Below are 288,358 nucleotides of genomic sequence, written 5' to 3'. Positions count from 1 at the left end.
TCTAAACACCTGCAAAAGATTCCTGAGGCCTTTAAAACTCCCAGCCTGGTTCATCACTCAAAACCCCAATCATGGGTAAGACTGCCGACCTGACTGCTGTCCAGAAGGCCACTATTGACACCCTCAAGCAAGAGGGTAAGACACAGAAAGACATTTCTGAACGAATAGGCTGTTCCCAGACTGCTGTATCAAGGCACCTCAGTGGGAAGTCTGTGGGAGGGAAAAAGTGTGGCAGAAAACACTGCACAACGAGAAGAAGTGACCGGACCCTGAGGAAGATTGCGGAGACGGGCCGATTCCAGACCTTGGGGGACCTGTGGAAGCAGTGGACTGAGTCTGGAGTAGAAACATCCAGAGCCACCGTGCACAGGCGTGTGCAGGAAATGGACTACAGGTGCCGCATTCCCCAGGTCAAGCCACTTTTGAACCAGAAACAGTGGCAGAAGCGCCTTACCTGGGCTACAGAGAAGCAGCACTGGACTGTTGCTCAGTGGTCCAAAGTACTTTTTTCAGATGAAAGCAAATTCTGCATGTCATTCAGAAATCAAGGTGCCAGAGTCTGGAGGAAGACTGGGGAGAAGGAAATGCCAAAATGCCAGAAGTCCAGTGTCAAGTACCCACAGTCAGTGATGGTCTGGGGTGCCGTGTCAGCTGCTGGTGTTGGTCCACTGTGTTTTATCAAGGGCAGGGTCAATGCAGCTAGCTATCAGGAGATTTTGGAGCACTTCATGCTTCCATCTGCTGAAAAGCTTTATGGAGATGAAGATTTCATTTTTCAGCACGACCTGGCACCTGCTCACAGTGCCAAAACCACTGGTAAATGGTTTACTGACCATGGTATCACTGTGCTCAATTGGCCTGCCAACTCTCCTGACCTGAACCCCATAGAGAATCTGTGGGATATTGTGAAGAGAACGTTGAGAGACTCAAGACCCAACACTCTGGATGAGCTAAAGGCTGCTATCGAAGCATCCTGGGCCTCCATAAGACCTCAGCAGTGCCACAGGCTGATTGCCTCCATGCCACGCCGCATTGAAGCAGTCATTTCTGCAAAAGGATTCCCGACCAAGTATTGAGTGCATAACTGTACATGATTATTTGAAGGTTGATGTTTTTTGTATTAAAAACACTTTTCTTTTATTGGTCGGATGAAATATGCTAATTTTGTGAGATAGGAATTTTGGGTTTTCATGAGCTGTATGCCAAAATCATCCGTATTAAGACAATGAAATACCTGAAATATTTCAGTTAGTGTGCAATGAATCTAAAATATATGAATGTTAAATTTTCATCATGACATTATGGAAAATAATGAACTTTATCACAATATGCTAATATTTTGAGAAGGACCTGTATATGTTCAGAATGCATGTGGCACTGTACTGGCAAAGGGGGGCCTTATTTTAAGGCATACAAACAGAATACCATGCATGCCATATGTACTTATTTTACACTGTTTACATTTGTGCACAGCAACTATTATGACAAATTTAAGTAGGTATCCATCCATCCATCCACCCATAATGAAATCAGTGAAAAGTCTCTCATTCTAGCTGATCAGCTGGATTCCTGTGCTTCTTGTGGTGTCTTAAAAACAAACCAAAAACCAATTTTCTTTTCATTATTAAAAACAGTTTATTTTATGAAATCCTCCTGAGGAAATCTATGTTATAAAACCCAGTGTATTCTCAGTATATAATTCTTAGTGAAACATCTAAACTGGATATTGTATTTTAAAGAACCTTGTTAAACTTCATTTTTGGGACTACACTTTTTCCATCGTCAGTTTTCACAGGATGACAGGTACTTTCTTGCCTCCTTCCCTCAGCAGGCCCAGTGCCCTGAACTTCCTCTAGGAGACAAGTGATGAACGACAGGAAATGGAACACCATCCACTTGTCCACAGCGAGGCTCCATCTTCCTAGACACTGTCTGTTATTTCCCATCATTATCTTGTCTCTGTGTTTGGGATAGGTCTGGGATCGCGACGGTTTATGGAATATTGTCGTTAAGAAGCAGAAAACATGAGCGTGGAGACGTATGGGCCGAGCTCGCAGACCCTGACGTTTCTGGACACCGAGGAATCGGTGCTGCTGGGAGCGGACACCCAGGGCTCCGAGTACGACTTCATCGATTTTACCTTACCGAGCCAGACGCAGACGCAGGGCCAAACCCAGAGCCAGTTGGATAACCAGGTTCGTTGGACTGTTTTGACATTTTGTTTTGAATATACGCCTCCTACTGTGTTGACACAATGCTAGTTAGCTAATGCTAGCCAACAGCCTTGAACATACCTGTGTTGTCATGCTTTGTAGCTGCTCAGTTTTTACAGCTAGCCGCCTGAACAGTTAGCATGTTGAGTTAGAGCTTTATTTACCTGGGATCTAGGCTGCTAAATATTGCTCTGTGTAATTAACCACTGCTAATTCCTAACTGTATAATAACAAGTACGTTTTTGAGCGCAATCCGTGGATTTTTATTGAATACCGACACAAGCTGTGGCTCTAGGCAGCTATTCAGTAGATTACAGAGAATGGTGCTGATATTTGATAATTGATGAGACAGTAAGCAAGATCACGACCAATTATCGCATCAGGTTGCTGTGTTCAGGCTATTTAAAATGAAACTTTTCAGTGAGTGATTTTTGGTTTATTTCTTATGACCAATCTACCTGTCTCCTCAGGTTAACGGTCCAGCTGTTGAGCTGCAGAATGGAGACGACCCTGTGATAAAAACCAGCCAGCTGCTTGCAGAATTAAACTTTGAGGAAGATGAGGAGGATGCTTACTATACCAAGGACCTTCCATTGCATGCTTGCTGGTATAAGACCTGAACATTCATTTACTTTATCAGGGTGGATCCAGTGGTCGTTTCACCCTCAGAGCTGACCTGAGTTTGTAGGGGGCCTTAAGCAGAATTTGATTTAATCTCCCAGTTATTAATGCATCCTTCATTCTGCCAGAAAACCTCTTCAGGCCATACTTTTAATTCACCACCTAAACATACTGTTTCTGCATCTGGATCAGCTGAAGGTCCTGACACAGGATGGGGGGTTGAAGTTGGCCTACCCCCCCCCCTGTTACAGCTGTGATCCACCTGGAAAGGTAGTCACAGATCTGTAACAACCATGACCTACTAGGGTAAAATGGGATTGTGGAACGAGTGAAGGGATGTAATCAGAGCAAAGACAAGGGAAGCAGTAACACTACCAGAAGTTCTCATAGTTTCTGTGTTTAATCTGCCAAATATGATATTAGGCAGAAACTGATGCAATTAATAACAACCACAAGATATTTGCATGTGTTTAAAGCACTGAATGCATGTATACAGCTAGCATGAGGAGCTCAGGTTGGGCTGGCTTTGTTTTCTCTACAGTTTACAGAATGACTATAGAGGTTAGCATGCCTGACCCATACTTACACATTTTAATGTATCTTCATGAGTTCATGTAAAGATGCTGAAGATGACTGTAAAAACTTCAGTTTTTTAAATATAATTCAAATCTGTAATATTCAGTTCTAAAGTGAGGTGAGAATCCTTGACAACTTGTCTTTTGTTTTCTGAAGTTTCATGTGTCACCTAAAGTGATTTTAGTCGTTCGGTTTCTCTTTCTGGTATTTCTGTAGTTATTGTGGGATTCATGATCCAGCCTGTGTGGTCTACTGCAACACCAGCAAGAAATGGTTTTGTAATGGCCGTGGAAATACGTCTGGCAGGTATCGTTTGAGTAAAATCAACACTGGTACACATCCATTCTCCTCCACTTAGCTTGTTTCAGCCACAGTCTTCAATGTATTTATGTGACAGACCCAAGACAAAGTAACTCATAATAAAAAAAGTGCATTTCATTTTTTGCAAAGAAGAATTTGGAAAGTGTGTAGTGCAAATGCATTCAACCTTTTACTTTGATAACTCTGCATGAAATGGCCTGTCTTCAAAAGAAAACAGAACTCTGTGTAATTTAATTTCAGTATAGGCTGTTCTATGAAGGCCTCAGAGGTTTGTTAGAGAACTTTAGTGAACAAACATCATCATGGAGACCAAGGAACACAGCAGAGAGTGATCTGATGCACACGCTTATAAGCTGGCTAGAGTCATAGGAAGAGAATAGAGCTACATCCAGGACAAGAAGAAGAAAACCTGTTAGTGGCTGCAAAAGACTTAAGGCTGGGGCGGCAGTTCACCTTCCAACAGAACAACAGCCAGAAACACAATGGAGTGGTTTTCAGTCCTGGTCCTCAGCACCAACTGTTCTGCATGTTTCCCTGCCTTCACACACCTGACCTAAATAAATGGGTGATTAACTGGTCTTTGCAGCACTTAACTGCTGCTGAGGAGGTAATGCAGTCTTTTGATTCAGGTGTGCTGGAACTGGGACACATCTAAAACATGAAGGACAGTGGGTCCTGAGGACCAGGATTGAAAACCACTGGTTCAGATCAAAGTGTATTTATGTGTTTGAATGGCCTAGTTAAAGTGACCTAAGTTCAAGAAGATTTTAGGTCTTGAGAATTTTGGAAATCAATGTTCTCCGTGCAATTTAACTGAGCTTGAGCTATTTTGCAAAGAAGAATGGGCAAAAAAAAAAATCCTGGTTTCCCAGCATGCAAAGCAGGTAGAGACCTATCCCACAGGTCTAGCATCCATGATGACAGTGAAAGGTAGTATTTACTCATGGGGGCTGAATACAAATGCAGAAAATTCTTAAGACTTTTATTTGTAAATACATTTGAAAACTTTGTATTATTTTCTTTCCATTTTACAGGTATTCACTACTTTTGTATTGGTCTACACGATAAAATGGCAATAAAATAGATCACTTTGTGGTGGTGATGTGGGAAAACCAAAGGCAAGGCGCTTATTAGAATCAGCCTTCTCAGAAACTCCAAAGCGTGGCCTCATTTGTATTCTTCTCACTTGCAGCCACATCGTAAACCACCTGGTAAGGGCAAAGTCCAAGGAGGTGACCCTGCACAAAGATGGCCCTCTGGGAGAAACTGTGCTGGAGTGCTACAACTGTGGCTGTCGCAACGTCTTCTTGTTGGGCTTCATTCCTGCCAAGGCCGACTCAGTGGTGGTGTTACTCTGCAGGTATCCTGCTCACACTACTCTCACAAATTCATCAAGATAGGCTCACTTAGAGAAAATAAGAAATTTTGTCTGAATTAAACACAGACAACCATGTGCCAGCCAGAGTAGTCTCAAGGATATAAACTGGGACAGCTCACAGTGGCAGCCACTCATCCAGGACCGGTGCTTCCTCTCCTGGCTGGTTAAAATCCCCTCGGAGCAGGAGCAGCTCCGGGCCCGACAGATCACTGCACAGCAGATAAATAAGCTAGAGGAACTATGGAAGGTAAGTTAGCCCTGCTGTCCCATGATCATTTGTCTAAAATAATTGTCCTTTGCATGTAATCTGACATGTCTAGACAGCTCAATGGGATGCAAATATCTGTTTTTTATTGCATTTGAGGTCTAAGTGTTGCCAGGTTGTTTTAGATGCATTTCATTTCTGCTGATGCCTTTTTTTCTGCTTTTCTCATTTCCTTTTTTCTATCTATTTGTCTTTGTTTTTTCTTTTTTCCTTTTGTTTCTTCCCTCTTTTCCCTTTCTGCTGACGCTTTGACTTCTCGTTTGTCGGAGGCTTCAGATGCTGTGCTGTGGCGTTCAGATGTCTCATGGCCATCATAGTGGGACACAAACATAAACTGCTTTGAAAGCTTATTTTGTTTTAATGTGCACAACCCAGCTGAAACAGGAAGCTGTGTTGAGTTAGGAGGGTCGTGCAGATGCTTTATGTACCTTTTTATTTGGCCTTTGTCATGCAGGACTTCCCCTTTGTTTTCTCGACAGGAAAATCCTGCTGCTGCTCTGGAGGACCTGGAGAAGCCCGGAGTAGATGAGGAGCCACAGCATGTTCTCCTGCGTTATGAGGATGCCTATCAGTATCAGAACATCTTTGGTCCTCTTGTGAAGCTGGAGGCTGACTATGATAAAAAACTGAAAGAGTCACAGGTTAACTGGTCTTTATTCCTGTAATTTTTGATGTATGTTTTCTCTGCAGTTTTTTTTTTTAGATCGGTGTCTTATGCAGCTGCACTGAAGTGTTTCTCCTTATTTTCCCTCATCAGACTCAAGAAAATATAACCGTCAGATGGGATCTGGGCCTGAATAAGAAAAGGATTGCTTATTTCACCCTTCCTAAGACTGACTCCGGTTATTATCTCGTTATATTTTACTTTTTACCATCTTCACTAATTGTATTATGAATTATACAGTGAACTTCTTGTTTGGCTAATTAATAAAATCCGTTATAAATGGCTTGTTATTTTTTAGATATGCGACTGATGCAGGGTGATGAAATTTGCCTCAGATATAAAGGAGACCTGGCCCCTCCATGGAAAGGCATTGGACACGTCATCAAAGTCCCAGACAGTATCCTTCTGACTGTTAACAGACACCCGGTTTGTAACAAGTCCTGTTCTGGTCAGATAATTAACACCTTATGTATTTCCTCTAGGCAGGGTGAAACATAGATGTTTACTACCATCTAGTGGCAGCTGTGGCAAACTACTACAAGAACCACAACACAACAACAGGGCTTTAAAAAGTATTCAAAACCACAAACTTCAAAAAATTTTATTGGGATTTAATGTGATAGATCAAACAAAGTATAACATAATGGGGAAGTTGAAGGAAAATATATGATTCATTTTTTGTTTTACAAATTACAATCTGAAAAGTGTGGCATGCATTTCTGTTCACGCCCTGTGGGTCAGAGGTTTGTAGAACCAGTTCTGGCTGCAGTAACCTGTGAAGGTGGGTATGTCTCTACCAGCTTTGGACATCTAAAGACTAAAATTTCTGCCCATTCTTCTTTGCAAAAGAGTTCAAGCTCAGTCAGCCTTCATAGAGGGCGTCTATAATCAGCAATTTTTCATGTCCAAAAGGTTAAATGGGCCTTGAGAAGGTCGCAATAAAATGCTTCAGTATAAACCGAACCTTTTATAGTTCTGGCTGTATGTTTTATGGTTGTTGTCCTGCTGGAAGGTCACGCTCTGTCCCAGTCCTAAGTCTGTTGCTGCCTTTAACAGTCTTTTGTTAAAGGATTTCCCTGTACAGCATGATGATACCACCACCATGTTTCATGGTGAGGAGGCTTTTGTTCTGGTTGATGTGGGGTTTTCTGCCACACACGGTGTTTTGTATGTGTCAGGTTTAAACAACCTAAAAATACTTATAACATTACAAAAAGAAGAGAAAGACAAATAATTTGTTATTTCACTCGCAGCGAGGAGAACGGACAGAGATGTGAACAGACAGAGATCAGTGTGACTTCTGTTCAGCGCAATCAGTCTTTGCCTGCAGACAAACTCATCACATCCTTTACTCACACAAACATCATAAAAGGTTATAAAATCAAATAGTCAAGTTAAAGAATAGGAGAATATATAAGATAAATCTATATTCAATTATTCCAACATTTCCCCACTGCTTATCTTATATTTGCTCATATTCTCATATCACTTAAACAGCCACTTCTTTTAGATTTTTAACTGCAAGATCATTTTTCATGAGCACAAATATAATTACACTCAGAGGCACTTATTGACATTCAAATCACAGAATCATATAGAGATGGATCTGGGTACAGGTCACAAAAGTGGTCAGTCACATCCTCATCATCTTCATCATCCTGATGTTTAAGTAACAGATAGATTTGGGTAACTCTGTCTTCCATAGGAGAAATAGCTGTGGTGATGAAGACGGTTAAGCAGAGAACGAAGGCAGGGAATACAACAACATCCACACAATGTCAAAATTGCAGCAAACACTGCAAAGGAAATTATTACTGATGATACTAAAATTTCATACTTCCCAAACACATCCAGCCAGGAGTCCCACATCGAGGGGTCTACTCCAGAATGCTCCTTCATTTTGCCATTTAGAGATCTCAAACCTTCTATGGCTTTAGTGAGGCTGCCGTCAATCAGCACCAGTGTTAGGTATGAATGTGCAGCATTTTTCTCCAAAAATTGCACAAACTCCTCCTTTTTCAGCTAACAACATGTCCAAAGCAATTCTATTCTGGAATGCCATCAGGGACGTTGAAGCCAATTAGTCACGGACAGCTTCAAACCCGCTTTGTGTCCAATTTCTTAGTTTTTGCACATTGTAGTGAATATAGTTGATCCTGTCAATGTTTTTGTTCATCGTACACCAACAGATACTTAGTAATAAAGTAATTAGAGCACAGAGTCCTGTTACATTTGAAGGCAATCGATCAAACAACCTGTCGTCATCACACCACCACCAAATGTCTCCTCTATTTTAAACTCGACTGGTTTAAAATACTTATTTACTTTTACAGTTGTAGTACACCATACTGCAGTGAGATTCCCCAATTTATTGCCTCTCTCTGTTATATTCATACATGTGTAATTTCCAGTGGTGACCCGTTTATGGAATACTGGTGTGTTCTTATCTGCTGTGGTTACAGGAAAAACAGAATCCCAGTGCTGACACATTTCATTAAATTAGTTTGATTCATTACTTCCATCACACAGGGTTGTGGTATCACAGCTGGAATTATTTATAACAAAGCCTTGAACCCAAACACACAACACAATCTCTTTTAGTCATGTTAGCCGCTTGCTCTACCATCAATAACCAGTTATTATTTGTTCCTGATACTCCAGTAATAACCTGGAACTAGTCATCTGTGGTTAAGTTTCCTAACATAATTTTTACTCTCTTTGCTTTGTTACCTGGATTGCATTATCAGCTTTATGGAGCTTAAACAACTTCTTTTGATGACTAGCATAAGCAGTGGTGCCCCACTCTGGTGTCCAATTGTTTCCTTCATCAGCTACCATCATGGACCATGAGGTGTCTCTTCTATCATTAGTTAAGTACCATTTATAACTTCTATAATCCTGTCCTTTCCTTCCTCGTTTGGTCAAGTTAATGAGTGGGATCAGCACCACAGCTATGGTTTTAGATTTCACGCACACTTGAATACCATAAGTATAACAAGTTTGTTTAGTACACATAGTTAGGTTATCTTGCCTTCCTTGATTTAGCGCTACTTGTTTCATATGACTCATAACAGGTTCCCAGAAGTACCAGAAAAATAAAAAAATCAATATGAGAAAAAATATAAATGCCCAGCAACGGAAAGCATTGTTCATCCATCTAAAAGTCATTTTGGCTGAAATTTTGACTCCTCTAAGTGGTTCCAGTGTCTTAATTTTCTTCACTGACTTTCGGGTCTCTCCAGCCTCTAAATGTCTGGGTCCACCCTATTATAAGACTGTAAAGCACTTCCCCTGGCGGAGCTTTCAACCAAAATGACCTTTTTACAATGTGTAAGGTGAATCCAGGTTGACCTCTCAGCTATTTTTACTGCTGTAGGAGTGGTTAGTAATACCTAATATGGATCCTCCCACTTAGATGAATACCAATGTTTCTTTTCTACACTCCTTATTAACACCCAGTCTCCTGGTTCCACTAGTTGGTTTTCCTGCTGGGAAATAGAACATTCCTCATTAGTTTGATTTTGTTTCTGTTGCTTTTCTAACATACTCCTCACATAATCAGCTAGGTTGACTTCTTCATCTAACTCCCACTGATTTTTGAACTGTGGTAATCTGTATGGTCTTCCAAATAACATTTCATAGGGTGTTAGCCCTGAGGTGCTTGTAATGTTTAGTTGGAAATAGTTCTATCCATTTAGAAAATGCATCTATAATGACTAAACAGAACTTTTTCCCTTCATTGTGATTTAACTCAATAAAATCCATATGAATTGTTTGAAAGGGGTATTTTGGTTTTGAAAATCGTTCCCTTCGTGGTCTTAAATTCCCTTGTGGATTATGTTTTACACATGTTAAACATGTTCTACAAAATTATTTTTTTTTTTATAAGAATTAAATCCATATGTCATATAATATTTATGTATCTGTTTATTATCTGGTCAAATATAGTTTTCATCTTTTAATGCAGCTCCATGTTTTTCCCACATTTCTATCTCCTGTGGTGGGCTTTGTTGTTGCATTTCTTTTAACACTGTATCTTTTTTTTTTTTTTAAAGATATGTTTTCAGCAATAGTGGCCTTTATTTTGTATTTGTCTTTGACAGTAGGCAGACAGGAAAGAGGGGTAGTAGAGAGAGGGGGAGACATTCAGCAAATGTCGCCAGGTCCAGGACTTGAACCCGGGACAGCCGCTTCGAGGACTATAGCCTCTGCACATGGTCGTGCGCTTTCGCCCCTACACCATCAGCGCCACGCCCGAACACTGTACCTTTTGTCCAATGCATATCCTGTTTGTATCTTCCCTCTCTCATCTTTTTTTGAGAAATCATTCACATAAACTTTTTCGTGATCCTGCAAATCACTTCTAGTTTTTGCTTCTTTTTCTGCTAATTCTTGACAATCATGTTAATTTCCATCTTCAGGCGTGGGTAACAATGTTGCTGAGTTTAAAGTGGTGCACCTTTCTATAGTTAAGTGTGGTTGTCACAGTAAGGTTGACATGCAGGACAAATGTCTGGCAGGTGATAGAAAGGTCATATTCGTCTGCAGTAATATTGCTGAAACTGCATGGGGAACTCTTAAGGTTAAAGGGTGAAATAACACTATTGTAGCACTAACGTCAACTGCCATGGAGGCAGCAATTACAGCTCTCACACAATATGGTTGCGCACACGCAACACTGTCTAGTTTTGAAGAGAAATAGGCTATTGGTTTCATTTTATCTCCATGTTGTTGAACCAGAACTGAAGTCATAAAATGTCCCTTGCAATCTACCATCTGAACAAACGGTTTACTATAATCTGGTAATGTTAAAGCAGTACTGAAAACTAGAACTTGTTTTATGTTGGTAGATGTTTCTTCAGCTTCTACACTCCATTTTAGTTCAGACGTCATTTTCAGCTCTTCCTCATACATTAGTTTGTTTAATGGAGCTACTATTTCTGCATAATTTGGCACCCAGTTTCTACAATAATTAGTTAGTCCAAGGAAGGACATCATTTGTTTTTTTATTGCTGGTTTTGGAGCTTGTAATATTGCAGTCTTTCTTTCTTCTAAAATTGTGCGTCCCCCTGCGCTAAGATTGTGGCTTAGGTATTTAACCTCATTTTTACACAACTGAAGTTTCTTTTTATTGACTTTGTGTCCCTCTTCTGCTAAATGTTTTAATAATGCTATTGTGTCATTTTTACAGGTCTCCTCATCAGGAGAAGCTAATAGCACCTCATCAACATATAGTAAAACCTGACTACCTCCTGGAGGGTCAAACTTGGCCATACTTGCACTCATTTCCTGAAAGTATATAGTTGGACTTTCACAGTAGCCTTGAAGTAGTCTGGTATAAGTATATCTTTGTCCCTCAAAGGTAAATGCAAACCAGAACTGACTATCTTTATCTATAGATACAGAGAAAAATGCATTGCTTATATCAACTACAGTAAATATTCTAGCATCTGGTCTTAGGGAATTTAATAATGTATAAGGATCAGGAACACACGGTGCTCTCTGAATAACTGCATTATTAACTGTCTGTAAGTCTTGTACCATGCGCCATCCTGTTGATGGAGCTTGTTTTTTAACTGGAAAAATGGGGGTGTTACATGGTGAGTCCTCGCATTTTATTATCACCCTTGCAGTTATTAAATCCTTTATTACTGGTTTTATTCCTTCACGTGCATCATGTTTCAAAGGGTATTGTTTTACACTGGGCCTGTATTCTGTTTTTGCTCTAATTTGAACAGGTAATGCTCCTTTTACTAAACCCACATCAGTAGGGTCTTTTAACCATAACTTATCAGGGACTTCACTCAAGAACTGTTCCTCCTGTTCAGTAAGGTATATTTCTCATTTATGCTTTGTATGCAAATGTATCCCTTCCTGCACTGTCACTGTCCAGAATAACAACTTCCTAGTTAATCCTGTGGATGAGGATGTGGACTGATTTCTGTATTCATTGTTATTGCAAACCAGTATGTGGCATCTTTTCCCCTCTGCACTATTCTTCCCATGTCCTGCCTCTTGAGTTCTTTATCCTTGAATAAAGATATGTGTGGAGGTGTCCACATTTTGCAGAGCTTCCTAGTGTCTTCTGCTAACACTACTTCAGCAACTGATGTACTGTTCCCATCTGTATAAACATAAGTTACCATGACTTTGGTAGGGGTTACTTTAGTTAATGCTTCTTCATACGTTTTATCTGGTCCAGGAGTATTTTTTATGCCACATGTTAATATGTAGATCATCTGGTGTCATCTGATCTTGTAGTCGAGTAATGACATTTCTTCCTTCTGTTAATAAAGCTGTCCCTATGTCTAGGGGTGGCTTATTTGGAACATCTAGTGGTAATAAGATGGTCCCACTCCTTTTAACACGAAATAATCTCCTTGGCTGAGTTCTGCTTTTCTCTTTACTACAATATGTCCTTCTGAGGTCGGAATTAATGCTAACCCCAGATGTAGTAATCCATCTCGTCCCAATAGATTCACTGGACACTCAGGGAACATTAGAATAGATAGCTGACATGACTGTTCATTGGGAGCTCTTATCCAAACTGGTTCAGACTCACAGACTTGTGTCAATTTCCCACTAGCTGACCTTACTGTTATTTGCTGATCACTAAGTCTGGAATTTGAGATTGTTTCTCTACAGGTGGTCCTGCATGCTCCGGTATCACAAAGAAAAGTAATTGATTTTCCATTCAACAGTAAGGTAACTTCAGGTTTAATGCTATCTAGGGAGAGAAGGTCCTAGAAATTTAGGAGGACATCCTGCCCCTGTGTTTTTGGTTTTTTGTTTTCATCGGTGTCTGAGGTACTAGGAACAATTTCACTTGTTTTCTGTCCTAGTCATGCTGAATTATTATTTCTCCTCTCAGGACAGTCTCTGGCCAGATGTCCTTCTTTCCCACAACACCAGCATCCTGAGGTGTATTGTCTGTAGTTTCCTCTGCCTACTCCTCCTCTCTGACCCCTGCGATTTTGTCCTCTGCCCCTAAATCCTCCTCTTCCTCTGTTGTTCTGATAATAAATCTGTTCTTCTTCTTGCTGAAAAAAGGTGCTGGCTATCTTTTTCTGTTTTTTATCCTTCATAACCTTTTCTGCATGGAGGGCATGATTTACATAGTCTTCTAGATTTGCTGTGGGGAACCCTATAAAATGTCTCCTTACCCAGGTATTAATTGCATCCCTGGAACCAGCATGTAGTGCATTTTTTAACTGCTGTCGATAAGCTCCTTATTCGTTTTCATCTTCTTGTAGACCACTATGTATTTTAAACACTTTTGTCAGTCTAATCCTATATTCTTCAAAATGCTCTTTCTCTTTTTGTTTCACTCTGGCTATTTCTGCGTAGTCAGCTCTGCGTCTGTATCTAACTGTAAGCCTATCGATTAATCCCCTCACTCTGTTTGTTCTGCTGTTAAAAAGAGTAAAATATTTTCTAAGGTTACACAGAAAAAACGTGTCATGCCATGAACCTCCGTGACACGCTGTATCAACAGCCTCCAGCGTCTCAAACAATAAAAAATAAACACAAATAAAACATACATGAGGTACAGCCATGGTGGGGATGGATTTATTCACCAAAGGGACTCATTTTAGCCCATCCAATCCTGTCAAACCTCATCAGATCTTTGGAACAAAACAAAAACTTTCCACCTACTCTTTTTACTCACTTTCTTTTGTCCTGCTGTTCTACTTTGCAAATCCATCAAAAATTACTTCTTAGCCCTCTGACCTTTTCTAGTTTCCACAAAAACGTCCATTCTTATCTCCTGCATCACATCTCTCTCTTTTTAGTTACTTTTAATGAATAATCTACATCCTCATAACCTTCTTTGTAAATTTTTTTTTAAATCACGGGTACTTTTAATGTAATTTTAATTATTGCATCCTGTAGATTAACTAATTTCTTAGAGTTTAAACAACCATCATAATGATATGTGGTTATCCATTTATGTAAATATTTTAATTTTAATATTTTAATTTGATCCTGCGCTTCTATAAATTTCCAATCCTTGCATTGTTATTCATTTTTAGTTTATTTTTACTCGCCCCTTTTCCCATTTTTTTATTTAAATTTGGTCCAGCATATAAATACCTAGGGTATTCTAAATGCTGGATTATTCTGCTCAGTGGGGTGACAGAAAAATCTTCTTTTGTGGTAATTCTCACTTCAACTCTTTCGAGTGGAGAATTCTTGCCTTCGCATCCACAAATGTTAGTCACTTACAATCCTACTGCTTTGGTATGAGACAAACCTAGTAGTTTAAATCCTCCATTCATTTCTCACATGCACACATTTTAAACGTGGAATTTTCTTAGTATTTTTGTATAAAATACTTAAACGCGGACTCCGCCGACCTGAAAACACGGAATTTCAGTATTACTTCTTAATACTTAAGAGGACCCCGCCATCCTTTACACACGGAATGTTTAGTATTACTTCTTAATACTTTTCCAGGACTCCGCTGTCCTACTTTTACCTGTTAGGGTCTAGGATTCACAGGGTTTTATTTCACGCAATGACCCCCAGTCATTCGTCACACTTTTTTAATCCAAATTCAACTCACCACTTTGTCTTCTCCTCCCTCAGAGTTCCGTCAGACCCCAGCGGGCGGGCCGAGATCTATATACATAGTTCAATTGACTGTCCACAATTTCTCTATAATTTTATATGCTTTCTGTAATTAGTAACGCTGTTGCAGGGGTCAGTAAGAGCTTAAATTCAGCAACACATAATTTCAATAATAGAAATGAATGAATCATCTTAACCTGTCTTTGCCTGATGCTGAAACTAATGAGGTTGGAGAGGCTTTGAAGACGGAGGCTCATCCATGCACCCAATGGGGATGTTTCCTCGGGAAACAACGAGACAACTTAATCTTCAGTTTTCTTCCTCTAAGATGACAGGCACTGATGCTCCAGGTTTCGTTGGTCAAACAGGAACTTTGTCGTCATATGTCTCAGAAGACAGTAGCTTCCAGAGGCTGAAGAGTTGAAGGAAACCCTAGAGGTATAATTGAGGTTGATTCAGGACTTCCAGAAGCCTGAAACTTAGAGCAATCGGTTGTTCACCGATCAAGTTCACTTCAGTTGTTTGGGTAAAAGGGCAATAGATGAAATCAGATTCTCAATTTCGAGGCACAGTCCTTCGAGGGCACACGGGTTGATCCTCTTTATAATGCAGTCGATCAGCTGGGCTGGGTCTCTGGTCCTCTGCTTCATCCATAGCGTTTTTCTTCATCCAATCTTGTTTGCTGGTCTTCTTTGAGGAAACAACTGCAGTTCCCTTTTTTGGCATTGCTTTTTTAGTGCATATGGTCTCACTGGTCAGCCCTTTGTTTGTCTTCTCCGTTATTGCTCAATACTTAGTCATGGTCACCGTGACTTTCTGATGCTGTTTTTCGGCCTTTAAGATACCAGTAGTCAGCACGCAGCCGTTTCTCGTCACTCTCAGCCAGAATACAGTTCTCTCCCTTATCTGCTCAACCTTAAACTTAACACAATATTACACATTCTACTCTCAGCTTTCTGCTTTTACTTTAGTCACATCACTTCATACATCACAACGGATTAACATTCCATCTCATATATAGCTGATTAAGAATCTCTAAACCTTAATGTTTTAATTTAATCATCAGTTCTCAATCATATTTCAATCATATGTTTGTGTACTTGATAAACAAAGATCACTCATTTCATTTAATACTTGTAGAAAATAAAAAATTACCATACTTAATTTCTTTGGTTACACTTGTTTATACTCCTGCAAAAAAATAAGACAGTTAATATATGACTCCATACAGGCCTCTCCGGTGTTTTAATCCCAGAATGTGAGAATATACTTATTTCACTTTTTATTGATTCAACTGTGAGTATTTAATAAATGTTGCATGGATTACATGGAAAGATCTCACTCTATTTTGACAATGGCTTGTATCAAACTGCAAACAGGACATCAAAAGGCTTTCTGCCTGTCACTCTTCTAAAAAGGCCAGGTTTGTAGAGGGCAAAGCTAATAGTTGTCATGTGAACAGATTGTCTAATTTAGGTTGACAACCGTGTCTTGGTAGATTTGCAGTTGAGCCATCCTCTCTTTGTGTTCAGCTGGATTGAACAGAACTCTGTGATGTTCAAAGCTTGAGATATTGCTTTTGAAGCTAACCCTACTTTAAACTTTTCCACAACTTCCTCTCTGACCTGTCTACTATTCCTTAGTCTCCATGATGCTGTTTGTTCATGATTTTCTTTTCTCCAACAAACCTATGAGGCCTTCACTGAACAGCTGATCTATACTGAGAGAAAATTACTAATTAGGTAAGTTAGCTGATTTGAATTTGACCTAAGGGCCTTCAGAATAAAAGGGTGAATCCAAATGCACATCAAACATGCCAGATTTTTATTTGTAAAAGCAAAATGTGAAAACCATTTCACAATTTTGCACTATTTTCTGCTGGTCTGTCACATAAAATTCCAGTAATACACATTTATAGAAATTAGTGGTTGTAATGAAACAAAATAGAAAAAAGTGAATGTGTTTTAAATAGTAAGGCACTGTGTTATGAACTATACTGAACTCAGTTAGCTTACATTTAGAAACACAAACGTTTACCTGTGCTACTCTTCGGATGAGAATAATTCTAGATTAAACATGTTATTTTTTTAGTTGTCATACATTTGTTTAATTATAGGGAATTTTAAGGAGTTGTGGTGTTTCCTTGACCTTATCTGCCAGACTATGGGGATGAGATTGCCATTGAGCTCAGGAGCAGTGCTGGAGCTCCGGTGGAGATCCCTCAAAACTTTCAGGTGGACTTTGTGTGGAAGTCCACCTCCTTTGACAGGTATTCAGTCAACCTCACACCTCGTCTACCTCTGTTATGATAAAGGAAAAGCTGTCTAATAGTTGCCTTTTTGTACTTTTACTCTGAAGAATGCAGAGTGCCCTGAAAACATTTGCTGTGGATGAGACTTCAGTGTCGGGTTACATCTATCACAAGTTGCTGGGACATGAGGTGGAAGATGTGGTCATTAAGTGCCAGTTGCCTAAACGCTTCACTGCTCAAGGCTTACCTGACCTCAACCACTCTCAGGTGACCTTTAGAGAAACCGATACTAACAACATATTAAAGATTGTTGGTTGCTGCATGGTGCTTTTACTTGCAGGGTTTAAATGAATATGGTTTGTTTTAATGCAGGTGTATGCTGTGAAGACAGTGTTACAGCGCCCTCTCAGTCTGATCCAGGGTCCCCCTGGCACAGGGAAGACGGTTACCTCAGCCACCATAGTGTACCACCTGGCTAGACAGGGAACAGGGTAAGAAACTACGGCAGGTTAATGAGTGGACTGGATTTATAGTAAAAGAAAACAGTTTTCTTGCTCTATGTTTAAAATTAGGTATTTTTCAAGACTAAATAGACTAAATGCATTAACAGGATATTTCTGAAGAATAAATGGAGCAGGTTTCATATTTTCCATCGTTTCTTCTAGGCCAGTGCTGGTGTGTGCTCCCAGTAACATTGCCGTTGACCAGTTGACTGAGAAAATTCATCAGACGGGGCTCAAGGTAGTGAGACTTTGTGCCAAAAGCAGGGAAGCCATAGATTCACCTGTGTCCTTCCTGGCTCTTCACAACCAGACCCGTAACATGGACAGGTACCACACAAGTGTCAATAGTGTATTCAGTGTTTTCATGTTAAATGATTAGAGATGCAGCAATCAGGCTTCTCTTGGCTGAGAACAATTTTCTGATTTTTCTCTTCGGTCTGACCTGCCCATTTAGATTTATTTCTAATGAATTCAACATATAAACAAATAAAAATGTGCTTCAGGTTCATTGAGGCAATAGTTTTAAAGTAGAAATTTATAATTTATGCTTTCAAAGCATTGGTCCCTAAGTTGATCAGATTTCTTTCTGATTAACCTAAAAAAAAAAATCAAAGTGAATGCTGTTGGTAGTAAACATTTATATATATATATATATATATATATATATATATATATATATATATGATCGCTGATTCGCTCATTTTGCTGTCAATCAAAAAGGGATTCATCCTCAGACAGATCTTCCAATCATGCAGAAGCTGAGCGGCCGATGGGCGGGACAAAGCCCAGCATTTTTGCTTCACTATTGAACTCACTGTTTAATATGGATGCAAATCGTTACCATATTTCAAATGAAAAAGCATTTTCAGAAATGCTTTTTTATTTTAAGAATGTGGCTACATTGTTTGACTCATAAATGAAATTAGTAATCAATAATCCTATTTGCATTTTAATTTTCTTCTTCAAGACTGCTCATTCTTTCACTTATTAAAATGAAAAAGAAAAAGACATTTGAGATTTATTTTTCAAAATGTACCCCAGCAAATAGATACCAAAATTCAATTTGAAATGTAAAATTTGAAAATGAAAAAGCATTTCCAGAAATCCTTTTTCATTTTAAGAATGTGGCTGCATTGTTTGACCCATAAATAAAATTAGTAATCAATCATCCTATTTGCATTTTCTTCTTCACGACTGCACATTTTATGCCATAATCAAAAAGAAAACAAAGCAGACATTGCTTTTTCATTGTCGTGGTCTGCCCGCAAAGTACTGCCCAGAACTCGAAAACGAAAAAGCATTCCGAGCAGCGGGCGCAGCAGAGTGACGTCACCAGCCGCTCTTCCTCAGCTCCCTGCTGACCGAGCTACCCATCTTGTTCGGTAGGGGGCGCTGTGCACGTCTGCATTGCATTACATTGCAAACGTGCCGAGAAATTGATTGAATTGCAGCAGGACCGAGCTCAATTTGTGGCAGTGGCAGGCAGAACTGGTAGTTCCGGTGGCAGCTGTGGCGGAAAGGAAAGCTGCGTCGTTACCAGTGATAAGAAGCTGATTCTGAACAAAAGTTGAGCGCGTTGTAGCGCATATTTAGTCAATGACAGGTACACACAACGGTATATATTTGATCACTTATTGTTTGATATTTTAGGGGAAGCTGAGCTTCCCTTGCAGTCTTAGAGCAATTGCCACTGGTGTGTATGTTTCACTCTGGTTTCTATCGGCAGCATGCCAGAGCTCCAGAAGCTCCAGCAGCTGAAGGATGAGACTGGAGAGCTGTCGTCCTCTGACGAGAAACGCTACAGAGCCCTGAGACGTACTGCTGAGAGAGAGCTGCTTATGGTAAGCCTGTCTGTGACGTGTAAGACGCTGGAAGTAATGTGATTTACCAAATGGAAGCCTGTGTTTCTTTTTTTTTTCTCCTTCAACCAGAATGCTGATGTGATCTGCTGCACATGTGTTGGAGCGGGAGATCCCCGTCTGGCTAAAATGCAGTTCCGGTCCATCTTGATTGATGAGAGTACCCAGGCCACAGAACCAGAGTGCATGGTGCCTGTTGTTCTTGGGGCCAAACAGGTAGGAGCTTCAAAACGAAGGCAAAATACAGCAGGATATTTCATGAGTATCCGCTATCTAACCAAGCTTGTCTTAATCTTTTTTAAATTGACCATTTTCTCTTTTTGTAGCTCATTCTGGTGGGCGATCACTGCCAACTAGGACCTGTTGTGATGTGTAAGAAGGCAGCTAAAGCAGGCCTTTCTCAGTCTCTGTTTGAGCGTCTTGTAGTTTTGGGCATCAGGCCGATCCGTCTGCAGGTTCAGTACCGCATGCACCCGGCTCTCAGCGCCTTCCCCTCCAACATCTTCTACGAGGGCTCCTTACAGAATGGCGTCACTGCTGGTAAATTCATGTTAGTTTGTTGTAAACACCCCTCATATTTACTAGACAGTTAACTCTGAATACATCCAGGTTTCTGTGTACATACCTAAAAGCAACTGCAGTTAGGGTTAAAACAAATGTTCACTTTTTGTTCCTTCCTTGGGTGAACAAAAACAAAGCATGGGTGGCAGGGTTTAAATGCTGCGATTGCATATAAAATACAGAACTCTTGTTGTGTCATTTAAACGTTAACATAAAATATGAAGTGCAGAGGGCCTGAAGCTCAGAGATGACTAAAACAAAAGGCTGGGAATATTCGACCATTGACAAATATTTAGCACCTTTCTACTACAGCTCTCCACCGTTAGTTCTGGGTCCATCTAAGATGTTCTTCCTCCCTACCAGCGCTGCTTCAGGGTGGATTTCTACCCCCTTTTGTCTGAATTGCCCATGGTTCCTGCAGTGGAAATAATCCACATTTTAGATTATTTTGCAAGCAGTTGGAATAATTACTTTTCTGTTTCAAACAAAACATTTAGATCAGGTTCTATATTATTGTTCATCATTTTGAAGTAAATACAATTAAACCATTATTTTTCTTTCTCATGAAACAGTAAGAATTGTGTACTGACCCATACTTAATATGTAAAAGGTTGAATATGAATTTGAATATGAATACCATTAAACAACTAAAGTGACCTGAATAAGGAACTGTAAACTCTTGATACAGAAAAACTAAATGCATTGTTGAAAATCACAAATGTTCCCATAATCATCTTTATCAAACAAAAAACAAAAACATTCTAATTATTTAGGAGTTGCTTTTTACTTGGCAAGCAGCCCCATCATTCAAACTAAATGTAACTTTTGTAAGGAATGAGATGAATGACTCACTGACACTGTCTCAACGTGGGTCCTGGTTCTGTTCTGTTTTGCTCTGTCTACAGCTGATCGGGTGAAAAAAGGCTTTGATTTCCAGTGGCCACAGCCTGACAAGCCCATGTTCTTTTATGTCACCCAAGGCCAGGAGGAGATTGCCAGCTCTGGAACATCATATCTGAACAGGTTTTAACTTTGGACAAAAACTTCACTAATTTATCTTATGGTGCCTTTTGGAAGACACCAGTATGAAGGTGAAATACAGGTCCTTCTCAAAATATTAGCATATTGTGATAAAGTTCATTATTTTCCATAATGTAATGATGAAAATTTAACATTCATATATTTTAGATTCATTGCACATTAACTGAAATATTTCAGGTCTTTTATTGTCTTAATACGGATGATTTTGGCATACAGCTCATGAAAACCCAAAATTCCTATCTCACAAAATTAGCATATCACTAAAAGGGTCTCTAAACGAGCTATGAACCTAATTATCTGAATCAACGAGTTAACTCTAAACACCTGCAAAAGATTCCTGAGGCCTTTAAAACTCCCAGCCTGGTTCATCACTCAAAACCCCAATCATGGGTAAGACTGCCGACCTGACTGCTGTCCAGAAGGCCACTATTGACACCCTAAAAGCAAGAGGGTAAGACACAGAAAGAAATTTCTGAACGAATAGGCTGTTCCCAGAGTGCTGTATCAAGGCACCTCAGTGGGAAGTCTGTGGGAAGGAAAAAGTGTGGCAGAAAACGCTGCACAACAAGAAGAAGTGACCGGACCCTGAGGAAGATTGTGGAGAAGGTCCGATTCCAGACCTTGGGGGACCTGCGGAAGCAGTGGACTGAGTCTGGAGTAGAAACATCCAGAGCCACCGTGCACAGGCGTGTGCAGGAAATGGGCTACAGGTGCCGCATTCCCCAGGTCAAGCCACTTTTGAACCAGAAACAGCGGCAGAAGCGCCTGACCTGGGCTACAGAGAAGCAGCACTGGACTGTTGCTCAGTGGTCCAAAGTACTTTTTTCAGATGAAAGCAAATTCTGCATGTCATTCGGAAATCAAGGTGCCAGAGTCTGGAAGAAGACTGGGGAGAAGGAGATGCCAAAATGCCAGAAGTCCAGTGTCAAGTACCCACAGTCAGTGATGGTCTGGGGTGCCGTGTCAGCTGCTGGTGTTGGTCCACTGTGTTTTATCAAGGGCAGAGTCAATGCAGCTAGCTATCAGGAGATTTTGGAGCACTTCATGCTTCCATCTGCTGAAAAGCTTTATGGAGATGAAGATTTCATTTTTCAGCACGACCTGGCACCTGCTCACAGTGCCAAAACCACTGGTAAATGGTTTACTGACCATGGTATCACTGTGCTCAATTGGCCTGCCAACTCACCTGACCTGAACCCCATAGAGAATCTGTGGGATATTGTGAAGAGAACGTTGAGAGACTCAAGACCCAACACTCTGGATGAGCTAAAGGCCGCTATCGAAGCATCCTGGGCCTCCATAAGACCTCAGCAGTGCCACAGGCTGATTGCCTCCATGCCACGCCGCATTGAAGCAGTCATTTCTGCAAAAGGATTCCCGACCAAGTATTGAGTGCATAACTGTACGTGATTATTTGAAGGTTGACGTTTTTTGTATTAAAAACACTTTTCTTTTATTGGTCGGATGAAATATGCTAATTTTGTGAGATAGGAATTTTGGGTTTTCATGAGCTGTATGCCACAATCATCCACATTAAGACAATAAAAGACTTGAAATACTTCAGTTAGTGTGCAATGAATCTAAAATATATGAATGTTAAATTTTCATCATTACATTATGGAAAATAATGACCTTTATCACAATATGCTAATATTTTGAGAAGGACCTGTATACATTCAAAAGTTAAAAAGTTTTTTTTTTTTTATGTAGCCTATTAAGTTGTGCTTAGTTATCCTTCAACAAGATGACATTTACTAGTTTGGTTAGGTGTTATATACTATGTAATGCCAATGTATGGTGCTATTAATGTTAATTACTGATAATTTCACGATTCTATGTATTTCAATGCTATTAATTGCAGTTTATTCACACATAAATTTTGAAGCTTTTAAAAACATCAGCATCACAATTATATTTAAAAATGTAAAAAATACTGACTGGCCTATTCCCTACCGCTCTGAAAGCCGAGCCTTCCACCTGACCGACGTGCTTTGTGTGAGTAGATAAAGGTGTCGGTCAAACAGAGGTGCCTCAGCCACTAATGTCCAGAATAGGCCCGGATTTACAGTATACACCGTTAGACGTAATAAGAGCTGGATCAGAAATAACTTTATTATTGCAGACAATGTTTTGAACTGCTACAAAGTATGTTTTTCTTCATAAGCTAAATAATACATTTTTAATAATGCATCTCAGCTTATGGTGCCTTTGTCTTGCCGCATCCGGCACATTTTTGCAGAACTGAGGCTGCCAATGTGGAGAAAATAACCACAAGGTTACTGAAGGCTGGTGCTAAGCCCAATCAGATTGGCATCATCACTCCCTATGAAGGACAGAGATCCTACCTGGTCCAGTACATGCAGTTCAGTGGTTCCCTTCATACCAAGCTCTACCAGGTGAGCTCAGCTTAGGTTTTACTCCAGGGTTCCTTCACGGTCATGGCAAGTATAAAAATAGCTTTTATCATTTTTCATGTCTGGAAGAGCATGGATAAAAGAAAATTATGAATGAGAAAAAACATTTGCATTACATAACGTTATTCATTGTATTTTTTTAAACAAATAAAAATTGTTAAATTTCTTCTCAGCTTAGTCATTAATATTTCAGTTTCTTAGTTTCTTGTTGAGAATCCACACATACTAAAAACCTGAAAAAGGACCTTTTTAATTTTTTTGGAGTATTTGTCATGTATTTAAACTGGTCAAGTGGTTTTCTAACTGAGCTTAATCAAAAATGGTTCAGATGCCAAAATATGAAACCAGAATGTTAGAAGGTTACAAAAATTGCTGAAAAGAATTAAGAGTTTTGAAATGGAAACTGTTAAGGAATGCTGTTACTCACGGAGCACAGGCCTTCCTCAAATATCATGTCAGCTGTAGAAAACCTGTTGATTTCTGTTATTGCGTTAAAATGTGTTGAAAAGTAACTTTTTCATTACTTGATAACTGAATCCAAATTACCTTCAGATACAGAAGATTTAAATGGAAGACTATGGCCTTGTAGCGACCAATAATGTAATAACAGCCAATAAATACATTTTTGAGCCAAAAACATAACATTTTGCAAATAATATAACTTTAGTTAAACCCCTTTTGAAAACTAAATTACTGCAACTGATAATAATAATATTACAGAAATATAACTGTATTTCAAGGAAATATATTTTTTATTCTGTAAGGATACATACTCTCTCTCACTCTCCTTACAAATCAGGTCCACTTTAAGAATTTGTTTTTGTATAGATTGTGTTTAGAAAATTGTTTACTTGCTTTTTGCTATTTAGATATGTAATTTAATGTATGGAAGACTGCACAGAGATGGTTATTTTATGAACAACCAGAGGGGGTCTGGTTGACAGGGTCTTATCTTTTTTAGCCATACTGTGAAATATACACATACTATATACCAGAGGGAAAAAAGCCCCAACAAAGCCCAAATTGTCATTGCTCTTGTGTAAAGGAGGTGGAAATAGCCAGTGTGGATGCTTTCCAAGGCAGAGAGAAAGACTTCATCATCTTATCCTGTGTGAGGGCCAATGAGCACCAGGGAATTGGCTTCCTTAATGACCCCAGGCGTCTCAACGTGGCACTCACCAGGGCCAGGTACAGCAACACCACTTCACACTGAAAACTCTAACTCTGACATTGTTCAGAACATTATTAGAGTTTTACTTCATCATCTTGTTCTGTGTGTGGACCAGTACCATCACTGATCATTTTAGTAGTTTGGCTCTTTGCTTTCCTCAGTTTTAATGAATATGCCATTTACTATTCCCTCTGCTGCCATGCAGGTACGGTGTGATCATTGTGGGGAATCCTAAGGCTCTATCCAAGCAGCCTTTGTGGAACCACCTGCTGAATTACTACAAAGAGCAGAAGGTCTTAGTTGAAGGCCCTTTAAACAACCTGAGAGAGAGCCTCATGCAGTTCAACAAGCCACGAAAACTAGTCAATGCCATTAACCCTGTAAGTTAAATGTGGGTCTGGTGCTCTCACCCATGGGCTTTGTAATCGGGTAGTGCGTAATTGTTTTCCTCCTCCTCTCTGCGGGAAATGAAGTATTTCAGATGCAGCCCAGAACAGGAATTACAAAAGGGAAAGAGAAATGACTAAATGCAGATGTCAGAAGTTAAAGCAAGTGAATAAGTTGTTTGCTTGACAGGGTGGGCGTTTCATGAGCACAGCCATGTATAACGCCAGGGAGGCGCTGATTCCTGGATCTGCCTATGATCGCAGCAGCAATGGTGAGAACGTCTTCACTCAGAACACACACCTTCAGCGTAAATGGAACGTTACAGAGTTGTTCATACTTTAATATTAAATGTCTTGGCTCTTAGGGCTGCAGCTATAGAATATGATGTAGAGGCCGAAGAGGTCTGTAAGAATTTAAATAATTTGTCCTTTTCAGAACATTTTCTTTATATTAAAAAACAAACAAAAAACTTAATGTTGAAAGATGAGATGTTAAAGTCCCTCAGGTCACCTGCTGTAAGCTTTTATTTTTTTTAAACTGAACAAAAATTAACTCAAAACCTATTTTTTCACCTGAGGGCCAAACTTTGTACGTTTCTTCCTTAGTAGATATTTCTTTGACTCCAGATCAGTTTGAAGTCAGACGAGCTCCTCATAGCCAAGAAATTTTACATAATCCATGCTGCAAACACAGATATCCACCAGCTTGTGATTCCTTTTATTAGAACATGTTTGTATTTGTGAAACAAGATTTTATTTCCTCTTGAACCATGATTCAAGTCTGTGTGTAATGAAGTATGCAGACAGCCATTTCTATCTGCTTTATGTAATTCCCTGTGTGACATTTTCACGGCAGCTCGCTCCAGTTTGTTCTGGATGTTTGATTCAGCACACCTGTTAGTTGGTATCATTGGGTGTGTGACAGTAGTAAATGTCAGGGTGAAACACATGAATACTGAGCAGAACGAAAGAAAGGATAAACGTACTCTTTTCCCACTACAGGCCGTCCGTCCAACATGTACTTCCAAACTCATGACCAGATTGGTATGATCGGTTCAGGACCCAGTCCAGTGTCGTCCATGAACATTCCTATTCCCTTCAACCTTGGGATTCCTCCTATACCTCCACCCGGTTATTTAGGACAAATGAACGGTCCCTCTGCAGGTGAGGGTAGCGTACTTGTCAGAGATCAACTGATTCCATGGTTTAATTAAATCTCTTTACCTGTTTCTTATATGTGGAGGTCGTGGTGGAAGGATAGAGAACAAATCAGTCGGGAGTGGAGGAACGCGAGGTGGGCGTCAAAAAAACCCTGGCACCATGGGGAATGGAGGAATAGACCACGAGCTACATGGAGGACACATGACTGGCAGCCAGGCTAGCCAAGACCAGGGCTCCCAGCAATACTCCCAGGGCCCCCTCACTCAGGGCTATCACAACATGAGCCAGCCATCTCAGATGAGCCAGCCAGGGCTCTCCCAGCCTGAACTCTCACAGGTTTGTTCATTTCTTCAGAAACGTAGCCTCACTGTCTTACTGTGAACATTTTGTGCATTCTCTGTTCCTAATTGTTTAATTGCTCTTACTTTAAACATGCAATATCACTTTTAGTGGGATTAAAATGGCAAATTGTGTTTTGGTCCTTCAGATGCAGATGTACAGGTCCTTCTCAAAATATTAGCATATTGTGATAAAGTTCATTATTTTCCATAATGTCATGATGAAAATTTAACATTCATATATTTTAGATTCATTGCACACTAACTGAAATATTTCAGGTCTTTTATTGTCTTAATACGGATGATTTTGGCATACAGCTCATGAAAACCCAAAATTCCTATCTCACAAAATTAGCATATTTCATCCGACCAATAAAAGAAAAGTGTTTTTAATACAAAAAACGTCAACCTTCAAATAATCATGTACAGTTATGCACTCAATACTTGGTCGGGAATCCTTTGGCAGAAATGACTGCTTCAATGCGGCGTGGCATGGAGGCAATCAGCCTGTGGCACTGCTGAGGTCTTGGTATGTTGGAGGAACTGTGATGCAAGGGGTTTTCTTGTCATCCAAATGCCCTGAAAACCTTTTTAAAGTGCATGGCATTATGATGGACTCACAACTATACGGTACCAATGCACTTTTCCTATCATACTGGAAACCCGGGCAGAAGAATTTTCATATGAATAATTATTAATTCCATGCCTGAAGACAGTGATGCAAGTGCCATCACCGCCTTTAGGCTAGATGTTGAGTTATGGACCCAGCGCAAAACTCTCTAGGACAGGGAACACCCCATGATGTCCCTGAAGTCATAATGAAAGCTGTTTTCCTTTAAAAATTCTAACTAATCCCACACGTCAGCTGGTAGATCTCCCAAGAATGCTGTAATCATCGCCTTTAAGAATTATTTTGTCATCTGTGCGTGTGCTATTATATATGAATTGTATGTGGTTGATGACTTTATTATGCTGAGATTGTGATTGCCCAGTGCTGTGGATGTTTTGGCTAACTTTAATTTTCATTATTTGGGGAAAATCTTTTTCCCAGAAGATACAAACTGCCTGTCTGAATGGATTAAGTCAATATTTTAAATTTCCACTTTACATAAAATGTGTGAACTTTACTGATGTTTGTTCATCTTTCCTTTTCCAGGAGGGGTTTTCATATATCGAGGGTTAATTCCTTCCCTCCTTGGAAAAAAAATAACCCACTGGTTTATTTGTCCCATTATAGGACAGCTACCTAGGAGATGAATTCAAGTCCCAGATTGATGTGGCTCTCTCCCAGGACTCCACCTACCAGGGGGAACGGGCCTACCAACATGGTGTGACTGGACTGTCCCAGTATTAGAAAGTAGGAACCCTCTAACTAGTGCTTGAGTCTTATTATTAATCACATAAGATTGCTATAAAATTATTTTCATGTTTCCTCACTTGTATTTCTGCATATTATTTGATTTTGTGTTTCAGATTGCTGGAATAGAGCTAGACCTGCCTGAAGCTTGGTTTGTTGGTATTTTAATATGGGTAATAAAAAAAGGACAAACACCCGTTTTCCACTGCCACAACCGAAGCACCGCTGTGTGACAAAGGAGGAGACTGTGAGAAATTAACCAATCACAAGAGTGAGAGCAGAAATCGGAGTAGAGCTGGACGGGATAGACAACAAGACAGAAGGCGAAGGGGGCTGGCACGACATGAGGAAGCACTGCTGCACACCAGTGAAGATGTAGAGAAGGGAAGCTGGTGTCCTCAGAGCAGTGCAGTGGAGGAGATGAGACCATCAACTGGTTATGGAGTGGGATAGGTCTACATGATTCTGGACAGGTGAGAAGGGGACAGTAATGCCATTGTATCCCTTAACCTCTGAAGACCTCCAGGTGATATGATTTGGAATCTTGCTCCAAAAGGTGAGAACCGTGGAAAAGAGCTGTCTCACACAAAGCTCCTCCAAGAAACTCAACATGGTATCCTCTTTGACTTGGAGTGAGACAAATGAAATGGAGACAAATCTCCAAAAGCAGTTGTTTTGGCAACTCTTTTAAACCCTGAGCTTGAAACTAAGCATCTAGAAGAAATGTTTGGCATTTCAAGTGGACTCGGTTTGTCTTGCTGTGCCACAGAGTTGGGACATTTCAGGACTGCACACACATGGGTCATCTACTTGTCTTCCTAAGCTTTGAGAAATCTTTCAGCCTTCTGAAGAAGTGTGTTCAGAGATGTATGCTAGTGCAACTTCCCATCTTTTAAAGCAGGTCTTTGTCTAGGTGGTCTACTAAGAACAGGTTATGTTAGAATATCAAAAGTTAAAACATGTTCTTTCCAGATGCTAGTAGAACAAAAATAATTACCATAAATATATTGCAAGTGTATGAATGTGTTATTTTTCAATTGGCTTAAGTTAGTAAAGCTTGCACACTAGAACAGGATGAGGATAACCTGTAAGGAAGAACTGAAACAGAATTTCTTTTATGCTTTTAGAGGTAGACCTGATGATGCAGCCACTTAAAGCTCCATCTTAAAACATATTTAATCCTGCTGTAATATTAAATATATTGAGTGCTTGAACAGTGTTAAAAAAGTGATCAGATGAGATCTGGTAAAGTAAAATAAATCACTTCATATTGATAAATGAGCTTGTTTTATTTATTCATCCTTTTTCTGTTTTCCTGAGCTATGGAGAGTAGACTGGAATATAAAGAAGTGGCTAGAGTTTGTTGTCATTTCTCTCAGCATTGGTGAAACATTTCAACATGTCAGTCCTCTTTTTGTAAATCACTATTCTCCTTAAACTTGTGATACAACAACGCATATTTTCATCTGCCCGAGGAAAACAAGCACAAGGCTAATTTAATTACATTTTCATTACAATTAGGTATTTTTTTTATAACACAGTAATGAACCAGTTACTAACATCTATTGTGCACATTACATTAAATGTATACATTGAGTCTAGCTCATAATGGTTTAATCTCTTTCATAGACAGGGAATGTGACGTTAAACCGTTTCATGTTTTCTCCTACATACCACCAATAAATGAACACAGTTACTTGCCTGCATAAGTAACTTCAGTATGTTTTAGCATGAGGAATACTTCACATAGAGCAGGACATGTCCCATCATTGCTTTTGCTAGAATATTTGGTTTATTGCTGTTTAAAACAAAACAGAAAGTTTTGTTTTTGCTGGTTTAGAATCTGTTAATCGTAACAACTAAAATTTCTTTTGTTTGCTAAAATCACGATGTCACCGGTTTAATGAACAAATCAGCCAATATTTTACCGAAAAAGCAGAGTGTGACTTCCTGGAGGACTCGAATCCGCTGCTCTCCTAAACGGCGCATTTGTGAGGGCGTGACTTCCCGTGCGCGCCGCGGCGGTGATTCGTTAAAACCTTCAAACTAAGCCTGGCGACTCCACGGGGGCGCGCAGCGCCGGTCGCAGGCAGGTTGACACACTTTCCTGTTCCACTGCCTGTCACATGCAGCTGGAGCGGCTGTGGTCCGGACGCCGCACGGCCATCAGGTGCTCCACAGGAGGCTGGATGCAGAGCTGAAAACTGCTGCAGGAAACCTGAGAGCTCTGGTTACCAGGACGGAATTAGAAAGAGGAAAAACAGTGAGCGGATGCGTGTTGTTTGACCTGAGCAGAGCTGATCCGGTGTGCGGTCCTTGTAGTCACTGAGGTCAGCTGCAGTCTCCTGTGGGCTGGAGCCCGAGCGCGGACAGCGGGTACTGCGGCTGTAGACTGAGAGCAGCGTGCGCTGAAGCTTCCCCTCCGAGAATAAAGCGGGATTAAAGTATCTGGTGGTTTGGACTGAGGCAGCAGCGGCTGTAGTTGTTGATAACATTCAACAAGCTTTCAAAAACGAAATGGGGTAAGTGATGGTTCCTGCATGAGGAGAACAAACTACATGTCTGTAGGGGTTTAACTCCATTCCTCACTCATAAATCTGACCTGTTTTGTTATTCCAGCAAAGGAGTCCCGGTCACCTTATAAGATGTTTCTTCACCACAGAGAAAGGTAAAAGTTTTTCAATCTCCGTGACCTGGTTCTTTGGTAGTTATTCTCTCCTGAGGTTTGTTTCCTCTGTAGTTGTGAGCTTGGAGTGCAAAGCCCCTAGGAATTAACTAATGTTCGCAAGATAAAAGTTACTGTGATCTGTCTGAGTATTTCTGTGGTTTACATTAATCAGCACAGAGTTCTATTTTTTCCCCTTCAAAGGTCGATTCAGACTTAATCGGTCCTCACATACCATTTTCTTTTGCCTAATCCCATAATTTTGAGATTATTCCTGGTAATGGCTATTTACAGGGTACTTTTTATTGGCGGACAGACGTCTCGGAGTTCCTCCGGTCCTTGGTCCCCAGAAGCGATCCCACACTCTAACACTGACTCTTAAATGAACGACTCTCAAACAGTTTCTAACTTTCAGCTCCTTTAATCTAAATTAGGCAGAGGAATTATTACAGAAATCAGTGCTGAAGCTCCCGTCTCGGACCGTCACAGTCTGTAAAAGGATGACAAAGTGCCCCGAAAGAAGGTCATATGTAGTTTTATATCTGGCACTCCAATGCAATGGATGTGCACTCCCTCAGTGATTATCAGTAGACTATGTGTCACCATTGTGGTGTCTATCTGTTAGGTTATGAGGTAACGGGTGTCCATCTTTAAGTGTGCCGTGGCTTTCTAATCAAACCAGATACCGGCTGCTCCACCATCAAACCCAGTGCCCCAGCCACAGATCATTCATGACAAACCTTGGGCCATTTATCCTTGTAATGTGTGTCAATGAGCATTCTTATCCTATTGTAACAAAAGGGAAACATTAGAATTTATGCTTTATATCACTATGGTATAAATGTGAAAAACGGCTATCAGTAATATTAATAAAGGTTATTCCCAACAACCCCCCTGATGAGGTGTCATTTAAAGGCACCTCGCTAATTTAGATCCGTTAACCCCCTAGGCACTGGGTAGATCTTGGACCACCCGCAATTGGGTCCCACCCCCAGAAACAATCATTCAACCCTGTATGTGTGTGTTAAACCTATCTGTGACCAGGGAATCTCCTTCCAACTGTCACGTGGTCCCCCACCCCCCGAGGAGGAACGCCATCTCTCTGGTAGAACCCCAGTTGTGTCCAAGCAACAGTTGATACACCTAGTGGAGACAACTCTAGCCCCATGAAACCTGTATGAGTATGATTTTAGTGAAAAGAGAGAAAGGACAATGGCCTGAAGCACAGTGGAAAATTCTGTCTAACATCATGTGAATCAGTTAATGTAGACCCTAAGTGTTGATTGTCTACGTCCATCTTCGCTCCCCCTCTGAGCAACATCCATCCCTAAACGTCTTTTGGCAGGTTCAGCTACCTAAAAAGGGTTATTCTTAAAATGGAATATAGAAGCATATGTTCATACTGGGCAGCTTACGCCGAATCGTAGGTAATTAGCAACTGCTATTATTATCATTAAAGAAGGCCACATAGTGGCTTAATCAAATGGATCTTAGTCAAAAATATTTTATCATGACGAAGAACAATGTACCGGTTTAGCACAATTAGAAAAATTTTTTTTTTTTTTTTAAAGGAGCCTCGATTTATATTACCTAACATGTCCTAAAAATCAACCTATGGAGAGAACACCTAACCAAAAATAACCTGCAAGCTTCTATTAATACTTTCATTCAGGACATGTGCTTAACTAACTAATTTCACTTAATCAATCTGCCATTAACGTATCTGATACATCATTCATACCATTAAATAAAATATTTAGATTCCTTTAATATCATCATTATTCATTAAGTCACAGAAATCACTGTAAAGGATATTGGCTGAGACGGGGGCCCCCCTTTTCACTTATGGGTTATCCTCTGTCAATCCTGTGAGCCTGATCACGGCCCCCTCTTTCTCACAACCCCCCGAGTCCATGGAGCCCATGGTTGTAGTCATGCACCTAAAGATGAAAGCTTGAATACACGGTGCACAACAGCATGCACAAACTGCGATCACCACAACAACAGTCAATGACATGAATATACTCACCAGGAAGTTTCACCATTTTCCAAACCATGTTTTCCAAACATTTGTTTGTTGATTATTCACACTTTAGAAATCCTTCTCCCCTCTGTGATTTTTGATTCTGTGACCTCCTTTCAGATTTACCAGGACATACTCCTTTAAGCTTTAACCCAACAAATAGAATTTTTATTGTTAATTTCTTTATCCCGTTCCCTCTGTTGAAGTAACCCAGCCCACTCAAAAATTCATGAAACAGGTTCCACGTTATTGTATTTTGTTACTCGTACGCGTCGTCTTCCGCTTATTAGGGACTGGGCCGCGGGGCAACAGACTCAGCAGAGACACCCAGACGTCCCTCTCCCCAGACACTTCCTCCAGCTCTTCCGGGGCCCAAGGCGTTCCCAGGCCAGCCGAGAGACATACATGTCCTTCTCAAAATATTAGCATATTGTGATAAAGTTCATTATTTTCCATAATGTAATGATGAAAATTTAACATTAATATATTTTAGATTCATTGCACACTAACTGAAATATTTCAGGTCTTTTATTGTCTTAATACGGATGATTTTGGCATACAGCTCATGAAAACCCAAAATTCCTATCTCACAAAATTAGCATATTTCATCCGACCAATAAAAGAAAAGTGTTTTTTATACAAAAAACATCAACCTTCAAATAATCACGTACAGTTATGCACTCAATACTTGGTCGGGAATCCTTTGGCAGAAATGACTGCTTCAATGCGGCGTGGCATGGAGGCAATCAGCCTGTGGCACTGCTGAGGTCTTATGGAGGCCCAGGATGCTTCAAAAGCGGCCTTTAGCTCATCCAGAGTGTTGGGTCTTGAGTCTCTCAACGTTCTCTTCACAATATCCCACAGATTCTCTATGGGGTTCAGGTCAGGAGAGTTGGCAGGCCAATTGAGCACAGTGATACCATGGTCAGTAAACCATTTACCAGTGGTTTTGGCACTGTGAGCAGGTGCCAGGTCGTGCTGAAAAATGAAATCTTCATCTCCATAAAGCTTTTCAGCAGATGGAAGCATGAAGTGCTCCACAATCTCCTGATAGCTAGCTGCATTGACCCTGCCCTTGATAAAACACAGTGGACCAACACCAGCAGCTGACACGGCACCCCAGACCATCACTGACTGTGGGTACTTGACACTGGACTTCTGGCATTTTGGCATTTCCTTCTCCCCAGTCTTCCTCCAGACTCTAGCACCTTGATTTCCGAATGACATGCAGAATTTGCTTTCATCCGAAAAAAGTACTTTGGACCACTGAGCAACAGTCCAGTGCTGCTTCTCTGTAGCCCAGGTCAGGCGCTTCTGCCGCTGTTTCTGGTTCAAAAGTGGCTTGACCTGGGGAATGCGGCACCTGTAGTCCATTTCCTGCACACGCCTGTGCACGGTGGCTCTGGATGTTTCTACTCCAGACTCAGTCCACTGCTTCCGCAGGTCCCCCAAGGTCTGGAATTGGCCCTTCTCCACAATCTTCCTCAGGGTCCGGTCACCTCTTCTCGTTGTGCAGCGTTTTCTGCCACACTTTTTCCTTCCCACAGACTTCCCACTGAGGTGCCTTGATACAGCACTCTGGGAACAGCCTATTCGTTCAGAAATTTCTTTCTGTGTCTTACCCTCTTGCTTTTAGGGTGTCAATAGTGGCCTTCTGGACAGCAGTCAGGTCGGCAGTCTTACCCATGATTGGGGTTTTGAGTGATGAACCAGGCTGGGAGTTTTAAAGGCCTCAGGAATCTTTTGCAGGTGTTTAGAGTTAACTCGTTGATTCAGATGATTAGGTTCATAGCTCGTTTAGAGACCCTTTTAATGATATGCTAATTTTGTGAGATAGGAATTTTGGGTTTTCATGAGCTGTATGCCAAAATCATCCATATTAAGACAATAAAAGACCTGAAATATTTCAGTTAGTGTGCAATGAATCTAAAATATATGAATGTTAAATTTTCATCATGACATTATGGAAAATAATGAACTTTATCACAATATGCTAATATTTTGAGAAGGACCTGTAGTCCCTCCAACGTGTCCTGAGCCGTCCCCTGGGCCTCCTCCCGGTGAGACGTGCCTGGAACACCTCCTGAGGAAGGCGTCCAGGAGGCATCCGGTATAGATGCCCAAGCCACCTCAACTGGCTCCTCTCGATGTGGAGGAGCAGCGGCTCTACTCCGAGCCCCTCCCGGAAGGCCAAGCTCCTCACCCTATCTCTAAGGGAGTGCCCGGCCACCCTACGGAGGAAACTCATTTCAACCGCCGCTTGTATCCGGAATCTCGTTCTTTCGGTCATGACCCAACAGCTGGAAATTAAATGTTAAGTCAAAAGTTATCCAATTGAACCTATTCGTATGTTCTTCCTCAGATGCTTTCTGATTTCTCTGAGGTTTCCTTTGGAGGATGGCTCTCCCTTCCTGCAATATAATCTGCTTACCTTAGTTTTGCCCTCATCCAGAGCTCCATTTGTTTCTCCTGTTGGTTCTTTGGTTAGAGCCTCCTGTGTGTTATGAGACAAAAACTTTACAGCAGATTGAAATCGTTGAGCATAGTGTGTCAGTTGTTCTCTCAGTGAATCCAGACTGGGTGCACACCCCGACTGAAGAGAGGAGGTGAAAGGTCAGGGCATGGTTCTTCCTGTCAGCAGCTCATAGGAAGTTAAACCCACGAGGTCAGTGGGTGATGATCTTATGTAAGACATTACCAAGGGCAGCACATCCAGCCACTTCATTTTTGTATCAGCACAAACGTTAGCCAATCGTTTTTTGATTGTGTGATTATCTCTCTCAGCCGACATGGTGAAAGTGTCAAGCATCTCTACATCCTTTCACTCTCTTGTCAGAACCCATAAAATCAATAACAATTTCCTTTAGGGCTTGTTGGGAACAGGAAATGCTCCATTACCTGTTTTCATGAGAATCTTATATGTAGATAATATAATAGTCATCTTTTCACCTTTAACCCAAAATCATACTTATATTGTAACCCAGTTAGTTGCTACTTTATTATCCTTTAACTTGTAGCCAAAGTTAGATATGTTCAAACCATTATTTTCCATAATAATTTCTGAAATCATCCCCAGAACAAAGTATTTGCATCATTTACCATGAAGGTGTCCAGTGTTTTGGACAACCTACTTTTCAAGCACGTTGATAATTTGATTATATCTACCTAAATTAGACCTTTAGGATCCTTCCCCGTAACCTCTATCCCCAATACTAGATACAAGTAATTTACATATTCTGTACACCCTTAATCATACCATTATCTGGTTATTCATTCCTGTTAAATATGTGATCACTATAAACAGTCATTTTTTCCCTGATATATCCATTTCAAATTTTTCCCACCTATGATTATTATTATTATTTCTTCTTGTTTTCTCTGAAGTCTAAAGGTTAGTCAGACAAACATTGAAACAGAGATTTAGACAAACACTTAAGACACACAACACATGGTGGGTTCAGCCTCCCCTCTTAAGGAAGTTTAGGCGGCCAAATCTTTTACCATCAAATTATTCAACCAGAACCCTATGGCAGAATGACAGGTTCTATTTGGTACTGTTCCCATCCCAAAGATAATTTCACCTCAAGAAAATACATAAGAAATTTAAGTTTTCATCCTGTGAAACTAAAACCCAAACAAAATGTTTCAACTTGCGAGCGCCTGAACACATATAAGGAATACCAACATTAGAGAAAAAAAAAAACTTGGTGCGCTCTAAAATGTTCATTTGTTGTCCGAACAACTATGAATCAAAACCCAAAACAAATAATGAGCTCAGAAACTAAAACATATCATTTGATTCATGAACCTTTCATTCACGTGGCCCACATCATTCATCATTCATACCCTGGGCCTTCATTCATTCCTGTCACACTCTTCTCAACCACACGTTTTCAACCCTCAAACACAATCTTTGGATTCCTATTGTTCCTGAACCCCAGAGATCTCATGTTCTAAGTAATAATGTGTCAATGGACCCATTTGTCAGGGTGCTCCCAGCCACCTTTTCAGGCCTTCTTCACCGAGGAGAAAAATATATGCTAAGGGTTATTGCTCACATCATCAGGCAATATAATGGGACGACTCTTCATCAACCTCTCCAGAGAAATCATGAGTATCGTGACCGGCAATGCCTGAAAATAATTTGATCATACAGCCATCCCAGTACAACAAATTAACACGAACAAGAAATCACAAACTTTGGTAGTGAAATTGGCATTTTTCTTTCTTTCGCCATCTTCATTTCACAACACATAATCATATTTGTACATTATTATGTAAAAATAAGACAAAAATAAACAACATTAGTCTTGCTGTGTACGAGCTTATTAAAGAGTAAAAGAAGATAAAAAGAAAATAGATTAGTTATAAACAGAATCATTCCATTCAGAAAAAGGAAAGGATAGCCTACCTTTGTAGCACCTGGTGGTCTGACACAAAAACTATGGATACTTGGCCTTTTATCAACCTTTTGCTGCATCCAGTAGTGAAAGTTGAAAATTAATTTGTACTTCTGCCTACCACAATAAACCTATTTATGCATAAATAATGACCGTGCCATCTAAACATTATTAGTTAAGTTTTCAGTCCAACTTTTCATTTCCTTATCCATCTCCCCTGGCTCCCCTGCACGGCCTTGATGGCTGGCTATCTTCAACTTCTCCTGGAAGTTACGTAAACATGACGCTCTGCTCCCTCTGCCCCCTCCCTTCCCTGAGGACACCTGTGGACCTGCTCAGAACTTGGCCGGTTGATGTACATTCCAACGAACCATCAAGGACAATGGCCTCTGTGACAGTGCTTCATGGACTTACTTGCACACACTCACTTGCACACACACACATGCTCAAGATAAACATTTGCACTCCTCACACCACCTTCACCTTTCCCGGCATGATGTTGTTTTGTAAATTTGTTGCTTCTTTGTGCTGAGGTTTTTTGCAATCTCAAACTGTATCCTGCTAAGGATAAAGTGTGAAATATGATTATTTTTTTTCCTCTACTTACCTAATGTGGCCTCTTTTCTCATCTAGCAAGGGCAGCGCCTGTGAGTGGGCAGCAAAGCCTCGGTGACCCGTCCCCCCATTGTCTTGTGTCATGATGTATGTTTGGATGGGTTGTACTGGAATTCTAATTTCCCCTCGGGGATCAATAAAGTATCTTTGAATTGAATTGAATTGAATTCTATTCTTTTTTTTTTTATTACTTCTGTTGTTTGATTTTCTGCATCACTGCAATGCCCCTCCTTATGCACAGCGCCCTGAGTGTCTTGTTGCTCAAAAGAGCCATACAAACAAACCTGACTTCACTTGACATATATCGGTATGTATAATCCGCCAGGGATTTTGTTTTTAATTCCATCAATTAAATCAACTCTATCATTTAATGCAACTACTGCTTTTGGGGAAAACCAAGTTTTAAATATAGGACATTAATTTTAATCTTGTCACATGGCAATGGTAGGTTTATTCTTTTGAAATAATATAAAGTTAACAGCATTTTTCCTATTGCTGTAAGTCTTAAATGAGTGAAAGCTTTTCCAAGTTTAATCACTGCAATTATTTGTTGTAAAGTTCTCAAAAAAATCATCTTTTGGAGTCGGATAAAATCTGAGTCTAACTGGTCGAGCTAAAATCCTAAATTTAATATTGTTTGGAAGCCTGTTGCCTTAAAATTGTCACATTATCGTTCTGTTGAACTTTTTTCCCTTCCGGCTCGTAAAAGAATTTTCCACAACTGGTGCTGCCAATCCTAGAACACGCTGATGTTATTATGGCCATGCCACAGAAACTAATCTTCATCCCCTCAAACTTTGAAATACTCCGTATTTAGAAACACTTCATCCAATTTAATTCACTATATGGCCTGAGAAATACTGATCAGTTATCTTTTTGTGTTTTACACCAAGAATTAGGAAAAATTAGACGTTTTGCATTTCAGTTTAAAGCTCCATCAGCTTTGAATACTTTGCCTCACTTACTTAGCTGTATCACTGCTATTCATATTTCTAAGTGGCCTTTACCTACTTTATTGTAGGTAAGCTTTCAGTAAGAACAAAGGTTAATTTATTCTGGACTTAATCCTCACAGAGGTATGAACATGAACTCTGCATCTGTATGTGTTTTATTTTGTGCCTTGATGTTGAAGTGTATTTGCCATGCAGTTGATAAGCTGGTGGTTGTAAGAGTGTGTGTTTGTGTGTCGTTGAGAAAGTTGTGGGTATTTCTGTATGATTTTTTCATATTTGTTTGATTCGTATTACTGCTGTTTATCTTCATCTTTTGCAAGGACCCTCTCAAAAATGAGATGGTACTTGAAATAATCAGTTGTCAGTCCTGCCAATTATACCTTTTATTTCTTTCCATACATAATGTGTCATGATGGATAGGGTTAAATATAGTCAAAATCAGGTCAAAGGAGATTAGATCGTACCTACAAATGTTTCTGTTTGGTCATGATAAAACTGGTCTCTTTTAATCATCTGTTTCAATAATAATTTTTGTGGTATTCATCAGCAAGATTATAACGGCTCTGAATGTTCTATTGTAATCTAGCTATATTTAGATGTATCTATATTTTTCTAATGGACTAAGTCCTTATTATATTTAAGAATGGGATCACTAGTTTTTATTAGTTGCTATTATTTTAACAATGCTTGGTTTAGTTTAGGTTTCATTAGCTCTAGTGCTTGTTTTAATGTCTTTTGTTGGAGTTGTCCTTCTAAACTCCTGCGCGTTCGTTTATTTGGTCAAAGCATCTTAATTCTGTGCGAGAAGAACTAAACTTAAATGTCTAAGAAAACAAAACACGGACTAGAGGTTGAAGTTGATTCACCCGGCCGGGGAGAGAGGTGCTGTCTCTGTGTAGTCAGGAACACTTCTGCTTTTTTTCTCCCCTGCACCGTTCTTTTATTGAACACACACATACTACAGGAAATATACATTTTACATTTGTTGTGCAGCGCCTTCTCAGTTTCTCACACATTCTTTTGCTGAAGTTAATTTCTCACACACAGGAAATATACATTTTACATTTGTTGTGCAGCGCCTTCTCAGTTTCTCACACATTCTTTTGCTGAAGTCAGTTTTCTCACACATCTTCAGGAATCTTCAGGGAGAGGAGTTACCATGCCTCCCTAATTCACTGCCAGCTTCTCACGATACAGACAGAAAACACCTGCAAGCTTTAACCTTGAATAATAAAGACTCATTGTGTGACCACACTAGAAGCTACTGTTTAAGGATTTTTCTAACCCTAAAAAGCATAACTAAAAACTCCTAATAATAATCAATCTATAAGCAGCAAATCGCAAATATATCTTAGCTTTAGCTACTAATGATAAGGCATTTATATTTCCACACTTTCCATACCTCGATTGGTCTCTTTTTATATGTAGGATTCAAAAAGGGTCAGAGTATTGTGTTCATTAAATAGTGAATGTACAGGGGTTGGACAATGAAACTGAAACACCTGGTTTTAGACCACAATAATTTATTAGTATGGTGTAGGGCCTCCTTTTGCGGCCAATACAGCGTCAATTTGTCTTGGGAATGACATATACAAGTCCTACACAGTGGTCAGAGGGATTTTAAGCCATTCTTCTTGCAGGATAGTGGCCAGGTCACTATGTGATACTGGTGGAGGAAAACGTTTCCTGACTCGCTCCTCCAAAACACCCCAAAGTGGCTCAATAATATTTAGATCTGGTGACTGAGCAGGCCATGGGAGATGTTCAACTTTACTTTCATGTTCATCAAACCAATCTTTCACCAGTCTTGCTGTGTGTATTGGTGCATTGTCATCCTGATACACGGCACCGCCTTCAGGATACAATGTTTTATTTAATTTCCCTTTGGGATTAATAAAGTATTTTTGAATTGAATTGAATTGAATATTTGAACCATTGGATGCACATGGCCCTCAAGAATGGTTCAGTAGTCCTTGGCAGTGACGCGCCCATCTAGCACAAGTATTGGGCCAAGGTAATGCCATGATATGGCAGCCCAAACCATCACTGATCCACCCCCATGCTTCACTCTGGGCATGCAACAGTCTGGGTGGTACGCTTCTTTGGGTCTTCTCCACACTGTAACTCTCCCGGATGTGGGGAAAACAGTAAAGGTGGACTCATCATAGAACAATACATGTTTCACATTGTCCACAGCCCAAGATTTGCGCTCCTTGCACCATTGAAACCGACGTTTGGCATTGGCATGAGTGACCAAAGGTTTGGCTATAGCAGCCCGGCCATGTATATTGACCCTGTGGAGCTCCCGATGGACAGTTCTGGTGGAAACAGGAGAGTTGAGGTGCACATTTAATTCTGCCGTGATTTGGGCAGCCGTGGTTTTATGTTTTTTGGATACAATCTGGGTTAGCACCCGAACATCCCTTTCAAACAGATTCCTCTTGCGTTCACAGTTAATCCTGTTGGATGTGGTTCGTCCTTCTTGGTGGTATGCTGACATTACCCTGGATACCGTGGCTCTTGATACATCACAAATACTTGCTGTCTGGGTCACAGATGCGCCAGCAAGACGTGCACCAACAATTTGTCCTCTTTTGAACTCTGGTATGTCACCCATAATGTTGTGTGCATTTAAATATTTTGAGCAAAACTGTGCTCTTACCCTGTTAATTGAACCTTCACACTCTGCTCTTACTGGTGCAATGTGCAATCAATGAAGACTGGCTACCAGGCTGGTCCAATTTAGCCATGAAACCTCCCACATTAAAATGACAGGTGTTTCAGTTTCATTGTCCAACCCCTGTAAATATTAAATCTCAACCATAGATACCATTTTCAAATTCTGGTTCAATTCCATTTAACTGTAACTGAGTCTTGTGGAAAAACTCACTTCTCATCAGTTTAGAAGGCTTAAATGAAGGGCTTGTTATGTCTTATAATCTTAGTTTCTTACCCAATTTTATAAACACAGCATACAGTTTCAGTCAGCTATAGTTCTTCCCTTTTAATTACACTTTGTATTAATTTCAAGTAACTAAAGTTTGTTTCAGTTAACTCAAGTTTTCTCCATTTAGTCCAGTCCAGTAATTCTGTTAAGGTGCATTTCATCTTTTGTTAAATTTGAGTCTAATTTGATCATTCTGAACCTGACTGGAAAAAGTCCAAACATCTGTTAAAATCATGTTTTGAGGGGAGAGATTGTTCCTTTCTGGCACTTCCTTTTGTTTTATCGTGAAGAACTGACCTAATATTATTATGCTACTGTTGAGAATCAGACCTGCTCTTGTAATCTCTAATTATTATTGTGGCAACTCTTAGGTGGCATATAGATAATACCTTATTTAATAAATAACACTGGGCATCAGACAGTTTAAAATGTTTTTACCCTTGAAGCAGGCAGTCCATGGCCTGGTCTGGAGTGGCTCCCAGTTTACCTCTTGTTTGAACAGTTTCCCCAGACCTAAAAACTCAAAATTCCAATTAGTTTCATATCAGAAAACAATTTAAATTAAATGTATCCTGCCACATATATCCTCATTTTTACATAACAGACATTCATTTCACAAAAACAAAGAGACAAAATGGATAGACATTGGCCACATAAAAGTTCGATTACCCTGTAAATACCAAATTTTAGAGTGGAACCACTTTGTGTCACTTAATGGTTAAAAATAATTTCTTACCATTTTCTGGTGACTCAGCAATTATTTCCAGGACACAAACAAGCTCCATCAAACTATTGTTTTAATTTGTTAAAGCATCTTTTTGGGTGAAACTTGCTAATATGTTTCTCCTCCCTGTCTCCAAGCATTGCTCCTAGAGAACAAACAGGGAGCTCATTTTCTAGTGACGTCTCAGTCATTCTCTCACTTCACACACACTTTCACACACTCTGGCCAACCAGGCGGTACAGCACCGTTTCCTGGTCCACGTGAGAGCTTATTTTGTTATCTCTGACACCTAAGCTTATTCACAGTAGAGTTCATTCAGTGAGCTAGGGTCTGTTAGCTTAGCATGTAGCAGTCAAAGTCCGTCGGTGTAATGTGTCCCCCGTCACTTCCGTCAGCTCACTGTTATCGACTCACACACATTCACACTCTCAAACGACTCTCAAACAGTTTATAACTTTCAGCTCCTTGAGTCTAAATTAGGCAGAGGAATGATTACAGAGATCAGCACTGAGGCTCCGGTCTCGGACTGTCACAGTCTGTAAAAGGATGATGAAGAGCCCCAAAAGAAGGCTACATGTAGTTTTATATCTGGCACTCCAAGGCAATGGACGTGATTATCAGTAGACTATGTGTCACCATAAATTATTCCTGTCTAATTAACCTGGAATAGAATGGCATTGTAGAATAGTTTTTCTGATGTCTATTAATTCAAATCAGATGTTTTAATGAAAATGTCCCTGTATTCATTTGACTATATAGTTGCAAAGAGCTATGTTCTTAGCACAAACAGCACATGCTTTTGGGACAAGAATGCTGTTACAGTGCCTTGCATCCCCTTGAACTTTTTCCCTTCCTGATTTTCCACTTGTCCTGTTGAACCATTCAGGCATACCATATTCAATTCAATTCAAAAATACTTTATTAATCCCAAAGGGAAAGTAAATGTTGTTATAGCTCATATTATGAAGGTTTCCTCAAAGAGCCAATATGGAGACGCTGGTTTCCTACATATGCCAGGGCAGCATTGCTCTACAAAAAGGATACCTGGAGATGGTATCCTAATTGCTTGATTGACTTTGTTACATCAGGGTTGCATCTGATGTCAAAGAAGACAGGTTGCATTAATAAAATATGAACCTTTGTCTTATTGACCTTCAACCCCCTGGATAATTTGTATGGATGTGTGAGTGTGAATGCATGTGTATGAAGAAGGTGTGTGTGTGCTAGTTAGATATTACAAAAGTAGAAAGGGTAGTAACCTTGCAGCACTCTGCACCCAAGAGCATAAAGAAACTGGTAGCTTTGGCTTCCGGAAGCCCGAGGAGCCCCATGCAGAGAAACACCGGGCACCCCACAGAGTAGCCATATGCCCAACACTGAGGCAGGTCAGCAGCAAAGCACAGAAGCAGCAGTCCCCAGGCCAGAGAGCCATAGGGAGAGATGCAGAGTACCGAACTCTCCTATACAACCCCTCCTCCATGTCCCTCAGTACAGGTCAATCCTGCAACCCGGCAATCCCGGTTGCCAGGTGACCACACAAACCCACGGCAGCAAAACAACCTAGTCCAGTCACTCCTGCTGCAACTAGCTCCTGAGGCGCTGCATAGATCAATTGTGTTGCATCATGGCATACATGTTCAACAATAGCCTGAAGCTGGGAAAATTACCACCGCTGTGGAAGACCTGGTGGCACTGACCTTGCATCTGATGAAGACCCTCGAGAGGTTGGTCCTCAGCCATCTTCGCCCTCTGGTGAGGTCTTCATTGGATCTGCTGAAGTTCGCCTACCAGCCTGGCATCAGGGTGGATGATGCCATTATCTACCTCCTGCACTGAGTTCTGACCCTCCTGGAGAAGCCTGGTAGCACTGTGAGGATCATGTTATTTGATTTTTCCAGTGGTTTTAACACCATCTAGCCTGGACTTCTGAGGGAAAAGCTGGAGCTGTCAGAAGTGGACCATCATCTGTCTCATTGGATACTGGACTACATCACTGACCAACCGCAGCGTATGAGGACATAGTGAAGTGTCTCAAACAGGCTGGTCTGAAGTACAGGGCCCCACATGGAACTGTAGTGGCACCATTCCTGTTCACCCTCTACACTGCAGACTTCTCCATCAACTTCCTAGGTTGCCATCCAAAAACGTTCTCAGATGACTCTGACATAGTCGTCTCATTGCAGGTGAGGACAACTCAGAGCACAGTGGACGCAGGACTTTGTGGACTGGTGCCAGCAGAACCACCTCCTGATTAACGCAGGGAAAACCAAGGTGCTGGTGATGGATTTCTGCAGACGCAGACCCACCACTAGTGAACATCCAGGGAACTGACATGGGGGTAGTGGATTCTTAGAAATACCTGGGTGTTCACTTGAACAATAAACTGGACTGGAGTCACAACACTGATGCTCTTTTACAGGAAGGGTCAAAGCAGGCTGGGTATTTTGGAGAGCAGGGGGTGCTCTTTTTTGACGGTGGGGTCTTCAGCCATTTTCTATGGTGCTGTCCGTTGGAGCAGCAGCTTCTCTACAGCTGAGAGGAAGCGGTTATAAGGTTATCAGGAAGGCCATCTCTGTCCTCGGATGCCCCCTGGACGCAGTGCAAATGGTGTAAGACAGAGGGACTCTGGCAAAAATAACATCACTGTTGGACAATGTCGCATAACAGAAGAGCTCCTTTGGTGAAACATTGCTACATCCTAGGTCCAAGAAGAAAAGTTGTCACAGATCCTTCCTCCCAGCAACTGTTAGATTTTATAACTATCACTGCTCCCAACAAACACAATACATTTTTACATCTCTGCTAGTATTTGAGGTTTTTCCATGTTTTGTTCCTTTTGCCATTTTCTTTCCATTATTATATTATCTGCTTCATCTATTTGATTTTTATAGTTTTTTGCGTTTGTGAGTACTTCTACAAAACTTTCTCCCTGACCTGTCTGTGTTCCTTGCGCTTCATGATGCTGTTTGTTCTCTGTGAGGCCTTCACAAAACAGCTGCATTTATACTGAGATTTATTACAGACTCAGACTCAGTTTAATTATGTGACTTCTGGTGTCGCAAAGTTGGTTGCAATGAATTGTATTTAAGGGTATCAGAGTAAAGGGAGGGTGAATATAAATCCATGTAACACTTAGAAATTTTAATTTGTAAAGATTTTAAACAATTATTGTCTTATCTCTACAACTATGCACCACTATGGTCTGTCACATAAAATCTTAAGAAAACACATAGAAGTTTATGGTTGGAATGTGACAAAATGTGAAAAACTTCAAAGATTATGAATACTTCTACACAGGCCCTTTTTAGATGTTAGGGAAAATATGGTTGCGTATTGTTACTGTAAACCAAAACAGATTTTGACCCAGATTTCTGTCCTTAGAGAAGATGTCGTCCTCCCAATTTGCTCTCCCAGTCATATTAAGGCATTACTGGTTGGAGAGGCTTTATATTGGATCTGCTGACTCCAAGACTACTGGGGTGAAAAGAAGCATCATAGAATAGGTTATTCTCTAACTCAATGTTGAAATTAAAGCGCCAACAGGAAAATACTTAGTCATTGAAGATGGCATGTGATAGTTTATTTACTGCGGTTTTTATGAAACTCAATGAGACAAATGGTAGATGGAGTGAACTTATATTGCACTTTTCTAGTCATACTGTGCTTTACACCAGAGCCCCATTCACACACAAACTTCAGATTGTCAGATGACTACCCACTGAGTCGCGGTCACCCCCCAAGTAGATTCCCTGATATGATTGTCAGTAATGGGATCGGCTATAAATTCTCATTGAAAGGCGAAAGTAATCCAGTTCTGTTCGGAGAAGTCCAATCATTTAAAGATCCTGGGCTGAAGAAGTGTCCTGGTTTTAGTACTTTCACATTTAAATCTAGCACATAGGCTTGATATCTGACAAAAATGATGAACGGCAGCATCTGTGTTATGCTTTTCTTTATTATCACCTACCTTTGTTGCTAATATGCATTAGAAATTATCATTTGTTTTAACACACAAATAGTCCCTGACTTATGTAAACCAGAGTACAAGTGCTCTGATTAAACAAGCCAGAAATGATAAATCATCAACCATGGTAAAAGGTACATACACCACGTTTCTCTTTGTAAGGTGCAGATAGAAGTACAAAATGGACATATTTGATAAACTTATCAAAAACAGAGAAGTATATGAGAATGTAAGTTCATCCAACCCATCACTCAGTAGTTCTTTACAACTACAGTAGGACTCAAAAATCTACCCACCTGTGTTAAAATACCAGGTGGGTACCAAATATCTCATCCTATATAATGGAACAGTAATCCTGTGTAATTCAATTTAAAAATAAATACACCTGTTGAAAGAAAAAAATTAAAAAAGGTGCAATATCCTGGTTGCATTACATTAACCTACTACTTAGTTGAAGTTTTATTCAATTTCAGCTTTCAGTCTTCTTTGGTAGGAGTCTATCCTGCACCTGGACTAGGCAATATTTGATTGGAGCAATAAAGGTTCTCCAAATTCTGAGGACATCACTGATCATAGGCATCTTGACTACAAGATGCCTATGATCAGTGACTGACAGCCCTTCTTTGGTAAACCACAGATTTGCTGTCACGTTATTCCAAAACTGTAATTTTCTTCTGGTGAAAGCATTCTTTTATTGATTTGGATACATGATTTTAGCTTACTGATATGCTGAAAAATAAAATCTCCTCCTGTTGTTTGCTTTCTAGGAGACACATTAATGTTTTGTGTCACAACTGATAAAGATTAAGAACATTTTTGTCCAGTTGTTGACCGGCTTTTATCCAAGCTTCAAATATCAGAGACACGATCTCACACTGGACTCTAGAATACTCCTACAAGTTTCCAAGAAGACTAATGACTACAAGATGCCTATGATCAGTGGCTGACAAATTATTTTGCCTCCACCACGCTGCATGGTAGTTGGCATGAAGTATTTGATCTTCTTACTTCATGGTGTTGATATTAGGGTAGACGTTTGGTGACATTTTGCCGAAGGACATAGGCCCAGAAGTCTTATAGGTTGTTCAGATGAAACCTTGTTTTCAGCTATTTGAACTGATGGCCACTATTGGGAAAAACTGACACCAGTCTAAAATGTTTTCCATTTGTGCTAAATCTTTCTCAGTGCAGAATAGATTGGAAAGTATCTTCTAAGAGTGTTGACAATCAGAAATTGGTCATTGGATCATTTCTGATGTCTTTCCTCTCTGGAAATCTACTAACACAAATCCAAGAATTTCAAAATTTCTGGACTGATCTTAGTACCAACAATGTATGTCTTTTCATGTGACTTAGAATTAAAAACATTTGGAGTTAACACTGTAGTATAACACACAGCTGAAGAAGAATGGTTAAAAAACATTCTCATGGTGATAAGAAAACTATTCCCCAACACTAGAAACTTTGTTGCTTTGTTCATAATTTAATATATTAGGTGTTTCTCAAAATCATTTTAGGTGCAGCTCAAACTGCACAGAATGAGAAGCCAACAAAGCATTAGTGTGTTCCTGTCAAAGTTACAGTATTTGCTACCTCACTTTGTACAGTTTGTGAGTGGTGGAAAAAGAAGTATAGGAGGAAGACATGACCATCCTTGAAGGACAGTGTGGGGAAAGGAACTGACCCATTGTACACAAATACAAGTTTTTCTCTGAGTCAAAAAACAGAGGATGACTGCACAGCAGTGGTAACCATGTTTTTCCAGTTATTTTAGTTCTCTTACCAACATTGCATTCTGTGCATTATTATTATACTTTTTTCTGAGCTGTTCCAGAAGGTTTTGGTTTGCAAAAGTAACTATTCTTTTTTCTACAGAATTTCACAATCCTTCTTGTCTTTCTTTCTCCAGGGAGCAGCCGATATTCAGCACCCGTGCCCATGTTTTCCAGATTGACCCCACCACCAAGAGGAACTGGATACCTGCTAGCAAGCATGCTGTCACAGTGTCCTTCTTCTACGATGCCAACCGCAATGCCTACCGTATTATTAGTTTGGGTGGAACCAAAGTGAGTACTCAAGGCACCATCTTTAAAAAACGAATTGTCAAGAAACCGTAATACCATTATCATTCTGTGATTTGGGCTGGATTCTACAAGTTTTTGTGGTGACATGGGTGGCCTCTCAGAAAATCAGTTTCTAGAGCTCCTTTTCTTCAGGGATTTGGATTATGAGGAAGAGGCCACATCAAGGACTGGGGGGAGGGTCTTCTTAGCACCTACTATGACCCATATTTCTGCCTTGCAGAGGGCAGTGCAGGATGTTGCACAGTGGTCAACACTCATGTCTGGCTTCATAATAATCTTCAGTGCTGCTCTGACCGTCCAGCATGTTATGCCAAACAAGTCACAGCAGAAATGCAGAGTTTAGACTTTACATAATCATTTATTAGAGTGGTAAGAAAGGGAGAAAAGCTCTTGTATTTTTAATCTGTTTTAGGATTGTGACCTTAAAGATGACGTAGAAACATTCAGGAGTACTTTTTTTGTGTGTTAAGAGATAACTTTGGCTACTTCTATGAGAATAAGAAGATATGTAGATTTTCTGGTGGCAGGAGCATGTACAGTTTGTTTTATGGACAGACATCTGGTTTTAGTTGTATTTGCTCTGATTGTAATATTTCATGGTTATGGACACTTAAAGAAGGAACAACCCAGGAAGAGTGGAACTTTCTAGTACTGTATCCCCTAGGTTCATGCATTTCTCAGAAATGAGTGATGCAGCTAACAAGCACATTGTTAGGACTATGTTTATGGTGCCAGTAAAGAGACAGTTATCAAGGCAGCTAATCATTTGGAGAGACAGTACACTCTTGTTGCATCTAATCTGATTTTATGTTTGGATCTTGCTTTGTACCTCAAGAGTTTCCAAAATACTGCAAGTTTTTACATTATAAACTGATTTAGATGCTGTGTTACCCTAAGGGGTTGATGTGGATAATAATGGGACTTTTCAGAATTTGTTAAATAGGAATCATATTTATATGTTAAAACTGATGTTATAGTCAGTCAGTCATTTTCTACCGCTTATTCCATAGTGGGTCGCGGGGGAGCTGGTGCCTATCTCCAGCAGTCTATGGGCGAGAGGCGGGGTACACCCTGGACAGGTTGCCAGTCCATCGCAGGGCAACACACAAACAACCATGCACACACTCATTCACACACCTAAGGGCAATTTAGAGTGACCAATTAACCTAACTGGCATGTCTTTGGACTGTGGGAGGAAGCCGGAGTACCCGGTGAGAACCCACGCATGCACGGGGAGAACATGCAAACTCCATGCAGAAAGACCCCCAGCCAGGAATCGAACCCAGGACCTTCTTGCTGCAAGGCAACAGTGCTACCAACTGCACCACCGTGCAGCCCACGATGCCCATGATGTTATAGTGATAATGTCAAAGAATTTAGTCATTTTCTGTAATGATACTGCTGAATTTACACTGAAATGACATTTCAATGCATTTCTCTTGTCAGAGTAGGTGTTTCTGGGGATTCAGAACTCTTAGGCCCTGATCTTTAAAAGGTTTTTGTGTACAAATACACATGTAAACTGGTTTGCATGAGCAAAGCTGATCTACGTACCGGGTGCAAATCGAATTGCGTGTGCAAAATGAGTTGAATATGCAAAACATTTGATTGAATAACAAAATGTGTAAATGTATTCAAATTCAATTTAAATTCAAAAATATTTTATTAATCCCAAAGGGAAATTAAATGTAGTTGTAGCTCATTATGAAGGTTTCTTCAAAGAGCCGTTGTAGATGCTGATGGCTGTGGGCAGGAAGGATCTCCTGTAGCGTCGGTCTTACAGCACATCTGAAGAAGCCTCCGACTGAAGACACTCTGTTGTTGTAGGACAGTCTCATGAAGAGGATGCTCAGGGTTCTCCATAATGTTCTTCATTTTATGAAGAATCATTCTTTGGACAATGATCTCCAGAGGTTCCAGAGGAGTCCCCAGAACAGAGCCTGCATTCTTTATTATCTTGTTGAGCTTTAAGTCCCTGGCTCTGATGCTGCTACCCCAGCAGATGATGGCAGAAGAGATCACAAGATCACACTCTCCACAACAGACTAATAGAAGATCTGCAGCATCTTGCTGCAAACACTGAAAAACCTAAGCTTCCTCAAGAAGTACAGTCTGCTCTGTAGCTTCTTGTAGACGGCTTCACAGTTGCATCTCTACTCCAATCAGTTGTCCAGGTGTAGACAGAGGTATTTATACTCCTCCACCACCTCCACTCTTTCTCCCATGATAGAAATTGTGTCTGACCTATTCCTGTTTCTCTTAAAATCTTTGTTTTAGTCACGTTCAAGATGAGATGATTGTTTCTATACCATGCCACAAAGCGGTCCACCACCTTCCTGTACTCAGCTTCTTGTTCGTCTCTGATCCACCCCATGACTGCAGAATCATCTGAGTATTTCTACAGGTGACAGGAGTCTGTCTTATACTTGAAGTCTGAGGTGTACAGAGTGAAAAGGAATAGTGAGAGTACAGTCCCCTATGTCTTCTCTTTGTTCCTGCTCTGCATCCACGGCACCTCCTTTTCGACTCATCAGGGATTGGGGGATGTGGTTGACATATTATTTGAGTTTTTGAGATATTAATCAGCTGCTCCCGGCTGTAAAAAAAACAAAACAAAAAAACAACCCCGTTGCCATGGTGACGCATCATAATAAATGTCCAAAAGTAAAAAGGTAAAAGCAAAAATTCTTCCAGCTGCACAGCATCCCTAAAAGATGACTAAAACTGGGAGCTGGTTCCACAGGAGAGGAGCCTGATAACTAAAGGATCTGCCTCCCATTCTACTTTTAGAGACTCTAGGAACCACCAGTAAACCTGCAGTCTGAGAACCAAGTGCTCTGTTAGGACTACCTCTTGAAGCTCATCAGCAGAATGCCAAGAGTGTGCGTAGCAGTAATCAAAGCAAAAGGTGGCTACTTTGAAGAACCTAGAATATAAGACATATTTTCAGTTGTTTCACACTTTTTTGTTCAGTATATAATTCCACATGTGTTAATTCATAGTTTTGATGCCTTCAGTGTGAAGCTACAATATTAATAGTCATGAAAATAAAGACAACTCTTTGAATGAGGTGTGTCTAAACTTTTGGTCTGTACTGTATATGCAACAATATCTGACGTATGATGGAGCTAGATCATTAAGGGCTTTATATGTGAGAAGAATTTTAAATTCTATTCTGGATTTGTTAGGGACCCAATGAAGGGAAGCTAAAATAGGAGAAATATGCACTCTTTTTAATTTTTACTGGAACTATTGCTGCACCATTTTGGATCAGCTGAAGACTTAATTGCATTTTGTGGACATCCTGATAGTAAAGAATTACAACAGTCTAGCCTTGAAGTGACAAATGCATGGATAGTTCTAATTTAGGTAATATTCCGGAGGTGAAAAGAAGGAAATCCTAGAAACTTGTTTAATATGGGATTTAAATTACATGTCATGGTAAAAAATAACAGCAAAGTTCCATAATTTATTACTGGAGGCCAATGTAATGGCGTCCAGATTAACTAACAAATGCTGTTTCTTTTTCCAAAAACATTGGTTCAAAGAAAAGTTCTGACTTTTTATTTTAATTTAATTTAAAGTCATCCATGTTTTTATGTCTTCAAGACATGCCTGTAGTCTGAGTGGATTTATGGATTAATAAAGCTGAGTGTCATCAGTATACCATTTCAAATTTATCCCATGCTGCCTGATCATTTTACCAAGCAACTGAAAAGAGAATTGACCCAAGCATTGAACACTGTGGTAATCCACAAATAACCACAAAACGTGAAGATTTATCATTTACATAAACTGGAATCTGTCGGACAAACGAGATTTAAACCAGCCTAGTGTGGTTCCTCTGATCCCTACAGCATGTTTCAGTCTTTCTAAGAGATTAATGTGATGGACTGTTTTAAATACAGCACTAAGATCTAACAGGAAACGTACAGACACACGTCTCAAGGCCAGGAGAATATCATTAGTGACTTTCACTAGTGCTGTTTCAGTGCTATGATGAGCTCTGAAACCTGACTAAAACTCTTCAAACATATGTTTGTCGTGTAAATGCTCACACACTTGATTAGCAACTATTTTCTCAAGAATTTTATTTAAGAAAGGAAGATTGGATAAAGGTCTGTATTTTATTAAGTTATCTTGACCAAGAGAAGGTTTAATTACAGCGACCTTAACAGCCTGTGGTTCTGATCTGTTTACTACGGATCATAGATTAGTCATATGTAAAATGGGGCGGAATTCAAAAGGAACACTTCTTTAAATACTTTGGTTGAGATTGGGTCTAACATACAAGTTGAAGGTTTAGATGAAGCTAAAATGTTTGATATGTAGCTGCCAGGTAACAGAGTCGGCTTCTTAGTTGCTAGTTCCGATTGTTTCACTGCCATGTGCTACTGTTGGCTCTGCTAGCAGCTTCAACATTTAAGGAACTGCGCCCAAAACTTGTGCTCTGCCATCTGATGACAGCTGACTTTCTTCTTCTTCCGACTCTTCTTTGTCTGTCTCCGATAGTGACTGAAATATTGTATCTAAAAAAAACTCCAGAGTTGTGAGGAAATGCCCTCCTCAATTCTGAGGCGGTTTTCTTAAAACTTTCAACCCAAACAATCTGTAGAATATCTCAGGTAGCTGTTTTAATGGGTTAAAACCTTAGCTGACAGCAGTGTCTTATTTTAACTACTCTGCTGCTTAAGGGAAGTCAAGTCAGATCAGAGAGTGGTCCTTTAGTGTTTCTTAGTACCTAGAACCGATTGCATAAAATTTTCTAAAGTAATGCAGATGAAGGTTTTCAAGGCCACCCCTGAAGTTGGTCTTAGGGAAACATCCTTTTGAATGTGTTTACGCCTGTATTTCCAAACATGACTGGCTGCTGAGGATGCATACCAGTGCCAGGTGTAAATTGCATCTGAGACAGATATATTGCAGTGGAGTCAATTTTCAATACAAAAAAAGGTTTTAATTTCATCTGTGTGTATAATCACAGCATTAAAAAATCCATATGACTTTCCAAAGGACTGGCATTGACATAAAACACAGTAATAAATACCAAAGTTTTCTGGAAGTCAGATTTTACATGTTCAAGTTAACTATTCAATGCAATCCACTGTTGCTACATGTTTGTTCTGGAAGCGTTATTGCTGCAAGTCAGTGACTTGATGCAGAGTTTACCTACATAGTAAATATTTTTTACCAATTTGAAGAAACTGAACTTGACTGCATTGTTTATAACTAGAATCAAATTGAATTGACTATGAATTTCTGTATATAAATTACATTTTCATTTGATTTAGATTTTTGTGAAGTGCCTTGAGATTATTTCTGTTTTTAATTGGTATTATATAAATAAACTGAATTAAAATTGAATATAGTCACCTATTGACTGCACAATTTTTGTTTTATTCATCTGCATCTCAAGTTGGTTTTTTACATCTGCATCCACAGGCAATTATTAACTGCACTGTTACACCAAGCATGACATTTACTAAGACATCTCAGAAGTTTGGCCAATGGGCCGACAGCAGAGCCAACACCGTCTATGGACTGGGTTTTGCCACTGAACAGCAGTTGCATCAGGTGAATTAAACAAAAGTCACCAAGACCAAAGTACAACTGTCCTGTCCTCTTCCTTGAGATTTTCCATCAGTTATAGTTTTGGACTCATTAAGTAAATTGTCTGACTTTTAAAGTTTTCAGAGAAATTCAAGGAAGTTAAAGATGCTGCTCGTTTGGCCCGAGAGAAATCTCAGGACAAAGAACTAGCCAACACTGCACTCACGATTGCTGCCCCTCAGGTGAGTGCTACTCTTTCAAAAAGTGCACTAAGATTATAAAATCTCCTCTGAAATAAATATTTCTGTTAGGATAGTGCACAAGCTTGCTGTAACTGTATCAAATGAAAGATGAAGAGAGCATAAAGAAAAAAAAAAGAAATCGGAGTTGGGTCACTTGCCTCAAAGGACAGTGAGAGTCAGGAAATCTAGGACAATGATAAAATTATCCTCTGCTGCTCAGGAGGAAACCATATTTGCATTTTGTACCCTCCGCTGCCCAGAAGCCTCTTACCAATAGAAATGTTGGTTAAATTTGGCTTTTGATCAATCAAAAATATTAATCAAAATGGACTTCTGCTTGGTTATAGAAAATAATTTCAAATTTCACATCTATGACTACATTTATTATTTAGTATTTGACTGAAAAGGTCACATATGAAAAAACACTAACCGCCACCTTCTTCCTTAAATTTTACATGATCTATAGTTCTGCATACTCATACAACTGAGTTTACTAAAGGCTGTAATACTTTCACTAAAAAAACATCTAAGCATAGTCCAATTTGGGTGAGATTTGGTAAAAGTGATGTTGTTGCAAGCAGTTAAGATTATCTGATAATAATGTCACCACACAGAGAATTCAATGTAGACTCATTAAACAGCAATCCCAGCACTTTATTGGATTATTAAAGCATTGTTGGTTTACATGAGACCAGATAGACGTACTGTGCAATTGCGGAGTATGTGGAATGTACAGATGTCACAGTGGTATATAAATAGGTAAATGAGGGCACCTACACATAATGTCAATGTTCTAGTTGTCCAAAACAGGATTGTTTTATTTTGGGTCAAGGATCACAGAACACCCATGACACTTGCAGCTGACATCTAAACAAAGCTACTGGACTCTAAAACATGGTGTGGCATGACACAAAGTCTGTGGGTGTCCTTACGCATACCAGCACTGGGCAACTTTGATGACTCCATGTTTGTAATTGTGCCCATACATCCCACATGTAGAGCAACTGCATGATACCAGCTAGTCTGACGCAAACCCACTATCAAACTGTGTCAAGTGCTGGTGGTGTTGTCGAATGGGTTTTTACTCACCATTTACTTACACTTTTGGCACCTGCTTGCTATATCATCATTATGCATGTGATAGCACCATGTATGCGCTGTAGTACCAGTTCTAGCTGTGCTGCTGGCAAACTGAATCATCTCTAGTCTGCATGTGTACCAATTACATCTAGAAAATTCCTTTTTACTGCTAAAACTGGTTCTTAACTTATTTTCAGTGACTGTATTTTAAAAAGGGCAGTGTGCGTCATCTGGTTATTATTGACACATTTCTTTGTTTTTCCACTTCTTGGACTTCATCTAGTTCTCACAGGTAAGTCTTTTATTGGCTTTTGTAAATAAACTGCACGAAATACTTTAGTTTACAGTTATTTGCACATTTTTTAAAAGATTGATCCAAAAATGTAACATTCATGTTGGTCAATTACTGAAAGCACATCCCTTAGAAGCTGAGCTCATTGAAGATTCCTAACAGGTTGCTTATCTATATTTTAAAATACATTATAAAGACAGTTTCTTAAACCTTTAAAGACATTTTTACCTCTATAAGCAGTCAGTTTGTTTATTAAAAATATCAGGAGAGTCCATTTACTAACGTGTTTCTCAGGACCTCTCGGATGAACTCCAGTCTCCTCCATTGATGTGTGTGAATGGGCCAGAGGACAAGTTGTTTCGCAGCCAGAGTGCAGATATCACCCTGGCCTCTGAGAAGGAGAGGATTAAGAAGATGCTCTCTGAAGGGTAACAGAGTCCATAAACATCTTCTTTAAATATTTCAGTGTAGTTACTGGAGCATTGTAAATATTTGTGTCTTTTAGGTTTTAATTTGGTGATTTTCGTTGTTGTGAATGATAACTAGTTGCACAAACTTAGGGGGCATTGAATTTTCATTGTTGAGCCAGAATGTAGATGGATCCCACCGTTACTGGAGTTAAAATTTCTTCCAAGATTTAGTTGTTTTTTTAAAAACTTTTTTCTAACTTTTACAGTTAGTTGGAAAGACAGAGAAGCATACCACAGGACGTCCGCCAATACAGGTTATAATAGCAGATAAAAAACTACAAATTCACCTAAATAATGCTAATAACCTTTGGATAAGACTAACCTTTACGATTTGGAATAAAGTCTGAAGAAACAGTAATCTAACTAAAGCAGAAATGATGTTACGATGGTGCGCCTATGACAGTGAATTCTTACCTAAACACCTAAGATGAGATTTAAAGACAAATGGCTCACCTCTTACTTTACATATGAACATAAGGGACAGTTGGCAGACTTCCAAATTCTCAAGCAGATATATAGTCTAAATAACTATGATTTCTTTAGGTATCAACCAATAAGAAATAGGATAAATTTTAGGGATTATCAAATTTTCAAAATGGAAGAAGTTCAAGATGACTGTCAATCTCTCTCGGTCTGGGGCTCCATGCAAGATCTCACCACGTGGGGCATCAATGATCATGTAGGTGGTGAGGAATCGGACCAGAACTACACGGCAGGACCTAGTCAATGACTTGAAGTGAAATGTTGACTCAACCTTTTTAATTATGTTAGCATAATTAAAAATGTTATATCAAGTTATACCAAGGACTTCAGGAAAATATACCTACTCACACTGCATATGTTAAAACGAGATGAGGAAAGATGAGGGTTAGGCATAAGTATCAAAGAAACTGATTGAAAAATTTTGTGTAGAACAGAATGGAAAACAACTTAGCAGATTGGAGAGAATGTGGATGGATGTGGTAACACAGAGGCTAACCATATTTGGACTTTTCCAAAAGTCATAACTTTTTGGAAAGAAATGAATAGATCTTTACAAAATATTTTTCAGAGAATCATACGTTTTGATTTTACACATAATTATCTAGGCCTAGAAGTTACAGATTGTCCTACAGTATCTGACAGATATCTAATTAGAATCCTTCTGTTGTGAGCAATAAAAACTGAGAAGGAAATGGCTCCAAGCAGAGACACCAGGGATTGCAGATTGGCACAATACTATAAACCAAATATATGTAATGGAGAGACTTAAAATGTCTTTAAGACTACAAAATGACTAAAAATGTGTTAATGGTACAAGTGGACACAATATATTAAGGGATTGAGACCGGATTTTGTTTAAGTTCTGGCTGCATACAGCTTGTGAGGCTGGGGAGAAAGGCCAACTAGGAAGGGGAGTAAGGGAAGGAATTATTCCCTCATGTCCTTCTGTTCTCTTGATCTTTATATACAAGTTTTTATATACATATAAAAGGTTTAAGTTAGTTATTCTATTGTGTAAGCTGAAAGGTGACGCAAGAATTTGGGAATCAACCGAGTTTTAATATTCTTTAGGATAAACCTATATGCAAATATATACTTTTCGTTTGTATAAACTGGACATAAACGTTCTGTGATTATTGTACTAGTGCCAATATACGTACCTTGTTAAAAAATGAATATAAATAAAATTTTAAAAATGTTTTATTTTTCTAGGTCATTGTAACTACAATGACCGTTTATACTTTGAGGAATATGTATCCATACTATTTTTATTTATTGGCAGTCTCTTTTAACAACACTTTTTCCTAAGTGTGCTTCTTTTTCCTACTACTCTAAACTTCCTACTTTTTCCTACTACTCTGCCATAAACTTTATGTTCACTACTTTTTTCTCTCTCTTCAAAGAAATTACATCTGGCCAGGTGTTTCTGTTTAAGCTATGACACCTTTTATGGGGGGAGCCATTGGCTAAGCTATTGCCCCCAATAACCCTGTCTCTCTCTCCTTGACGAAGCAAGTGAATTTCAATTCTATTCATTTAATTTATGTAACGCCAAATTCACAAAAAATTGCGTCTCAAGGCATTTTACAAAGTCAATTCAATTGAATCATATAGATTTCAAGTCAGATACATACTTTCCAATTGATCCTAACTATCAAACAGTGCAGTCAATTGATATTCAAATTGGTTAAGGAAACCCATCAAACTGGGGGTTTGGAAGAACAGAGCAGAGACACAAAAAGAACACAGAATCATTGATCCAGGAGTACTTTCTATGGGAAAGAAAAGTAAAGCATTAATGGTTGTAGCTCATTTAGTGGCTTCATCTAGCAGAGAAAGACAACTAACCAGATGAACTCTGAGCCAGTTTTCAAGTCTGGAGTATGAAAGAGAGCACATACAGTTAGTCACAGTAGAAGTTCAGCCAGTAGATACGTTGGGGAGTAGACATATTTCATACACTGCTGATTTTGCTGGTTTTCCCACTTGCAAAGCATGTAGAGAAGTCTTTTTTTTCATAGGTTTTTATCATAGGTACTCTTCTACTGTGACACAATCTTAAACAAAAATTCAGAAAATCACATTGTGTGATTAAGTAATTACCAGTATTTACATCACCTGTTTGAACTCATCTGTATAAAGACAACTGTCCTCACACTCACTCAAACAAACGCCAACCTCTCCACAATGGCCAAGACCAGAGAGCTTTGTAAGGAGATCAGGGACAAAATGGTAGACCTGCACAAGGCTGGGATGGCCAACAGGAAAATAGCCAAGCAGCTTGGTGAGAAGGCAACAACTGTTGGTGTAATTATAAGAAAATGGAAGAAGTTCAAGATGACGGTCAATTTCCCTCGGTCTGGGGCTCCATGCAAGATCTCACCTCGTGGGGCATCAATTATCATGTAGGTGGTGAGGAATCAAGCCAGAACTACACGCCAGGACCTAGTCAATGACTTGAAGTGAAGCATCTCATGGTCTTGGAGTGGCCTAGCCAGTCTCCAGACCTGAACCCAGTCAGAAATATTTGGAAGGAGCTGAAAGTCCGTATTGCCCAACGACAGCCCCAAAATCTGAAGGATCTGGAGAAGATCTGTATGGAGGAGTGGTCCAAAATCCCTGCCTCAGTGTGTGCAAGCCTCATCAAGAACTACAGGAAACGTCTGATATCTGTAAATGCAAACAAAGGTTTCTGTACCAAATATTTACAAGTTTAGTTTTTCTGATTTATAAAACACTTATGGAATAAAATGCAAATTAATTACTAAAAATCACACAATGGGATTTTCTGGATTTTTGTTTTATATTCACAGTTGAAGAGTACCTATGATAAAAACCTATATAAAAAAAAAAGACTTCTACATGCTTTGCAATTGGGAAAACCTGCAAAATCAGCAGTGCATCAAATACTTGTTCTCCCCACTGTACAACATTTCTTGTGAGTTGGAGCTATATAAATTGAATTGCTAGTATTTGTGTTAGCAATGCAAATTGTAAGATATTACTTTCTCTACTTAATTTTTAAATAATTAAATATATTTATATTTTGTTGTTAAACTATAACTATGCTGTCACAGAAATTATTTTATTGCTAATCTGTGATTGCTTTTTCTTGACCCAATAAAACAGCTAAATGTTTGTTATCAGAGTGTTTCAATATGAGCTCAAACATTGGAATAATAGGTTTCTCACAATTAGTTTAAAGATCAGGAGTGGAAAATATTAAGGTTGTGAGCCATACAGCAAGCAACAGTTAAATAAAAAGATTTTCAGACACCCACAAAGCTCTTAAAGTGCCATGAATGGTGACCATGATAAATAGTTGCCAGGGAAACAACTTCAAGCTTTCAAACTGTGTAGGAACATAGCTTAGACAATATCAGTATCAGAGATCAGAATGCATAGAATGAAAATTTAAATCCCTTTTTCCTGTACAATTCACTTTTACTCTAATAAGAAGGCTAGGAGGACATTTGAGTGCCTATAATGAATGTTTGATATTTAACAATATTTGCATGTTACCCAATAAGATTTCTCTTTATGTTCACATCAGAATTTTCAACTGTATCTAGCACAATTAGTTTTGAAGAAATGGACAATAATTCTTACCAGAATAAATATTTAAACAATATCTATTGGCTTTTACAGCTCTGTCAGCAGAGTATAATCCAACAGGAGAACATTTTACAATCCACAGTACCTAGTGTCTGTTGCTAACATCCCAGCTCTAGATCAATCAGTCCACTCCTTCACATTTTTAGTCTTTGACTACTTAGTGTTGAGGTCTTTCTACTGTACTACAGGATCAGATGTTCATATCTGTAACACAACAAAATGGTCAGTCAGTCAGTCATTTTCTACCGCTTATTCCATAGCGGGTGACGGGGGAGCTGGTGCCTATCTCCAACAGTCTATGAGCGAGAGGCGGGGTACACCCTGGACAGGTCGCCAGTCCGTCGCAGGGCAACACACAAACAACCATACACACACTCATTCATACACCTAAGGGCAATTTAGAGTTACCAATTAACCTAACTGGCATGTCTTTGGACTGTGGGAGGAAGCCGGAGTACCCGGTGAGAACCCACGCATGCACAGGGAGAACATGCAAACTCCATGCAGAAAGACCCCAGGTCGGGAATTGAACCCAGGACCTTCTTGCTGCAAGGCAACAGTGCTACCAACTGCGCCACCGTGCAAAATGGTTACAGGATTAAATAATATTATTCTGCAACTTCATATGCCAGGCTTTTAAAGTTTTATGAATGTTGAAATTGTATTTATTTATTTCATAATGCATGCATAATATGAAACTTGTTTTGTGTTTTGCAGATCTATTTGTGAGATTAACCTCGAAGCTGAGCTTTTCACTCTACAGGACAGCAACTCCAAGTTGGTGGCGGCTTTGCATGAGGCTAATGCTAATGTGGAGCAATGGAAGAAACAGCTGGCTGCATATCAGGGGGAGACTGAAAGGCTTAGAGAACAGGTAACCGTAGTCCACAAAATGGCAGTGACAGATTTGAAATCCCATTATTGCAGGTTCTTACTATTAAACAATGGTTATAAGGGGAACAACCATCACAACACTGTGCTGTTTTTATTACTTAACAACTAGGGAATTGCACGCCATTGGCTATCACATTTAATTTAGATTTCTGGCTACCATCTCCTGACCCCCAGTTGAGGTTTGACACCCCTTAAGAAGTCAGTAGTCTACAGGTACATCTAAAAAATGTTAAATATTGTGAAAAAGATTATTATATTTTCTCACTCATTTCAGAAAGTGAAACACATATAGTATATAGATTTACTACTTTTGTTGTCCGATGAGCTACCCCCTCCCTCCTACTTCCCTATTTCTAAGGGGATTGCTCAATCCAGCTCTCCATCCAACGGGTCCGGACTTCCCTAAACCTGGAAGGTCTTACTAAGCAGGTTTACTGGAAAATCTGTTTAAGCTGGTGTCGGGAAATGACACGCCTAACCTCTAACAGCCTGCATCCAAAAGTCTCGCCTTTCTTTAGCTGGTGGTCTGGACGACCGAGTAGCCCATAGCAGTCATCCACTCCTCGACAGTCACTTCTGTTAACGGCTGCTCATTCCCTATTTTACAACTTGCAATTGGTATATGGGTTAGGTTGATTTTAGTGGCTCGGCACGAGCACCAAGGGCGCTGTTTTAACAAGTTTGGCTTAAGGCAACCTATAAAAACCTCCTAAAATCTCTTAGAACCAGGCAACAAGACTTGACCAACAATGAAAAACCAAAAATGAAGGAGACTCAAATAATTGACTGTCCACAATTTCTCTATAATTTTATATGCTTTCTGTAATTAGTAACACTGTTGCAGGGGTCAGTAACAGCTTAAGAATCAGCAAAACTTAATAATTTGAATAATAGGTTAGGTTGATTGATTTATTTCTATCTTTCCCTAATGCTGAAACTGGTAAGGCTGAAGAGGCTTTGGAGACGGAGGCTCACCATGGATACGAATGGAATGATTTCTTCAGTAGGCAACGAGCAATTTTCTTGGGTGAAGCGCAAATCTTCAGTTTTCTTCCTCTAAGTGGACAGGCGCTGAAGCTCGGGGTTTCTATGGTCAACTTAGAAAAAAAAAAAATTAAGAAAACAGAAACTTTGTTGGCATATGTTTCAAAAGTTGGTAGCTTCCAGAGGCTGAATAGTTGAAGGAAACCGTTGAGGTGTAATTGAGGATGGTTCAGGACTTCCAGAAGCCTGAAACTTAGGGCACTCAGTTGTTCACTGACCAAGATCACTTCAGATGTCTTGGTAAAAATGCAACAGATGAAATTCGGATTCTCAATTTAGAGTTGCAGCTCTTCTCAGGGCACACGGATTGATCCTCTTTATAATGCAGAATTTGTCAGCCTGGCTGCATCTCCGGTCTTCTGATTCATCTGTTTCTTTCTCCGTCCGATCTTGTTCACTGGTCTTCTGCGAGGAAACAACCCCGTTTGTTTCTTTGGTACAGTTTTTACATTGCAGATGGCCTCACTGCGCATCCCCTGTTGCCGGGCAAGCTTTCCCATCATTGAGTTACGCGGTCGCCGTGACTTTTCGGTGCTGTCTCCCAGCCTCCGTAGACAGAGTCGTAAACAGCCCGCAGCTGGCTCCCTGTGTTATGACTTTTGCCTGTTTTTCGACCTTCAGACTGATGAAAAAAAGCGTGCACCTGGATTCTCGTTTCTCGCTCCCATGCTTGTTATGACTTGAGCTTGCTCGTTGACCTTCCATCCATGCCCAGTTCCCGTGAAGCTGGCTCTCCTCTGCCCCTCCCGTCCTGATGTTATGACTCTACCTCGGGCTCCTTATCTGCTCAGCCTCAAGCTTTCTAACACAGTATTTCTCTGCTTCTTGCTCTCACAAAGTTACAGCTAAAAAAAAAAATCACTTCATTCTTTTTATTCATACATCACAATTGATTAACATTATCCTTCTTCATTACATTAATAATTGTAGAAAAATAGAAAATCATCATACATATTTATTTGATTATACTTGTAGTTTTCTACTTCTGAAAAAGATAAGACAGTTAAGACTTCTGAAAAAGATAAGACAGTCACATTCAATGTGTGACTCCATACAGGCCTCTTCAGTCCTCAGTTCCAGAGTGCGAAGATATACTCATTTTACTGTTTCATGACATCTTATCCATGTAATATGATCATTATTTATTTGATACTCTAAAAATTAGGCTCTCATTTCATCATATGTGATTGTTTCTAAATCATAGGGATACACTTCAGCAAAAGAAAGAATTAAAACATACTCCAAATCATATTTCATTGATTTAATTATGAGTGTTTAATTAATCTCTGCATGAATACATGGAAGGATCTCACCGCATTTTGACACTACACAGATTATTGCACAGTAAAGTTCTTTTTTCCTTACCCCAGGTAAGACACTTCTCACGCTGTCTGGTTCATTAGTGTAACGCAACATTTGATGCCCATGTGTAGGATTCATGTGTGTCGTGGCTCTTGATGCACTGATTCCAGCCTCAGTCTGAATGGATAATGCTTGACAATCCTCTCAAGGCCGTGATTATCCCTTGTGCTGGTGCCCCTGCCACACCTTTTCCTTCCACTTAACTTCCTATTAATATGCTTGGGTGAAGCACTCTGTGGACAACGCACTTCTTTAGCAATGACCTTTTGTGGCTTATCCTCCTTCTGGATGGTGTCAATGACTGTCTTCTGGACATCTGTCCAGTCAGCAGTCTTTGTCATGACTGTGTAGTCTACTGACCCAGACTGAGAGACCATTTATAGGCTCAGGAAACCTTTACAGATGTTAATGAGTTAATTATCTGATTAGGGTGCAACACCATGAGTTTCCAATTTTAAACTTTTTCACAATTTTCTAATTTTCTGAAACACTGAGATTTGGGTTTTCATTATATCTCTAAGCCAGACTCATCAAAATTACAAGAAATAAAGGCTTGAAATATTTTTACTGTATAGTGAATGTGTAATGAATCTAAATAACATACGAGTTTCACCTTCTGAAATGAGTGACAAAAAACAATTAACGTTTTCACAATATTCTTATTTACTAAAATGTACTCCCTATGTAGATTAATAACATAAAGCAAATGTTATCAAGCCTTTACTTGTGGTAATTATGATGATTTACTGCTTGCAGCTAATGAACACATGACATTTAAGCTTAGATTACAGCAGACCAATAAAAATAAAATGTGTAATACAGAAGTGTGGGCTTAATGAAAAATAGGTTTAAAATCTGCTTAAAGGTTACTTACAAAATGTACTTTTAATCTTTTAATAATAAACCTCATCAGAACGTATTGAATTTGACTGTGTTTGTATGGATGGATGGATGGATTTATCGATCTGGATGGATGGATGGATGGATCTATCGATCTGGATGGATGGTTGGATCTATCGATCTGGATGGATGGATCTAGATCTATATCTATATATTTGATATATAAGAGAGAGAAAGAAAGCATTCTACCTTGACAAATTAATTCATACCAGTTAGCGTACATCTCCATACAGCGTACATCTCCATACAGCCTACATCGGTTGGACGGAGCTGGTTCCCCGATGTCTGAGGAAGGGGGCCAGGCGGCTGAAAATAGTTCAAGTCTCCAGGGTGGATAGTGTGGTGGGGGTGCTTTGTAGGACAGCAATATCCTACTTTCGATGGCCCAGTTAGGTGAAAATGAAAAATCACCAGTGGGAGCTGTTATATACACTCCTGTCACTTTTTTTCTTTGTTCCTTCTGCTCTTATCTCTACAATATATTTTTAAAACATTACACTTTGTTGCAAGGTGCTGAGCCATTTCCTGCATTTTGTTCTGTTTAAATGTGCCAAAATGACACTGTGGTTAGAGCCGATACTTTATAAACCTTAAATTATCCTTGAATTATTTATCTTTGTCTTAATCAACGCAGTTTGTTGCAGGTGGTACTCTATATAATAAAAGCAAATGGATTGATTTTATATAGTGCTTTTGTAGTCATATTGACCGTTCAAATCAGTTTACATTAGGGGAGTTTTTTTTTATTTTCCTCAGTTTCAAATTGACATCCGTAACAGAGAACCCTCCTTGAACTACTTGGAATAGTTTAATTCCTGATGTCTGCACAGTCACAGTTGGGGAATTTTCCTGGTCTTTAATTTTACATTCTTAGGGCTACTCTTTTTTGAGCCTAATGTTAAAGTTCATCTGTCTTCATCTCTCACCTCTCACAAAAATGAACAATTAAAAAAGCATGCATTTGTATTGTTGATAATGTTTTTTTGTATTTATTTAATTACTCCAGAACAATACTTCTGAATGTCATAGTTCAGCTTTGCAGTCATGTATAAATGTTTTTCAGTAGATCATGTATAGCCTTTTGTTTTCCTAAGTGTGCAAAGTGGATTGGACAAACTTACACTATTAAAGTCCTAGCTAGTGAAAGATAAAAAAAACCCATGGACATATATCTTACTTAACTCAAGCAATCATGTTAAGTGAGCTTGTTTTCTTTATATATATTCCATTTTTATGCCACTTGATACATGAATGATGAATGAAAAGAACCTGCAAAGCTGGGAGGAGTTGTTTGATATTTTAAGGGCTGGTTTATTTATTTATGTTTTTCAAATTTGACAGTTATAAGCACCACTTGTCCTATTTTGCATTTGATAACATGAATTTGTAGTCTTTTCCCTTATGAAACACATTCGTGAATTCTACATGTTTTGCAAGGTGGCTGAACTGGAAACCCATGGAGGTCAGGGACCCAGTGACTTGCTGAAGGATGAACTTACCCAGTCACTGGAGGAGCTGGAGGCCTTACTGAAGGCCAAAGATGAGGTTGGAAAATGCCTATTTCTTTTCCTTAGCTGCACTAAATAGTGAGTCAGTAAAGCACATCATAAGCAGTGATGTAATTGGTTCCTTCCGTTTCATTTTCAGGAGATTCACATATTACAATGTAAGAAGGCAGAGTATCATGAGATGGAAAATGAGCGGGATGAAGCCATTCTCAGATTAAGGGTAGGGATGACAGACAACATTTGAAAATAGGCTAAATGCATAAGTTCTATGTAGGATTAGATTATGCTCAATGTTAAATAAGTCACTAGTGATTAGTTTTTTGTAAAGCATAAAGCATTTTGAAATTAGAAATTCCCTTAGCCTTGCATTTATTAACATTTACCAGTTATTAGAGCATCCTTAATCAGTCATCACAGACTATTTACCTACCCTAAAACTAAGCTATAGTAATGTAATGAAATAATGTAATACTGACTTAAATATTTTCAATGAGTTAATTCATTCTCCATTTTTGTTACTGTAAGTTTCTACATTCTACAAGTACCTTTAAATGTATGAGGGAAGAAAATATTACATTGTGTAAAGCTCTGTTTGCAGTTATTTTAACAACTAGCTTGAAAACAGTCCAAAATTCCAGTTTTTGTACTTTTCAATGTCTTTTGTGTACTGTAGGAAATGGAGATGCGAAGCTCAGAGTTGGAGCGGCGCATCCAGAACACAGAGCAGAACCTAAGTAATTCCCTGGAGGATCGGGATCGTATGGATGCTGAGATCCAGAGGGCCATAGAAATACTGGACATTAAGATCTTTGATCTCAATGATCTTCGGCAGAGCCTTGTTAAACTTCTTGACAAATAAGAAGGGCTTAGGAAAGACATCAACATGGAAACAACTGAGAGAATAGGAACATCTAACAGGGTTGCATTTCCTACAGTCATGGCAACAAGCAAAGTGAAAAGGGTTGAGCTGATCCCTGTGCTTCAGAGCACATGGATCACTGTGGGAAAGTGAGAGTCACTCCACATCTGTGTTAACCCAGTGGCTGTCATTTATTCAACAACAACATCAACAACAAGTAGAGGCCTAAGAAAAAACATATGCTTCTAAGATCTAATGTATGGTTTCATCAATGCAATAATCCAACTTTAAATAAGTGCTTTACAATGATAGAATTTTACTGGTGCTTGTGTTTTTCTGTACGACTTTTGTAAAAAATAAATAAATAAAAAAGATGGCAAAGCAGTGACAGAATAAATATTAGGCTCTTTTGTTCTTTAGAACATTTTCAGACTATAGGAACAGGAAAAGGAGCAAAATGCTCAGATTTTTTTTTTGCTCTTTATTTCTTAAAATAAAGAGCAAAAGAAAATCTTAGACTTGCCTATTTACGATTTATTAAATAACTCAAGTTACATAGATAATCTTGTAGTTAAACATGTCCAATATACTGGGAATTCATTGAACTGTAGCTTCAGTTTTCTATGTAAATGATGGATGTTTTTCAACACTAAAGAAAGAAAATAGATTGTAGTATTATTTGATGGATGGAAATGCAAGATTTTGCCACCAAAAATAATTAAGACCCTTCAGCAGCTTGTTTATAATTGCATCCTTATTAAGGTTAATGACAGCTTTAATTAATAAGTCAGAGTAACTAAAGACTGTGTTAATATAGAGAATTTAAGCAAAAAATAAAACAGGATAAATAAGAATGTGACTTAAAAGCTCAACACAATCATATTTATTATTTTACTGGCTTTAGGAATGGCCCATTTTGAGCATTATTTTCTGTGCGTTATCCTAAAACTTAACTATACTAACCTTTAGGTTAAGGCTTGTCATTTCAATGAACATATGAAATTTTAAAGTTTGAGTTTTTGGCCTTTAATATTTCATTTATGTTCCTCATTTCTCTTATTTATTTCACTTTGACTTGTGAGCCAGGAGCATTTCAGAGTTTGTCTGTGCTGTAAGAATAAGTCAGTTATATGTTATGTTTAATTTGTAGAATTGTTACTCAGACTTTATCATTTAAAATGGTCTTGTTTGCATGATTTTTCTTCAAGCCTTACTGATCACCTTTTAGAATGGTAGTGAGGAGATTCAACAGCATTGTCCTAAACTCTGAGTTATCAGGGTGGAAATAAAAGCTAAAATACTTTTTTTAGTTTATTGTGTTTTGTTATTGTATGAGGGGTTACTATGAAGCAAAAAAGATGCAAAAGTAATCAAGTTTCATACTAGATCCCTTTATTTGAAACAGTTTGGATCACAAAGGTAAGAAATGCCAATCCTCTAACATGCTTCATAGCATTTTCAGATTTTAAAGGTAAACTGTTCACAAGATGCAGCACCTGTGTCCTGATATCAAAAATAAAATAAACTTATACACAAGACAGAATAAACAATCAACAACATGAATGACTTTAAGCAGAAATCATATCTTAAATACACTTAGAAATCTGAAAGGACAAAGCAAACCAGGACACAGTTCATGAATATATTCCCTATGTTGCGTAGCTCAGAAGACATGCTGTTAGGGTCATGGGTTGTGTGTTATGTTACAAACAGCAAACTTGATGCGGTTTGCAACACTGGAGATCAGGCAGTGTGTTTCTATAAAATAATGTAATGATATTCTTGTTAAACAGCTGATAGTTATCAAGAAAAAAGCATGTGTGTTCATTGTAATTTATAGTTTGTGGTTATCCTTCAGCTTGGCTCTTCGAGATTAATGAACTGCTAGAATTCAGATGTACCCCTGGTACCTGTGCTATACAGGTGCTGTCAAAGGACAAAAAGGACAAGACTAGACCAAATGTTCTTTCCACTGGTATTATTACAACACTGCTTTGAATCACTTGCTTCTATATATTCTCAATTAAAATGTTACTCTTGGCATAAGAACTAACTGTTCCTCTGTGGTATCTTATAAGATACCACAGAATTGTTGGCAGAATTGTTATAATTAGCCACACCGAAGACTTTTTCCGCATTAACGCCCTGATTCAATTGCTGTCTTGCCCTGAGTTTAAAGGCCTTATCTTACTACTATAAATACTTTAGATATTTTGTGTATTTCTGGCCACGGAATAAGACTTTGACTCTAACTAAACAGTTGGTTGCACTGGTTTTCAGGAAAAATTTACAAATCTATGACGGGAACTAAAATCTCACCTCAGATCACCACTGGGAGAAAGTGTAAAAGGAGGAAGAGAGCTCAGCTGTTCCCATGGAAGGATAATGACTTTGTGCTAAAAAAATAAGCAATGAAACAAACTACAGCTAGCATGTTTTAGTTCTCTGCTCCACTTGGTCTCTCTGCTCGGCAGGGAACTTGTTGCATTTCCATGGACTCACTGATGGCTGGCTTAGGCTTAAAGCCCTGTCTCCAGTGGTCAGTGTAGTGCATTCTGCTGCTATTAATGTTACTGTCACATTAACACATTAAAGTAATCTTTGTGAAACAGTAAAAAATAAATAAAAATATAACTAAACAAAACAGTGGGGAGAACAGGTATTTGATACACTGCCAACAGGTGTGTAAGGACATCAGGGATAAAATAGTAGACCTGCACAAGGCTGGGATTGGCTACAGGAAAATGGCAAAGCAGCTATACTAATTCTTGGAAGTGTGATGCTTCATTAGGACCCAGGTGCAAAATACACCAAGCTTCAAACAACCAATAGAGCAAAAAAGACACAATAAAACAACTACAGGTGGGAAAGACTGAAGCAGAAGTGTCATTGCTGTTCACCTGAATGACACTCTGCTACCAGGAGAGGGAGAGACAAGTAACAGTTGTTTCCACTCTGCCTCCAGATTTAACAAAGCATATCAAAGCTCAGGTGTCTCATTAAAGATCAGTAAAATGATATAAACAAAGTTAAACTAGTGAACCTGACTATTATTTTTGCCAAATGTTCTATTCCTGATTTTCTTTTAGTTTAAACGTCTATTTATTGAAGAGCGCTCTAGTTTTTCTTATATCAAAGGCAGGTTTATTATTTATAATGATTTTATATGTATTTAGATTATTTACTTTCACTGCTGCAGTGTTCTCGTACTCGTCGTCTTCCGCTTTATCCGGGACCGGGTCACCGTGCAGCAGACTCAGCAGAGACGCCCAGACGTCCCTCTCCCCAGACACCTCCTCCAGCTCCTCCGGGGGGAGCCCAAGGTGTTCCCAGGCCAGCCGAGAGACATAGTCCCTCCAGTGTGTCCTGGGCCGTCCCCTGGGCCTCCTCCCGGTGGGACGTGCCTGGAACAACTCCTGAGGAAGGCGTCCAGGAGGCATCCGGTATAGATGCCCAAGCCATCTCAACTGGCTCCTCTCGATGTGGAGGAGCAGCGGCTCTACTCCGAGCCCCTCCCAGATGGCCGAGCTCCTCACCCTATCTCTAAGGGAGAGCCCGGCCACCCTATGGAGGAAGCTCATTTCAGCCGCTTGTATCCGGGATCTCGTTCTTTCGGTCATAACCCAAAGTTCATGGCCATAGGTGAGGGTAGGAACGTAGACCGACCAGTAAATTGAGAGCTTCGCTTTTCGGCTCAGCTCTCTCTTCACCACAACACTGCAGTGTTCTTTATATTTAATTTGAGCTGAAAAGATAAACACTGACTAAAAACTAAATGTTCAAGTTAAGGAGATTAAATAAAAAGGTTTTCATTTAATAATCAGTTGTACATTTTATTTTTTGCTAACATTTTTGACTGAAGGGGTACCCATGGTATAACAAAATGGTTCAAAAAGTTAGAAAAGGTTGGGAACAACTGCTGCTGTAGTCTAACTGGTTAGATTAATCAGGATTAATGGATAAATAAAGCTGAGTCTCATCAGCATAACAGTGGAAATATATCCCATGTTGTCTGATAATTGTATCTATTAATTGTATTACAATAATTTTACTATGGAACTTATAGTAAGTAGAATTGGCCCAAGCACTGAACCTTGCACTACTCAACAAGTAACCCTGGACCTATCATTTACATGAACACACAGGAATCTGTCAGACAAATATGTTTAAAACCAGCCTAGAGGTGTTCCCCTGATCTCCGCAGCATGTCACAGCCTTTCTTTCTTTTCCTTTTTAAACGTTCCAGTCTCTCTAAGAAAATATTGCTGTATCAAATTCAGCACTAAGATTTAACAAGACAAGTAAAGACAAAAAGGCCATTATCTGACCATGAGACTATCATTAGTGACTTTTACCAGTGCTGTTTTAGTGGTATGATGAGCTCTGAAGCCTGACTCAAACCTGAAACACACTAGATCAGCAACTTAATCTAAGCCACTCTAACTATAAGTTTTAAGCCTAGCCTTAAAAGTAGACAGGGTGTCTGCCTCACGGACTAAAACTGGGAGCTGGTTCCACAGGAGAGGAGCCTGATAACTAAAAGATCTGCCTCCCATTCTACTTTTAGAGACTCTAGGAACCACCAGTAAACCTGCAGTCTGAGAACCAAGTGCTCTGTTAGGAATATATGGAACAATCAGATCTCTGATGTAGGCTGGAGCTAAATCATTAAGAGCTTTATATGTGAGGAGGAGAATTTTAAATTCAATTCTAAATTTAACAGGGAGCCAATGAAGGGAAGCTAAAATAGGAGAAATATGATCTCTCTTTTTAAGTTTCATCAGAACTCTTGCTGCAGCATTTTGGATCAGCTGAAGGCTTTTAACTGCATTTTGTGGACATCCTGATATTAAAGAATTACAATAGTCCAGCCTTGAAGTAACAAATGCATGGACTAGTTTTCAGAGTCACTCCTGTAAAAGGTCATTTTGATCAAGAGAAGGTTTCTTAGGTAAATGTTTAATTACAGCAACCTTAAAAGCCTGTGGTTCTGAGTCATTTACTAAGGATATATTAGTCATATCTAAAATATGGCTGGTAGTCAAAGGGAACATTTCCTTAAATTTGGTTGGGATTTGATTTAAGTTGAAGCTAATATAACTTAGAAAGCTTAACTGGATTGCAACATTCCAAACATATATTAGGTTCTACAGTCAGAGTTTTGGAGAGCTAATAAATTCGGACAGATTCCTAGAAAGAAGACCCGCTTCATTGAAAGTGGGATGGTTTTTTTCCAGAATGCTCGCCAATTATCAATGTAGCCAACATAGTTTTTGGGACACCACCTAGACAGCCAGCGGTTAAATGGCAGCATGCGGCAAAACATGTCGTCACTGGTCAGATCCGGGAGGGGACCAGAGAAAATTACGGAGTCCAACATTGGGCTGGGGCCTAGGACTATTCTTTCTACGTACCGTCACCCAGTCAGCCTGAGGTACAGGCTGCACAAGCTCTGCTGGAGGACTGCTACAGGGAGCTACCCTCAGTGGCTCTGTGCTGGCTAAGGGGCCTCAGACATATGTTGGTTTTTCCGACAGCGCAAAGCCAGACCTCCAATTCCGATACCTTCACCTCCAAAGCTATAAAAATGCTGCATTTATTACACAATTATTATCACTAAAGGGACAGAGGAGTAACTAAACATCTGACACAGAGCAGGAGGGAGGAGACTCAGAGAGAGACACACCAAACAATTCAATTTTACGTAATCATTCATTAAAGTCTTGAAATGCAGAAAACCAGATCCTGAAGTACTGTTTTAGTTACAGCCAGATGTAACAGGACAAGTTTTGCCCAACTCATAGATGCCAAGGAGCTGATTTCTGGAGTTTCACTGGGACCTATTTTAGGCTTTATTTAAATTATTTCTTGAATCTTAAGGTCTGGCAGCAATAAGGCCTGGGTGTGCCCAGTGAAATTAAACTTAGCTTTCTATAAAATGCAGTTAATGACAGTTAATGTATGATTTAGGGAAGAAGGAGGTTAACTTTTTCATCTTGGGGCAGGTTTATATGGATAGCTTTTTCACTTTACAATCATTAGGGTCTTTTTTTAATTGTTGTCTTTCCTAGTTTAGCTGAAACATTATGTTTTGATTTACAGTCCAAGACTGCAAGTATAATCGACTCAGACTGTTCCCTTACTTTTCATCCATTCACCTATCCAACGCAGCACTTGTACTGTAGAACACCTTGTAAAAGCGCAGTTAAATTGTAGCACATTAGTATTAGCTGACTGGACTGTGAATTTCAAAATGTCAGTTTGATTAACAGCAGTTAATTTATATTTTTATACTTACATTGAACTAGAAAGAAATGAATGTGCAAAAAAGGTTCTCACTGTCAGGGAATCAAACCCAACCCGGGTCATGAAGAATTATTTAGCCAATCCATTTCCAATGGTAGTGTTAAAGTCCCAGGGATGTAATATACAGGTCCTTCTCAAAATATTAGCATATTGTGATAAAGTTCATTATTTTCCATAATGTCATGATGAAAATTTAACTTTCATATATTTTAGATTAATTGCACACTAACTGAAATATTTCAGGTCTTTTATTGTCTTAATACGGATGATTGTGGCATACAGCTCATGAAAACCCAAAATTCCTATCTCACAAAATTAGCATATTTCATCCGACCAATAAAAGAAAAGTGTTTTTAATACAAAAAACGTCAACCTTCAAATAATCATGTACAGTTATGCACTCAATACTTGGTCGGGAATCCTTTTGCAGAAATGACTGCTTCAATGCGGCGTGGCATGGAGGCAATCAGCCTGTGGCACTGCTGAGGTCTTATGGAGGCCCAGGATGCTTCGATAGCGGCCTTTAGCTCATCCAGAGTGTTGGGTCTTGAGTCTCTCAACGTTCTCTTCACAATATCCCACAGATTCTCTATGGGGTTCAGGTCAGGAGAGTTGGCAGGCCAATTGAGCACAGTGATACCATGGTCAGTAAACCATTTACCAGTGGTTTTGGCACTGTGAGCAGGTACCAGGTTGTGCTGAAAAATGAAATCTTCATCTCCATAAAGCTTTTCAGCAGATGGAAGCATGAAGTGCTCCAAAATCTCCTGATAGCTAGCTGCATTGACCCTGCCCTTGATAAAACACAGTGGACCAACACCAGCAGCTGACACGGCACCCCAGACCATCACTGACTGTGGGTACTTGATACTGGACCTCTGGCATTTTGGCATTTCCTTCTCCCCAGTCTTCCTCCAGACTCTGGCACCTTGATTTCCGAATGACATGCAGAATTTGCTTTCAACCGAAAAAAGTACTTTGGACCACTGAGCAACAGTCCAGTGCTGCTTCTCTGTAGCCCAGGTCTGGGGAATGCGGCACCTGTAGCCCATTTCCTGCACACGCCTGTGCACGGTGGCTCTGGATGTTTCTACTCCAGACTCAGTCCACTGCTTCCGCAGGTCCCCCAAGGTCTGGAATCGGCCCTTCTCCACAATCTTCCTCAGGGTCCGGTCACCTCTTCTCGTTGTGCAGCGTTTTCTGCCACACTTTTTCCTTCCCACAGACTTCCCACTGAGGTGCCTTGATACAGCACTCTGGGAACAGCCTATTCGTTCAGAAATGTCTTTCTGTGTCTTACCCTCTTGCTTGAGGGTGTCAATAGTGGCCTTCTGGACAGCAGTCAGGTCGGCAGTCTTACCCATGATTGGGGTTTTGAGTGATGAACCAGGCTGGGAGTTTTAAAGGCCTCAGGAATCTTTTGCAGGTGTTTAGAGTTAACTCGTTGATTCAGATGATTAGGTTCATAGCTCGTTTAGAGACCCTTTTAATGATATGCTAATTTTGTGAGATAGGAATTTTGGGTTTTCATGAGCTGTATGCCAAAATCATCCATATTAAGACAATAAAAGACCTGAAATATTTCAGTTAGTGTGCAATGAATCTAAAATATATGAATGTTAAATTTTCATCATGACATCATGGAAAATAATGAACTTTATCACAATATGCTAATATTTTGAGAAGGACCTGTATTTGTGACCACAACACATTGTGGCACTATCAGCATCTTTTACCAAAGTAAACTGCTAAGGATGTAATACATTTCTGACCACTACGTAATGTGGCGCTGTTAAATTTTACCAAAGTAACACAATAATGTATTTGTTTTGTTGGAGACACGAAGTGAAACCAACGTAAATCGATTATTTACACATCAATCAATTGCATTTTTAAGATTTAAGTTATGCTAGGAGTTAAACATTAAAATATGGAACATGTTTACAGCTATGATCATGTCTTTCCAGCCGAATATGCAATGTGCGTGCATGTAACGGTACCGTTACTTTCTATTCTGCGTTGTCCAATGTTTCCCAGTATTATAATTAGCAGGCTAATGTAAAGTAACAGATTCAGGTACGTAGGTTGCAGAGGGGTTTTCAGCTGCCTAACAGACTGTAAATATTTATGATCAGGATTATTTTCTGTCTGTCTCGCGAGGCCCAGGTTCAATTCCCGGCCAATTGATTCCTTTTTATTTCTCACTTTATGTGAAGTGAGAAAGAAAAAATGCGAACCCGTCAGGAAATCGAACACCGGTCTTGACCAGCGGATTATGATTAATGCATTTCAGCATAAATTTGTCATTTTTATAAAGTCATAGATTATGTTTCAGTCTCTACTAAACTGTATAATATTTTCCTGTCTCGTGAGCTTTTAAAAAAAAGTTAATGTTAGTGACTCATAATCAGAGATCTAATTACAGTATAAATAAATAATAATACTTTATCTATTTCTTTCTGTACCTGCACCTTGAATGCCTTTTTATCTTTAGAGCTATACAGAATAAGTCTTGAAATGTTTCCTTTAATGTTCTACAGTGATTGGCTTTGTAATGAATTAATCATAAGATTTTGTTGAAGCACCCCCCCCAAGGGGTGTTCTGCGTGTTCGTTTATTCACCGTAAGCTGAAAGAATTCACAAGACATTAGAATAAATCACACGGAGACAGCTGTATGTTATTCAAATACGTGGCCAGGGGAAGCTCTCTGTCATGTGATCTGACCACACACCGAGACGACTTCAGAGCTTCTCACTGGGGCCATTGCTTTTATTGAAACACACATGAAAATGAACAGCCCCTGTTTACAGTTTTTTCACACATATGGTTTCATACAGACTCTTCTGGCTTACCATATTTGGACAGCTATTGTCCTGCACCTGGACTCTACTTTTCTGCTGATATGAGAAGGGAGTACTTGGCCCGTTAATCTTCTCACATTCTTTTCCCACCATTACAGTTCTTCGGTATTTCTCTGCTTCACCACACTAAAGGCCAAGTTTGTGCTACAACACTGCTGCAAGCCACTAACACAAACTTATACATTTTATTTCCCACACTGGTTATGAACACAATAATGATGCACGCAAATTATAAAATAATGCACACACATAATACATCTCCACAATTTCCCCCTTTTGAAGTCTCCTGTGAGACTTCACCACTACTCGGAGATGCTAAATAAAAGAGTTTAACAGTCATTACAACCTGTGGAGCAGAAGGAAATGTTTGTCATCATGCTTTTTGACCCTGCCTCCAATGCCACGCCATGTGCCCAGGGACTATTGCCTGTCGGGCCTTTGTAGTCCCAAGGATGCTTAAGACCTTCTAAATCTTGACAGGGAGTTGTGACCCCCCTAACTGGAGGGTGTCCATCCGTGCTATATTCCATAGTCTGTCAAAATATGCCAATATAATATTCTACCATCCTTCTGTTCCCTAGACAGTAATCATTTAGTACCCTACAAAAGTTTTCACACTGTCAAAAGTTTTCACACCCTACAAAAGTATTTGCACCCTAGACAGTAATACATATCAGACAAGTTTTAGCACACAAAAACGTATTAGCCCTGTGACTTACTCTTACGTGTTACTCTTCGTCCTCCTCCTCGTTAGCATCAACCGCAAGTAAAGGCATCATATGGGAAGGAGGAGGAGGTGCGTTTTTCCCTTCAATGATTGTAGTAATAAAGCGAACAATTAAAGATCTTATACATGGTACACAGCAACATCCACAGGTAACCATAATAGCTACGAAAACAGCAATGGATATTAACAATGACATAATCAACCCTTTCCAGTGTCCAAACATGCCCGTCATCCAGTCTTCGAACGGATTGTCTATTCCTGAGTGCTCATGCATAGTGGCTGAAAGTGTTTTTAACCCTTCTAAAGCTTTTGAGACGGAACTATCCGGGGCGGTATTATTGAGTATGAAAGTACAACACGTCTCCAAACATAGCACATACGCAACCTTTTTCAGCTAACACCATGTCCAGGCCAACCTATTTTGTACTGCCATAAGGGATGTGGGGCCAGCTTGTTCAGCTAGGCCCTCCACAGCATCTCTAGTGAGGTTGGCCATTCGAAGAACATTGTAATGTATGTAATTTATGCGGTCCACATTTTTATTGGGAGTTACCGGAAAAAAGGCTCCAATAATGGGAAGGTTTTCAAAGCCTGCTGAGACTTGATCCGCCAATTTATACTCATTGAGTACGCCTCGGGAGACTCCAATTGCGTCAATGTAGGTGGGCGAGCCTAAGGTCAGGTCAAATGCGTTTGTGCTCCGCTTCATGACATGTCTACGCCGTCGCCTAGTGAGAGCCGCGCTTTGTGTATGTTTCGAGGGAAGATACTTAAAGTCTTTACCTAACAAAAGGAGAGGTGCCTGCAACCTAACCATGGCACACATTCCAATAGTATTATTTTGAATCCTAGTTAATAGCCGATGTCCTTGCCCAGGGACCTATCACTGAGCCTGGCACCGTGATGTTACACCAATCGCGAGGAATTTGTCCTACATTTGCCTTTGGTGTTGTGGAAGTGAAAGTAAAGCAAGTGTATGTGCCATTTCTTCATTGAGGGGTGAAAGGGCCTGCTCTGGTGTTATTGGCAATGGGTGGGAACAGACTGGCCAAAGTGGTACAGTTTGTGGGAGTAGCCACTCTAGTCAGCTGTAGCATACAGCTATAACCCCACTGGTCCTCTGGATACAGAGGTGCAGGTTCAGAAGTTAAATGTGGTCTTGCAGCCGCGCATGCTACACAATCTGATTTACTATGTTCTTTGGCAGTCTGAGTTATTCATTAGAGCCAGAGGTTATCTTCAGTATATCCCGTGGCCATCTGGATAATTTCTATGGGTTTTAAGGTGTTGTAGTCTATTTTTACCCTCCCCTTGTCTGACTCTGACTGATTGGAGTGGTTTACAAAATTTATCTTGATGATGCCTTCCGGATTCTGTGTGTTCCATCCTCGTCAAAGACCAAACATGAAATAGGCGTTGTGTGTTCCTAGGGGGTTATGTGTCAAGGCTTTAAGTGTTAAAAGAAATGGCTGTGGGCCGTTTGAGGCGGTATTTGGTAAAGTACCGCGTATCAGAGAAATGTTTAGCGCTTCAAGTTTAGGCGTCGGGTCAGGTTTAAAAATATCGGTATTCCCTGGTCTGCTGTAATATATAGTATTTCTCCACCCCCTACTGCACAAAGGGGTGGGTGTGTCTGTACTTGTGGACTCACAGTGTGTGGAGAGTTCAGCATTAGCGCATAGGTAATAGTGGAGCCTCATCAACCATGTGCTGCCTGAGATTTGGTAAGAACTACAATTGATGACGTCGCAGAGATCAAATTGGAAAGTTGTAGTCGCGCCGAGAGTGTAATTTAATTCTATTCCCCCAAACGCCTGGAGGCATTTATCTGAACCCTGGGGTTCGGATTGTCTTTTATTGATCATGGGATGACTGAAGCATGTCTGGAAAGGAAGTTCACAAAACAATCCGAAAATCAATATAACAATGAAGAATGCTAAAACACCTATACCTACCATGACCCAACCCTTAAGGGGTCTGGGTCCTAGATTTTGACCTCCCATACTTTTCAAAGGTACCTGCAAAGGAAGATAAGGATTAACAATATGGTGAAACACAAAAGACCTTTTTATTATTATTACTATTATTTATTTTTTTTTATTTTTTTTATTTTTTTGAAAGGTTCAGAGTGTTCAGTTCAGTTCGTCGGTGGGAGAGCAGCTACGACCACCAGTGAAAGAGAGGAAAACTCAGTCACATCCGCCACTTCTGTGTGATGTCCTGGTCTTCACTCACAGGTGTAGACTGACCTGGAGCTAAGTGGTCTCACCAGGGGATTATTCTGCCCCTATTTGGTGGGACCACTGATCTGATGGTGCACCTAAGGTGTAGACTAACCTTTAGGTGTAAATGAACGCTTTCTCACCCTAGGGGATTATTCTGCCCCTTGAATTGGGTGAGAAAGGTCTTCTGGTGTGCTGGTGTTGTCCCTCAGGTTCTGCTGGACCTCTGGCAGCGATCTCTGTGGTGCCTCTGCTGCTGCACATTGGCTCCAATGATACCACGTGTCTCCTTTGCCCTTGACCCTCACCGCATGTGAGGTTCTCTCTGTGACCTGGAATGGACCCGTCCACCTGGGCTCTGACCACTTCCGTTTGATGACTTTCAGAAGGATCCACTCCGCGTCTGAGGTGGTGGCTAGAGCCTCGGATGGTTGGGCGGCCACCTGTTTTGAGAATGCTGCAACCAAGCTGTGGAGAGATCTATAGTAATCACGGTGAGACATAGATTGTTCACATTCAGTCAAAAAAGGTAACCTTGTTTTTGGGCCTGGAAAAGGTCTTCCAGTCTGCAGTTCATGGGGCGTCAACCCATGTCTCTGGCTCACTGAGCTTCTAACTGACATCAAAGCTAAAGGCAATGCTGTGACCCAATTCATTTTGGTCTGTGCACAGATTTTAGCCAATTTAGTTTTGATTGTCTGGTTCATCCTTTCCACCTTCCCTTGAGATTGGGGGTGGTATACACTGTTCCAAAGGAATGTCTCAGTCCCAGGAACCTTTCAACCTCTCTAAGTTCTTCATTTTTGAAATGTGTGCCATTGTCTGACCTGATTTTCGCAGGAAAACCGTGCCTGGGGATGTAGTGATTAATCAGACACTTCACCACTGTTTTGCTGTCTTCCTTTTTTGCTGGCCAGGCTTCTGGCCAACCGGTGAACGCATCCACACACACCAAAAGATATCTGAACCCATTCACTCTCTCAGTCATGTCCGTATAGTCTATGATGATTTCCTTACCTGCTACCGGGTCCACAGGGAACTTACCTGGTGCAGGCTTCAGAGTGGGTCTCATATTGAATTGTTGGCAGGTGCTACACGAGCTTATCCAATGACCTACCGTCTGTTTCATGTATGGATGCCACCAGTGCTCAAGATTCTTCCTCATCTGTGCAGTTCCTGCATGTCCCGGTCCATGTGCTTCTTCCAGCGCTGCTGTGGTTAGTCCTGGGGGTAGGATGGGATGTCCATCTGGACTTCTCCATAGTTCATCCTGGTCTTTTCTTCCCCCTCTTGCCTTCCAGACTGATTTCTCTTCCGGTGAGGCCCCCTTTTGCAGTCTACTCACCTCCTCCATAGTCGGTTCTGGTGTCCATTCAACTTCAGAGTTCATCAAGATGTGTATGGGCAGATATCCAGCTTTGGTTTTGGCTGCTTGGTCTGCAGCTTGATTTCCTTGAGCCACCCTAGTGTAGCTGTTATCATGTCCTTTGCATTTTATGACCGCTACTTCTTGGGGAAGTAGTAGGGCCTCAGCTAATCTTCTCATTTCTTGCTCATGTTTAATGGGTTTTTGTCCTGCGGTTCTAAACCCTGTTCTCATCCATTGCTTTAGTTCCACGTGCGGAGCTCCTGTGACATAAGCTGAGTCTGTGTAAATGTTCACTTTTTGTCCTTCCCCTAGTTCTAGGGCTGCTATTACTGCTTGCACCTCTGCTCTCTGTGCTGATTGGGTGTGTGTCAGCCCTTCTGCCTTAAGAGTCACAAAGTTCGTTCCTGTGTCTTCCACCACTGCATAGGCTGTTTTCAGACCCTCTGTGTCATGTCTATAACAACAGCCATCTGTGCACAGGTTTCTTGCCTCTGTCAGTGGTTCTCCTTGTAGGTCTGGTCTTATTTTCTCACTTACCTCAACTTTTTCGGCGCATACGTGGGGCTCTCCTTCTGTCAGCCATGTTGATCCCTTCATGGCCTTACTCAATCTCTGTTGTCTCAATGGTGAGAGTGTGAAAGTTTTGGAATTGACAAATGCCACTACCCCATGTGATGTTAAAATGTGTAGTGGATGTCCCATCACTACGTGGGCTGTTTTTTGGATGATTTTTGCCAGCCCTGCTGCATGTCTGGTACATTCATGGTGTCTTTGTTCCATGTTGTCAAGCATCACGCTAATGTACATTAGCACTGTTCTTACTCCCCCTTTTTTCTGGAACAGCACTCCGTTCGCAGTATGTGCTGTTACAGAAACATCCAAATGAAAGGGCAATGTGTAGTCGGGATGTGCCAAGTCAGCAGCTTGGGAAAGGCTGGTTTTAAGAGCAATAAAGGCTTCCTCTGCTTCTGTTGTCCATTCTAGAGGTGCCGTCAAATTGCGCATGCCCTGTTTCTTCACTAAGTCGCGGAGTGGGCCAGTCAGGTCAGTGTATCCTGGAATGTAGGACCTGCTGTATCCGGTGAGTCCCAAGAAGGAAAGCATGTCTTTCACCCGCACCGGTTTTGGATGAGAAAGGACAGCAGATTGATGTGAAGGGGACATTCCTGTCCCAGGCTGGGAGATCACCCTGCCTAAGAAATCCACCTGTATTTGGCAAATTTGCAGTTTGGCTTTGCTGACCTTGTACCCAGCTTTTGCTAGGTGTGAGAGTACCACAGCCGTGGCCTCCAAGCATTCAGAGACAGTTGGTGTCGCCAAAAGAATGTCATCCACGTATTGGATCAATGTGGTGTTTGGGGGGAGGGGACAGTCTTGGAGGGATTTCTTAAGGACCTGATTAAAAAGTCCTGGTGAAAGAGCAAAACCCTGCGGCAAACGAGTGTAGCGGTACCTGTTTGACTTATATGTGAATGCAAAAACATCTCTGCACTCCTCAGCTAGAGGTAGGCAGAAGAAAGCATTGGCCAAATCGATGCAGGTGAACCATGTATGGTCAGGGTTAAGGTTAGTGAGAGCAACGTATGGATTAGGCACTGGGACTGTGGGAGTGGACAGTGCTGCATTTACTGCTCTCAAGTCGTGGGCCATTTTCCATTTCCCAGTGCCCTTCTTTTCTACTGGTAAGATGGGTGTGTTTCAAGAAGAGCCGTCAGCCGGTTCCAGCACCCCAGCGTTCCACAGCCCCTCTATGGTGTCAGAAATTCCCCTTTCAGCTGCTGGTTTGTGAGGGTACTGGGATTTCCAAATGGGTCGGTCAGAGTTAAGCTGGAAAGTGATGGGAGAGCACTGAATGAGTCCCACATCCGTGGGGCCCTCAGCCCAAAGTGAAGGTGGCATGCTCTGAACTACAGCTGCAGCCATTGGATGATCTGTTTTTTCTCTCCCATGATGTCTTTCAAGTTGCACATGTTCCAAGGTGCCAACGTCTGTGGACATGTTGGTAATGCGGTAGGTGTTACCTGAGGGGGAATAAGAGAGATTGGGTGTGGATAAAGAATGCCAGTCAGTGAGGGCTAGGGGGCTAGGGAGCGTTTTAACACTCCTCCCAGCTCGCGGGCTTCGTGGGCAGGGTGGAGCGCCAGTGAAACATGGGGTACACCATCAGACCACATTTTGAACCAGTCCTTCTGCTCTGCAGACAACTGTACAGAGGCTACGACACCTTCAGGGGCTACATAAATGTCGGCGGTGGCGATTTCCCAGGAAGTCCCCTCCAGCTCCTCAGCAAAGCTTTCCTGATAACACTCAGTTATTCCTGTCATAGAAGAGGGTGACATGTGGCGGGTCAGGGGGAGAGACGTAGGGCGCCAGGGTCGAGATCCAGGATTTCCACCGAAGGAAAGATGAGAGAATGCCTCCGCCCGCTGTGGTTTCTGGATGCAGGAGGGCCCAATATATGTCAGCCATAGTGTCAGCCAGGGGTTGTATGAGATACTGTCCATGAGAAAGGCGGGAATTGTTGCCACAGGCTAGTTGAGTTCCATTGGGCAGATGCACATAAAATGGTTGCTCCCATTTTGATCAACATGTCTCTGCCCAATAAGTTGACAGGGGTGTCTGCTGACACCAAATAGCTGTGGTTCAAAGTCTGTCCCCCTATCTCGGTTTTTAGGGGTTTGGTGTAAGGTAGGACATGTGTAGCCCCAGAAAACCCCATGACAGTGGTAGTCCTTGTGGAGAGGGTGGTAGGAGGGGCTTGTTGAATAGTTGAGCATGTGGCCCCAGTGTCCACCAAAAAAGGAAGATTTTGTCCATACACCATCATGGACAGTAAGGGGTCCTCAGTCCCTCTGTCCGGGGGGTTGTGTGGGGGCCTGCATCCTGAAATGACCTATCAGATGCTGGCATAGATAATCCAGAAGTTCCACTGACAGATTCATTCACCTCTTTTGGAATCTCTAATCCATGCACCACCAGTGTTTCATTCTGTACTTTCAATATGGGGTACAATCCACCAGGGGGCGGTGTGGGCGCATCAGTGAGGGAGCTGCATGAGGAGGAGGGTCTATATGCGGGAGGTGTGTCTAGACACGTCCCCTGGGCTGATTTTGACCCCTCCTTCTTGTCTCCTTCTCTGGGTTTTTTCCGCTGCATTGTGTGAATTCCGCCGTGGTAAATCAAAAGAATGTCTGCCCAAAAACTTTGTTCTTTGTCCAATTTATCTACGTTTGTCCGGTACTTACCGTTGGACCAAACAGTAGCTTCATTCAACTTACTTTGTGCTTCCTGTGTGTTTTTCTTCGCTGTGTTCAGTTTCTTTCTAAACCAATCACCTAAATCGCACTTGTCCGTCAAATTAATTCCATCCGCCTTCAGTGGTTGCCTCACCTTTTTTTCGATCTTATTTTTAATTTTGTCCGCGTCGTCTGTACCCCTGGTTTGGAGAACCAGTGTTTGTATGTTATTTAATTGTGTTTCTAAATCCACCCATGCTGTTGTGTCCAGACATTTACCTTCCATGTTGTTTAAAATCCTGCGGAATAAATGTTCAATCAATTTTTCACAATATGTGCACAAAATCCGCTTATGAATGTATTGTTTTTGTTAACAACACAGTGCATTTATTCATCCGCAATGGCAGACCGGCTCTCTGCTGATCTGTCCCAGTCACACACACACACATACGTAGTCAGTTTTTTCCCACAGTCACTACCGTTTAATATCAGCAAAAAACACTTAATATTCACATTTATTCTATAATCCGTCACACAGACACTTATCCCTAGCACTCGACAGTTATTTTAACCCAAATGATCATCTCGCTCAGTCACACAAACACATTCCAGTTCGTATTTCCTCAATTCAACACAAGTCTGACAGACACTCGCACACAGGAAATATGCACAAATATGCAAAAACAATCCACTACAAGCCACTTCACCCTATATACAACAAATGCATTTTATTTCGCTTAAGTAATTAACAATCCAACCGCATTTTTAAGTCAGAATGTGTGTTCAAATATTCAAAGTCGACTGCACTTCCCCGTCACTTGTGTAATTCCGCCGTGTGAACACTAGATGGGGCCACTAACCCTTGTAAAATTTCTGAATGAACCACCAGATCACCTGATTGAAAAAAATCAGATATTCTGTCACCTGATTAAAAAAAATCAGATGTTCTGTCAAGACTTTCAATTAGCAGTAACCTGACTGAAAAAAATCTGATATTCTGTCAAGACTTTCAACTAGCAGTAACCTGATTGAAAAACATCAGATATTCTGTCATCTGATTAAAAAAAATCTGATGTTCTGTCAGGCCGTCGACCTGTCAATACTTTGTGTTTTGCCAAAACACGGGACTAAACCCAGCTTTATCTCATTAATCTGTCAATTAATGAGTGGAGCAGCCACACTCAGCAATAACCTTTGACCCAGGCGGACTGCACCCCTGGTCTTATCTCAGATTTTTATATCTGACTCCATTTTAACACATTCAGTTAATGCACACTCTTTAACAGTTTTACAGAGTAATAACATTCAGAACCACTGAGACCTGGTTTTAATTTGGCCTATACATAAATTCAATCGGAGAGTTTAATGAAATAGGCTCTGCCTCACCTTTGATGATTAATTATGGGCGCCCTGGTCTCAGAGGTTTCCGTCTGTCACACTCTCTCTTTGTCCAAATTCCCTGATTCAGCCGTGAATCACGTCGGAGGTCACCAATTGTTGAAGCACCCCCCCAAGGGGTGTTCTGCGTGTTCGTTTATTCACCGTAAGCTGAAAGAATTCACAAGACATTAGAATAAATCACACGGAGACAGCTGTATGTTATTCAAATACGTGGCCAGGGGAAGCTCTCTGTCATGTGATCTGACCACACACCGAGACGACTTCAGAGCTTCTCACTGGGGCCATTGCTTTTATTGAAACACACATGAAAATGAACAGCCCCTGTTTACAGTTTTTTCACACATATGGTTTCATACAGACTCTTCTGGCTTACCATATTTGGACAGCTATTGTCCTGCACCTGGACTCTACTTTTCTGCTGATATGAGAAGGGAGTACTTGGCCCGTTAATCTTCTCACATTCTTTTCCCACCATTACAGTTCTTCGGTATTTCTCTGCTTCACCACACTCAAGGCCAGGTTTGTGCTACAACACTGCTGCAAGCCACTAACACAGACTTATACATTTTATTTCCCACACTGGTTATGAACACAATAATGATGCACACATATTATAAAATAATGCACACACATAATATTTCTCCACAATTTATACAAAGATTTTCTTTAAAACTTGATCTACCCTTTCTTTGCCCCATACGAGGCCAAAATGCAGGACAAAAAAAACGGTTTCCGAGTTATGGGCGGTAGTTCGGGAGCATGCACCTCCATGTTAAAAGCCCAGGCCAGGGTGAGACGATAGTGAGGTGCTGCATTAGAAATGCTGCAGGTGTTAAGTTACACTGATGCTCTTTGCTGATTGGCTGATTCATTCCTCACTGTTCTATTTATAGCTCTGTGTATCTTGCACTGTATATGTCTGTATGTGATTCTGTCTTTCTTTCTGCCTCTCTTCTCTCTGTGTCTCACACTTGGACACACACACACACACACACGGATTACTATCTTTTTGAGGACTTTGCATTGGCTTAAACCTGACCCGACCCCTAACCCTTTGACCATCTTCATAGGGGGCAACTACGTGGCGGCCATTTTGTGTCGAGTACTTAAAAAGCATGTACTGCTGTTCCAACACCCAGACAACAGTGATTAACCCTAAAGGATAATTTCTTTCATCAACCTTCCATTGTTACTAATGATATTTTAAAGCTGATAATAGCATACACAATGGTTTCAGAAGAGCAAACAGGATCTATATAACTAATAGAAATAACCCAGACGTGAAAGGACAACCATGCTAGATTTTCAAAATAAGACAAAACATGCTCTGCAAAATAAAAGTCGTTACATTTTAAACAATAGATCATTGCAGGACTGGGATTCACACTAATGTTGGAACTCACCCAGGTTAGGAAAGAGGACCATGTCAGCCCTTTAAAATAAGTCTTACTGAAATTTTCAAAATAAAAGCCTCAACCTTCCATAGTTACTAATGATTTTTAATCTGATTATAGCATAGACAATGGTTTTAAAATAGCAAGCGGGTTCTATATAACTAATGGAAGTAACCCAGATCTGAAAGGACAATCATGCTGGATTTTCAAAATAAGACAAAACATGCTCTACAAAATAAAAGCCTTTACATTTTAAACAATAGATCATTGCAGGACTGGGCATTACACTAAGGTTGGAGCTCACCCAGTGTTGGAAATGGGACTATGCTTGTCCTTTGAAACAAGGCTTACTGAAACTTTCAAAATAAAACTCTCAACCTTCCATAGCTATTATTGATTAATGATTTTTAAATAACAAGCAGGTCCTGTAAAACTAATGGAGCTAACCCAGACATGAAAGGACAACACTGCTACACTTTCAAAATATGACCTAGATATGCTTTACAAAATAAAAGTATTTGTATTTCATACAGCGATAATTGCAGCATTGGTCTTAACACTACTGCTGGGACTCCGTGATGGAAATTGGTCTACTTTATCCTTTCAAAATATAATGTACTGATCTTTACAAAATAAAAGCCTCAACATTCCTTAGTTGGGGCTTACCATAGCAGTAGAGGGAGAGGAGTGAATGGGGTTGCTTCACTGCTCCCAGTGCTATTGCAAAGAGTTACCTATTATTATCTACGTCTATACTGGATATATTTATAGGGACCTGCCATGGCAATGCAAGGAGGCATGGAATGCGATTGCAGAGCCATAGCATTACAGTGAAACAAGAACAGGTCTAGGTGGATGTCTTTCCCTTCCACCCTCAAACCTGATGTGAGCTAAGCTTAACTCGGCCACAGTTTGGCTCTGGTCGGAGAATCACGTACCAAGAGGCAGGCCCCGTCTAAATTTCTTTAGAAATTTTCTAGTTATTATATATTATACCCTAAAAAAAATAATTTTCTCCCCGTCGGGGAATCGAACCCCGGTCTCCCGCGTGACAGGCGGGGATACTCACCACTATACTAACGAGGAGATGTTGTGTGATGCACCACAAAAGATACACAACTACCTTGATACACAACTGCGGTCAGGGAACAGTACATACTTTTAGGTATTGATGTTTCTCCTAGATTGGCAGACTTCACAAAACCACATCCCGCTTTTAAAAAAAGTGGAAGATTATCTTGCTAGATGGAAATCTCTACCCATAGCACTCATGGGCAGGGTTGCTTCAATAAAAAGGATGATGTTGCCAAAAGTCAACTACTTATTCTCAATGATCCCAAATAAACCCCTGCATGTTAGCTTAAAAAGAATACATTTTTAGAACAGATCCTTTAGTTATCAGCTCCCACCTTTAGTCCATGAGGCAGACACCCTGTCTACTTTTAAGGCTAAAGCTGACTGTGGCTGAGGTTATCCTGAGCTGTCCTTGTAGTGATGCTGCTGCTATCCAGCACATTGAAAGCAGAAAGACAAAAGCTAGTTGCATTGGCTGGGTGGCAGGCGAGAATTCTACCACTGAACCACCAATGCTCTCAACGATTGGAGGAGGGGCCCTCTTCATATGCTGTACTGGACTGTGTCCAGACAAAAAATGTCCAAAATATTTAGAGAGATCGTGATATCACTACACAGTCCGAGCAATCGGTTAGCGCATTCGGCTGTTAACCGAAAGGTTGGTGGTTCAAGCCCACCCAGGGACGTCTACTTTTTTTTTATGATGTAGGTCTGATGAATAAGTTGGAACGTATTAGCATAGTCAAATTGAACTACAAACAACAGATTATGCCAAAACAATGCTTCTCCCCGTCGGGGAATCGAACCCCGGTCTCCCGCGTGACAGGCGGGGATACTCACCACTATACTAACGAGGAGATGTAGTGCGAACTCCAGAACTACAGTGGCAAATGCGTCAGACTCACTTCATACCACAGGAAAAAGAATGCAAAAACTTAGCTCTCTCCATTGGGGAATCGAACCCTGGTCTAGTTAAGCTTAACTCTCTTTACTTTTCCCATTCATTTCCTATGGTAGTTCTTAACAGTACGGATGCAATACACGTTTTGGCCACTAGCGTAATTTTGGGGGCGCTGTTTCTTCCGTTTCAAAACGGAAAGCGGTCAGCGAGTTTATAAGTCTGTATGCAGTGTATTGACGTTCCTGTAGTCGATCAATTATATATTTTAAAACCATATTATACATTACAAATTTTGGTCTTTTTTCACTGTTTACAATGAAAAGGAAGCTGATCTTCCCTTGGAAAATTCAAGTCAGTTTCGGGAGAAAGGTTTGGACTGCAGTATTTGGAGCCCAATTGTCCTCCTGTCCCTCTAGACTGGAATAAGCATAGGTCACAGAAAATGCCAGACCCTCACCACTCTGAGCAAACGCCTCCCTGTGTGACAGCCACTGTGTGACAGCTTGAATTTCTATATAGAAAATTGTTATTACCTTTTACTATAAAAAAAAGTATTTTAAAACATGCAGTACAAGTTGCTGTGATTTGTATTTCTTGCAGTGACCTTTTAAATAACCATAATTGATCTGAAACCAAACTATTTTCTTATAGTTGTTTTCTCATTTAAGTAAAATATTGTGCATATGTATATGATTCCTCAAAGGATTTATTCTTAATGCTTTATATAATATAAACTTTAATTTGGCTTTTTGACTTAGCACTAAATCACAACAAAGGTAACTTAAATAAAAAAAAATAGGGCCATTAGATATCCTGTCCAAATTCAATTCATTGTAATCCAAACATGCCATAACAGATAGAATTTGATTTGATTCTAATTCAACTTTCAAAACATTGGATCAAAGAGTAAGTATTTATTTAATGATATTCTTTAAATTTCTATCTAAAAATACGACATATTTATTGTATAAAAGCTAAGTTTCAATTCCTGACATGACCGGGATTCAAACCCACATCAGACAACAGGCACAGTTTTACTGGCAATCAGTGATGTACACCTATGGGTATACTATGTGTATATACTCGCATGATACTCACCACTATACTAACAAGGAGATGTTAAACGATTGTACCACAAACTGCAATATCATATATCTCATGACATGTGGAATGATGTGCTGCCAAATGCACATATATGTGTTGGCTGCTCAACTACTTTCATGGACGGCTGGTCTGTGGGAAGTCTCTGTGGCGCAATCGGTTAGCGCGTTCGGCTGTTAACCGAAAGGTTGGTGGTTCGAGCCCACCCAGGGACGACTGTTTTTCCTCTTGTCTTCTTTTTTCTGTTGTAATTCAAACAAGCCATGTTGTGCTTTTGAAAAAATGTAAGCAGAAGGCTCAACACCTTAACACAGTCTATGGCCTAATAATGCGAATAACAAACAAATGTACACATATAAAACGGAGTCTAGTATGTGTATCCCTGTTTCAATTCAAAAAAGACAAAATGTAACACGATGAATAGCCTGTTTTCATCTGATTACTCTAGCATGAGAAGACATTCTGTGGAATGTCTTTTAGGGGAGTTGATGGTTAGCACAGTTGTCTTCCAAGCAATAGAACTGACTTCATTTTACAGCCATTGCATACTTTTTTGACACCTTTATGCATTTACCTTCTATTCAGCCCCAACTTCTATTGAGCCCCAACTAAAACCTCCAAACACATGTACGTTGGACATGAATTAAATATAAGTAATACAAAATCAAGTAGCCAATTTGTGTCTCCCAAATAAATCAACTAGAACTGTATGTAGATAAAGAGACAATATATTTTCTAAGCTTCAAGTACCGAGATTACGTACCTTTTAGATGATCATGTACATGAGGATGTAGTGATACTGCGAGATAATCCATCTTCGACATACAGTAAATATTTTTCTTGGTTTATAGACTGATGACCCCTTACATCTGCAATAAATTAAAAAAATATATTTTTTTATCATCAATTAGAACCTTGGAGTACAGAAACGTTCAACTTAGACCAAATAGGTAATATGCTTGATGGTGCAGATAACATGCAAAAATTACTACGCATGCACACTGGATTTATTGATTAAATACAACACTCGTCTTTATTATTCTACAAAACAACTAATTTTAAATTATGTAACTATATGTATTAAAGATTTAAACATTTAATTATTGTGTTCACCAAAAACACCCCCAAATGAAAGCTTCAGAAAATTATACGGTACCAGTGTTTACCTTTTCATTATATAAGGAGGGGCCCACATCGTCAACAACCCCCTCTGTCCCGCCTAGATGATCAAGTTAATAATCAAATGTATTTTCTAAATAACAATATTTTTAAGGTTACCTTTCCTATATAAAACAGGTCTATAAAACAAACAAATTGATTTATGTTAACAACAATATCTCATTTCTGCCTCCGCATTAACGCGTGTCTAAGATTTCTGCTGTCTGTTTTACTTGCGACAAACTTTGTCCTGACACGCTAACACGTGCACACCCACAGGGGACCACATACGGACACAGACCGTGCCTGTAAACATGTTGCAGTGCTTCAGTCCCTGCCCCTTACCGACAGCTAAAATCCACACATTGTCAGGTGCCAGGTTTTGACTCGACTTGGCTGTCAGAGGGGAAATACTCCCCCTGGCAGTACAAAATTGATCTTGGTAAGTTAGACAGAAAGATGGAGAGAAAAAGATGGATGAAGACCAGAAGATGTTGAAAGAAAGACAGACACAAATAGATAAAGATGTATATAGAATTAAAATAATAATATAGGAATCTTCTGTCAAATATGTGGAAATTGATTGAAGCAATCAAATGTGAATTGGCGCTATATAAATAAAATGAATTGAATTGAATTATGGCTGTTATTAAAAGATACATAAATATCATGTATTTTAAGTGTTTGTGTTTGTCTGAACACAGACTATGGAATGCACTGACTTTATCTCTGTACAGAATTTGGAATCTGTGGATGAAATGAAAAGCACCTGGACATTTTACTCCAAGAAGCTTTAGTCAGACCTGGGTTTTATGGCAGGCATTTATGAATTTATTGTGTTGTACATTGCTGTGTATTTTGCTGGGTTACGCTCTTTGTGAAGCACTTTCTAATATGTTTCTGTAAAAACGTGCTATATAAACTTTTACCTACTTTCTTCAATACAATCGCAGTAACACACAGCACATTGAACATTGAAGAAGATTGGTTATAGCAGCAGACTACTTCTGTCAGATAAGAACAGGACACTGAAGCTACAGTTCACACACACTCACAAAAACTGAACAATAAAAAATAGGAAAAATGTTACCTGGTCCAATTTCAGTTGTGACCTTTAGATGGTAAGGTCAAAATTTAGCGTAAACTTGAAAACATGGATCCGTTCTTTCTTATTCAGATTATTGGTGGTATATTGTTGTGGGATATTTTTTTTGGCACTCTTTGGGGACCTGAGTACCAAATAAGCATCCTTTAAACACCACAGCCTAACTGAATAATATTGCTGACCATGTCCATCCCTTTATGACCCTTTATGAGGTATCCTGCTACCTCTAGCAGGATAATGCACCAAGCTCAACTAATCTCAAACTGGGTTCTTGAGCATGACAGTGAGTCCACTCTACTCCAGTGGTCTCCAGTCACCAGATCTCAACCCAGTAGAACACCTTTTGGATGTCGTGAAAACAAATTTGAAGCAACTGTGTTTTGCTATAATTTCAAAATGTAACAAACCCTCTGATTAAGGCTTCAAACACCCATTTGAACCAATGTCAAGAATTAAGGTAGTTATGAAGACAAAAAGGGGGTCCTACCTGGCGAGGAGTATGTAATAAAGTTAAGGGCAAGTTTCTGGACACATTCAGGCCATTAATTTTACTTCGAAAACAATGCCTTGAAATTAGTTAAAACGTCACAGACATTACATTTAAGCCAATTTGTCCAACGCGATAATGCTTTTAACTTATCAAAGAATTAGCTTTGATAAGTTAAAAAAAAAAAAGTTTTAAAAAGTTGGTAAGCTAGCATAAAGCAAAAGCGTTAGCCGAGTATTGCTAGCAAGCTAGCTAGGAGTTGTTTTTTACCTGTATTTTCGGGAGTAATTTCGGGAGATTTTTCAACTCAAACGTCCAAAAATATTGCAGCAACCAACTTTATGTGAACATAAACTAAACGGTAGCGTTGTCCATCAAATAACTCAAACATTTGCTCTCTTGGTCTAAATGCTTACCTCACCCATTTCCAGCCTCACAGTTGCACATAACACTGACTGCTTGCAATGTAGCATTTACTTAGCTCACCAAAACACCAAAATACATATAAAATCAAGTCATAATAATAAAATGTAATTATTAGTCATACAGTGTCGTGCGGTGAGGTTCCTGAGGCAGAGTCCCCTGGAGTCCGCAGTACAAATATATAATCCCAAAATAGAAGCTTATACTTCAATTTTGACCATAATTGATACATTTAAATATTTTAAGTTGAAAAGAACGGGATACCTTTCTCCGACTTGTTTGAAGCAAATCTTTCAGCTCGGAGGTTGCTCTTCCTGTCTTTTAGCGTTTTTTCCAGCGAAGGAACTCTTGTTCTTGAACCGGTTCGATTCGTGTGCCTTCGAACTTTGGTGTTTTGTTGAGCAACCCCTTGTTTCAACTGAAAATACAATTTAGAAAAATCCTTCAGTTTGGAGAAGTAATCTTAAATTTTGTCCGACTAGATTTCGTTACATGACTCCCGTCTCTGCTGCATTGCTCACGAGTATGTAGTGAAGTGCAGTTAGCTGTGTGAGCCTATGGGGCTCAGCATTTTCACTGTGCATTCATGGTCGATTAGAAAGATTAAATATGTCACACACATTCATTAAATATATTCAACAGACTGTGGAACGTTGGTATGTTTAGTACATGTTTAATCCAGTATGTAATAATGTAATGTTTAAGTCATACAAATAATAAAATTATCTTATAAAAATATATATTTTTATACAGTTAAATACCACTATATAAAACTTAGCATAGTGAAAAGGTATGCAACAGAAGTTTTATTTTTCAGAAAATTTTCAAGGAGAATGAGATGTTAGAGAAGGAAACAAATATAGATTTTTTTTTTTTTTTTTACTAACAAAAACCGCATTTAAATCAGAAATTGGACTTAGGACTTATTGCATAAAAATGTTGCCTCACCACAGGGTGAATTTTATTTTACACAAAAAATGACAGCAAAAAAGGAATACGTGTTTACTGATATGATAAGATCACATCATAAAAAAATATGTCATCTATACAATAAAATTCCATCATAGAAAAACAAGGGTAAGGCTTTACAGGACACAAAAGCGGAAAAGCTTTAAGTTTTTAAAGGCTCCTGGTTACGAGGTTCACTTGCCAAAAAAACGTAACCTTCTGACTGTGACACATTCAGCACCAACCGAAAATGCATTAGATGTTAAATAAGTTTGATAAATAGTTTTTTACGCATATTTACTGTCTCTCCTGTCTCTTCTTCTTCTTATTATTATTATTATTATTATTATTATCTAGGATGGGTAGGTGTTTTTTTTTTTGTTTGGTTTATTTATTTTTGGGAATTTTCCGTTTTGCTTCTTACTAGATCCATCTTTAGAGCTGATGTTACAGCAAAGTTTTAGAATCTGACCATATGGTGGCGCACTAAGTCCTTGTTTTAAATGTCAGCAGTAAAACTATTTGTAAATACTGTCAACTTATACTTGTTTTATAACATTAAAAACACCTAGAACCATGAAATAGACCTATGAAAAGGCTATCTGCATGTTTCTTGCTACAGAAAGGGAATGCTACTTCTGTTTAACTCCTTCACAAGTAATCATCATTAGGCTTTTGGGTTTTACTTTGGAAGTTTAAGTTGTTCATTGTTGTAGAAACGATGGAGACTGCCCTAAGTGTTTAAGTAGAAGCACTTAGGACAGGATGGAGACTGTGTTTGAACCTTTAAATGAAAAACATCGGACGTTTGACCAGTAGTTCGTCACCCGTTTTATATCAAGCAAGACTTATTTTTCAAATGGTGTAACTAAGAAACTAAAGATCTAATGAACCACGTTGCTATTAAACTATTTGTTAAAATCTACCCACAAACAAGCGCAATCACATGACAAAGCACCGATGTACGGTTGTCAAGGAAACGAGTTCCCCATTCCTGCATCGTGAGGGGTTGCTGCGCACAGCCCTCCTAGAAGACCCAAATAAATAAACATTGTGCTTGAATCATTTGGGGTGAGTTTGACTTATTTATTTAATCAATAAAATACCGATTATCAGGTCAACAGGTCATTGAGTTGAGTGAATATTGTCTACGGAATCTTCGTGTGTGTTGTTAGCTGCGTGTCGCCTCCACTACGAGCAAAATGAAACTACATATCCGATTATTACCCTTCACAATAAAGACACGACCATAACCAGAAAGGTAGCATATCTTTTTGGAGGCTTAGGCATGTAAAATAATCCAAAGTAAAAGTGAAAAAAATGTGACAGTAGGTAAAATGAACGATATTAAATATGTTTGATTCGTAGTTTTGTAATTTTACCATTATTTGAAGGGGAATTGCTTTATTTCCGGCGTTGTATTCAGTAGTTTTATGAAACTGCACCCTTGCTAGCTACTCAGTTTATTCGATGTCCAAACATGTCTACAAAACTCATCCCACACATCATTATGTGCCTATCTACCGAGGCCAAATGCTTGATGAAACGAAATTTGGGATTTTCATCCTATATACATTGTAGTAAATATACATTGTAGTATTTAAATAGTATTGCTTCCTACAAAGGTTATCATGCAGGATCACAGGAATAGGATGAAGGCTTTTCCACCACCAGTCAGCAAAGACAGGATCATCTGGGAATTCCCCCAAGTATATCCTTCATTTTTTATTACTATTATTATTTTGTCTTATTTTTCACAGCAATGACAATAATTTATTTCAAACAGATGCAGGCCCATTCTAATTCTTGCACTATAATCACAGTGGTTGAACCACAGACAGTGGATGTAACATTTATAGGACACAAGTGACTATTTTCCTCAGTTAAATTTGTGTCTAACCACAACAATCAGGATATTGGATTATCGGAGTTATCATTTGCATCTAAATTGACTAACAACATGTGAACAAGACAGATCATGGACCTTTTCTTTGGAGCTTTCGGCTAAAATTAATTATTAATTCTTGCTATATGTACTGTCATAGCTGTGGAATTTCAGACTTTATAGAACAGGTACTCAGTGACTTTATGCAGAATATTGTACAACCCCAATTCTAATAAGGTTGAGACATTGTGTAAAATGTAAATAAACACAGAATACAATGATTTGCAAATTCTTTTTTTTTGTGTGTGAAAATATTCAGTCCTTTTAAATTTGATGCTTGTAGCACATTCCTAAAGAGCTGAGACAGGGGCATGTTTACCATTGTGTTACACCAGCTTTCCTTTTAACAACACTCCATTAGCCTTTGGGATCTGAGGACACTAATTGTTGAATCTTTGTAGGTGGAATTCATTCCCATTCTGGCTTTTGAACTTTGCACTAATAACAGTCCAGGTAGTCCTTTTCTCTCTTTGGCCCGGAGGACACGACATACAAGATTTGCTAAAACAATTTGAATGTGGACTCGTGTGACCACAGCACACTTTTCCACTTTGCGTCAGTCCAGTTCAGACCCCATGTTCCAAACAGGTGTTTTTGAACCATTCCTCAACTTTGCCAGTCTTTTGTTGCCCCTGTCCCAGCATTTTTGGAATGTGTTGCAAGCATCATCAAAATGAGTGAATATTTGAAGAGAAAATCAAGTTTATCAGTTAACATTAAACATCTTGTCTTTGTAGTGGATTCAATTGGATATAGGCTGAACAGGATTTGCAAATCATTGTATTCTCTTTTTATTTGCATTTTACACAACGTTCCAGCCTCATTGGAATTGGGGTTGTAAATGTCAGTTTTAGTACAGTATTTGTGCTGTTGTTTTCAGTGCTACACTTCTAAAGCCTCCCTGCAGTTGAAGACGGACTGGGACATTCAGGCTAAAGCAGCCTTTAAAGACCAAGTTTCCAGGCTTCAGCCGTGAGTCTCTGGCTGTTATTCTTTTGTCACATTTAAATCATCAGCCATAGCAGCAACTTAAAAACCTATGTTGTCTTTTGAAAGATGGGATCGCCAGAAAGTGTCTAAAGTGGTGATGGTTGGAGACCTCAATGTGGGAAAAACCTGCCTCATTAATAGGTAATTCAGTGATAAGTTAGTATTATGGCCTTGTTTGGGCAAAATATTAATATTAGCACATGTATATGATCTTTACTGACATCCCATTCTTAATTCTTATGGTTTAAAATGTTGGCACACCCTTTGCAGCTATAACAACTTCAGATCTTCTTGGAAGGCTTTCCATAAGGTTTAGAAGTGAGTTTATGGTAATATCTGAACATATTAACAAAACTGTAATTGTGAAGTCAGACACTGATGTTTTTGAAACTGACGTTTTTTCACTCTACAGTGGCTTGTAAAAGTATTCATATCCCTTGAACATTTCCACATATTGTCAATTACAACCACAAACATAAATATATTTTATTGGAAATTTATGTGAAAGACCAACAAAAAGTTGTATACTATTGTGAAGTGGAAAGAAAATTACACAATTTCTTTTATTTTGTTTTACAAATAAAACACTGAAAGGGCATTGTGCAAAAGTATTTACCCCCCTGAGTCAATACTTTGTAGAAACACCTGTCGGAGTTGTCCTTCTAAACTCCTGCGTGTTCGTTTATTTGGTCAATTCTGCTCGAGAAAAAACTAAACTTAAATGTCTAAGAAAGCAAAACACGGACTAGAGGTTGAAGCTGATTCACCCGGCCGGGGAAGAGAGGTGCTGTCTCTGTGTAGTCAGGAACACTTCTGCTCTTCTCTCCCCTGCACCGTTCTTTTATTGAACATACACAGACCAGGGAATATACATTTTACATTTGTTGTGCAGCGCCTTATCAGTTTCTCACACATTATTTTGCTGCAGACAGTTTCTCACACATTCTTTTGCTGAAGGTCAGTTCTGAGGCAACTTCTATTGATGAAACTGACACATGCACTCACACCCTTTAGTGCCTGTTTTTTACAAGTTCACAAATAATACATATTGTTCTGCACAGTTAACTTTCTAAGTGCTACAGGTTCAGACTAATTCCACACTGTTATGAACATAAGAACACATTACACTTTGTTATATATAACACACATTTGCTGCAATTACAGTTGCAAGTCTTTAAGGGTATGTCTCTACCAGCTTTGCACATCTGTTGACATTTTTGCCCATTCTTCTGTGCAAAATAGCTCAAGTTCATTCAGATTAGATGGAGAGCATTTATGAACAGCAGTTTTCAGATCATCAGGTTTTCTTCCAAGATTGCCCTGTTTTTGGCTCCATCCATCTTCCCAACAACTCTGACCACCTTCCCTGTCCCTGCTGAAGAGAAGCACCCCCAGAGCATGATGCTGCCACCACCATATTTGACAGTGGGGATGGTGTGTTCAGAGTGATGTGCAGTGTTAGTTCTCTGCCACACATAGCGTTTGGCATTTTGGACAAAAAGTTAAATTTTGGTCTCATCAGACCAAGCCCCTTCTTCCACATTTGCTGTGTCCCAACATGGCTTCTGGCAAACTGCAAACGGGACTTCTTATGATTTTCTTTTAACAATGACTTTCTTCTTGCCACTCTTCCATAAATATCACATTTGTGCACTGCACGACTAATAGTTGTCATGTGCACAGATTCCCCCACCTGAGCTGTGGATCTCTGCAGTTCATCCAGAGTCACCATGGGCCTCTTGGCTGCATCTCTGATCAGTGCTCTCCTTGTTCGCCCTGTAAGTTTAGGTGGACAGTCTTGTCTTGGTAGGTTTACAGTTGTGCCATACTCTTTCCCTTTCCAGATGATGGATTGAACAGAGCTCCGTGAGATGTTCAAAGCTTGGGAAATCTTTTTATAGCCTAAGCCTGCTTTAAACTTCTTCACAACTTTATCCCTGTCCTGTCTGGTGTGTTCCTTGGACTTCATGATGCTGTTTGCTCCCCAATTTTCTCTTAAACCAACCTCTTAGGCCGTCACAGAGCAGCTGTATTTGTACTGAGATTAGATTACACACAGGTGGACTCTATTTAGTCATTAGCAATCATCAGGCAACTTCTGAAGGCAATTGGTTGCACTCAGAGTAAAGGGGCCTCAATACTTTTGCACAACGCACTTTTCAGTTTTTTATGTGTAAATGTTTTTTTTTAATCATGTTTAAAAAATTTTAACTTCACACCACTTTGTATTGGTCTTTCACAGGCGACTGTGGCTCAGTGAGACAAATGGGCAAGGCAAGGCACTTAACCTCAAATTGCCTACTGATCTGCATATCAGTGTGCGTGTTAGTGAGTGGGTCTGGTTGAATGTGGCTCTAGTGTACAGGTCCTTCTCAAAATATTAGCATATTGTGATAAAGTTCATTATTTTCCATAATGTCATGATGAAAATTTAACATTCATATATTTTAGATTCATTGCACACTAACTGAAATATTTCAGGTCTTTTATTGTCTTAATACGGATGATTTTGGCATACAGCTCATGAAAACCCAAAATTCCTATCTCACAAAATTAGCATATCATTAAAAGGGTCTCTAAACGAGCTATGAACCTAATCATCTGAATCAACAAGTTAACTCTAAACACCTGCAAAAGATTCCTGAGGCCTTTAAAACTCCCAGCCTGGTTCATCACTCAAAACCCCAATCATGGGTAAGACTGCCGACCTGACTGCTGTCCAGAAGGCCACTATTGACACCCTCAAGCAAGAGGGTAAGACACAGAAAGAAATTTCTGAACGAATAGGCTGTTCCCAGAGTGCTGTATCAAGGCACCTCAGTGGGAAGTCTGTGGGAAGGAAAAAGTGTGGCAGAAAACGCTGCACAACGAGAAGAGGTGACCGGACCCTGAGGAATATTGTGGAGAAGGGCCGATTCCAGACCTTGGGGGACCTGCGGAAGCAGTGGACTGAGTCTGGAGTAGAAACATCCAGAGCCACCGTGCACAGGCGTGTGCAGGAAATGGGCTACAGGTGCCGCATTCCCCAGGTCAAGCCACTTTTGAACCAGAAACAGCGGCAGAAGCGCCTGACCTGGGCTACAGAGAAGCAGCACTGGACTGTTGCTCAGTGGTCCAAAGTACTTTTTTTGGATGAAAGCAAATTCTGCATGTCATTCGGAAATCAAGGTGCCAGAGTCTAGAGGAAGACTGGGGAGAAGGAAATGCCAAAATGCCAGAAGTCCAGTGTCAAGTACCCACAGTCAGTGATGGTCTGGAGTGCCGTGTCAACTGCTGGTGTTGGTCCACTCTGTTTTATCAAGGGCAGGGTCAATGCAGCTAGCTATAAGGAGATTTTGGAGCACTTTATGCTTCCATCTGCTGAAAAGCTTTATGGAGATGAAGATTTCATTTTTCAGCACGACCTGGCACCTGCTCACAGTGCCAAAACCACTGGTAAATGGTTTACTGACCATGGTATCACTGTGCTCAATTGGCCTGCCAACTCTCCTAACCTGAACCCCATGGAGAATCTGTGGGATATTGTGAAGAGAACGTTGAGACACTCAAGACCCAACACTCTGGATGAGCTAAAGGCCGCTATCAAGGCATCCTGGGCCTCCATAAGACCTCAGCAGTGCCACAGGCTGATTGCCTCCATGCCACGCCGCATTGAAGCAGTCATTTCTGCCAAAGGATTCCCGACCAAGTATTGAGTGCATAACTGTACATGATTATTTGAAGGTAGACGTTTTTTGTATTAAAAACACTTTCTTTTATTGGTCGGATGAAATATGCTAATTTTGTGAGATAGGAATTTTGGGGTTTCATGAGCTGTATGCCAAAATCATCCGTATTAAGACAATAAAATACCTGAAATATTTCAGTTAGTGTGCAATGAATCTAAAATATATGAATGTTAAATTTTCATCATGACATTATGGAAAATAATGAACTTTATCACAATATGCTAATATTTTGAGAAGGACCTGTAAAGCGCTTTGAGTGGTCAGCATGGCTGGAAAGGCGCTATATAAGTTCAGTCCATTTACATAAAACTCCAATAAAATATATTTGTGGTTGTAATGTGACAATATGTGGAAAAGTTCAAGGGGTATGAATACTTTTATAAGCCACTGTAATTCATTACAAAGGTGTTCTATAAGGTTGAGGTCAAGATTCTGTGCAGCTCTGTCAAGTTATTGCAAACTAAACCACTCCACCATCTTTTTATGCACCTTGCATTGTGCATTGATGCACTGTCATGTTGGAGCAGGAGGGGCCATCTCCAAACTGTTCCAACAAAGCTGAATCATAATGTCTTGGTATGCAGAAGCATTAAGAGTTTTTTCACTACACTAAGTGATCCACTTTGGACCACAAATCCAGACTTATCCATTGGATTGCAGAGCAGAGAGGCATGATTTATAACTCCAGAGAACATGTCTTCACTGCTCCAGAGTCTAGTGGCAACTTTCTTTACACCACTGCATCCAACGTTTTGCATTGCACTTGGTGATGTATTTCTTGACTGCAGCTGCTCAGCAATGGAAATCATTCCATGACGCTCTCTGTGGATTGTTTTGAGCTAATCTGAAGGCCACATTAAGTATGACATCTGTATCTTGGTGTAAAGTTAGTAACATCTGCACACTATGGACTTCAGTATCCACTGACCCCCACGTTCAGATATTACCTGGCCTTCTATAAGGGCTGTCACAATTGTAAAATTTTAAACTTGATACCGTTACTGAGAAAAATACTCAGTATCATTTTCAGTACTGTGGAGATCTTTTATAAACTCACGGCTCTCACGGAAAAAAGAGAGAATTCTATGAAGGTTGCTTCTATAAATGAAGGTTGGTGTACTGATGTCAGTGTTTGGACAGGCATGTAGCCTTCCCCTGGATTCTATATTTATAAATTAAACTCTTTGTTTTCCTGAGGGAGTTTTTTTCTTTAATCTGACTCTCAAACTGTTCTATACTCTCAACACTTTTATTCTAAATAAGGCAGAGGAATTGTTACAGAGATCAGCGCTGATGGCTCCCGTCCTTAACCCGTTTGGTGATTGAAGTGACGAAACAGCCCTGAAAGAAGGTCACACATGGTTTTTATGTCTGGTAGTCCCTGCAGGGGATGTGCACTCCCTCAGTGTTTATCAGTATTATGTGTCACCATTCAGGTGTCTATCTGATAGAGTGTGTAATAGCAGGCGTCGAACCCTGAATTGCTCCTGCTGCAGTATGTACCACAATAAACCCAATGCACTAAACTTCATGTCAAACTGTAGGTCACTGAGGATTATTATCCTGTTCTAAGAAAAGTACAAACATTGGCATTCATACTTTATCATTCTGGTCTGTGTGTGAAAGCTCATCTTTAAGTTATAGTAAGCAAGGTTATTCCTAACAATGTTATACCAACCTACTGGCAGATATAAAAAAACTTGCAAACCTGTGGTAAGGACTGTATGTAAGTGGGCAGAGGAGTCAAAGCGGGAGAACCAACTCACTGACACTGTGAAATTATAAATCAGTTTTTAAGGACATGTGTGTGCAGACTAAAACGTTTTGCACATACAACGATAAACCATGGTTACCAACCATGGCGGGGGCGACCAAGCCCTGTACAAGCAGGCCAGGAACCAACTGCCTAAGGAGATCAGAACAGCTAGGAGAAGCTACAGTCTCTCAGCAAATGGTTTTGTGTTAGTTTGAAGAGGCCTGCAGGCCTGCAAAATTAACTACAGGAGCCCATCCCCCTACACTGTGATAACCCCCACCTGACTTACGACCTCAACAGCTCCTTTTGCAGGTTTGAAAAACAGCTATTCACACTTCCCAACCATTTATTCACATAACAGGATTGCCCTCAGCAGCCAGCATCAACTCTCTATTTGTAACCCCCTCCCCTCTGACAGCAATAATAATCTGTGAGGAGGATGTGTGTCAGCTTTTTCAGCATCTGAAGGACAGGAAAGTTCCAGGACTTAACAATGTGTGACCCTGCTGCCTGAGAGTGTTTATTGACCAAGAGTCCACCATCTTCATTCAGATCTTTAACAAGTCTCTGGAGCTGTGGGAGGTTTCTTCCTTTTTCAGATGTCCTGCCGTTTGTCACTGGATTAAAGGATTTACAAGCCTGTTGCCCTGACATCTTTGGTCACGAAACAATAACATGGATATTTCCTAACCCGTCTTTCTTTTTTAAATAAGTATAGTCAATTCTGTTTCTGATTTTGAGTATGACAATATTTTAAATACCTAATTTAGTGCAAACCAATAATTAGCAGTTTTACCAGCAACAATTTAGTTCATGTACAGTAAATCAATATGAGATTACAGTTGATAGATGGAAGAATGTGCCTTTGATTCAGTTGAGAAGGAATTGCCAAAGCAGTTTCCTAACAGTATAAATGAGGATCTGGTCCATGTAAATGCCTTTAGCAGCAGTCCTGTAACCAGTTTGTGGTTATTTGGACCATATTTTCTCTGGTGGTCATCCATCATAGTTAACAGGGTAAATTTAAGGGGTTTTGTCCAGTGTCTTGTCAACTTTTTTCACTTTCATTCTGGGTGTCAAAGTAAGTAAGTGTCAAAAGTAAATGTTTTAACACAACTTCTTTATGAAATAATGACTTAACTTCTTAATGAAATACCTTCATTCATCCATAATGACATGTGCAGCATGTATAACATGTTCTTTACCACTATCTGCTTTATTATTCACCAGCTAATTCCTTTACCACTGAACTAAACAGAGGAGTAATGGGGAGTTTTTGGAGCTATGCTGGTCATTTCCCTCCATCTCTTGGTTGGACAAAATTGTGTGCCAACTTGGGGAGATGAAAATAACTCAGTTTATATTCATTTTGATGCAAATTGATATCCTAAAATATCTTTTGTTTAGTGTTGATTATATTGGAATTTCAGTTATTTTGACCACTTTTGAGCTAGAAAACCTTGCTATATATTCTGACATATCTGATGTCTTTGAAAATCAGAACGCTAGTGGATAAAGGAAGTGTTTTGCCATAAAGTACATATAAGCAAACAAAAATAAAAAAAAAAGGTGTTTTTTTTTTCAGATTTTGCAAAGATGTGTTTGAAAGAGACTACAAAGCCACAATAGGAGTCGATTTTGAGATTGAGAAGTTTGATATATCTGGAGTACCTTTCTCCCTTCAGATGTGAGTATGTATTATTAAAACAATATCCATCCCCTTGCATATTTTCCCCTCAGTGTTGATCTGTAATGACCTTTTTTCTAGCTGGGATACAGCTGGGCAGGAAAAATTCAAATGCATTGCATCTGCATACTATAGAGGCGCTCAGGGTAAGATTTTCTTGTCATACCTATTTTTCACTTACCATCTAATGCTGAATGTGACGCTGGAGGTTTTGCCTCATATAATCTAACTGGATCTCATTGATTTTGTCCAGTTATTATCACAGTGTTTGACATAGCAGACATTCAATCCCTGTATCATACATGGTAAGTAATTGTTTTCCACCGTACAAAACTTGTCATAGAAACTGATAATCAGAAGTAGGCACATATTGAAAATGTGAATACAGAGCGTAGTAGACTGATATTCAGTTTAACTGGAGCAGGAACAGAACCTCTGACTCACTGTTAATTTCAGTTACCTCTTTGGTTGTGGAATGATCTTTTCCTTTGCATTATCTCTGTATTTGAATGCACCATACAGTGTCTACAGTGGTGCCAACTTATAAAGTGGAAAGAAAAGCTGGATGAATAAAAAAAAAAAAAAAAAACACACAGAAGAGTATGGCATGCATTCAGATTTAGACCCATTTGCTTTGATAGCCTTAAATAAAATCCAGGGAAACCAACTGCCTTTAGATCTATTATTAGGAGATAGTCAACTTGTGTGTAATTTACCTCAGTATAAATCCAGCTGTTCTGTGAAGGCCTCAGAGGTTTGTTAGAGAACATTGGAGACCAAACAACATCATGAAGACCAAGTAGTTTAGCAGACAGGTCAGGGAGAAAGTTGGGGAGAAGGGTGAAGCAGGGTTACATTATAAAACAATATCCCAAGCTCTGAACATCTCACAGAGCTTTGTGTAGTCTAGCATGGCACAACTGCAAAACTTCCTAGACACTGCTGGCCACCTAAACGGAGAGACTGAGCATGGAGAGCATTAATCAAAGAAGCAGAAAAAAGGCCTAAAGTAGCTCTAGAGGACCTGCAGAGATTTACAGCTGAGATGAGAGAATATGTTGAGTAGACAACTGTTGGTCATGCACTCCATAAATGTGGGCTTAATAGAAAAGTCACATGACAATTATTAAAAGAAAGCCATAAGAAGTCTCATTTGCAGTTTGCCACAAACCATGTAGAGAACAAAGCCAGCAGGTAGGAGGAGGTGCTCTGGTTAGATGAGAACAGAATTCATCTTTTTGAGCTGCATCCAAAATTCTATGTGACGGACGGAAAACGTACACTGCATGAGACCCTCTGGTGAGTCCCCACTGTGCATTATGTTAGTGGCAGCATCATGCTGTGGAGAAGCATTTCTTAAAGACTGGGAAGCTCCAAACAGTCTGATGAAGAGGATGCTCTGGGTTGTCCGTAATGTTCTTCATTTTATAATTATCTCTAAATATTCTAGAGGAGTCTCCAGAACAGAGCCAGCCTTGGTTATTAACTTGTTGAGCTTTTTTAAGTCCATGGCTCTGATGCTACTACCCCAGCAGATGATGACAGAAGAACTCACACTCTACACAACAGACGTATAGAAGATATGCAGCACCTTGCTGCAAACACTCAAGGACCTAAGCTTCCTCAAGAAGTAGAAGCTGCTCTGTCCCTTCTTCACTGTTGTGTCTCCACTCCAGTCGGTTGTCCAGGTGAATAGAATTTTATCATGTTTTCCCTGAAATCTATCATCTCCTTTGTTTTGTTGACATTCAAAATTTGAATATTGTTTCCACAACATGCCACAAAGTGGTCCACCACCTCTCTGTACTCAGCTTCTTGACCATCTCTGACTGCAGAATCATCCCAGTATTTTTGCAGATGACAGGAGTCTGTCTTCTACTTGAAGTCTGAGATGTAAAGAGTGAAAACGAATGGTAAGAGTACAGTCCCCTGTGGTGCTCCTGTGCTGCTGACTACCTGGTTAGACACACAAACCTTCAGTCTGGTTGTGGTCTGTTTGTCAGGTAGTCTTTGATCCAGGAGATTATTGAGGCCTCCACCTGAGTCTTCTGGAGTTTCCGACAAATAAAATAAGGCTGAATTGTGTTAAATACACTGAAGAAATCAAAGAACATGATCCTCACAATTCTACCTCCCTTGTTCAGACGACAGTGGGTTTGTTAAAGTCAACTCCAACTTCATGGCATGGCAATAAGAAAACTGCAGGGAGTCCTAAAATGTGCTTGTTTGCTTACTCAGGCGGGCCAACAGGAGTCTCTTGGGGACCTTCATGAAGTGAGATGTCAGAGCAACAGATACATAGTCATTGAAGAATCATGGGTGAGTTTTCTTTGATTCTGGATCAAAGCTGGATGTCTTCCACAGTACCGGAACATTTTCCTGGGTCAGGCTAAAGTTGAAGAGGTGCTGCTGGGGCAGACACCATCTGGATCTGCAGCCGTGTTCTGGTTCAGTCTCCAGCTGCTTCTTCACGTGACTTCTAGAGACACACAGGTGGAAGGGGGAGGCAAAGGGAGCATCAGCAGCAGTAGAAGCAGAAGGGTCCATGGCCGAGGTGAAATAAATCATTTGAGGTGTGACAGGAAAGCTTTGGGTCAAAGGAGGGTGGGTTTAGCTGGGGACAAATGAGGAGGATGTTGAACTTTTTGCTGAACTGAACCTACTAAAGAATGGGTTCAGTTCATTATCTCTGTCCAGACTTTTGTTTGTTCCTCCTTCTGCTTGAAGCCTGTGATCTTCATCCCTGACCAAACATCTCTGATATTGCTCTGCTGAAGCTTGCTCTCCAGCTTCTCCATGTGTACACCTCTTGCATATCTTGACTTTGAGTTGCTTCGGTATACTCTTCAATAATTTCCTCTCTCCCTTCTTGAAGAGTTTTTATTCTTTCTTAGCAGGTCCTTCAGGTCACTGGGTCACAGAGTGTCAGTATTTCATAGAACCACCTTTAGCACCAATTACAGCTGCAAATCACTTTGGTTAAGTCTCTTTGAGCTTGCCGCATCTTGCCACTGGGATTTTTGCCTTCATGTTGGATGGTTTTTGCTTGCGAACAGCAATCTTTAAGTCTAACCACGGATTCTCAATTGGATTGAGGTCTGCATATTGACTAGGCCATTCAAACACATTTATATGTTCCTCTTAAACCACTTGAGTGTTACTTTAGTATGCTTCAAATCACTGTCCTGCTGGAAGGTGAACCTCTGCTCCAGTCTCAAATAACAGACAGACTGACACAGATTTTGCTCAAAGATATCCCCGTATTTAGCACCATCCATCTTTCCCTTGACTTGGACCAGTTTAACAGTCCCTGTTGCTGAAAAACTTACCCACAGCATGATGCTGCCACCACCATGTTTCAGTGGGGGATGGTGTTCTTGGGGTAATGGGGTTTGCGCCAGACATAGCGTTTTCCTTTGTAGCTGAAAAGTTTAATTTCAGTCTCATCTGACCAGAGCACCTACATACATTTGGGTAGTCACCCACAAGACTTTTAGCAAACTCAAATGTGCCTTCTTATTTATAACACAAAGTAATGTCTTTTTTCTGGCGGATTATTGTGGTTCTTTGGACAAAAACTCCAGTCTCTGCTGTGGAACTCTGCAACTCATTTAGGGTTACCTATGGTCTCTGTGCTGCCTCTCTGATTAATGCCCTCCTTTCCCAGTCTGTGAGTTTTTGTGGGCGGTCCTCTCTTGGGAGGTTTGTTGTGCTTTCCACTTGAAGAAGGATTTGATGGTACTCTAGAGGAACATCAAAGATTTGGATATTCTTTTATAACCCCATCCTGGCTTGTACTTCTCAAAAACTTTGTTCCTGAATTGTTTGGAGAGCTGCTCAGTCTTTATGGTGTGATGTCTCTTGCTTAGTGGTGTTGGGTGTTGCAGCCTCTTGGGCCTTTCAGAAAAGGTGTGTTTATACTAACAGATCATGTGACACTTAGATTGCACACAGGTGGGCTTGGTGTATTTGAATACAAAACAATAATAGCAACAACAACAGTAATAGTAGCAATAGTAATAAAAGCAATGTTAATAATAATAAGTAATGGTAATTATTTCTTCAGATATACAGTGCAAATGTAGTGCAGGTAGTATTTAGTCCAATTCTGTGATAGTGGCGGTAACAGTGATGAATTAATTATAAAATCTGATTGCAGTTGGGAGGAAAGATTTTCCGTAACATTTCCAGAGCAGTGAGGTTGAATGAGTCTATTGCTGAACCTGCTCCTTAATTTGTCCTGTGTTTTGTAGAGGGGGTGAGAGGGACTATCCCTGATTGCCAGCGGTTTTGCCAGCATCCTGTCTTCTACCACCTCCTCATAAGGTGATCAGCTTACAACCCACAACAGACTCTACTTTCTTGAGTTTATTTCATCTGTTGGCATCTTTGCCTTGATGCCTGTACCCCAGGCCACTGCAGCAAAGAAGATGGTACTCATCATAACAGACTGATTGAAAAACTTGTTTGTTTATTGTTGCAAACTGGATCATTCCAGTTTGTTTGTCCAGTGTGACACCCAGGAATTTGTATGAACCCACTAGATCCATATTCTTCCCACCACTACTGACAGGAGACTTGTAGCTCCTGAAGTCCACCACCATCTCTTTCGTTTTTTCCACATTCAGTTGCAGGCTGTTCTCTCCACACCACTTTACAAATTTGTCAACTGGTCCCTGTACTTAGCCTCCTTCCCACCCTCAGCACACCCCATAATCGCCGTGTCATCAGAGAATGAGGGGTTTTCACATGATGTCGCAGTCACGTGACCACACTTTGCAATCGCCATCTTGGGTGGCAGCTGCAGCCTTTATTCACTGTTTTAGCATGATCAGTGAAGCAAAAAGTCAGACCAATCATTTAACTATGGGGAAAACTTGCTTAATTGCGGGTTGTGGTGCGCGTGGTTGTCAAGACCAACGTTCATTCTATTGTCTGCGAGCCATGATAGAAAATCAGTGTGAGAAAACAAAAACACTGACTACACAATATCGACTACTGTGGCTAAATCGGATATCTAGAGCGGATTTGGCCAGCTTGAGCCTCACTCATGCCCGAGTGTGCAGTGCACATTTTGTGGCAGGTAAATAAATAATGTTCGTCTACATTTATTGTAATAATATTCTGGAAAGTAGTCTGCCAAGACCGTGAGTTGATCAGTTGTTCCTGAGCTGGGAGGTAGCACTCAGCACTGACACCCAGCACTCAGCACTGGGCCCTGCTTCAGTAAGCTGCGCTCTCACGCCTTGACCATCTAGATGTAGGCTGCAATTTACTTTTACTGTTATACTGTAAATGTATTATCTAGTAATATAACTATGTAATTATCCTATAAAGGGCAATATTGAACTTACCATGGATTTCAGCCTATGTTGTGGCTATGAAAAATAGTTGCATACTTGTCTAAAAATTATGTGCAGCCAATCGTCTGGATTTGCGCTAAACAAACCAATACACAGTACATATGGATCTACCTTGTTGATGACCGCAATTTTCTTGAGGTACATGGCCTGATCAGGAGTCTGTAACGACTCTAGATACTTATCCATGGTTGAAAAAGTATACAGTGTTGCAATGTTGTTCAATGTTCAGTGATCTCAATGAAAACCCCCCATTTCTGCAGATGACATGACTCAGTGCAGTACTTAAAGTCAGCCATGTATGTGGTGATAAGGAAGGGGGACAGCACAGTTCCCTGGGGAGCCACGATGTTACTTATCAGGCAGAGGGTGGGGAGTGGAGTTGGGATTGGGCAGGATGAAGTAGGTGTTATGGTTTGCGAGATATAGGACCCCAGAATGCAGACGAGCAGGCAGCGTGATGGTAAGTGCAAGAGGTTTAATAACAGAAACTCACTCACAGCAGGAGGCAGGAACAAAACAACAAACGGGCAGGCAAGACAGGCATGGCATGATCAAGAAACAAGACATGATCTGAGAAATGTTTCCACGACGACTAACTGAACAGGTGTGTATATATGGAGTGAAAAGCAGGTGGAGCAAGGAGACAGATTAACTTGGAGCAGGTGAACCGAATAAACTAATTGACAGACAGAACCAAACATGGCTGTTGCAAAAACAGAGACTCTAATATACAAACAAAACCAAACTGGACAAAACATGAACAAGACTAAAACATGACCAGAAAAATAAACAGAAGCACAATTCAAAACTTGAGCAGTGAAAAACATAAGGAAAACACCCGAAACCAAAAACCAAACAACCCAAAATCATAACAGACCCCCCCCCCCCCCCCCCTTTAAGGGCGGATACCAGACGCTCACAAGAGTCCAAACAAAAAACAACCTGACCAGGACGGGCGGTGGGGGCCTCGGTAGGAGGGTCAGAAACAAAAACAGGGTTCCGGTGGGGGCCTCGGTAGGAGGGCCAGAAACAAAAACAGAGTTCCGGCGGGCGACCAGGAGGTCGTCCCCAGCAGGCACTGAGCTCCGGCAGGCGACCAGGAGGTCGTCCCCAGCAGGCACAGAGCTCCGGCGGGCGACCAGGAGGTCGTCCCCAGCAGGCACAGAGCTCCGGCGGGCGACCAGGAGGTTGTCCCCAGCAGGCACTGAGCTCCGGCAGGCGACCAGGAGGTCGTCCCCAGCAGGCACAGAGCTCCGGCGGGCGACCAGGAGGTTGTCCCCAGCAGGCACAGAGCTCCGGCGGGCGACCAGGAGGTCGTCCCCAGCAGGCACAGAGCTCCGGCGGGCGACCAGGAGGTTGTCCCCAGCAGGCACAGAGCTCCGGCGGGCGACCAGGAGGTCGTCCCCAGCAGGCACTGAGCTCCGGCGGGCGACCAGGAGGTCGTCCCCAGCAGGCACAGAGCTCCGGCGGGCGACCAGGAGGTCGTCCCCAGCAGGCACAGAGCTCCGGCGGGCGACCAGGAGGTCGTCCCCAGCAGGCACAGAGCTCCGGCGGGCGACCGGGAGGTCGTCCCCAGCAGGAACAGAGCTCTGGCGGGCGACCGGACCTGCACCACAGAGTTCTGGGCGGTCGGCGGCAAAGCCGTGGAGACCTGCAACAAAGACGTGGAGGCCGACAGAACCGTAGAGACTGTGGCAGCCTGCGACGGGAACCTGCAGGTAGGTCAGGAGGCCGACCGAGCAGAGTAGAGGACCCCCCAGAAACTATGGAACTCGGGAGGCGTCAGCCAGACCCTCAGTGGCGTGAGCAGAGGCGTCAGCCGGACCCTCAGTGGCATGAGCAGAGGCGTCAGCCGGACCCCCGATGACTTGAGCCAGGGCGTCCTTCTTACAACGTCCTGCAGCGAGCCTGGCAGACAGTGCTGTGGCAGACGAAGATGCAGGCTTACTTGCTGCAGCGAGCCTGGGAAGGAGTGCTGTGGCAGGCGAAGATGCGGGCTTACTTGCCGCAGCGCTCACGTAGGCTGACAGGGAAACCACCCCTTCGCCAGCCGACCGGCTGGGAACCCCTACACGTCGGCGTTTCTTGCGGCGGGAGGAGGACGTGGGCCTCACTGTCGGACCAGAGTGCGCAGCCAGGGGAGCAGGCGGAGAACGGCGACGAAGGGGACCTGTCCCCGGACATGGAATCGCCAACCTGGATCCATCATAAGCCGACTGCGGCACTGACAGCCCTGCAGAACAGCGCAACGACTTCTCCGCCTCCCGAGACAGGAAAGTAAAGAGGTCCATGGAGCTAGTCTGATGGTCATCCGCGAGGTCCATTGTTGGCGGAAACATTCTGTTAAGGTTTGCGAGATATAGGACCCCAGAATGCAGACGAGCAGGCAGCGTGATGGTAAGTGCAAGAGGTTTAATAACTGTTGAAGCCGTCTCTGCTTCTCCGGGTCCGTTGATTTGGGTACAGGTTTCAAAGAGTGAAATAAACACAAGTACAATCTACTTATGTTCGCCTCTGCAGAGTGAGAGATGGAGAGCCAAGCAGCTGCAAACCCAACTCTGATCAACTCTTGCTTCCAGCTCGTTTTATTCAGTCTCAAGGGTGTGTTCAACATATACATATATCATGTCACACATGTATAACATAACATAACAGTCCAAATAAGGAATACTTCTGATTGTAACATGCAAGTCATCCTCCCCTGTCTCTGGCCTTCCCTGTCCTCTTCTAATTTATGACCTTGCATTCTCTATGCTTCTCACTCCCTAGGCCCCTTCTATGCTTCACACATTGCAGTTACACACATAGATAGTTTATATTACACACATAGATAGTTTATATTCTACAATTCCCCCTTTTGAACTCTTATTAAAGAGGTCACAATCTAAAATGTCCTTCTAAAGATAAGTAGAAATAATGCAAAAATATTACTGTACCACCTGTAAAAGAAAAAATCATTAAACAACATGCATGCATCATATTATGCGTCCATGAATTCACACTCTGAGTCCTCATCTTGGTTATAGTCAATTTGCAACAGTGGCATTGTTATCTTTGGATCCTTCTGCTCAATTGCAGAGGTGATGAGGCGCACCATCAGAGAACGAATGCATGGGACACAACAACATCCACAGGTTACCATTATAGCTACAAATACTGCAATAGAAATCATCAAAGACATTATCAAACCCTTCCAGTGTCCAAATATCCCTGACATCCACTCCTCCAGGGGATTATCAATTCCAGAATGATCATGCATGGTGGCGGAGAGGGTTTTAAGTCCCTCTAAGGCCCTTGACACTGAACCGTCCGGTGCAGTGTTATTGGGAATAAAAGTACAACACATATCTCCAAACATGACACACACGCCACCCTTTTCAGCTAATAACATATCCAATGCCATCCTATTTTGAACTGCCATGAGAGAAGTTGGGGCCAATTGTTCAGATAAACCTTCTACAGCATCTCGAGTTAGATTGGCCAGACGCAAAACATTATAATGAATATAATTAATGCGGTCTACGTTTTTATTGGGAGTTACTGGGAACAAGGCAGCTATAATAAGGATGTTTTCAAATCCAGCTGATATTTGATCTGCAAGTTTATACTCATTCGGGACTCCTCACGGAACTCCAATTGCATCTATATAGGTGGGGGAACCCTGACTCAGGTCAAAAGTGGTTGAAGTGCTTCTTTTCATAATATGTCTTCTCCTCCTGCGAGTGAGTGCCAGCGCCTTATCTTGTTGATATGTCACAGAGGTAATATTAGGACCAATTAAAATCAACGGGGCCTGCAATCTAACCATTGCACATATTCCTATGGTGTTATCTGGTATATTAGAGAGAAGTCTATATCCTCCACAGTAATAATATAATCCTATCACGTTCCCAGACGTGGTGGTATTACACCAGTCTGAGGGAATTTGTCCTACATTCACCTTTGGGATGTTTGAGGTGAACTCAAAACAAAAATATGTCCCATTCAGCCTCTGAGGAGTGAATGGTCCTGTCTTAGTATTGTTTGGAATGGGTGGAAAGATGCTAGCTAGCGTGGTACAGTTGGCTGGGGTGGCTTCTTTAGTTAGTTGTAACATGCAACTGTACCCCCAAGCATCTTCCGGATATAAAGGGGCTGGGTCAGTGGTTAAGTGTGGCCTTGCAGATGCACATGCAATGCAGTCAGACCTACTTTGTTCCTTTGCGGTTTGTGTCATCCATTGCAGCCAAAGATTATCATCTGCGTAACCTGTGGCCATCTGGATTATTTCTAGAGGCTGCAGGGTGGAGTAATCTATTTTCATCACCCCTTCTAGTTGGTCTTCTGGTTTTGGAACTGTAGGAGTGCAGGTGGCCTGCACCTGGGGAGTTGGTTTATTTAAATTGACTTTGATTAGTACCTGGGGGTCGGTCCCTGTTACCTCTACCCCTAGAGTGAAATACATCACCTCATCCCACTTGTGAGAGGTGCAATGCAAACCTTCTTGTAACGATTTTATGGACAAAAATAGTGTATTGACACCCCCAAGTGTGCTATGCGTCAACGCCCGTACCAGGCTGATTTGTTTGGCTTTGTCTCTATTCCGTAAATTTATATATGTCAGTGTGGATGTCCACATACCCGTATACCCCACTGCGTGACCCCAATTTCCGCAAAGCTCGTTTTCCCCATATAAACTCATGGTCCTGCCTGCAGCGCATTGGGTGGACACGTCGACATTGGCACACAAATACACATTATACCCCAACCAGGCATTCCCACACTTTATAACATCACACAGGTCAAACCGAAAAGTGGTAGTTGCTCCTAACGTGTAATTTAATTCTAATCAGGAGGTAGGAGGTAGTGTGGTATTGTTACACAAAGAAGCAACAGGAGAGGAAGCAGAAGGGGTCCGGGTTGTAGTTGAACCTGTTGAAAAACATGATCAACTTGTTGGCACATCGTTCATTCCCCTCAGCTGCAACCCCACCTCTCATCTGAAAACCGTGAATTCTCTCATCCCCCTCCATACGTCCCTGGTGTTGTTATTCTCCTGTTTGTTATCCAATTTTCTCCTGTAGTTGTCCTTGCTTTCCCTGATGCTGCATTTGAGCTCACTCTCTCCACTTTTGATTTTACCTCTGTCTCCTAATCTGATGGCCTTCGTTTTCTCATTGAGAAGAACCTTCAGGTCTCTGGTTACTCACAGGTTATTGTTAGGGTAGCAGCAGACCTCTTCAGTGGGGACAGTGTTGTCAATGCTGAACCCAATGTGCTCAGGAAACCAGAAATTATGTGACAATTGAAATTAATTGGGTGCACCAGAAACTTTTAGGGCTTCATAGCAAAGGGGTTGGATACACATGCCAATTTTATTTTATTTTATAAATTATGTTTTATGTATATGTTTTTCTTTTCACTTTACCAACTTAGACTACTTTGTGCAGATCCATTGAATTGCATAAGATTAAAACTATTTACAGACTGGAATAGTACAAAATAGGTAAAAAACCTAAGGGGTGAATACTTTTGCAAGGCACTGTAGATTACTGTAGATTTGCTGGTTTGCTGATACATCTTGTCAGCTCAACCATCTAGCACCAGTCTCTAATAAAATTGGATTCAAAACTTTGAATAAAGTTTATTCTAAATGCATGTGCTGAACATAAATGTATATACTACAGTTTCTGTTTTTATAGCCAGTGGTTGGAGGAAGTCATGAGAGAAAATGATCCTGACTCCTGTTTGATCTTCTTGGTTGGCACCAAGACTGACCTTCTGGTGAGTGTCTTCTAAATTTGATGTATATTTTGCTGATGCAAAGTATATACTATTATTCTGTTTCCCTACTAACTGAATCTAAAGGCCTCAGATGAAAGACAGAAAACTGAAAGAGATGCCGTCCGTATAGCAGCAGAAATGCGTGCAGAGTTCTGGGCAGTTTCATCCAAAACAGGTAAAACCGAGACCTCATAGTGTCAGTGAGGAATGTTGCAGTTTAGACAGCTTAAATGCATCACATCTAAGACAAAACAATGTTAGAAATAACAATTTGTCGTAATTTGCAGGGGAGAACGTGTGTGCATTTTTCTTTAGGGTAGCAGCTTTGGCCTTTGAAAACTCTATAACGAAGGATATGGAGAAAGGCGTTCCTGCTAGTATTGGCCATGGTGACACCATCAGTAAGTACAAAAAACTAATTGTCTAATGATGTAAGATGCTGACAATAAAAGTTTTTATGTATAGACATAAGGATGTATGTCTTGTCAGAATCAGATCATATCATCCTTGCGGAGGGCACAAATCATGAGGTGAAGAGAAGCTGCTGCTGATAAAAAGAATCAGCCTATTGAGGAGAGCTGCTCCACACAGATACAGCTGCAACTGCCCATGGTCTGGTTTTTTCTTCCTGTCATTAAAACCACCATGTATTTGATGTGTGTAAATATTTCAATCAAATCTTAATGGATTGACACTGCCAGTACTGTCAGGATTATGTTTTTCACGCTGCATGTTATGGTTTCAAATCAGCAGGATATATTACAGTCAGTTTAAATTATGTCCTGCTCATGTATTGTTACAAAACATTAGGCACATAAAATACAGATCTAACTGCATTTATTATTTTAGAAGTAAACTATAGGAACCATTTGTATAAAGGACGTGTTTTCTTTGCTTAAATTCTTCCTGTAAACTGATGCATTAGAACTTCTTTCTGACTCCATAGTGTTTTTTTCTTTTATCAGTGTCTAGTGAAATATGTCTCATTAATTTTGTAATACGCACAGAGGAAATGTGTATTCAAAAAAAGCAAATGTATGTGTTTACTCAAAAGTAATGACCGTGTGAATGGTTCTAAATATTTCTGAACTATAATGTATAAATAAAAAATATACATGTCAAATTTAGCTGTTTAGCAGTTGTTTTTTATGAAGGCAGTTCCGTATATTGAGACCGGTATTTTACTGTTGTCCTATTGCTGTTGGTTTTTTTCTTCATTTCAGTTATTATCAACATTTATATCAAAGAGTGATTACAGATGGTTATAACTGTAGGCAGGCAAGAAGGCCTTAAGTGATCTGTGTTACAAAAAAGATCGGATGAATGTCCATTATTTTAATTTTGTAAATGATCCGTTTCCCTTTTTATTTTATGACTTAACCAGATTGCATAATGGGCTCTTAAATGTGTCTTTTTTGTTAGCCTGTTCTCTTCTACCCCCAGTTGCCAGGAGATGAGATTGCCTTTTCTACAAGAGATGTGTAAAAGATCTGCAACATCTTGCTGGAAACACTAAAGGCCTACGATTCCTCAATAAATACAGTCTACTCTGTCCCTTCTTGTGGAGAGCTTCACTGTTACTTTTTCATTCCAGCATTGTGTTACTAGGTGAACACAAAGACTCACCTACCACCGTCACCTTCAATGGTGGAAATAGAGTTTAACATATTGCTGCTACTCCTAAAATTCCCAATGATCTGGTGTGTCATGTTCACATAAAAGATGATTGGTATATTTGTTGTTTATCAAAGAAAATAGATAGTTCAGTATAGACACCACCTCTATTACAGCCTGCTTGACCCGTTGCCTAAAGAGAGATATCTAGCATAGGAATAGTATTATTGCCAGCCATTTGTAGATAAATTATATGTTACTTTAAATCAGGAGTCTTTTTTTCAAGTAGTCCAAAACTAGGCTGCATTAGCTGCACATTTGCCCCAATTATTCATAATCTTGCTGCATTAATTCAAACACTCGTGCCAGTAACACCTTCTTTTTGCCAACTAGTACCTGTTTTGTCTAATTAGTTGGAGCAGAAGTCCTCCGAAAGCCACATTAGCAAAACATCTTTAGTAGTATCAACTAGTTGAGAACTTGAACAATGATCAGTGTGTTGTTCTAGTTTTAAAATGATACTAAGTAGCTAGTACAAATTCTGCTGACTAGTTCAGCAGTCTCCACTAGTTATCAGGGCCCAGTAACCTGCATCTTTTAAACATTTCATTATTTTCACACACTTGATTTACGTGAATCGGTCAACAGGCCTTGGCAGAACTTTAAGGTATGCTGAAGAGGTAATGCAGTCATTTGAATCAGGTTTGACGGTCTTCCTTCACTGGTTCTTTCCACCCTCGCCTCAGTGTAACTTCTGTTGCCTGGCAACCATGATAGTGTGAAGCACAAAGCTGTGAAGCTGTTCAAATTGAGCACGAAGCTTGATCCTGCTGTCTCCACTGTAAATAACTGCACATGGTTTTTATTTACCTCTTTACATATCTCCGATGGTTTATAAGCTTGTTTTCTTTAAAATGTTTATCATATTTTCATTTTATTCTGGTTCATTAATCAGCCATTTAAAATGTTCAAAATAATGTTTATGTTTATAGATATGAAGAAATATAACACTGTAAACAAAGTTATTAATGACAAATACCATTTGCTGATTTTATTGGTAATACCTTTAACAACTTAAACACTAACATATTAACTTCCTGAACAAAGTTCTGAAAGGGTAATAATAATAACAAATAAACCAAACATTAGCCATTACACAACATCTGAGTGAATTATAGCTTGATTAACTTCCAGTCATTGGTGAAATGCGAGGCCACGAAGGATATACCGAACCCATGGGCAGTTCTAGACAGGTGGCAGTGCCCCTGTAGAACTGGTACTGGCCCCTGTACTGAAGACATAAAACTAAATCAGTTTCTTATGATGATATGTGCTGGTCTAGAAACCATAACTGATTGGTCCCTTGGAGCAATTTTATTTAAAACAGCTCATGATCTAGAGCAGGGGTTTCCAAAGTGGGGGTTGGGACCCCCAAGGGGTAGCGAGACACTAAGAGGGGGGTCTCCAGATGATTTTCAGAATCATCATGATATGACCCCTGAGGTGTAGGGCCAAAATTATAAAAATATATCATGAATGTGAATGTCCCATTAAATAAGTGTGCAATAAAATAAATAAATGTACCATTAAATAATTAAATGTACCATTTATTTATTTAATACATTATTGAATAATTAAATATATCATTAAATTATGAAATGCACAAATAAATAATGGTTCAATAAAAAATTTAATACAACTTTAAATTATGAAATTATAATAATTAAATGTCATTTAAAAATGTATTCATTCAAAAACACATTTTATTATTTCACTCTGCAGAGTGAAATAATTAAATGTTGATCTCTGGCACTGTGGTTTTGGGGGTCACGGGCTGAAATGTTTGGGAACCCCCTTATTTAGAGAAGAATATGACGACTGATTTCAAGGAATTTAATAAATGGAAAACGGGTTGCCATACCCTATACTTTCACATTAAACAGCGGTGCCAAACTCCAGTCCTCCAGAGCTGCTATCCTGGAATTTTTAGATGCACCCCATCTCCAACACATCTGAATCAGATGTTTGAAAATTCTCATCAGTATGTCATTGAGCTCTGCAGAGGCCTGGTAAGAGCCACTCACTTGATCAGGGGTGTTGGAGAAGAAATGCATCTAATTGCTGCAAAATAGTAGCCCTCGCGGGCTCCGTAACCTTTGCATTAGCATCACTTTTTTTTCTTTTTCATTTTAAGGCTGGTGCTGTAAAATGGCTTCATGGGCAGAGTTTTAGGGTATCTGTAAAAGCGAATGAGAACATAACCGAAGTGAGCCATCTTTCATACACATAAACTCTCTATGCAGTCGAGAACCAATCACATGACATGTTTGAATGTTTGGCATGTAGAGAACCAATCACGATAGAGGTGTAGATTGTTTGGAGGAAGTGAAATGAGCCTACTCTGAGCTAGCATAGCGCTAAGCATGTCTACAACCCGAATGGTTCCTTCTTGCTATAGTTATTATTTATAATAGAATATATGTGAAAATGTATATAGATATTATGAGCTGTTCCGCAGGATTCGCGTTAGTTCAGTGTTAGGTCATTTGACAAAGTACCCGTCAGGGTTCTCGGAGTCATATGCTAGACTGTAAACGTCAACTTTCTAACGAAAGTTCAGCTGCTTCTGGGAGTTAGAGCTGTCCGAGAGAGTGTTCAGGTACGAATACGTGTAGTTTTTAATGGTTGTGTTAATGCCTTAGCTTTTATTGGAAGCGGTTATTTTTTTTATTTGTACTCAGTATTCATTTCCTACAAGTCATCCTGAAATGTCAACGTTTTGGCCTACATGCTATTTTTGGGCGAACTAACACTGCACGGCACCATAGGCGCACCATCCCCACGGTGAAGCATGGCGGTAATGCCATCATGCTGCGGGGATGCTTTCCACTGGGACAGGGAAGTTTATGTGAAGATGGATGGAACTAAATGCAGTGCAGTTGTAGAAGAAAACCTGTTATGGGCGACAAGACTTTATACTGGGGCGGAGTATTAGCTTCCAGTAGGAAAGCAACATTAAACACCCAGCCAGAGCTACAATGGAGTACTTTAGATTAATGCATATTCATGTGTTAAACGAGCTCAGTAAAACTTATAACCTATAAACTTTGGAGCATCTGTGTTAAGACTGCAGATGCTATCCATTCAGACTCTTATTTCCTTTTCATTGAATGTCATTTATACTTAATGTTTGTATGCTGTGAGAGCTTAAAACCGAAGTCAAATTCCTTGTTCGTCCACACAATAAAACTGATTTGACCAGGAAACACTCTTTGAAAATCACAATCTCTTGAGCTTGTACTGTTTTGCAAAGAATGAAAGGAATTGTGAAAAGCACATATTTTATATCTACTTCACTATCTTGCACTACTTTGTGTTGATCATAAAATTATAAATTTAGACTAATGTGACTAAATGGGAAATGTTCAAGCAGTAGAAGTACTTTTGCCAGCGACACTTTTAGTTTCCTCTTAATGTTCCAACAATAAAAATAGCATGTTTTAGCTGACTTTTTCTTTTCTTTCAGACCATGAAGACAAATAAGTCTTATAAACTTGTGCTGCACAAGAAAGGTTTTGGTGGAAGTGGTAGGATGAAACCTTGAATGCATCAGCACGCATTTTCAGCCAATGTTTCTGTGGGATTGTATTGAAAATGATCTTGTTTTTTGAGCAGATGATGAGCTGGTTGTCAACCCAAAAATCTTCCCTCAAGTCAACCTGGGAGACATAATAGAGATTGCGCACCCTACAGATGAGTACAGGTGAGGTATTTAAAGGAAGAAATGATGACCTGGATGTTTTTAATGTTGTTTTACTGAATAGTGTTTTTTTACTAATCGTTGGCACTTGATGAGTTCGTGATACTACTTTGTGTCTTTTGGAATTCAGTCCTCTCCTGCTGCAGGTAAAAAGCCTAAAGGAGGATCTTCAGAAAGGTAAATAAATTATCATCCTGGTACCATAAACGATCAAAGCTTTCCATTAACCTCTTGGTAGTACATTGCACCATCATGCTGGAAACCATCTTCTTTTGCAGAGACAATCAGTGTGGACCAGACTGTAGCACAGGCCTTTAAGCTCCGTGCCTATCAGGATGTTATTGTAAATATTGTTGACCCAAAGGTATGCTCATTTTGGCTGGTCTTGAATTGTTCACCTGCTAGTAGCACAAGATTTCTAACAGTTTTGTGTTTTCCTCCTAAAGGAGGTAACACTCGACCTGGTGGAGCTGACATTTAAAGATCAGTACATTGGCAGAGGGGACATGTGGAGGCTAAAGAAGAGTCTGGTGGGCCATGTAAATGCTGCCAATGCATACTCAGCAAGACCAGAGAAATTAGGTACCCTACTTGAGGTGGCAAGAACAAGAGCCAATGTCCTGACCTCTTTCTGGCCAGGGCATTTCTTACTTCAGAAGAACTCTTGTGAAGTTTTTTATAGTTCTCTCCTGCTGCAGAATTAGTATAACATACACCATGCACCTTCTTCTGGAAATGCCCAGATGACATTTCCAGAACAAGGTGTATGGTCTCCCTAACCAGGACTGCAAGAACATAATTGTATGTTTTTGTATTTGCAGCCCTTGGAGAGAGAACACATTTCTCTGTTCTTGTGTGGTATGTATATTTGCCTGTAGTCTAATGCTGAGTGTGAAATGTGTATAACCTATGTCCTCTGTGTTTTAGGTGAGCACATGTGCTTATGTGACTCAGAAAGTGGAGTTTGCAGGAATCAGGTATGTTTGCTTCACAGCACTTTATGCTGAATTGTCTTTTAACAGTTTTGGAAGATTGGCATGAAAAGACTGAAATTAAACATTTAAACTTGGTTTTAGAGTGCTTATTTATTTTTTGTTCTGTACAAAATATAGCTGCCTGATATTAGGAAGACATGACTTTAGAATATTGTGGTTAAACATTGCAATTAACCCATGTTTTGCTCATTTTTCCACAATCACAATGTCCTCTTGTGGTTTATGATCTGTCCCTAAGATCTACGCTGCCCCTGGAAAGTATTTACAACACTTAAGTTTTTCCACACTTTATGCTGTTTTATTCCAGAATAAATTAAATTCCTTTTTTTCTTAAATCTCTACACACCAAACCCCATGATGACAACATAAAAACTGCTTTTTTTAGACTTTTGCAAATATATTGGGGGAAAAAAACAACATACTTGTTGCTTGTTGTGAATACTTGTACACAAGCAATCACAACCTCTGCATGACACTTAGTTGATCAACATGTGTTTTTGTATCTTCCCCGGTTGCCCCGTATGCCAGTTTGCCCCTGGCTGAGAGTCACTTCACTAAATGGAGACCAAACACGTTTAAATCAAAAATGCACTAGAAACCGAAACCCGAGTCCAGTCCATTTGAAAACAAGTCCAGGCCTAATTATGTAAGGATATTCGGAAAATACCGACTCGTTTTGCATCTGGTTTCATACCATCGCTTAGTCTGGCGGCTCTTTTGCTTGATTTTGAGAGCATGGGAAATCTCCAACACGGACTTAAAATGCTGTGCAAATCTGTCAAGATCATATTTTCTCCTCTGAGATGTGTGTCGTGTTTTCACGTAAGCTGCTTCAATCGGTGAAGTATGTTATCTTTCAAAACCAATCACATATGCATAGAATGTCGATGATGCATTACAGATATTTCCAGTTCCCACGGTCCCTGAATGCCACAGCTGGGAATATGTTGTTCAGCCACTGTGTTAAGCTGTCAGTCATGATTCTGCACCCCCTTGATCCGAGACCCCGCCCCCCATGCCAAAACAGGGCCAAAAATTTGAAGCCGAAAAAAAAATCTGCAAGTTTGAAAGAAAAAAAAACTTGAATCTGAAAAGTAGTTTTGAACTTTTTTTTTCAGTTGCAAAACTTTTTTTTCAGTTTTCACATTTTTTGAGGGGGAGGTTCAAAGTATTTTTTCAGGTTCAAATGGTTATTTTTTTTAACACACTTTTTTTTTCAAGTTCAAATTTTTTTCTTTTGAACAAACTTTTATTTTTCAGGTTCAGATTTTTTCTGTTTGAACAAACTTTATGGCCCCAATTTAGCTTCATAGAGATGTTACTCTTTATTGAATATGCTGTTTAGTTGGGTGCATTTTTCTCTTTTACTGTTAATATGTTTGTTTTGGGGAATTTCTTTGCAGAGCCCAGGCCAGTGAATTATGGGTGAAAGGAGAAAAAGTGACTTGTGGCTACATTAGCGAGCATACCAGAGTAAGTTGTTTAAGAAAACCAAGATAACTAGCTTTATTGATCAGTCATTTCTCTTTCTTTGTTACATAGGAAATTTGATATGTTCATCCTGTGACCACAAAATGAACTCCTTTATACCTAAATTCACTGATCCTAAGTGGGACACATCCTCATACTACAGACGCTCCACGTATTTTAAATGGTTTTCTATCCCATAGATACTGGAACGGCATGGTTTCCTATTAGAAAGATATTGAATGCACCTTTGGAAATGAGGAACATAAAATCTGATTCATTTCTGAATACATGCTTCCTGTCATATCATCACAAAAGCACTTTATTATGTTAAGGTAATAATTATTCTAACCTGACAATCTGGTTTCTCAGGTGGTGTTTAGATCAACATCTGCTATGGTTTACATCTTCATCCAGATGAGCTGTGAGATGTGGGACTTTGACATATATGGTGAGACATAAATACTTTGTTTGACTTGCTGCTCCTTATTCAGTCTTTAGAGATGAATGTTTTATTAGAATGTTTTGTTTCTAGGGGATCTGTACTTTGAGAAGGCTGTCAGCGGTTTCCTGTCTGACCTGTTCACTAAATGGAAGGTTTGTGCTGTCCAGTCTTCCCGACTTGTTGCTAGATTTAGCCTTAGGTTAAGACATTTATTACAGGGTTTTATGTATTTGAACGCAATAAAAAAAATCATCTGGACCAGGATTTGAAATCACTTAAACACATTTTGTACTGAACAGCAGGACATACCAAATCACACTGTCTGATGTGTGGAAAACTACCTTGTAGAACAATATGTAGCAGTGTATAGTCCCATTAGTCTCTTATTCAGTGGCTGTAAGCACTCTTATACCAGCATCTCTTCAGTTTGTTATGGTTTGCAGGCTTTCATTTATGCTCAGCTCTCTGAAGGCTCTACCAGCAATTTTTCTCCCAGATTGAGGTCTGATACACACCTGTTTTGCTTTCTTCTAAAGCCAGAACCGCTAGTTTTGTGGAGTTTCATCAAACAGTCTGAGTGAACCCTTCTCACACTCTGCTTTTGCATGTATTAATTATTTTATTGAATAAATAGTCTGTTGTTTTAGTGTGCATTAAGCATGAGATATTGTTTTATAAACTGACCCTGATTTAAACTTCTCTGTGTTCTTTGGTCATCATGATCCTGTTTGTTCACTAATGTTCTCTAGCAAACCGCTGAGGCCAGAAACAGAACAGGTGAATTTATTCTGAGATTAAATTGCACACGATATCTGGACTCGGCTAATTAGGTGACTTTCCAAGACATTTGGTTCCCCTTGATTTTATTTAGGGGTAATCAAGTGAAGGGAGCTAAATCTATATGCAAGCCACATTTGAAAATCATGTTCTTTTTCTTTTTTCTTTTCCATTTTTTTATGTGTCCTGTTGTGGCCTTTCAGACATACCAAATGGAGCAGATGGGTGCCTATATGTGCCAGAGCAGTTTTGTGCTACTAAAAGGATATCTCAAACAGAATCCTAATTGCATGATTAACTGTATTAATATCAGATTCAATCCAGCATCAAAGTAGGCTGGCCACATTGATGTTATAGTAGCCTGTATTTGTATGACCTTCAACCATTTAGAGTATTTGTGTGTGGGTGAGTAAATGATCACATTTATAGAATTAAGTGTGTTTGTGTTGAATGAGTGTATGTGAGTGTGAGTTTATCACCTGGAGGTTTACATTTGTTAGTGTGGCCAGAATGGTAGAAGGCCTGCAATCCACAGCATTGAAGAGCAGCAAAGGACAAGTAGACCCGGGTCAGGAAGGCCCTTGCTGGCCACCTCCGCATGGCGCTGTCAGAGACCCCCAAGCCATCCCAACACCCTCAGTCCCCACCGAACTGGCATAGGCTGTGCGGCGGGAGCCAGGGGACAGATGATGCTATGTAATAATATTCCCAATATACAGTTTTCCACAAAGGATCATTTAAAGAAATCTAGCCATTTTTGGGGGTCTAGGTTAGTTATACTCCACAGGAGTGTTCATCTTTTTTAAAGATGAACAAAAATAGTATTTCTTGTTAACAGGACAAGAACTGCAGTCATGAAGTGACCGTTGTGCTCTTTTCACGCACATTTTACAATACAAAAACATTGGGTGAGTTTATAAAATTTATCTTATTCTCACAAATAAACATACTTTAGCAATATTAAAAGAAAAATTTGTATATGTTGTTAAATTATTTAGAGGATTTTCCTGAGAATCTGAGAGGATCCATCAGACAGAATCATGAGGGACGGTATTATGAAGACTTCTATAGGTAAGCATAGGAAAGAAAGGAAATAACATATGATGGTGGTGTTTGATGGAAGCAGTCGACTCTTTTGTGATCAGGGTCGTGGCTCAGAATGAGAGACGAGATGAGTGGACCTCGCTATTGGTTACCATCAAGAAACTCTTCATTCAGTACCCTGTTCTGGTGCGACTTAAAGAAGCAGGTAGTGGAGGAGTCCAAATCATTTCTGACCTTTGGATCAGGATCCATTTATAACTCAAAGCTTTTATCCTTTGATGCCAGATGGTTTTCCTGTGGGCTATAATTCCACTGCTGTGCAGGGAAACTACCTGGAGGCCATTAATCTTTCTTTTAATGGTGAGTGGGATAAAACTGAGCTTCTTGTTGTATTACGGCTCTCTGCGTCATAACATGTCCTGGCTTGTGTTGTATTAAGATGAGGAAAACATGGGCAAAAATAGGAAAGGTTTCATTTAAGACTGTATCATGTATTCTCTGTAAGACGGAGCGCTACAGGAGATCCTTCCTGCCCACAGCCATCAGCATCTACAACGGCTCTTTGAGGAAACCTTCATTATATGAGCTATAACAACATTTAATTTCCCTTTGGGATTAATAAAGTATTTTTGAATTGAATTGAATTGAATGTAGAATGAGAGGTTTTTGTACAAATGGCTCACATCTAATGATAGCTTCATCCTTTTTCCAATTAATTTTAGAATCTCTTTCACAAGAGCTGTCTGACTCTGATATGGACCTTTAGCTGTGTTGCAAACTGAAGAACTGGAACAAATGGTGTTTAAGGATGAGATTTAAAGACTTTATGCAATGAAGCTGTATTACCAGTTTTTGTCTGTATAAATTATATTCTAGAGATGATATTTAGAATAGCCATCTGCCACTATATGATTAACATAGGTAAAAATACTAGGATCCCATTCTAACATGGTCTTTACACACAGATTGAAAATAAAAAGGTGAAACATGAACCTATTTTATTTTGAATAGAAAAGCAACAAAACAAACACAATAATGTAGCATAGAGTTATATTATTGTAACACCATCAAGCAAGTAAGCATGCTTATTGTGCAGAATATTGTACCTTTCTACTTCAGCTTCCAAACAGTCTTTAACGTAATTTAATGTCAGTAATGGCTGGTGCTCCCTTAGTTTCCGATGTATCACTGTATCACTGTCCATGTTTTTTGGGGATTGTCAGTATTTCCAAGCAAACAAATTAGTCTTTCCTATAAGCAAGGGAGTGAAGTGTTTTAGCCTTCTTTCAGCCTGCTGGCCTTCAGGGCACAGCTAAAGGTGGGGTAGGGGTGGCGCTACTCTATGCTCTGTCAGCCAGTGAAAACTCCTGTCCATTCTGCACTTTTATTGAGAATTCAGCAATAGGACTTGAAAACATTTTAACCAGCCTGTTCCTCTTCAAGATGAAGCAAAGTTTACTGCTGAAAGAAAAAGGAGCGATGAGTTTTGTTGTTTTTATGATGATAAAATGTGTTGGATTGTTTATATTAAGAAGGCTAACAGATGTTATTCTACATGTCTCCCTCAGTGTTTGACAAGCACTACATCAACCGTAACTTTGACCGCACCGGCCAGATGTCAGTGGTCATCACTCCTGGAGTAGGCGTGTTCGAAGTTGACCGTCTGCTTATGATTCTCACTAAACAGCGAATGATTGATAACGGTCAGTGTTTCGCTGCAAGCAATCTTCTCCTGACAACTGAAGGGTAAGTGTAAGGAATGAATGAAGCTAATGACTAATTATTTTGCCCTTTTGTAGGGATCGGTGTGGACTTGGTGTGTATGGGAGAGCAGCCGCTGCACGCTGTGCCGTTGTTTAAGGTGATAACATTCAGAGTATCAACCAGTGTTGGTGCTCTTGGCCACAGAACACTCATTTAAAGGTTCTGGTCTTTCTTCTTAAGCTGCACAACAAGACAACACCCAGAGACTCGCGTGCAGGAGACGACTACAACCTTCCACACTGGATCAACCACAGGTAGGAGGAGCTGACAGAGGTGATTGATGTTAAATCAAGAATAAATATTTAGAATTAGTGGTGGATTTTCTCTAAATTACACAGGGTGAATATGATACAAACAGAAGCTTAAACATAAACTCACACACTTCCACTGATAATAAGTGAAATATCTCATAGCAAGTAACAGAGAAACCACTTTTTGTAGCCATCAAAAAGCTTCAGTCTGGATATTTGACTACTTGTAATTTGGTTGGTTTTCTCGCACAGACATAACTTTTCCATTCAGATCTTTTTTTTTTTGTGTTGTAAAAAAAATATGACCATCAGTGCTTGTCATCATGATGCCAGATGTTCCGATCAACTCTACATGTTAATGGCTCTTACAACTATTTTTACTAAATGATACATTTTCTTCTGACTGATTCTGTAGCTAATTTTTATTTCACTCAAAGTCAGTATTTACCAAAATGTCCTGTTCTGAAATTCTGAAATGATTGCCTTATGCTTCAGAGTTAAATCCATCTACCTCATTACTGTGGCTATTTTTTAATGTGACTGAAAATTATTCAACAACCAAAAATGTAATCCAGTTTTTGTTTCTGCCTTAGCTTTGACTATTTGTGATTACAGCTATACCATAAAGATGGAAATCATGGTTTTGTTTCTAGCTCAAATGTTCTTTCTTTTCTGCAGCTTCTACACGTTCAAAAGCCAGAATTCCTGTAGCTCGTTCACTCCTCGGATCAAGCTGGCTGGTTGGAAGGTACATGCAGACATCTTTTAGTCTGGTCAATGAATTCATTTACTATTATGTTTTTTGTTGTTGTTTTTAAAACAATCTAAACTATGTACTTACTAATCCTATATCTAGCCTCATGCTGAGACACTAAAGAGCAGCAAAGACCACTGTAAGTTCCAGTACAATCTTTGCCTATTTGATCCGTTAGAATGAACGAGATACTGATCTCATGGACTCTTTTAGCTCTTTGTTCACCAAAGGACTCAGACAACAGTCTACCTATACAGGTAGACTACGATGCCTATGATGCTCAGGTGTTCAGACTTCCAGGTCCATCACGGATTCAGAGGAGCACCATCTTGAGGTATTCAGGAGCTTATACGGTACTGATGTAGCAAACCATATTAATACATTTGATCAGTTGCTGTGAAAAATCTGTCTGAGGAATAACTCCTTATCAGAGAGCTAGCTTATCACATATTTTAAACTAGGAATAATTAGGATATTTTTATATTAATACCAATATAAACACTCCAGTTAAAACTGAATAATTATTGGAGGTAGTTGCTAAAAGACACACACATACTGTACATTTATTGGTTTTTGGTCCCAATTGGGTTCAACTTGTTCTGTTTCTTGTGTCTGTCTGACGTCAGGAAGCACAGCTCTTGGAGCTGGCTGCTTCATAGTGCCAATTACAAAATTTGAATTTTACAGTTTTTGTTTTTAAGTGCTTATTTAAACTCCGAGAGAATCAACAGTCACTGCTGTCAATAAGGCTATGTGTTGCTGGCTTGAGCTCGTTACTTGTTCAAGGTTTTACTCATGTAGTCTTATAAGGGGGTAGGGTCCAAACCTTTTGCAATGAAGCCAAAAATTATTCAGTTCAAAGCACTCGCAAGCCACATAAATCCCAGCACCAAAAAAACAGCTTTGAGTAAAAGTTGCTGGATATCTGTGGTTCTATTTACTGTAAAAAGCTGAATGCAGAAATCTGGTTATTAAATGAGGAAAAATTAGGTTTTCCTAACGTTTGTTTTATTTTAAGAAGATTTTATTTGTCTATGAAAATGTCAACCTAAACAACCACTGTTGCTTGCAGGCTAGATTTGCTTCTTTCAAGCTCCATTCCAGAGTTTTAAACACTAATCCCATTTAAAGTGAACTAATCATAGATTACTTTAAAAGCTTCTCTACAGATCATTCACTTCAAATGGCATATAATGACATACGTTTAAACAAATAACTTTTAATTATAACACAAGTCTTAAACAGTCATCAATAGATGTTTCTGGAATACAGTCACTGGGATAAGCAGTTTTTTTGTGCTAACTGTAAGAATCGAGCATAAGCCTTCTTTTTGTTTTCCATCAATATTTTTTATTGTAGTTTGCATTTACATTGACATACACTTCTCATAATCAAAAAACAAGAACAATACGCACCCTCATAAAATGCACATCTGTATATTTTCTAGATATACAAGAGACAGTAACCCAGAATAGTGATTGTAGAGCCTCTTAACATTCTGGTTTGGTTAGTCTTGTCCTTAGTTGGTTTCTTCCAATTGCAATATGTCCAGTCCTTCCACAAATGTCCTGAGGGGCCTGCATGTTTTCAAACAACTGGCCTTTCCCTTTTTGAAGATATGTTACCCGTTCCAGGGATAGAGTCATCAGCATTTTTCTGATCCAGTGCATGATACCTGCTCTTGTCGTTTTCTTCCAGAAAAGAGCAATCAGTCTTTTAGCTTGTAGTAGTCACATATCAATCAGTAACTGTTTACATTTGGTAAACAAAGTATTTTTGGGATACAGACCTAGTATAAGAAAATCCGGGTCCAATGCAATATCCTTTGAGACAAGATGTTCTATGATTTGTTTTACTGCTTTCCAAAACCTTTTAATTTTCCTGCATTCCCAAATACAATGAAATAGTGTCCCTTTTTCTTCTGAACATTTATGTACGTGTCTGGTATACTAGGATTATACCTATTGAAATTGGCTGGTGTAATATAGATTCGCATTAAACATTTGTACAGCAGTAGCCCTAACCGTGAGTTAATTGTTTGTTTGTGAGCCTTTGTACAGATAGATTGCTATTCCTCTAGTGTCAGATTTACACCTAGGTCTCCTTTCAAGGCTTGAAATTTAAGTGTTAAGTCTTCTGAGGAGTTTAAAAGTATTAATTTATAAGGTTCTGAAATTGCACCTTTATTTGAGCTTTCTTTACATACCAACAACTTTTCCAGCAATCTAGTTACTGAATCAGAAAAAAATATATAAAGGTAAGGCTGCGCTTACTGAATCGGATTCCATCTCTGTCCACTGGGGTTCTTGAATATCTAATAGTTCCCAGTAATACCAATTTATGTTCGGACACCCTAGCCCTCCTTCATTGTAAGGCAAATGTAAGAGTGACATTCTAACCCTGGCTCCTTTATTTTGCTACAAGAAGCCAGCAATTAACTTCCTAAAATTATTGAACCAGTTTGCAGGGAGCAACGGGGACATTTTGAAATAACTACAGTACTTTTGTTAATGCTGGATTTCCCTGGCTTACAAAATACCACCTGAAACAGCTGTAAAATAGGTCTTATTTGTTGTTTTATTACATTTTTTATAAAAGTCTATAGGGGACCCATTATGCCCCACTTTCTTTCCTGTATTCATACAGTCAATAGCCCTGTGTATTTCCTCCTCTGTAATATTAGCTTCCAATTGTTCTCTGCAACCTTAATCTATCGTGGGGATATCTAACTTATTCAGAAATGAGTCATGTTCCTGTATGTCAGAAGTGTCTTCAGAATCATACAGCCTTTCATAATATTTTCTAAATTCTTCATTTATTTTGATTGGATCTAGTATAGTTTCCCATTATCATTAGTGATAGACGTTATGTTTTTTCGCACTTCCAATTGCTTTATTTGCCGTGCCAAACGTTTCCCATTTTTCTCCTTGTTTATAGAATGACCAATTTATCCAGAGTGAGGTCCAGAACACAATTCCAATCACCCCCTATAATGTATTTTCCTGTCAGAGATCAAGGGCAAGAAAAAGATTTGTGAAGAAACTATTGTCATCAGTGTTGTGACCATATACATTTACTAAATTCAGAGTCTTTTGTAAGATTGATTCCTGAATAATCTGATATCTCCCGAATGTATCTTTAATAACATCAGTGACATGAAAAGGAACAGAACTGTGAATTAGAGTCATTACTTCCCTGGCATTTGATGTAAATGGAGCAGCATATAAGACCCCCCTGCCACCTACATAATTTTATATTTTCTTCCTCTAAGAGGTGGGTCTCTTGTAAGAATATTATTTTAGAGTTAAGATCTTTCAGTTTGTCCATGACCTGCTTGATTTTTTTTTTTTTTTTGGTTTTATGTTGGCCTCTACAATACCAGGATGTACATTTAATTGCCATCCCCTGCATCATGTCTATTCAAAAAACACTGATACAAATATGTTCAAGAGGTGCAACAAAAATAATTGAACATCTGACATAACACACAATCCCTGAACTGTTTGAAAAAACAAAACCCCATTCCCAACGAAATGGTCAGGCCCTTCCAATATACTACTTCCAACCACTTTCATATCTAGATTGTACGATCTGTTCCCTTGACACTAAACACCAGCGAATAAACAAACAAAAATACATGTATGTCCCACACCAGACCTTCTCCTGCAATTTTAACTGTCTAGTTATTCCTACACTTGTAAGGTGGTTTCTAATATGTTCAACAAAGGTAGACCATCTTAATAGAACAATGAACCAAGAAATTCAAACTATATATAATAAAGAGAACGGTTCAGAGCTACTCCCCGTTATACATTGTGGACACAACGATGATCTGGCAAAATAGTATTTTCCATAGAAACGCACCAAGATTGTACTCCCTCAGATCTTAATCTAATCAGTCGCTCCGTCACATTTATCTGTCCCTTCTGAGTCCGATCGATGAACGCTTGGACCTCCGTTGGTGTGTTGAACTTGAAAGTTTCGTCTTTGTACATCAGCACCAGTTTAGCTGGAGGGATGATGCCGTGTCTCAGCCCAAGCTCACGGAGCTGCTTGCGGACTCCTTCGTCTTGCTTGCGCTGCTTGTGTATCTCCATAGCCATATATATAGAGGATATCTATCTTTGTTTTAGTTGCTTTGAATACCATATACTTAAGAAACCACATAATTACGGTTCTTGGGTATTCCTCTGTTTCTTTTTGGGCCTACACATTGAGCTCTTTCTACAATCAGTGGGCTTTTCAAAGCAGGCAAAGCCAATACCTCTGGCATCCAACTTTCCAAAAATCCGCAGGCATCGGAACTTTCAGCACCAATCTAAGATTGTGATCCGAGATCTCATTTCCATGTCAACCACTTTCTCCTCCATTAGCTTATTTATTTTCTCCCAGCTCTTAACTTTGTTAATTAGCAACGTTTGCTCGTCTTCCACTGTAGATGAGCGCTCCTCTGCTTGCATTAAATGCTTGGCACATTCACCCACTTCTTTTTGCACTGTTTCTATGGCTGTCATGACGCCATCGAATCTTGCAGAAAACTCTGACTCTAAGCTCTTCATTGCTTCAAGTATCACCGCTTCGCCGCTGGGTGAGTTATTCCTTTCGTCCTTGTTACCTGATTGCTCCTCGCCAGCTTCCTTGCTGTTGCTGAGCATGAGTCTTCTTAATGTAATTGGAGAAGATGACTCAATGTGTGTGAATGGGTCAGATCTGAGGTGTTGGTATTCACTTCACCTGAACACAAATCAGATTTGTTCTCTGGTTTGACTTTTAGAGTGTCTGTTCTGTTGAACAACAGCTGCTGTATCTCTTTTTAGGATGGGTCGAGACAAAGATTCAAGTGGGAGGAAGAGCTGGGGCTCTGTGGACATCAGCACAGGTATCGGTACTTCTCCCCCTGTTCGCTCAATGGGGGCAGAGGAACAGCAAAGCCTTGCCTCAGATGATAGTCTGGGTCCTGTGTCCAACATGCTGCTGATACCCCGGGGTCCTCCAGCACAATATGAAGTCAGTAGCTCTCTTGGATATACCAGCACCAGAGGTAACTTCCTGCTTTAGAGGAACAGTACCGGCACAGGTTGGGATATGTTTGCTTTGACGGCTCGATTCCTGTGGTCACCTGTCATGTTGCTGTTTAGACTTACTGGAGAAGATGATGGACTCTCAGCGGGACTCCAGTGCCCCAGGCAGGTTCACAGTGGGTAGTGCTGAGTCCACCTTGCATATCCGTCCTGGAGGTTATGCTCCTCAGAGAGCTCTCATAAACCCCTTCACACCATCCAGGATGCCTATGAAGCTTACTTCCAACCGGCGGCGTTGGATGCACACGTTCCCTGTTGGTGAGAAGACATCACATTGTTGTTAAGACAAATTTACTCTACGAATTCTAAATCTTTGGGGAAAGTCTTGTGTCTTTAATTAGGTCTGAAAAGCAAAGGCATAAGATCAGCTGCAAAATAGACACTACTTATCGTGTAATTGTCAAGGTGTGTGGCGCTGTCCTTCAGGTCCTTCTGGAGAGGCAATCCAGATCCATCACCAGACCAGACAGAACATGGCTGAGCTACAGGGCAGCCAGCAGAAAGATCCAACTCATACCTCTGCTGAACTACTGGAGCTGGCTTATCATGAGGCCACTGGAAGGTTAGACATACTCACCCCTGGGGACAACATTTCTTCTGCAGAAAGTTTCCACTTGATACAAGGGGAGTTGGAGAGATGCGGATTTTTGTTTCTCTTTTTTTAAGGCGAACAACCTCCAGGCAGGTGGGCGAAAATGGCCTTTACACATGTGGAGGAACAGACGAGTTCACTGGAAGTCCAGGGAGCAACAACAGCAGTGGTATTCCCACTCAAAAACAGCCTTTCAGTTTTCTCCTAGCTGCATATATTCCTCTGTCGTTCTCCTTGAGATGAACGCTGTGGAGCTAATTTAGTCAAATACTCCAAACTACTGAAAATCTTCCCCTCCTACTACAATCACCTGGTGGTTTAGTATCAAACAGTTACTAAGAATCTAAGGCTGCTCTGATATAGCTGTGGACCTCACTACTACACAGTTTTACATTGATAGCTCATTTTTTGTTTACGTTGCTGGGTATAGACGAGACCTGTGTGGTTACAGAATAGTTACTAGGCATTCAACTTGGTCACTTTTACACAACATTCACCAACAAGTGGCAGAGAGGAGCACAAAGCACAGAACCATTTACAACAAATTGCAAAAATGTTTTTACTTCTTGACCTTTTTAACATTTTGTCATACTACGACCAGAAAATCAAATGTATTTTTGAATTTCTTTTAAATGCTAAACCATCAAACAGCAAAGCAGGCAACAAAGGTTTCTTATAGAACATTAGTGAACAACCAGCATCATGAAGACCAAGGAACACAACAGGAAGGTCAGGGAGAAAGATGTGGAGAGGTTTAAATTAGGATTGGGTTAGAAAATAATATCCCAGGCTTTGAACATCTTCCAGAGCTCTGTTCAATCAATCATCTGAAAACTGAAAGAGGATTACACAGTCCCAATAAGATGGCAAGGAGAGCATTATTCAGAGAAGCAGCTAAGAGACCCATGGTAACTCTGGCAGAGCTGCACTGCCCTCAGCTCAAAGGGAGAATGTGTTGTGCACTTTACAAATCTGGACCTTATAGTAGAGTGACAAGAAGAAAGTTATTGTTGAAAGAAAACCATAAGATATGAAGTTTGTCCTAATAGCCACTTAGAAATAAGTTGCTCTGGTCAAAAGAGACCAAAATGTAACTTTTTGCATAACATGCAAAAGACTACATTTAGAAATGACACTGCATCCCAAATTCAGCATCCCCAGACTAAAGCTTGGTGGCAGCATCATGCTGTTGGGATGCTTTTCTTCAGCAGGGAATTGGAAGCTGGTCAGAGTTAATAAGAAGATGATGGATAAAGCTAAATACAGTGCGGCGCTGTAAGATGACCTGTTTGACAAGGTAATGGTTAGGATCAGAACATATTCATTATTCTGTTAGAACGGCTCAGTCAAACTAGACACCTTCTTCAATTGAGAATTGGCAAAACTTTAAATTTCAAGTTCAGAAACTTTCCATCCAATCTTACTAAGCTTCAGAAATCTTTTCAGATAATCAGTTAGACAACTGGGGTTTTGTTGTCCCTTCTTGTCATGTGATGCCTGGATGTATTGTCTGGTTTATTTTATTGTATGGTATACCCATGTGTGACTGCTGGTGAGGTCAAACAAAAGCATTAGCTTAAATGCTCAACTCCAAGGCTCATAGCTGTGCTGCTTTTTGTGTGATTGTAAACTTGTGTGCAGGACCTCTAAGCAACCGAAGCTCCTCATTTCAAGACTTTTCCAGCAGTGGTGCTGATCCAAGTGAGTCCATCCTATCGTTGTTTGACTAAAATGATAAGTTTTTAAGGGTTGCTCAAATTGCCATACAGCTTCAGCAGCAGAATTAACTTAATCACCAAACTGATAATGACAACAAATCTTCAGAGGTGTGTTCTCCCTGTGAAGGCTTATTCAGCTTTAGCAGACAATGGGCGTCTTTTGATAGGGGACACAGGTCGAAACGCCGTGCACAGGTCATGTGGTTTGGGATCTTCCTCTTTTCCTCCACTTCTTTCTGTAACAAAGCCTTTTTCTTGAGCCTCTCCCTGGTATTTCTGTTTGGTATAATATATACCCATTAAATTGCACTCCTTAATTTTCCCTCACTGTGACCTGTTTTCATTAAATTAGCTTATATCTGCCTTTATTCTGCATGGGTGCATGTTAGGCACACATCTCTCTGAGGGTAATGTGAGGCTTCTGTCAAACTTTATAGTATCAGATACTTTGACACAAACTTTCTAATTAGTAAATTTCTTCTCATTCTGTATAAGTACACTTGCATGATGTGATTTCTCTACTTTAATCTACTCAGCACCCTGGTTGAGCTTAGGACACACTTTCAATTTCTTGTGAGTTTCGTGGATCACAGAGTGACTGTCTCAGGGCCACAATCTGCATGTCTGATCACTGCACCACAGCTTCGCTCCCTGCAGGAATCACCGGCAGGGGAGTTGGCATCAGGAAAAGTAACACTTCTGTTTTTCTTCCCCTCTCTTCTTCTTTTGTGTTTGCATCATTATCTCTCTTTCATTCCATCTTCATCTTTTCCATTCCCCTATCTGTTCACTCCGGATCACCCCTCTCTGCCCTTTCACTCCTATTCCTCCAAATCCCTCCCACACATGTGCTTCTTCACGCTGGGTACATGTCATACTCTTTGCGGTGGGGATTTTTGTGTTTGTGTGTGAAGCCCTGCTGCTGTCTGCACCCCCGACAGTGCCCAGCTTCTGCTGCACGGTGGGGGTGGACTGGAAGTCCTTGACCACACCCGCCTGTCTGCCCCTCACCACCGACTACTTCCCTGACCGTCAAACGCTGCAGAATGACTACACTGAAGGCTGCTACGACCTGTTGCCACACAGTGAATTAGAAAGGTAGACAATGTGCTTATTTGAAAAAGATCTACAGCATGCTGTTAACTTTGTCACTTTGTTTGAGAAAGTTTAAGCTACTTTAGAGATCTGTACAGTATAGGCTTTTTTTTATATAAAAGAAGCATGCTTTTTCTGAAGCAAGGTAAAAAAAAAAAAAGAAAATCAACCTTCAGAGGTGAAATACAGTGAGGCCAAAAGGTATTTAGTCAGTTACTGATTGTGCAAGTTCTCCTACTTAGAAAGATAAGAGAGGTTTGTAATTTTCATCCTAGCTACACTTCAACTATGAGAGATGAAGTGAAAAAACAAAATCCAGAAAAATCACATTGTAGGACTGTTTAAGAATTTATCTGTAAATTATGGAGGAAAATAAGTATTTGTTCAATAACAAAAGTTCAACTCAATACTTTATAGCATAACCTTTGTTGGCAATGACAGAGGTCAAACGTTTGCTGTAAGTCTTAACCAGTTTTGCACACTGTTGCTGGTATTTTGGCTCATTCCTCCATGCAGATCTCCTCTAGAGCAGTGATGTTTCGGGGTTGTCGCTGGGCAACACGGACATTCAACTCCCTCCACAAATTTTCTGTGGGGTTGAGGTCTCGAGACTGGGTAGGCCACTACAGGACCTTGAAATGCTTTTTATGGAGCCACTCCTTCGTTGTCCGAGCAGTGTGTTTGGGACCATTTTCAGGCTGAAAGAACCAGCCACGTTCCATCTTCAATGCTCTCACTGATGGAAGGTTTTGGCTTAAAAGCTCTCGATACATGGCCCCTTTCATTCTTCCCCTAACACGGATCAGTTGTCCTGTACTCTTTGCAGAAAAACAGCTCCGAAGCGGGATGTTTCCGCCCCCATGTTTAACAGTAGGTATGGTGTTCTTGGGATGCAACTCAGAATTCTTCTTCCTCCAAACATGATGAGTTGAGTTTGTGCCAAAAATTCTGTTTTGGTTTCATCTGACCACATGATCTGACCCAATCCTCTTCTGGATCATCCATATGCTCTCTGGCAAACTTCAGACAGGCCTGGACATGTACTGGCTTAAGCAGGGGGACACGCCTGGCACTGCAGGATTTGAGTCCCTCTCGGCGTACTGTGTTTCTGATGGTAGCCTTTGTTACTTTGGTCCCAGCTCTCTACAGGTCATTCATCAGGTCCCTCTGTGTAGTTCTGGGATTTTTGCTCACCGGTCTCATGATCATTTTGACCCCACGGGATGAGATCTTGCCTGGGGCCCCATCTCGAGGGAGATTATCAATGGTCTTGAATGGCTTCCATTTTCTTACAATTGCTCCCACAGTTAATTTATTCACACCAACCTGCTTGCCTATTGTAGATTCACTCTTCCCAGCCTTGTGCAGGTCTACAATTTTCTTCCCGGTGTCCTTGGACTGCTCTTTGGTCTTGGCCGTGGTTGAGTTTGGATTCTGTTTGAGGCTGTGGACTAGTGTCTTTTATACAGATAACGAGTTCAAACAGGTTCCATTAATACAGGTAACTATTGGAGGACAGAAGAGCTTCTTAAAGAAGTTACAGGTATGTGAGGATATGCTTGTTTGTGGGTGACTAAACACTTATTTCCCACCATAATTTAAAAATAAATTCTTTAACAATGTTACAAGTTTTTTCTAATTTTGTCTCTCATAGTTGAAGTGTACCTATGATGAAAATTACAGATCTCCCTTATCTTTCTAAGTGGGAGAACTTGAACAATCAGTTTCTGACTAAATTCTTTTTGGCCTCACTGTATGTCTATAGCTAGAATATACCTTTGGGTTTTTCCCTTTTTTGCAATAAGGGTTAGTATACCAAGAAGAAATAAAACATTTACTTCTGTTCTTGCTGAGGGTCTTCCTTACTCCTACCACATAATGCCGAACTGATTCAGAGCTGGTATGGTCCACTTTAGGGGATTATGCAAGAACCTAATGTTTGAAAATGTGTGAATGTTGTTATTTTTGAACAAATAAATGTTTAAGTCTCTCTCTTCCAACCCAGGACACACATTTGTTTTTACTTGTTTTTGTAGGGTTCTTCTTCATTGGAGGAGTTTTTCCCTTTTCCCTGTAATTTTAACCATGCATAAATTGTCTTTTCCATTTTTCCCTCCTCCTTTTTAGACGAGAAGATGAAGCTCCCGTGATGACGGCATCGCAGGTGTTTGAAGAGTTTATCTGTCAGAGGTTAATGCAGGGATATCAGATTATCGTCCAAACAAACAACAGAAAACCACCACCTGCAGTGGCCACACCCCTTGGAAGTAGTCCTCTGTACACCAGAGGTAAATGAAGTTGACCCAGCAAACCAAACGTTGCTGGCCAGAAAGCAGAATAATCTTTTTTTGCTATGAGGAAAAGAGAACACAAATTTAGATCTCAAGAAATAACTTCTAACAATTTTTAAATATTGTGTTGGAAAGAAACTCTTAATTCTTCTCTGTCCTGGCCACTATTTTTGTAATGGTCTGGGCCAGGTGTGGTGCATACTGCCTATTAAAGGATATGACCTCATGGGAAGCATTGGAAAAAAGCCAAAACATATTCATATTTTTGTTGCATCAGGCTTGGTTTCCTTGCGCCGAGCAGAGGAGGAGGAAACAGTTTACTGGCTCAGCATGGGCCGCACCTTCCATAAAGTCTGCCTCAGAGACAAGATCATCACTGTGACTCGCTACCTACCAAAGTGAGTATTTCTGACAACATCCAACTCAAATATATAGAAATGAATCTCAATTCATGAAACCTTCAAGAGATATGTTTCTATTTCTAATTAAACGAACTACAGCTAGACGCTACAAAGAAACACTGAGGCACTGATCTTTAAGTATTCCAAATAGGGGGTGCTAAATTCCTTGTACAAAAAAATAATTGCACGCGCAAAAGGTGGGCTAGTTGTGTGTGATCATCAAAGATTGTGTGTGCAATGGATAACAGGTGCAAAAGGGGTGCAGACTGCGCTATTTAAATGAGGAAATTGCATGTGCTACTGTCTAGTTGCTACTGCCCCCAGTGGAACAAGAGGAAAAGGGAACAAAAGCTGTGTTGCTTGAAACATGCAAGGGTTGTTGTGCTGCATCATTATAAATGGTCCTGTTTCTGATTATTTTTTCTTATGTTCCATTCTGCTCCTGCTTTTTCTGGACTGTTACAGTTTGCTAACCTTTCTCGTTGCTAATGTCACATAACTGTCCTGCAAAGAATTTAATTGTTTGAATTGTTTGAATTAACTGTTTGAATTGTTCTTTGTTGACATTTTTCACTGTGTGAACCCTTCCCTGGCATATGTTCACATTTAAACAGCATAATGAAACTGATCCAGCTCCGATTGCTCTGCAATGACACAATGTTACTGTCATTAATGCATTTAGTTTTGTTTAGTGACGTGGTTAAAGCATACATTGTCTTTCTCACCTTATGGACTAGGCCGCCTTAAAATGGTGATTTTTCACCTGATAAAAAGTGATTTTAGCATCCAGTTTACAAATGAAGGATTTAATCTGCCTTATAATGTTATTATTTCTTTACTATTAGTTATATTATCAACATCAAAGCACAGTGAGGCCGTTACATGATGTGCAATTACAGTTAACAGGCTGTGCGTGCTTCTCTGGCAGATGATCAGTTATGTGCACACCTCTGCATGATCAGGTTTGTTCTTCAGCAGCAGATGATCTCACTGACAGCGATGGTGCACTGGAATGATCCAGACACAAGAAATAAAGTGTTGCAAGAAGTTTTATCCTTGGAGATATGTCATGTCTTATGTTGTGATTGGCTCCAATCAGACCTTAGATAATCGTACATAAAATCCTGTGTTCTCATCTGTTGTTATTACTCTTTTATTTTTGCCAATCCAATCCTGTTGACACATACAGAAGATTCTCTCTCCCCGTTATTGGTCATTCTATCTATGCCTCCTTCTCACCACAGTGACAGCAACATTTTTGCGTCCCAGTTAGAACCTGAATTTCAAACTTGCTAAATCTAGACGTAAAAACTGCGCCACAATTCGTTTCAAGTTTGATACATCTCTTTGCGGGTGGTAAGAGATTATATTTACATATCTGCCTCCCATAAATTTGCACGTTTGGTTTATATCATATGTTTTGCATATTCATGAAGGCAAACACGCTAAAATGTTTGCGCCCGCTGTTATGCAAATTTAACACACGGAATCCAATTAGTACCTGGGTTGTGAATCAGCTTTGCGAACGTAAACAGGTTTGAGTGTGATTTTGTACATGCAAACCTTTTAAAGATCAAAGAGTTACATTTTTAAATTGTTTTTTTTTAACCTAAGAGTTACAAAAAACTGACTAGAAATAGAAAATGACCAAACTCACTGACAGATGCCTCAGGTAGCATTCTGATTGGTTTGATTTAAGTTTTTATTAACATTTTTCTTTAATAACAAGACTAACAAATATTTTTACAGCTAGTGTTTGTTAAAAAAAATGTTGAGGGGAAAACCTTTTGTTGTTTGGTTTCCATTCTAAAACAAACTAGTAAATAATTTGGATGACCTGTCATGTGTGCCTGTAGGTATCCATGTGAATCAGCTCAGATCCAGTACAGCTACAGCCTGTGTCCTCCACACTCAGATGCTCAGTTTATTTCCTGCTGGGTGGAGTTTGGACATGAGCGGCTGGAGGAATACAAGTGGAACTACCTGGACCAGTATATCTGCTCTGCTGGCTCTGAGGACTTCAGGTACTAACGACAGTTCTCATATACCTTCAACTTTTTCACTTTTTGTCCCATTAGGACCACAAACTTTATTGTATCTATCGGATGCTATGTGATAGACCAACAAAAAGTCGTTCATAATTATGTAGTAGAAGGAAACTACACATTGTTTTTTTTTTTACTTTTCAAAACAAATCTCTAAAAAGTGTGGTGTGCATTTGTATTCAGCCCTCCTGATTCAGTAATTTGTAAAACCACCTTTCACTGTGTGGTTCACTATGTCATTACTAGTTTACACATCTAGATCCAAAAATGTTTGCCCATTACTTTGTGCAAAATAGCTCAAGCTCAGTCAGACTGAATGTAGAGCATCTGTGAATATTTGCCACAGAGTTTTAATTGCATTTTTGGTTTCCTCCACACATAGAATGTAGGCAAAAATCCGAGGTCCACCACCCTGGTCCTTGGGGCCCACTGTCTTGCATGTTTTAGGTTTTATGCACCTTTTCCACTGGCTCTATTTTTTCCAGCTCCACTCCACTCGACTCGCTTTGCTAGAGAGTTTCCATTACTGTTTCTTATGTGTTTTTTTATATGGGACCTACTTTTTTGGTCCCTGGTCCTGAGCAGATACGACTGGAACTACATGTGACCTGAACAGACTGCTGTTCACTGATTGGCCATGAAACCAGGAAAAATTTGGTTTTTTTCTGAGGTAGTGCAGGGAGAAGTTACTAAAACTCAAAAGCTACCACAATAATGTTAAGCACCGCAATGGCCAGAGTGGGTCAAATCAAAATCTGATTTTACTACTTACTAATCATAAACCATGCCTGAAGGCTGAAAGAAAAGGAAAAGGACACTGTGTCAGCTTTCTGAATTACACGCGGGCAGGGCGCTGTATTTAATAACATCCTAAACCAGCTGATCACACATAAGATACAATATCCAGCCGCTAACTAACTTTTGCTCTTTAAAGTCCTTGTCCTCTGTATTGCCATGGCTGAGACAAAAACTTCATCATAAAGCCCAAAAATTGTACGTTCTTTAGGGAAACTTTGGATCATTACCAGTTTAGATAGTGGTGCCTCTCCTCTCCACTTCTCCTAACACCCATCAAAACCCCTGAGACTTATTTTATAGGTTCTGGCTTACATGAAAAAAAACCAAAAAAACATAAGACATTCTTGCATATAAAATAATGCAAACATTATTTTTATGTCGTTTATTTATGTTTTTATTTTTTATTTATTCAGGAGCAGATATGAAAAAGGTAGGTACTGAAAAAACAGGAACGGAAACGGTTGCAAAGTGGGCCGAGTGGAGTGCAGCCGGCCTAAATAGATGTACCATGCCATTAACACCTCCTCACTGATGAAGATCATTATTTTTCTTTACAGAAAGCATTGCCTCAAAGTTACTGGCAAGTCCAAAATCTAAATTCCTCTGGCAGATTTAGGTCTAAAGTAATCTTTGTATTTTATGAACATGTTTCTTTGGCGTAGAAGTAATATTAATGTTTTGGAACAGCACAGCCAGTGTTCACACTTAAATCTGATAGAGATTCTATTGATAACCTCAAAGACTTAGAGTTCATCACCAAAGGTAAATAAATATAAGGGTAAAACAATGCAAAAAGCTGCTCAGCAATTATAAGAGGGATTTGACTGCTGTGAAGCAACTAATGATTTTTCCATTGAATATTGAGAATGGTATTAATTATTTGCCACATATGGTTTGTACTAAATGTGAATAAAAAAATAATTTATTTACAAATTGAATTTATTTGACATAAACAGAATAAAACATTTTTACATTTAAATCTGTCAGGGGTATGAATAATTGTGGCCTGTACTTGACCTGTATTTTAATTGTACACATTCACAAAGTTAGGCGGATGATTAAAATAGTTTAGAGTTATGTCTTTGTTATGTTGGATTTTTTACCATTAAATACACAGAGTTCAAAGTTTGTAAACAAAGTAAAAGTTCAACTTGTCTCCGCCCAACAGCCTGATTGACTCACTGAAGTTCTGGAGGACCCGCTTCCTCCTGCTGCCAACTGGAGGGGCCCGGCGGGTGGCGGATGGGGAGGGGCACTGGGACGTGTATGGGGAGGGAGCAGGTGCTGCGATGGGTGGCTGTGGGGACTGGGTCTTGTTGGACGGCTTCATTCGCTTTCTGGAGGGCCTCAACCGCATAAGACGACGGCATCGCTCTGACAGGATTATCAGGGTGAGGCTCATCTCAATATGACATTCTGAGTCGGTGCCAATATTTAGTGCTGTTTTATTCTGATGGTGTATGTTACCAGTGTAATATTTCTGAAGTTACTTCAGCTTGAGCTGAGACATATTCTCCTGCATGATCTTTAAAATGTAGGGAAAGCCCTCTGTTTTCTGTTTCTTTACATGCTTTTAGATGGTCTGTTTCTGATACAGCAAAAGGGCACACCAATAAAAGGACTACAGGTGACCAGTCCTATTCTGCCTTACCCAACTGAGCCTGTAGCACCGCCACAAGGAAAGAGGGGCACATCAGCTCTGACAGCTTTGCTGGAGATGGAGCAGAACCAGAAGTAAGTATTCCTTAGTTACTGAAGCCTCAGCTGCTAGGACATCTGAAACCGAATGTCTCCTCAGTTTTTTTTTTTTCGGTTTTTTGTTTTTCAGGACACTGGAGGAGCAGCAGCAGTCCAAACCTTCCACTGCTGTGAGTGATTTGTCAGGTGTTGCCACAGCTCCCACATATGTAGACAGCCCCCGTAAGGTGAGTGGTTCTTTTTTGAATGTTTGGGATAAGTGGTAGTGCTTCAGGCTTCGAGCTTCTACAGAACCATCTGAATTTATTGTCATCGACATCAAATATCATAACATCATTTCAAACAGCTGTTCTTCGCTTGTGTTTGGGTGTTGGGCTTTTGCTCTTGTCTCTCTGTGCATCTGTTTTGTTCCTGTTGCTGGGCTTTGGGTTTTTGATTCTGGGTTATGCTCTTCCTGTATGCTGACAGGACGCTGCCTTTATTTTGGATTTTATACGTAGCCCTCGCTCCTCCTACATCTATCATTCTCAGGTCAGTAACTGAATCCCTGGGTGTAGCCGAAGCTGTTTGGTTGATGTGTTGTATGTGTTGTATTTATTCCTACTAACTCTTTATTATTGCATGGACACACACATGTACCACAGAGAAACTCTCTCTTGCTATGCAGCACTCTTATTAGATTTGCATTGCCACTTATATTATTATTTGGTCATGTGTTATGGAGCCATCTGGTGAGTGGAGACGCATCTGTTCTGTAGTCTCTTATTCTTTTGTATTGTGCCATGGATGAAACAGCTTTTTAGTTTTTGTTACATACATACAGTAATTAAAAATAGGACATATGTGGACATATGTTTTCAGTTTATCCATCAAATGTTAAAATATAACATACAGACAAGCTTTATCAAGGTTACAACAATAAATAAATGCTTTCAAACATTTTGGTTAACTGTTGCCCTAAAATGAGGGTAGACTGAGCCAACAAACAACTCATAGCTTTCCTAAATTGATCCTTTTCACCTTGGCAAAAATCCTTAAGGTAAGGAGAAACCTTGCTCTGACCATAGTGTCCTGCAGAAGTTTTATGCCCCTCAAACGTTTCACATTTTGTCACATTACAGTCACAAACGTCAATGTTTGTAAAGGATTTAATTTGACAGACCAACACAACGTAACGCATTAGGGTGAAAAAGAAATAACAATAAAATAAAACAAAAATTCTCAATCATTTCTCAAAAAAACCTGAAAAGTGATATTCATTTGTATTTTTCCAATTTGCTTAATCACCCCTTAACAACATACAGCTCATTCATTGAGTTCAAATTTCAACTAATAGTTTTCAGCTGTGTATAATTTAATGGCTGTTCAACTAATACTTATGCACAGCACAAGTATAGTTTTTATTGTAGAGTGGCAAGAAAAAAAAACAAAAGAAGTCTTGGTTTCTGTTCCACAGTGCAGACTGGGAACAGCATACTTGTGGAAGAAAGCACTCTGGTCAGCAGGGACAGAGAAACTGGTCAGAGTTCATGGGAAGATGGATGGTAGCCAAATAAAGAACAATCCTGGAAGACAACCCGTTAGAGGCGGCAAAAGACTTGAGACAAAGTCCAGACCTAAATCCAATTAAGTTTCTGTAGCAAGATGTGAAAATTGCTTAATTGCTGTACACAGATTATCTCAATCCTATCTGGATAGTATTAATCAATATAAAAAAAAATTTAAGGCACTGTATTTTTTACACAGCAGGGGTAGGATCAAATCTACAGCTTTAAATGGAGTTAAGAATATTTGGACTTCGGGTGGGCTTTAAAGAAAATGTGTTAAGTTCACGCTACAGTGATATTATATCATGAAAGTAGAGCATTTAAGTTGAAGCATGCAATGCTAATTTCCTCATGTCAAACAATTTAACAAAAGCCAACAACAGTGGCTTTTGGCCCAACAATAAATGCCAGTGTCTCAATTATGTGTCTTGTGCCTTTAAACATCAATAACAACTTGACAACGTCGTCTCATACTGTTCATAATTCGACTTATTGTCTGCTGGGACATGGAATCCTACTCTTCTTGAAAGTCGGCCCTCAGGTCATTGAGGTTCTGGGGTACAGTTATGAGCCTCTGGACAGCATCTCAGCTGATCCCATAGGTTTTCTATGGAATTTAGGTCTGACGTCTCTAACATCATTGGCGGCCATCATTTCTGCTCTATGTGAATTGACTGTCATCCGAGAAGAGCACTAAGGCCCACTGTTCCCTCGTCCAGCGGAAATGCTCCGTGGCCCATGCAAAGATGATGATGTCTGTGCCTGGTGGTGTGGTCAAGTACCCTTGCAGGTCGTCTACCACGCAGACCACGCTGATTTAAATGCTTTCAAATGGTCTGACGTGTCATGGGGGTTCCTCTCACCTCCCCTAAAGGTGCCTGGACTTGAGTGGCATTCATCCTCCAGTTCCACAGTGCACTGTTCACACTGAAGAGGTCATCAGTGTGGCATGTGGCTAAAGGACGTCCACTTCTACATCTTTCTGTGACTCTTCCAGTCTCTCTGTCTCTGTTGCAACCTGCTGATGACAATGTGACACTCTAAGCTCAGTGGCCACTTCTGTCTGAGAACATCCTGTTTGAAGCCCTGTGATGGTGAGGTTCCGTTGATCAATTGTTAGGTGTTGGCTTGGTCTCATTGAGAACTAATTGAACCAGGACGTTTATTGGTTAACTCATGGATCAAATTCCTGTTGTGAATTTTGCCGTTAAGCTCCTTGTTAGAGAACAGGAGGTTGTGCAGAAAGAACTGAAGCACTGACCAGCTGGACATGTGCATTCAAAAGTTTAGAGAAGGTCACATGAAGTTCACCTGTAAGGTTTATAGTGGAGTTTAGGTTCATCCTGAATTTCACCTGAAAGCCAAATATATTTATACATAATATAACTCTTCTCTCACCCAGCCCCTTGTACCTATGGGTGGGGTGGTGAAAGCTTGAGGGCCTATCACAGTATCTTCGCTGTTACTTTTACTGCTCTCCTCTGGACTGAGATCTTTCCTGGTATCTGTTGGAGCTCCTTCTCTAGTGTGGGGGCTACTGTCCCTAGTGCTCCAATAACCACAGGCACCACTGTTGCCTTCACCTTCCAGGCTGTAGTTCTTCTCTGAGCCCTTGGTGTATCTCGACTTTACCATGTTCCTTTTTCCTAATGTTTCCATCTCTTGGGATGGTCACATTGATACCAACGGCTGTCCTCTGCTGCCTATCAATTACTACAGTGTCTGGTTGGTTGGCCATTACCATTTTGGTCGGTTTGCATCTGGAAGTCCCCATCTTGCCATGTATGCTTCTATGGAAATTTGAAGTGTTACAGATTTTTGTAAATTTTTCTGCAATATTCTATATTGAACATCTCATTTATACCTTGTAGTAATTTTCTTTCCACTTAAATTTCCATTGGCATTTATCGCTTATTATTAGCAGCTATTTGCATATAACTTTCACCAGTCCTCAAATCAACTACTTCTTTGTTCTCTAGTGCTCAAATTCTGAAACCATGTTTGTGTCTGTATAAATGAAATCTTGTTGTTATTAAATGCATGTGTGTAGGAGAGTAACCTTCCTTGGTTTGTATGTTGGGTGTATGCTCTGAGTAATTTTTTGTATGTATACTCTGCTGGTGTTCAAATAAAAACATGCCTATTTCCTTCCTGGCAACTCTCAGTGAAGGCGACTAGTGCCAAAACACATCTAAAAAATAATAAAGGGTTTATTCAGCAGCCAGGATAAAGCTTTGGAGAAAAATGACATTTTCTGCCAGAAATTAATTACAAGCTAGTAATTTATGATCTGATTTCCTAATTTAGTTATGACTTAAGCTTAGCCATCCACTAGATACCATTATATGGCAATGAGCAGATGTTACAGTTTATTTATTAATGAAAGTGTTTGTAATTGTGTAGCTGCCTGCGGAGACCACTGAGTCCTTAGAGAAAGGAGTACAGCCAGGAGCGACAGCTGGAGCACCGATACCTGCTGGGGAAACTGCAAACAGCAGCACAGACACCAGGTCATCTCTAACCTTTGCATTGTAGTGATATATTTTATGCTGTGATGTAAAGTCTCAGATAGAAGAAGGTCTCAGCTTCTGTATGTTCTTCTCAGTGTTGGATCTTCTAACTTATTGTTTGTTCTTGCTGATGATCACTGTTCACTGATGATCCCAATGCAGATAACGGTTGCTCAGTGCTAACTGGGAATCTCTCCACAGTGGGCACTCTGCAGCAGGGGCTCTTTGTCTGTCCTCCTCATCAACACTAATGGAGATCCTCGAGGCCATCAAACATCCCACGTAAGATTTAAGTTGTGTTTGCAGTGATTCACTGCAGAGTTGTATTAATCACAGGGTTCCTATGAAATCTGAAAAAGTATGGAATTTTATTTCCTTATTTTCTTGGTCAGGAAAAGTATGGAAAAGGGAAATGAGAGTAAGGAATTATATTATTATTTCCAGACTTTAATCCCTATGCCATTGCCTAAATGTAATATCCTTCCTTTCTGGTGTCCACTTGTTTCTTTTATTCTTCTTCAGCTGCTTGGTAAGGTGGTTTTTGATGCAGACAGGAGAATTGCAGGACGCCATACACATAGCAGTAACCGTTCGCATGTTCTGGCTGATATTTAGTAATATATTGTCATCTTGCTCTGGAGGGAAGATGGCCTTAAATAAATAAACGTCTCTTACTGACTATGAGAATGGTGGAATAGAGCTTAGAAACCTTAGCATAACATCACATCACACTGTTACAGCACTGTTACAATATTTCCATAAAGCAATGTAATTTAAATTTCTGGAGTAGTTATTGTTTTTAAGGGACATATGGATCTATGTCTGAGGCACTTATAATGAGGTATGATTGTTCTGTCATATTTCAGTTCATTTTATTCAGATTGTGCAAATTCACCACAAATGTCTTCTCAAGGCATTCTGCCATACAAACAGTTCGAGTCAGAAATACAGGTCCTTCTCAAAATATTAGCATATTGTGATAAAGTTCATTATTTTCCATAATGTCATGATGAAAATTTAACATTCATATATTTTAGATTCATTGCACACTAACTGAAATATTTCAGGTCTTTTATTGTCTTAATACGGATGATTTTGGCATACAGCTCATGAAAACCCAAAATTCCTATCTCACAAAATTAGCATATCATTAAAAGGGTCTCTAAACGAGCTATGAACCTAATCATCTGAATCAACAAGTTAACTCTAAACACCTGCAAAAGATTCCTGAGGCCTTTAAAACTCCCAGCCTGGTTCATCACTCAAAACCCCAATCATGGGTAAGACTGCCGACCTGACTGCTGTCCAGAAGGCCACTATTGACACCCTCAAGCAAGAGGGTAAGACACAGAAAGACATTTCTGAACGAATAGGCTGTTCCCAGAGTGCTGTATCAAGGCACCTCAGTGGGAAGTCTGTGGGAAGGAAAAAGTGTGGCAGAAAACGCTGCACAACGAGAAGAGGTGACCGGACCCTGAAGAAGATTGTGGAGAAGGGCCGATTCCAGACCTTGGGGGACCTGCGGAAGCAGTGGACTGAGTCTGGAGTAGAAACATCCAGAGCCACCGTGCACAGGCGTGTGCAGGAAATGGGCTACAGGTGCCGCATTCCCCAGGTCAAGCCACCTTTGAACCAGAAACAGCGGCTGAAGCGTCTGACCTGGGCTACAGAGAAGCAGCACTGGACTGTTGCTCAGTGGTCCAAAGTACTTTTTTCAGATGAAAGCAAATTCTGCATGTCATTCAGAAATCAAGGTGCCAGAGTCTGGAGGAAGACTGGGGAGAAGGAGATGCCAAAATGCCAGAAGTCCAGTGTCAAGTACCCACAGTCAGTGATGGTCTGGGGTGCCGTGTCAGCTGCTGGTGTTGGTCCACTGTGTTTTATCAAGGGCAGGGTCAATGCAGCTAGCTATCAGGAGATTTTGGAGCACTTCATGCTTCCATCTGCTGAAAAGCTTTATGGAGATGAAGATTTCATTTTTCAGCACGACCTGGCACCTGCTCACAGTGCCAAAACCACTGGTAAATGGTTTACTGACCATGGTATCACTGTGCTCAATTGGCCTGCCAACTCTCCTGACCTGAACCCCATAGAGAATCTGTGGGATATTGTGAAGAGAACGTTGAGAGACTCAAGACCCAACACTCTGGATGAGCTAAAGGCCGCTATCGAAGCATCCTGGGCCTCCATAAGACCTCAGCAGTGCCACAGGCTGATTGCCTCCATGCCACGCCGCATTGAAGCAGTCATTTCTGCCAAAGGATTCCCGACCAAGTATTGAGTGCATAACTGTACATGATTATTTGAAGGTTGACGTTTTTTGTATTAAAAACACTTTTCTTTTATTGATCGGATGAAATACGCTAATTTTGTGAAATAGGAATTTTGGGTTTTCATGAGCTGTATGCCAAAATCATCCGTATTAAGACAATGAAATACCTGAAATATTTCAGTTAGTGTGCAATGAATCTAAAATATATGAATGTTAAATTTTCATCATGACATTATGGAAAATAATGAACTTTATCACAATATGCTAATATTTTGAGAAGGACCTGTATATAATCGAATCAGTCCAATCATAGACAGGTTGAAATTCAATTAAATACATTCAAATTTAATCTAGCGTAGTCATGTTCGGTTTACCATGACAATTGGTAAATACTTGGCAGCGACCTTTCCAGTCCAAGGAGTCAGCTTTGCCCTTGCTTTTACATATTTATGGACATTCAGAAAATTAGGCAGCCAACTAAGAAGAAAATAAAGGCCCTAAATGACATTCAAGGCTTTAAAAATCCCTTCAAATGTTAGGATCATTCTGTTGTAGAAATTCTATTCATATTGCATAAAAACATAAGAACTACTAAAGCTTACTCTGCCTTTATGGAATTACAGGTTGCAGGCCAGTGATCTAAGGAAACTCTGTCAATTCAGAGTCACTAATTTTGCAGGAATGCCTCCTCCTGAACAAGCATGTAGCAACAGAAAACAGTTGTCTGCTTTGAGTCATTAACTTGTTGATAGTTGAAGTGACAGTGGAAGGGAAAACTCCCTTTTAACAGGAAGAAACCTCCAGCAGAACCAGGCTCAGTGAGAGCATCCATCTGCCACGACCGACTGGTGTTCTGAGAAGACGGCATACCCACTGTTCCAGGAGTACTTTCTAGGTTAAGGAAAAGTAAAGAGCTATTGGCAGCAGTAGCTCCATTGGTGACTTTGTATAAGAGTGAAACACAGCGAAACACGTAATCTCTGAGCCAGTGGTGCAAACTATGGGATAAAAACTGAGTTAATATATTAAATAGCAGCAATATTTCTTTCAAACGACAATATTAAACAGAGAAAGACAGGGCAAATTATTAATTAGAATTATCAACTTCCTACTTGGACATGCCAAATGCCTCCTGGAGAGAAGTTATATGATCAGATGACATAAAGACAGCAATTTATCCACAGTGACAAGAAGAATGAAACAGGAATCAAAGTGAGGCTTTCCATCCCCAGAACACTATACCAACTGTCAAGCATGATGGTGCTTGTATCAGGCGGAGGCCCTGTTTCACTGTCAGTCGTACTGGTGCATTCTACAAATTATTCAACTTAATCTCAAATCAATAGCTAGATAGTTGAAGGATCACAACTGGTGGTTCAAGTAGGAGAAGGAATCAGAACAAATCAGAACTGGTTTTTGAACAGACTAGTTAAAGGCTGGCTCCATGCGAGGAAAGCTACTAGTTTAAATGAGCTCTACTATTTCTTGCTGATGACTACAAATTGACCTTCAAGATGGCGCCGACGATGGCATCCTCGGAGCTTCGCTCTCTCTTTGTTTTTGTATTTTGTGTGTTTTTGTTTTTCGAGCCACAGTACTGCGGTGTCGGGCCACAATCCTGTGGTCTCATTCAGTAGAGAGGAACTTCTCAACATCAGAGAGTCCTCTCTTGGGATTTTTTCACCATCTTTCATCGATCCGAGGTTCACTGAGCTCCTGGCAAGTGGAGCTGCGGCACTATATGGGATTCTGCGCCGAAAGCGTCGAAGGGGAGAGCGTGCTGGTAAAGCTCCGCAAAAGAGGACTTCGCACATCACTGCCTTCAATCCACCTGGCAAATGTCCACTCTCTAAACAACAAGATGGACGAGCTGCTTCTCCTCACCGGTAAAAACACGGACCTCCATGGATCACCGGTTCTCTGCTTCACCGAGACATGGCTGAGTGAAAACATCCCGGACCGCGCACTGCTGATGCCGGACTTCCAGCTGTTCATAGCAGATCACAGCGCGGAGCTATCGGGAAGAGGCGAGGAGGCGGAATGTGCTTTTATATAAATGTAGGTTGACATAAAAGTGCTGGGAAAAACATGTAGTCCGGATCTGGAGTCATTTTCCATAATCTGTAAACCGTTTTATTCACCGAGAAAGTTTTCCTCCTTTATAATAATTGGCTCATATTTTCCACGGCATGGCTGCACTTCTGCCGCAGAAAAACATCTTGCTGAGCTGATTACAAACGTGGAGGAAAAATACACGGACTCTTTCATCATAATACTGGGAGATTTTAACAGAGCAAACCTCTCAAATGAACTCCCCAAATACAGACAGCATATTAAGTGTCCCACCAGAGACAAAAACACACTGGACCATTGTTACACAGCTTTAAAGGACTCATATCATGCTGTTACCAGGGCTGCTCTGGGTTTTTCGGATCATTCTCTTATCCACCTCATCCCAACCTACAGACAGAAACCCAAGGTTCACACTGTTAAGAAGTGGACTGAGGAATCAAAGCAGATGCTACAGGCCTGCTTTGAATGCACAGACTGGACTGTTTTTGAAACCTCAGCCACTGACTTAAACCAACTAACTGATGTGGTGACATCATACATCAGTTTCTGTGAGGACATGTGTGTGCAGACCAAGACCTTCTGCACCTTTGGGAACAACAAGCCATGGTTTACTCCACGCCTCAGGAATCTCGGCAGGGAAAAGGAAGAAGCTCACAGCAGTGGAGATTGGGCGCGGTACAGGCAGGCCAGGAACAGACTTACAAAGGAGATCAAAGCAGCCAAGAGAAGCTACAGTGAGAAGCTTAAGAACAACCTTTCTACTGGTGATGCTTCAGCTGTATGGACTGGTCTGAGAAACCTGACTGCCTATAGGAGCCCCCCCACCCATCCTGAACAGAGTCGTCTCCTGGCCAACCGTCTGAATGGCTTCTACTGCAGACATGACAAGAAGCCATTCACACCTCAAATCATCCCCTCTACATCCCATTCAGGAACAAGTTCTTCTCACAAAGCTACCCCCCCACCTTCAGATCCTCTGCCTGCACTAAAGATCTCAGAGGAAGATGTAAACAGGCTCTTTCAGCTCATGAAAACAAAGAAAGCTGAAGGAACTGATAACGTCTCCCCATCATGTCTGAAAGCCTGTGCAAATCAACTCGCTCCGATCTTCACAAGGATCTTCAACAAGTCACTGGAGAAATGTGAGGTCCCCTCCTGCCTCAAACGATCCACCATCATCCCGGTGCCCAAGAAACCCACCATCCTAAGATTAAATGACTACAGGCCTGTAGCCCTGACGTCTGTGGTCATGAAATCCTTTCAGCGGCTGGTGTTGAAGCACCTGAAAGACATCACAGGCCCCCTGCTGGACCCCCTGCAATTTGCTTACCGAGCAAACAGGTCGGCAGATGATGCGGTTAACTTAGGTCTACACATCATCCTGCAACACCTCGACCACCCAGGGACATACGCCAGGATCCTGTTTGTAGACTTCAGCTCGGCCTTCAACACCATCATACCAGACATCCTCCACCAGAAGCTCACCCAGCTCAACGTCCCAGCCTCCACCTGTCAGTGGATCAACAGCTTCCTGACAGACCGACAGCAGCAGGTGAGACTGGGGAGCATCTTCTCCCGATCCAGATCAATAAGTACTGGTGCCCCCAAGGGGTGTGTTCTATCCCCACTCCTCTTCTCTCTGTACACAAATGACTGCACCTCATCAGACTCGTCCATGAAACTCCTTAAGTTTGCAGACGACACCACTGTCATTGGACTGATCCAGGACGGTGATGAGTCTGCATACAGACAGCAGGTGGATCGGCTAGTACACTGGTGCAGTCAGAACTACCTTGAACTCAACCCACTCAAGACTGTGGAAATGGTGGTGGACTTTCGGAGAACACCACCCCCATACACCCCCCTCACCATCCTCAACAACACTGTATCGGCCGTGGACGACTTCAGGTTCTTAGGAACCACCATCTCTGAGGACCTGAGATGGTCTTCACACATAGACACTGTTCGAAAGAAGGCCCAGCAGAGACTGTACTTCCTGAGGCAACTCAAGAAGTTCAACCTTCCACAGGAGCTGCTGGTCATCTTCTACACTGCCATCATTCAATCTGTCCTGTCTTCATCCATCTCAGTGTGGTTTGGCTCATCCACAAAACAGGACAGGTCCAGACTGCAATGAACAATCAGGACTGCAGAGAGAATAATCACGGCTGACCTTCCCTCCATCCAGGACTTATACAGGACTAGGGTCAGGAAAAGAGCTGGAAAAATCTCTGCAGACCCCACACACCCTGCACATAAACTGTTCAGAGTTTTACCTTCAGGCCGCCGCTACAGAGCACTGTTTACTAAAACCAGCCACCACAGAGACAGTTTCTTCCCCCAGGCTGTTTCTCTGTTGAACATTCAATAGAGTACAGAACAACAGCATACAGATGTTGCAAATGCACCTTTTTATTATACATGTGTATATTGTACATTGTAAATATGTATATTCTGTAATGCAAAAACAAAACCAAAGAGCAAAGTGTACCGGAGTCAAATTCCTTGTTTATATGTACGAACTTGGCAATAAAGCTAAATCTGATATGGTTGACTTTCAACTTGCTAAGGCGCATTTATCTAAATAATAGTAGGGGGCAGATTTATAGTTTAGACCCTGTGTGAATGACAGAATCCATGATAAAATCTTACCTGTGCACCCAGTTCATTTGTCACTGTAATTTTATCTTATCACGATTAAAACAAATCCAAAGCCCAGAATGAATGATCTTCATACCCATGACAAGACAATGTTTGTGTTTACTGTTCTCCATTTTCTCATTGATTGAGATCATTTTGTAAACAAGATGTGTTTTTTTGACACAGGAGGACAAATATCTGTACTGGTGTGGCCCGGGCTTCAGTTGTCTTTCTCATAGGTGTGTTTGTGCTCTACTGGATATTTTAGGACCGGTGTGCAGCTGCTCCCAGAACAGAAAGGCCTCCCACTCAACTGCTTCATAAGCGCTGAAGTTGTTCATTGGCTGGTCAACAATGTGGAGGGTGTGGCCACACAAGGGATGGCTGTGGATATCATGCAGGTAAACATTTTACTGCACGTGTTCCCTTCAACTAAGTGAGCGCAAGGCAAGGTATGCAGGCATGGCTAATTGGCATCAGACTTCTGTAGGATGTTGTGAATGCAGATCTGGGTTATTGCAGAAGTAGAGAGAAGAACTCGTGTGAAGGCTTATTGAAATCTTCTTCTTTAGAATTGTTTAAATATTAAACTTACAGTAGTGTTATTTAACCTTATGTTAATATTCAGTGTGATCACTGTCTGGTTTTGTGTAGAAAATGCTGGATGAAGGTGTGGTGGCTCATGCTTCAGGAGATGCCATGCGCACATTCGTCTACGGCTTCTACTTCTATAGGATAGTAGGAGAAAAAGATGGTAAATGAATTCAAGAACACTGAGCCAAAGCGGAACCAGAAATTTTGTTTTAAATCATACTTGGATACGATGTCCATGTACTGTCACACTGCACCATGATGTTCACGTAGAGTTTTTCCCTTGCAGGCCTGACCTCCCAGGTTCAGACTCCTGCTGGGGGCTGGTCGACTGCAGCAGTGGAGGATTTTGCTCTTTTTCACAGAAAGTGGTTTGAGGTGGCCTTTGTGTTAGAGGAGCGACTGCCCTGTGACCTCCCAGCGTTTCTCTTGCCCTGGCTCCCCAGTCGGGCCGCCTCCTATGCAAGTAGGCACAGCTCCTTCAGCCGCAGCTTTGGGGGACGCAGCCAGGCCGCCGCACTTCTAGGTATACCCAGCCCGGTCCTCCCAGCCCACACCGCAAGGAAAACATCTTCTCCCTCATCCAGCCTTATGTGGATCTCAGCTGAGTCTGCTTTGGGAACTGTCTGGGCCCAGTACTTGGGTGTCACACAGGCCCAAGAAGGGCACATAAGCTTCAGGAATCCCATTTCATTGAAATCCAATTAATAAATCAGGTTCTTTTACTATCTCAACTATTTATTTATTAATTTGATTTTCAACACCGTAACCTGTTCTGCACCCTCAAGTGAGCCCTTCAGCTTCCACACATCAATTCTCTGATCTCACAAAGAAACCTCAGTGTTTTCAGTTTGTGGCAAGCTTCACTAAGAATAACGGATTCGTGCAGGGCTGATTACTAATTTCTTACTAGCGTAACATACTGAGGCTTAAAATTATAACGGCCACCCACTGAAAACAGATGGTATCACTAATGTGGGTCAGAATGAGATTCTCATGATATAAGGAAAACACCACAGTTTCATAGCATCAATATTTAAAACAGACATGTTTAAAATGATCTAATATCGCATAGATCATTACATTTCCAATAATGTTACTCATAACATTTATTTATTCTGGTTTTGATACATAAACAGAAATATAGACCCGCTTTCCATCCTTTATTTGTGTTAATTATGATGATTTTCTGCTTACAAGAAATGAAAACATGAAATTTAAGATTAGAAGATTACATCAGACCAATAAAAACATTTTAATACAGAGCAAGTACTTGTTAAAGATGAAGTGGCATAGCACGTTGTCGTTGTAGTGAAGCATTATATTGAAAGACAGACGTTAAAAATAAGTCATTAAAACGTTCAAATCTCGTGCAATTCTATTTTTATTTATTTTATGCTTTGTCTGGCACTAGTGGCCTTCATTTTCTCATTTTTTGACAGTGAGTTGCACGTTTTACCCCCTGCGCCTCTGCTGTGCCCTTTATTTTTATTTTATAGTATTTACGAACAACTTTACATTCTACCTGCTTTCCTAGGGTTTTATTTCTGATTTCTGTATAATCCGGTTGACTCACAAAATATGATAAAATATGACCTCATATCAAACTCAAATGACTGAACAATATTTTGTAACAAAAGACTTACATTTCCTTACAAAATACTGTGAATAGAAGTGGTATGACATGTCCCCATGGAAGTAATGAATTTATGCGTGGTTGGTAAAACGTCATATTGCAAACATCTCCCTTTCAAATCTAGTACAAAACCACTGAAGTGGTGTCCCTAACCGCCTGCAACTGCCGCTCGTAGCTTGTCAGTGGTATTTTTAAAACAAAGTGTTAACTTAATAATAAGCAATGGATGCCACTCTTAATTTCCACACTATGATGATCCATGTTTTTCGATACTGCAAATATTTCCAAACAGTTCAATTTGTACTTCTTGTAACCAAGGGTACAGGATAGCAGCCTCCTATCAGCCAGCCAACTGACTGGCAGTGCACAGCAACAAGTGGGGGAGGGGAAGCGCTGTTACTGTACAGCTAGTGAACACTATGATAATCTGGCAGTTGAAACTGTAGGAACAGTTATATGTAAAGTTTGAACAGTTGTGAATTCAATACCTTTTAAAATCTCAGTACATATTTGTTGTAGTAACAGGCCCAAACATGGATAGCATGTAGAAGCAGAATAAATTTTATTCATTTGGGCAACATTCTAGGATTCCATCAAATATGTTTCATCTATTTAATATCAGTTATTATTTAATATAAATACAAATAGCCTTGTTGGTCAGCTTTGCAATCTAATGCCTTTTGAAATGGACTAAAAAGGCACCGAGCTGAAGGATACTGAGATTTATTTTTGAATTTATTTTTGTTTCCGAGAAGGATGGTTCAGCTGTAACACCAAAGCCCAAATCACATTTTTCAATAAATGTTAATGTCTTCATTAAATTTGCAGATTGAATACTTTGTCCAAACTGACAACATTGAGGGTTACATGTACAAACCAGTTTCTACTAACATTTTATAACCTCGTCATCAGCACAGTGCAACATTATCAGCGTCATTGTCTTTATTTTTGTGTGACACACAGATACAGGGTCCAGCTCTCCTCTCAGCAGTCTGCAGATTTGCAATAAACAGCTGATAGTGTTTGTCTCCTGCATGCGATATCTGTAGTGGTAGTGTTCCAAATCACTGATTGATGCAATCCAAATGTTCCCTCCTACACACAGTCCAATCAGTGCATGCCATCTGGTTACTGTGGAGCTGATCCAGTTGTAGTAGTGTAGGGTTTGGGTGCATGCTGTGGTGTTTGTGGCTGTGGGTCAGTAGTGCTGTGGTGTACATTGTCCCTACCCTTTGCTTTCTCTGCATTTAAACTGAAAGCACTCTAATTTCTGCTTCAGCTTAATTTAGCTTTATTCATCCACTTACAGCTTCCTTTTTACACCTGAAGATTTCTCTTGTGTTGCTTATATTGTGTAGTAAACATCAGCTACCTTTTATATTATAAAGATGTTACCTGGTTTTAATCAAATATGACATGGGAAAATGTATTATGAAAAAGAAAAAAATGGTAATGTAAGGACATTTTTGATTGGAATAACAGCTGAACAAGAAAACATTATATCCCAAGAAAAGATCCGAATGCAGAGCCCCTTGTATGGAGACTGCAGGCAAAACATTCGGACACAGTGGGGATTGATCCCAAAGGGTTGAATGCATTTGCTGAATCCAGTAGACCATCAGTAGGGTCAGTTGTGGACCCGCATTATGTCCCCATGTTCTAAATTGAGCTCTCTCACATGGTATCTGCTGAGTCCAATGTGGGCTTCCTAGCCTGGTCCACTTGGACATTGGGCTGTGGGGTCTACATACACTATGTCCCAAGTACCAGAGAAATGTGGTCATATAAGGTATTTAAAGTACTGACCCTACTAGGTGCTAACTGGACTTAGCATGGGCAGCCTAAACTTTGCCAGCCGTTAAGGAAACCTGTTCAGGTCTCACTGTGGCCCCAGTCTGACGTCAAACTGTGCAATGCTGAGAGAAATGAAAAACTCAATATTTTATTTTATGACACCATAGTCACAGAAGGATTTCTAAGGATGGTTTGTTTGGAAAAGTTGTCAGGTGAATATAGCAGGTTTGTAAAGTACAAGTTTTATGGATAAGGCCAAAGTAGAGGTTTTCAACACTAGTGCATTGTTGCATATTGGTACAAACACAACATACTAACTGTGAAGCATGGTGTTGGAGGGCTGATGATTTGGGCTAATTTTGCAGACAAAAGGCCACCTTGCAGATTTCTGTATAATCCGGTTGACTCACAAAATATGATAAAATATGACCTCATATCAAACTCAAATGACTGAACAATATTTTGTAACAAAAGACTTACATTTCCTTACAAAATACTGTGAATAGAAGTGGTATGACATGTCCCCATGGAAGTAATGAATTTATGCGTGGTTGGTAAAACGTCATATTGCAAACATCTCCCTTTCAAATCTAGTACAAAACCACTGAAGTGGTGTCCCTAACCGCCTGCAACTGCCGCTCGTAGCTTGTCAGTGGTATTTTTAAAACAAAGTGTTAACTTAATAATAAGCAATGGATGCCACTCTTAATTTCCACACTATGATGATCCATGTTTTTCGATACTGCAAATATTTCCAAACAGTTCAATTTGTACTTCTTGTAACCAAGGGTACAGGATAGCAGCCTCCTATCAGCCAGCCAACTGACTGGCAGTGCACAGCAACAGGTGGGGGAGGGGAAGCGCTGTTACTGTACAGCTAGTGAACACTATGATAATCTGGCAGTTGAAACTGTAGGAACAGTTATATGTAAAATTTGAACAGTTGTGAATTCAATACCTTTTAAAATCTCAGTACATATTTGTTGTAGTAACAGGCCCAAACATGGATAGCATGTAGAAGCAGAATACATTTTATTCATTTGGGCAACATTCTAGGATTCCATCAAATATGTTTCATCTGTTTAATATCAGTTATTATTTAATATAAATACAAATAGCCTTGTTGGTCAGCTTTGCAATCTAATGCCTTTTGAAATGGACTAAAAAGGCACCGAGCTGAAGGATACTGAGATTTATTTTTGAATTTATTTTTGTTTCCGAGAAGGATGGTTCAGCTGTAACACCAAAGCCCAAATCACATTTTTCAATAAATGTTAATGTCTTCATTAAATTTGCAGATTGAATACTTTGTCCAAACTGACAACATTGAGGGTTACATGTACAAACCAGTTTCTACTAACATTTTATAACCTCGTCATCAGCACAGTGCAACATTATCAGCGTCATTGTCTTTATTTTTGTGTGACACACAGATACAGGGTCCAGCTCTCCTCTCAGCAGTCTGCAGATTTGCAATAAACAGCTGATAGTGTTTGTCTCCTGCATGCGATATCTGTAGTGGTAGTGTTCCAAATCACTGATTGATGCAATCCAAATGTTCCCTCCTACACACAGTCCAATCAGTGCATGCCATCTGGTTACTGTGGAGCTGATCCAGTTGTAGTAGTGTAGGGTTTGGGTGCATGCTGTGGTGTTTGTGGCTGTGGGTCAGTAGTGCTGTGGTGTACATTGTCCCTACCCTTTGCTTTCTCTGCATTTAAACTGAAAGCACTCTAATTTCTGCTTCAGCTTAATTTAGCTTTATTCATCCACTTACAGCTTCCTTTTTACACCTGAAGATTTCTCTTGTGTTGCTTATATTGTGTAGTAAACATCAGCTACCTTTTATATTATAAAGATGTTACCTGGTTTTAATCAAATATGACATGGGAAAATGTATTATGAAAAAGAAGAAAATGGTAATGTAAGGACATTTTTGATTGGAATAACAGCTGAACAAGAAAACATTATATCCCAAGAAAAGATCCGAAACAGAGCCCCTTGTATGGAGACTGCAGGCAAAACATTCGGACACAGTGGGGATTGATCCCAAAGGGTTGAATGCATTTGCTGAATCCAGTAGACCATCAGTAGGGTCAGTTGTGGACCCGCATTATGTCCCCATGTTCTAAATTGAGCTCTCTCACATGGTATCTGCTGAGTCCAATGTGGGCTTCCTAGCCTGGTCCACTTGGACATTGGGCTGTGGGGTCTACATACACTATGTCCAAAGTACCAGAGAAATGTGGTCATATAAGGTATTTAAAGTACTGACCCTACTAGGTGCTAACTGGACTTAGCATGGGCAGCCTAAACTTTGCCAGCCGTTAAGGAAACCTGTTCAGGTCTCACTGTGGCCCCAGTCTGACGTCAAACTGTGCAATGCTGAGAGAAATGAAAAACTCAATATTTTATTTTATGACACCATAGTCACAGAAGGATTTCTAAGGATGGTTTGTTTGGAAAAGTTGTCAGGTGAATATAGCAGGTTTGTAAAGTACAAGTTTTATGGATAAGGCCAAAGTCGAGGTTTTCAACACTAGTGCATTGTTGCATATTGGCACAAACACAACATACTAACTGTGAAGCATGGTGTTGGAGGGCTGATGATTTGGGCTAATTTTGCAGACAAAAGGCCACCTTGCAGGCATTATGTCCAAAATTTATTTCTCTGTATACCAAAGTATTCTAAAGTCAAATGTGAGCCCATCTTCTCAGTGCTGAAGCTCAGAAGCTCACTTTTGTAATTCCCACAATGTAAGTTAATCTGGCAAGATCATGGACCTGTGTTTGGTTCCAAAACATGCAGCTGGGATCGCAGAACTAAAGTGGAACAAACAACTAACTCAGCAGTACCTGTAACTATCTTCCAAGACAGGTGATAACCGCGCTCCATCGTATGTCAACATCTTTCAGCTGATCACAAGACTTTAAGAACATGTGCAGCTCACCTTTTTAAAATACTTTATGATCAGAAAGGGGCTACTGATGAGATCTATTGAAGACTAATGCTAGATGTTAGACTACCAAATCATGGGGTGTGTTGGTCGTCAGTAAATTCTTCCCCTTCTCTGCCTTTTGCTTTGGAGCACTGTTTTGCATCCAGCCATCGTCTCCTGTATCTCTCTCCTCTAATTGCTCCTCACACCATCTTGCTCACCTTCTTTTACTCCTTTTACTTCTGTCGTATTTTCTATCCACCCCCCCACCCCCCGCTGTCCATCTGTCCTACAGCTGCCACAGTTCCAGAGCAGAAGACGGTCACACTGGACGTGGACGTCAACAACCGCAGTGACCGAACCGAATGGTGCAGCTGCTATTACCATGGCAACTTCTCTCTTAATGCTGCCTTTGAAATCAAGCTCCACTGGATGGCTGTCACAGCTGCAGTGCTTTTTGAGATGGTACATAAATGCTGCACATGTACAACACAACGGTTAACTGAAATGAAGTAAAGCCAACAAATTAGTAGTTTTGCAAATCTTTAGTGTTGTGATTGACACCTTTAACCATCTGAAACAAACAGTAAGATTATGAGACTCCTATCAACGTGGTCTTTTCTGGTAGGTTCAAGGTTGGCACAGGAAAGCAACCTCCTGTGGTTTTCTGCTGGTTCCGGTTCTGGAGTTTCCTTTTGCACTAACGTCTTATCTCTATGGAGACCCACTGAGAGCCCAGCTCTTCATCCCTCTTCACATCCAGTGTCTGCTGAAGAACACCAGCGACAACCTGTTTGAAGGTACAGTTTTTCTCCAAATACAGTCTGGCTGTTTGTTAGCATGACTTATCAAATATTTTGGCACTGACACAAAACATCTTTAGATTTTACCTCTCTTTTAGGTATACTGGAAAACAAGTTTTGAAAAGCTTAAATTCATGTTAATGCTTCATCTTCATAACTTGTACTCCTCAGCCCTGCTGGATATCAGCTTCTGGACCAAATCTTGACTAAAGGTTACTCATTCCTGCCTTCTTTATGTTGTGACTTGATCAGTTCGATGGCCCCAGTTTATCCAGCTGATTACTGAAAACCAAACCCAGGTTCTCAGTGAGGTGTCTGCATTTTTGAGCCACTTTATTATTTTTCCTTAATATTAATTTCTCCATCATGCTGGGAAACTTGGAGATCATCAAATTGTCTGTGGATTATTGGAAGAGGTTGCTCTAGGAAGCCATTTTGAAGCCATTTTTTATTCATGGCAGAATTGGGAGGAAGTATTGTATCACGGTTAGGGATTCTGGAAGCATGTTGGAATTTTGTTCTGTCCTTAAGGTTTCTTTCCATCTCTAAAATGCTTCCCCTCTCTAAGGGTGTTCTCTCATGCTTCTGTTGGCAGTGCTGAGCAAGCTGGGCACCGGTGGTCACAAGTCTATTGCACTGCATGCTTTTCTGTTAAGGCCACTGTTGCTGCCACAACAGGACAACTACTTCTTTTCTATGGCTTTTTATATAACCTTCCCAGCTCCACCTGTGCTGGTTGATGTTTCCACTGAAAGTAAGTTACCTGTTAGTGGTAGGTGAAAGATAGGGTGAAAATATGTTTTTGTTTTAAACTTTTTAATCCGATTACACTCTTTGGAATGAAGTCATTTCCATTTGATTGAACTTGGTCCAATAATTCAACAGTAATGTGAATTGTCACCACCTGTGAAACACATTTGTCTCGTTGCCAAACTTTTAGTCATGACTGTGACTATATACATTCACCGACCACTTTATTAGGTACACCTTGCTAGTACCGGGTTGGATCCCCTTCTTCCTTCAGAACTTCCTTAATCCTTCGTGGCATAGATTCAACAAGGTACTGGAAACATTCCTCAGAGGGTTTGGTCCATATTGACATGATAGCATCACACAGATGCTGCAGATTTGTCGGCTCCACATCCATGATGTGAATCTCCCGTTCCACAACATCCCAAAGGTGCTCTATTGGATTGGGATCTGGTAACTGTGGAGGCCATTTGAGTCCAGTGAACTCATTGTCATGTTCAAGATACCAGTCTGAGATGATTCATGCTTTATGACATGGCGCGTTATCCTGCTGGAATTAACCATCAGAAGATGGGTACACTGTGGTCATAAAGTGATGGACATGGTCAGCAACAATACTCAGGTAGGCTGTGGTGTTGACACTATGCTCAATTGGTACTAAGGGGCCCAAAGTGTGCCACGAAAATATCCCCCGCACCATTACACCACCACCACCAGCCTGAACCGTTGATACAAGACAGGATGGATTCATGCTTTCATGTTGTTTACGCCAAATTCTGACCCCACCATCCGAATGTGGCAGCAGAAATCGACTCATCAGACCAGGAAATGTTTTTTCAATCTTCTATTGTCCAATTTTGGTGAGCCTGTGCGAATTGTAGCCTCAGTTTCCTGTTCTTAGCTGACAGGAGTGGCACCAGCATGGTCTTCTGTTGCTGTAGCCCATCTGCCTCAAGGTTTGACGTGTTGTGCATTCAGAGATGCTCTTCTGCATGCCTTGGTTGTAACGAGTGGTTATTTGAGTTACTTGTTGTTTTTTTTTAACTGTGTCCAGAGTGTCGCTCAGAATTGTTGTCTGAGTGCCAAGAAGAAACCCAACAGATTTACTTTCACAAGTGGAGCATTACAGCAAATGCTTTAAAGCTCTGTTTTCATTAAAAGAAACTTTATTAGAAACCTGGGATTATTTCAGTTGTTACGGACACGGAGACAGAAATAAAAAGGAATAAAAAAAGAAACATGAAAGGGGGAGCAAAAAGGAAAAGGGGAGAGAAGGAGAAAAGAATGGAGGAAAGAAAGAAGGATGAAGAGAATACAAGATAACACCCTGCTTGCTTCTACAGAAACGTTCATATTAACAGCTTTTTTACTGAAAAGTGCACGGTACCTATCAATGCAAGATGTATTTAGTGATAAATGCGGCTCAGTATAGAACATTTGTGTGTCTGTTAACACCTGAATTTAAACACCTGTGGGTCTGAGTGTGAGCGTGTTTGTGTATACAAGGTTTCTCCATAAAAATCTGCAATAGTGCATGTGAGGAACCACAGACCTGCCCCCCTGGACCCGGGACAGATACGGAAGAGATCTGAGCCACAGACATCCAAAGGCCCCCCAGAGCACAGGAACCCCAGGAGAACCACCGCTGGGACTACCGCAACCCCTCCACAGAAGAGCAGGGGAGAGCTCCAGGGGAACCACTCAGTAGCCACAGTGCAGAAGCCCCAGGGAGATGCAGCGACGAACCCACAGGCCCTGCCGGCAGCCATCTACACCCGGGCAGATCCAGCCATGGACCCAGAGACCCGAGACCCCGGGACACATCACTCCCCAAGCAGAGGCCCGACAGGGCCCAGGGGTCCAGACCCCGGCAAGCAGCCACCGGGAGTGAGTCAGCACACACCAAAGCACCCAGCCCCGGATACCGAGAACCACAAGTACACCGGTGGGCAGAGACACCAACCATCGGCAGGTAGTGTGGCGGTGAGGGAATAGGCCCCACATTTGAAGGGGGCCCCTAAGCTGATCCAGGAGAGGGAGCAGCCCAAGACCCAACCTGACACAAAAAACAGCCACACACAGTCACAATCACACATTTCCACCCTCATGCGTACACATAAAGACACTCACATCCACACACCCCACGTAAAGACAAACAAAATGGACGTCGTACACTCACCCACACCCCATACATACTCTATACTTCCAGGTCCAGGTGCCGATACCCAACCTGGTCCGGGCTAGCCCGGGCTCGTGCCCGAACCTGAGTGACCTTGGCATAGATCCCGGCTAGAAGTCCCACTCCCTCTGATGGGAGGGAGTCTGGGGAGCAGAATGCTCTCCCAGGGAGCCAGCACCCCGGCTGACCCCAATAGGCACCCCCGTTTGCCGAGTTCCAACAAAGGACAAGCCCCCCCACCACCAGAACCATCCAAACCCTCAAATCTCGATCCCCAGCCCCGACACCCAGTCCCTCGCACAAAGGAGCCACCTACCCCCAACAAAAAGGATCCAGTTGGAAGCGTTCGCAGCAATGACCAAGAGTGCGGCCCCACTACAGAAAAAGAGCAGACCAGCCGGCCCAGCGCAACCAGAATACGCCACACAAAGGAGGGCACATGACCAACATGCCCAACCTCCACGAACCAATGGGGCAGAGCCAACAGAGCGCCCATTTCCCTGATGCAAGCAGGGCAACAAAACACGTTCCACACCAACACCGAGGCGACCAACAAGAAACACCCGACCCAAAATGACAGGCCCACCCAAGTACAAGTCCTTCTCAAAATATTAGCATATGGTGATAAAGTTCATTATTTTCCATAATGTCATGATGAAAATTTAACATTCATATATTTTAGATTCATTGCACACTAACTGAAATATTTCAGGTCTTTTATTGTCTTAATACGGATGATTTTGGCATACAGCTCATGAAAACCCAAAATTCCTATCTCACAAAATTAGCATATCATTAAAAGGGTCTCTAAACGAGCTATGAACCTAATCATCTGAATCAACGAGTTAACTCTAAACACCTGCAAAAGATTCCTGAGGCCTTTAAAACTCCCAGCCTGGTTCATCACTCAAAACCCCAATCATGGGTAAGACTGCTGACCTGACTGCTGTCCAGAAGGCCACTATTGACACCCTCAAGCAAGAGGGTAAGTCACAGAAAGAAATTTCTGAACGAATAGGCTGTTCCCAGAGTGCTGTATCAAGGCACCTCAGTGGGAAGTCTGTGGGAAGGAAAAAGTGTGGCAGAAAACGCTGCACAACGAGAAGAGGTGACCGGACCCTGAGGAAGATTGTGGAGAAGGGCCGATTCCAGACCTTGGGGGACCTGCGGAAGCAGTGGACTGAGTCTGGAGTAGAAACATCCAGAGCCACCGTGCACAGGCGTGTGCAGGAAATGGGCTACAGGTGCTGCATTCCCCAGGTCAAGCCACTTTTGAACCAGAAACAGCGGCAGAAGCGCCTGACCTGGGCTACAGAGAAGCAGCACTGGACTGTTGCTCAGTGGTCCAAAGTACTTTTTTCGGATGAAAGCAAATTCTGCATGTCATTCGGAAATCAAGGTGCCAGAGTCTGGAGGAAGACTGGGGAGAAGGAAATGCCAAAATGCCAGAAGTCCAGTGTCAAGTACCCACAGTCAGTGATGGTCTGGGGTGCCGTGTCAGCTGCTGGTGTTGGTCCACTGTGTTTTATCAAGGGCAGGGTCAATGCAGCTAGCTATCAGGAGATTTTTGAGCACCTCATGCTTCCAACTGCTGAAAAGCTTTATGGAGATGAAGATTTCATTTTTCAGCACGACCTGGCACCTGCTCACAGTGCCAAAACCACTGGTAAATGGTTTACTGACCATGGTATCACTGTGCTCAATTGGCCTGCCAACTCTCCTGACCTGAACCCCATAGAGAATCTGTGGGATATTGTGAAGAGAACGTTGAGAGACTCAAGACCCAACACTCTGGATGAGCTAAAGGCCGCTATCGAAGCATCCTGGGCCTCCATAAGACCTCAGCAGTGCCACAGGCTGATTGCCTCCATGCCACGCCGCATTGAAGCAGTCATTTCTGCAAAAGGATTCCCGACCAAGTATTGAGTGCATAACTGTACATGATTATTTGAAGGTTGACGTTTTTTGTATTAAAAACACTTTTCTTTTATTGGTCGGATGAAATATGCTAATTTTGTGAGATAGGAATTTTGGGTTTTCATGAGCTGTATGCCAAAATCATCCGTATTAAGACAATAAAAGACCTGAAATATTTCAGTTAGTGTGCAATTAATCTAAAATATATGAATGTTAAATTTTCATCATGACATTATGGAAAATAAGGAACTTTATCACAATATGCTAATATTTTGAGAAGGACCTGTATGTCTACATGCCTAAATACATTGAGTTGCTGCCATGTGATTGGCTGATTAGAAATTTGCGTTAACAAGCAGTTGGACAGGTGTACCTAATAAAGTGGCTGTGAGTGTATATGTCATGACTAAATGACTTTTTGAGTCCAGCTATTCTCTTCCTGTTTCCATGTCATCCAACAGGTTTTGAGCCAGAGACATACTGGGACAGGATGCAGCTCTTTCAAGAAGCCATCCTCTACAGGTCAGTACTTTGGATTTTAATCAATGCTTAACCCTTTAAGTGGGCGTGGACTAGCTACTGGTACTAGCTACTGGTACTAGCTACTGGTACCAGGGTATAGGCAAAACAAGGCAAGTTTATTTGTATACCACATTTCAGCAGCAAAACAATTCAAAGTGCTTTACATAAGGAAAACGTATTAGCATAATAAATGAAAGTAAAGAAAAGTTCAACTACAGACTGAGACTGTTTCAGTTAATAGTCTAAATAAAACAATCAAAAGCAACTCTAAAACAAATGGATTCTTTACCTTGATTTATAAGAACTCAGGGATTCAGCATTTTTACAGTTTTCTGGAAGTTTATTCCAGTTCAGTGGAGCATAGAAACTGAATGCTGCTTCTCCATGCCTGGTTCTGATTCTGGGGATGCAGAGCAGACTCGAACCAGAAGACCTGAGTGGTCTGGAAGAACAGCAATAAATCTGTGATGTATTTTGGTGCTGATTTATAAACCAACAAGAGTATTTTAAAGTCTATTCTCAGAGATACAGGGAGCCCGAGGAAGGATCTTAGAACTGGGGTGATGTGCTCTATGTTCTTAGTTCTAGTGAGGCCCGGGTAGCAGCGTTCTGGATCAGCTGCAGCTGTCTGACATTTTTTCTGATTGGACACAGCATTGGTGCTGGAATTGATATATATGTACAGACTACTCTTGTAATCTTCTGAATTTTCTCAGTAATAAAGTTAGCAGTTTCATTGCAGGCCTTGTCAAAGTTCAGATGCTAAAGACACAGGAGGGTCTGTTAACCTGTCGACTGTAGCAAACAAGTTTGCTATTGATCGTGGCTTGTTTTTGTTGATTTAAAAAAAAAAATCCCTCGCATTTTTCATTTGTAAGTTATATCTGTGAAGTCTGTCTTTATGGATGGTATAGTGAACCTGGAGTCCAGTCTTTCATCACCTCTGTTCGGCAGTTCTACTTTTTCACTTTGCACCGGTGGAGCATTTCTCGACAGAGATTTCCTCTTACCAGAGACAAACTTCACCTCAATGGAATCAATGATGTCAGAAATTTTAGAATGGAAGTTCTCTTCCAGCTTAATGATTGAGCAACAGGGCAAAGTGGAAGAATAAACTTAGTTATACCAAAGTTTTACAAAGTTCCATCAAACCATTCCTACCTTTTGATGAAAGTGCTAGATTGACCCAAGTTTCCTCCAGCTCTATAGAGGAATAGTAACCCAGTGCTGCTCCCTGTCCCCCTTCTGTTGCTGTACACTACTACTCAGCTGGTTTAAAGAAAGCTGCTACGCTTTTTTATCGCTTACAAAATTGTAAATTTTAAATAGAACTAATTGCATCATGTTTGGTTCTAACTACTGTGATAGTGTGGTATGTTATACTCTCAGAAGCATCTGGCACAGGCCTATTTTGATTAGATGATTTATGTTACACCAAAGCTGTGGTTATATTGAGTTAGAATTATAGACTTATTCTCAACTACATTATTTGCTATCCTTAAGTAATTGATCAATAATTCCATTCAATGTATAGAGTTTGGATAAAAAAATTAGATAAGAATGTTAGTTTGGCTGTTTCATTTACAAAATGCTAAATAAAAAGTCAAATGGATATGACTCAAAACTAATACAGATAATAGATTAAAATAAATTGACTTTAAAGTACAGTTTAGAAAATGACAGTAATTATAGAGTACTTGTAACTGATAGCATTTCTTTATTTTCTGGTCTAGAAAATGAAAAATGCATGGATTATTCTGCATTTATGCTTGGAAAATATTTCTGTTTCTGGTAATAATATCAAGTTGGAGTCTAGTTGAAGATCGAAGTGCATTTCAGGAGCCTTTCCTTGTTCTCCACCTTCCAGGTTTGGCTTTGTACACGACAAGTTTTCATCTTCAGCTTTTAATTTCCCTGCCGAGAACAAGTCTCAGTACGTCCATGTTACAGGTTGGTCTCATCACAGAGGACAAAATACTGTCTCTCATTTCTTGCAAATATGAAACCTTCACTGCCCTGCATTCCCCTAGGCACTGTGTTCCTGCAGCTGCCGTATTCTAGGAGGAAGTATTCCGGAGGCCAGACGCGACGCCGCAGAAATTCCACCACCTCCAACAGCCAGGGGCCGTTTGGAAGCGAGGAGAAGGTGGGCTATTACTGGGCCTACAACACCATGCTAACCAAAGCCTGGAGGACAGGACTGTTGGGCGACGAACGGCTGGCTGACCGCCTGCTCAGAGACTTAACTGACTTCTGCTCTAACAAAGACAACAGACTACAGAACTTCTGGGACAGCTGCCAGGAGAAAATGAACGCCAGCGCCCCCTGACTGAATACCTTATTTTTATTAATCGTTCTACATTTTCATGCTTTTTTCACACAGTTTGGACTTTGAGATTGAACGTTGCTGAGATAAATATTTAAATTGACTTGCTGGTGATGACGGAATGGATGAGGCTGCCTGCATCAACATCAGTGTTACTGTTTGTTGAAATGGAGCTGTACTGTAAACCTGCAGTCAGCTGGGAGGAGAAACGGGATTTAAGCCAAACTGTTTCTGTGTTTGCTCATTTAAATTAAATCATTTCTAACAATGTGTCATAATGTCAGCTGACCAGGAGGTATGGAGAGACTGAAAGAAAGTAGAAAAGGCCTTTTTCACATCAGTACTGTAAGTATGGTCCCAGTATTGAAAACGTTTCATGTAGACTGTTGTTTCACGTAATTAATTATTTTACATCAACAATAGATCTCAAGGTAGCAGCAGAGTTCATCAGCACAGCGTGTGTGTGTGTACTTGCTGCTGAGAGGACCAGAAAACTGTTTTAACCAACAGAGAGAGGTCATGTTTGTAAAATGAGGACATTTTCCTTGTCCTCACTCATTTGCCCATTTTGTATTTGATGCTGCTGGAACGCAGGCATGTTTACCACTGTTACACCACCTTTTAACAAGACTCAATAAGCGTTTGGGAACCGAGGACACTAATTGTTGAAGCTTTGTAGGTTGAATTCATTCCAAATTCTTGCTTCATGTAAAACTTCAGTTGCTCAACAGTTCAGGGTCTCAGTTGTCATGTTTTGTGCTTCATAATGTACCTTTTGCTACAGCGGAAGACAGGTCTGGACTGCAGGCAAGCCAGTCCAGAACCCACACTATTTTACTACGAAGCCACGCTGTTGTAACACATGCACAATGTGTCTTGGCATTGTCTTACTGAAATAAGCAGGGACGTCAAGTTACCCATGCCATGGGCACCAACGCACCTCCATACCATCACAGGTGCTGGCTTTTGAACTTTGCACTAATTACAATCCAGATGGTGCTTTTCCTCTTTGGCCTGGAGGACATTTCCAAAAACAATTTGAGATATGGACTTATCAGACCAAAGCATACTTCTCCACTTTGCGTTAGTCCATCTCAGATGAGCTCAGGCCCACAGACCTTGGCAGTGTTCCTGGGTGTTGTTGATATTTGGCTTTCACTTTGCCTGGTAGAGTTTTAACTTGTAGATGTAGGGATGAACTGTGTTAACTGACAAAGATTCCTGAGCCCATGTAATATCTGTTACAAAATGATGTTTGCTTTTAATCCAGTGCCTCCTGAGGGGTCAAATGTCATGGGCATTTTATGTTTGGTTTTCAGCCTTGCTGCTTAAATGCAGAGATTTCTCCAGATTCTCTGAGTCCTTTGATGATATTATGGACTGTAGAAGATGAAATTCCTAAATTCCTTGCAGCTGTATGTTGAGAAAGAAACATTGTTAAACTGTTGGACTATTTGCTCACGCAGTTGTTCACAAAGTGGTGAATCTCGCCCCATCCTTGCTTGTGAACGACTGAGCCTTTCGGGGACAATCCATTTATACCCAATCATCACACTCACCTGCTTCCAATTAAACTGTTCACCTGTGGAATGTTCCAAACAGGTATTTTTGGAGCATTCCTCAACTTTCCCAGTCTTTTGATGCCCCTGTTCCACCTTTGTTGGAATGTGTTGCAAGCATCGAATGCAAAATGGGTTAATATTTGCAACAAAAAACCCCCAGCATTTATTAGTTTAAACAATAAATTTCTTGTCTTTTTAGGGTTTTTAAATGCATAGAGGTTGAACAGGACTTGTAAATCATCGTATTATGTTTTTATTTACCTTTTAAATGATGTCCCAACTTTATTGGAACTGGAGTTGTATAATCAACCAAACTGAGTTTCTTTAGTTTTTATATTTACATTAATTGGGGTTTATATATCTTAGCAGTTACGTAGCTGCTGAAAACTGTAGATAGCAAAAAGATGCCAGAGTTTGGTCTCTGTTGCCTATTGGATAGTTCTTTGTTGTAACAAAATACTTCCACTTTAGTTCAGTGCTGCAGAAGCCTGAAAAGGTGTTTACATATTTGTATTCCAATGATGTAACACACTGAGTTGATATATGGATCTGTATGGGTGGCAGCAGCTTATAACTTTGCTTTAATCACAGTGGAACACTTCAACTTTAAGCAAGTAGAAACTGCTGAGTCAGTATTAGCATAGTACAGATTAATTACTGGTGGTATGGTGAAACTGCACACAATGCTTTGAAGTTAAAATAGTCACATGGAGCAGACACTGAATGTCACAAAAACTTGGCAAATAAGGAAACAGAATTTTAAAAATGAACAAAAAACTTGCAATTTTGCATTGGCCAGCACATGGGAGGTCCTTCCATTATCTAACAGATTACAAGCGTATTTCACACAGCTAGAAGATCTTTATCTGATTACATTATACTAATGTACAGTATCTACTCATATAAGGGTGTTGTCATTGAGCTGAAAATACACAAACATCTGGCTTAATAGTCATGGTAAAAAGAAGACCTTCCAAATGCAGCAGCAGAGGGCCATTTCCACTTTCTGATTAAAATGCTCGGAAGTTGTTGCCACATTCAGCAGCAATAAGTTGAAGAAGCTGTTCAAAAAGCCTTGTGAGCAGTTTCCCCTCTCGTAAGGACTCTTTCAATCATGGTGATGTCTGGACTTTGACTAGGCCTTTGGAACACTTTTTCTTTTCCAGTTATTCGGTTGTAGATGCTGCTGGGATGTTCTAACTAAATATTTAATCTTTTTCACTTGTGAGTAGTTTAACAGCAGAAAGAGAACTACATTTAGTTTTAAAAATGGCCTGGGTCACAATAGTCCAGATTATTTCTGGCATCTTTATGTCTTGGCATTGTGTTAACACATACTTATAGGATCTAGAACAGCAAAATGTAAAATCTCTGCTTTTATAGATGTTTTCACACCTGCTGAAGAGTTTTTCAGCCTATTCTCTCGAAGGAAGTAAGGATGAATTGATTTTTCACTCAAAGCTTCTGCATTTGGGTTTAAGACATGTTTTAATGTTTCACTTCATTTCATAACAATCCCTTTATCAACAGCACATATTTTTACATGGGTGACTAGGGCAGCATACCCAGATGTAGTTTAAATTTTCACTGAGGTCAAAAAGCACAGCTTTGGTTTAAGAGTTTGATCAACAGCACTTCCCATAATTCCCAGTCACACATACGTTCCAGTTCTGCTGCTCCACCAGCATGATTCCCTTCATTATAGTATGAATTTATACAATAGATATTGATCCCTTTCACATTTTTCAGTAAGGTACATTTTAACTGTTCATGTTTCTTTTCATTTAAAAAAATATTTTTAGGTTGAGTTTGATTATTAGTTTTCGTTTTGGTACAACACAAACTGATTTAAATACCTGAAAAAAAATCCACAAATCACCATTTTTTCTCCTGAGGAAAACAAATACAGAAGACAAAGCCTAACTCCAGGTCGATTCCTGTTTAAGTGCCACTGATGCGTTCCACTGTCCCTCTCGCCAGCAGCGTTTCAGGATCCAGCTTTCTGAAGGTGGGCAGTGAATGTAGTGGTTTATCAGGATGTCATGCCGTGGAGACATTTGCACTGAACTGGCTGATCCTGACAAAACATTGGATTTCAAATGTTCCACAGTTGTTCCCTTTGTCATCCATTCTTTGGACTGGCAACAGTGTTTCAAATCTAAAACAAGAGAATGTTGGACTCCCTTTGTTTATCTGACCATTGCCTCTGCTGCGTTTGCTTTCACTCAAAGGACGTCCTCAGTACCAAAACAAAATGAAATGGACCCATATGATAATTTTCTCTAATAAACCAAGCATTTTTGGAAAATTATGAAAACAAGGTGCAAAGAGGCTACAATGTCAGCCTAGTGCAGAGGAATAAGGAATAGTTTGCCTTTTTTGTTCCAAGCAGCTGATCAGTCAGGAAATTCCCATAGATATTGGGTACATTTCCAATGCAAAACTGTAAGCTAATCTCAGTGAGAAACAACTGCGAGAAACCCCCGCTGTTCATCTAAGATCAGAGTCGATGTTCCCTGTGAAGCTGATCTCGTCGGGGTCTTCTTAGTTAACTGTGGTTGTACCATCAGAGATGACTTGCAGGCCACCTAGGAACAGAAACAGAAGGCACTAAAGCTGTGCACAAACTACACAGGCTGATGTGACAGGTTATTTGCATCACTCACGTGGTCTGATCTTGATTGGCCAGATGAGGATGGAGCAGAGAGCCAAAGCTGCAATGACGGCCACGCCCCCGGTCACTATGACCATGATGTAGTGATAAAACCACACACAGGCTGGACAGCACACCACTGTACTGATGGACACACACAAATGAGTGAGTGTTGAAACTCACTGGACTCCACCACAGACCAAAGCTAAATATCAACGGATCACATGCAAATCACTCTGCTATTCTTTGAGCTTTTGTAATGTTGTGTGTGTACTAACTGGCAGGGGTGCAGAGCTTGAATAATCATGACTGCGACTCCATTAGCCAACTTATCGGTGAAACTCATGGCTCCATACACAAACGCTCCACTTTGCTGCAGAAGCAAAGAGACTAATTAGAGTTGGGGACAGTCACTAATAAACAAAAGAGGCCACTCTTCTGTTTCTTGTCTTATCTCATTTCCAGTTTCTGCATCCTCATTTCCCCTCCTCATCTTGTAGCCCATCCCCCCACCCCCCAGCAGAGGAGCAAGAAGAGCATGGAGGACAGAAAGACGAGGAGGCACAAACCGGACAAAGCCTGGCATCTCCCTCACATCTCACCGTCTGATTTGCGATCAGCTCGGCAGTCATGGCAAGTGATATGACCAAGATGGTGGCTGATCCAGCTCCCAGCAGCACAGCAGCCCCGTAGATCTGCTGACCCATTCTTTTGTCCAGCAGCACCCAGTAGGAGAACCCCATGATCAACAGGAGGCCCACAAAGTAGGTGAGCTAAAAAGACCAAAGGAGGAAACAGTGAAATTCAACATCCAGCTCTGCATATTTACCACTTCCTGGTTTTATGCATAGGGGAAAAAAACAAGACAAATTCAGTTCCTGATACTTTTTAAAGGCTTGTTTTTTCTAATGAGGCCAATAAAACAAAGTCTGTCCACTCTGGTTTATCTTAGTCTGTGAATTCACTTCAGACCTCTGAATACTGGGAAGAGTTTATTTCCTCTGTCTGAAACAAACATTTCATTTATTCCAAATCCAAAACAACCAGGCAGGTTTCAAAACATGAAATCCTTTCAAAACCGCTTCTTGACTTTACTCAGGTTATCTTTGTCTGATATTCCAATTTATTTCATGAAACATAAAAAAAAAGAAATCTATAAAGGGGATAAGAACCTTCTCATAGCACTGTATGAAGCACTGCCAACTATGCAAATAATGTGTTGTGCAAGTAGACTAATGTGGAAGGCTCCACTTACACTTTTCCCGATATGTTTACTGACAGGCTTCATGATGAAGGAGGACAGGAAGCCACTCACATACATGACTAAAGGGATTGTAGCGATGAATTTCTGTGTGAGAAGAAAAGGAGTAAAAACAGTGAATTATGAGTGAAAATCACAACCATGAATGAAATAATGATCGTTTTACCTTGGGCAGCCCAAGAGTGTTGAGGAGATACATCGAGATGTATGTCTGAGAGAGATTCACGATTAACCTAGTGGACATGTAGAGTAACGCCACCTGCAGACACAGTAAGATCTGCTGTGGAGCTGTTCGGTAACATCCATTGGGTCTGATATAAGAGAGGAATACCTGGTAGAACGATGGCTGCTGGAGCCAACATTTCCACTGCAGAAGGGATGAAGAAACAGTAGAAGATAACAATGGCCTCCGCTCCCCTTCAGCCTCCTCTTCCTCCTCTCCTCCAGATTCTTTGTGTTCTCTACGATTGTGGTTCTCTGTGGTTCCCAGGTGGAAGAAAATGGTGAAGAGCACGCCGATCCCCAACACGATCAATGAAAGGTTCTGTGTTCAAATACAGCACATTATTACACAGAAAACACACCCTCTCTATGTGGTTTCCCTTCACACAAAGTCAACTCAGACGAAGACTTTAGAAAACATGCCCTAAACGTCTAAATATTGGCTTGCAAAAGTATAATAAACTCTTGAATGTTTTCATATTTTACCACATTAACAAATTAGTAAACAAACAGCATTTTGAAGACCAAAGAACACACCAGACAGGTCAGGGGGAAGGATGTGGAGAAGTAAAAAAAAAAAAAAGAGCTGGGTTATAAAACAATGTCCCATGGTCTGAAGATTTCACAGATCTCTGTTCAATGTTTCAATAGGATGAAAGAGTATGGCACAACTATAAACCTACAAATACATCGCTGTCCGCCTAAATCGGATGGGGCAAGGACAGCATTAATCAGCGAAGCAGCCAAGAAGCCCACAATAACTCTGGAGGAGCTGCAGAGATCCAAAGCTCTGATGGGAGTATCTATCAGGTCAACTATTAGATCTACACTAGACAACTCTGACCTTTATGGAAAAGTAGCAGGAAGAAACTATTGTTGAAAGAAAGCCAGAATATGTCCTATTAGACCATGTAAGAGACATAGCATTTGAAAGAAGGTTGCCTTGCTTAGATGAGACCAAAATCTATGTTTTTAGTCAGCATGCAAAACACTGTGCTGGAGAACACAACACATCACCACCGAGAAACAGGGTGGTGCCAGCATCACGCTATAGGGAGGTTTTTCATCAGCAGGAGCAAGGAAGCTGTTCAGTGTTGATGTGAAGTGGGGTGGAGCTGAATTGAGGATAATCCTGGAAGACAATCTGTTAGAGGGTGCAGAACATCTCAGACTGGGAGGAGATGAGAGATTCTAAGTCAGAGACACAATGAAATGGTTTAGATCAAGGCTCTACATGCCTTAGAATATTCTAGTTAAAGGCTTAAATCCAACTAAAAATCTGTGGCAAGACCTGAAAATGGATGTTCACAGAAACTCTCCATTCAATCTGGCTGAACATGCACTATTTTGAAATGAGACATGAGAAATGGGCCTCAGTCTCTGTGCAGAGCTGGAAGCGACAAACCCAAAGAGACTCACAACTTAATTGTAATGAAAGGTGTTCTGTACAGCAAGGACTCAGGCCACACCTTTAAAACCTTTTCTAAAAAAGAAAAGAAAAATCTTGCATCCACTGCATAGTTCTGAACTAAAATGCATGCAGTGTAAAGTTTGTGGTTGTGATAAAATGTAAGACACTTCCAGGGCAATGAATACAAGGCACTGCACAACAGAGAACTATCAATGTTAGCTCCTGGAGTTGTAGATATGACAACATTGGCTTTTTGGTTGGGAATTTGATCAGCCTTCAGCCAAAGTGAAAGCATTCTAAAGAGCTTTCACTTGGTAAAAAAGAGAAAGTGAATTTTATTGAGCTTCTCCAGCAGTTCAGGTACTTTCCCATGAAATTATTTTTAGTATCCTACAGACAGCAGCTAACTTTTTAAAAAAGGCCCCGGTCCGTGTCCTCACCCTGAAGATGTTGACGTCTGCTGGTCCCAAAGAGTCTTCATCCTCTCCAGCCTGAGCGTGGAGCAGCAGGTAAGCAAGTGCATACACTGTGATGTTGGCTATGACAGTGAACGCATACCTACATACACAAACACGCACACACAGGAGTAAGTACAAATTCAAGACCTGTCTACCACCTTGCCTTGTGTTCTGCCTCTGATGATTGCTACCTGTATGCAGTGAGCTCTACTTTAGCATGCTCACAGGTGACCAGCTCTGGAATGAGAGACAGGTGAGAGATCTGCGTGGCGGCCCAGCCGAACTGGAAGATGATAATAAATGGGGCAAAGTAGACCAAACTGGCCCACTCAGGAGTGTGAAGGTTGCAGACCAGGCACTGGCTAAAGATGAAGGCAAAAGACACCACCACACTCAGCGTACCTGAGGTCCAGATACAGAGAGACAAATTAATACAAAACAGGAGACTTCTAAAAAATGTCTGGAGACAGTCTAGAAAAATACAGCCATCACGCTTTCATTGTTTCTTAAAAATATAACTATGTTCAAACTAATAGCAGTGTGTCAAGTCCTAAACTTTCATCATAGTCTTTATTTAAATACACAGAAACAGAAGAGGAACAATGCCCATGCTATTCCTGATCAAGAAACTACAAAGAAATTTAAGTACATTGTCATTCTTGAGAAAGCCATGAAAAGGGAATTTTAGGCAGTGTCAGCATTTCCTGTAAATCACTGGACTGATAGCTATAAAAGCACTGCTTCTGAGATCTGCTTCACATCCAGTGGACCAGCTTCTGGCACCTGTGATCAGATGTCTCATTCCAGGACAGCAGGATTCATTCTCCAATTATTCAGCATGTCTTACCTTTGCCTCAGAAACAGTATGTTTGACATCCTCTCACAGGTTTTATAATATGATGAAGATCTGGGGATTGGATCAATCCCTCCATTACATTAAACGTGTTGGTCTGTACCAAAGATACCGCTCGCCCCACGGGTGGGTTTGGGGCACTGCTTGTTGAAACATACATTTTAAGGGCATTTCCTCTTGCCACAGTGCACCTTATTTCTACGGTAAACTGTGGCTTAAATTCAGTTTTTAGGGGTCATCTGATAAAATGTCTGTGGCCCCTAGACCAAACAAGAAGAATCCGATGCCAATCAGTCCCTAGAAAGCTGCTCCAGTTCTGTTTAGGCCAGTCAGTATTTCTAACTTCTTCAACTCACCGTTTGTCATTATATGGACTTTGCAGAAGTTTCTTACCAACAGCTTGGCCTCACATAGACACCTTACAGGCAGCTCACAGGTACTGTGAGTACTAAGGCTGATGACCCTGAAGCTGATCACTGGCTGAGCCTCTGTTAATTGGGCTATTCTTTGATCCAGTGTAAGAACGTTTTCTGTGTGGGGTTTTCAAAGCTTTCAGGTTTGGTTTCTATTTTGAAGCATTTTAGATCATTTTTGGTCAGCAGTGTATTATTTTCTGCACTTCTTTATGTGTCATATACACAGAATCAGCAGCTTGCATGTCATGACTATTGAATCTGGCAGTTTTCTATTTCTCTACTACACCTAATTGTAAATTATTTGTCATGAAGAATATTTTCTCCCAGATTTATCTGGTTGAGCTACCACGATTTTGAACACAATTCTATATCAAGTGACAACCAGCTAATGCAAACAACAAAATTAATGTTTTCACTAATGCTTACAGCTCAGTTAACACATTACAGAATTTGAGGATAAATAGGTTCTGAAAGCAGTTTCTATGTTCAATGTCTCCAGGTCTGTGGAGACCCAGAGACACAACAAAACTGCATTTTTGACTAAATTCCCTGCATCAAGTAGCCTTAAGAGTACCAAAATCAGTTTTTCAAAGTTTGCTTCACATGAGATAGGAAACAAGCTGGAAGCAGCCAATGTGATTGTTCATGATACTTCCTCTTGTTCTCACCCAGAGATGTAAAACAATGCCTTAACTAAGTTATCAGATGATGTACTCTCAGTACTTTTTGGTTACAAAACAAGCTCTTGTGGGCCCAAAATTAAATGTGTGATGTGTTTTTCAAAAATAAAAATTAGAGCCTGGAAGTAAACAATAATAGGGTCACATTCCAAAGAAGTATATTTTAATTTCAATTCAGTAAATTTAGAACAATATTAGCTTGTTTTTATTTGACTAAACTGAAAATGAATCCAAAACCTTGTGAGCAGAAAGTCTAGAGTCAGGACAAAGCTAGGCAGATGTAGCAAACACTGGTTTTCAGCGGGTGCTCACTGATAACAGGTGGCAAGAGAGAGGTTGGCTGCAGGTTTTTTAAAGTCTGAGTTTGAAACAGAGCTCTAAACCAAGGTTTCCACAACAAGCATCCTCATTAAGAGGAACTAAAGCAACATTGACTCAAGCAAGTAGATAACTGTATAAGGATGGCAATGTTTCTGCTTTCAATCACATTTAATAAAAGGAAAAATGAAAAGATTGAAGTACAGAAATGCAATTGTGTGATTAGTTTGTCATCGAACTACATCTCTAAGCTAAAAATATTAGAAAGCCAAGTGAACCACAGTGAGCTCCAGGTTCCTATTGGTTCTTTATGGTGGATGCTGATTAGATCTAAAGCTTGATCCTTCTAGTGTTCTACTGGACAGCAAAGGAGCAACTTGGAATGAGAACCAGAACCTTAAATTTGTATTCACCTTTGCTGATTTAATAGCAGTTTCCCATTTCTACCTTCAGGGTTCTGTTTACTGAATTCACAAGCCTCTGATGCCTCAATTTAAGCTGATCAATGTATAGCTGCTCCATAAAAAGCCCTGTGGGACAACTATAAACCTCCTGGGACCTGGAGAACCTGTATGGTGTGATGATGCATGCAGATGTCACAGGACTGTTTGCTCATGTCAGGTCCACTCAACATACTATAGGATCTTGTAAAAGAGTGTCAGCTGAGACACTGAGTAGTTGATCTTTCTACTTTAAATGTACTTCTTAGAGGCGGCTGTGGCCAGCTTTGGCTCAGTAGGAAGAGTAGTCGTCTTGCAATCAGAAGGTTGTGGGTTCGATTCCAGCTTCCTCCTGCCATATGTTGATGTGCCCCTGGGCAAGGCACTTAACCTCAAGTTGCCTACCAATCTGCGTATCGGTGTATGAATGTGTGAGCGTTAGTGAGTGCGATTGGGTGAATGTGGCGCTAGTGTAAAGCGCTTTGAGTGGTCTGTATGACTGGAAAGGCGCTATATAAGTTCAGTCCATTTACCATTCTTAGAGAATATTTTCTGGATCATCGTTTTACAAATCTGTGGATTAATGACAGAAAAGCATATTTACATCTACCATGTGACTAACTCTTCTCACACCCTGCTAATACTTAGATAAACTGTTAGATAAACTATAAAAACTGTTTTTCATACCTTGAACCAGAAAATTGTCCTCAGTTTACAACAGGACTCAGGTACAAATGAACAGACCTTAGTGTTTCCTAGAGAAAGGTAAATCATTTCTAAACCTCATGGCATAGTACCCTAGGACTGCAGTGTCATGCATTTTCTCAGTCCAACTATAGTAGCAGACTTACCAACTAGATGCCAGGTCTTCCTCTTGCCATAGTTTCCACAACCAGATGTTTGGTCTGACTCATAGCCAACTAGGGGTGTACAGATGGCATCGGCTATCTGACCAACCAGCAACAAGATACCTGCAGCACAGACATGGCCACAATTTAGCAACATACTGTAATATAGACTGGATTTAAATTTACTTTCATTGCAAATTTCAATGAAATGAGTTTGGTTGTGAAATGACACCATGTAGATGAGCTAAACTGAGTTGAATTAATAGCCAGTGTGACACTATCTGAGAGACAGACAAAGAAACCTCTGGATATTTTTGTCAGATATCAAAATTGGTTTGTTAATCTGAAACATTTAAATCTGGGGAAAAATTATAAACAGCTCAAAAATCTTTAAGAAGGCTAATATTTTTAACAGTGCTGTATAATAAAAATGTAAAGATTTGTAAACGAGCACCTATAAAGTGTGTTTAGAACACTGGGTTCAGTCTCATTGATCCATGTTCACATTTGTTCTCAACTGAAAGGCTAAAAGCACTGAGCAGCACCTGGACCTGGAACAAACAAGCCAGATGAGCAAAAATCTATACAAATACCAAACAACTGAGTTTACTGATCCCTCTCATTCAAAGTTAAAATTATACTGGTGATACGTGAGCAGGCTTATTTAGCATTTGACAGCTTCACTAAAACACAGTTTTGGATCTGTGAAGCTTTTCATGTATTTGTGAAAACACAAATGGTGACCAAAGTCACCAGAACAATTTAAAGTTTTCAAACTTTAGTTTTTTGAACTGGAGCTAAAGTTGTCCAGGTACCAAACAAAACACTGAAATTGTCATTCTGGGGATTTCAACATGAGAATAAAAGTTCCACAGATCACAAACTGGGATTTAAATACGATGTCTTTAGTGAGAAATAAATCCAGTTTATGTTCGACTCTGCAACGCATCACGGTTTTCCAGCTGTACCACAGTCTGCCACCATCAGTGGAAAAATGCAGTCTATGTTTCACTTATGTCAGCTTTTTGTTCCTCTAGCTGACTTCAATGTAATCTAGATTAACCAAAAACAGAGAAACATCCCTTTAGGCGCAGAATAAAAAAAGATATGAATCGGATGTCATGTTAAGTGGGGCGGAGATGTTGTGTCTGTGTGCCCCTGGTCTGTCAACGCTGCTCTGCTTTGGTCATACTGGCTGCTGAGAGGTGGAGGAGGTCTGATTATAATAATCATACGAAAACTAAGACCGATGACAGCAGAGGACAGAGAGGTGCTTCAAACAGACTAACTCACCTGCATTTGTGTTGTGGAAGCCCAGCACGGAGTGGTAGAACACCAGTAAATATGTGAACCACATGGAAGCGCACAGGTCGTTGAGGAAGTGTCCCACGGCATAGCTGAGCCTCCTGACGGCGGGCAAGGACCTCTCTGTGTCCGACATGCTGGCTCGTGACGGTTGAACTCTGCCCGCGCGGTCATCAAGCTGAGAGGCTGAAACGGCTTCAAATCATTCAACCTGTTCAAACTGTATGTAAAAACTAAAACATCCGAGGTTTCGGTTCCCTTTTCTTTTTCAACAGTAATGATCTCTAGTTAGACATAACTGCTCATGATCATTCGTCCACCAACATGTCCCAGCAGGAGAGAGGACGGAAAGGTTATTTCACCAGTTTGTTCTTCTTTCCTCTTTCAATCAGCTGACAGTCAGTGAGGATTTGTAAAGCCAGAGGAGCACCCAGAGGGATACAAACCGAAACCAAACACAAGTGGACGAAGGAGGGATTTCCCCTAACCTGCACACTAGTTTAAACAAGGTTAACCAGCTAAATACCCGAGGAAACACGAGCGATAACAAACACTTAACCCTTACCTAATATAAACCATACTAGCCGCTTATTTTAAAACGAGCGTCACAGCACGTATGGTCCACAAAGAGGGACAGCTTTACAGCTGTCTCGTTCCGCTGCTAACAGCCATCTGGCTTTAACACAGATGTAAACAATGCGGCTCGCCGGTAGCGATGACGCACAGATAACTGACCTATAGCGCAGCCGCCGTTCCCCTCTCAGCCAATAGCAACAGCCTCGCGGGTGAGAGTTCCTCATCCAAATCACTTCCGCTATGACGTTACATGAAGCAGTCATGTGACTGTCACGTAACCTTTTTTTCAAATCGATAACTGGTTACAATTTCGCATAAGTAGATGAATCTAAAGAACAGGGACAATAAGCAAACGCCAGAACAATCTCTAAAAGCGAATTCATTACAGTCCTACCTATAGATGATGCTCGTTCTTCCGCTTAATAGAACTAAAACAGGTCAGTCATGACACTACATTTTAAAGCGAATATCCCGACTTTAGAAAATAGACCAAAAAACCTTTTTCGTAAATCGCAGAGTAATAAATCTTGAGACAAACCTAAATAACCTTGTTATTTGCTTGTCTAAATCCATATCACTGCCGCCAACTAAACTATGTAAATGATTCTGAAGTTTAATTAACTAGCAGACCTGGACAACATCTGGCCCAAGGAGAGGAATATGGCCCCAACAGAGAAGCTGTCAAGTTAAAAAACAGAGACAGTTCTAAAGCCTAGCATTTAATTAGATGAAAGTGATACTTCAGAGATGGATCACCAATCTCTTTTGGACAAGGAGAAAATCCTGAAAGTTTGTTTAGTGCAGGTCCAGTGAAACTGGAAAAGGGCATTCCATATTTTACTGATAAAAGGCCCTGTTCTGGATGTAAAACGTTTTACTAACAATAATAAAACATAGACTCCACTCAGAATGAAATATACATCATGAAAAAACGTGTCCATCTCCACCAGGAACGAGAGGAATTAGGGAAAAGAAATAGTACAATAACACAAAAATGATTACAAAGGTTCGCAATCAGTATGAGTCAAAAATATCTGTAAGTCCAAATAGAAGAGATGTAGAAATGATCGTTTTTATACCACACAAAAGTAGTTTTAAGATGTTTTCAAGCGAGAAAGTAGACCTCAAATCTTCAGCTGTGCAGACAGTTCATCTAGGAAGTGCCTATATTTTAAAATATGCTCCGGAGTCTTTGGAGCTCCGCTCAAGCCACAGGCTTAGCGGGCTGTTGGAGTGTTTTTTCTCTTCTAACCGCAGTCTGATCTTAGGAAGTCATTTCCGCTTCCCACCATCTGTAGTGGCTGAAAGTGGATAGAGTTTAGTATATATCAGTGGCGATTGCTCTAAGACTGCAAGGGAAGCTCAGCTTTACCTAAAATGTCAAAAAGTAAGTGATCAAATATATAATGTTGTGTGTTCATGTCATTGACTAAATATGCGCTACAACACGCTCAACCTTTGCTCAGAATCAGTTTCTTATCACTGGTAACGACGCGGCTTTCCTCTCACTCATTCCAGCAGCTTCACAGTACTTTAAACAGTGAGTTCAATAGCCAAGCAAAAATGCTGGGCTTTGTCCCGCCCATCGGACGATCAGCATCTCTGGGGGTCTATGGGGCAGTGGGCTGGCCTTGGCTGGCCCGGACGCTCAGCTTCTGCATGACGATTGGATGATCTGTCTGAGGCTGAATCGCTTTTTGATTGACAGACAAATGAGCGAATCAGTGATCTTGAAATTGAGCTTCCCCTCCTTGAAAGACCAGCATCCGCCACTGGTATATATAAGTACCAGAATATAAAATATATTATAAGACATTCTAGGTATTATATGGACGGAGTCACCACAGTTTTTCGTTAGTCTTCCTAGCAGATTTTGGCATGTGAATTCATAGTTAGAAAAGTATTTGAATGGAGTACCCCTTATTGATCAGACTAATTTCACATTTCCTTGTACATAAAACATTGACTGCCTTTTTATGTAAGCCTAACTTAGTGTGAACTCTTTATTTTCAATTTTTCAGTTTAATGCAGACAGCTTTGCAGGTGGAAAGACCCCATTTCCAGGTTTAAATGCAGTTTCCAAAAAGCTCCCATTGATCTACTTGATATATTTGCTTATGATTAGACAGTCAAGGTATCAATTCCCTGTACTTGCTAGCTAAATATAATTTTATACTAAAAACATTTACTCAGTTTCTGGGTTCCTTTAGTCAGTTTGATGTGTGCCATTATGTTCTGTTAGTCAAAAAAATAAAACAAAACAAAAAAAATAAAATACAGGCTTCTCAGTCAGGCTCTGCAGGTTTGGTCTTTGGTTTCCTATTACCGCCACCAGGTGGACAGGAGGCGTAGTGCAGTTATCTTCACAACATCCCCACACGTCATTAGGCTTATTTAAATATTCTGTAGCCTTTCAGAGCAATGGAAACAGAAGACACACAAATTACCTGGATTCCTTTTACCCGGGGAAATAAAATCCCAGGGTTTTAAATTCTGGGACTTCCGATGGAAAAGGGGCTTATTAACGAGAACAATTTTATTGGGGGACGAAGATCCAGTTACAGTCGGTATTAGTGAGGGTTTAAATTTTGAAGTTTGCATGAACAGTAACTGAACCGAGATAAAACCTGTCTTGTAAAGATGCACAGAGATATGTTATATTTGTAGATTTCCAATGATGGAGAGACGTCTAACTTCAGGGTGTTTCTGAAAACAAAATCATCGTTTTATTTTACTATAAACGTTTATTGTTAATTCATCTAGAAAGCAAAACAACATTCTTTTTTATTTTTAGAATTCTGAAATCTAGAGATGGTAATTGGCTAAAATCAGTGCAGGATAATGCTTTACAAAACCTGATTGGTGCATGTCTTAAAGCTGCCATTTCTCTCTGCCACTATTCCTTACTGAATGTGGACTTATGAAAAAAAACCTACAACTAATTCAAATGCATCCAACAAATAAAAGGTTGCCTAGAATGTTTTGCAGTCACTCCAATAAAGATCACTTTTTATTTTTATTTTTTTAATGGCATTATCCAACTTTTCATCCTCCAACCGAAAGAGAAAGCGGAAAATCAAACCAAACATATCAAGAGTTATTAAAAAAAATACATTCTGAGGATCACACTAGAAGCTACAAAAACCTGAACAACTCAGAAGAAAAAAAAAATGAAAAGAGAACAGTCTTATTTTAGTTACAACTCAAAATCAGGGTAAAGCATAAATTTTACATAAACATCTTTTTTGAGTTTTCTGGTGGTTGTGAGGGTTCCGCCCGGATGGTGAAAGAGAAACACGCTAAGCTCAGTCCGATCTCCAAGCTGGACCAGGCCACTCATTGTGCAACCTCTGACACCAGGGAATAAAAACTATGTGCAAGAACTGCATCTCTGTCCATCAAGTCTCTTTATGATGAGCTTGATGAAATGTGCAGCGTGATTTATGTGCATGTTCTGTTTGCACACATGGTCCAACAGTCTCTGCATCCCATGCATGTTTGTATCTCCTGATAAACACTTCTTTGTCTTCTGATCCAGTCAGTCAGTAAGGAAGAACACACAAAAATAAATCCAGTAAAATAGCTGAATCCAGTCTGATTATTGGCTTGTATACAGTCTGTCAACAACCCCTTTATCGTCCCAACAACTGTGCTGGTCCGTTTTCAGCTCAATCTGAGGCCATAAATACCAGAGTCCACCGCTGGAACAGACGGCACATTTGAAACTCTGTGGTGAAACGGAAAAAGCATTTCACTGTCTGTCTACGCAGACCAGAGCAGAAGCTAGCAGATAGATAAAGGAGAAAGAGTTAAAGGAAAATGGCTTGAGAAAGACTTTGGGGAAGGGAAATAAAGAGATACCAAAAAGAGGGCTGTTTCTTGTTTTCACTTGTGTCTCTGGAGAGCTTTCCTCTTCCTCCTCTTGAAGAAACAGCAGCACCTGAAAAACAACAAGTGAGTGAATACAAAATATTTCCACCCAAAAATGTTGTTATGTTATCATTTTTATTTGTTCTCTAAGATGCATTTAAACAGCTTTACATTTTGATCTTTAGGAACCAGCAAACAAAGTGGTTTCTATAATGGAATCCATCTATCACAGTTTTTTTTAACCTCTAAAGCAGATCCAGGACTAAACCAGAGCTGGTGCTACTGGCGTTCCTGAACTGGCTCTATTAAAGGACTGGTTTTCCTCAACCAGAGAACAATCTTGCAGCCTGATCACACCTGGCACTATGCACTTCATCCTCTGTGATCCAGTTGGGTCTGAACTGAGCTGAATACAGTTGTGAACACACTCAACATGGACCGTTTCCCTCAGACCACATTCACTCTGGTGGGGCCTGGGACTTGATTGGTGAACAACTGATTGCTCTAAGTTTCAGGCTTCTGGAAGTCCTGAATCAACCTCATTTATACCACTGGGGTTTCCTTCAACTCTTCACCCTCTCAAAGATACTGTCTTCTGAGACATATGACAACAAAGTTTCTGTTTGACCAACGAAACCTGGAGCATCAGTGCCTGTCCACTTAGAGGAAGAAAACTGAAGATTAAGCCGTCTCTCCTTCAAGAAACTGCATGTTGTGACCAGAAGAAACATCCCCATCAGGTGCATGGATGAGCCTCTGTCTTCAAAGCCTCTCCAAACTCACTAGTTTCAGCATCAGGGAAAGACAGGTTGAGTTGATTGATTCATTTCTATTATTGAAATTATTGTGTTGCTGAATTTAAGCTGTTACTGACCCCTGCAAAAGCATTACTATTTAAAGAAAGCATATAAAATTCTAGTTAAATCGTGGACATTCAATTATTTGAGTCACCTTATTGTTGGTTTTTCATTGGTGGTAAAAAGTCTTGTTGCCTGGTTCTAAGAGATTTTAGGAGGTTTTTATAGGTTGCCTTAGCCAAGTTTGTTAAAACAGCGCCCTTGGGGCTCGTGCCGAGTCACTAAAATTAACCTAACCCAAATACGAAGAGCCAGTTGTGATATTAGGGAATGAACAGCCGTTAACAAAAGTGACTGTCGAGGAGTGGATGACTGCTGCTGCCTACTTGGTCGTCCTGACCTCCAGTTGAAGAAGGGCGAGACTTCTGGATGCAGGCTGTCAGAGGTTAGGCGTGTCATTTCCCGACACCAGCTTAAAGAGAACTTTCAGTAAACCTGCTTAGTAAGACCTTCCAGGTTTAGGGAAGTCCGGACCCGTTGGATGGAGAGCTGGATTGAGCAATCCCCTTAGAAATAGGGAAGTAGGATGGAGGGGTTAGCTCATTGGACAGGGACCCTGACAGAGATAAAGGGGCCCCAGAAGAAGGATGCTCAGCAGAAGGACGTCTCTGCCTGAGCACCCCGGACTGACAGCCTGAAAGGGTGTAAGGTTGTTTGTGACTGATAAGGCCGTCAGTCACAAGTCCTAGACCCGATGCCACTAGATGCAAGACGAATTTCCCTGCAAAACGGGACTCGACTCTACCAGGTTATCGGAGACCCCTGGGACGTAGAGGGAGAAGGACTGTTAGTTTTAACAAATGACAACTCCAAGATCCACAATACCAAATTCAGGAAAAAGTTAAGAGCCCAGGCAGGGGAAGATTACAAAAAGAGGTTCGAGAGCCGAACAAAGAAAGCAAAGTGCATCTAACTAGTGAGGACAACCTCCTTTATTATGACGTCATCCACTCTCCCATCCCGCTTACCACAAGGGAGAAGACTTGAAAGATTACAGAGAGAAGATGTGGGTAGCCCTGGAAGAAGGACTAAACACTGCCATCAACCACAGCCTGAGAAGGGTAACAATATGCCTAGACGGACTGAGATCACACGACTTGCCATGGGAGTCGGCAGAAAAAGTGGCCGTCGCAACAGCACACCATGTAGTCAAGAATCTGCTGACAGATGCCTCACTGACCGAAATAGTCATCGTTACGTCCCTTAGCCAACATGAGAGTCGGAGGAAAAGAGAGTTGCCGTTAGTAGAAAGGATGGATGAGAAGAAGCCGAAAGATCCCCCTCACTTAGAGATAGCAAGAATCCAAAAGGGGAACGAAATCAAACCACACCCTGATGAAAAACGCTACTTGCACAAGAGTGAGACCAACCAAGCTTCCCGCCTGGAAAAAGACCAAAATCAACAAAGAAAGACAGAGCTGCCCCTTCAACCTCCATGCAGGCTGTGGAACGTAGCCTAACTGATTGCAGCCTGGAAGATCTAGATAAAACAGAGCGAGTTCCAACAAAAGATTTAAAAGCAAAGAAGATAAAACGAAGTCCAGCCAAAGAGGAGCTCCTGAGTCCATTCAAAATGGAGCCCTTGAACCCAGAAAGAGAAGATAGTGAAATCAGTGGCTCGGAAGAAGAAAAACCATCAGAACATGAGACCTCTGGGGCAGAGTGATGACAGTGAAAGCCTGTTTTCAATCCCAGTGCAGCCGGCAACCCCTCACGAGCCACTCAAAGTAGGACAGAGAAATGCAGAAAAGAGAGCAGTGGAGGTGTTTGAGATCTACCGGGTCTCAGAAAGAATGGCCAGAGACCTGACAGGGGGCTGGTTCAAGCAAATGATGGGCGTCGAGCGTACATACCAGAAGGTGGACAGAAAGACTACCACATCCCGGCTGTATGGGCTCACAGCCTGGAGGACAGAGTCGAACTCAGGGTAAAAGCAACAGTTGGGGAATGGGCCACCATCCTCGTGATGTCATCCTACCACACCCTAGCAACTTATCAGCCCCTGACCAGCAAGTTCAGAACCGCTTATGCAGGAGTTGTGCATGATGTGATGTTAAGGAGATTAAAGAAAGCAGCATACAAGTATGCACAAGAGATTGAGCAACAGGTTGATGAGCTGTCAGCCAAGGAAGAAGAGAAAGAACCTCCACTGCCATCAGCACCGCGTTCCACAAGCAAGCCAATAGGAAAAATGTCTGATCAACCCACGGCAACCAGCCCTGAAGCTGATGTTTTTCGTGAGTACAAAAAGATCAAGACCTTAGTTAGAGAGAAAAGACCAGAAGAAAGTAGTGAAGATTACATCAAAGATGTGTGGCCGATGATTACCAATGCTACTGAAAGTGATAAAGCTAAAACGTTGTGGCTGATCCATGTAACAGCCCATCCCTTAGACAAACAGGGAACAGCTCAGAGTCATTATGAGAGGTTAGTGTTTGAAGACATGGATGATGAAGACTCCCAGATCAGAAGAGCAAGACTGCGTATGGATGGAGGTCAGCGCCTTGCACCGGTGTGGCATGTGCTTAAGCAAACAATCTCACCTGCTAGGTATGTGAAGGCCCTCCGAGAAGTAACCAAAGGGAGGAGAGGAGGAATCGCTTTAGCCAAAATGCCGATGCAGGGTACGACAGTTCCACAGATGGACCAAGCAGTGATTTCTTATGATCTGGAGCAGCAGTTTTATGAGGAAAGAAGAAAGAAAGAGACAGGATAAGGGGCCAAACCACCAACTAAGGCCAGTGTGAAAGCTCCAGCCAACCCCCCTAACAGACCACCGCTTCAGAGAAGAGAAGAACCGCAAAGATGATTTTACGGACCACCAGCATCGCAAGGCCCACAAAAGAAACGCACATTTCTCCCTAGAGAAGAGTACGACAAACTGCCCTCTGAGGAAAAGAAGGCCCTCTTCGAGTCCCACAGATCACCGTGAGTCACCCTGGAAAATGCCTACTGGAGGGGGGGATGAAATCTACACGAAGGTAGAAGGAGAACCCTATCTAGTGAACACCGGGGCTGAGGTATTCATGACTCGCAGAGGCCTAAAGAAGACAGGATACCTTACGGTCCAATTTGCCAACGGGACCGTAGAAGAGATGCCATATGGAATTTGGCAAGGAATCACTGTCACAGACTTGAAAGAACTCAAGAAACCATGGGGAGAGCGTCGCTCTCTATCTCAAAGGCTGAGCCAGCTAAGGTCAAGGTTAGTAAAAGTAGGATCGACTCAGAGTGGAACCTGGGATCAAGAGTGGCACAAAGCAGTAAATATGCCAGAAGTAACTGAACAGAAGCTAAAAGAAAGCGAGTTCTAGGAAAGAGAGGTCACGGAAGATCATCACCTCAGCAAATGTGATCCAGTTCAAGAACGACTGTGGAGACCTGGGACCAAAGTATGTGCACCTCATAGAAGGGGGAGTGCATCCACCTGTTCGACAGTACCCCCTGAACCCAGGTGCCGTTGAAGAAATGGATAAAATTGTAAAAGAATTGAGGGCTCTAGGAGTCATCAGAGAAGAGCTAAATCCCATCACTAACAGTCCCATTCAAGCAGTAAAGAAACCAGAGTCAGCAGGAGGAGGTTGGAGGCCAGGAATCAACTTCAAGGCCCTCAATCGAAGAACCATAACAAACCGAGCCAGCCTAATCAATCCCCAAGGATCATTGAAGACATTAAGAGTCAAGAAATATAAATCCTGCATTGACCTAGCAAATGGATTTTTCTCCCATAGACTCGCAAAGCAATCACAAGGCAAGACAGCATTTACACACAAAGGCAAGAGTTATGTGTGCCAAAGGTTACCTCAGGGGTACAAGAACTCTCCTAATGTGTTCCAGTCAGCTGTGATGAAAGTTTTGGGTGACCTAGGTGCTACAGCGTACATAGATGATGTGTTCATTGCAGATGACACCAAAGAGGAGCACCTAGAAAGACTGCAAACAGTGGTGGAGAATATCACAGCAGCAGGTCTGAAGCTGAATCTCAAGAAATGCCAGCTTGGACAGTTTCAGGTGAACTACCTAGGATTCCAAGTAACAACAGATTTGGGACTCTCAGAAGGGTATCGAGAGAAGCTGGCACAAATTCAGCCACCTAAATCCGAAAATAATCTACAAAAGACTTTGGGACTTTGCAACTATGTGAGAGATCATGTCCCTAATTATCAAAGATATGCTAAGCCATTATATGCCTGTCTGAAGAAGTGAGAAGGAGAAGAAAAAATGACAAAGAAAAACTGGACATGGACTGCATCGAACCAGAACGACCTGGATAAGCTCAAAAGGGCAATCCAAGAAGCCGTGAGGTTGGAACTGAGGAGCTTGACTGAAAAGTTGATGGCCGAGATCAGCTGTGAAGATGTGGACTCCATGTTGAAAGTGAGCAATGAAAATGGGGGGTTAGTAACTTTGTGGAGTTACACTTTATCATCTGAAGAGAAGAAATTCCCCTAAGAACAAAAAGAGTTAGCAGTGCTTGCTAGATACTGGAGCACCTTAAAAGACCAAGCACAAGGACGGCAGATTAAAGTCATCACTCAGAGCCAAGTCCAGAAGTATCTCAGAAAAGGAATGGTGGAAAGCACAAAAGCAACCAATACAAGGTGGGGAAGATGGGAAGACATCCTGCTGGACCCCAACCTTGAGATTGGCCCAGCACAACCAGCCAGCAAGAAAACACCGATAGAGCCGTCTCCGAAAGAAAAGCCGCAAGAGTGGGTCCTATACACCGATGGCTCGAAGAAAGGACTAGATCAGATGGCCTACTGGGGGTTTATTCTCAAACAGCACGGTCAAGAGAGGTGCCGCCAGAAAGGTAAAACTCCCGGTAGTGCTCAGGCGGGAGAAGTGACAGCAGTGCTGGAGGGAATGTTGGAGTTGATGAGGAGAAGAATTAAAAGAGCAAAGATAATTACAGACAACCACTACTGTGCACAATCCTTGAACGAAGACTTATCCATTTGGGAAAAGAATGGATTTGAAAGTGCCAAAGGAAAGTTAGTGGGCCATCACAATCTGTGGAAGAAGATCGCCGAGTTGAGCATGAGCCTGGAGCATGAAGTGGAGCACCAGAAGGCTCATACCTGAGAAGGGGCTCACTGGCCTGGAAACGATGAGGTGGATCGCTATGTTCAACAGAGAAAAGTCATCTTTGTCGGGATCGAGAAGTGGGACAGAACGCCACAAGGACGGGAAAGTCTGACCATCAAGAGCACCATCCCCTAGGGCTCAGTATGCATGGATGATGCGGGCCCCATGGGGATAACAGGGAAGAAAGGTGAGAAATACCTCCTGGTGCTAGTAGACTCAATGTCAGGGTATGTAATTGTAAGAGCAGCAAGGAGAGCCAACGGCAGCAGTGTCGTTGTCATGCTGGAGCAAGTAGTTCCCTTGGGGTGCCTAAGGAACTGCGAACAGACAATGGGACTCATTTTCGCAACACACAGGTTGATTAATGGTGCCAGAGATTTGGGGTAATGAGAATTTACTCTCCAGCATACACTCCCCAAGCAAACGGAAAGGTGGAACGCACCATAGGTATGACGAAAAACTGGATAGCAAAAATGCAAATTCTCGTGATTGGAGCACCAAAGCTGCAGAATGACAGACATCGAGTCAGTAGACCCTTCCCTGCAGCAGAACTCACCCAACGACCATTCTCTGCACAAGAAGTGGGGTCGAGCTCCAATGAGAAAACAGGAAAGCCAACGCCTAAGGTGCCATTCCGTGAGCGACAACGAGTGTGTGTGAGACCATCAGTGAAACCCAAGTATGACACCACTGACATTGTGAAGCATGTATTAGATCGTAACACAGTGTTGTTACAGAAAAGAGGGATCCAAGGAGTTGAACAGCTCAAGCCAATTCTCAGCTAAGGATAGCCAGAAACTGGAGAGATGGCCAAGCACCATGCCACCCTATATCAGACTGGCCACTGTATATGGGGTGGTTGCCATTCGAAGAACAACTTCAGGGCTTTGGGCAGGAAGAGCCTTGAAAAAATTGGAGTTAGCTATAAAAAGAATCCTGTCAACGGAAGATGAAATGTTGTGGTGGTGAGAGGTCAAGAACCGTTGCGCAACCTGCAAGGCCCCAAGTCAGCTCAAGGTCCGCTGGGAAGGGCCAGGATGAGGGAAACCACTACATCACAACACCGGTGGCGACGTGTAAGACCAACTGCCATACAAGCCCGCCAAGGTAACGGACATCTTTATTTGTTGGGGGTGCCGAATAACCACTCTCCCCAGAGTGGTCTTTGTGACCCAGTGGGATGTGCGTGAGGAAAGGCCAAGAGAGTGTACCTTCCTGTGGGACGGTTCATTTCTTAAGTACTGTAACTCTTGTGGAGCCCAGACAAGATCCGGAAGGCTGATGCAGGTAGTTCAAGCTGAAGGGTGGCAAGTAAAGCGATTTTATGATCCACTCAGATCCTTTAAACCGCATCCTAATGAAGGGAGGCCTGCACCATATAGACAGGCCACCCAGGAAAAAGACATTGTGGTATTAATAGCTCAACCATCAACCAAGGATGGGGTCACCTGAATGATGGCCTGGATGGGGGACCAACAGATCTGCTGACGGCATCAATCAGGGAGTCCTGGCCATATCATCCAGCCTCTGGCCAGGTAAGCCGCCCACCTTTAACCACCACACAGCATCCCCTGGTGTTTTGAGTGTATAGAGACCAGGGTCACGAAGGTGTCGGCACTGCACTGGAACAACCTCCCGATAATGAAGAAGAACAGGCGCAGCCAAGTGGATGGTTTGGGCCCTGGGAGTTGACAACCTGGGGACAGTTAATATTAGAAGTTGTTGCAAATCCAGACCTCCCCCTGGAAGACTTGCCCGACACTCCCAAGGAAAGGGGTGCTTGGTGTACAAGGCTGTACTACTTCACCACCGGTTTAGACGCCCGGGGCAGCCATGGGGCCAGACCCAAACAGAAGGTAGGAGAGTTCATCGTAACCTCTGAAACCTGGCATCGCAATAGGTTGCTACAGATTCCAAGAACCGTGGCTCATTGGATAGACACACCCACTGGCCTGGCTCCACCCAGAAGGTACAACTGGCAGTGCAAATGGTTGTAGTCCCATTTAGAGGTGTATACTCCGTCGGAACAACAATAACAGTCATTCTAGAGCAGCAGAAAGTAGACCCTAGAAAAGGAGAAGTTGCAGCAGCATACTGGAATAAACGCTCACATTCCTGGCCTTGGCCCTCTTTGCCACAGAAGTGGAAATGGACAAGAAAGGACAAAAATTGATGGACCAACAGGAAAAAGGGACAAAAGTTGTCAAGCGTGTTGGGACCACAGCCATGGATTTCAACATGAAAACTTCGGTACAAACTTTTCTGGAACTTTCAAAATAAATTGCATTTAACCGACTTCCAGCACAACTTCAGAAGGGGAAAGGGGTGTAGCAGCGGACTTCCCATGATGCCACTGCCCATATAAAATCCCCACCTTTCCAATGCTCCCTTGCGGGACCGGGATAGGGGAGGCACAGCGTGCTAATGTCTCTTTGCTGGCAAACTGACATAACTCTTCAACTGGATCCAAGGGTGTCATACAATCATCGATCATATGCACTGAGTTAAGTACGGATTAATTACTGTTTGTGTACCCGGTATTCATTCATAAAAAGGGGTAATTAAGGTATAAGCCTGGCTTGACTTTCTCTCTGAGGCCTGCAGAAGCAAACAGTGTTCTAGAGAAGTCCCCAGTAGAGACCCTGTCTCTACAAAGCCGAGTGGAGCGTTTTTTCCTGGTGTGAAAGGATGACAGCCGCATCACCGCTTTCTTCAAACTTCGTCGTCGCCTGGACGACTCCTCAGCATGGTTCATACGAGGTTAGGTGTTCGGGCAGAGTAATAGAGAGTTATTTAGGATGAAATGATCTTAACGTTTTTCATTTTATGAAGTTTGGTTTTGTTTGTGTTGAACTCTGCTATCTTGGTGCTAGCAGGCTATCTGCAGCACACGTGCTCAGCTTTGTGTTTGTGTGTTTTTAAAGTTAAGACAAACTTTATTTAAAGGGTGATTTTAAACAGAAGATCGGCCATAACCATAACGCGCCATCCACACTCATGCATTTTAACCCTTTCATTAATGGTATTTTAAAGGTGTGTGTTTGATTCTGGTGCTAAGCTATCAGTTTCCTTTGTTAGCTTCAACTGCTAACAAGTTAAGAACACATGCTTGCCTGCTAGGGAATATTTAACAGAAAGGTTGTTAGTTTTCAAGCTAGTAAATAATAGTCCCTAAACATTATTTTACTAAATCTAATAACTAAGTAAACACCATTAAGCCCCATTTTCCAAAATATTCCCTTAATAATATCTCTTTAAATAATATTTTAATAAATAAAGGCAGCTAATGAGACTCCGTTGAGAATTAGTCATCCAGAAGGTTGGTTTTTATTCAGCAGATCATTCTTTAAAACATTATTTTATTAAAATAATATTTTATCTGATTTTGCATTGTGAATGGTTGTCTAAACGTTTGCTGATTATTGCCTAAGTTGGTTCCAAGACTAACTGAACTTCACTTCCAGATTCTTCAAGATAATCCTTGGTTCTCAAACATAAATAACATTGCATGGTAATGTTGCATCACTCTTTTGGTCATGATTTTCAACCATCTTTAATCAACTTGTTTATATTGTACATAGCCCATTAGTCTTCCCTATTCTTTAATTCTGCTTGGTAGTTTAGTTGGATTGTTTTAGCATAGTAAAGAGTTTGTTGATTGAAATATGTTTGACTTTGAGTTGACTTATTTTTGTTAATATATTCTTGTAGTTTAAGAAATTGTGTGAATTCATTCCATGTGTGCAGAGTTTTGCTGTTCAATAATGTCAGAGCTCGTCTCACACCTTTCTATTTTGTCCTAATACCATTGCCTTACTGGGCTGGTATTCACAGGATAACCCTTAACAGACCAAAATATTATTTGATAAAATATTAATATTAAACATTCAATAATATTCTCAGATTCATAGTCACAACAAGCGTCAAAGGAGAAGAAAAGCACGAAAGGAAGAATGTTATTCCCCATCAGGATCCTACACCGACGACTGAGTTAAAATCGGGCCTAACACCTGGAATGGCCTGACGCAAGGAATCCCATATCTAAAATTGCCATCATTTGAACTATTCATTTGATCTAGGTAGGCTGGACCAGTGAAACATCTAAAACTTATGGGACATCTCTGAGGTAAACTTAAGTCGTTAACAGCTACCTGGAAAACTAGACAGTTTTTAGATCAAAATTGATTAATTTTTAATTCCTGGGGTCCCCCCTCAGTTAAATATATTCCCTCACAAGTCAGGATTGTATCAATCAGCGAATATCAGGATTTCATTTTCGAGAAGGATTTGGCACCTGCCCCCACTGCCAAAAGTACCAACACTTATACCATGGCATCACCAGCAACCCTAAACCACGTGGAGAAACTATGGGGTATTGTCAGGAGGACGATGAGAGACACCAAACTCAACAATGCAGACAAGCCGAATTGCCTCTATTAAAGCAATTTGGACTTCCTAAACACCTCAGCATAACCACAGGCCTCCATGTCATGCTGCACTGATGCAGTAATATATTCAAAACGATCCCCAACCAAGTGTTGAGTGTATATACTATAAGCCACAATCATCAAAATCCATTGGATGGATGGATGTTTTTTGGGTATAATGATGTTTTGTTGATTACATAGATAGCCTAAACAAGAAATAAAAGGAAACCAGCCAATTATAGTTTCCATTGTTCGGTAGGTATATCTTTCCACTGTTGTTCAAAGAAACAAAAACATGATTGATTTATTTGTAAATATAGCAACATAAGCAATTTATGAAAACCTAAGCAAGAAAAATCTAACCTAACATGATGATTGCCACAAAGGATGAAAGTAGGTACATCCTGAACTGTGTGTGTAGATGGGTCTGTTCTTACTTTACGTCATCAGGGACTTCAACCTCTGCATTGGCTGTGATTGGTGCATTAGAATGTCCTGCTGTAGGGTCATCTGTATTCAGCTCACCATTGGTTGAGCTCATCACCTGCAGGACAGAATTGTTTGAAAATCTGGATCAGAACATGTCCCATACTTCCTGTTTTAGGTGGTAACAAAGCAATATGCTGAGTGTCTCTAGAAAATACATTTTGTCTGAACACATTTAAAACTAGACAAATTTGCATTTCCTGCAAAAATGCAGTGTGAATGCTGTAAGCTGAATTTATTTAGCTGAAAGCTGGCAGAAACAAGCTGAAAATAACCACAGATAATTGCTGAAATTTTATGAATTAGAAGAAAACAGAAATGCAAAACTCCTGTTGAAAGTTGGCAGAAAGTGGCTAAGGTTGACAGCAGAATATCAGCTGAAATCTGATAAATTAGTAGAAATAGCAGAAACAGCAAAGAAAAACTGTCATCTGATCTGTTTAAGCAGAAAGAGTATTAGCAATAAAACAGCGTAACAAGGTGAAGTTACCTCAAAACTACTTGTTGAAATAGTTGTTGAAATGCAAGGACTGACAAAAACATTAAAAAAGTAGGAAAGAGCTGCCCATAGATGAGCAGAAAAAGCATAGACTCAAGCAAAAATATAGCCTAAGAAGATGAAGTCAGTGCTAAAATATATAAAAGATTGCAGAAAATTCAGAAAAACAATGAACTAACAACAAATACGCTGAAGAAACACAAAAACAAACAATTGCCCGAAAAAGACAAAAGTGTTCTTCAGCTAAGAGAGAAGAGAGGAGAAAGAGAAGCTAAAATGCTAACATTAGCATATTGGCTATCACTAGCATGAAGGCTGATATTAATTTACCCCATCTACTATGCAAAAAGCAATGTATAAGCTAAAATTAGCTAAAATGCTAACGCTTACTACAGCCTATATTCAGAAGTCTATGAAATTGCCCCTTAAAATTATTCACTCTTGTTCAGGTGTTGGAAGAGCAGTAGAAGCTGTTTAAGTAGCTGACATTAAATGTCCACTGTTTTGATTCTCCCCTGGGACCTATGAAGATGGTCTTATCATAAGTCACAGAGTAGTGGTTTCATTTTGGTTCTGATAGAAATTGGACCTAGTTCTGATGGGGGTTTGTTCCTGATTCTGGTGTAGATTAGTTCAAGGATCTTATGGAGATTTTTGCCAGGTTCTGGTGGAGTTTGGACCTGGATCTGATAGAGGATTGTATCTGGTTGTGATAGAATTTTCTTAAACAGATTTGTTTTTTCTGGTTCTAATGGAGCTTTTTGCCAGGTTCTGATGGAGTTTGGACCTGGTTCTGCTGAAGATCTGTATCTGGTTCTGGTGGAAGTCTGTACCTGGTTCTGGTGGAAGTCTGTACCTGGTTCTGGTGGAAGTCTGTACCTGGTTCTGGTGGAAGTCTGTACCTGGTTCTGATGGATGTTTCTCCTTGGCTCTGATAGAGTTTGGACCTGGTTCTGGTGGAGGGTCCCTAACTGGTTCTGATGGAGATTTCCTCCTGGCTCTGATGGAATTGGAGTCCGGTTCTGATGTAGATTTGTTCCAGGTTCTGATGTGCTAACAGTCTATATGCGAAAGTCTATGAAATTGCCTTTTAAATTTAATCACTGTTGTCTAGCTGTTGGATGGATGTGTTTGTGTGTGTGTCTGAGTGGGAGAGGCAGAAAGAAAGACAGAGTCACATAGAGACATATACAGTGGAAGATCTTTGGTTACGTACTGTAACCCCAGATTCTGAGTATAGGCGCAGCCCTTTAAGGCTATCACTAGTGGGTTTATCCCTTCGTGCGCAGGGCAGCCCTGAAAACTTTAGTCCACGCCCACCTGCTGTGTGGGCCCCACCCCGATCCGTATACATTACGGTGAGACCAGGCAAACGACTCCCAAATAGCTTTTTTCTTCAGCCATTCAGGAACCAATGAGGCCCGGAGCTTAAAGGGCTGCGCCTATACTCAGAATCTGGGGTTACAGTACGTAACCAACATTCTGTTTCGTATAGGCTTCGCCCTTTAAGGCTATCGCTAGTGGGTTAAAGGCGAAGCAGGATGTAGTCTATGCCTCACTGGGTCCATCCAGACCACAACTGAAGCATCTGCTTGCATAAAATGAAACCAGACTCAGCCTTCTGAATCCGTAATTACGCACTCCAAGCGTCTTGCGCATCACAATGAACAGAGAAGAATATCTCTGCTCAGGGAAAGGCTGAGATAACAGACCTGCTGCTGTAAATAGGAAAACGAAGGTTACGAACTGTAACAGTGTAACGATGAGCAGAGCAGGTCAAAAAATCTCCAGGATGGAATGTGGAGACAGATCAGCAACTGGATCATGCGTAATGATGCAGCATAACAACCTCGTGGGCCACAGGCAACACAACAGAGGAGAATAACCTCTGTTCACACGGAGGCTTAATAAATTACAGCCGCAGTGACAATAATAGCAGAAGTCACAAACTGTGGCTGATAATAAATATTATGGCACCCTGCGTCTGCATGCAGGAAAGGGTGACCCAATAATAAAATGCAACGAAATAATAATCATTCTGTCAGAACCCTGAAAACAGAATGAGTCATGGAGAAATCTGACACATCTCGCAGGTAAAATAAATGAGCAAGGAGATGACCATGAGGCTGCTGTGTCCTCCACTGTCATTCCTCCATGCAGAGCCATGGAGGATGAAATCTCCCTGATTGAATGAGCTCTGAGATTCTATGGAGGATCCAATCCAGAGGAAGTATAAGCCTGTGAAATAGCCTCACACAGCCAATGTGAGAGGCGCTGGACAGACAGGGGACGTCCTACAGAGTTTTCTCTGTAATGCACGAACAGACGCTGGGAGCAGCGCAGTGCAGCCGTGCGCGCTACGCAACACGAAAGCGCGCGCACGGGACAGAGGAGATGAGAGGTGGCCTCCTTTTCAGAGTTATGAGGAGGAGGATAAAAGCCATCCAGAGTTATCACTCTCGATTTGAACGAACTCGTGATGTTTTAGGTGTAAAAGCAGGGTTAGGACGCAGCACAGTTGAGCTGCCGTCAGCTCGTATTCTGAGACATGAAGGAGCGACAGAGAGTGCAGTTAAATTGCTCACTCTCTTTGCAGATGTCAGAGCTAACAGCAGGGCTGTTTTAAAAGACAGAAATTTAAGTGGAGCCTGATCTAAGAGTTCAAATGGGGCTTTAACAAGTGTGTGCAGGACGAGCGCTAAATCCCACTGAGGGAGTAGAGGGTGTGACACGGGTCTGTCTCTACGTACACCCCGCAGAAAACGCTTCATCAGTGGGTGGTTAAAGACCATTCTGTCACCAAAACCCTCATGACAGGAAGAAATAGCTGGAGCATAAGTTTTAATGGTGCTGAAAGCTAACTTTCTGTTCATCAGCTGCTGGAGGAATGACAGCACGCAGCCTAATGGACATGAAAAGGGCTCCACGTCTTTCTCTACTCACCAGCGCTGAAAAGCTGCCCACTTTGATGTATATGATGCTGTGGTAGAGGCGGCTCGTGCGGGAGACCCAGCCTTTCAAAGCACTCCCGTTCAGCAGCCAGACCCAGAGATGCTGACCTAACTCTGGGACGCTCCTGATCGATCCTCCCGCCTGGAGGAGTGCATCCTTTCTCCACGGCAGCTGCCACGGGTGGCCTGACACCAGCTGCTGCAGGTTCGGGAACCATGGCGCACCTTTGCATTCAGGGGCTACGAGAATCACTGAGAGGTGTTCCTCTCTGACTCGATCCAGGAGCCGCGGGATCAGCGGAACTGGAGGAAAAGCGTGAAGGAGCCTTTTTGGCCACGGGCTTTGAGCAAAGGCGTCCACTCCTAATGGGGGATCCTCCCATGGGCTCAGTGAGAACCACAGCTGGCATTGTGCGTTCTCCTGTGTGGCGAAAAGATCCACTGCTGCTTTCCCAAATCTGCTCCAGATCTGAGCAATCAGCTCGGGTTGGAGACTCCAGTCCCCGTGACGAGGAGCAGCTCTGGACATGATGTCCGCTTCTCTGTTAAGGATGCCGGGGATGTACACAGCTCTGATGGAGAGCAGGTTCGTGCGCGCCCAGCACAGCAGCCACCTGGTAATGTTTAGCAGCTGGGCTGCTTTATGTAGGCTGCTGCCATTCTGTTGTCTGTGTGGATCAGAACATGCTGATTCCACAGCAGAGGAGCAAAATGCTGTGTCACCTTTCACACTGTGAGAAGCTTCAGCACGTTTATGTGGAGAGATATGTGGTCTGGCCACTGTGCTTCCACCACCTGAGACTGACACGTTCCTCCCCATCCGGACAGGGTTGCGTCTGTGAACACTGAGACGTGTGACGTCGGTCTGCTGAGGGGAATTCCCTCTGACAGGATGCGGGGAATTTCCCCAGTGGGCCAGGTTGGGTCCCACTGAAGGAAGGACTGAGATCATCCGCCTCTTATGACGCACATTATCTATGTGCAGGCAGATGAACCATCTCTGAAGACGTCTCATATGAAGCAGACCCAGCGAAACAACCACGTGAGCCGCTGATATCATTCCCAGAAATCGCATAAGTGACAGAGCTGTCACTACGCTGTGAGGTTTGACACGGAGGAGAAGCGCTGACAGCACGTCTGCTCTCGGCTGTGAGAGCTGGGCTCTCATTGTGGCTGAGTTTAACTCGACCCCCAGATAAACGATCATCCGGGATGGGAAAACAGAGCTTTTTTGCCAGTTTATGGAAAACCCCAGGACTGTCAGATGTGCGGCCAGCGCCTTTGTCTGCACCGCCGCTTCCTCTCTGGACCAAGTTAGCAAAAGCAGGTCATCCAGATAAAAGAGGATTCTCATCCCTGCCGAGCACAGCAGCTACAACGCCGTCTCCACACATTTGGAGAACGTGTATGGAGCGAGAAAGTAACTGAACGGCAGGCGGTTGTACCGATATGAGATCCCCTGATAAGCCAAATGCATATATCTGCGGTGTTTCGGGATGATGGGGATGTGAAAATAAGCGTCCTTCAGATCTATGGAGGTGAACCAGTCGTTCTGCCGAACGTTCTCCATCACCTGTCTGACTGTCAGCATGTGGAAACGTCTCTCCATGACCGATTTGTTGAACAGGGACAGATCGAGAATCGGTCTCATTCCTCCTGTTTTCTTGGGAAAACCCCATATTTTCCTCTCCGTGAGTAACCCTGGAAAATAAATTTTTTATCAGGAGTTCCTGCAGTTCTGACACGGAGAATGGAGCTCTGCTACGGGGAGGACAGGACTGTCTCCAAAATCCCTCTGAACGGTGGGGGGTATGACAGGAACTGTAGCGTGTAACCTCTGTTGAGCAGTCTGTCCATCCACCTGTCCAGGCAACATACGCGTTGCCACTCTGAGTAGTGCTTTGAGAGCGGCCGCGCATTTATCTGTCGTGCCGTGGTCCTCATGAATACGAGCCAGGCTACAGCACCTACCGCCATTACCCGATTTGGATACTGATCGGAGGTAACCAATGGGGGGCTCTGATCGAAAGGGCTGTAAACCAGTCTCACCAGGGGGATATTCACCCAGGCTCGCAGCTTGGTGTTGACCGGGGGCATCACTGATGTGCTGCTTCGTAGGGAGCTGCTGTTGTGCATCCTCTGTGATCTCACCCGCTCACAGCTGGGGAGGACAGGAGGGAGAAAGCAGCAAGCGCGGCTCTACCGGAGCAGCATAGGATGCTCTTGTGGAGTCATGTTCAGATGGAAGAACAGAAAAGGGTGGCTTTGAAACTGTGAGATCGTGGAGCCTCTTAAACGGCCGTTTAAAAGGATCCGTCTCATTTGGTGTGGAGGATGCGTGTGAAGAAAACACAGCGGGATTGTACGATCTGGCTGAGCCAGAATTTACCGGAAACTTGCTCTTAGAGAAAATTCTGTGTTTTATTTCAAAAGGGAGGGACTCAGGGAGCCGCAACAGCAGCTGTGGAACGCCTCTGCTGATACCGCTGATCACGGCAATCCCGCCAGCGGCCGGTGGTATGGGAGGAACGGATGCCGGATGTCTCCTGACCCGTTCAAGCTCCTCTTGATAGGTCTGCATCTGCCCCAGCACAGACTGGAAATGAGGACCTAATAGCCCATCCGGACTGACTGGTCCCTCCAGTAACTCCCTCTTAAAATCCTCGGGAATGGAGGAGGAGAGCTGAAGCCACATCTGTCGCTGTAGCAAGGTCTGCCAGGCAGCAATGCGGGAGGAGCACACAGCAAACGCCGCACACAGGTTAAGGATGGTGTCCGCAAAGTTGCAGAATTCCTCCACATCGTCCAGTGGCAACTCCATCTCCTGAGCCTTCTTAGAAATGGAGTAGGCCAGGAAGGCAGTGTTGATCGTTGCTGCAGCAACCTGAGCGGCACACTGGTGGGATTGATCTGTCATCCAGGCCGTGATCTGATCGCTGGAGGAAGGGGCCACAAGCCGTCATCCGATGTGCCGGGCCAACCTAACCCCAAAAAGTGGCGAGAGACTGGGCTCCAACGCGGGAACTGGGGGAAACCCCTGATCCGTCAGGGACTCCACCATCGTGATGCGTGTGAAGGTGGAGACCAGTGCCTCAGGCTGAAGCGGCTCGGCCACCGCTCCTGACAGGTAAGCAGTTACCGCAGGGAAACAGGCCAAACCGGATCTCGGCGGGTCGGATGAGCTGAGGCGAATGTTCACGCCAGGTCATCAGTAGGAGGCTGGGCTAAAGGCGCGGGAACAAAGACACCTTTAGCATAGCATTAGCTACCTTGGCTATGATGTCCGGCAGCATCGCCAGAGGTTTGGTGGTTGCTGACATCGGGAGGTCCTGAGCTTGGACTGGTGTAGCACCTGCCTCCGCGTCCTCCATCAGGAGGAAGGGAGCGTACATACCACCAGTCGCTGTCTCGGGGGCAGAATCGTCAGATTCCCGCTCAGCATCGAAGATGGTCCACTACGTGGAATTCCCCTTCTAGCGGGGAGAAAATTGCTAGCCGCCATTGGTTCTCATCCGGAGGAATACGCCTCCAGTAAGGGCAGGTGGACTGCGGGGTCAGGGCCAGGTTAGCGTGATCGGGACCGAGGCAGCCCTCGCAGATGACATGCAGGTCGTAGTTCATAATGTAGCCAGTATGACAAGCAGGGCAAAGGCGGATAGTGCAGACGCTAGCCATCGTTCTTGTATAGTATCAGTGTTATTAAGCTGTCGCTGAAGAAAAAATGGGAGCCGTTTGCCCGGTCTCACCGTAATTTATACGGATCAGGGTGGGGCCCAAACAGCAGGTGGGCGTGGACTAAAGTTTTCAGTGCTGCGCTGCGCGTGAAGGGATAAACCCACTAACGACAGCCTTAAAGGGCGAAGCCTATACGTAATAGAAACACAGAGATATAAATAGAACACTGAGGAGTGAATCAGCAAAGAGTGTCAGTGTAACTTGACACCTGCAGCATTTCTAACGCAGCACCTCACTATCGTCTCATCATGGCGGCGCATGCTCCCGAACTACCGCCCATAACTCGAAAACCATAAGGGCTATCGACATCATTCTTGGACCGTTTTTCTCACAGGGTAAAGAGAATATTAACACTTTTTTCTTGAAAATATAATATTAAAGGCACAACACTAGGTGAAAAGAAAGGGAAAAATGGAGAAAAAGACAAAACTGCCTGAACATAATCTCGAACAACGTCTAATAACTCGAAAACTATAAGGGCTATCGATTTGATTCATGCACCGTATGAATCAGCAGGCCTTGCTGAACAATCGTGAAGCTTTTTGAGTTTCTACAAAAATCTGTCTGAGAGGTGTGACTCTGTGAAAAAGTGGATCATTTTAACCATTTTTAACCGGAGTGAAGGCAAATTTTCCACTCTCAAACCAACCTACTTCACAAGGAAACAAAAAAAAGTATCCAAACACTTTTTGGACCGTAGGTATCAGCAGGGATCAGTGAACAATCCGGGAGATTTTCATGTGTCTACATAAATCCGTGTAGGAGATGTGACAGTGTAGAAAAGTGGATAATTTTGAAAGTTTTCAATTTCAAGCAATTTTGGAAAAGACAGATTTATGACAAAACGATAAAACGTATCAAAATAATTCCTTCACTGTGAGCGCCAACAAGGTCTGAAGGTAAATCTACATAAGGCTCATGTCTCTACCTCGAACGGTTTACCAGAGGCGGCGATTCAAAAACATGTGAGTTTAATGATTTTTTGCTCTTATTTTTTTTTAAATTCCTATAGGTTTCCCATGCAGGGTGTGTTGACTTTGCGTTGTTTTGGGGCATTGCTTTGGGGCATGAGGGTGACATTTTCTTAATCGCGAAAGAGCATCCTACGTTTTGATGTATAATTTGTATAGGCAGAGCGAAAATTGAGCAAGTGAGGAGAGTTTGTTCGTTCTTTCTCAGGTTATTCAAAAACCTAGAGTGTACATTCTAGCAACAGAAGAATTCCGTCATTGGATTACATTCTAAAACAGAAAATCTGAAAAAATTGGAATAAAATTTTAATCAAAATTATAGAAAAACTGTAAAAGGTATCGAAATGTTGAATTATACAATAATAGAAGGATGTGAAGGTGTTTAAACAAATTTTAGTTTAGGGATGTGCACATTTATCCAAAAAGGTTACTGAAGCTTTTAATTTTTTATGTTTTTACTTGTGGAGCCAGTGGTTGGTGGTCAGTGGTGACGAACCTGAGGAGAGGGAGTACATATTGTATGTACATCACATGCCACAGATGTGTTTATCGTTTAGAAAATGTCACATACAAATTCCACACAAAGCGCTCTATTCTGATCCGCTGAGTTTAACTCCAGACCCCATTTTGGTTCCGTGATGCTTTGGTTCCATCATCAATGGAAATCAAATTTATTAACCAATGGAGGCCTGGATTTGGAGTCACACACAAAATTAAAGTGGAAAAACACACAACAGGGTGATGCAACTTTGATGTTATGTCCTTTAAACAAGTCAAAATGAAGCTCAGTATTGTGTGTGGCCTCCACGTGCCTGTATAACCTCCCTACAACGCCTGGGCATGCTCCTGATGAGACGGCGGACGGTCTCCTGAGGGATCTCCTCCCAGATCTGGACTAAAGCATCCACCAACTCCTGGACAGTCTGTGGTGCAACGTGACGTTGGTGGATGGAGCGAGACATGATATCCCAGATGTGCTCAGTCAGATTCAGGTCTGGGGAACGGGCGGGCCAGTCCATAGCTTCAATGTCTTCATCTTGCAGGAACTGCTGACACACTCCAGCCACATGAGGTCTAGCACTGTCCTGCATTAGGAGGTACCCAGGGCCAACAGCACCAGCATATGGTCTCACAAGGGGTCTGAGGATCTCATCTCGGTACCTAATGGCAGTCAGGCCTCTGGCGAGCACATGGAGGGCCGTGCGACCCTCCAAAGAAATGCCACCCCACACCATTATATGCCATCCTGAATGAGCTGCACTACCTGAGCCACTTGTGTGGGTTGTAGAGTCCGTCTCATGCTACCACGAGTGTGAAAGCACCACCAACATTCAAAAGTGACCAAAACATCAGCCAGAAAGCATAGGTACTGAGAAGTGGTCTGTGGTCCCCACCTGCAGAACCACTCCTTTATTGAGTGTGTCTTGCTAATCGCCAAAGATTTCCCCCTGTTGTCTATTCCATTTGCACAAAAGCATGTGGAATTGATTGTCAATCAGTGTTGCTTCCTAAGTGGACAGTTTGATTTCACAGAAGTTTGATTTACTTGGAGTTATATTGTGTTGTTTAAGTGTTCCCTTTATTTTTTTGAGCAGTGTATTTCTCCAAAAATAAAGCCTATTTAATATGGCAAATACTAAGCTAATATTTGCCATATAATATTATTTATCTCCTTACTATTTATTGGGCGAGCAATTAATTTACTAAGCTATGTATTTATTTCTGAATTTATTTATAATTATGGCAGGACTTGTCCTCCACAGGTGCTGTATGTAAGCAAGAGTCATTTTAAATTGAGAAGAAAACTATTCAAGAAGAGATGTCCATTCATCAGTCCTGTTCCCATGACAACAGTTGGAGATGAAGACCTTTAGTTCCACCATATTAGGACAGAAGCATCAAGTAGACACAAAATGAACAGCTGAACTTGGAGAGCTTCGTTATTGCCTCCCAGAGTTCCAGACATGTCGTAAGATCAGGAGTTTAAAGGAGAATTCCCGAATCAGGACAACTGCTGTTAAACTGCTTAATTAAAACTGAGAAGCCTTAAAGATGAACATTGCATGAACCAAGAAGCACAAAGAAGAGATTCATGATGATGCAGGCATCCCAGTCAGAGATAAAAGCTTCCAGGTAGAGATGCAGTTAAACCGTCCAGTGACTGAAATCGGACAACCAGCCCTGACCAGTGGTTGGTTAGTCAGACAGAAATATGATCTTCTCTTTTTTTCATTGATTTTCCTAACAGTCAATGCAACATACCTAAAAGTTGCCAGGGTGTGCCAATAACAACACTCATTGTTGTGGATCTGGAGTATTAAAGGTTAGCTATTAGCTACTCAGCTAACTCAGCTATATTCAATATCAGTAAAGTGTTAAACAACAAAGTCAGGGGAAGCTCAAGAAGTGGAAGAAGCTATTTAAAAAGGAAAATATTTTCTACAAAGATTTTGTTTATTCATTTAGGCTGCTACTTTAAAGTAGCTGCTTTCTGCTGTGAGAAAGTCGATAAGAGGAAGGCTGAACATATTACAGCAAGTAATGCTGTTATGGAATTAGATTTAAAAATGTTTTAAAAGGAATGATTTTTTTGTGGCACTAGTGGCCTTTATTTTTTTAAGTAGGCAAACAGGAAATGGGGTAAAAAGAGGGGGAAGACGTGCAGCACAGGTCACCAGGGTTCGGACTAGGACCTGGGACAGCTGCGTCGTGGACTGAAGCCTCCGTATATGGGTCGCAGGCTCTGCCGCTATGCTATACGCTGCATCCCTAGATTTGGCAATGTTAGCAGTCTTCTGGACATTAGAAACGTTGGTTGAAGATCTACATTCTTACACATATACCCAGAGATCGATGGTAACAGTTAGTAATGCTAACTACACTAACCACTAAACTAAAAGATTAAACTAAATACTTAAGACAGCTTATGTCAATGTCAACTCTAATCATTTTTGTCTTTGTTTAAAAATATTATTAAGAACCTGTTATACAACAGCTGGTTTCTCACACAACGTAAACATTTAATAACCAGGCTACAAAGGCTAAAATCACATTTTAAATACTGGTAGTTTGTACAGAGAAACCAGTACTGCCAGGTTACATTACAAACACTAGATATCAGAAATTGGCCACAGATCTCTGATTGGTGCATCACCAATTCTGTTTCACAGCGAAACATTTGACTCCAGATACTGAGGTTCAATAGAAAACCAAGATTTCTTTAATGAGCTTTCCGTTTTGTGCAGAAAAAGCAACACTAGCTCCATATCTTCAGTTTGGTGTTGTTTGATGATTAAATGATTCAACTATTTCCCAAGACCACTTTAAAAGATTTGAAAGTCTGCACAGTAGTGTAAGGAAATATTTGGGTAAAGGTACTGCATAAAAATAAAACATACATAATCCTGGATTTCTGTTGAAGTAACCCATCTGTATGAATAATTTAGTATGCGAGGACACTATCTCACAGTCAGCCTGGTTCCAGACACAAAGAGGGTCATGCAGGCAGACAGAGACAGATAGGCAGACAGACAGGAAGCCAGCAGAGCTAACCCTTCCTCTTAGTACCTGGACAGACCCGCCCAGCCTATCTGCAGTGAGGTGGGAGCCCAGCAGCTCTTGGTTGGTGACTGGAATGGGTTGAGACTCACTGCCTTTCCCCTCTGGAGACTAGAGGAGACGGAAGGATGATCCCAGGAAAACGGAAAGGTACATAAAAACAACACAACAAAGAGGAGGAGGATGTAGATGAGTTAGGAAAAAAGAAAAGTCAAAAAGAAAATGATAGAGTAGGACAGGGGAATGTTGAGAAAATGTGAAACAAAAGAGGTGAAAGCACAAGGCGATGAGACAAAGGGAGCATCAAGGAGAGAAAAGAGAAAAAAGTGAAAAAGAAACAGTGAGTTCAGAGTCAGTATTTGGTGAAAGAGAATCAGGAGGAGTTCAGTACAGTACGTTTGCACTGAAAAGTGCTCATGTGTGAAGCTCCAAGCAGAACAAAGGCAGCCATTGGGGGTTCTACGGGTTAGTGAACTCCCAACCTGCACTGTGTGGTTAACCAGTTAGAAATAATGCCAAGGAAAGTAAAATGGGGATAGAATGACTGAATGCTCAAGGCCTTGGGTTTGTTAAAGCCTTAGCAATGGTGAACTGTTAGTGCTGAGGTCTTCCTACACCTTCACACCTCAGTACCACTGTATCCTGTGATCCGCTCCCAACCCCACAGAGAAACGGAAACACTGCAGGAGATTTGTATTGCACAAAGGCATCAGAAACAAACTGATGTTGCATCCTGAATCCTGTATCATGCCGTACAAGTCCAAATAGGAACATAGACATAGATCCTACTGAGATATGAAGTCGAACTACTTCCATCGCAAATGAAACCCTCACAGCAGTTTTCATCAACCAACTTGTAACTTACTTTGGAAGGAAATGAACAGGGGTGTTATCAATAATGACAAGCACTTAAAAAATCCTAACGGACATCTGCACCTCCAGCCATGGGGGCATTTATCAATTGAACTCTTGTTTTAGTTGCGATACCTTAAACTCAGTGTCAGATTTTTCCAAGCTAGTGTACAAAACATCTTGGATTGGTAAAGGACCATCAGTTGCCACACTCTCCTCTAGAAAATTTCCCTTTCAGTCCAAAATATGTGTCAGCGTCACTGTGACTACTAGCGCCAATGTGACTACTAGCTAAGATGTGACTACACTACTAGTTAAGATGTAACTATGCTACTAGTTAATATGTGACTACGCTACTAGTTAAGATGTAACTACGCTACTAGCTAAGATGTAACTATGCTACTAGCTAAGATGTGACTACACTACTAGTTAAGATGTGACTACTAGTTAAGATGACTGTGTGCTCTGAAATCATCTGTATAGTGAGGAGGGATATGATAATATGATGGCCAGAGGAATCCATTACTCCTCCTGGACCATTTGTGGTTAACTAAATACAGGTTCGCTAAGATCTAATTGTTTATAATAGGTTGTTTATTTATTGATGCAAAAGCTGCTTAAAACCGTGACCTAGAACTGCCAAACTTTCTTAATAAATTATTTCACTCATAACAAGGATTCATACAGTCTAGGGGCCTCATGTACGAAGCATACTTACGCACAAAAACCTTGCCGCGCAACGTTTTACGCACAACTCAGCATGTACGAAGATGAACGTTGTGTGAAAGTGTGCGGAGGCCACGCAAACTTTTTCAATCAACAATGATAAACTGCAGAAAAGTAAAACTCACCGAAATAAACTAAATATCACACAATTCAGTGTCATTTCATTCATGGTGAATCAAACCTGATGTTTTTTAATAAGTTTGAACTATTATGGTTCAAATCTAGGCGATGAAACTGAATGGAAACAACCTCAGTTGGAAGGAAACTGTAAAACCTATTTTTGTCACTGGTAGATGGAAGTGCTCACCGATCTGAGCGCTGAGGAGCTTAAAATGCATGTGAATCATCTAAGGGACACTTTCATTCTTACTGAAAAAGAAACCTGTGTCAGATCACCAGATTAATTAACAATCTGTTCCATTTTTAATTTCCCCATTATCACAGAAAAACACAGATGAGGGCAATAATTTAGTTTCTTCCCCTTCACAAATTGATTCTCTTGTTCATAGTGTTACTTCATCATTGTGTGGTGCATTAGCCAAGGTAATTATTTGTAGGTGGCTGGCTCCCCTGTTTAATTCAGAGCTGCGTACTTTAAAGCACAATGTTAGAAAACTGGAGAGAAAATGGCGCTCTACACACCTAGAGGACTCCTAAATCTGCAAAAATAGTCCAATAGTCTAATAGTATAAATAGACACTTCGCAAAGCTAGAACAGCTTATTTCTCATCATTAATAGAAGAGAACAAGAATTATCCTAGGTTTCTCTTTAGTACAGTTGCTAAACTTACACAGAGTCATAGCTCTGTTCAGCCATCAATCCCCTTAGCTCTCAGCAGTCATGACTTTATGGGATTCTTTTTAAATAAAATTGACACCATTAAAAATAAAGTCACTGGCACACTCCTGAACATGATTACTTCATGACACAGCATAGGAGGTAACTGTAGAAGCTGATCTGTGTTGGGACTGTTTTGATCCCGTGGAGCTTCCTGAGTTATCAAAAATATTAGATTTTTCTAAACCTTCAACTTGTATGTTAGACCCAATCCCAACCAAATTATTTAAGGAAGTGTTCCCTCCGATTACTAGCCCCATTTTAGATATGATTAATCTATCTTTAGTAAATGGCTTTTAAAGTATTTGTAATTAAACTTTACTTAAGAAATCTTCGCTTGATCAAGGTGAGATAATAATTTACAGACCTATACTGAATATTCAGTTTTTATCTAAAATTCTTGAGAAAATGGTTGCTAATCAAGTGTGTGAGCATTTACACAGCAATGACCGGTTTGAAGAGTTTCAATCAGGTTTCAGAGCTCATCATAGCACTGAAACAGCTCTGCTGAAAGTCACTAATGATATTCTTATGATCTCAGACAATGGACTTGTGTCTGTACTTGTCCTGTTAGATCTCAGTGCTGCATTTGATCCAGTCGATCACAATATTCTCTTAGAAAGGCTGCAATATGCTGTAGGGATCAGGGGAGCAGCGCTAGGCTGGTTTAAATCTTATTTGTCTGACAGATTCCAGTTTGTTCATGTAAATGATAAATCATCTTTAAACTCCAGGGTTAATTGTGGAGTACCACAGGGTTCAGTGCTCTTTACTATATATATATGTTTCCAATAGGTAAAATTATCAGGCAGCATAGGATACATTTTCACTGTTATGCTGATGATACTCAGCTTTACTTATCCATAAATCTTGATTAACCCAACCAGTTAGATAGACTACAAGCATGTCTTGAAGACATAAAAACTTGGATGACTTTGAATTTTTTGCTTCTAAATTCAGACAAAACAGAAGTTGTCATCTTTGGACCAGAATCCTTAACTAAGTAGTTTCTTTTTCAATCAATTAATGTGGACAGCATTAAATTGACCACTGGTAATAGAGTTAAAAACCTTGGTGTTATTTTTGACCAGGACATGTCATTTAAATCCCATATTAAACAGGTTTGTAGGATTCCTTTCCCTTCACTGGCTCCCTGTTAAATCCAGAATACAATTTAAAATTCTCCTTCTCACATATAAAGCCCTTAATGATCTAGCTCCATCATCTATCAGAGATCTGATTGTTCCATATATTCCTAACAGAGCACTTCGTTCTCCGACTGCAGGTCTACTGGTGTTTCCTAGAAGTAGAATGGGAGGCAGATCCTTTAGTTATCAGGCTCCTCTCCTGTGGAACCAGCTCCCAGCTTTAGACCCTGTCTACTTTTAAGGCTAGGCTTAAAACTTTCCTGTTTGATAAAGCTTATAGTTAGAGTGGCTTAGGTTATCCGGAGCTATCTCTGTAGTTATGCTGCTATAGGCCATAATGACCACTTTCACTCTCTTCACTACATCCCAATACTACTCTCCAGTTTTGTGTTATTTGATGTTATTTCATCTTTTAACTTTATGCTTTCTCTCTGTTTTTTCTCTTCCTGGCGCACAGTGGTCAAGTCCAGCCTAACCAGTCACAATCTTCAATGCCTAGCTGTGGTCAACAGAGAAAGGTTTGGAGAAACCAAAATAAAATCACAACTTTGACGATTTTTGTAAAATATAGTGAAAAATACCAGAGACAAAACGGCTAAAATCAAGGCATCTCCACGGAAACTACAATGACTGCAGTTAACTGCACTTGACATTCTAAGCCCTCTGATATTTGTAGCACAATTAAGTTTTTCAGACCTGGAGATGAGGATGGGAGGAAACTCACAAATATTCAGTAATTAAAATAAAAAAGGTTTTAATTAAGCTTCTGGCAAGAGCTGGGAAAATAGAACCATTAAGTTCTTTTAAGACGTTATACATTTAGGTCGCAAACCTGCAATGTGTATTTGTCAAAGGAGTGGTTGTTTTGTTACTTTTACATTATATTACTATTTCAGTGGAAGTAAAATGACACGTAGAAATACATCCTATTTCCAGGATGGGTTGGTGACCACCATAAAAAACAAACTTGTTGCTATTATTGTGATGGACTGGCAACATGTCCAGGGTGTACCCTTCTTATTGCCCATTGACCACGGGTACAGGAAATGGAGTAATAGATGGTTGTTACTACTAACTGAACTCATATACTGTTATATTTAAAACAGCCTGTTTAAAACCTGTTCTGGTGAGACATGCTGTATTTGGATTCATGGGGCATCAGAGGGACAAAGGTTGATCTAAATCAGAGCAGAAATGTCACAATGTCCAACTAGATGCATTTGGATACATTATTATTTAATTTCCATCACACTTCTACTATCGTGAAGTGAAACCAGACTGTGATCACCACACTCATTATGGCACAAAAGCCAGCAGTGATTTCCTTTGATTTTAAAATGCTCAGACTTTGAATTAAAACTTCCTTCGATATCCCAGCAACCATCATCAGTGATTGTGGGGACAACCTGAGGTGTGGACACTTCGCCCATGAGCTACACATATCACACAGAGCCTGCACACAGTCACAGTTTTATCAATCACTACATGGGAAGAATAAATCCCAAAACGAACCCACACAGAGGAATCCTCTAAGTCTGTGCTTCCTTTGTCTTTACAACTTGCTGAGGAGGCTGCTGCATTTAGCCCCTACACTAGGGTGCTTTTACAAGGCTTTTTTTTGTTCATGTGGTGAATAGAGAATTACACATAAACTGAGAAAAGAGAGCTGAACAGTCGCAATCTTTCCTGGATTGTTATGCCACTAGAAAGTCTGAACAAACGTAATGATACCAACTGTATGACTGAGATCCTTCCCATAATATTAAGGTGATAAAAAAGAAAGTTTTGTTGGATTTCAGTGATCTTTGGTTCGGTCGGCAAACCTTGGTGGAATCTGAAAATCTTACTCATGAAAGTCAAGCAAGTTATTCTCGCCAAAAATAAACAAATAATGGAAGCTAGAAAGAGGAAGGAAAAAAATAATGCCAAGCATCATCAAGCACAAAGTTAAAGAAACCATCAATGGCTTTGAAGTAAGCAAACGAGACACATAGCAGTTCAGTATGAGCAGCTCAGTGTGTATTGTAAAACTCAGAGAAAAAGTTTCAAGTTTTTTTTTTAGATTTAAACAAAGTATCTGAGACTGTGCACAACCCAACCCTGTTCCATGTTTGTTTGCATGAGTGTGTACCTGGTGTTTGGTCTGAGGTGCTTTCTCACGATTGCTTGTCTGAAGTTGGGTTTCAGTAGTCACCGGTCCAATAGGAGTGGGCTAAACACACAGGATAACGTGGGGATGGAGAAGCAGGAGGGGAAAAAGGTTTGTTACTGTACATCTTCTTCTGAGAACCGGTGAATAAAAAATTTACTGCTCAAAAAATGAAAGGAAAACTTTCTTTTTCTCACTTTTTAATCAAAGTGTGATTATACTCAAGTTAGTTAAACCTGGAGTATTGATCTGGTCAGTTCAGTAGTAGAGGGGGCTCTTTATCAGTGTCAGTTGGTTTTAATGAAATTAATAACAGGTGCATTAAAGGGACAACAATGAAATGATCCCAAAAACAGGAATGGTTTTGCAAATGGAGGCCACCGAGAGTTTCTTGCATGATCAGCTTGGTGGTGGTTCAGTGTTGGTCTGAGGCATATCCACGGAGGGACGCACAGACCTGTACAGGATAAACGATGGCACCCCGACTGCTATTAGAAATCGGGATGAAACCCGTAGATCCAATGACGATGGTGCAGTGGGTCCTAGGTTCCTCCTGGTGCATGATAATCCCTGGCCTTATGTGGCAAGAGTATGCAGGCAGTTCCTGGAGGATGAAGGCATTGATACCACTGAATGGCCTCCGCTCTCCTCTCACCTAAATCCTATAGAACATCTCTGGGACATCATGTTTAGGTTCATCTGATGTCACGAGGTTGCACCTCAGACTGTCCAGGAGCTCAGAGGTGCCCTGGTTAGGATCTAGGAGGAGATACCCCAGGACACCATCCGTCATCTTATAAGGAGCATGCCCAGACGTTGTCAGACATACATACAAGCATGTGGTGGGCCATACAAACTACTGAGTACCATGTTGAGTTGCTGCAATGACATTTCAGCAAATTGGACAAGCCTGCTGCATAAGTTTCAGTTTAAATTTCTCTGTGACTTCAAATGAAGCCATCTGTGGGTTGATCATTTTCATCAAATTATGTAGCATTCTTTTGTTCCTAACACAGCCTTTCGATATCAGTATGGATATCCAGCAAGATTTTACTAACCAACCGAGATCTGATGCATTTTTAAAGTGTTCCTTCAAGTTTTTTGAACAGTGTAGTTAAAAAACATTGGCTGTTTGCAAGAATATGTCCAACTAGCCAAAGGGAAGATTTCATACTGGACAAAATGCTGTTCTAAAACTGTATGGATATGAATGACTGGTCACTTGGAAAAGCTAACACAAAATCTGTCAAAACTCATCTAAATGTTCACAGGACAGAATTTCAGAAGTTGGAACCCCTTTAAAAAGACGATCATGTCCATCTGATTGTTTTATGTAAACAGAAGCCTGCATATTACTACAGGTGATTCCTGATAGCTAGAAACAACATAAGAAATAGTGAATGTTGTTTATCTTGATTTCCCCCAATGCAAAAACCTTTGCTTTCCAATAGCAGGTCCACTCCGCTAATTCAAAGTTAAAAGGTATGAGAAGTTTTCTGAATCTCACACAGATGGAGAAAAACAGATCTGTTAACCATAAATGATCTTTTAGAACATAGAATATTTTCATACTGGCTGACATTGAAAGTTGCTGCTGAATGCTTTCAATATTTGGCTGCACTCTCTAGCTGAATCCAATTAGGTAACCAGAACCCAGCATCCCTGTAAAGCTGAACTCAGTAATGATTGTACCCTAAACCTGCAAGATCACATCAGCTCAACCTGGGGCATGGAAAGGACACAAAAACTAACTTTTCACTAACCAGTGGCTTTCCAGTCCAGTCATATTGATAATCAAAGATGTATCCATTCCTGTCGAAGAGGTCTGTGAAGAGTTTCCTCAGATAGTCATAGTCTGGCTTCTCAAAAAAGTCCAGCCGCCGCACATATCGCAGGTAGGTGGCCAACTCTTCTGTTACATTCACACAAGGGCAATTCCCACACAAAGAGTCAGCCAGTGGATGCAATAAGAACTGAATGACCAATTTTCTGCAATAAATATACAGGTTTATTTATGAATACAAACCTGGGAAATTTTCACAAAGCACCTCTATTGGTGTGTCTCTCTTTGTGTCTCCTATTTTCTGATAACGTTCTTTCAGAGTGTCTGCCTAAAGAAAAGAGAGGGGAAGCGGAAATGAATCAGAGGAAGGTTCCACATGGATAAATGACAAAATGTTTCAACATGAGTGGTTGTTTTCTTACCTTTAGTCCCTGCCATGGCAGGCTGCCCCGCAGAAAGTACATGAACATGTGGCCTAAAGCTTCCAGGTCATCTCTTCTGCTTTGCTCTAAAAGAGTAAGCAGAAGTTAAGATGATAGAAATACATCGGAGGAAAGATCTGACAGATGCTTATTGAGTTTAGTGTAAAGCTGAAGATTAACGCCTGTCTGAACATTAGTTTGTTCCATTTTTAATTGATAACTCTAGAACCAAAGAGGGTTTGTCCCCCTCAACCACTGAGGGGGGGACAAAAACTAAAGTTGTGATGATGCAATTTAAAGATAAAGCATATCAGTTAAATATAAAAAGCACATTATATTACCAAAATACAGATTTTTCTCCTTGGAATAAGAAAAAATGATTTCATTAAGGCAGAACCTAATTTTCCTTTCATTTTAGGCTTCGTTTTTCTGGGGGTTTGACTTTTTTGTATTTTTTGATTTGTTCAGACCTTTGGATGGGGAATGGGTATCAGCTGTTTGGCTGTTGACAAATATGTTTTCAGCTAGGTTCATGGGTCAGATAATAATGGGGTTTGCTTTGAAATGTTGTTAAAAGTTGATATGTCAATATTTCTATAGAACGTCTATAAAGGAGCTGAAAGAAAAATACAGATTTGTTCCTTAAAGCACCTAGATTTCCTAAGAATATACTGAGATATCCAGTCTGGAAAATGGTGGTTGCTTTTCATCTTGTTCCTAGCAAAACCTTGCTGGAGTTTTACTTTATTGTTTAAATCAGGTTAGTATTGGGTCACAATAAAAAGGCAGAATTTTCTTGCAGACAACCTGAATAATAGCAGTCTCACTTTGTTCTCGTCATCTAAAGTGAACACTGCAGGTGGGAGGGTTTGTGCTTTGGCCATCATTGTGTTAGTTCTGGGACTTCCAGTAAGGTAAAAACCTCTGCTTTTAGTCTCATCTTCAGGGCTCAAGATTAAATTCTATTAGTGTGCATCACTGCTGGTACATACAGTACTTTTTGTGATCACCACATACTGTGTGTGTATATAGAGGAGCCATAAAAAACACTCACCTTTCCCCAAATGGGTATTGATACTCATGTATCTGGCAGTTCCAGTCAAACTCTTGTGTTCTCTGTATGGGATATGCTTCTTTGTCTCAGGGTCTATGTATTCCTTTGCAAGGCCAAAGTCTATGATGTGAATGGTGTGTTGCCGTTTAGAGCCGGGTCGACCCACCAGGAAGTTCTCAGGTTTCACGTCCCGATAGATGAGACTTCTGGTGTGGACAAACTCCATACGGGTTATCTAAGGGAGACAACAGGACCAGCAGCATTTAGAACAATCAGTTACGAGTCTTTTCTGAGGTTTGAGTTTTAAATAGCAGCTTTGATGTCTTACCAGCTGTATGGCTATCATGAGTACTGTTTTCAAGGAGAAAGTCCTGTCGCAGAGGTCAAATAGGTCTTCTAAGCTGGGTCCAAGCAGCTCCAGAACCATGGCATTATATTTACCACATGGTCCAAAGTAAAACACCTGAGGTACGCCCTCTGGACGACAAGCAGAGGAAGATGGGACAAAAAAAACCAAAAAACAATCAGTGGCATTTAAAACAGGCTTTTTGTGCTCCACGCTAAATCAATATCACCAGAAGACTTCAAAATGACTTAAGGTTTTATAATTGTGCAGTAGGCTAAAGCCCTCCATCGTACTCCCCAAAAACACGAGTCGTCCCGTTAGCAGTAGATTGTGGCGCCTTATTTCAAGGAAGCCTAGCCTATGTAACGATTTTATCATATTAGGCTATAGTTTATAGATTAGTAAACTAATAATATATAAACTATAGCAACAGTGCCACAATCAGCGCAGGTTCAGAGACAAGGAGACGAGCCTGGTGCCCAGTGCCCAGCTATAAACCCAGCAAACCAGCTCACTGGCAGGAGAGAAACTAAAAAACAAGGTACTGATAATGGAAAAATAAATAAACCATAAGTTAAGTCATAGATATAGTAGCCCTGTAACAACAATCTATTCTGTGCTTTACAGCGTTTCATCGCAAGACGAGCACACACCTGGGAAGGAGGAGGAGATTGGAAAGGATGGGACTGTGTGGACAGTGGTAGGGGAGGAAGAAAGTAGAGGGAGGCGTCCGAGCCAGAACGCGTTGACAGAGCGCCTGATCCAAGATGCCCAGACCGCGTTCCTCTGCTTGGTGGATGCCGAAATGCTTATCCACGTTCAGGGCAGCAGTGTGGCTGAAGTTTTAGGAGATGATTCCTCCTTGGACATGAATGTGGATGAGCTGAAGGCATTTTTAGCGCTAGTTTATGTCCGCAAAGTGAAAGGGGGGCGTAACATGGAGCTGTCCAGCTTTTGGTCAGATTAGTAAAGCTTTTTTTTTTAAATGCAACCACTACTCTGTATTATTTTTCAGTACAATTTATAAATGATAATAAAACATAATAGGTTTTAAGTTTGGCATGTGACAAAAATTCTGACTTTGCTCTTATTCCATATGACATTAAACATACAGTGTACCTAGAGAACACAGCAGTGATGGACTGAAGCAGTTAATCATTGCTTATTGAAAGTTTGTTTTTTTTACAAAAATAACATGATAAACATAAAAAATCTAAAGTTTTTAACTTCACCTCTGTAAGGTCAGAACCCAAACACATATTTCCAGAAAATTATAATCAATTCGTCTCCTGTACTGTATCTGACTCTCAGGTACAACCACAATAATTAGATTTTACATAGACACACTGGTTTTAAGATGCTGTAGTGTCATTACTGCTCAAGCAGGACCGTTTTACTTGCCGCTATCCTATTTGCCAGAAATGTGTAAAGACTTAGTGCAGCTTGTTAAGGTTAATTAGGGCTCCCCCTGGTGGCCCACAGCACTTGGGGGACAAATCTACACCCTCAGCAGCATTGAAAAGACAGAAAATAAAGAAAATACAGATTTCAGAGAAGTTGGTCTTTTTTTTTTGACAATATACAACATATTAACATACTCAGAGTTTATAGACTAATATAACAGGGCAAGAAAACAACAGATTAACATAACATTAAGTGAAAAATGTTGATTATCGTCTCACTGTGGCATCCAGCCTGATGAACCCGTGAACATTTTGTCCTTGAAGATATGGAAAGCTTAATGCAGACCTTCTCAGGTCCACTTTTAAAAGGCCAGGGCTGCTTCAGCAGTTAAAAAAGGGACCTACTCAATACTATGTATGCAGTTACATTAATCACTGCATTGAATGCTTTAAAGAGACTAATCCTGTAAAGAAATATATGTCTAGCCTTAAAAACTAAAAGAAAACCCACCAAGAAGCACAGACATGGCTTACCTGAACTTCCCAGCTGTTTGTAAAAGCGATATTCTAGATGCAATTGTGGTGCCCGCGACTTGATCGGTTCCTGCAAGAGAATCGTTTCAGAATCAGAATCATCTTTAAAGGATCTGCAGAATCTTCATGAACAGCACTGAAACCCATCTACAGGTGTTGGACAATGAAACTGAAACACCTGGTTTTAGACCACAATAATTTATTAGTATGGTGTAGGGCCTCCTTTTGCAGCCAATACAGCGTCAATTCGTCTTGGGAATGACATATACAAGTCCTGCACAGTGGTCAGAGGGATTTTAAGCCATTCTTCTTGCAGGATAGTGGCCAGGTCACTACGTGATACTGGTGGAGGAAAACGTTTCCTGACTCGCTCCTCCAAAACACCCTAAAGTGGCTCAATAATATTTAGATCTGGTGACTGTGCAGGCCATGGGAGATGTTCAACTTCACTTTCATGTTCATCAAACCAATCTTTCACCAGTCTTGCTGTGTGTATTGGTGCATTGTCATCCTGATACACGGCACCGCCTTCAGGATACAATGTTTGAACCATTGGATGCACATGGTCCTCAAGAATGGTTCGGTAGTCCTTGGCAGTGACGGGCCCATCTAGCACAAGTATTGGGCCAAGGTAATGCCATGATATGGCACCCCAAACCATCACTGATCCACCCCCATGCTTCACTCTGGGCATGCAACAGTCTGGGTGGTACTCTTCTTTGGGCTTCTCCACACCATAACTCTCCTGGATGTGGGGAAAACAGTAAAGGTGGACTCATCAGAGAACAATACATGTTTCACATTGTCCACAGCCCAAGATTTGCGCTCCTTGCACCATTGAAACCAATGTTTGGCATTGACATGAGTGACCAAAGGTTTGGCTATAGCAGCCCGGCCGTGTATATTGACCATGTGGAGCTCCCGACAGATAGTTCTGGTAGAAACAGGAGAGTTGAGGTGCACATTTAATTCTGCCGTGATTTGGGCAGCCGTGGTTTTATGTTTTTTGGATACAATCCGGGTTAGCACCCAAACATCCCTTTCAGACAGCTTCCTCTTGCGTCCACAGTTAATCCTGTTGGATGTGGTTCGTCCTTCTTGGTGGTATGCTGATATTACCCTGGATACCGTGGCTCTTGATACATCACAAAGACTTGCTGTCTTGGTCACAGATGCGCCAGCAAGACGTGCACCAACAATTGGTCCTCTTTTGAACTCTGGTATGTCACCCATAATGTTGTGTGCATTTCAATATTTTGAGCAAAACTGTGCTCTTACCCTGCTAATTGAACCTTCACACTCTGCTCTTACTGGTGCAATGTGCAATCAATGACGACTGGCTACCAGGCTGGTCCCATTTAGCCATGAAACCTCCCACACTAAAATGACAGGTGTTTCAGTTTCATTGTCCAACACCTGTAGTTAAACCCACATGACATTGACTATGAATTTCTGGAAAATGACTTATTTGAGGAATCTTAATCTAAAACATGCATTCAAGCCTTCAACCTAACTCAGCATTTTACATATTTATATATGATTTAAATTCTATTCCCAATTTCACTCAAGTCTCACAGCAAACCACACGGCTGCATTTGTGTGGATATACAGGATGTTTCACAGAAGTGCTTCCAGAGATTGGTTATCCAGGAGTGGTGTACAGCCAGTTCTTAACTGGTCCTACAAAAGAACCTGTGATGCTAACCAAAATAACAAAACCAACAAATTGCCTCTCATCCTCTTTTACGCAGAACGTTTGTGGACTACAAATCATATGATTTATCTCAATACCCCTGCAAACAGATGCCCCAATATCCCATCTTAGTTTAATAACACCATTTTAAACAAATAGCCTTGCAATCCCAACCAGCTGATCTGTAATTGGTGCCAGCAGCGCTCAGATCATAAAAGTGATTGAAGAAGTATTTATAAACACTATATTATGATATTAAAAGACAAATAATTTTTAAGAACTTAGTTGTAAAATGTGCCCATGGATACAGTAGAAACTACATAATATTCAGCATCTGTAAAGTACCACTCTATGTAGCAGGTTGACTTATCTACTTAAACTCTGTGACAATTCATTAAATAGTGTACAGGGCCTGAAATTTGCAGCGGGATTGCGGGTATTGCGCATTACATTTTTGATTCCCGCAAATATAGGTCTTATAATGCAGGACATTCCCGCATGGAATCAGCGAAATGTAAGGACGTGGACGTTTGCACCACCGTCACTTGGCGCGTGCGCCAATCGGGCGCGCTCCCTTTCTCTCAGGATACGAGCTCTCTCCGCTCTCGCTTTATCCCTCTTGCAACAATTGTAGGATTAAGGTAAAGTTGCGGTTAAACATGGACCGTTGGTTAAAACACAAATCAAATGTTACATCAGCTGAAGGGGAACCCGCTCCCAAAAAAACACCTCAAGAAAAACTCACGGATGGAGGCCGCGCTGAAGCCAGTGATGTCGGGTGTGACCCAAAACCTCTGGATTCTCATACAGGTAGCGCTGGTAACTTTATGAAGCCGTCCAAAGACAAGTTTCAGGCTAACTGGCTCAAAATATACCCATGGCTTGAACATAATAATGGTGAAATGAACTGTTCTGTTTGTAAAATGTACGGTGCTGTGCCTTTTACGAGCCGGTGCTATAAAACATCAACTTTGCGCCGCCACTCAGATGGCGTTTCTCATACTGCTGCAGTGAAAAGAAAACACGAGGCAGATTCAGCAAAAAACGTGATGGCTAAAGCTATTGAAGAAGCGCAGTCACAGTGTGACGAGGAAACAAAGGGGCTTCTAAAAACTGCTTACGAATTACCCAAAGCAAAATTTTGTCATCTGGTTAAATTTATGAAAAACATGGAGTGTCCCATTTTTAAAAAGCTTAACACAGAAACATCAAGCTATGGTAGTTACATAAATGAACAAGGATTGTCAGAAATGCACCAAGCCATTGCAAGTACACTTGTAGAAGATGTTGACAATGCTGTAAGAAGAAGTCCTGTGTTCTCATTAGTACTGGATGAATCTACTGACATAGCAATACAAAACGACTAATTACCTACATCAGGTACATTGAAGACAACAAGCTTCAAACAAAACTGCTCAGGAATTCTGAAATAGTTGATGGAAGAGCAGATACTATTGTTGAGGATGTGAAACAACTGTTGACAGAGAAAAATCTAGATGGAAAACAACTTACAGCAGTTTGCACTGATGGAGCAGCTGTTATGACAGGGTGTCCTCAAGGAGTTGTTAAAAAACTAAGAGAATTATATAACTCAGATTTGGTGAGCTGTACAGCTCATCGTCTTGCACTTGCTGCCACTGATGCAGCCAGCTCTGTGCCACAGGTGAAGAAGTTTCAGCAGGATCTGTAATCAGTTTTTGTGTTTTTCAGTAACTCTGCTGTCTGAAGCAACAAGCTGCATGAATTGCAGAAACAGCTAGATGAACCCCATCTGAAGTTCACTCAGCCACATACAGTGAGGTGGTTGTCAATTCACAGTGCTGTTTCAGTTGTGTGCAGATCATTGAAATCCCTGAGAGATGTACTGGAGCACATGGCTTCCTCTGATGCTCAGGATGCTGACAAAGCCAAAGGTCTATTGATAGCTGTCAGACAATTTAACTTTGTGGCCCTTTGTCACATGATGAAGGATATACTGATGCATGTGGTCCTTCTCTCAAAACATTTTCAAAGAGAAGATCTGGACTTTTCCACAGCCCAGCCAATGGTTGAAAGTACCAAAGCAGCACTGGGAGAACTAATAGTCCACCCTGGCCCTTCAGAAGCAGGATTCTTCAGGTCTTACAGGGTAACAAGTTTAAAGGAGACAAAGTTTTTGACTGTCACACTCAAAAACCAGCCTTTGATGACAAAGAAATTGACAGATTTCCCTCTGACACACTGGATATTTTGTCATGGTTCACAGTTCTGGAGCCAAAAAAAGCCATCGTGGCAAAACAGTCTGAGAATTTTTCTCACTATGGTGCAGATAAACTTGACAACCTACTGGCCCACTTCTCAAGTAATGTAAATGCAGCGGATGCTCGGTCCGAGTTTGCATTGCTGAAGCAAATTATGGTTTCCAGTGACCGTTATGCCTTATTTTCCTTTCAAGAGTTTGCAGAGGCTGTCCTGAGTAAACATGGTGTATTTACTGAAATGGAGAAGCTAATTAAGATAGTGCTGGTCATACCAATTGCAAGTGTGTCTTGCGAACGTGGATTCAGCACACAAAACAGGATAAAAACAAGATTCAGAAATTCACTTAATAACACAAACCTCACCAATCTGATGATGATTTCAGAACTTGGTCCACCCCAAGAGCAGTTTGATTTTAAAAGAGCTATAATCAAATGCAAAGAGATGAAGCAGAGAAGACAGAGAACAGAGAGGACAGAGGATCGAGCAGAGCCTGGAGGAACGAGCCACCAAAAAGAATCATTACACTGATTTAGCTGATGAACAAAAAAGTTGGAGCAATGTATATAGTTGGATACGTTATGATGCCAAGTCACCAAAGTCTGTTTCTGCAGCTTAGGTTTTTGAAATATTTTGTTTTTTCTGGAAAGAGAGAACCCATGGAAAGAAGAGAGAATGGAGACCGATTAGAAGGAGGCACCAAAAGGATGAAAGATGCAACTCAAAGTGGAAGAACATAAAACAAATTACAGACATGTAAATAGTTCAGATAATCTCCGAAGCAGCTAAGCAAGAAGTCATGAGAGAAATTTTATTTCAACAAAGTTGTTACAATGAAGAGAAATGCGGACAGAAGTACAAAAACAGGAAAAGAGTAGAGCATGGAGACAAAAGATAAGAGACAGCCACAGATGAAGCTATGATGACAAGTAAAGAAGATTAAAAAGGGACAGTTAGAATAGTATCGATGTGAGATAAAACTAAACAATGTTAAGATCTAAAGTTAACCTCAAAAGCAGTTGAATGGATAGTTTCCATGCTTAAAATATTTTTCTTCCTTTATCTCCTGTCTAAAGAGATGGGAAAGAGATGAATAAAGCTGAAGAGGGAACGTGGAGCGTGGAGACGAGAGAGCCACCTAAGATGACCACTCAGAAAGGAGAAAGTGACAAATTAAAGCTGCCAATTAATCTGAGTAGGGCATTTTGTCAGGGTCATAAGTTACATCCCCCCGAAAGTGTATAAATCCCACCATTGCAAAGCTTGTAGGGGGGGAATTCCACCCTATTTTAAAAAGTGAATTTCAGGCCCTGGTGTAAGAAGAAACGACAGGGAGCCTGCGTGATTCCACTACTAATCCAACTGTTTATTGCTGTTACAGTTAGTACTGGCTGTGATGTGCTTGTGACAACAGTCTCCTGTGCTTCTTGTACTAAAGAATATAATTAAAAGGCAGAGACTTATCTTCCAAAGGAAAAATCCAGGCCTGGCTTAAATGGTCCAAAACCTTGTGGAAGAATGTATTATTTCAGGAAGAAACTTAACCAAAACTATTGGCAGTAAATTGTAAAAGGCAATTTTAGCAACAACAAAAATAAAATCAGCAAATGACAATCACAAATAAATATTGTGTTGGCAGCAACATGCTCTGTGGTTACTTTTCAGTTCTAAATACAGTAGCTTTTGGCCCAAAACCCTCCAACTGTCTGCTTGAAGTTGAAGATTTTATTTTTTAGCATCACTAACTGCAAGCATCCATCAGTATCAAGAAAATAAGGGCTTGACCTGAAGAAAATGAATGGCCTAGCCAAAGCGCAGAACTAAATCAGATAGAAATTCTAAGGTCCACCTCAGGTGGGCTGTAGACAAGAGATTTCCTCAAAATGAGAGATTTGGAGAACCTTTGAAATTAAAGCGGGCTAACATTATCAAGAGGTGTGTGGGATGCTGACATACTCTTACAGAAGATGACTGAATGCTGAAACTGAATGATAAGGTTTCTCAGAAATATATGCAATCAGGTTATTGTAGCTTTTGAATTTTTTCTCGGAAAAAAAAACCCCAAAAATAATAATCAATGAATACTATTCCCACAAGAAGTCCAACGAGACAGGTGACCAAAATGTATTTGAATATTTACTTAAATATGAATGTATGGGAAAACTAGGAGACAGGTTAACCATCTTGGCTACACCAAATTATTCAGGACATCAAGGTAGTGAGTAATTTCCAGCTAATATTCGTCTTTTATTTGTTTAACAAAATTATTCAGCATGACTACATTATGTAAAAGGTCTGAGAAAGGAGATACAACCAAACAGTAGACTGGGGTTCTTATTTTGTAAGGAATTTATTTCAAACGTCTTTAATATATAAACAAATCTGTCAGTAACGTAACATTCTCTTTAAACTAAATGAAGAGTTTGTTACATATAAAGAATTGGGAAGACTTACTAGTTTGATGGCCACATATTCATTGGTGTACAGGTTCTTTCCAAGTCGTAGTTCTCCAAAGTTCCCACAGCCAATCTTCTTCCCGACCCGGAAGTTTGGTCCGACCATCAGAACTCCAGAGCCTGAGCCAGCAGCCCGGCCACTGTGCCCTGATCTGCCCCCTGTCTTCCCAGACATCCTCTTACCATCCTCTGCCTCCCCTTTTCCTCCTCCTCCCCCACCCCCGCCGCCTCCTCCTACTCCGCGCTTGTCAAAGTCCATCAGTTTGTGGTAGCCTGGCCTCTCCACGATTAGGCTGATTCCATGCACCAAAACAACCACTAAAACAACTGCCTAGCGGCTTGATTTTCAGATGTACCAGTGAGCCACACTGAGGCACACACTTTGGCTTTAAAAGAGGGGGAGCCGGATTAAAATGTGGCAACTTGTGCTAGAATGGGAGAGATTGGATATCAATCAAAAGAAATTAAATAGATTTGAGCTAAAGAACAGAACCTAAAAACTAATAACTGTCAAGGTTGAAGAAAGACAAAGATGGTAAGAAGCGTGATGGATTTTCAGTATATTTGACTGAAAATACAACCAATGAATAAAAAATGGGATGAGGAGGCACAATCAGTAGTGATTGTTTGTCCCCCATGCAGGGGCCAGAGATGGTAAAGGAAGATGGCAAAGTGATTTGAAACCATGTAGTTAGCCAAACGCTGACATGCTGTATGAAACTAGGAAGGTGCCCTTGATTAAGGCTTTGACAGGCCAATCCAGCATGACAATAGATTAAAAACACTCAGAAAAGAGCTCAGATGTTCACCTCTGACCTTCAGCTAGGGCAAAATCTATATCAGCGGTCTGATTTCCTGCCATATGTTTCAGTAAAGACGCAGGACTTCAGTACTCATCCGGTAATCTGTCCTACAGCTGCTTGGTCCTCTATAACACCTCATAAGGCTTTGGTGTGTGATTCCAGAAATGCTGTATACTGGGAAACCTGAAAAAACACACAAAAATATATGATTTAGTTCTCAAATTAATCCAACAGTGTTTCCCTAATGGTTCATGATGGGGGTGCAGTGGCAATAGATTTTAATATTCAAGTATTCAGTGACTGATCTGTAGCTTAATCAAAAGAATCAGCCAATGCAACAAAGTAGATTTCTGAATTTTGAAAGCTAATACATAGCAATAAAATAAAAATAATTATTTTTATGATCATGTCATATAGTGCTGTTACTCTGTGAAAAAGACTCAAAGTTGTTTTTTTCTGATGGAGGAAAAAGAAAAGTCACAAGAAGCACAGTGGTGTAGGAAGCTAATTAAAAGGAAACTTTTTACCAAGATTTGTCAACTGTTTATTGAAAATGCGAGAGAGGCCGCATGTTTTTACAGACATCAGGAGCCTGAACCTATTACAGCCATGGTGCTTTTTTAGCTTTCAACCTCTGTTCGTCATGATACATCCTGGGTTTGGTAATGTTTGCAGCCTTTATAAAATCTCAGAGTTAAGCTAGCACTCGCTAAGGAATACACACAGATCCTGATGTTAGTAGTTAGTAAAGCTAACCAGACTAATGACTAATACAAGATGCTGAATACAGTTCAGAATGTCATTGTTTGAAAACTATAAAACCCTGTATTACAGCTGATGCTGTCGCAGAAGCAAGGCGTCACATTGCTTCTGCTCCCAAAATCAATAATTAATGACCACTCACAACCGGAAGGCTGGAAAAATATCTGGATTGCTGTTCTGATTTTTTCTTGTACTTAAAAGAGATATTTGTATAATTGAATATATATAAAAACAATACATATAAAATAAAATATAAAATAATAAACGTTTAAAAATATATAAAATATGATTTCATTTCCCTTTGGCATTAATTGAAGTTAATGGAATTAAAATCTAAATCTGCTAAAATCAGCAAAGATTAGCCAAAGCTAACGAAACAGTTATTAGCCATAAAATTCTGATGGTGCACCTCTAGTTATACTGGTGTCCTTTACAATATGGTGATCATTGGGCAGGAAGCTGCTCTGTGGGTGGAACAAGTGAGGGTTCATGTGATAATGAATCGTGTTTTGAGGTAATTGATTAATTGTTATAACCTTAGTGAAGCAAATACTACAAATTTTACAACAAACCCACAACATACAGTTTTGGATCACCGTACATTATAAATAAATTCAATTGGAAAAGGAACTGCTGTATAATAAACCTAACCTAGTGATGGACAAAGGGGAAACAACAGTCTGAAAACAAAAAGGAAGTGTCTGAGACAGCAGCTGAGTGTGTCAATGCTTCTATGCTGATGGTATATACAGGAATTAAAGATAACACCCTGACCACCTAAGCCACAGTGGGACATAGTGACATGTGAACTACGTGATAAATGTCATTTCTTAAAACGTTTTAGGAAAAAGATCAGTGATTGAAGTTGTTTTCTTTTTTTCATAGAAAATGTGTCAATCATCAGCAGGTCATGGTACATTTAAAGTAAAAGCTGAGACAAAAATCTAAGGAAGAAGCCAGAAATTGAGTTCAATGTTTAGGGAAGTTGGAGAATTAGGTTGCTTGGAACTAGGTTGCTTGTAGCAGATCGGCTAAAATCACATTTTATAATAAAATTTAAAAAACACCCTGCTTGGCTGAAGTTAGGTCTAAGCCTTTAATTATACCCCTCAAAGCAGGTCAGACTGTTGATTTTTTTTTGCCCTCCCACAGCAGCCTCTGTCAGATTGAGCAACTCACAGGAAAACAGGTAATCAATGGTGTTCTATAGCTACTGGTAAGGAAGGGTTAGACACTTTCACTCACTGCGTCCTCAGCAAACAAACAATAGTCGAACTTGGAAATCTAATATGAATATGGCCTAAAAAACTCTGGCGAGCAGATGTTTGTGCATCCTGCTTATTGCACAACTTTCAACAGTCTAAGGTTCGAAACTAATCAATCAGAACACTTTCAGCAAAAGAAAATCCCTGTAAAATTATGTGAAAGGGACATTAAGTTGACAATAAAAAAAAAACTAATTCTAACTCATTCCTGTTTAAAAGATGAGCAATAAAATTTATGAAAACAGTTTTATATTATTTAAATCACTTTAAAAAAGGTGGTGAATCTCAATAACCTATGCTGCCTTTGTTATCTATAGTTCTTTGTGTCATGACCTCCACTGAACTGACAACATCAAGCCAAGCAGTGACAGTTTTATGTGTCTCCACTTGGTTTATCTTACACCTACATTCGCGCACAAAACATCAAAAGCAAAAGTAATTTCTCCACAGCCTGCCACTGGCTCGGAGCCTGACCCAAATTACTGAGCAATATTGGAACAGCAGATTCAACAGTTACTGCACAAGAGGATAAAGCTCATCAGCACACAAAAAACGCTTCAAAACAACAGACTTAGCCTAACCTTGCATCCACTTTTGTCTAGAACATCAAAAAACATCTAAATATGTTCAACGTCCTGTACAGTAATTGCATACTACTCGATTACACCTAGCACCGTCAATGCTATACACGGCGGACTCATGTATACATACGTGCAGCACGGCACTGAACCGAGTCCTTTACGACGCTGATCAGAGCTCCTGATGGGGTTTCCAGGGGAAATATAGGAACATACTGCAGGAACATACTGCACATCAACATGGCCTTGGTTTACCACCCACACTCCAATAAACAACTGGGCTTTATCACGACCTACTCACTTCATAATACGACTTAATACTGGAACCAGCGAACAGGCCAAAGTCTAGCAAACTGTAACACAACACTTTTTTACATCAGCATACTAGCGCTCGGTGTTATATACTTCGACACGAAAAGTTTGTGCAAGGAGCTAATATTAGCTGAACACCTAAACATTAAGGCTCAATCTGAATATTATATAGCCCGGCTGTGAACACCGGATATTTGCGACTTATTTATTCTAAAAACACATTTATTGTGTTGTTATACGCCGAGCAACTAAGAAAGCAGATAGCACAGGAAGTTAGGTTTTAGGCCACAACAGTTTTTTGCTTGGCCTAAATATGTTAGGATTCATTGAAACGAATTTCAAGTCGCAGCCTGGAGAAAATATAACGGCAACAATTACTTACCACAAAAAACGACAGGGTGCATACCAAGACACGACTGTTAAACGTTTACCATGATATTTATATTTTCAACCACAAAGGTTTTAATAGCTTGTATGATAGCAGCGAAACGTTGCTTGACAGAAGCTACCATAGGCTAACGTGTTAGCCAACTAGCTAGCTAACTAGCTACCGCTGAATTTCGGCATATGTTCCTCATCATTCAGAAACACAGTGAACTCATTCTTACCATTACGTTTATCCCAGTTAAAGCCAGGTCTTACATACCAACAATGACTGCGTGTGTCCTTATGCTCCCAACTTGAAATAAACTCTGATGGTTTTCTTCTACTCGTTTTCCTGATCATCTCTTTAACTGTGCATGTTTGGCTAACCAACTACAAAGCTCCGCCAACGACCTAACGTAGTTTGCGTAGATGCAGTTGAAACCGACGGCCCTAAAAGAAAACCCGAACGTAAACCGAGTTGAAGAAAACCTGCATGCATTTTGCGTACCTGTGTAGATGCGTGAGACATACAGTGGGCACAAACACTTCTATTATTTAGAAACTTTTTTTCCCACATCTACACATCTTTTAGGGAGGTGTTTTACAATAGGGTGGTGGCTCATCGGTCCTGTATATTTGTTTTAAATAAAAAAACGCAAAACAAGACAATCTGTTTTTATATTTAGAAATCTGAAAACACTAAGTTAATTTCATCAGAGCAATTATTCAGAAGTAGTTATAATCTGCAATCTCAATTTAATATTATTCATGTAATAATAATTAAATTCATTTTAGTTTATGTGGACAGAAAGAGACCCAGAAAAACACAGAAGCACTGAGCCAAGAAGTGGAAAACCAAGTGTTTTTTCACTATATTGTCGAAGCCGTCTCTGCTTCCCTGGGTCCGTTAATTTGGGCACAGGTTTCAAAAGAGTGAAATAAACACAAAATACAATCAGCTTATGTTTGCCTCTGCGCAGAGTGAGAGAAAGATGCTCCAGTCAAAAGCTGCAAGCAACAACTCTGCCCTCTCTTTGGTTCCAGCTTGTTTTATTCAGTCTTCAAGGGTGTGTTCAACATATACATATATCATGTCACTCATGTGTAACATAACATTTTCTTAGGTCCAAATAAGGAGTGCTTCTGGTTATTTTCTCCTAGAAAGCTTGTCTTATCTTGTCTCCGGCCTTCCCTGTCCTCCATCCATTTACGACCTTGCCCTCTCTCTACCCTTTCCTCCCTTGTCATTCACCAATTTACGACCTTGCATTTTCTATGCTTCACTCCCTAAGGACCTTGCACATTCCAGTTACACACATAGATAGTTTATATTCTACATTCCCCCTTTTGAACTATAATAAAAGAGTTCACAATCTAAAATGTCCTTCTAAGAATAAGTAGAAATAAGTAAAAATATTACTGTACCACCTGTAAAACAAGAAAATCATTAAGAAAGCATGCATCCATCTTATCATGCGTCCATGAAGTCACACTCTGAGTCCTCATCCTGGTCATAGCCAATTTGCAACAGTGGCATTGTTATCTTTGGATCCCTCTGCTCAATTGCAGAGGTGATGAGGCGCACCATCAGAGAATGAATGCATGGCAAACAACAACATCCACAGGTCACCATTATAGCTACGAATACTGCAATAGAAATCATCAAAGACATTATCAAACCCTTCCAGTGTCCAAATATGCCTGACATCCACTCCTCCAGGGGATTATCAATTCCAGAATGTTCATGCATGGTGGCGGAGAGGGTATTAAGTCCCTCTAAAGCCTTTGACACTGAACCGTCCGGTGCAGTGTTATTAGGAATGAAGGTACAACACATATCTCCAAACATGGCACACACGCCCCCTTTTTCAGCTAACAACATATCCAATGCCATCCTATTTTGAATTGCCATGAGGGAAGTTGGGGCCAATTGTTCAGATAAACCTTCTACAGCGTATCGAGTTAGATTGGCCAGACGCAAAACATTATAATGAATATAATTAATGTAGTCTACGTTTTTGTTGGGCGTTACTGGGAACAAGGCAGCTATAATAGGGATGTTTTCAAATCCAGCTGATATTTGGTCTGCAAGTTTATACTCATTTGGGACTCCTCGCGGAACTCCAATTGCATCTATATAGGTGGGGAAACCCTGACTCAGGTCAAAAGTGGTTGAAGCACTTCTTTTCATAATATGTCTTCTCCTCCTGCAAGTGAGTGCCAGCGCCTTATCTTGTTGATATGTCACAGAAATAATACTAGGGCCAATTAAAATCAACGGGGCCTGCAATCTGACCATTGCACATACTCCCATGGCATTATTTGGTATATTAGAGAGAAGTCTATATCCTCCGCAGTAGTAATATAATCCTGATCGTGCCCAAAGTCCTATCACTTTTCCAGATGTTATGGTATTACACCAGTCCGAGGGAATTTGTCCTACATTCACCTGTGGGGCATTTGAGGTGAACTTGAAACAAAAATATGTCCCATTCGTCCTCTGGGGAGTGAATGGACCTATCTTGGTATTGTTTGGGATGGGTGGAAAGATGCTAGCTAGAATGGTACAGTTGGCTGGGGTGGCTTCTTTAGTTAGTTGTAACATGCAACTGTACCCCCAAGCATCTTCCGGATATAAAGGGGCTGGGTCAGTGGTTAAGTGTGGCCTTGCAGATGCACATGCAATGCAGTCAGACCAACTTTGTTCCTTTGCGGTTTGTGTCATCCATTGCAACCAAAGATTATCATCTGCGTAACCTGTGGCCATCTGGATTATTTCTAGAGGCTGCAGGGTGGAGTAATCTACTTTTACCACCCCCTCTAGTTGGTCTTCTGGTTCTGGGACTGTAGGAGTGCTGGTGGCATGTACCTGAGGAGTTGGTTTATTTAAATTGACTTTGATTAGTACCTGGGGGTCGGTCCTTGTTACCTCTACCCCTAGAGTAAAATACATCACCTCATCCCACTTGTGAGAGGTGCAATGCAAACCTTCTTGTAACGATTTTATGGACAAAAATAGTGGATTGACACCCCCAAGTGTGTTATGTGTCAACGCTCGTACCAGGCTAATTTGTTTGGCTTTTACTCGATTCCGTGAATTTATATATGTCAGGGTGGGTGTCCACCTACCCGTGTACCCCACTGCGTGACCCAAGTTTCCGCAAAGCTGGTTTCCCCCATATAAACTCATTGGTCCTGCCTGCAGCGCATTGTCGAGATTGGCACACAAATACACATCATACCTGCTCCAGGCAGTCGGATTCTTCCCACACTTCATGACATCACACAGGTCAAACCGAAAAGTGGTAGTTGCTCCTAATGTGTAATTTAGTTCTAATCCCCCATAATGCTTAAGGCCCATGTCCTTGGGTTTGTTTACCTTAGACCTTTTGGACACCTTTCCAGAGTGGTTTTCAGAACATGTCTGGAATGGAAGTTCACAAAAATACCATAAGATAAACGTAACAATGAATACTGAGAGTAACACGTCACCTATGATGAAACTCCTAGAGAGTCTAGTTTCCTTACTTTGGGCGCTCATTTTTTGGTTTTTAAAAAACTTATGAAACTTAAAACATAAACATATACAGTTAAATCATAACCTGAAAAAATCAAAATGTTATATAAAATCTAAAATGTTCGCCGAACAGTGTCTTCTGGGGTGGGATGAAAACTCTACCACTCCTAGTGAGAGGGAAACTCAATCACTTCTTCTTCTGCTGTTCTTCTTCTGTCTTCAGCTCTCAGGGCAGACTAACCCTGGGCTAATTTCTCTCACCCGGGGATTATTCTGCCCCTTCTTGGGAGAGAGAAGTGAGATTGTCTTCTCCTGTATTTTCGCTCAGATCTTCCTGGACCTGAGAAAGGGATCGTTGAGGTGGTTCTGCTCCTGCACACTGGCTCTAGTGATACCAAGTAGCGCCTTTGCCCTTCAGCCTGACTGCATGGGTTGTCCTCTCTGTGACCTGAAATGGACCAGTCCACCTTGGCTCTGACCACTTTCTTTTGATGACTTTCAGGAGGACCCACTCGGCTTCCAATGTGGTGGTTCCAACCCTGGTCTCTGGTTCTGCTGGGATCTGTTTGGAGAAAGCTGTAACAAGACTGTGGAGAGATCTGTAATAATCACAATGAGACATAGATTGTTCACACTCAGTGAGAAACGGTAACCTTGTTTGGGGGCCTGGAAATGGCCTACCTGTTTGCAGCTCATGTGGAGTTAAACCATGTTTCTGATTTATAGAACTCCGTACAGACATCAGAGCTAATGGTAAGGCAGTAACCCAATTCATGTTGGTCTGTGCACAGATTTTAGCCAATTTGGTTTTAAGGGTTTGATTCATTCTTTCAACCTTCCCATGTGACTGTGGATGGTACACAGTGCCAAATGAGTGTTTCAGTCCCAAAAATTTTTCCACTTCCTTGAGTTCCTCATTTTTGAAATGTGTTCCATTGTCAGACCTTATTTTAGCTGGAAAACCGTGTCTAGGGATATAATGATTTATCAAACACTTCACCACAGATTTGCTGTCTTCCTTTTTTGTAGGCCACGCCTCCGGCCATCCAGTAAATGCATCCACACACACCAACAGATATCTGAACCCATTTACTCTCTCAGTCATGTCTGTATAATCAATGATAACCTCTTTTCCTGCTATTGGGTCTACTGGGAACTTTCCAGGTGCTAGCTTCAAGGTTGGTCTAACATTGAACTGCCTGCACATCTCACATGAATTAATCCAATGGACTGCCATTGGTTTCAAAAAAGGGTGCCACCAGTGTTCAAGATTTTTCAACATTTGCATTGTTCCCACATGTCCTACTTCCTGTGCTTCTTCTAGGGCTACTTTAGTAAGACCTGGTGGCAAGATGGGACGCCCGTCTAGGCTTCTCCAGAGACCACTCTGATCCTCTGATCCCCCTCGGGCCTTCCAAACTGATTTTTTCCTCAGGAGAGGCCCCCTTTTGTGATTTCAGTATTTCTTCCAGGGTGGGTTTTGGTGTCCACCCTGCTTCTGCACACATCATTATGTGCCTGGGCTGATATCCTGCACACTGTTTAGCTGCCGGGTCAGCTGCCTGATTCCCTTGTGCTACTCTGGTGTTACTGCTGTCATGTCCTCTGCATTTAACGACGGCTACTTCTTGAGGGAGCAACAAAGCTTCAGCCAACTTTCTCATTTCCTGTTCATGTTTAATGGGTTTCTGTCCTGCAGTTCTGAATCCTGTCCTCAGCCACTGTTTGAGTTCTACATGTACTGCTCCTGCAGCGTATGTGGAATCTGTGTAAATGTTAACCTTCAGTCCTGCTCCTACTTCCAGAGCAGCTATCACTGCCAAAACTTCTGATCTCTGCGCTGATTGTGCATCTGTCAGTTCCTCTGCCTGTACTGTGACTAAATCTGTCCCTGTGTCTTCCACCACCGCGTATGCTGCCTTAAGTCCTTCTGTGTCATGTCTGAAGCAGCACCCGTCTGTGTACAGGTTTCGGGCATCTGTTAGGGATGTACTTTGTAAATCTGGTCTGATTTTTTCATTGAATTCAACTTTTTCTGCGCAGACATGTGGTGTACCGGTAATTATTCTATCTGCCATGTTTATTCCTTCATGTGTGTATGTGATGTTTGGGGCCTCCAGCACCTTACTCAGCCTCTGTTGTCTCAGTGGTGAGAGTGTGAAAGCCTGAGAGTTCACAAAGGCCACCACACCATGTGATGTCAATATGTTAAGAGGATGTCCCATCACTACATGAGCTGTTTTTTGGATTATTTTAGCCATCCCTGCTGTGTGTCGGGTGCACTCATGATGTCTTTGTTCCATGTTGTCCAGCATTACACTTATGTACATGAGGACTGTCCTAACTCCCCCTTTTTTCTGGAACAGCACACCATTTGCTGTGTGTGATGTTACAGAAACACCCAGCTGAAATGGCAACGTGTAATCTGGGTGTGCCAAATGTGCAGCTTGTGAGAGGCTGGTTTTTAAGTTAATGAACGCTTCTTAAGCTTCTCTGGTCCATTCAAGCGGGGCAGTGAGATTTCTCATGCCCTATTTTTTGACAAGGTCTCTAAGGGGTGCAGTGAGGTCGGTGTAGCCGGGCACAAAAGATCTGCTATACCCTGTGAGTCCTAGGAAAGACAACATGTCCTTAAACAGGAGTGGTTTTGGGTGGGACAAAACTGCAGATTGGTGAGCTGTGGACATTCCCGTGCCAGGTTGGGAAACTACTCTGTCCAGAAAGTCAACCTGGCGTCTGCAGATCTGGAGTTTGGCCTTGCTAATCTTGTAGCCTTTTTAGCCAAATGTGACAGGACAATTGCTGTTGCCTCAAGGCATTCAGCCACAGTGGGTGTTGCAAGGAGAATGTCATCCACGTACTGAATCAGAGTGGTGTTTGGTGGTAATAGGCAATCTTGGAGAGTGTCTTTTAGAACCTGATTGAAGATTCCTGGAGAAAGCACGAATCCCTGTGGCAAACGAGTGTATTTATACCTATGAGATTTATAGGTAAATGCGAAAATGTCCCTGCATTCCTCAGCTAAAGGAAGGCAGAAAAATGCGTTGGCCAGATCAATGCAGGTAAACCAGCAATGGTCAGGGTTAAGATTTGTCAGAGCAACATAGGGATTGGGCACGGGAACGGTAGGGGTGGCCAAAGCTGCATTTATGGCCCGTAAATCATGTGCCATGCACCATTTACCTGTCCCTTTTTTCTCCACTGGCAAAATGGGTGTATTCCATGAAGAGGAATGTGCGGACTATAAAACACCTGAGTTCCAGCGGCCTTCCACTGTATCTTTAATGCCTGATTGTGCTGCTGGTTTGTGAGGGTATTGTGGCTTCCATATTGGTTAGTCGGTGGTTAACTGAAAGGTAATGGGGGAACATTGAATCAGGCCTACATCTGTGGGCCCCTCTGCCCAGAGTGTGGAAGGCATTTTTTCCACAGTAGCAGCTGCCAGCGGATGGTCTGTTTTTTCTTTACCATGGCGTCTGTCTAACTGAACATGCTCCAGTGTGCCCACATCCGTGGAGTGGTTGAATATCTAATAAGTGTTCCCTGAGGGCGAGTAAAAAAGGTTGGGGGTTGCCAAAGGCTGCCAATCCTGTAGGTTCAGGGAGCGTTTTAACACATCTCCAAGTTCAGAATCAGAATCAGAATCAGAAAAGCTTTATTGCCAAGTATGTTTTTGGACATACAAGGAATTTGTTTTGGCGTAGTCAGTGCAATACAATACAAATTAAACAGTATAAACATATCTACAATATAACATAAATATATGTGCACAGTTTTAAGTGAGTGAGAGTAAATATAGAGCAGTATAAGATGCAAGAGAAATACAACAGTGCAGATGATCAGTGTGCAAGTATGGCAGTGCAAGTAAAGCAGGAGTCCAAGCTGAGCGTTAATGTAACGCATAGAGTTACAGGTTACAGGTGTCCTGTCAGCAAAAAAAAGGAGGGGGGGTGTGGGGGAAAGGGAGAGTGTCAGTGTGGTTTCCGGGCTTTGTTAACAAGGCTGGTGGCAGATGGGAAAAAACTGTTCTTGTGGCGTGAGGTTTTGGTCTGGATGGACCGCAGCCTCCTGCCAGAGGGGAGAGTTTCAAAGAGTCTGTGACCGGGGTGGGAGGGATCAGCCAGAATCTTCCCTGCCCGCTTCAGGGTCCTGGAGGTGTACAGTTCCTGGAGCGACAGTAGACTGCAGCCAATCACCTTCTCAGCAGACCGAATGACACGCTGCAGCCTGCCCTTATCCTTGGCTGTAGCAGCAGCGTACCAGATGGTGATGGAGGAGGTGAGGATGGACTCAATGATGGCTGTGTAGAAGTGCACCATCATAGTCTTTGGCAGGTTGAATTTCTTCAGCTGCCGCAGGAAGAACATCCTCTGCTGGGCTTTCTTGATGAGGGAGCTGATGTTTGGCTCCCACTTGAGATCCTGGGAGATGATGGTTCTCAGGAAGCGGAAAGATTCCACAGTGTCAATTGTGGAGTCACAGAGGGTGATGGGGGCAGGTGGGGCTGGGTTCTGCCTGAAGTCCACAACCATCTCCACTGTCTTTAGAGCGTTGAGCTCAAGGTTGTTCTGGCTGCACCAGTCCAACAGATGGTCCACCTCCCATCTGTACGCGGACTCGTCACCATCAGAGATGAGTCCGATCAGGGTGGTGTCGTCCGCGAACTTCAGAAGCTTGACAGACTGGTGACTGGAGGTGCAGCTGTTGGTGTACAGGGAGAAGAGCAGAGGAGAGAGAACACAGCCTTGGGGGGAACCGGTGCTGATGGTCAGGGAGTCAGAGACGTGCTTCCCCAGCCTCACGCGCTGCTTCCTGTCAGACAGGAAGTCAGTGATCCACCTACAGGTGGAGTCGGGCACACTCAGCTGGGAGAGTTTCTCCTGGAGCAGAGCTGGGACGATGGTGTTGAAGGCAGAGCTGAAATCCACAAACAGGATCCTGGCATAGGTTCCTGTGGAGTCCAGGTGCCGAAGTTCACGTGCTTCATGACCTGGGTGCAGAGCCAAAGAGACATGAGGCACGCCATCAGACCACATCCTAAACGACACTTCCTGCTCTTCAGTCAAGTGAACCTCGGCCACCACTCCTTCTGGTGCTACATAAATGTCTGTGGTGGCAATGTCCCAGTGTGTACCCTCTAACTCGTCAGCAAAGCTTTCCTGGTAACATTCACAATTATTTCTATCATAAAACAAGGTGAAATGCGGGGGGTCATGAGGAGGTACATAGGGCGCCAGAGTGGAGACCCAGGATTTCCACCGATGGAAAGCCGAGAGAATGCCTCTGTGCGCGGTGGTTTCAGGTTGCAGCAAAACCCAGTATATGTCAGCCATTGAGTCCTGCAGTGGCTGGAGGAGGTATTGTCCATGTGAAAAAGAAGTGTTATTGCCACAAAAGAACTGGATGCCATTGGGCAGGTGAACCTGCAGTCCATCAGTCCCGCATAAAATGGTTGCTCCCAGTTTTATTAACATGTCTCTACCCAGTAAATTTACTGGTGTGTCAGTGGAGACTAGATAACTGTGATTCAGTGTCTGTCCACCAATTTCAGTCTTTAAAGGCTTGGTATATGGCAGGACCTGTTTTGCCCCCAAAAATCCCATGACAGTTGTAGTCCTGGTGGAGAGTGTGTTTGGAGGAGCCTGTTTGATGGTTGAACATGTGGCCCCAGTGTCCACCAGAAAAGAAAGGCTATTTCCGGACACAGTCACAGACAGCAGGGGGTCCGCAGTCCGGCTGTCTTCTGGGGTCGGTGGGGACCTTCAGTTGTGCTCAGGCCAGAGACTAGGCTCGTCCCAGGCCGGTAATTGGAGTTGTGGTCTGTGTGCACCGCGTGCTGGGCCACCTCTGCCTCTGTATGGACGGGCCGGAGGAGCCATGGACCATAACACCCATACCCTCTGGGTGGACCATTCTTATGGGGGCAATCTCGGGCCCAATGTCCAGGCTCATTGCAGTAATAACACACATCAGCATTACCCAGTCTCCTCTGTGGTCCTCTCTGGAATCCCCTTGCTCTTGGCCCTGCCCGTCCCCCAAAACGACCAGCATGTCCCTGATATGGGACCGGGCCTGATGCCACTGTCCTGCTGTTTCTCAATTTCCAGGAAATGGAGGAGCCTGAGGGGGCTGAGACACTGCACCTTCATACAGAATATTAGATGTTTTACCCTCCTTTTTCTTTTCCCCGACCTTCTGTTTAGCTTCTGCTAATTGCATTTTCAGGAGCTGAGTTTGTAACGTTTTTAATTCACTCTCATTTTGTTTTACCTCTTTGAGTTTAGATAAATGATGGATCAGATGGCGATCCCATACGCCAGTCTCTGATCCAGGGAGGTCGGGATTATCCTCCATTCTAGTTTTAACCTGCAACGGTAACCCTCTTAAAACAGCATCCTGGAACTAGTCCCTTTGGGGACCAGCTCTGTCTGGATTAGTTCCTGTCTGGGTTTGCCACATGGATTTGCACTGAGTCTGTAACCATATAGCTGCCCCTTCTGCGATCGGGGGCAATTTGTCACACAAAGTGGTAAGATCTCCCAGTGTAAATGGCTTGTATCTGTTTGCTCCAAATTGTTGTTGGAACAGTGGACCCATATAAGAAGGTTTGGGCTGGGTTCGGGGTCTCATGTTATATCCATGTCCAGCATGGGGAGGAGTAGCCTCAGGTACTAGTGGCATTGGGTTTGAGGGAGATGACATAACTTCCTCATTTTCAATTGGTGACTGATCCTATACTGTAATAGGTGGTGCCTGCATAGCAGCGTCATAATAAGTTACTGCAGTCAGTGGTTCTTCTTTTATCCATTTCCCTGACACTGAGCCCTCAGTTACATCTGATTTAATTTCCCTTTGGGATTAATAAATTATTTTTGAATTGAATTGAATTGAATTTCAGAGGTGTGACCAATTCCATATAACTAGGTGAATGGGAAATATACGGGGTGGAACACTTTATTGGGCCAGAAGCTGGCTGCAATTTGTCCCGTAATACCCGGTCAGCAAATGGGTCAGTTAGTGGAGCCTGTGAGATGAGTGAAGCTCCAGAGGAGAGCACAGAGTCAGCCGTGGAATGTGAGCGCAGAGAGGTGGGGGCCGAGGAAGAGTGGGCAGGTGGTTATGGGCCAGAAGGAAGCTGGGCAGTTACTGGCGGTAAATCACACACGCTCACTTGTCCCCCAGTAACTTGCAACGTGGGGTATAAGCCAGTAAGGGGAGAAATGGAGGGGAGTGGGAAGTGTATAAGGAGGAGGCATTTCAACTATACTGCTATCTTTAATCTGTCTGCTTTTCCTGTCAGTCATTGCATGATCAGTACTCTGCCACAACAAACCCATTTGTGACCAAAACGTTTCTTCTTTATCTGCTTTGTCTCTAAGTTCTTTCCATTTTCCTCTGCCCAACCACCTGCTGTTTCTACACTGTTTGTCAGCCAAGTCTCTCTCCTGTTTTGCATTTTTTTCCTTCAACCAAAACAACTTGCCAATATTCTCTCTATCTGTCTTGCTCTTTCCATCTTTTGACAATTCTTCATTTATTTTAGAAACCATCCGTTTAACCAACTTTTGTCCTTCTCTGCATTCAAGTGATTTTTTAATAGCAGCTTTCATTACCAGAAGTTGGTTCTCTCTGCTTTTCCATGGATCATTCTGTTTCTCTCCACTATTATCAAATTCACCTTCCATTCTTATGACAACTATTATCCATTTTTCTAAAAGATATATTTTTAATGCGTTATCTCAGTCACTCACTCATTCAGTTATGACCAACCTTCAAGACACCAGAACACATTCAACCCCCAGAAGCCTGTTTTTAGTGGCCTGTGTGTGTGTGTGTCTCACAGCTCATGGACTTAAACTATAAATCTTGTCTAATTTTTGCCGGAGTGTGTGTGTGTCCAGCTCATTCACTTTTTTAACCCTAACAAATCTGTTGTTGGTTATTCATCTCCAACTTTACAGCTCATTCATTTTTAACCCTAACAAGTCTGTTGTCGGTTATTTATCCAACTAACAGCTCATTCTTTTAACTTTTATTTCTGTCTGATGTTGTTGGTTTTACCCAACTCACAGCTCATGGCCGGTCTTACAGTTGTAATAACTTCTGTTCACGGATCTTAAGAAAAACGTCTTGAACTCACAGAACTTTCTATATCTTACGGTGTTATCTCCACCGCTTATATTGTTCCTTCTGTGTTTATGCAGACATCTGTAATCTGGGTTTTCACAGAGAAATATTTCCGTTACTCATCAAAAGCAGCAATCAGCAGTCTGTCTTTGTTATAACCGTTAGGTTGCTGGACAGAAAGCTGCATTCAGTCACCTGCTATGAGAGCCGCTCTGCACAGCGCTGCTCTCCTGTCACACAGATTTTCACTCACTCCGCCTAATAATGTCTGTAACACAGATTATTTCCTCTGTGCACAGCTCATGAGTTTTTTACCAAAAAGCCTGGTCTTGCTGAATTCCTGTATTCAGCTCACAGTTCATTCATTTTATCACAAACCTGGTCTTGTTGGATTATTTCTCCAACTCACAGTTTATCACTTCACAGGATTTATTCTCTGACTATGTGTTTGTGCTTTTATTACGTCTGTAATCCGGTTTTACTGAGGCAGAACTCACGTAAAACACGGCATTCACACCCAAGTGTTTATGCCTGATCTCAGTGTATTAACTTTTCTGTAGAATTCGAGGTTTCTCACTCTCCTCGGGCCTCCAACCCAGCTAAACAGTAATCCTCCATCAAGGACTACTCTGAACTGCCAAGTTCGAGAAATTACTAGATTTTTCCACACAACACCACCACTAAGTCTTGTAATTCTCTTAAAACAACATCCTATTCACCAGTTTCAATCCTAGTCAACATTTATGACACTCTTTTTCTTAAGTTTTGGTGGACTCAGACTTACTTAGACATCGGACACAATATTTATTTAGCCTATCGAAAATCCAAAAGCAGAGTTTGATAAAACAGGTTCTGCTTACCTTTTCTGTAGTTTTTGGCTAGCCAGTGTCCGGTGTCTGTTGGTCCTTGTCAGTGATCCCAATTTTTCCACCTGTTTTTCCAAATTCCGCACGAGCCCCCAATTTGTCGAAGCCGTCTCTGCTTCCCCAGGTCTGTTGATTTGGGCACAGGTTTCAAAAGAGTGAAATAAACACAAAGTACAATCAGCTTATGTTTGCCTCTGCGCAGAGTGAGAGAAAAATGCTCCAGTCAAAACCTACAAGCAACAACTCTGCCCTCTCTCTGGTTCCAGCTCGTTTTATTCAGTCTTCAAGGGTGGGTGGCTGTTCAAAGCATTCCTAAGCTGCCTACGATGTTGGATGGAGTCTGTAGAGTGATCAACACTCAGACTGAAATGTTAAGAGAGCAGAATCACAAGTTGGACACGATTCTTGAACAGAATCGCAGCCTGGCAGCGGTTGGACTCAGAGGATATAATTTTGGAGAAGTTGTACGCTCGAGATCTGCGGAAAGTACCAGAGACGTGCTTCCCCAGCCTCATGCGCTGCTTCCTGTCAGACAGGAAGTCAGTGATCCACCTGCAGGTGGAGTCGGGCACACTCAGCTGGGAGAGCTTCTCCTGTAGCAGAACTGGGACGATGGTGTTGAAGGCAGAGCTGAAATCCACAAACAGGATCCTGGCATAGGTTCCTGTGGAGTCCAAGTGCCGGAGGATGAGGTGAAGGGCTAGGTTGACTGCATCATCTACAGACCTGTTGGCTCTGTAGGCAAACTGCAGGGGGTCCAGGAGGGGGTCGGTGATGTCTTTTAGGTGTGAGAGCACATGGCGCTCAAAGGACTTCATCACCACAGAGGTCAGGGCGACGGGTCTGAAGTCATTAAGCCCTGTGGTCCTTGGCTTCTTGGGAACAGGGACAATGGTGGAGGACTTGAAGCAGGCTGGCACATGACATGTCTCCAGTGAGGTGTTAAAAATGTCTGTAAAGACTGGAGACAGCTGATCAGCGCAGTGCTTCAGGCTGGCTGGTGAGACAGAATCCGGACCAGCAACTTTCCGGGGGTTCTGTCTCCTGAAGAGTTTGTTGACGTCCCTCTCCTGGATGGAAAGAGCCATTCTCGGCGTGGGTAGGGGGCTGGTGGGGGGGAACTTCAGGGTGGGGATTGAAGGTGCCAAGGACCCTCTTGAGGTTGGGGAGGTGGGGGTGGTGGATTGTGGCTGCAGCTGTTGGGGGGCGTTGCGGGGGATGGTTGCAGGACTGTCCCTTTGTCTTTCAAAGCGGCAGTAGAACTCGTTCAGGTCATTGGCGAGGCGTCGGTCGTTGATGGAGTGGGGGGCTTTCGGCTTGTAGTTGGTGATTTGCTTGAGCCCTTTCCAGACAGACGCAGAGTCGTTGGCTGAGAACTGGTTTTGGAGCTTCTCAGAGTACAGTCGTTTGGCCTCTTTCACTGCCTTGCCAAACTTGTACTTTGCCTCTCTGTATATGCCTTTGTCCCCACTCCTGAAGGCCTCTTCCTTATCCAGTCTTAACCTTCTGAGTTTAGATGTGAACCAGGGTTTGTCGTTGTTGTAACTCACCCTGGTGCATGATGGTACACAGCTGTCCTCACAGAAGCTGATGTAGGAAGTCACAGCCTCTGTGTACTCGTCCAGACTGTTGGTAGTAGTCCTGAACACATCCCAGTCTGTACAGCCTAAACACGCCTGGAGATTCTCCACAGCCTCACTGCTCCACTTCCTTGTCGTCCTCACAACAGGTTTGCAGAGCTTTAGTTTCTGCCTGTATGCAGGAATCAGGTGGACCATGATGTGGTCGGATTGGCCAAGTGCAGCACGTGGGACGGCGTGATAAGCGTCTCTGATGGTGGTGTAACAGTGATCCAGAATGTTGTCCTCTCTGGTCGGACATTTTATTAACTGTCTATATTTGGGGAGTTCGTGGGTGAGATTACCTTTGTTGAAGTCGCCAACGACGATTACTAAGGAGTCCGGGTTGGTCCGCTCCACACTCAGTATCTGGTCGGCGAGCATGCGCTGTGCGACCTGCACGTTAGCTTGCGGCGGGATGTAAACACCGACCAGGATGAACGAAGCGAACTCACGTGGGGAATAGAAAGGCTTACAGTTTATGATGAAGGATTCCAGGTCTGGAGAACAGTGCTGCTGAATCACTGTCACGTCATTGCACCAACCACTGTTGAGGTAAAAACAGATTCCTCCACCTTTCGCTTTGCCGGAGAGTTCCGTGTCTCTGTCCGCTCTGTAGAGCTGGAATCCTGCCAGCTGCAGCGCAGAGTCCGGTATTAATCCACACAGCCACGTCTCCGTGAAGCACAAAACTGCCGATGAATAAAAGTCCCTGTTTTTCCCCAACAGCAGTTGTAGTTCCTCAATTTTGTTGGGAAGTGAGCGCACGTTAGAGAGAAATATTCCAGGTAACGGTGTTCGTAGTCCACACTGGCGAAGACGTAACAGCACCCCAGCCCGTTTCCATCTCTTCCGGCGTTTCACCGCGTGAACAAAGGTGAGCGCACCTTTGACCAGAATGTCCAAAAATTCCAGAGCAGTACGCAGAAAAGTGGGAAATAATTCCTCTGGTGTAGTAGCCCTGATGTTCATGAGTTCTTCTCTGGTGAGAGAGCTCTGGGTACCATCACAGATGACCGTTTTAAAGCAAAAAACAAAACAAAACAATGCGCACCAACACGCCGAGGCGACCATCTGCGGCGCCATCATCAAATATTAGTATTTGAAAATTTGACTAAAGCTGTTTTTACACCAATGACCAGAGATTTTTTTATTTCTTAGAAGGATTCATAGGTTTTTAGATTTCTTAGAAGGATTGTATTACAACAATTTCATACAAGTGAAAGGCAAACATTATTAGTATATAAAAGTTTGGACTAAAAATGTTTTATAACAGTGACCCAGGTTCTCTACTTAGACTTCAGTGAGTGCCCATGACTGTTATTATTTGAATGATGGGACCACAGCTGCCTCATACCAGCGACCTCAAGGATTAATATTATAATTTTTCTTCTAGCACAGGATGAATTCCTTACCACAGAGGACTTAATGAGCTAATTACCTCTATTAGAAAGATTGGATTAGAACCAGCTCTTGCCAGTAAACTCCCAAGGATTATTAATGTTATTTGACTTGTTTTTCTGTGTTTTATTTTCTGTATCATTGTGATGTTTTTTCTCATGTACAGCATTTGAGTGCCTTGTTGCTGAAAAGCGCTATATAAATAAACTTGACTTGGATGGGGGAGTCTGGTTATGCTAATTGTGGGCATTACAATTTGATTTGTGAGATATGGAATGTCACTTCACTGGCAGAGTTGGTGTGTGAGGTTGAGGGTTGCCAACTAGAAATAGTTAGACTCACCTCCATGTTTAGCTTGAGCTCTGGAATCCAGTTCCTGGAGGGACCCTCTCCTATTCCATGGTTGCCCAGGAAGAGAGATGGATGGGTGTGGGATTCTCAGATGCCTCCAGCTGAGCACTTCAGCCTTAGAGTTTTCCCCACTGAGTGAGAGGGTCACCTCTTTCCCGGTTCAAGTTGTAAGAGTGAAGGTTCTCACTGTTGTCTGCACTAATGCACCCAACAGAAATGCTGAAAGCCTTTTAGAATGTTTGGCCTTGGAGTCTCTGGATGGTGTCTTGGATGGGATGCTATCTGGAGAGTCGGTTGTGTGCTGGAGAAGGCTGTGATTGGAAGGAAGTGGTGTTTTGTTATTGAACGTCTGAGCTTGGCATAGGATGTCCATAATAAACACCACGTTTGGGCACAATGTGGTTCATAAGTGTGCCTGGTAAGGTCGATGATTGATTTTAAAATTGTATCATTAGGCCTGTGGGATTAATTCATGGACACTAAGATGAGAAGGACAGACCTGTCAATTTATCCCCACCTGGTAGTGAGATGGATTCAACAGCAGCGGAGGCTGAAAGACAGACATGGGAAACCCAAGCAACTGATGAGGGTGAGCTGAATGTTTGGATCCCGTTCGGAAGATCTTCAGTTCTTACCTCTGGGAGAGTTTCACTCATCTCCCAAGTGAAGCTTTTCGGAATAGATCATGTTCAGGGTTTCTATTGCAGTTGCTGCTTCTCAGAAGTTGGCCCTAAAGTTCATTGATGTCTATTCCAGCCGCCACCAGAAGACCCATTGACAATCTATAAATTCAGTCTTTTTACAATTTCTTCAGTCAGAGGTTTACATACACTAAGATTGCCAAAACTTTAAATATTTTTGGATCGCCCAGATGATGATCTCAAGGCTTTTTAAGAATCTAATAGGTTGATATACAACATTTAAGCTAAACAGAGGCCTATTTGTGGATGTGTTTTAAGGTAACACCTCAGCATGTTGATTCCTTATGTGACATCATGGAAGAACCAAAAGAAATTGGACAAGATATCCGAAAAAGAATTTTGGGCCTCCACAAGTCTGGATCCTTTTTGGGTACAATTCCCAGATGCCTGACGGTGTCATATATATTTGTTCAGGTGTAAATATCAACAGCATCGGAAAGTCCAGCCATTTTGTTCAAGAATGAGACGAATGGGTATAAAAGACATAAATATACAGTATTTTAGTGCAGTACATGTACATCAACCCCCAAACAAAAGGAAAGGACCTTGTGAAGATGCTGGCTGAAGCTGGTCAGAGTGTCACGGTTCTGTCACGGTTTACTTGGAATATTGGACCCCACAATGCAGACGAGCAGGCAGCGTGATGGTAAGTGAAAAAGATTTAATAACGAAAACTCACTCACTACAGGAGGCAGGAACAAAACAAACGAGCAGGCAAGACAGGCATGGCATGATCAAAAAATAAGACTTGAACATCAAACTTGACATGACCATGAGAGTGAAAGATGTTTCCACGGAGACTAACAGAACAGGTGTCAATATATGGCATGAAAACCAGGTGGAGTAAGGAGACAGATTAACTTGAAGCAGGTGAACTGAATAAACTTAATTAACAGAACAAAACGTGACTGGAGCAAAACAGAGACTCTTGAACACAAACTAGAAAAACATGAAGCAAAAGCATAACCAAATCCGAAAACCAAACTTGACAAAACATGAACAAGACGACAAAACAAAAGCATGACCAGGAAAATAAACAGAAACATGATTCAAAACTTGAACAGTGAAAAACATAAGGAAAAATCCCGAAACCAAAAACCAAACAACCCTACATCATGACAGAACCCCCCCATTAAGGGCGGATACCAGACGCCCACAACAGTCCAAACAAAAAGAAAACAACCCGACCAGGGCGGGCGGTGGGGGTCTCGGTAGAAGGTCCAGAAACAAAAACAACCCGACCAGGGCAGGCAGTGGGGGCCTTGGTAGGAGGGCCAAAAACAAAAACAGAGTCCAGGCGGGCGACCAGGAGGTCGTCCCGAGCAGGCACAGACTTCAGGCGGGCGACCAGGAGGTCGTCCCGAGCAGGCACAGAGTTCAGGCGGGCGACCAGGAGGTCGTCCCGAGCAGGCACAGACTTTAGGCGGGCGACCAGGAGGTCTTCCCGAGCAGGCACAGAGTTCAGGCGGGCGACCATGAGGTCGTCCCGAGCAGGCACAGAGTTCAGGCGGGCGACCAGGAGGTCGTCCCGAGCAGGCACAGAGTTCAGGCGGGCGACCAGGACTGCACCAACGACGTGGAGGCCGACTGAGCAGAGTAGAAGACTTCCCAGACACTCTGTGGAGCTCCAGAGGTGTGGAGCCTGGCGAACCCTCAGAGGCTGAAGCAGAGCCTGGCGAACCCTCAAAGGCTGAAGCAGAACCTGGCGAACCCTCAGCTCTGGGTTCAAAAGCCAGAACGAGGACAAAATGTTCCTTAAACTCCTGCAGACTACGAACAAGAGCTGAGGCGTCGACGTGATCCTTCATGACGTGAGCAGGAGCTGAGGCGTCAACCGGACCCTCCGTGACGTGAGCAGGAGCTGAGGCGTCGACCGGACCCTCCGTGACGTGAGCAGGAGCTGAGGCGTCGACCGCACCCTCCGTGACGTGAGCAGGAGCTGAGGCGTCGACCGGACCCTCCGTGACGTGAGCAGGAGCTGAGGCGTCGACCGGACCCTCAGTGACGTGTGCAAGAACTGAGGCGCCGGCCGGACCCTCATTGACGTGAGCAGGAGCTGAGGCGTCGGCGGGATCCTCAGTGACGTGAGCAGGAGCTGAGGCGTTGGCCGGACCCTCAGTGACGTGAGCAGGAGCATGAGGCGTCGGCCGGACCCTCAGTGACGTGAGCAGGAACTGAGGCGTCGGCCGGACCCTCAGTGACGTGAGCAGGAACTGAGGCGTCGGCCGGACCCTCAGTGACGTGTGCAGGGGCTGAGGCGTCGGCCGGACCCTCAGTGACGTGTGCAGGGGCTGAGGCGTCGGCCGGACCCTCAGTGACGTGAGCAGAGGCGTCGGCCGGACCCTCAGTGACATGAGCAGGGGCTGAGGCGTCACCGAAACCCTCAGTGGCGTGAGCAGAGGCGTCGCCGGGGCCCCCGATGACTTGAGCCAGGGCGTCCCTCTTACGACGTCTTCTGCGCCGTGTGGAGGGGGTTGAGGCTGACTTAGGGTCAGGCTGAGGCTGTGGTGTGTCTGGCCTGGAGTCAGGCTGAGGCTGTGGTGTATCTGGCCTGGAGTCAGGCTGAGGCTGTGGTGTGTCAGGCTGAGGCTGTGGTGTGTCAGTCTGAGGCTGTGGTAAGTCAGGCTGTGGACCTGACGTGGACTGCTCTGCAGCAGCTTCCTGGAGACTTGACGTGGGGTGCTCTATAGCAGCTCCCTGGAGACTTGACATGGATGATGGAGGATGGCAGTAAAACAGCTTTACTGCCGCTTCATACTCCATCTCAATCTGCCTTAGCCTCTCAATCAGCTCAGGAGAGGAATACAGGAGACCAGTCATCCTGAGGATCTTGATTTGGCTAGCAGTGAACCTCAAGCGCTGCTCCAGCTCGGCAGGTGTTGCCCCAGAACTCCGGGCTGGAGCGAGCGCAGACGGCATGGGCGGAGGTGCAGCGAGCCTGGCAGACAGTGCTGTGGCAGATGAAGATGCGGGCTCACTTGCTGCAGCCCTCTCGTAGGCTGGCTGGAAAACCACCTCCGGGACCGCTGCACGTCAGTGTTTCTTGCGGCGGGAGGAGGACGTGGGCCTCACTGCCGGACCAGAGTGCACAACCAGGGGAGGAGGCGGAGAACGGCGACGAAGGGGACCTGTCCCCGGAACTGGAATCGCCAACCTGGTTCCTTCATAAACCGGCACTGACAGCCCCGCAGAACGGCTCAACGAGTTCTCCGCCTCCCGAGACAGGAAAGTAAGGAGGTCAATGGAGCCAGCCTGATGCTCCTCCGCGAGGTCCTTGTCTGGTACCCGAATTAAATCTGTATGATTCGATTGAATTGACTTTGTGCCTTGAGATGAAATGTGTTGTGAATTGGTGCTATATAAATAAAACTGAATAGAATTGAATTGAATGTCAAACTATTATGATGAAGCTTTGTGTTAAATCCAGTTTTTGAACTGCTCGTTCATAGATGTGAAGTGCAGCTGGGAAGAGGAACATAATTTCTCCCGTTTGGTTACAGCAGGCAATGAGAAGCGTTTAAGGTCTGTTATTTAAGTTTCCATGTAAACGTGATAACCCATGACATTTTCTATTTATAAACTTTATATATGCTAGGTTTATATTGGTACTCGTACTCATACTTGTAGTTGTCCTCGTACTTGTACTCGTCGTCTTCCGCTTCATCCGGGAAGGGGTCGCAGGGGCAGCAGACTCAATAGAGACACCCAGACGTCCCTCTCCCTAGACACCTCCTCCAGTTCTTCGAGAGGGAGCCCAAGGCTTTCCCAGGCCAGCCGAGAGACATAGTCCCTCCAGCATGTCCTGGGCTGTCCCCTGGGCCTCCTCTTGATGGGAGGTGCCTGGAACATCTCCTGAGGAAGGCGTCCAGGAGGCATCTGGTATAGATTCCCAAGCCACCTGAACTAGCTCCTCTCGATGTGGAGGAGCAGCGGCTGTACTATAAGCTCCTCCCGGATGGCCGAGCTCCTCACCCTATCTCAAAGGGAGTGCCCAGCCACCCTACGGAGGATGCTCGTTTCAGCCGGGATCTTGTTCTTTCAGTCATGACCCAAAGTTAATGGCCATAGGTGAGGGTAGGAACGTAGACTCACTGGTAAATTAAGAGCTTCACTTTTCTGCTCAGCTCTCTCTTCACCAAAACGGACTGACACAGAGTCCACATTACTACGGCAGCCGCACCGACCCATCTGTCGCTCCAGTTATCCGTCACTCGTGAACAAGACCCCAAGATACTTCAACTCCTCCACTTGAGACAGGAAGTCCCCTCCAACCTGAAGAGGACAAGCCACCTTTATCCGGTCGAGCTGTAGGTCTTGGCTAGAGGGGGCCAGCAGGACCACGTCATCTGCAAAAAGAAGAGACGAAATACACTAGTGCCCAAACCAGACCCCCTTGGCTGCGCCTAGAAATCCTCTCCATAAAAGTTATGAACAGGACCGGTGACAAAGGGCAGCCCTGCCGGAGTCCAACATGGACCGGGAACAGGTCCGATTTAGTGCCGGCAATCCTCTGCTTGTACAGAGACCAGATGGCCCCTAATAAAGGGCCCTCGACTCCATACTCTGGGAGCACCCCCCACAGGGCACGGCGAGGGACACAGTCGAATGCCTTCTCCAGGTCCACAAAACACATGTGGACCGGTTGGGCAAACTCCCATGAACCCTCGAGTACCCTGCAGAGGGTGAAGAGCCGATTAAGTGTTCCACGGCCGGGACAAAAACCACACTGCTCCTCCTTAAGCCGAGGTTGGCCTCACGGTACCCGTCAGCCGCCTCAGGAGTCTCACAAGCCAACCACAGCCGGTAGGACTTCTTCTTCAGCTTGACAACATGCCTTACTGCTAGTGTCCACCACTGGATTCGGGGATTGCCACAGCGACAGGTACCGCAGACCTTACAGCCACAGCTACGGGCAGCAGCATCGACAATAGATGCGGAGAGCATGGTCCACTCGCACTCTATGTCTCTGACCTCCCATGGAATCTGGTCAAAGCTCTCCAGGAGGTAGGAGTTGAATACTTCCCTGGCCAAGTGGTCTGCCAGACGTTCCCAGCAGACCCTCACCATGCGCTTGGGACTGCCAAGTCTGTCCGGCTTTCTCCTCTTCCAGCAGATCCAACTCACCACTAGGTGGTGATCAGTGGACAGCTCAGCCCCTCTCTTCACCTGAGTGTCCAAAACATGCGATCTGGGTCTGACGACACGACAACAAAGTCGATCATCGAACTCCTGCTTAGGATGTCCTGGTGCCAAGTGAACACCCTTATGCTTAAACATGGTGTTCGTTCTAGACAATCCGTGACTACCACCGAGGTCCAATAACGAAACACCACTTGGATTCAGATCAGGGAGTCCATGACTCCTGATCATGCCTCTCCAGGTGTCACTGTCATTTCCCACATGGGCGTTGAAGTCCCCCAGCAGAATAAGGGAGTCCTCAGGAGGGGCACTATGCAGCACCCCCGATAGGGATGCCAAGAAGGCCGGGTACTCAGCATTACTGCTTGGCCCATAGGTTGAAACGACAGTCAGAGCCCTGTCCCCAACCCGAAGGTGCAGGAATGCGACCCTCTCATCCACATGGGTAAACGCCAACACGAAACAGCAGAGCTGGGGGGCAACAAGCAAGCTCACCCAGCCCACTGCCTCTCCCTGCGGATCACTACACAGTAGAAGAGAGTCAAGCACCTCTCGAGGAGATGGGTTCCAGAGCCCACGCTGTGTGGGAGTTCGAGAGATATTGACTCGAAACAGTCGATATCTCTCGACCTCCCGTACAAGCTCTGGCTCCTTCGCCCCCACCGAGGTGACATTCTACATTCCACATCTAACTTGGCGAAGTGTCTTTTTATACAACAGTATACTATTTTTCCAGGTTAAGTAGGAATCCTCTAGGTGTGTAGAGTACCATTTTCTCTCACATTTTCTAACATTGTGCTTTAAAGTACGCAGCTCTGAATTAAACCAGGGAGCCAGCCTCCTATGAATAATTACCTTCTTTTTTAAGGGGGCTGCGTTGTCTAATGCAATGATGAAGTAACACTATGAACAAGAGAATAAATTTGTGAAGGGGAAGAAACAAAATGATTGCCCTCCATTGTGTTTTTCTGTGATAATGAGGAAATTAAAAGTGGAACAGATTCTTTACAGGTTGTTACAGCATTGCCTGATAATGATCTACTATAATGAAATTTTCTTTCAGGTGTGGAGTACTCTGTTAAATTAAACTCAAAGTTATTAAAAAATGGTCAGACAGGACAGGGTTATGAGGAAATATTGTTATTTCTTTACACTCAATGCCATATGTCAGCACAAGGTCCAGAGAATGAAGACAAAGGTGGGAAGGTTTGTTAATGTTTTGAGCAAAGCCAATTGAGTCTAAGATAGCATCAATGGTTATATTTAGGCTATCACTTTCAGTGTCAACATGAATGCTAAAATCCCTCACTATAATAACATCTGTATTTAACACTAAATGAGATAAAATGTCTGAAAACTGATCTAAAATTTGAGAGTAAGGTGGACGGTACAAAACAACAAACGGAAGTGGTTTAGTGCTTTGCAATTTGGATGAGGAAAACTCAGGATTATATATTCAAAAGAGTTGTAGTTATTAATTGGTCTGGGATTAATCAATAAATCGGACTGAAAGATGGTTGCTTCTCCTCCTCCTCGCCCAGTATTTCGAGGTATGTGAAAATTTAAATAATTAGTAGGAGTTGACTCATTTATAGTAACATAATCCTCTTGCTGTAGCCAGGTTTCTGTGAGGCAAAATAAATCAATCTGATTATCACAAATCAGGTCATTAACTAGCAAAGTCTTTGAAGAGAGAGATCTTATGTTCAGTAAGCCACATTTAAGCGTTTTATTTTTATTTTTAGTCTGAGCTGTTTATTTTCATAAGATTTTCATGATTACCTCCTTGGCACAACATTGATGCCAGGATGCAGAGCCATAAAGACACCGTGTAGTAAATCACACCCAAAACACTCCTGCTGGGACTAGCATCATCAATTGGAAACTGGAAAAATATTTGACTTCACAAGCCATCCTTACAAACTTTAGGAAATGCTGGACCAGGTTAACAAACTCTGGAGGTCCAGGAGTCAACTTGTCTGACTGAATCTCTTTGGCAAGAGTAAATGGCACACCACACAAATTAATGTTGCTGTATGAGATATTGTTAGGCAATGTGACAAGAATGCATTAAGGGATGGCTTTAAGCCCGGGAGAGTCATCAGTGCCAACCCAGACTCCAAAGGCATTGTGCGTGATGTAAATGTCAGAGTTGTGGCAGGCAAGATCAGGTTAGATTGGAAGTACTCACTTCAAGGACAGTATGGAGCAAACAGTATGTCTAAAGGAAGTTCTGAGAGAGTCTGGATTTGGAAAGAGACTGCTGGACTAAGGCTTAATTCAAAAAATTAAGGAGGACCAAGTGAGCATTTAACTGTAGTATGCGTCTTTGTGCATTAATATATTAAGCTATCTGATTAAATGCAGGCAAAAATGTAGTGTTGCAATGTAGTGTATACAAGTTGCAAGCGGTCTATATTTAAATATTTATCAAAGTGAAGTTAAAAAATGTGTATTTAAAAACGGTATAAAAGCTAAAGGTTTTCTAGAAGCGATTTTGTGTTCTTAAAGGATTTAAAATCATCACTGAATAGTGCTTCAAATATGTATACTTTATGTTGGGTTTGTTTAAATCTGAGTATTTTCTACTCAATTTCAAGTAGTTGAAAAAGTACTTGATTTGGGGGTTATGATTGTTGTTTTTGGTTTATTGGGTTACATTTTTTCTTGCTTGTAAAATAAAAACAATAAAAGAGAGTTGATTCTTGGTCATTTATTGAACTCCAGTTCACAATCTTCTGAAACAAGCTGCCTTTTCAAGTGGGGGAAATTACAGATTAAACCCAAAGAGTGGGAACCACTTGACAGTGTATGAAAATATCTGGTTTTAGCTATATAATCCAACCAGCTCCTTGACAAAATCAATACAGAATGTTGCAGTTAGGACACAATGTTGCATTTACCATATAAGGCTGATATAAAGTTTATTTTTCTTAGATTGGTTACTCCAAAAACATCATGTTGGGGTTTTAATTGTCACTTGTTTTTATCTTTTTACCTTTTAGAAGAGCAGGGTATTTTTTTTTTTTTACTCAAAGTTGTAATGCATTGTACGAATGCTGGGAACAGCAGTATTTCCTGCTGATGTTTAATCACAGTCTTCATCAGCTGAAAATGCACAAATGTACATCCTGTTTTGATCTTATATCAACAACTTGGTCAGTTTGTCTTTGCAAATAGGCCCTATAATTGTGAAATGTATGCATACATGGCAATCAGAAACTTTGTACTGCTGACAGTGAAAGGAAGTAACTGATACGCAGAGAGAAGTAGAGACATGTTGGTGTTGGTTATAAGTTTGATCTTCTTGATTCCAGCTGATGGTGAGACTTTTGGGGATTTTAAATATAGAAAACATGCATTTGAAACAATATAGACACTTTTAACTAAATATACGATTTCACTTAAGACACTTGAGAGGACAGCATACTCCAAACACTGTTTTACCTGTATAACATTATAGTATGCTGTAAAGTCCATATATATTTGTAACATTTTCTTTTGCTATATATGAAAAGTGTCTTAATAGTCTTAGATTTGTGGATTCATTAGAAGTACCAAGAACAAGTTTTGTCTAATGTTTCTGACAGACTTATTGTAATCAGCAGGGCTTCCATAGAACACCTTTTATTGGAATTATAAACTGACTTTAACTGTTTTGTATTATAACTAGGACTGTGTATGAAATGTATGTGAATCTGTCTATTTAATCTATATATAAATATATATATGTTAATTGTATGTTTGTCTTTTGAATTGTGTAAATAAACTGAATTGAATAGATTTTAACTAGGTCAGTTAAATATCATGGCACAATTACAATTAGAATAGTTTTAAAAACTGCTTTAAAATGAGAAATTAAAAAACAGACTCATCTGAATGGTTGTCTGTATACTTAAACTAAGTAGCTGTATGCTTGCTTCCTTAGGAGTATCTAATGAAGCTGATGTGAGCATTTCACCTGGAAACGATTTTAGATGTCCAGTTGGAGCAGATTTTATCCTGAGTTGTAAATTTACATTTTTAACCTCCAAGCATTTTGCACTGATGTGGAGAAAAGTCGAGAGTAAGGTAAGTCAAAAATACTTTCAAGATTGTTCCAACAATTAGCATACATTACAAAAACAGAAATGTTTCAATAAGTTAATTGACTAACAAAATTGTGAACAATTTCATGAATTTCACTGGTACGTATTAGTTAAATGATGTAACTAATTTAACTAAAGTTAAACGGTAATGTAACTCAAAAACTGTTCGGATAGTTTCTTACAGAAAGCATTTTAAAACCGGAATGTTTTATAGAGAGCTTAAAAATTGTCTCAAAAATGTTTAATTTTTAAGAACTAAAAGTACAAAATTTATGTGATCTGAAAGGTGAAACATTTACATATTATTGCTGTTTATTAAATTTAAATATTTAATGGAAAAAGTATAAAGTGTGAAATTATGTGCTGTATTTGAATAATTTCATTTGGTGTCATGACATATTAGTCTTTGTGTTTTTGGTTGTCATTTGGTTTTGAATTTGGATTATTTTGGTTTGTTGATTTTTGTTTCTTTTCTTTTTTTTTTTTTATTGTCTGGCCGGTAGACTAGTCCTTAGAATTGTTGTCTGAGTGCTAGTGATGTCTTCCAAGAAGAAGCCAAACAGACTTACTTTCACAAGTGAAGCATTATGGCTAACGTTATAATGCTCGCTTGATATATACTGTATATAAAAAACTTTTAATAGAAACTGCTTTAGGAATATTTCAATTACAACTGACACAGAGACGGGAACAAAGAAGAACCAAGAAAGAGAGAGAGGTGGGGCTAAAGGGAAAGAAGGGGAAAAGAATAGAGGAGAGAAAGAAGGACGCCAAGAAGACTGCTTCTACACACACAGAAACGCATATATAAAAGCAATGTTACCGAAAAGTGCACGATACTAATGAATGCAAGATGTATTAAGTGATATATGCAATAGTAAGTGTGAGGAGCCACAGAACTGCCCCCTAGCACCCGATACAGACACAGAGGAGACCTGAGCCACAAACATAGAAAAGCCCCTTCATAGCACAGGACCCCAGGAGAACCCCCGCCGGCACTACCCCAGGTGCGGTAGAGCCGGCGGTGGTTTTCCTGGGGTTCTGTGCTATGAAGGGGCCTTTCTGAGCCACAGACATAGAAAGGCCCCTTCATAGCATGGAACCCCAGGAGAACCACCGCCGGCACTACCGCACCCTCAAGCGTAACACCCCCAATAGGCACCACAGAGCATCGTACTCACAATGGAGACCCTGACCCCTGTTGGGATTATGAATCTGAGAATATTATTTAATATTAATATTTTAATATTTTATCAAATAATATTTTGTCTGTTAAGGGTTGTCCTGTGAATACCAGCCCAGTAAGGCGATGGTATTAGGACAAAATAAAAAGGTGTGAGATGAGCTCTGACATTATTGAACATCAGAACTCTGCACATATATGGAATGAATTCACACAATTTCTTAAAATACAAGAATTTATTAACAAAAATAAGTCAACTCAAAGTCAAACATATTTCAATCAACAAACTCTTTACTATGCTAAAACAATCCAACTAAACTACCAAGCAGAATTAAAGAATAACGAAGACTAATGGGCTATGTACAATATAAAAAAGTTGATCAAAGATGATTGAGAACCATGACCAAAAGAGTGATGCAACATTACCATGCAATGTTATTTATGTTTGAGAACCAAGGATTATCTTGAAGAATCTGGGAATGAAGTTAAGTTAGTCTTGGAACCAACTTAGGCAATAATCAGCAAACGTTTAGACAACCATTCACAATGCAAGATCAGATAAAATATTATTTTAATAAAATAATGTTTTAAATAATGATCTGCTGAATAAAACCAACCTTCTGGATGACCATTTCTCAACGGTGTCTAATTAACTCCCTTTATTTATTAAAATAATATTTAAAGAAATATTATTAAGGGAGTATTTTGGAAAAGAGCCAAATCTTTCTGGAGAAATGGGACTTTGTGGTGTTTACTTAGTTATCAAACTTAGTAAAATTATGTTTAGGGACTCATTATTTACTGGATTGAAAACTAAACCTTTCTGGGTAAATATTATTTGGCAGCAAGCCCTGTCCTTTCCTGTTAGCATTTGAAGCTAACAAAGAAGCTGTTAGCTTAGCACCAGAATCAAACACATACCTTTAAAATACCAGGGTAAATAAAATGGTTAACATGAATAAGCGCGGATGGCGTGTTATGATCAACCTTTTGTTTGAAATCACCCTTTAAATAAAGTTTGTCTTAACTTTAAAAACACACAAAGAACACAACCTGAGCACGTGTGCTGCAGATAGTGTGCTAGCACCAAGATAGCTGAGTTCAACACAAACAAAACCAAACTTCATAAAATGAAAAACGTTTAGATCATTTCAATCTAAATCACTTCTATGTTATTCTACCCAAACAATTAACCTCATGAACTGCAGTGAGGAACGTTGTCCAAGGTGGAGAAGTTTGAAGAAACGTCCACAGTCTTTAAACGGTTAGCTACAGCTAACCTCCTTAGCTGTGGCGAGTGGCGACTGTTCTGTCGGCCGGTCTGTGAACAAACGGTTAGCTTCTAGCTAACCTTCATAGCTGTAGATGAAAGACAGCCCGTTCCGTCCGCCAATCACACTGCATGCTACCGCAACCACGGTGATTGGGTGTCTGCTGTCTTCCTTCCAGACTGGGAGATCGCTCCGCTCGGCTTCATAGAGACCGTGTCTCTGTAGGGAACTTCTCTGGGACAGTTTGCTTCTGTTGGACCACTTGTTTGCTGAGTATTGGATTATCTGCACGTTGTTGGACATCACTGTGCCCCTCCAATGGCATCGGCCATTTTGTACCCAGGACAGCCCGCTCCTACATATCCCATCGAGCATTGCAACTGATATGACTGGGCGTCCCCAGTCTGACGTCACAGGGTGCTATATAGGAGGCGCTCATGTTTGAAAACTTGCCTTCTGCTAGAAATCGGTCTGGCGATTGAAGCGCGTCACTTTAAGAGAAGAGCTCTGTGCAGAGTTTCATTCATTCTCTCTCGTTGGACAACGAACCATTCATAACTGAAGTTTTTGGACTAAGAAGGCCAGAGATTTCACTTTGCCGATCGAAGACGTGAGTTAACACGTAACTGGAGACACGGAGTTTCGGAGAGACGAACCGCTACCGTGTTTCATTTTCAAGTCGACTTTGATGGTCAGATCATATTTTTCCTTTTTGTCAAGAAGACCAAAGGACAAAGACTGACCGTTCCCCTGAAGTTAATTGTGGACGCACATTAACTTAACCCCACTTTTCCTCGCTCGAATTCCCTCACTTGGAAGAAGACGACACAAGTAAAACCCATCTTTTATTTCTTTATTAGAAGGCCTGGGCAGGGTCAGAGGTTGTAGAAGCGATCAGAATCGCTGGTTAGGATCTCATGTGTTCTGAATAATATGTGCATGTAACCTTGCTTGTTGAATCTTTGATGTGTTATGTAATATCGGGATCCGCCGTGTCCCCCAGAGCTGTTTGTGTTTACTATCTGAACGCGGGTGCGTTGCAAGACTGGACTGTTAAAACGACCTCATGGTAAAATTCTCCATTTTACCTTTGTCTTCAATCTCACTGTGCTAGCTTGCCGCCAAAAGTTATCAATCCTTCGTGGTCAGGAGTTAGAGGGAGGTTTTATGATCAGAAGACCATAAGGACAGTCGGAGCTGCTCTCCAACCCCCACCACTCGCCACCACTCATATCCCCCTCTCCCTTCGTCTGTAGTGCCATAAACTGCTGGTTGACTCAATACATACCCACTACCGTTTGTTGATTTTGCTTATTTAGATGTGTTACCCCTGTGTTTGTAGAATTTTGCATGTTGAGTAGGTGAAAATTAATAAATATTCACATAGATAAAGAGAGAGCGTTTGGTGTTTCATTGTGTGCAAAAAGTGATGTGTCAGTCAAAATAAGGTTCAAGTTCCACACGTTTCGGCAGAAACGGTCGATTAAACAGTGACATCTCCGGCAATAGTTATTAATTATTACGGAGTATTTAACGGTTGTAATTGTCAGAGGTGTTGAGCCACAATTACAACACCAGAAACATCTCTGGTCTCGATTCGTAAATGAGGATTTATGGTTAAGAAATTGATTTAGTCAGATTATGATTTGTAATTCTAATTATTGATCAAGATTATTCAATCAATAATCATACTCCCAACACTTCTGCAGGCCTCAGAGAGAAAGTAAGCAATTCTTACACCTTGATTTCCCTGTTCATGAATGAAAATACCGGATACACAGACAGTATTTCATTCGTACTTAACTTTGCATAGGATCGATGATCGTATGACATCCTTGGATCCAGTTGAAGAGTTTATGTCTGTTTGCCAGCTAAAAGACATCAGCGCGGTTGTCTCCCCTATCCGGTCCCTCTCGAAGGCCGTGTGGAAGAGGTCGGCTTGTTGGAGAGGGGGTGCTCTTATTCAGACAGTGGCATCATGGGAAGTCTGCTGCTACCACTCCTTTCCTCAGTTGCTGGAAGTCAGTTAAATGCGATTTATTTTGAAAGTTCAGGAAAGTCTGTACCGGAGTTTAATGTTGAAATCCATGGCTGGGTCCCAACACCCCACACCAAGATTGAACAAACTCACCTGGCAAGCAGTCCCCGTCAGCATGCACCCGGGGCCGACGGCCCCTACCATGCCCCCGCAACCACACAAACACAAACACACCACATTACAGCTACTGCAACAACAACCTAGGGAGAAACACCAACCAGCTAGGCTCCACCATCACTGCTAAACCGATCCAAATGCAGGCAACCACACATCCGCCCCATCGCCCTCGAATGCCAGTGTGGCCTATGTGGAACTGGTGCCTTCTCTTGGTGTTGCAATGAATGACAAGGAGCTCAAGTTGGCATCAGATATTTTTCTTTAATTCTCCATCTGCATTTCACACAATGGGCATCAAGATAAGGTCAGTCTCTGGCATAAACAAGCTCCTCATCAATGATCCTCATGACTCTGAGGATTACCCATAATACCGTAACCACAATAAAGTCATTGAAAATTAAAGTGATCGTATAGTGGATTTTGTTTACAATAAAGGAACAACCAATGAGTGTCTTTTTCAAAGAAAGTAGGGTAATTAAAATGCTAACATTTTATTTACTGGATGCCATTTTTATATTTTAGTTTATATAAACATGCATCTTGGAACAATGCAAAAACATTAAAAAAACATGTCTTTATATAAGACTGTTAATATAAAACTCAGCCTTATGTTAACCATCTGCTACAAGAGATTTGGTAAAACATACCTGCATTTCACACAATGGGTATCAAGATAAGGTCAGTCTCTGGCATAAACAAGCTCCTCGTCAATGATCCTCATGACTCTGAAGATTACCCACAATACCCCGCTCTTTCTAAGGTGAATACAATGCAACTTTTTACCAGCAGATGGTGCATTTTAGCAGGATTTAACCTGAACCATTTTAACTATGTTATATACACCCCCCTTAAATTCTGCTAAAATGGGGTTCTATCAATCAAGTACACACCACACTAAAATAACAGTGCAATAAAGAGGGCACATAGTAGTCCCATCAGTTTGAAACTTCCCCTAAGGAATAATGTTAGCAAAAGTGCGGCCAATACTCTTACCAACACAGACCCAAAAGATGCCATTTACACCCTTTGATATACAACCATTGCTCTACAAAGCAATCACTGAGGAAAGAAAAAAAAAACTTGAAATAACACAAATCTACCCTGCAAACATGGTCTGTACAAAGGAAAACAGAGAGTCCACAGTTGACATTGGACCATCCACAACCTGTTCATTCATTTCACATACCAGTCTGGCTGGAGGCTTAACAGGCCTACCCGACCTAGTGCATAGCTGAGACGGCTGAATGCAAACAACATCAGTTACGGGCAAGTCCAGTTTTGTGTTAGTACTATGCTCAGTTGAAAGACCATGTTGAATGAGCTCAGAGTGGACAGCTGCAGTTGTAAGGTTGGAAACTGGTTCGGGGGAGTTTGACAGTGCAACAGATTCATGGAGATCAGGTTCTGGCAAATCTTTGGTCACATCACTTGAGACAGGAACCACAATGACCACTGAAGAACCACGTACAGAAGCAGTCAGGGTGATTTACCACTTCATCCATACAACTATTGTCCTCCATCTGCAAAAGCCAGTTCACAGTTTTAGTTTCATTGTCCTGTACTTCATCAGGCACAACAGGGTCGGAGAATCCACTTCCTACTGTGGAAAGGCAAGGGGAACGATCCACATCATCAGAAACGGCAGCAGCAGTGAGAAAGTTGACAGGAAGGAGAAGATTTCTATGGAGAATCTTTGTCCTTGATGTGACGAGGTCTCTCATGCAATACACATTTATATCAGGTTTCACAGACACCACTTCATATACTGTTGATTCCCATTTGTCTGCAATGTTCCTCTTCCCTCGCTCACCACGATCAGCAACCAAAACTCTGTCACCCACATCGAGAGGAGAACCTTTAGCCTTACGGTTGTAGTACATTGCTTCATGGGCTTGTTCAGATGAACTATTTTGTTGAGCAATGCGGGCAGCCACCGAGAGGTCAGGTTTGAGGCGAGAGACAAACTCATGATGGTCTACAACTGGGCCATTTGACAGTGCATGCTGGAAAACCACATCAATAGGCAGGTGCGGGACCCTGCCAGAACATAAGGAAAAACGGTGCAAACCCAGTTGTTTCATGCTCAGTGCAATTGAAGCAGAATGTTAGCATTCTGAGCATCTGAGGCCATCTTGCCTTGGACTGGGTAGGAAGTGCTCGTATCATGTTACCTAAGGTTCTACTGTAACGTTCAACAATGTCATTCCCCATCGGGTGGTACGGTGTAGTGTGAGATTTCCAGCAGTTCTTTGATGAGAAGACTTTCGAAATTTGCTCCTTGATCTGAATGAATGCGTTTAGGAAAGCCATATTTGCAAATGAAGTCATCCCACAGACGACAAGCAACTTGTTTGGCTGACTGATTTTTGCATGGAAACGCATGTGCCATCTTGGAAAAGTGGTCTGTTACAACGAGGACATCCACACAGCGCTTATCTGAGAGCTCAGCTGTCCAAAAGTCAATACAGACCAATTCCATCGGCTCAGAAGTGTGAATACTTTCAAGGGGAGCTCTGTCATTAGGTTCTGGAGTTTTACCAACTACACATCGAAAACAACGCCTCACATGGTTAATGATGTCATGTTCCATCCCAATCCAAAAGAATCTCTGTAATGGTGAGAGACAGCGTGCGGGCCTGGCCCTGATGACCAGCTGAATCATGGACTCCTTGGAGGACTTTGGCTTTTAAAGAGTCAGGGACAATAAACTGTCGAGTTGTCATGTTCATTTGATTATCTTTCTTAACTCTCTACATCAAGCCATCCTTAATGTATAATTCTATGGAATGACAATCAGAGTTGCTCCAGGGGTAACAGTACAAATTAAACAATCTTTTTCTGTCAATTCTCTAGCTGTATACCCTGACCAACTGTAACATGTGTTCTGGATGGCCATTTGCCAAAGTGCGTCCCCCTTTGGCCTCAATCCATGCCACTTAATGTCTTGTAATTTATTTATTGCCCTTGGGGTCACTTTGTTGTCCCAATGCTCCATATAGAATTTATCCAAGCCGCCTTGATACTCATGGCAGCCTTCCTTTTCAGAGCATCCGTACTTAGTTTGGTTAGGCTCTGGCAAAGATGTTGAATCATCCTGCATAAGTGTGCTTTTAACCGTGATCAGGACATAATTAGTTAGACCCGATGCATGTGTTACGTTTGTAGTGCCAGTCGTTCTTGGTAATACAGTTATGTTTTCAGGTTCTGCTAACATGATTAATTCTGTGTTATTTACAAGTGTAGTGTTTTTAGCCTGTTCTACCATTTTATCATACGTAGTGGTTTCCTCAACTCCACTAGTGTTAGTTAAGGCGACTCTCCATTTAACAATCGATGCACTTAATGTTGTTTTAGTGGGTGCCAATGAGGGCATAATATGTGTATTGTTTATAGGGTTTGCTATTGTACTTACTATTGTAGTGGGTGCAATTAATTTTTCCGTGGTATGTACCTGGGGTAGAATTATGTCATCTTGCTCGTCTCTATCTGTCTCAAACGTGGGAGTTTTACTAGTAACTGTAAACAGCGAATAACACTTGTTTTCAATTAATACGCCTCCTTTGTCTGTAACTTTCCAAAACATACTTGATTCTACTATTCCACCATTCGTAGCTTCTTCAAGCCTCAATTCATAAGTTTTCTCTATTCTAAGAGCTATCATGTTCATTTACACAGCCCATCCATAGGTTGTTTTTACAACTTGTAAACCACATTTTACATTTTCCTGATTTGTTACTGTATTTTATCTGATTATTGTAATCCATGTACCAACTGCACATTCGCCGTTTGTCATTCGTGAGTCCTAATCTAGAAATAATTACGCTCCTACCCAACAAATTATCTCTCGTTTCTTGCGGTGAGATGTGTAACCTGATCCTTCCTCCTATCATTTCTACTTTAGCATTTAACGTTGTATCCTCTATACGCTCCAAATCCCCTTTGCCTCTTATTGCTGCAGTTGTGTCTGGATTTCTCATGACCATGTTGTATCCATAATTACTATCATCACTCCAATGGGTTTCTAATCCCACTTCCATGTCAAAACCGTCATCCCTTATGTTGTAATTGTACATTGATCTGCACCATACTCTGTATTCTTTCCTTTGACATTTCTGCCACATAATCTTCTTCCATCCCAGTTTACATTCACTTCATATTCTGTTGCTAACCCTGTTTTGAATTCGGTGTCTGTAATGCTGGCCCTCCATTTCCATCCTGCATGCACATATGTAATCTTACGAAGTTTTCTAATTTTTGTTGCTGACTCATTTCTATCATTCACATGGCTTACTAATTCTTCTTCTGCTGGCAAGGACACTGGTGTGTACTGGTCTGGGTAATAAGTTGTTTTGTACTCATCTTTGTTGGAGATGGGTCTTTTGCCTTTGACCGATGCCCCTGAGTCACTGTTTATCTCCATGGGATGATGGTCTCGGTCGTTCACGCTGCTGCTCCTCTCTGCGCTTGATTGTGCTTCTCGTTGCAATGGTGCGTCTCGTAGTGCCGGCTGCAGATTGTAAGAGGTCATTTCCACTTTCGCTGCTGCTTGGTACACCATCACCTCTGTCAACATCCATAGTTGAACACTTATTTGTATCAGTTTCAACATTGCAACTCAGAATCAGAATCAGAATCAGAATCAGAAAAGCTTTATTGCCAAGTACGTTTTTGGACATACAAGGAATTTGTTTTGGCGTAGTCGGTGCAATACAGTACAAATTAAACAGTAATTCTCAACTCTTGTGTTCATCCTCTGTAGAATTGAGTTCTGCTGTCTCTTTTTTATGAATCTTCGTGCAATAAGTCAGATGATGCCAAGTGTCCCTTCCCTCTAACTGAACGGCCGTGGATGTGGTTCTTTTGACCTTGCATGGCCCTTCCCATCTTGGTTTGTGCCACTTGCGTCTGTACACTTTCACGTACACCAGATCTCCAGGCTCCACGGGCTTGTTCACCACCGTCTCTGGACTGGAACTTTTAGCTTCTTCCTGCAAATAGATGGCTCTATGGATAGCAGTTAGTTGTTCCATATAAGCTTTCAACTCTGTTTGCAACTGCTCAAGGGCTGGTCCCTTGAATGGTAGCCTCCATTGAGGCACGGGCGTCGATCTGCCAGTCAGCATTTCATGCGGTGTTAGATGTGTGCTCCTATGCATTTGCATGCGATAGCTCATTAGTGCAAGCGGCAAAGCGTCTACCCAGTTTAGCTCAGTTGAAGCACATATTTTGTTCAGTTTAGCTTTCAAGGTTCCATTTATTCTCTCAACCATTCCCTGGCTCTGGGGATGGTAGACTGCACCAAACCTTTGTTTGATCTGTAACTGCTGCAAAACACCTCTGACTGTTTTCTGCACAAATGCTGAACTGTTATCCGAACTTATTTCAGAGGGGATCCCAAATCCGGGAATCACTTCTCTTGTTAAGAATTTGATAACAGCATCTGCTCCCAGTGTTTTTGTTGGGACGGCTTCCACCCATCAACTGAAAAGATCAATCACTACCAGAATGTATCGTTTTCCCTGAACTGGTTTGATCATGTCTACAAAATCTATCACAAGATGTTTGAATGGTCCCTCAGGGACTGGAATGTGTCCAATGGGTGATTTTATGCCTTTGCGAACATTATTTTGAGCACATATGTCACATTGACTGAGAATTTCATCTACCATGGCTTGCGAATGTGGGGACCAAAAACCTTGATTTCTCAATTTCTCCAACACCTTAGTTCTGTCGCAGTGATCCGCTCCATGCGCTTCTGAAATCAACATTGTTAACAATGCCACTGGTGCCACCAGTAGGCCATCCTGGGATCTCCACAAACCATTTTCACTCATTGTTGCGCCTTTTCTTGCCCATAGGTCACGCTCACTGCTGTTTGCCTCTTGTTGAATCAGTATCAAGTCTTCTGGCATAACCAAAGGTTCCAATGACACTACAGGTGCCAAGATAGCCATCTGGCATCAGGATGCCATCTTTGCTGCTTCGTCTGCTGCGTTGTTACCTCTTATGACTACATCATTACCTTTGCGGCGTGCCTGACAATTTATCACTGCCAGTTTTGAGGGGAGAATCATTGCATCAATTAGCTGTTGAAGCTGCTCTTTATGTAGAACTGGACTTCCATCTGCTCTTTTGAACCCTCTTTGCTTCCAAAGAAAGGCAAACAAATAACAAACTCCATGGGCATAAGCCGAGTCTGTGAAAATGTTAGCCACCTTGCCTTTTGCCAGTTTACATGCCTCCGTTAATGCTTTCAATTCTGCTAGTTGTGCTGAGCATGGTTGCTCACACATTTCAGCTTTTACAGTTTCAATGTCATCACCTCTTTGTTCAACGATTGCGAATCCTGCATGGTTCCCAAAATAATCTCTGAAACATGAGCCGTCAACAAAGTAAGTGATTTCTGCGTTCGTCAATGGAGTTGACTCCAAGTCTGGTCTTAGTCTTGTGTATTTCATTGTTTCAGCAACACACTCAAGTGGTTCTCCTTCACAATCGAGGGCAATCGAGTTGGCTGGATTTAAGGTGTTACATCTTTGAAAAGTTATATCTGGATATGTCAAAAGCAACATGTACTACAAACATCTTTGCTGGGTTACAACAAACTTCCTTTGATTGATTAACTCTACAATTTTGTGATGGGTCCTAATTGTGACTGGGTAACCCATTGTTATGGTCGATGCTTTCTCATAGGCGTAGTATATTGCTGCTAGCCCTTGATAGCATGGTGGCCAGCCCTGTGCTACATTGTCAAGCTTTGTACTATAATAAGCAATAGCTTGTTTTCGACAGCCTGCACAGGTTTCCTGCATCAGTACTGCTGAGACATACATATCTTTTCTGTTTGCCACATATAGGTAGAATTGTTTGTCATAGTCTGGCATCGCCAGAGTGAGTGCCACTTCCATTTCCTGTTTTAGTGTTTCAAAAGCTATTTTAGCCTCAGCCGTCCATTTTAACATGGTTTTCAATGACTGATTTCCTGATTCTTTCATAAGCTCTCTTAACGGTGCTGTTTTTTCTGCATAGTCTTCTATCCAATCTGCATTAAAGCCTGTCATCCCAAGGAATGTCATCACCTCACCAACCGTTCGTGGGCATGGTACTTTGCTGATGCCTTCGAGTTGCGAAGGCGAAATGCCAATGGTTCTGTGTGAGATTACTCTTCCCAGGTATTCTACCCGAGGCTGACAGTATTGAAGTTTTTCTTTTGAGGCTTTATGACCTCCTTCAGCCAATCTCTGAAGGACTTTCATTGAATCTTGATGACAGTCTTCCAATGTGGGTGCGCATATTAATATATCATCTACATATTGCAGCAATGTGCTGTTCAGGCTTAACCCTTCAAGATCTTGTTTTAGGATGTGGTTAAACACATGAGGGCTGTGTTTGAACCCTTGTGGTAAGCGAGTGTAACTGTACCTTTTTCCTCTGTACGTGAATGCAAACAAATGTTGAGACTCTTCTGCAAGAGGGATGCTGAAAAATGCAGAACAGAGATCAATGACAGTGAAAAACTGTGCTTCTGGTGGAACAGCTGTTAGCAGCATGTGTGGATTTGGCACATCTGCCGGCCAATCCTGAACTACCTGATTGATGACTCTCAAGTCATGAACCAGACAATATTTTGATCCATCTGCCTTTCGGACTGGAAATATTGGTGTGTTGCACTCACTGTTTGTTTCCACCAACACTCCTGCTTCTAGCAGTCCTTCAATAGTTCTGCTAATGCCTTGTTCTGCTTCTGCCTTTAACGGGTACTGTGGACGGAATAGAAGGTCTACATTTTGTTTCATCTCAATCTTAAATGGGCTGGCTGATTTTACCAAACCCACATCTGTATCATGTTTTGACCATATGTGATCTGGAACATGTTTTTAACATGTCCTCAAAAATAAAACTTCCTTTTGACAACTCCTTTTCTTCAAATGTGTTTGTGTCATTTACAGGCACTGTCACTACTTGTGTTTTGGATTTCATCAATGTTTCGCTCACAATCTTAATCATTGATGCATCCTGTGATTGGAAAATTAATGGATTGTCTGTTTCTTCCCATTTTGTTGTAGTAGCAACTTTCATCATTGGTCCCAAGTCTTTTGCATGAACATTTTTATTTACAAACAAGGTTATGTGTGGCACCGACATTTAATCCTTGTGTTTCACTGTCCCATTTTTCCTCAAACTCTTTGCTTTTGAAAAAATCGTAGTACATTGTATAATGGTAGTCCAAACGAGGTTTTTTAGCTTCTGGAAGTTGGAGTTGAATGTACTGGCCCCACTCAGAAATCACATTTCCAACTGGACTGTCAATGTCTCCCAGCCAATAAACCTTTGCCTCATGCACCTGCATGAACATTTGGAGATCCAGACCTTCTTTTTGAACATATACTCCTTGAGGGGTACACCAAATGTTTAGTTTCAATTTACACAGAGCATATCTGCCCAACAAATTAATTGGGGTTTGATCAGAGACTAAAATTGGTATTTTTATTTCTTCATCATCTGCCACCAGTCATACAGGAGCCGTCATTTGAATTAGTTGTCGTGTTCCCGAGAACCCTACTGTTGATACAAATTTATCAGCCATGGGGAGATGAGTTGCATAATTTGGGCTCACACATGTGTAAGCTGTTCCTGTATCAACTAACACTGGTGTTTCTTTATTTTCTATTTGAATGTTTAGCATTGGCTCATTTTCATCACCCACGCTTATCACTAGGTACTGATTCTCCCCTGTAGAGCTCTCTGGGCACCCCTAGTAGCCAAAATTTGGCGTGTTAGTTGGACCTCTGGGAGGACCCGGCCAGGCCCTGCCACGCGCTCGCCCCATGTATGGATGCTGCCCTTGGAAACATTGTTCAGCACAATGTCCATGTTCATTACATGTCCAACATCTCCTCGGTATTCCGAGTGCAGCATTTCGTCCCCTGTTTGTCCACGGGGATCCTCTTTGCTGTCTTCCTCGTGATCTAAATGGTAGTGAATTCCATGTCGTAGGGTAGACATTCACTACCGGATGCGGTGGCGGGGTGGTTTGAAAGTTTGGAGGACCCACCTGTGATGGATGCACCACATCAGGAAAAGGTGCTGCAGGCGTTGTTGATGGGGCGTTGGGTCGTTCTTCCCCTTTCACCATTACAGCCTGTGTTTTAGCTTTACCCTTTCCCTGGAGCTCTCCGAGTTGAAGTTGAGCCAGCTTTCTTTGTATATTTTTGTCTTGTTCATCTAGCTTTTGCTCCTCTTTCCTGTATTTTGCGACGTTGTGTACCACATGATCTCTAAACTCTTTGTGTGGCATTGATGTCAGACCAACATCTTCGAGTCTGCTCCGCACAGGTGCTGGCATACTCTCTACGATGGTATTCCGAAATATAGTTGTGAGTAGAGGACTCTTGTCAATGTCCTGTTCTGCATCCTTTTTCCATTTCTCCAATTGTTTAGAAATGTACTTTGCTGGGTTCTCGTTGTCACCCAGTGGTTCCCCTTTCAGTGCTCTGGGGTCTACCCTTGTTGGGTATTCTGCTCGCAGTTCTCTCCAGAGCACGTTTCGAAAAGCATTGAATTCAATTCCATCCGCTCGATGATGAATCATCCAAGGATAGTTTCGTTTCAAAATATTCTCCATGGTTGGAGTCCCAAGACACTGTGCCCAAACTGCTTTAATGTCTCCCAATGCCAGCAGTTTCCCTACTGTTTCTTCTTCGAATTTTCTGATCCACTTATTTGCACCTTTATGTACATCCGGCAACCGCGAGACCAATCCGGCCAGGTCCACAGAGGCCCAAGGAACATATTGGGTTGTATTTCCTTTGACCAGAATTGGCATCTGTCTTCCTTCTGTGTATCTATCAGGTGGATGAATATTAGGCCGATAGCACAAATCGTACCGCCTATTTTGTTCTCTATTTCTTTGTGACCCTTCAGTAAGCTGCACTATCACATTTGCAGCCTCTGCTTGTTCTTCAGCTGAAACCTTTGATTCATTTAGGTTAGAATAGTGATTGTCCAGTTTTTGTTCTATTTCTTGAATAATAGTTCTATCTATTTCACGTCTTAAATCAAGCCCAGTATGATCCAAGTTTATCCAGTACGAATCTCCTCCTGGTCTTCCAGTGTGCTCCGCATAACAATCAATTATTCTTGTCCTACCTGGTTGCTGTGTTGTTGAATCTGTTGATGTCCCCTGCTGGGGCAACTGTACACTTCTGGAAGGCTGTCTCCTTGTTGTACTACAATGCTGAGGATGCTGAATTGCAACTGGTGAATCTGTATTTATTGGGAGTGCTCTCTGCGTTGCAGATGGAGTTTGTCCGCTTCCTGCAAGTGCACTCTGCATGTTAGGTCCGTTACTTACCCTGTGGACTAAGTGGGCGTTCTCTAGTTTGGTTTGAAAAAGAGGAGGAAAGAGAGAGAGGGAGGAGGAATAGACAGGGAGGAGAAAGAGGAGGAAAGAGAGAGAGAGAGGAAAAAGGGAGGTGGGATTGGGACTGTGTGTGTGTGTGTGAAAAATCCCTTCCTTTTCTCTTATTTTTGTATTCAATAACACTTTGGCAAAATTTGTGATCAAACCAGTCCACGTTTCTCTCCGAAAATCGCCAAACAGAGCGGAAGAAAAACAGGAAAACACACTTAATTTAGACGCTCATAGTTATCATTCTGAGCAGAACAATGGAACCCCGAAAGCAATGCACACATTCAGTATGGCCACCACATGCACATTTTCATACACTTTACATGCCTCACACACAAAATACCAGTCGGCACACTGTCTTTCACTCAATCAGCGCTGATCAAGGCCATTCATAAACCACACCAACTTCATACATTCTTCACACTCTCATACTCACACCTGATGTTCTTCCCCAGGGAGTTTGAACCTAATTTATAGTATTATTGATGTCCCAATTGATCATTTATCTTACTTTGTGTAAGCTCACGAGTTAATTGTTTGTTTAACTCACTTTAGTCTTTTTAACAAGATCACATTACTACTTCTGCAGAACACAGATCACCACTGCTCCCCATAGAGATCTCGAACAAAAAAAGAAAACACTGCAATCAACATTGCAATCTCCAAATCATGTATATGTAAAATTTCAACAGCTGTGGCCTTTCCCAGCGCTTTTTGCCCTCTGGACATCACACGGAGGCACAATTCTCTTACTTCAACTTAAATCCACCGGCTAATTTTCCTCAAGGTCTCCTACGTACCTTTTCTAACAAGTTTTTTATATGTATGAAATAGCTGTCTCTTAAACAAGAAGGATTCATTCTTGGAGAGAATCAGTATTAACGCCAAGTACTATATGAAAAAAAGACTTATGCCTGCCTTGGCACCACAACCCAGCCGGGGGTGCGCACTGCTCTTTTTAAGACTGCCTTAGCCAATTCCAACTTTATGTTTTTTGACAGTCCTCCCGCATGCGGGAATTCGTGAAAGCTGTGAGAAGAGAGAAAAAGAGAGAGAGACCAAAGTCTCTATCTACACCCCCTCAGTAAAAGGGGCACCGGGGTGTGCTGAGATTCTTTCAACAAGAAAAGAGACAAGTACTCACCTTCTCCTTCTCCTTCTTCCTGTGGTCAACTGGACTGCCTGCAAAAACAAGCTCATTTGTCTTCCCTCTCGCCAAGAACTTTCCTCTAATGTAATCTGTTTTCCAAACAGACAGCTTGCATGTCTCCACTCAGAGTGAACTTATCACAGAGTTCATTTTATTATGGTAAAGACAATAATAAAACTTTTTGATCTAGTTAAACAGAGCTTTACGCTTCCACATTACCTCGCCCCTTTTTGTTGGTTGCTCTAGGCACAGCCACAAGGCTAAAGAGTGGTTTAGCTTTGACAGAACACTTCTCAATAAAGTGATGATAATAGAGAACCATACCGAGGAACAATCTAATTTTCCTGGCACATGGCATCTCACCATCAGACTCCATGAGATCAGTTACCTGTACCTCACTGATAGCCTGAACTCTACTAGGATCAGTGCTCACCCCATCCTCACTTATCACGTGACCCAAAAATTTCACTGATCTACGAAGGAAGTGACATTTTTTGGGAGACAGTTTTAAGTTATTCGCAGCCAGACGAGAGAAAACCATCTGAAGCCGTTCGAGTGCAACATGTTCAGGTGGAGGCAAAGACCATCAGGTCATCCAAATAACATAGCAAACTGGTGAAATTTTGGTCCCCAAAAATAGACATCATCATCCGCATGAAAGTTGCAGGGCTATTGGCCAAGTTTTGAGGCATCCTATTGTACTCATCCAGGCCAAATGGAGACGAAAAGCCAGTAAACCTTTTGTCGTCCTCGTGTAGCCCCACATTATAGAACCCTGAAGTCAGGTCCATGGTGGAAAAGAATACATTCCCACCAAGTGCAGCGAGGGCATCTGTTTGATGAGGCAATGGATGCGCATCTTTAACGGTTCATGCGTTCAGCCATCTGAAATCATTGCAGATGTGGAGATCTCCATTAGGCTTAACAACCAGAACCAGAGGAGAGGAGTATTTGCTTTGTGATTTAGGAATAATACCTAACTCCTCCATTTCACTCAGAGCAGTTTGCAGTTTTTTATAATGGCAGGGTGGAACACGCCTGTATGGTAGTCTAAAGGGCTTGTCATCCACAAGACGTATTCTGTGCACAAAATCTGTAGCTTCCCCACAGTCCATTTTATGCCGAGAAAAGATGTATTCATACTGCTGAATGATTTGCAATAACTTATTTTTCCACTCAAGGGAGACTTCACAGGATGAGAGGTCCAAGTCCTGGAGTCCATTGTCACTCAGGATACAAGACATCTCCTTGTCAATTACTGGTGTCTTTATAGGGTCTTTGGTGTGTTGTGTGTTGGATTTGATGCACTCAGGTTTTGTGAAGTCGTGTACAGAAACACAAGTGGACACATCGGCAACTTTTGCATTTCTTCTTAGAGTGAGAGGTTTTTCAATTGGATTTACAATCTTAACAGGAACACACCCGTCACCATACAATGACGCCACAACTCTCCCCACTAGAATTTGTCTGGGTCCGCACTTGGACCGAGTTGGTTCAATGATGACTGAACATCCAACTAAAGAAACATCAGATGTCGGCAGTTTGGCCCAGACTAAATGTTCGGTTAGGGGCTGGAGAGTAACAGATCTTTTGAGTTTGGCTGTTCCCACTTTGATGGGTTTCAAGCCCGGGTCACAGAACATCGAGTCTGACAACAGAGACATTAAACAGAGCAAATTGTCTTTGTGAATGCCTCTCTGAGAGGAACAGTCAGTTGTCTCATTAAAATAGATTTTCATTGGTGAAATCAGCCATCTGATAGTATTACTGCCCAATATCATTTCATCAGTTTGGCCCGGAACCACTAAAACAGGGATTGTGACATTAAAGCCAAAAACTGTTCATACAATGCAGAAGATGTGACGACATGACCTCCACATCCAACAATAACAAAATCAGCAGCTGGATTCTTATCCAGGGTTGTGAGGCAGCTTGACATTTTTGCTTCAGCCGCCTCACTTAAGGTGCATGCCATTGATCCACTATCAACCAAGGCTTTAAGAGAATGTTTTCTTCCAATAGTCACATCTGTGTAGAACAAGTTGTCAGTCTTTGAAAGTCTCTGAGGGGTTTGCACAATCAGTGTCTTTTGTGGTGGAACTTTGCTGCTGTAATTAATGTACAGTGTTTCACAATCATCATCAGACAAATCCGAGTCCTCCCCTTCACGCAGATCTTTCAGTTTTCCTGCTGGTCGTGGGAAGGCAGCTGCTCTCTCTGATGGCAGTTTTGACTTGAATGGCCAGATGGATGACCGAAGAAGCACAGATTATTCTGGCGGCAGTGCATACGTGCAGTGTGAGAATTATCACCGGACACAGAACATGGTAGGTCGGTCAGTCCTTTAATATTTGGCAAACGGCTTCTAACAGGTTGCCTTGTGCCGGACTGGGAGATGCATTGAGCTTGAAGTAGCACTTTCTCCATCATGCTAATCAGCCTGTCCATAGTGGAATTGTCTGGGGCTACACATTGTTGCAGTTCCTGCTTCTGAACAGATGTGAGCGCTGTCTAATCCACCTCTGCTCGGTTCACACTGATTCTGCTTTCTTTCTGAGCAGACCGCAGTCCCTTTTCCATATGATACTCATCCAACACCTCATGAACATCTTGTGCTGACCATTTTTTTATGGTCTTGTATCTGAAGGTGAGAGCTAAATCTTTACATGGACAGTTTCTGATGAACATGTGAGTAACCTCAGCACTTGGATTGTCAAAGGTCTTGCCCTGTTCTTTAATACGACTAACAACAACATCAGCAGCTCCATTCAATTTAAGCCAATATTCGAATGGATCCTCATTCTCTTTAGGCCGGGTGGAGTAAAAATCAGCAAGTGGTACGGGAGAGCACTGATCGGACCCAAAATGTTTGCGCAGAAGTGAATAGATGGCTTGTGGAACATCAATTCCACAGTTGCGTATTCCACACCTCACAACATCCCTTGCTCTGCCTCTAAGATGGATTAGGATCTCTTCGGCCTGGTGTTCTTGCTGTACACCACTCTTTTTGATGTAACTTTTCATTGAGTCCTCCCATTCATCAACTGTAACTGGATCAGAACTCTCCCCTTTAAAAATAGGTGGTTCCCTCACCTGGCTTCTGGAGACGAACTGGATCTGAGAAAGATCTAATGAGCTGCATGGAACCTGAAGGCTCTCATTTTGAGTTTGTTTTATCATGGTTCCACTTGGGTTGCTTGAGTTCAGGTGTGCCATAACACTATCAGCAAGCTGTTGCCCTATTTGTTGGACAATTATGCTCATCTGATCAACTAGCCCAGCATCGTTAACATGGGAATCTGGGATAGATGTGCTAGAACACCGAGGAGGTTGAATATTAGGACAGGTCTGACTACTGGGTGTAACTGCTTCCCCAGTCACAAATGAGTCATTTACAGTATTTACATCAAGTAATGCCCCACTCAATGCCTCGTCACCCATTGAAATTGGAACAGGGGTGTTAAAGAACCCTCTACCTCTACCCCTACAAAGTGGAGTCACGTTTGATTGTCCAAAATTACTGAAACTCATTTTGACAGAAGTCCAAAAGCATTCCAAAGAAATATCCTTCCACAAGGTTTTATAAACACACTCAGATGCGCTACTTAGGCTATTGTTGAAAACCCAGATGGCACAGTGGAGCTCCAGTGACGTGAAGATCAGAAGTCACCAGCCCGGTCCGATGTAGTTCTGGACGAGTCACGGCACAAATGTGGCCTATGTGGAACTGGTGTCTTCTCTTGGTGTTGCAATGAATGACAAGGAGCTCAAGTTGGCATCAGATATTTTTCTTTAATTCTCCATCTGCATTTCACACAATGGGCATCGAGATAAGGTCAGTCTGTGGCAAAAACAAGCTCCTCGTCAATGATCCTCATGACTCCGAGGATTACCCATAATACCGTAACCACAATAAAGTCATTGAAAATTACAGTGATCGTATAGTGGATTTTGTTTACAGTAAAGGAACAACCAATGAGTGTCTTTTTCAAAGAAAGTAGGGTAATTAAAATGCTAACATTTTATTTACTGGATACCATTTTTATATTTTAGTTTATATAAACTTGCACCTGGGTTGACCAACTGCTCCAGGCCAAGCAAAACCAACCTGCCGCCCCAGTACAGGTGCAAGACGCGTTTCACTGCCCCACCCGACTACGACTGCAGCCCTGCGCCAGGCGGGGGCCAGAGCAGCAGGAGGAAGCATCGTAGGAAGGCCACTACAGCGCACCAAAGACCAGGTGCCCTTCCAACCCCAGAGGCGCCCCAGCTTGATGGCCAAACACATACCCACACGGCATACCCTGCCGCACCAAACAGGCCAGCAAGTCCCACCACCAAAGCGAAGACATACGCCCAATCGCCGCCGCACACTGTCTACACTGCCCAGGTCACCATGGGATTTTAAAATATATATCCATATATCCGTCTTTCTATTTTCCTCCTCCATTCTCTTCTTCACTACTCTAAAATAGAGGCATAATATAATCAAAATCCTCTCCAAAAACATTATAACGTATAACATACTGAAAAATTACTAATACCTACCTAATACCAAATATAATCCTATAAATATTAACTTTTCAACTATTTTACTCAGTTGATGAAATACCAAAATTACCATATTTAGCAAAAACACTACTTCTTACTTCGAGCTACAGGCTAATACAACAGAAGAATTGCACATTTAACCAGGTGATTCTCCCTCCTCATCATTCTCAGTTCATGCAGTTCCTGTCTCATTCACTCTCCCTGTTAACAACTCTTTTCAGTAACGTTTATATGTCCAAACTGAGAGGAAAGCACCCCTGATGCTAGGTGTGCATAATATGGAATGCCAAAGTGTTCAAAATTAAATAAATAAACGCTGGTATAGATGACCCTCTGACATAATCTGAAGAGATTGTGTTGTCACCTCTCATGATTCTGGATAAATAAATAGCTGAAAATGACACAAAAGTATATAACAAATAAGCTTTGGTAGGTACTTTGACCATTACTTCTCCAAAAATCTACAGTAAAATTATTAAATATTTATTTTTTACAGAAACATGTATGTGAAAGTTGTAAATATGTCATTAATATAAATGTTCTTAAGGATACTTTTCTGTTTTCCTCGTAATTTTTCAACTGTTGCCTGGATCGGTGTCTGGTCTGCTCCATTACCGTAATGCACCTTGTATGTGCGAAACTAATCTTGAACAGAGAGCTGGCGTCGGCTGGCATGACTGTCGGCTCACTTGACTGCAGTGAACTGTGCTGGATATCACATAAAACATAACAGCAATAACCCAGATGGTTATGCCAGACAGCACTAAAGTCTTGAGTGCTGTGCTCTGCATATTCCAAGCAGACACGGTGTTTAATGGCTCTTAGGGTATCCACAATGGCGATGTCGATGCTAACATTCTGGAAAGCCATTATCATCCTGATCATTTGAAAGACGTCATCCAAACAACTCAAAATGGCATTATATGATAAATGATTCCCCTAAATTTGATCTGCTAAGGTAACCAGAGCTGAATGGCGTTAAAGAAACTCCACCATCCTTCCTAAACCTTGACCTGGCTCAGTAGCTACTCAGGGAGCAGGTACCCAGGAAACTAATCTCTATGTAAAGCTCAGCCAATGAGGATGCAGCTCCAGCCCGTTGACGCTTATTGGCCACACAGTCATTCAGTTGTAAAGTGACATTATGAAAATGGGGAAAAAAATCACCCTTACAAAATAAAAGCTGACTTTTAAAAAACTACATTTTGAAAATAAAAAAAACTGATGGAATTACATAAAAATAGCCTCAACAATAACTTCAATTATTAGATAAACATTTTATATGAATTTCTTTTTATATTATAAAGCTGATTTTTAATGGTAAATGAAATATATTTCATTATTAATGAGCTGAGGATTTAATATGCATTCAATTATTTCACAATTTCATTGTCACATTAAATCATTATCTATTATTTATTGATGTTGATATTTATTTCATAATGTTTCATTGATTTATTTAATTTTGAACACTTTGGCGTTCACAGGAAGGAGCGCATAGATACGGTGGCCCTGAAGTGCAAACCACATCAACAAGTTACTAAACACAACTACAAATTATAAAACACAACAACATTTCAAAAAACACAACAACATTTCAAAAAACAAAACATTATGTTATGATTCTGGCCTGTCTGCCTGCTCTGCTCTCACTCATGCAATCAACTCATGTGCTTCACCTGTCTGCTGCTGCACAATCACCGTCATGCCACACAACTGTGGAGCTGCAGTTATATACAGCCATCTGACAGGCAGACGGTGCCAGGTTTTCGAAAACATTTGTGAGTAGTTATCCAGCGTTCCTTCCTGATTAATCTCGTTCTCTGACCTTGCCTCACGGATTTTGCCTGCCTGCCTGCTCCTTGTCTGACGGATTGGATTTCTGGATTTTGACTCTGTTTTCTGCCTCTGCCTGCCCCTTGTCTGACGCCTCTAGCCCTGGAACTCGACTCTGTTTCTGTCCCTGGATTGACACCCCAGCCAAGCCACTGGTTTATTCAGCCTGAGCCCGCCTGGCTCTCTAGTCTCTAGTCTGGAATTATTTTCAAGAGGACAATCACAGCTCTCTGTGTTCCTGTCACAGCTTCAGCTGATTCCTCGGAGGATTTGGATCAGTCGGCAATCCGACTTCAATTCAATTCAATTCAGTTTTATTTATATAGCGCCAATTCACAACACACGTCTCAAGGCACTTCACAACAGTCAGGTACATACATTCCAATTAATCCTAACCATTGAACAGTGCAGTCGGAGTTAGCTTTTTATTCAAATTGGATAAAACGTTTTTCTATCTAAGGAAACCCAGCAGATTGCATCCAGTCAGTGACTTGCAGCATTCCCTCTTCCCGGATGAGCATGTAGAGACAGTGGACAGTCACTGGCGTTGACTTTGCAGCAATCCCTCATACTGAGCATGCATGTAGCGACAGTGGAGAGGAAAAACTCCCTTTTAACAGGAAGAAACCTCCAGCAGAACCAGGCACAGTGTGAGCGGCCATCTGCCACGACCAACTGGGGGTTAGAGAGAACAGAGCAGAGACACAAAAAGAACACAGAAGCACTGATCCAGGAGTACTTTCTATGGGAAGGAAAAGTAAATGTTAATGGATGTAGCTCCTTTAGTCGTTTCACCTAGAAAGAAAGAACAGATAAACTCTGAGCCAGTTTTCAAGGTTAGAGTCTGAAAGATAGCACATACAGTTAGTTACAGTTAAGCTCAGTCAATCGCCATGTCTAGGAGCGAGAAAGGGTTAAACACTAAAAGACAGGACTATGCGGATCATCGGTAGAGGGTGAGCATTAAATTGTTGCCAGCAGAAGCTCGGTCGATTCCCCTCTCCAGAAAGGTGCACAGGTAGACACAGAGCCAGGCCAGGTGTAGCTTCTAGGAAGAGAATAGAGAGAACAAGATTAAAAGCTGAAATAACAGCAAATAATGCAAAATTGGAGAGTAGTGTGAGAATGTAGTGAAGAGGGTGATAGTGGTCGTTATGTCCTCCAGCAGCCTAAGCCTATAGCAGCATAACTACACAGATAGTTTCAGTTCAGATTATTTAGTTAAATGGCGCTTATTTACAACAATGTCGTCTCAAGAAACCCCACAAAGGGTCCTACTGATGGTCATTGTTATACTAAAAACCACAAGGATTGGGATACCTCTCTCTGTCAGACTGATTATAACCATTGGAAAAGAGAAGGGGTCATACAGGTAGTAGAAATGGAGGGTGTGTTTACACCTCAACCATAACTGAGCCGGTTTAGGCTAAACCTGACTCCCCCTTACTCCAACCAACAGGGAGGGAGGAAGGCTCCCTCCCTGATAAACTAAGCCGCTCTAACTAAAGGCTTTATCAAAAAGGAAAGTTTTAGGCCTAGCCTTAAAAGTAGACAGTTGTCTGCCTCACAGACTAAAGCTGGGAGCTGGTTTCACAGGAGAGGAGCCTGATAACTAAAGGATCTGCCTCCCATTCTACTTCTAGAGACTCTAGGAACCACCAGTAAACCTGCAGTCTGAGAACGAAGTGCCCTGTTAGGAACATATGGAACCATCAGATCTCTGATGTATGATGGAACTAGATCATTAAGGGCTTTATATGTGAGGAGGAAAGTATTAAATTCTATTCTAAATTTAACAGTGAGCCAATGAAGGGAAGCTAAAATAGGAGAAATATGATCTCTCTTTTTAATTTTCATCAGGACTCTTGCTGCAGCATTTGAATCAGCTGAAGGCTTTTAACTGCATTTTGTGGACATCCTGATAGTAAAGAATTACAATAGTCCAGACTTGAAGTAACAAATGCATGGACTAGTTTTTCAGCGTCACTCCTGGATAGGATATTTCTAATTTTGGCAATGTTCCGGAGGTGAAAGAAGGAAATCCTAGAAACCTGTTTAATATAGGATTTAAATGACATGCCCTGGTCAAAAACAACACCAAGGTTTTTTAATCCATTACCGGAGATCAATTTAATGCCATCCAGGTTAAGTGATTGACTAAGCAGTTTCTTTTTTAAATACTCCGGTCCAAAGACAACAAATTCTGTCTTGTCTGAATTTAGAAGCAAAAAATTTAAAGTCATCCAAGTTTTTATATCTTCAAGACATGCTTGTAGTCTATCTAACTGGTTGGGCTCATCAGGATTTATGGATAAGTAAAGCTGAGTATCATCACCGTAACAGTGAAAATTTATCCCATGCTGCCTGATAATTTGACCTATTGGAAGCATATATATAGTAAAGAGAATTGGCCCAAGTACTGAACCCTGTGGTACTCCACAATTAACCCTGGAGTTTAAAGATGATTTATCATTTACATTAACAAACTGGAACCTGTCAGACAGATAAGATTTAAACCAGCCTAGCGCTGTTCCCCTGATCCCTACAGCATATTCCAGCCTTTTTAAGAGAATATTATGGTCGACTGTATCAAATGCAGCACTGAGATCTAACAGAACTAGAACAGACACAAGTCCATTATCTGAGGCCATAAGAATATCATTAGTGACTTTCAGCAGAGCTGTTTCAGTGCTATGATGAGCTCTGAAACCTGATTGAAACTCTTCAAACAGGTCATGGCTGTGTAAATGCTCACACATTTGATTAGCAACTATTTTCTCAAGAGATAAGAATGGAAGATTGGATTTAGGTCTGTAATTTTTCAAGTCATCTCAATCAAGCGAAGGTTTCTTAAGTAAAGGTTTAATCACAGCTACCTTAAAAGCTTGTGGTACATATCCATTTACTAAGGATAAATTAATCATATCTAAAATGGGGCTGGTAATCAGAGGGAACACTTCCTTAAATAATTTGGTTGGGATTGGCTCTAACATACAAGTTGAAGGTATAGATGAAGCTAATATTTCTGATAACTCACGAAGCTTCACAGGATCAAAACAGTCCAAACACAAATCAGGTTCTGCAGTTATTTCCAATGTTGTCTCACTTGCTGAGGATGAAGTAATCATCTTCGGGAGTAAGTCAAAGATTTTCTTTTTGTTAGAATCAATTTTATTTAAGAAGAATCCCATAAAGTCATGGCTGCTAAAAGCTAAGGGAATGGATGGCTCAACAGAGCTATGACTCTGTGTAAGTTTAGCAACTGTACTAAAGAGAAACCTAGGATTATTCTTGTTCTCTTCTATTAATGATGAGAAATAAGCTGTTCTAGCTTGGCGAAGTGTCTTTTTATACAACAGTAGGCTATTTTTCCAGATTAAATAGGAATCCTCTAGGTGTGTAGAGCGCAATTTTCTCTCCAATTTTCTAACATTGTGCTTTAAAGTACGCAGCTCTGAATTAAACCAAGGAGCTAGCCTCCTATGAATGATTACCTTCTTTTTCAAGGGGGCTGCATTGTCTAATGCATCACGCAATGATGAAGAAACACTATGAACAAAAGAATCAATTTGTGAAGGGGAAGAAACAGAATTATTGCCCTCCATTGTGCTTTTCAGTGATAATGAGGAAATTAAAAGTGGAACAGATTCTTTAAAGGTTGTTACAGCATCGCCTGATAATGATCTACTATAATGAAATTTTCTTTTAGGTGTGGAGTACTCAGTTAAATTAAACTCAAAGGTTATTAAGAAATGGTCAGACAGGACAGGGTTATGAGAAAATATTGTTATGTCTTTACACTCAATGCCATATGTCAGCACAAGGTCCAGAGAATGAAGACAAAGGTGGGTAGGTTTGTTAATGTTTTGAGCAAAGCCAATTGAGTCTAAGATAGCATTAAACGCTATATTTAGCTATCACTTTCAGTGTCAACATGAATGTTAAAATCCCCCACTATAATAACTTTATCTGTATTTAACACTAAATCAGATAAAAGGTCTGAAAACTGATCTAACAATTGAGAGTAAGGGCCTGGTGGATGGTACAAAACAACAAACAGAAGTGGTTTTAGTGCTTTGCAATTTGGATAAGGAAAACTAAGGATTAAATATTCAAAAGAGTTGTAGCTATTGATTGGTCTGGGACTAATCAATAAATCCGACTGAAAGATGGTTGCTACTCCTCCTCCTCGCCCAGTATTTCGAGGAATGTGAAAATTTAAATAATTAGTAGGAGTTGAGTCATTTATAGTAACATAATCCTCTTGCTGCAGCCAGGTTTCTGTGAGGCAAAATAAATCAATCTAATTGTCACAAATCAGGTCACTAACTAGCAATGTCTTTGAAGAGAGAGATCTTATGTTCAGTAAGCCACATTTAATTGTTTTATTTTTCTTATCGGTCTGAGTTGTGTTTATTTTTATGAGATTTTCCTGATTTGCTCCTTTTAGATTATTTTTTAACCTATTCAATTTTGGCCGTGGGCGAGACACTGTCTTAATAGGGTAATGGCTGGGTAGCAGTACAGAAGCTGCAGAGAGGAGTGTTAAACTACAACCCTGCTTCCTGGTCTGAACCCTGGGTTGTCAGAGTTTTGGAGAACTAACAAATTCGGCCAGATTCCTAGAAAGAAGAGCTGCTCCATCCAAAGTGGGATGGATGCTGTCTCTCCGGATCAGACCAGGTTTTCCCCAAAATGTTCGCCAGTTATCAATGTAACCCACATCGTTTTCTGGACACCACCTAGACAGCCAGCGGTTGAATGACTGCATGCGGCTAAACATGTCGTCACTGGTCAGATCGGGGAGGGGACCAGAGAAAATTACGGAGTCCGACATTGTCTTCAGTCTGTTGCACGCTTCCTCGTTAACTGTCTTGATCACTTCCTCCTCTGGATTCTGTGCCTCATCCCCAGACTGAGAAGGTTAGTGGCTTTATCTAACTCCTTGCAAATCCAAAGTTTTATTCAGCCACTAACTAGTCTCTCTGTTCTCAGTGGTTCCTGGAAGCTGACTGCTGTTCTCCTGCTCTCTGATCCTGAGTTTCTGAATAAACCTTTTAACTTATCACTTTGTGTTTGGTTGAATTTGGGTTCTGTCTCTGATCGTGATACATTAACCTACCGGAAAAGGTAGGTACCAGCGGAAGACATGAGACATCGCTGATTGGTCGACCGCGCTGTTGGACGGTTGGGCTTGATAACTAATTAAACATCATTAAGACCCATATATCCAGAAAGGTTTGGTTCTTATTAAAAATATTTCTTTAAATATTTTTATAATGGCAGCTAATTAAACACTGAGAATTGGTCATCCAGAAGGTTGATTTTATTCAGCAAATCATTGTTTTTAAATATTTTATCAAAATGTTTATCTGATCTTGCATTGTGAATGGTTGTTTAAAGGTATACAAATTATTGTTGGTTCCAATACTTAATTCATTTCCAGATTCTTCAAGATAATCCTTGGTTCTCAAACATAAATAGTGCATGGTAATGTTGCGTCACTCTTTCGGTCATGGTTTTCAACAATCTTTAATTCACTTGTTTATATTGTGCTTGGTAGATTAGTTGGGTTGTTTTAGCATAGTGAAGAGTTTGTTGACATATGTTTGACTTTGAGTTGATTTATTTTTGTTAATTCTTGTATTTTAAGAAATTGTGTGAATTCATTCCCTGCGTGTACAGAGTTTTGCTGTTCAATAATGTGAGAGCTTGGCTCATCCCTTTCAGTTTTGGCCTAGTGCCCCCACCTTATTGTACTGGTATTCACAGGACAACCCTTAACAGACCAAAACATTATTTAATAAAATATTAAAGTATTAATATTAAACACTAAAAAATATATTCACATTCTTAATCAAAACAGCAGACATCAACAAGGTGGATCCATATGTACTGCCTGTTAGTTTGTTTAGCACAAATCCTGACGATTGGCCACACAACTATTTTTTCCTAGCCACAACATAGGCAAAAATCCATAAGTTCAATTTTGCCTTTTATTGGATGATTACATAATTGTATACTAGATAACACATTTACAGTATAACAGTAACGGTAAATTGCAGCAATCAGAACCAACTGATCAGCTCACAGTTATGGCAGACAACTTTCCAGAATATTATTACAATAAATGTAGATGAACATTATTTACCTGTCAAAAAATGTGTACTGCACACTCGGGCATGAGTGAGGTTCAAGCCGTCCAAATCTGCCCTGGATATCCGATTCAGCCACAGTTGACACTGTGTTTTTGTATTCTCACTTTGATTTTCTATGGGGAGCAATGGAGCTCATTTGGGAGGGAATTCATGGAATTTGGGTTTAGGGGCATGTGTTTGATATCTGTGTCATGGTTGGGGTTGTCCCTGTGGGAAGATTCATGTTGGGGTTCATGGGGGCTGGGGGCTCATGGGGTTGAGATCAGAATTCATTGGGTTTTGGGACTGTTTCATCCTGTGGTGGCTCTGGTTGGTGGGTTAGTTTGGACCAGGTAGACCCCTCTTTTGTACATGGTCCCCTCTCCGGATTGGATGGGAGTCGTTGGAGACTGGGGTCCCAGGAGCAATGGCTGGTTCTGCTGTGGTGTAGACAGCTGCCGGAGGGGCCTGTGGGCTCATCGCTGCAGCTCCCAGGGGCTTCTGCACTGTGGCTGCTGAGTGGTTCCTCTGGCCTTTCCATGTCTGTGGCTTGGATCTCCTCTGTGTCTGTCTCAGGTCCAGGAGAGCAATTTGGTGGCTCCTCGCACTCGCTATTGCATATTTTTATGTAGACACCTTCTATACACAAGCGCGCTCACATTCAAACCCACAGGTGTTTAGATTCAGGAGTTAAATACATAGTTTATTGTTTGCTTACTCAGGTGGGCCAACAAGAGTCTCTAGGACCTTCAAGATGTGGGATGTCAGGGCAACAGGTCTATAGTCATTGAGGACTGATGGGTGAGTTTTCTTTGGTATTGGAACAAGACAGGAGGTCTTCCACAACAATGGAACATTCTGGGCCAGGCTAAGGTGGAAGAGGTGCTCCAGAATCCCACAGAGCTGCTCTGCACAGGCCTTCAGAACAGGACAGGACTAACACGATCCGGACCTGCAGCTTTATTCTGGTTCAGTCTTTCTAGTTGCCTCTTTAACTGACTTCTTGAGACACACAGGCATTCATCAGCGTCTTCTGATTTGGTTGAAGGCAAACTTAAAAGCAGAAGGGTCCATGGCTGAGGTGGAAGATAAAATATTAAGGTTTGACAGAAAAGCTGTGGGTCAAAGGAGGGTGGGGTGTCGGTTTGGCTGTAGGCAGGAGAGGAGGATGCTGAGCTTGTTTCTGAACTGAACCTATTAAAGAATGTGTTTAGTTCATTGACTCTGTCCAGACATTCATCAATATGATTGTCCTTGAGCCCCTGAGATCTTCTTCATCCCTTAGCACACATCTCTGATACTGTTTTGCTGGAGCTTGCTGCTGAATAGCTAAGTTAGCAAAATGATACAATCTTGTCTTGTTAAGTCACTACTAAGAAAGGCGGGCAATTATGTGATCAGAGGATTTTTTATATTTGTCTTTCAGAATGAAGAATGCCTCATCAACATAACCTCCTCTCAGCCCAATGTGACTGTGGATCTAAACATCCATTTTGCAGCAACAACAGACACTGGTAATTACAGTTGCAGGACTGATCCCCCTGATACAATTAGCCCTCTAGTCTACATTCAGATAACAGGTAAGATAATTGCAACTTTGTCTCAATGGAAGCTTCACTGGTGCCACCCTTCCCCTCTGGGTGGCAAAAAAACCCAAAAACTTTTCCATAAATGTTCTGAGCCTTTTTTGTCTTGTTCAGGGTCACACAGAGAGCCTGAGAATGTCCCAACAGTCAGTGGGCAAGAGACAGCATATGCCCAGGAAAAGTTACCAGGCCATCAGAGGGAAGGTAAAGAAATTCTATAGAATTTAGTTGGTAGGAGCAACAAGAAGACCAAAATTCTAATTACTCCAAAACAGCAACAACATGGAAACATGTATTATGACTTATTATGATGACACACTTTCTTTCTGCTCTCAGTGGAGGAGGACGCTTTTTCTCTGTCTCCCACCTCCTCCCATATCTGCCCTGCTTCAGCTCTGTGTCTTGTCTTTGGAGCATCTTCTTGCACATCTTCCAAATTCTTAGTTATGGATTTGGTCAGCTGGTCTCTCAATGCAATTGATCAAATTTTCTCGAGGAGAAGACAGGGTGAAGGACAGCCCAACTTGTCCGGACTGGACGTTTTTCTCTGGATACACAATGGACTCCTGGCAGAAGTGGAGGATTGTGTGTTTGCCAATAATGTCAGTCGAGGATGTAGAAGATGTGTATATAATTGGATGTTTGATATCAGGATTTCTGCTTTTTGGAGTCAGCAGTTACCTGGCATATCGAGAAATTCGGAGAGTGTCAGCAGCTGTTCTGGCAATTGTAAGGCTGCCTGGCATGTATGATGGGATCTTCAGGGCGATCAGCACTCAGACTGAGATGTTACATGAACTGAATCGCACACTGGATGTGATGCTAATACAGGATTGCAGGCAGGTTACGGTTCCTGGACTCAGGGGTGAAATGGGATAAATCTTGGAGAAAGTTGTTCGCTCGGATCTGGCGAAAGACCAGGAATTTGGCTGTTTGGATTCGCCTTTGAGAAGCACCAGCGAGACTCTCAAGGCTGACAGAAAATTAAGAGTCAGCCTAACCCAAATAATTTTTGTTTTTCTGAATCTGGCTCCCCTGCACGGCCTTGATGGCTGGCTATCTTCAACTTCTCCTGGAAGTTATGTAAACATGACGCTCTGCTCCCTCTGCCCCCTCCCTTCCCTGATGACATCTGTGGACCTGCTCAGAACTTTGTGGCCGGTTGATGAACATTCCAACGTACCATCAAGGACAATGGCCTCTGTGACAGTGCTTCATGGACTTACTTGCACACACTCACTTGCACACACACGCATGCTCAAGATAAACATAAGCACCCCACACACCACCTTCACTGTTCCCGGCATGATGTTGTTTTGTAAACTTGTTGCTTCTTTGTGCTAAGGTTTTTTGCAATCTCAAACTGTATCCTGCTAAGGATAAAGTGTGAAATATGATTTTTTCCCTCTACTTTCCTAATGTGGCCTCTTTTCTCATCTAGCAAGGGCAGCGCCTGTGAGTGGGCAGCAAAGCCTCGGTGACCCGTCCCCCCCTTGTCTCGTGTCATGATGTCTGTTTGGATGGGTTGTACTGGAATTCTAATTTCCCCTCGGGGATCAATAAAGTATCTTTGAATTGAATTGAATTGAATTGAATTGGATGTAGTGGACAAAATCATATTTACCAAAGGAGATCGATGATCATCACTCAAACAGCTTTATTAATTTAGCCTTATAAGGGAGACAGATTTCCTGTCACGATGTGGAATTTTGGTTTGGGATTGGATCATGTTTTT

The 288,358-nt window shown here is 41.4% G+C and overlaps 6 protein-coding genes, 1 long non-coding RNA gene and 3 other non-coding genes across 27 annotated transcripts; 5 read left to right on the top strand and 5 right to left on the bottom strand.

The window, feature by feature from the left end:
- Window positions 1-1,837: 1,837 nt before the first annotated feature.
- On the top strand, window positions 1,838-28,929 carry LOC124869545 (regulator of nonsense transcripts 1-like). Its single transcript, XM_047367456.1, has 24 exons — window positions 1,838-2,195; window positions 2,684-2,820; window positions 3,627-3,716; window positions 4,924-5,091; window positions 5,176-5,356; window positions 5,854-6,015; window positions 6,132-6,216; window positions 6,337-6,435; window positions 16,770-16,878; window positions 16,968-17,127; window positions 17,233-17,351; window positions 17,526-17,690; window positions 19,090-19,204; window positions 19,295-19,438; window positions 19,549-19,762; window positions 20,689-20,806; window positions 23,064-23,220; window positions 24,284-24,426; window positions 24,615-24,789; window positions 24,986-25,067; window positions 25,798-25,959; window positions 26,039-26,292; window positions 27,532-27,651; window positions 27,768-28,929. The coding sequence occupies exons 1-23, from the start codon at window positions 2,025-2,027 to the stop codon at window positions 27,646-27,648; spliced, it is 3,327 nt and encodes a 1,108-aa protein (XP_047223412.1). The 5' UTR covers window positions 1,838-2,024; the 3' UTR covers window positions 27,649-27,651; window positions 27,768-28,929.
- Window positions 28,930-29,655: 726 nt separating this feature from the next.
- On the top strand, window positions 29,656-67,628 carry LOC124869546 (homer protein homolog 3-like). 5 transcript variants are annotated; one of them, XM_047367459.1, is made up of 11 exons: window positions 29,667-30,173; window positions 30,271-30,319; window positions 47,852-48,008; window positions 53,469-53,600; window positions 53,714-53,818; window positions 55,182-55,190; window positions 55,506-55,618; window positions 60,476-60,632; window positions 65,396-65,503; window positions 65,606-65,686; window positions 66,140-67,628. In XM_047367459.1, exons 2-11 carry the CDS (start codon window positions 30,297-30,299, stop codon window positions 66,323-66,325), a joined length of 1,071 nt encoding a protein of 356 aa, XP_047223415.1. In that variant the 5' UTR covers window positions 29,667-30,173; window positions 30,271-30,296; the 3' UTR covers window positions 66,326-67,628. The 5 variants fall into 5 exon arrangements, with proteins under 5 accessions (XP_047223417.1, XP_047223415.1, XP_047223416.1 ...); XM_047367457.1 differs by having other exon boundaries at window positions 29,669-30,173; window positions 55,485-55,618; XM_047367461.1 differs by lacking the exon at window positions 65,606-65,686 and having other exon boundaries at window positions 29,656-30,173; window positions 55,485-55,618.
- Window positions 67,629-82,525: 14,897 nt separating this feature from the next.
- LOC124869625 lies at window positions 82,526-92,654 on the bottom strand. The gene is made up of 3 exons (XR_007038623.1): window positions 92,357-92,654; window positions 89,683-89,788; window positions 82,526-84,596 (listed from the first exon to the last, which is right to left on the bottom strand). It is a non-coding gene; the product is annotated as an uncharacterized LOC124869625 (long non-coding RNA).
- Window positions 86,858-86,929, bottom strand: trnad-guc. The gene has a single exon. It is a non-coding gene; the product is annotated as a tRNA-Asp (tRNA).
- On the bottom strand, window positions 87,703-87,774 carry trnad-guc. Its single transcript has one exon. It is a non-coding gene; the product is annotated as a tRNA-Asp (tRNA).
- trnan-guu lies at window positions 89,061-89,134 on the top strand. Its single transcript has one exon. It is a non-coding gene; the product is annotated as a tRNA-Asn (tRNA).
- A 1,352-nt stretch (window positions 92,655-94,006) lies between the features above and the next one.
- On the top strand, window positions 94,007-115,826 carry rab36 (RAB36, member RAS oncogene family). Of its 5 annotated transcripts, XR_007038549.1 has the most exons (12): window positions 94,007-94,111; window positions 94,666-94,749; window positions 95,866-95,957; window positions 96,042-96,116; window positions 103,045-103,146; window positions 103,228-103,292; window positions 103,400-103,451; window positions 114,176-114,272; window positions 114,357-114,447; window positions 114,560-114,673; window positions 114,762-114,884; window positions 115,716-115,826. XR_007038549.1 is itself a non-coding variant. In XM_047367051.1 (11 exons), exons 2-11 carry the CDS (start codon window positions 94,672-94,674, stop codon window positions 114,821-114,823), a joined length of 813 nt encoding a protein of 270 aa, XP_047223007.1. In that variant the 5' UTR covers window positions 94,007-94,111; window positions 94,666-94,671; the 3' UTR covers window positions 114,824-115,399. The 5 variants fall into 5 exon arrangements, 3 of the variants coding, with proteins under 3 accessions (XP_047223007.1, XP_047223006.1, XP_047223008.1); XR_007038550.1 differs by lacking the exon at window positions 115,716-115,826 and having other exon boundaries at window positions 114,588-114,673; window positions 114,762-114,817; XM_047367051.1 differs by lacking the exon at window positions 115,716-115,826 and having other exon boundaries at window positions 114,191-114,272; window positions 114,762-115,399.
- A 2,436-nt stretch (window positions 115,827-118,262) lies between these two features.
- depdc5 (DEP domain containing 5, GATOR1 subcomplex subunit) lies at window positions 118,263-169,629 on the top strand. 5 transcript variants are annotated; one of them, XM_047368307.1, is made up of 43 exons: window positions 118,263-118,545; window positions 119,413-119,473; window positions 119,562-119,649; window positions 119,777-119,823; window positions 119,925-120,010; window positions 120,093-120,176; window positions 120,574-120,623; window positions 122,045-122,114; window positions 122,481-122,559; window positions 122,644-122,705; window positions 124,169-124,238; window positions 124,329-124,401; window positions 124,476-124,579; window positions 124,660-124,734; window positions 125,943-126,077; window positions 126,174-126,235; window positions 126,319-126,392; window positions 127,068-127,137; window positions 127,246-127,282; window positions 127,357-127,477; window positions 131,961-132,184; window positions 132,282-132,482; window positions 132,651-132,786; window positions 132,891-132,985; window positions 134,458-134,517; window positions 135,476-135,632; window positions 137,757-137,917; window positions 138,198-138,318; window positions 140,178-140,345; window positions 142,333-142,555; window positions 142,762-142,898; window positions 142,993-143,089; window positions 143,331-143,393; window positions 146,813-146,919; window positions 147,121-147,201; window positions 154,173-154,305; window positions 154,559-154,658; window positions 154,785-155,021; window positions 161,160-161,329; window positions 161,493-161,664; window positions 166,975-167,035; window positions 168,903-168,985; window positions 169,066-169,629. In XM_047368307.1, the coding sequence occupies exons 2-43, from the start codon at window positions 119,416-119,418 to the stop codon at window positions 169,362-169,364; spliced, it is 4,731 nt and encodes a 1,576-aa protein (XP_047224263.1). In that variant the 5' UTR covers window positions 118,263-118,545; window positions 119,413-119,415; the 3' UTR covers window positions 169,365-169,629. The 5 variants fall into 5 exon arrangements, with proteins under 5 accessions (XP_047224263.1, XP_047224264.1, XP_047224262.1 ...); XM_047368308.1 differs by having other exon boundaries at window positions 135,449-135,632; window positions 154,785-154,961; XM_047368306.1 differs by having other exon boundaries at window positions 135,449-135,632.
- A 2,763-nt stretch (window positions 169,630-172,392) lies between these two features.
- On the bottom strand, window positions 172,393-182,522 carry LOC124869984 (major facilitator superfamily domain-containing protein 12-like). Of its 2 annotated transcripts, none has more exons than XM_047368313.1 (11): window positions 181,777-182,522; window positions 180,487-180,606; window positions 177,120-177,330; window positions 176,911-177,028; window positions 175,169-175,381; window positions 175,004-175,096; window positions 174,832-174,924; window positions 174,179-174,349; window positions 173,855-173,949; window positions 173,590-173,715; window positions 172,393-173,511 (listed from the first exon to the last, which is right to left on the bottom strand). In XM_047368313.1, the coding sequence occupies exons 1-11, from the start codon at window positions 181,922-181,924 to the stop codon at window positions 173,490-173,492; spliced, it is 1,410 nt and encodes a 469-aa protein (XP_047224269.1). In that variant the 5' UTR covers window positions 181,925-182,522; the 3' UTR covers window positions 172,393-173,489. The 2 variants fall into 2 exon arrangements, with proteins under 2 accessions (XP_047224269.1, XP_047224268.1); XM_047368312.1 differs by having other exon boundaries at window positions 173,590-173,720; window positions 181,777-182,517.
- A 2,839-nt stretch (window positions 182,523-185,361) lies between these two features.
- LOC124869941 (casein kinase I-like) lies at window positions 185,362-230,963 on the bottom strand. Of its 5 annotated transcripts, none has more exons than XM_047368202.1 (12): window positions 230,815-230,963; window positions 226,447-227,434; window positions 220,062-220,131; window positions 218,107-218,255; window positions 217,779-218,013; window positions 216,725-216,810; window positions 216,546-216,630; window positions 216,283-216,431; window positions 214,502-214,582; window positions 208,816-208,917; window positions 197,044-197,150; window positions 185,362-186,304 (listed from the first exon to the last, which is right to left on the bottom strand). In XM_047368202.1, exons 2-12 carry the CDS (start codon window positions 226,705-226,707, stop codon window positions 186,250-186,252), a joined length of 1,380 nt encoding a protein of 459 aa, XP_047224158.1. In that variant the 5' UTR covers window positions 226,708-227,434; window positions 230,815-230,963; the 3' UTR covers window positions 185,362-186,249. The 5 variants fall into 5 exon arrangements, with proteins under 5 accessions (XP_047224158.1, XP_047224160.1, XP_047224159.1 ...); XM_047368204.1 differs by having other exon boundaries at window positions 216,283-216,428; XM_047368203.1 differs by having other exon boundaries at window positions 230,777-230,928.
- Window positions 230,964-288,358: the final 57,395 nt, after the last annotated feature.

The sequence above is a fragment of the Girardinichthys multiradiatus genome, chromosome 6 (genome assembly GCF_021462225.1).
Source record: "Girardinichthys multiradiatus isolate DD_20200921_A chromosome 6, DD_fGirMul_XY1, whole genome shotgun sequence".
NCBI classification, from domain to species: Eukaryota; Metazoa; Chordata; class Actinopteri; order Cyprinodontiformes; family Goodeidae; genus Girardinichthys; species Girardinichthys multiradiatus.
The sequence above is the reverse complement of the archived record's forward strand: the minus strand, read 5'-3'. Positions and strand labels throughout refer to the sequence as shown.

What these genes read in the sequence shown, in the direction of transcription:
- LOC124869545 (XM_047367456.1), top strand. Translation starts at nt 2,025, where the DNA reads ATGAGCGTGGAGACGTATGGGCCGAGCTCGCAGACCCTGACGTTTCTG. An exon ending in AAGTCCACCTCCTTTGACAG is followed by an intron (nt 16,879 to 16,967) that starts GTATTCAGTCAA and finishes TTTACTCTGAAG; the next exon opens with AATGCAGAGTGCCCTGAAAA. An exon ending in AATGAACGGTCCCTCTGCAG is followed by an intron (nt 25,960 to 26,038) that starts GTGAGGGTAGCG and finishes TTATATGTGGAG; the next exon opens with GTCGTGGTGGAAGGATAGAG.
- LOC124869546 (XM_047367457.1), top strand. Translation starts at nt 30,297, where the DNA reads ATGTTTCTTCACCACAGAGAAAG. An exon ending in TTTCTTCACCACAGAGAAAG is followed by an intron (nt 30,320 to 47,851) that starts GTAAAAGTTTTT and finishes TTCTTTCTCCAG; the next exon opens with GGAGCAGCCGATATTCAGCA. An exon ending in TTAGTTTGGGTGGAACCAAA is followed by an intron (nt 48,009 to 53,468) that starts GTGAGTACTCAA and finishes CTGCATCCACAG; the next exon opens with GCAATTATTAACTGCACTGT.
- rab36 (XM_047367050.1), top strand. Translation starts at nt 94,672, where the DNA reads ATGCAGGATCACAGGAATAGGATGAAGGCTTTTCCACCACCAGTCAGC. An exon ending in ATACTATAGAGGCGCTCAGG is followed by an intron (nt 103,293 to 103,399) that starts GTAAGATTTTCT and finishes GATTTTGTCCAG; the next exon opens with TTATTATCACAGTGTTTGAC. An exon ending in CAATCCCTGTATCATACATG is followed by an intron (nt 103,452 to 114,175) that starts GTAAGTAATTGT and finishes TATATACTACAG; the next exon opens with TTTCTGTTTTTATAGCCAGT.
- depdc5 (XM_047368306.1), top strand. Translation starts at nt 119,416, where the DNA reads ATGAAGACAAATAAGTCTTATAAACTTGTGCTGCACAAGAAAGGTTTT. An exon ending in GTGACTCGCTACCTACCAAA is followed by an intron (nt 138,319 to 140,177) that starts GTGAGTATTTCT and finishes GTGTGCCTGTAG; the next exon opens with GTATCCATGTGAATCAGCTC. An exon ending in CAGCGACAACCTGTTTGAAG is followed by an intron (nt 161,665 to 166,974) that starts GTACAGTTTTTC and finishes GTCATCCAACAG; the next exon opens with GTTTTGAGCCAGAGACATAC.
- LOC124869984 (XM_047368312.1), bottom strand. Translation starts at nt 181,924, where the DNA reads ATGTCGGACACAGAGAGGTCCTTGCCCGCCGTCAGGAGGCTCAGCTAT. An exon ending in CAGACGTCAACATCTTCAGG is followed by an intron (nt 175,382 to 176,910) that starts GTGAGGACACGG and finishes ATTTGAACACAG; the next exon opens with AACCTTTCATTGATCGTGTT. An exon ending in ACACTCTTGGGCTGCCCAAG is followed by an intron (nt 174,925 to 175,003) that starts GTAAAACGATCA and finishes CTTCTCACACAG; the next exon opens with AAATTCATCGCTACAATCCC.
- LOC124869941 (XM_047368202.1), bottom strand. Translation starts at nt 226,707, where the DNA reads ATGGACTTTGACAAGCGCGGAGTAGGAGGAGGCGGCGGGGGTGGGGGA. An exon ending in TCATGATAGCCATACAGCTG is followed by an intron (nt 218,014 to 218,106) that starts GTAAGACATCAA and finishes TGTCTCCCTTAG; the next exon opens with ATAACCCGTATGGAGTTTGT. An exon ending in TGCCATGGCAGGGACTAAAG is followed by an intron (nt 216,631 to 216,724) that starts GTAAGAAAACAA and finishes TCTTTTCTTTAG; the next exon opens with GCAGACACTCTGAAAGAACG.